Raw genomic sequence first — 288,358 nt, 5'->3', positions numbered from 1 at the left:
TGTGATTGTCCTTTCCCTGGATTCACCAGCACTCTGAGGATTTCACTGGTGGCTGAAGCAGCATTAGGTTATGGGCTTTGTTCAGGTTAATCGATGTCTGTAATATTTTTGTCAACCCAATCTTTTGTTCTGACTGAGAGCAGGCTGTTCCTTCCATATAGTCTACAGACCATGAACTAACTCAGGACACCTACATGAATTACCATTCATATCCTTTTTATATAGATAGATATCTAGAATGTGCATCTTTTCTTGTGGTTCTGCTCATCTCAGCTATTGATCCTTGTATATATGTCTGCAAAATACACACAAACTCAGCTTCTACTTTCACTTAAGGACACATTTTACCTTATTAATTAATCTAAAGGGTTTGAATGATCTAATTCAGATTTTGCCATGATTATTTTTTTTAAAATAGTAAATACAATAACACACATCTTAGTGTTTTTAAAGGCCCCCTCTCACATAAATATAATAAGGGTATAGAAAGAGCTTGCTGTATTATTTTACCCTTATTAATCAACTGAGAATCGTTACTGTGTAGTTATAGTCCATCGTGAAGCCAGCAGCTGAACCCAGATCTCCTGGGTCACAGTCTACAATGCCCTAAACACAAGTCCATCTCTCTGTCTGCCATCACCATTTTATGAAAATGAATGAAGCCTTGACACATTATATGTGAATACGAGTCTGTGTCTCTCTGTACATGCACACTTAATAAAGGTTGAATGAAAGTGAAATTAATATTAGAAATGTACTAAACTATAGGATAAATAAGACTAGTGAATGATAATTGTCTCTAAACAAAGGTGAACCTAGTTTTTCATTATCTCTGGACACATAGATCTGCATTCCCATAACTTTAAATGTTATTTCAGGAATAGAGCATCATTTTAGTGAACAATGAGCAGCAGTGGAGCAAAAAAAACTTTTGTTGTCTGTTTTTTTTACTGCTTCCACAATAAAATGACAATGTTTTTCAGAAGATTTACAGCATTTCTATCAGGACCTATAATCCAATGTAAGATTAATTTCCCTTTCTTGCTAAGGGAATGATCAACTCTGTTGGAGATCAAACAATAAAGTGCAGAATTCCATTGACTTAAGAACCATAGGTTGTCATGGGGATAGTCATGGCTACTCAAAAGTAGTTCATTTCACTCAGCAGCATTATTAAATTGCTGTGGGAATCTGGTTGTTTTCCACTGTTGTTATAATTCTTACTGATGAAGGTTTCTTATCAGCCAGCAGGGAAGATTGCATCAATATCACACTTTGCAAGGAACAAACTGTAGTAACTTCAGATCAGAAAACTTCAAAAACTTGCAAACCCAGCTTCCTATCACACATGCTGCAAGATAAAAAATAACTGACTGAACACACATCTATTACCAATAAAGGAGAACAAATACGTTTTAAAGTTCCTAAAGTGTTGATTCAGAAAAATAAAAACATTGTATTCCAGACGGTTAGCTGAGAGCAATTCCTTTCTACTAGAAAGATATCAACAAAGGTGTAAACTACAGTCAGCTTAAATTGCTTTGAGGTTCTGTGCACACACTAAACAATAAGGACTTTTTTCATGCAATGCAGGCTTTATTTTGGTGTTTGGCGTTATGTTCTACTCACAATGCAGTATCACGCAGAGTGACATCACATCAAAAAGCCCCAAAAGAGGGAATGTGAACTTTTTGCTCACTTTTTAGGCTAAAACACAAGCTCCTGTTGGGTGAGCTGAAACAAAAAAAACACAGTGGGGAAAAAAGGCTGCTTTGTTCACCTTTGCTTGTTCTAATTCCAAATGATTAAGGGCTTAGTTTTACAAGTTCAGCTTCCTATTTTGCTAACTCTCTGGAGTGTTGCTGTGCAATGCTTGAACACCGTATTGACATTGCTTGTGCTCTGTTTACACTGGTAGTACTGTATATTTATATTCTGCTGCCATCGTGCACACACTGACAAAGATTGTGAATAGTAATGAATATCATTATTTTGTGATGACTTTGATAATCAATGTCCCTATTGGAATGACCTGGAGTGAATAGATCTATCTACACCAATAATATTCACAGCATTCCCAACAGGGAGGTTCTGCCTGTTGGCCTTATTAATAAGAGAGAGAAGATGTTAGGTTTTTGATAGGTTGTTTGTTTATGGCACCATAATTTTCAGTTGGGAATAAAAAACACAGCAAAACAAGAGTTTTTATTTAGTATCTGATGGCCATTGGGAACTGTTTTGCAGAGCTCAAGAAGGAAAAATGGAACTGGGGTAATCCTTCAGGGCTGAGCAAGTTTGTTCTGTATCTGACAGCTGCAGAGAAACTTGTTTTCTTGCTTCATTTCTCTGAGTGCTGGTGCTTCGAAGCCAGTTCTATGTAATGGGGAACATAAGAAGAAAGAGTGGATTGGAAAAATCTTGTTAGTTATAAAGACTGCAGGATTTTAGCAATACTTTTTAAAGGTCTGGAGAGTAGATAAGAGAGGAAGAGGAATTTAAAGCAGATGAGATAAGGGACACACCAGAAGGCATGAGCACAAGAAACTGGGAAATATGTGATATACAACAAAGAAAGGTATGAAAATAGACATAGATGAGAATGAAATAGTAAAAGGTTATTAGAAGGGAATGGGAAACCAAAAAGGAAGGATAGAGGCAAGGGAGGGGGAAATAAGGAAGAAATAAGGGAGGGAACAGCCAGAGTAAAAGGGAAAAGTGAGGAGACACGAGCAAAGGTGAAGAGCTACTTGAACTAAAGGACAATGCTGGCACAAGAACAAATGTGTATAAACCAGCCATGAATAAATTTAGGCTGGAAATTAGAGGAAATTAGTTAGAAACTGTCAGATGAGGGAGGTTCCGCAACAACCTCCCTCTGGGAGTAGTGGGGGCAAGCAACCTAACTGGTTTTATGATGGAGGTTGATAAATTTATAAATGGGATTATAGGACGGGGTGCCTGTGATGGCAGTGGACTGGACTCAGTTACCTAAGAGGTCTTCTCCAGTCCTAGGTTCCTGCAAGGGATGTGAGTGGGCAAAAGAAAGAGAACAGAGAAAAGAGGTAAAGAGAGAAATCTATTGCATAGGACCAGAAGGCAGAAGATACTGAGATACAAAGCAGTATAAGTGCTTGGATAGACTATATAGTGAAATGATAACAACAAACAGAGTAAGGCAGGTTCAGGAGAAAGGGCTGAGAGATTGGAAAGGAAGGGAGAAGAAGGCAATGAAAAGAAGAAAAATTAGAATATGATGTGATGGCCGAAAGGAAGAGCAGCTAGACACAGGAAAAAGGACATGGAGATGATAAAAAAACCAGAGCCATTTGAACTGGAAGCCTATTACTAGTGGTCAATGATTTCCAACCACATTATTCCTATCTTATGGCTATTTTCCTGTTTATTTTGAGCGGTGTTGTGGTTTTATTTTTTATACTTTGCTGAAGAGTTATTTCATTGTTCTGTTATAAATGGAATCAGGTCACATTGTTTGTCTAGATCTGCTGCAGTAGGAGTGACATTCGCAAAAATAAAACAAATTCTACCAACCAGTGCTTCAGGAAAAATAATTGCATATGGATGCATGTCTGTAGATAATATAGTTGGGAACACGTTTATGAAATCCCATATTAAAACATATTCATAGATAGATAAATAGATATTCATAACTTGACACCAATTCTTGTAAAAAGCTGAATTAACTTGCTAGAAAATAACCTGAAATAAAATAAGCTCAGCCTATGAGACACACTTCAAATACCATAAAATATGGGCTGATCAGAGGTCTAAGATTAGGCTGGATATTTTACTACATAAACTACTTCCTTTACTCCTGGTGTCATTTCCCCCACCCCCACCATTTCTAGGATGACTGGTTCTAGAAAGCAGCACTTCCAGGAATGAAGTGCCAGCATCAGCAAAGCTAAATGACTGCGCACAAATTCCTAGATATGCTGTTTTCTACAGCTGGAGGATCAAACTCTCTACTAGTGGAGCTGCACCCCTTTACACCAGGAGAGAATTTGTCCCTGAACCTCTGGAAAGAAGATCAAAGCATTCTGTTGCATAGTATATTGATGAAAAGGAATTCTATGTGGGGACTATATAGTACAGATGGAGAGGGTACATAAAACATTATATATTATTTATTATAACAGTAGCACCTAGAGGACCTGATCTAGGCCCCATTGTGCTAAACACTGTAAAAACATAACAAAAAGATAGTCTGAGCTAAGGAATGGGTTGGACTGAAAATCACTGCACTTATGCTACTTACAAATACAGAATTAAAAAGTCTAAAAATTTCATTTCAAAAGCAATGTGTTAAACCAATGGTTAGGTCAATAATATTCATCTATACTCTACTACTGTATTGAAAAGAAAGAGAAGATTCACAAATGCTGGAAGAATTTAGAGGATGGGTGAGTTATGCCAAAGAAATACATTAAGTTTATTAGAATATGGAAAACCATATTATCCCTAAAGTTTCTCTCTCTTTCTCTGTTTCACTGTAGAGAGTCAGCCTAAAACCTTCCCCATTTGCCTTACTGCTTGTCTTTCGGCTTTACATTTAAAGAGTCAGTATGCATGTCCTCACCAGGTCAGCTTCCACTTATGGTATTTATGTGAAGTTTACCATAAGGAAAATCACATGGGAAATAGTTTCTTTGAAGATTGTATTCTCTGGAAATGGTGGTAGAAAACAAGACCTTTTCTGATAATATATGGATCATAGTGCAAACACAGTGGACTATTTTTGTCATTCACGGGAATGACATCACTGAGCAGCAGAATATGAGGAGTATTGCCACACACTGAAACTATGAGAATCTACTGACATGAAGAGCAAAAATTTCTTTTCTTAAATGTAAGCAGAGTTGAAAGATCATGAAAGGCAGTTATGATTTTTTGTCAATTGACTTCTGCCCATAAGCATAAAATGTCAGCTGTCAAAATGTCAAGCCATTTGACTTTGCTACAAATGAAAAGAAGGAGAATTCAATACAACAGCAAGAGAAAAGGAATACACCAAAAAGAAGACTTTGCTTTCCATTTGTTCTTTCTGTCCTTTAGTCAAGTGGAAGAAAATGTAAATGTTCTGCAGGCTCGATGTTGATGCTGGAACTATGTATTATATAAAATAAAAAGATAAGCAAATTTTGAATTAAAGCTTTACTTGTGCTGTTTATATCATCAACTAGAATCCCTCAATGGAAACATAGACCCATAATTCACTGTTACCTATTTCTTTATTCTCTACATTGTATCATAAATTCCTTACACTATGCTGGCTCCTGAGTGAATTGCTGCATGGGTTTCTTTGTGGTGTCCTTCATGTTTGAATTATGTAAATGTACCTCTCTATGTTTTGTAAATTGGATTCTGGAGGTTGAGTATAAATGTTTATAATTTGCTTTGTACAGGAAGGATATTGTGCTTTTACGACCTGATCTTTTAAATCTGTTGGATAAGTGAAAAGTGTCACCAGTACACTTTTTTGAAATTGTTCAGCTTCAATAAATTGGCTTATTTGGTAATGGGTACCTGATACCCTGTAATTACCTCACTGTGTCACAGGCCTTGTTAAAAACTTTCAACAAGTGAGGCTATGTCTACATTACGCCTCAGTCCAGACTACAGGGGTGTGAATAGCAGAGAGCACCAAAGTGTCAAGTGTTTGAAAGAGAACTATGTTAATGCAAACCAGGCACCTTTTAGTTCATGCTAGCAGCATCCATAGGGGGCAGTTAGAGTGCAACACTTTAATGAACTCTGAAATTTAAACCCCTGTAGTCTGCACTGCAGTATTATGCAGACAAATCCTGAGATTCTGGGGGGGAGGGAGAGGAAATAAAAAGCATGACACTGGCTGCTGTTTTTGTGATGAAGCTTGTAACAAGGCAACTGGCCCTTTAAATGAATTTTGGCCCAGCTCCCGTTCCAGTCCAGGTATGGTGTATCGAGGGAGGGCAGGGCTGCCACTGGGAGTTATAAATGAGAGCTCAGAGCCACAACCAGATTATCAGCCCAGGCAAGTGAGGCACATCCTAACCAAGAATTCCCAAGAGCTACTAAATACATTTGATTTAAATGTCACAACTCACTCTCTCCAGTAGCAAAATGAATGCTAGAAAGTTTGAGGAATGTAGTGCTGCGTGCGGCTCAAAACTTGATATAGCTAATCTATAGAATTGCTGCAGTTAAGCATGAACTGCAGAGAGTTTGCAGGGGGCAGGGATGTAGGCTGTGCTCTGCACCTCCCAGCTTCCTCCCCTATGGGGCAGGCCCGAGTCATGCATGCCAAAAGGAGCCACTGCCAGGCCCTGAGCCTGCTCCGTGCGCTGCCCCCCATGCTGGCCTGGGTAGCTGTGGCACCACAGTAGCAGCTCCAGCTCCACAACTGTATTAACTCATACATTGTTTGGGGAAGGAAATAACTATATTGTGGTTTGTGCCTCACCTGTTGAAAAAGTCATGAGCTGTGCTGCTCGGAACCCAGAGTCCAGAGAGGGAGAGAGTCTAGAATCCTGACAGCTGAGAGAGCTCAGAGGAAAAGCTGAACTGAGAGCTTTAGGGAGGGAATGCACCTGAAGGAGGGAGAAGTGAGAGCTCACTAGTGAGCAGTGGAGTCAGAACAGGCTGGTGAAAGCAGAAGGCAGGAAGGCAGGTGGGGACCTGCAAACTTCCGCAGGCCAGAGAGCCATGGCCAGAGAGTTCTGGAGAGGGCTGAAGGCTGAGAGCAGCAATGGAGATGCCTGCTGGCTCTCTGAGCTAGGGAGCTGAAGGGCCAGAGAGGGCTAAAGGCTGGGGGATTATGGGCAAGAGCTGGAACCCTACCTGGGAAGGAAGCAGGATGAAGAAGCACCTCACCAATGAGGCTGGGGTGAGGCGTGGTGAGAAATGCAGAGCCACAGCAGGGAGTTGGTGTGTAAGGAGACACACCAGAGCCATAATGGAGAGATAGGGCATGGGGGGAGATGTCAGAATCATAGTAGAAAACTGGGGCATGATGGGAGATGCCGGACCTGTACCAGAGAGCTGGGCCATGGGGAGAGATACTGGAGTTGTATGTGGTGGGTAGATTGGCTGTTGGGACTTTCATAGATTCCAAGGCCAGAAGGGACCATTGTGATAATCTAGTCCTTAAAACACAAGCTATAGCACTTCTCCAAAATAATTCCTAAAGCGTAACTTTCAGAAAAAAAATCCACTCTTGATTTAAAAATTGTGAGTGATGGAGAATCCACCACAAACTTTGTTAAATTGTTCCATTAGTTAATATTCTCACCATTAAATATTTATGCCTAATTTTTAGTGTGAATTTATCTAGTTTCAATTTCCAAGCATTGGATTATGTTGTACCTTTCTCAGATAGACTCATGAGCCCAATTGTCAAATGTTTGTTCCCCATGTATGTACTTATAGACTGTAATCAAGGCACTCATTAACCTTCTCTTTGTTAAACTAAACATTCAAGGAGCTCAATCACTATAATGTATGTTTTCTAAGCCTTTAATCATTCTCATGGCTCTTCTCTGAACCCGCTCCAATTTATCAACATCCTTCTTAAGAACATAAGAATGGCCATACTGGGTCAGACCAAAGGTCCATCTAGCCCAGTATCCTGTCTACCGGCAGTGGCCAATGCCAGGTGCCCCAGAGGGAGTGGACCTAACAGGCAATGATCAAGTGATCTCTCTCCTGCCATCCATCTCCATCCTCTGACAAACAGAGGCTGGGGACACCATTCCTTACCCATCCTGGCTAATGGCCATTAATGGACTTAACCACCATGAATCTATCCAGTTCTCTTTTAAATGCTGTTATAGTCCTAGCCTTCACAACCTCCTCAGGTAAGGAGTTCCATAAGTTGACTGTGTGCTGCATGAAGAAGAACTTCCTTGTATTTGTTTTAAACCTGCTGCCTATTAATTTCATTTGGTGGCCCCTAGTTCTTATATTATGGGAACAAGTAAATGACTTTTCCTATTTCACTTTTTCCACACCGCTCATGATTTTATATACCTCTATCATATTCCCTTCTTAGTCTCCTCTTTTCCAAGCCTCTTTAATCTCTCCTTATATGGAGCCCGTTCCAAACCCCTAATCATTTTAGTTGCCCTTCTCTGAACCTTTCCTAATGCCAGTATATCTTTTTTGTACAGATGAGGAGACTACATCTATACGCAGTATTCGAGATGTGGGCATACCATCGATTTATATAAGGACAATAATATATTCTCAGTCTTATTCTCTATCCCCTTTTTAATGATTCCTAACATCCTGTTTGCTTTTTTGACTGCCACTGCACACTGCATGTACATCTTCAGAGAACTATCCACGATGACTCCAAGATCTTTTTCCTGACTTGTTGTAGCTAAATTAGCCCCCATCATATTGTTTGTATAGTTGGGGTTATTTTTTCCAATGTGCATTACTTTACATTTATCCACATTAATTTTTATTTGCCATTTTGTTGCCCAATCACTTAGTTTTGTGAGATCTTTTTGAAGTTTGTTACAGTCTGCTTTGGTCTTAACTATCTTGAGCAGTTTAGTATCGTCTGCAAACTTTGCCACTTCACTGTTTACCCCTTTCTCCAGATCATTTATGAATAAGTTGAATAGGATCAGTCCGAGGACTGACCCTTGGGGAACACCACTAGTTACCCCTCTCCATTCTGCGAATTTACCATTAATTCCTACCCTTTGTTCCCTGTCTTTTAACCAGCTCTCAATCCATGAAAGGACCTTCCCTTTTATCTCATGACAGCTTAATTTACGTAAGAGCCTTTGGTGAGGGACCTTGTCAAAGGCTGGAATTGTGAGGACCAGAACTGGACACAATAGTCCACCAGCGGTCACAGCAATGCCAAATAGAGAGGTGAAATAACCACTCTATTACTACTTGAGATGCCCATGTTTATGCATGTAAGGATCATATCAGCCCATTTGGCCACAGAGTTAAAATGGGAGCTCTTCTTCAGCTGATTATCTTCCACAACCCCTAAATCTTTTTCACTGCTTCCCGGGAGAGAGTCCCCCATAGTGTAAGTACATTCTTTGTTTCTATATGTATACATATACATTTAGCCACATTAAAACCCATGTATTTGCTAGAGCCCAATTTACCAAGTGATCCACATTGCTCTATATCAGTGACCTGTTATTTTCATTATTTACCATGCACCTAATTTTTGTGTGATTTGCAAACTTTATCAGTGATGATTTTATGTTTTCTTCCATTAAAAAAAAAAGTTAAATAGCATCGGGCAAAGAACCAGTTCCTTAGGGACCCCATTAGAAACATACTTATTCAATAACAATTCCCTGTTTACAATTACATGCTGAGACCTATGAGTTTAATTCAGTTTTTAATTAATTTAATGTGTTCCATGTTAATTTTATGTTGTTCTCTTTTTCAGTCAAAATGTCGTGCAGTATCAAGTCAAATGACTTACAGAAGTCCAAGTATATTACATCAGCACTATTATCTTTATAAATCAAACTTGTAATCTCATCAAAAAACATATCAAGTTAGTTTGAAAGGATCTATTTTCCATAAATCCATGTTGATTATCATTCATTATATTTTCCTCCTTTAATAGAGTGCCGTATCAGCCCCTTCATTACCTTGCCTAGGGATCTATGTCACACTGACAGGCCTATAATTGCCCGGGTCATCCCATTTACCCTTTCTAAATACTAGCACAACATTAGCTTTCTTCCAATATTCTGAATGTATTTCTTGGACTGTCCTGAGGAACTCTGGATTATGGCTGTGGAACTTCTTTATGATTTTCATGAACAAGTCTTTTGTAATAAATTAACCCATGGAGGCTATTTATATTAGGAAAGCTTGTGAGGAGTTGCTGGGGACTCTGGAACAAAAGGGGAAACTGAGGCAAATGTACCTGGCTGCACTGTGGCTTGCTGCAGGAGGGTGTCCCAGCCAGGGGGCACGCCTTATCACATATGGTGGAGAATGCAGGCAGGCAATTAGCCCCTCGGAAGCAGGGACAGTGGAGGAGGAAAGTTGAGACAGGGATCGCTAACAGGGGCAGCTTGAGAACACAAGGGGTCCTGGGGAGGTGGACATTCTTTGACAAAGCTGTTGGAAAAAGCCACACACATCTATAATGAATATGGATGCTGAGGGTATAAGCATCATAACGGTAAGAATGAACAGCCAACTGCTTAGAGAAGCAGTAGTTAAAAGATGACACATCTACAAATAGTGACCATTATACAGACATAAGTGTGGGAAAGTATAATCCAGATGCAAGAGAAACAGTTGACAATAAGTGAAGGAGACATATGGACCAATGGAGGGGGGAAACTGCACTGGATTTAAGAAACAAGATCTTAGCACTCTACTATGAAAATTTGGCATCAGATTCCAACCTCATTTACATTGGTGAAAATGTTTAGTAACACCATTGAAGATTCCAGTATAGCTCAGATTAGAATCTAGCTCTTGGGAATCAGGATTAGGCATGAAAGTAGATGATTTGGTGAAAAACAAATTAGAACCTATTCTGCTCCAATAACCTTTGCCCATTTCTAGAACAGACCTCCTAATGAAACCACTATTTTTCTTCACACAAAGAAGATGAATGGGAAGTTCTCAGGAGGAATTACTGGGAGCCAGCAGAAATGTAACAAAGAAATAATAGAAACAATGTATTTGACCAGGAAAATACATGGAGCAATAAAGTGAAAAGTGTATGTAACATAAATCAGTAGCGTTACTGCTACAATGTAAGATATGTATCGACGTACAGCTTTTATAGTAAAAAAATGTAAAAAAAAAAAAAATCTAAAATCAAAAGACAAGTGATTCTGAACATACATGAGAAATAAAAAATAAGTGGATGAGAAAGACTGCAACACCCTTGAAGGACAGCAAAAAGAAATTTAAAGAAATAAATAGAGGGGATATTGCTAAGAAAATAACTGATGTCTTTGTCTCAGTATTCACCAGGTGTTCTGAGGGGGGAAACTACAGAAACTGATGAGTTTTCTAGAGAAGAAAATTGAAAAAATAATGTAACTAAGGGTGGTGCCAGAATACTGAGGGTAAATAAGCAATTAAATAATAAAAAGTGTACACATAGAGCAACCAAGAAGCTAGAATGGGGGGAGGGATAGCTCAGTGGTTTGAGCATTGGCCTGCTAAACCCAGGGTTGTGAGTTCAATCCTTAAGGGGGCCAGTTAGGGATCTGGGGTAAAATCAGTACTTGGTCCTGCTAGTGAAGGCAGGGGGCTGGACTTGATGACCTTTCAAGGTCCCTTCCAGTTCTAGGAGATAAGATATCTCCATTAATTTAATTTAGAATTAAATTGCTTGCTTCTCAACACTTTTTAAGCAAAGGTAGAAGGAAAAAAGATATGGCCTGGACTTGTGGCATGGAAAGAAACTCACATGTCACCCTTGTTGAACCAGAGATTAAAAGAAGACCTGAGTTGCCATACTCTGCAAGATAAACTAGAGATATTGATCACAAAATAATATGGCATTTAAGGGGAATGGGGATGTGATTGAATTGTGTACTATTGTGAGAGATGGAGAGAAGATGGACATCATAAATATAGTTCAAAGCCCCAATCTTGACTTCAGTGGGACTCGGTGTAGACAAAAGTGTTAGTATATAGGTCTGGGATAGAATTTTGGGTTTGATTTTTGATACTTTTATATTCTTACTAATATGTATGAACAAAGAAATTGAGTGTTATACCTGTTTTGTTTTGTTTTTTTTAACTACAAATACTTGACAGATTAATAGAATTAGATGGGCCAGAGATACTCCCTCCATCCTGAATGTTTGTATGTGAATATCTTTGAATTAGGTAAGGAGATAATCTAGTGACACAAGTAATTATTTAAAAGAAACATGCCACATCTGTGTCTTGCTATGTCTCCAGTGCTCACTAAAACTCACTAAATTGCTTTATGTAAAAGAGAGTGTGTGACAGAAAGGGAGATGGGAGTCCTTTTACATTTAAGTCAAGCCTGGCAAGTTAGTTTTGTAATTTGTATCCATATGTCTTCTTTAATATTATTAAAAAATTGTACTGTGTTTGGGGTTCAGTGATTTTCAGGGAACTGATCTTAATTCAAGTGGATGGCTTACACTTCGCTGTGCAAAAGGGTATGAAAAAATACACATCATTTGAATATATAAGTATTCCACGAAAGCTAACTAAGCCATACATACATACATACATACATACATATGTAAAGAATAACAAATAGGCCAATAATTAATGAAAATGTACAAGTCTATCAGGACATGAGGCGTTTAGAAAATAGATCTGGACAATTGTCTTAATGCTTACCATACATAGATAGCAATTCACTTTTATCAATTCTCTATAGAGCCTCTAGGACAGATTTTTGTTTTGTGCACCCAGCACAGTTCAGGAGAGGGCTTCAAAGGTGACTTTGGTGCCACCTTTACTTTCCCACAGCCCTGGGTATATGGGGTTGTTCGTTCCTTCAGTCACTGTTAATATACTAAGGGACCATTCTAGCAGCCAGGGATTGCTGAGGCAGGCTGTGTCAGGTGCTGAAGGAATCTGAAAGATTCCCCCGAAGCAGTGAAAGTTCCACTAGCCCTTTAAGGTAGATTAAAGAATGTTTTGCCCCACTAGAGTGAGGCAAGGATCTGGCCTTCCATGTCTGTGAATACAAAATTGTACATGTACCTATTTGTTTGCAGCTGTAAAGTACAGGCATACCCATACATCCATTGAAAAAATTCTAATTTATTCACACACACTGACAATTACAAGTAGGCAGATGTTAGCAGCCAAAGTGAAGGATCAGTATTAGACAGCTCAAGTTTGTACACACAAAGAGAGGGTGTCCTTTGAAAGTAGGACATAAGAGAAGGAGAATATGTGATGGGGTTAAATCAACACATTATTGCATAAATTAAAGATAATGACATCACCAAAGAGGCTGACTTTGCAAGCCTTAATTACCTTGTGTATATTTTACTCAGTAACCCCACGGAATTTACATGGAGTATTCACATAAGTAATTATTCTACGGGTTGCAGAACCAAGCTGTTTAAAAGGTAGAGTGAAGTGAGGTCTCAAGTCCTTCTACATAATCATCAATAACAAGTGCCAAGTTTATTGGTACTTCATTTTTTTAAAAGTTTTCTTCTTTTCCAATGAATTTAATCTTATGAAAAGAGGCAGACTGACAGCCCTGAAGATTGAAGTATTTGTTTAGAAAAAGAACCAATATAATAACAGCAGTCAGAACAGTGCTAACAGGGCCGGCTCCAGGCACCAACTTAACAAGCAGGTGCTTGGGACGGCCAAGGGAGAGGGGCGGCATGTGTGGCACTTCGGGGGCAGCAGGTCCCTCACTCCTCTAGGAGCGAAGGACCTGCCGCCGAACTGCTGCCGCCGATCGCGTTTTTTTTTTTTCCCCAATTGCTGCCGCCGGTCGCGATTGCGGCTTCTTTTTTGTTGTTGTTGTTGTTGTTGTTGCTTGGGGTGGCTGCCGGCCCTGAGTGCTAAGCATTCACACTAATTGGAAATAAACTCTGACTTAGTCTGGGTTTGGGTTTTTTTGCATTAGCAAAATTCATGCCATGGTCATGACAATCTAAGGCAAGGCTGGGGAGACCGTGAACCTGTGAGAGTAGACAACAGCTGTTGAGGAAAAGGCAGTTGTGAAAGGAGTGGGGAGGGACTCTAATTTCCATGAGCATATGCAAGGTTTGGTTTGCTGCCTTGTCCTAAAGGTCTCTGGGTGCCTTATAATGTTTAACAAAAGCATTGCTTACAAAGCAAGCAAAATAGCCTTTATTGGTGCTGCCTATTGGTCCAATGCTCTACTGCCCAAAATACATGTTTATGGAAATAGTTTCTGATTATTGTAATTCTGCAGAAGAAAAGGATGTCCAGGTAGTTCATTTCATCTGAATTGAATATAGTCAGTAAAATTCTCAGTTGTTGACAGGATGATTCTTCTGACTAGCTGTGTTGCCCTATTTTCTTGTTTTGATTTTTCTATTATGTCTAAGATTTTCTGCAGTTTGCATTTTAGTCAGTCTCTCAAATATTGATGTCCGTTTTCATTCTCTTTAAGAATAATGTCTCACCAGCTCAACTGACACATTACCGTGACACTTCTCAGACCAAAGAAAAGGCAACTTATAATCAAAAGGTAGCTGGAGAAAGATGATTTAATTAGTTCCTACTTGTTTATATATGTACAATTGATTTCAGTTGAGCAGATTCATGAGCCTCATGTTTCCTTTTCCTCAATCTTTAGCGCTGTTTTTTAAAGAATTATAAAAATACCTTTAGGTCAAGATTTTTAAACTCAGCCTCTGCCCTTGAAAACAATTGCAGACACAATTAATGTGGGTTAGTAATTTAACTATGTGATATGCCAGCCCAGTCAGGTACTTAGGTAACTAATTTGTATCAGTTTCACCCACACTTTTAGTGTGTCTACAAAATTAGAAGCACAGAAAAGATCAGTTCAAACTTGGGGCTTTCTTGTGTGTTAAATGTAGGATTATTCATACAAATCATATAGCTACACATCTTAGTACATTTTCCACTGCCTCCCTGCTAGCTAGCAAGTCTGCTTCTCTAAAAAATGATATTAACAAACTACAAATATCACTTTTCACAGAAACAGACTTACAGTACTAGCTAGCAAGTCTTAAAAAATAAGCAACAATGAAAAAGCAAAAGAAACAATAACAGAAAGACAAGAACATGCATAGCATATTATTTGTTTCTATTCTGTTTAGGTCCAGTAAAGAACAGAGAAAATTGTACATTATTTTTATTATTGAATCTGGAAAAAACCCTGCATAAATAAGTTACAATGATTTGGACATTTATATATGCATATTTATTTGTTTTTCCTAAAGTTAATTGGGTATTTTAGAAAAAATTGTCAGAGCACCCACCAGCAATAGTTGGCCACCCAAAAATTTGTTGTGAGAATGCTTGCTCTAGAACACTCCTGCACCAGCAACAACTTCTTGGGCATCATAATCAGCTTCAGCAATGGAACCCTACAGACAACTATATACAAGAAACCCACAGATTATGACACTTACCTTCACAGATCCAGTAACCACCACAAACACACCAAAAAAATCTGTTATCTACAGCCATGCACTCAGATACCTCAGAATATGCTCCAAAGAGAAAGTACAGGATACATACCTTAACACACTTAAAACCACTTCCACCAGAGAAGAAGATGGCATCATGGAATGGACCACTCCAATACCCTAAGAGAACCTGTTTCAATACAGAAAAAAAACCCAAACACTCTAGTTGTCAGGTACTACACTATGCTGGAACCCATACAGAGATGGATTAAGATTTATTGGGGCCCTGGGCACAAAGAACATTTGCCCCCCCCCCCATCCTGGGTGTCCAAGGGTACCAGAATAGTGGGTGTTGGGGGGGCATGCCTCCCCCCACTTTTAAACATGGGAAGGTCATGCCCGCTCACTTTTTAAATGGGCATAGTAGCCTTGGGCAGGCATGGAGTGGCATTGGCATGGGTGTCGTATGGAGGAGGTAGGGAGCCAATGCCAAACTCGGGTCCACAGCAACAGGAGGAGCCGTGCCACATGTGGTTGCTGCCTTGGTCACAAAGCCCAGGCGGCAGTGGGGCAGCCTGTCACCGGGAGCAGGAGGGACCCAGCAGAGGCAGCCTGGTAGCCGTGGGACCCGGTGGGGGCAACCTGGCAGTGGGAGCCAGGTGTAGGCACTAAGCGAGCCTGGGTGGAGTGCGATGGTCCCTGAGGCCAGGCCAGTAGCAGGAGGAGCTGCACCAGAGGAGCCCTCCCTACCCAGCTCCTCACTGTCTGTAACTATCCCAACCCCGCAGGCCCTGGGGAGGCCGTAGGAAGTCAGACTGGAGCTCCTGCCCCACGGTCCTATTGACAGTGACACATTCTGGGGAACAGGGACATGGATTGGGGGCTGCTACCTGGGCAGCTCTTATCACCTCCCTGCTCTGCCTTCTGGCCTAGCCAGGGTGCAGGGCCTCAGGAGAAAGAGGAGGAGGGGGAGGGGGCAGGGTCCCAGGGGGAAGAGGAGAAGGAGGATGCAGGGCCACAGTTCCAGCTACAGTGGCCCCCCACTTCTACCCAAGTTAAGGTGCTCCTGCAAGTGCCCCCAAATTGCCTGGGGCCCCTGAGCACAGGCCCTGTGGGTGGGCCCATGCATAAATCTGACAGTGAATCCATACATGGTATCATTAAACAACATATTCGATGAGGACTGCATCATGAACTAAATCTTTCCCCAAACCCCTCTTCTGGCCTTCAAACAGCACCCCAACTTCTCAAAGCTCATCAACACAAGCTAGCTCCTCACAGACCAGGACCCACCAACTCAAAGCAGCACTAGACTCTGTCATAACAATGGATACAAAACCTGCAGATATATCTCCATTGCTACAATAATTAACACCCCCCACAACACACCTTTCAAGATCCCTGGGTCCTATACATCCCTATCATAACACGTAGTGTACCTCATCCAGTTCACTAAATGCCCCAATAGCAATTATGTGGCTGAAACCAAACAATCATTATGCCCTCAAATAAACTCACATAGAAAAATGATAAAAGACAAAAACACCATATCACCACTGGGCAAACACTTTTCACAAAATTATCACTCCATATCTGACCTCATCCTCAAAGAAAACCTGGACTACACCTTCCATAGATAATCCTGGGAGTTTAAATTCATAAATCTGCTAGACAATTAAAATTATGGTCATTATAAAGACACAGGTTTCAGAGTGGTAGCCAGGTTAGTCTGTATCAGCAAAAACAACGAGGAATCCTTGTGGCACTTTAGAGACTAACAGATTTATCTGGGCATAAGCTTTCATGGGCTAAAACTCACTTCATCAGATGCATGGAGTGGAAAATACAGTAGGCAGATATAAATACACAGCACAAGGATGGGAGTTGCCTTACCGAGTGATTGCCTACCATGACTGAATTGGCCTCGTTAGCACTACTAAAAGTAATTTTCCCTCTGTTGATATTCACCCCTTCTTGTCAACTGTTGGGAATGGGCCACATCCACCCTAATTGAATTGGCTTCATTATCACTGACCCCCGACTTGGTAAGGCAAGTCCCATCTTTGTGCTGTGTATTTATACCTGATACTGTATTTTCCACTCCTTGCATCTGATGAAGTGGGTTCTAGCCCATGAAAGCTTATGCCCAAATAACTTTGTTAGTCTCTAAGGGCTTGGCTACACTTGTGAGTTACAGCGCAATAAAGGAGCCCCGTGCGCACTAGTTCACTACCCGTCCACATTGGAAAGGCATGTAGACCGCTCTGACTCCGCGGCTACAGTGCTGCTGGTACTCCACCTCAGCGAGTGGAATAATGTTTGCTGTGCCCCTGCTGGAGTGCTGTGGCACCAGTGTGGATGAGGTGTTGCATTACTGCGCTCTGATCAGCCTCCAGAAACGTCCCATAATCCCCTGAAGTCAAGTGGCCACTCTTCTCATTGTTTTGACCTCGCTGTAGGAATGCGGATATGCCATTTGAAAGCTCCGTTTCTGACAGCCGGCTGCTTATCTGCTCCGAGACAGATAAGTGTGCTCCGAGACAGATTAGAGTGGAATGCTGTGTGTGAGGGAGAGAGGTGGGGGGAGAGGGGATCTGCTTCTGTCTGAACTTACAAGACAGCATGTTGACATGCTCTCAGCCCCCCCAAAAAAACCCTCTTTCTCTCCCCTCACATACACACAACATACTCCCGGTCACACTCCATCCCACCCCCATTTGAAAAGCACGTTGCAGTCACTTGCATGCTGGGATAGCTGCCCATAATGCACCGCTCCCAATGCCGCTGCAAGTGCCGCAAATGTGGCCACGCCAGTGCGCAAGCAGCTGACAGTGTGGACAGACTGCAGTTTTTTTTTTTTTTTTTTTTTTTTTTTTTTTTTTTGTGCTTTCCCTACTGTGCTCTCTGAAGGCGGGTTTAACTCACAGCGCTCTACATCTGCAAGTGTAGCCATGCCCTAAGGTGCCACAAGGACTCCTCGTTGTTTTTATAAAGACATTGGATTTATGGCTTATTACATTGATTTGTAACACTCTAGCCTCCCTTTTTTTATTCTGTGACTGCAGGCGTTTTAACAAGCCACTCCTCCTTAAATAGACCCGCATCAGCGCATCAGCGTGTCTGGCTCCGACACGCTGCTCTGAGCAGCGTGTTAAGGGTGCCAGGCCGGGGCCGAGGGGTTGGATAAGGGGCAGAGGGTCTCGGAGGGTGGTCAGGGGATGGGGAACTGGGGCGTTGGATAGGGTGTGGGAGTCCTGGGGGTTATTAGGGATGGGGGTGTCTGGAGGGGGCAGTCAGAGGACAAGGAGCAGGGGGGCTTAGATAGGGGGTGGGGTCTTGGGAGGTGTGGTTAGGGGCAGGGGGGTCTCTGGAGGGGATAGTCAGGGGACAAGGAGCGGGGGGGGGGGTCCAGGGTTTTGAGGCGTCAGTTAGATGGTGGGAAGTAGGTGTGGGTCAGATAGGGGGTGTTAGTTCTAACAAAAATGATTTGCTGATTATTAATAACAGAAATGCTCGAGGCCAAAGCAAGTTCAATATAACACAGTTTCACCTATAATGCGGTAAGATTTTTTGGCTCCCGAGGACCGCGTTATATCAGGGTAGAGGTGTACTAAACAATCTGTTCCTTGCATTTAGCTAAGACACTCTGAGTACTTTTCCCAGACTTGAAGAAGAGCTCTCTGAAGCTCTAAAACTTGACTTTTTCATGAGCAGAAATTGGTCCCTTAAAGATATTACCTCACCCACCTTATCTCTATAATTAGAATGGACTGTTTTGAAAAATCTCCCATATAGATCTAAGTGAGTATTTATTATTTAAAAAATATTTTGTGTTGTGTTGCCTTACTGATTGTCAGACAGGTTTTCAGTACTTCACTTTACAGCAGACATTTGCATTCAGAATTCATTATGCACACATCACAAATGCTACACAATGGTTGAGTTTAAACAAGTCTGTTTCTGTATTTTTGGATTACATACAGCTGGCAGACTAAAGCAGAATGAAAGAGGAAAACATCAGTGGTATCTGAGGAGTGTATTCTGAAAGCTACAGACATTTCCAATTACAGAGCTTCCAGAAAGTGCTCTCACTTATATAGATGTTTTGGGGAGCCCAGAATTTTGTGTGCTCTAATGAACAGAGCTTTGCAAAAATGTCACTCAGAAAGTTTGCCTTTTCACCTGTTTGGTGACAACCCTGCACAAAAAAACCCACCCTAACCCTCCATACTTTTTGTCAAGAGTATTTCTCTATTTTGTCAACAGCCAAAAGCACTTTATGTCACTAAAAAAAAGAGAAAGAAAATGTAAAAATGATGAAAACACATTGGTCTAAATTTTCAAAAGTGATGAAAGAATTTGGCTGCCTCATTTATTGTGAGGGCAGCGTAAGATACTTTTAAAGGCGACTGATCTTCAAAAATGTTGATCATCTGTCCTTGGTTCGGGCCCCTTTCAGGTATTTAAAATTGAGCATCCAAAATCACTAGGCATTTTTATTAAAATGTAGTGTCCTGCTGTAGTGGATTATGCTATTCATCTTCTCTGCCTGCTTTGATGTTGTTGTTGTTGTTTTACATTGAGAAACTATAATATGAAAATTACTGTTGAATTGACCTTGAGGTCAGTACTTAAATTCACCTTGAATTAATTCATCTTGTTGTGTCAAATGATTTCATTTTCAGAATTCTCCTTCCTCCTGTCCTCATCATCATCATCAGTGTTCGAAGTCACAAATCATACTCATTAGAAAGTGCAGGGATGATAGAAATGGGCATCAAAGAACAATAAAACCAAAATTAAGTGAAGGAAAAATAATTATGATCACAAAAATAAGCCTAAACGGCGTCCATGTTTTTTAAAGTATTTTGCATCATAATATACTGCCCCCTGAAACAGCAGCTGAGGAAGCCTGTGCATTGCCAAAGGGAAAAAAACAACAATCATTTCTAGGGCTTTATGCCTAAATTAACAGATAATGGCTGAGAAGAGCTAGTCTTTGTTGGACTGGTCACTTTGACTTCAGTGGTTTTGAATCGGACCCCTGTTGATTTGGAGGAAATGTTGAAAGTATGGGGCTCTATTTTCTAAGAGGATTTCTGCATGGACAATTTTTGTTCTGTTTTGAAAATTTTACCCTGTAAGTCCTTTGTCTTGGACTCAGGGCCGGCTCCAGGCACCGGGCACCCAAGCACATGCTTGGGGCGGCACCTGGTAAGGGGCAGCGGGGGGAGCGCGGCATGGCATTCTGCGGGGGGGGGCACTCCGGCGGCACGGCACTCGGTGGGGGGGCAGTGCGGGCGTGGCGCTGGGGGGGGTTTCTGGCGGCGCTTGGGGGGGTCGGGGGCGGGCTCCGGCGGCGCGGCGCTTGGCGGGGGGCCGGTGCGGGGCTCGGGGCTCGGCACTCGGGGGGAGGTTCCGGCGGCGCTTAGCGGGGGGGCGGCGCGGGGCGCGGCGCTCGGCAGGGGGTGGTGCGGGGCTTGGGGCTCAGGGGGGCGGGCTCCGGTGGCGCTCGGCGGGGGGGGCAGGCTCCGGCGGCGCGGTGTTCGGTGGGGGGGCGGCGCAGGGCTCGGCGCTCGGGGGGGGGAGTTCCGTCGGCGCTCGGTGGGGGGGGCGGCGCTTTTTTTTGCTGCTTGGGGCAGCAAAAAAGTTAGAGCCGGCCCTGCTTGGACATTTGATTTCCATGTACAGTTTGTACTGGAGCTTGAACGCAGACATTGAACTGTGAAAGCCTCAATGGTTAAATGTCTAATCTTTCCCAAAAATGTATACAAAGAAGGATGACAAAGCTGATGAGTGGCTTTACCACACCAAGCAAGATGTTATGCCACCCCATCAAAATGTCACATACACGTGACTGTTAAAACAATATGTTAAAAAAAACAGCAACTGGAAACCGCCAAAGTGAAAATTTATTCAGCTCAGCATGTCTGAGAAAACCTTAGTCAGCACTTTGAAAATAATATAGTTCATCCATACTTGACAATAATCACACTGTTCTGATTCTTTTTTTTCTTTTTCTTTCTGGTTAGCAAAGTCTGCTTTTGAGAACTAGATCCTAACAGAGAAGCTTTTGTTCACCATGGTAGCAGACAACACAGATGTGAAGATTAGAAATGTTATTTTACGGTCAGTTTGCAGGCAAAGGGGAAAAATCCAGCAAGTAATCATCCCAGAGGACACTTGCTTTCCTGCTGTCACCAGAGAATCACATCTTAGCCAATTAAGCATGTCTACTACCGGTAGGAAATAGAGTACCTTCTTTTCTATGGAACTGAGTGCACTGAGAAGGTGGACAACAATAAGCAAGGATTCCAGTAGCTGTCCCTCTACATATATCTGTGTATGTCTTTCTCTCTTTTCCCTTCTGAGTACTAATATAGGAATAATAAATAAATAATAAATACAGCACAATGATAATGGAATGCTTTCAACATATTAAAAAAGAACATCAAGTATGAAACAATCACATTTTTAAAAAAAGTATGAAAAATATTTTAAAAATATTAAGTGAAAAGAAGTGAACGAATGTATTTCAGCCATTTCAATAGATACTTTTCTATTAAATTAGAACAAACATCATTCCTTGCTTCTTAAATTAGTGGAATTATATAACTTTCTTGTGCATGACAGTTAAATGGAAACATTTCTAGGGCTTCATGCCTAAATCACATATCCTTGCTTGTCTTGGTTTTGGCAACCATGATACAAATAATGCAAGTTTAGTATATTTGCACATTGGGTTGCTACAAAACTAGAGACTGCAAAAATCATAAACAAGCCAGGGGTGTGTGTGGCTTAAACCACATTTGTTAAGCATAATATGTTGTGTGTATAATTTTAATTGTTCTTTATGATAATTGACCTTCTAATTTTAGGAATAATCCTAGCATTTTTTTTAACTATAGCACTAGATTCATGTTTCAAAAAATTTATACAGATGCTATTTTTAAGGTTTATATAAAGTGGAGGCTGATTTTATTAACAGCTGGAAAACAGCCAGTTTACTCCAGTCATAGGCGCTGACTTTTGTTTTTGCCAGTAGATGCTTTTGAAGAGGTGTGTATGGGGTGGGGGGTTGGAGAGGGGACTCTGCCAGTTTTGGGGGGAGGCTATTTTCAGCTTATTTATACACTTCTTTCATATTCTAGTTATTGAATGTGTCTATCATTGGTATCTTTACTATTTTAATAAAGATTCAGTTGTTATGAACTACATAATTACATTATCATGAATTACAGTATATTAAAATCATTGCAATCACCTACAAGCGGTCTTCACTAACTTCCCAGTTTAAAGACAAGTATCAGAGGGATAGCTGTGTTAGTCTGTATCCAAAAACAATGGAGTCTGGTGGCACCATAAAGATTAACAGATTTATTTGGATATATGCTTTCATGGGTAAAAAAAACCCACTTCTTCAGATGCATGGAGTGAAAATTACAGATACAGTCATAACTATACTGACACATGAAGAGAAGGGAGTTACCTTACAAGTGGAGAACCACTGTTGATAAGGCCAATTCAATCAGGGTGGATGTGGTCCACTCCCAGTAATTGATGAGGAAGTGTCGATACCTAGCGAGGGAAAATTGCTTTTGTAGTGAGCCAGCCACTCCCAGTCCCCATTCAAGTCAAAATTAATGGTGTTAAATTTGTAAATGAATTGTAGCTCTGCAGTTCCTCTTTGAAGTCTGTTTTTGAATGGATTTTTTTGAAGGATGCTACTTTTAAATCCGTTATTGAATAATAATAATAATAAATAAAGATATCCCATCTCCTATAACTGGAAGGGACCTTGAAAGTTCATTGAGTCCACCCCCCTGCCTTTACTAGCAGGACCAAGTACTGATTTTGCCCTAGATCCCCAAGTGGCCCCCTCAAGGATTGAACTCACAATGGTAGGTTTAGCAGTGTAATGTTCAAACCACTGAGCTATCCCTCCCCCCTCCCCCCCATAGCCAGTGAGATTGAAGTGTTCTCCTACTGGCTTTTGTATGTTTAAAGACGTCTCACTGTAGCATTCTGGATGAAACTCTCAGCAATCATATTTATATCTAGTTCCCTGGTATTGTCTTGATGCAGGTTAAGGACAGCTATGTTATTTAGTTGCGTGTGTCCCATTGATGACTGGAGATAATTTTTAAGTCTTCTGAAGCTGGAGAATGAGTTGAGGATGATACAGGCACAGTGAGAAGGATTCTTACAAATTTGCATAGTGCTTTCAGAGTACCGCAAATGACTCCAAGTTCTCCTTCTTGATAGGTAACAGCTAATTTAGGCACCATCATTTTGTTTGTATAGTTGGGATTATATTTTGCCATGTGCATTACTTTGCATTTAATATTGAATTTCATCTGCCATTTTGTTGCCAAGTTACCCAGTTTTGTGAGACCGCTTTGTAACTCTTTGCAATCTGTTTTGGACTTCTCTATTTTGAGTAATTTTGTATAATCTGCAAACTTTTCCACGTCACTGTTTACACCTTTTTGCAGATAATTTATGATAATGTTGAACAGCACTGGTCCCAGGACAAGCCCCTGGGGGACACCACTATTTACTTCTCTCCATTCTGAAAATTGACCATTTATTCTTACCCTTTGTTTCCCATCTTTTAACTGGAGTGCCCAAGAATGCTTTCATCCATCATCTAAAGATCCTTAATTTAATTTAATGACAAGCCTTTTGTTATCTTAATCACCCTGCCTCTGTTTATAAACAAACTCCCTGACCTAAGGGCAGAAGCTGTTAGCAGCACAGAACTCATCACATTTCACATTCAAGCTCTGGCTCCTGGGTGCTGAGCACCCACTATTTTTTTTCAGTGGGTGATTGAGCACCCAAAGAGTCAGTGCCTATGATTCCAGTAATTTCTTCTGTAAAGCAGCAATGAGCATGGGAATTGGAAACATGTTCAAATTTCATTGTAAAACCTATACAGTGTCATTGTTTATTACTGTATTTATTTAAGTGCAGTTATAGGACACAAATCTATCTGTATGGCCCTTCATATGTGTATAAATATAAGATGTGCAAACTATTACTGAAGACTTTAGGCATTACTCAGCACTGTGGGAAAAGTGATAGTGAAGAATTAATTCTGTCACACAGTTTGTGTTCATCCCAAACTATTCTTGTATGGTACTACACATTACTATGTGGCAAAAGGTGTTATTGGAAGGACTTTTATCAGAGTTGTGTGGAGAAAGTAAAAAAGAGAAAGAAAGATTTGGAACACATCGTAAAGTGACAAGGAGTCCGGTGGCACCTTAAAGACTAATAGATTTATTTGGGCATAAGCTTTCGTGGGTAAAAAAACTCACTTTGTCAGATGCATGAAGTGAAAATTACAGATGCAGGCATTATATAATGATGTAAAGTGAATTACTCTTTATATCAAGGTTTCTCCAACCCACCTTTGAGACAGGTCTATTTTTTACCCTAGACTTTAGGGTAAAGTATTACATTTCGAATATACATTTATTACTCTATAGAGTAGAGTACTATATTTCCCACTGATGAACTACCATTAGCTATTGAGGAAGAAATATACTTCTGGAGTCCAATCAAAATATTAGTTGCATGTTCACAACTGCCTCTGCAACCATGGGAGTTATGTGCATGCATAGCCCAAGATGATTAGACCCTGCATTTTTGAAATTGTAGTCTGATATCAAGTACCTTTGATTGGAAAGTCAAACCATGGTTGACAAGAAAGTACAAGAGAAAGGTAAGTAGTAGTTAAATACCCTTTTTACAGATTGGAGATCTGAAAAAGAAAAGGGCATTATTCCCTACTGAATTGCTGGAGTTATGCTTTCCTAATGGGAGGAGCATAAACAATTTGGCTCACTCTCTTTGGTGATAGCTCCCTATCACACTGGGTATGAAAAGTGCTTTGATACAGACTATTCTGGAAGAAATTAAATAAAGCTATCAATAATAGCTGGGGCATGTTAATTGCTGGTGTAGCTCCACTGATTACAATGGAGTCACATCATCAGATAATTTGGCTTGTATCTATATGTAATGTTTATAGTGGACTCAATACTGGGCTTTACTGCAGCCCTTTGATCCTTATTTTAGAGATGCAAAGAGGTCATACAAAACTTTGTTTTGTTGGAAAATGCTAACTTGTCAAAACCAAAACTTTTTGCAGGAAAGAATCAATTTCGATACATTTCTCAACTCAATTTTTTTCAAACAGTGTTTTGAAATGATCTAAATGAAACATTTTGACATATTTTTCATTGAAAAATTCCTATTTTCCAGGTCAAAGTAACTTTCTTTCGATACTTAAACTAACTATAGTAAAAATAATTTGCAAAAAAATTGTCAACATCTAGACAAATTGTCAAAATCTAGACAAATCTAGACAGGACTGAGTGGCATAAAGTCCTGTGCTTCCCCACACCCTCCCATCTACCCATGTAGTAGGAGAGGGTTAGAGGAAAGGAGGAAGCTCATCAGAACAGACCTTATGTTAATTTCATTGAGAGACACAATTGAAACAGAATCATTCCAAAGCACATAAAGGTTTCCTTAATGTCAATATTGAGATTTGGTTAAGGCCCCAGGAAGCTCACGCTGCTGCCAGTCACCTGTTCTCATCAGCAGGAGGATGTGCCATTGTCCTTTGGAGAATTCCAAACCCCATTCACTCTCTTTTAAAATTGATCATCCATTTTTGTGGCCAGAGTGGGAGTCACCAGACACTACCAAACATCTTGAATCTCACAGGAAGGGTGTTCCTGATTTTCATATGCATGCTGTTATATTGCCCAATACTGAAATATAATTGTGGGTTTTTAGGGGTTGGGGCATTAGGAACATTAAGACAAGGTAGTGCATTTTGATATTGCACGTTGGCAATGGGAAATACAGAATCATATCACTGAATGACATTACCCTTGCTAACATTTCACTTGTTTGTTTTCACTATACTTTAGGTACGTGTTGTGTGATTCCCTTTCCCCTCCTCTTTTTGTTATGCTAGTCACCAAAAGGCAAAGTTCTCTGCTATGATGCAATTGCTGCCAAGCACAGAGACTGTTGCTTTGATAGTTGTTAGTTTTGGACCAGTGAGCGTCTGGCGCTTTCCCTATCCTTTTGCAGCCAAGCCATCTTGGCTTAATGGGTTCACAAAGCTCCCAGGCCAATTGGAAAGACTTGCTGAGCAGAAATCAGAATTTCTTAATGGATTAAAGTAACTGTCCTTTGTATTTTCCAGCTTCAGCATATTTCTCTCTCACACACACACAGTTACATCTCTAAAATCAGGACTAAACTCTGCTCTCAGTTATATGGTAGTCAATGAGCCAGCTTCTGCCACCCTTCTGTTGCAGCGCTGAGAGTCACAATGCCTAAATCCCATTGTTTTCAATGTAGGCATCCAAGTTCCTTTGTCAATCCTGTCCTAAGATCCTATTCAGTCTGGGTACGTGTGACAGGAATCTGGCCCATATAGCTTTACAATCTGTAAGATACAGACAATTTAATAGCCTATATCAGATTCTTGGGGATGTGATTCAAATCATAGGTCAGAAAGTAATCAAAGGTCAGAAATCTCCTCTTAGATCTGCCATGTAGATCTCAGCTCCAATATTTTGTTCTTCTTTTCCTTTATGAATGGAATTTCAGAAGCTTATGTATTTAGGAAGAGTAGAATATCGTGTTTAATCAAGAATAGCCATGCATCTCTGAGGGCAGAATTTGCATCCGAATAAGGGCAGATCTGAAATTGAATTGTGCATTATTATGACTGGAAATGTGTGCAAAATTGAGAGAGTAATTTATACTGTCAAGTTTAATACAGGACTAGACAAAGCACCAGTAAATATATTGTAGGGAACATCCTATTATGGCAGAGGAATGGACTAGATAACCTAATAGGTGTCCCTAATATCTGCTAGAGGCTAAACTGAACCTTTAGGTGCAGCTCTAAGCAAGGAATAATGCATAAGGTGAACCACCCCTGAAGCATATGCCTGATAGACACCCTTCTGAATCACAATTCCCTCCCTGCTTCCCCCTTGCTTAGGCGGGGACAGTAATAATTAATTTGCTGCTAGTCTATATCAGCAGCAAAATCTAATACCCTCCGTGCTGGCTCACCTGTACTGGCTGGAGGACAGGAAGAGTCAAGGATTGCTCACTCCCCACATCCCAGCTCCCTGTTCCTCCTCTGAACAAAAGTATAGTCCAAATCACATAACTATAAAGGTAGGGAATCTTGTATCTTATCAAGAAGGAAGGCCAGGTTGTATCTGGCCTTTCTGAGAATCCACAATGGGAAAGGATTAAAAAAAAATGCTGCACAAGAGGTGATGTTTAGTTGCACCATCCCAGGAACAGCCCAGCTCCCAAACTCATTTAGGGTGACCAGATGTCCCCATTTTATAGGGACAGTCCCGATTTTGGGGGCTTTTTCTTATATAGGCTCCTATTACCGCCCACTCCCTGTCCCGATTTTTCATACTTGCTGTCTGGTCACCCTATACTCATTCCTGCTGCTGGGGTAAAGGAATCTGCTACAGCCCTCTGGATGCAGATATCTTCTTAAGTACTCCTTCTCAGCTCCTGTAGACAGCACATTGCGAGTAATTGGGGTGGAATCAAGGATCCACTTACTCTCTGCCTTTTACCCTAACCCACCAAATACCGTCACTGTAGCAGCGGTATTTCTGAATAGCCTGGCTCTCTCCCTTTGCCTTGATGCAAAGTGCAGGGAGGCTGGGTAGGGGAGTGGGGTCAGAGGCTTACTTCCATTTTTGCTCCTTCATGGATACAGAGGACTAGTTAAAACCTAGCCCTAAATATAATACACAGTCCTGATGTTTAGATTATAAAGAGTCAATTGAGGAGATTCATAATAATCCTGTTGACATTGTCAGACAATCTGCTATTGAAAAAAAGGGTTGACTGCATTAAGATCTATGTCTCTACCAAGGTAAACAGGCAGTAGTCAGATAATAAGCAAACAATACACAAGGAGAAGAATTAAGTCTTGTTCCTCATCAAACTGAAGTATTTATATTCCTTGGCTCAAGATTCACTTGCATTCAGCCCAACAGGTAGTCCCATATCAAGAGACCATCTGCTGAGAAAAATGAAATGAATCTTTGGTTTCTAATGGTAACATAGGCTTCTTTCTTACCAGGAGCTCCGAACATAAACAAGGGAGACAAGCATCCCCTCTGCAGGGCTGTTAGGAGGAAGGAAGAATTATCTCTAAGATAATCATCTAAATGGAGAACTAAAGTAAGTGTGTGCATCTCCAGGGCCATTCAAAGGTGAAGCCTGAGGTTGCACTAGACAGAGTCAAGGGGTGGTACAGCCTCACTTTAGGTACTGTGGGTGTGTACAGAGAAAGGACATGCAGACCGTGAGGCTCTACTGCAGATGTTGGTTACATAAAGCTTTCATGGAAACTCATACCTGAGGATGACATAGAAAGTGACATCGAAAGGTAACAGATATCATAAAGGAAAAATATGCAAAGCAAACAGCTGTTCTCTCAGTGCTGCCTCTTTTGTCCTCTGCCAGTTATAAACATTTCTTCTTCCTTTTCCATTCCAGGAATGACTTCTTATGTTAACCACATTAAATTATTGTACAATAAGTAACCAAAAGACTAATATGAGTGTGACATTCTGTATCTTGGGGGAGCACCCTGTAACCCCCATATTCCTCATTTATATATGATTGTGATCTTGCATATAAAGCATGCCTTGTAAGGTATCCAAGGAAAGGTTATGATCTGCTGACATCCATTCATCTATCCATATATGTATATCATTAATGCATATGAAGTTATGAGAATTATGTTGTATGGTTGTCACTAAAACCTACTGTAAGTTGGGGATTCAGCCAGATATTAGCTCCCCAGAGGCAACAGGAAGAAAAGTAACCAACACCCGGGTGGGGTATCAATCAACCCATCAACAACCATTGTCCAGCAAGGGAGCTACGATGCAGTGACTCACCTGCATGAGCCCACAGCAAGGGAATTGCTCAACCTTGTCTGGAGACTCAGCAATGCAACTAGACATGCCTGGACTTGTGTTTTGTCAAGACTAATTCCCCACTCTGGCACTTTGAGTGCAGAAGGTGGGGGCCTGCAAGGATTCTAAAAATTAATACTGGCCACTCCAGGATTGTATTAAACTCCCAAGGTTACATCTTTTATCTGACCTTGGATTGGTAGATGCTGCCACCCCCCAAGTGCAGAACCCCTTTAAGAGCCCAGGAAGGTGCACTTGGGAATTCCTTCCTGTGGGGCACCCTCAAGCCCTTTTACCTCCGAATCCAGGGAAAAGCTGAGAAAGAAAGAAAAAAAAGGGAAATCAGCTGTTGCCACCAGCTAATTAAGCAATGTGTGCACAAACCTCTTAAGACACAAAAATCTAGTTTTGTTCTTTAAAAAGGTAAATTTTATTAATAAAAAAAAGAAAAAATACATCTGGGAACTCAGCCTATTGCTAGATTTTAAAAGAGCAACTATATGGATTAAGCACCAAGAATAGCTTTCTTGAGGTCTAGCTTAAAGGTTACAAGCAAAACAAAAGCACCTGGGGTTAGCACAGAGGAATCCGCAAGTTATAACAAAATGAAAGGGATAAACCTAATCGCGTCTTCCTAGACATTTCCTGATCTACTTACATATCTGGGGTTTTAAATGAGTAGATTCTAGGTATGATATTGATGATTTTTTCATACCTGGCCCAAGCTTCTTACAGCATAACGGCAGCTCTGTCTGCCTCTCCCCGGGAGAACAACAACAGACAGACAAAAGAGGAATATTTTTTCAATTTTAAAAAGTTCTAGCCTTCCCATTGGCTCTTTAGGCCAGGTGCCCACTCACATCCTTTTACCTATTCATAGCAATGAGAATTTTTAATGCCTTTACAGGTAGAACAATTAGAAAACGGCTACTAAGGGATTTTATAGCTGCTGGCTGGCTGGGTGTCCATAATAGGGAGCTACCCCCCATTCCCTTTATTTATCACACAAGCACATGGACTGAGGGTATAAAACAGATACAGTGGCCACATGCTTGGCCTTTGCCCTTCGCCCACTTACATTGCAAGCAACAAGGACACTCTGAAGACTCCAACTAAGGGGACTGGCCCAAATTTCAAGGGTGAAATCTGTGTACTATGAACTGCAATATCCAGTGAGAAAAACTGCTTAGTCTAGTTGTTGCCCAGTTTAATAGGGTTGAGAGTTTAGACTGCGTGCTTATATTTTTTTTATGTTGGTAACTAACTCTGACTTTTTGCCTATCACTTAATATCACTTATAATCTATCTTTTATAGTCAATAAATTTGTTTTACTGTTTATCTTTACCAGTGAGTTTGTATGAAATGTGTGGCAAATCTGCTCAGGTTTTGCAAAGGCTGGTGTATGTCCACTTTCCATTGATGAAGTGGTGACCCAATTAATACATTTGCACTGCTCATCTTGAGCATTGCAAGACAGTATATTCCTGAGGTACAGTGCTGGGAGCTGGGGGGGATTTGGCTCTGGTGCCTTTCTCTGTGTGATTCATGAGTGGCTCTGGGAGCATTCATGCAATCTAGCCAGCTGTGGTGTTCCACATGCAGTTGTGCTGAGTGATAACAGCACCTACAGGGGTTTGCTGCTGGTCACTAACAAAACATGGTGAGAGACAGCCCAGGCTGGAGAGTTAAGGGGGTACGGTGATCTCCACAGTCCCAGGCTGCACCCCGGGGGGGATCCCATCACAGTGAGGAAATAGATGAGTATTCATATGAGCTCAAGTTTCAGAGTAACAGCCGTGTTAGTCTGTATCCGCAAAAAGAAGAACAGGAGTACTTGTGGCACCTTAGATTTGTTAGTCTCTAAGGTGCCACAAGTACTCCTGTTCTTCTTCATATGAGCTCAGAATTCAACATAATCTCATCTTCTTTTCAGCCCTTCTTTTCACACTATGTTGCAAACCTTAGAAAAAAGTACACCTCAGGAGCATTACAGAGCTCTGATACCATTAACCTGGCCATTCAGCATTTCTCTGCATTTAATGATGGTCTTCGATTTGATGCTTTATTTTGTTGCTAGGAGAACAGATGTCTTCAAAGATAAGTAACAATGTGCTCTTAGAAACAGAAATTATTTGTAAGCCTTTGTATGTTTGTGTTTTAAGTTCCTTCCCACACTCAGTTTTCCTCTTGCGTTCTTTGTCCTAGAAGTAGAGAGAGACTTAGAAAAATTTACCTTCTCCCTGGTTTCTAATTAGGCATTAGTTTTTTGGGGTTTTTTTCAGAGTTGTGAACATGGCGTAATTCCTCCAGCTAAATACATGAGCACTCTGACCATTCACTCATGAGTTACATACAGGGCAACATCCACAAATTCTTAGTCACAGCCTTGTTCCCTCAGAAATGTGCATCTTTTACTGTCCAGAACACTACTGTACAATGCAAGCTCATAGAAAGTCCATCATTTCATCAAAGGAAAATGATATATGCACTAGCCTTGCTTATCCCAAATGGAGCCTCCCACATACTTTAATCCAAACACACTGGTTAAGATAAAACAAGAAGATACGTTTCTTTAGATTTTAAATGATTACAAGTACTGATGCATAAATGTCAGAATTGATTACAAAAGAAAATAAAAGCGTAATATGCAAGCTAATACCTAATTTAACAAACTAATTAGCCTTAAAAGCAAAAGTTTTGTCTCATCAGACGCTGCTGTAAATGTCACAGGCTGGGTCTCCTACTAGTCTGGGACCACTCCTCCCTTAGTTCAGTTCTTTGAGAGATGTTAATATGAGCAGAGAGACAGGAGGAGGAGAGATGAAATGGAGGCCACTGTCACTCTCTCTTATGCCACCCTCCCTTTCTTTGAGGATTAACCCCGGATGGGTAATAGGCAACAAATAATCGCTTGTGGACATGAGGGGTGATCGTCTCTGTGATTACATGTAAATTTCTTGTTTACACCTTCCCGTTACTGAAGAATGGCTGCTGAAGCCAGTGATAGCTCTTTAATACCTGGCTAGGGCCAGTCTGTCTGTGTCTCTGAGAAACTAATTTGTGAGTGTTACCCAGAATTACACATATTTCAGTAAAAATCATACAGTAGAATCTTTAACCTCACAAAAAGAACAGGAGTACTTGTGGCACCTTAGAGACTAACAAATTTATTATGCTCTAATAAATTTGTTAGTCTCTAAGGTGCCACAAGTACTCCTGTTCTTTTTGCGGATACAGACTAACACGGCTGCTACTCTTTAACCTCACATACAGTGTTGCTACACATATTTTAACAGGATAATAACATTCAGCATATTATGACTTTTCAAATGATACCGCACAAGACATATTTTGTACAAAATGTATCATAGTCTTGTAAAAGTGGTGACCATAATAGTGTAGACAGTCACAATGAATCAACTTGCACTGGGCCATGAAGCAGTTCTAATATGGAGAGGGTGAAGCATATTTCGCAATCTATGCCCAGTCAGCTTTACTGTCTGATGCAAAGTGTATAAACCAGAGGTCTCAACTTGTCTCTCCCTGTCCCAGCCAGCTAGATTCCCACAGGGGATTGTACTTTCTAGTACGATTCTGGCAGACCCTCTCCTTGCACCAACCCCCACACTTCCAACCACACACGTGTATTCATCCAGGGACTGACCACAATCTGGCCCTTAATTTGGAATCCCTAATTCTCCAAATTGTTCAGGAAATTCAAAGGGTGTGGGAGAAAGCTGAAAAGGAAAAACAAAGAAAGAAAGAAACAAAAAAACCCTCTGTCAACCTAAATGTACCAACTAAAAAATTCCAAGGCTCAAATTCTTCTCTGTAATACTAGTGTGACAGGGAGCAGAATTAACCCCAAATCTCCTCAGAAAGCTTTTAGGAAAAGATTACAGAAATTGAAGTCTGGAAGGATTTCTTTGTCATAAACACCACATTAAAATACTCATCTTCAAGCAGAATGAACAAGCAGGGCATAATAATTATGCTGCAGAAGATGAACAACAAATTTGACTGATTCCAGCAAAGTTTACAGATTAAATTTCGTTTGACAGTCTCTGGAGGATAAAATGTGGAGGTGAAAATTGGACTGGGCTGAGAAAGTAACGACATAGTCCCAGAAGACAGCAACACAGCAGAAACTTGGGAAAAAAAACTAAGGCACAAGGAAATTTCAAGTGTAGCAGTACTGAAAGAAAACAAACAATTGGACAATCAATTGGAGTTACAACAGAACCAAAGGTGACATAATAGCAGTAGTTGTAATCTTTGGCCTCCCAGGAGATGAGGAATAGTTTGGAACCTAATTCTGTAAAGTGAAGTCAGTGGAATTACAATGTAAGGGTAACTTTAATAATGGGAGTAGCACCATTTATATCAATGATCATAGAAGCAGCAAATTTTAAGTAAATATTGGAGAATATTCACAGAGAGTGAATTTTTAATTCATAAGTGAGCATTTCCACTGGGAACCTGATTCTAAGAATGATCACAAACATACCATCTGACCTATGTGTCTAATTAAAACTAAACAAAAAAAATTTCAAATTTTGTTTTCTGAATACTTCCCACATACTACTCTTGTACAATGAATGGACAAAGTTATTCGGTGAAGACATTCAGTTAATGAGTATATTCAAGAAAACTGCAAGCTGCTCTGGGGCAATTTGGGCACAATAAAAGAAGTGAAATTAACTGCATACATTATTTGTTATGAATTATTCATACACCTCTAATAAATATGCAATTCTGTCTAATTTGTAGCAAACACTATAGTATTTGGTTTTCAGAACGCATTAAGTAATCAGTCAATATAACAGTGGCTGTCATCTTTCAAATGAAGACCGTGTGGCAAATTCTGCTCACAGTTTCTCTGTTGTAAAACCACATTAACTCAACTGAAATCATTGGAATTGCTCTGGATTTTCACTGGTATAAATGGGATACAATCTCACCACTTTTCTAACCAGTTTAATTATTGTGGACTAAACAAATTGAGAATTGCTGGCTTCACTTTAAGCAGCCCCATAGTATGTGTGATTAACAAGCTTTTTTAAGGGTCTGAGGTTTTGGTTTTGGTTTTTTTTGTTTGTTTTAAAGACAGAATAGTTAATAAATAAGAATATTTCAGTAATATATCTAATAAAGCACTAAGTAAGCTCAGATTCTTGGCTGCATTGTAGCTGTTTTGGTAGATCCAGCATAAACCCTGTGGATTCAGTTAAGGGTGACATGATGTAAGAGGCATGACTGGGGAAAAAGCACCAATCCCCATCTGCCAAAAAGGTTAGTAAAGACCATTGGCAACTGGCAAAAAGTAATTAACCCCTGAGACTGCTCTATTTTATACCAGGGACTGTTTAAGTGACTTTCCTTAAAGACATCTTTGGCTACTTGCCCTCCTGAGCTATAGAAAGTGTAGTTTGGACTTAGCATTTGACCAGACCTATGTATCAGATTCTGAGAGACAGCTGATTAGCTCCTGAATATTTGTCATGTCAATTTCAGATTGTCACAGTTACAGGGCAAGCTATGCTCTAGATCCCTTTTAACTCCTCTGAAGTGCAACCCTTGGGGACAGGTTTCTCTACCTTCACTTCTTTCTGGATGGAGCTGCACAGTTCTACCATTCCGAGAATGGGCCTCTGAGCTGCAGTCTCCTTGTTTACCAGCTGTGTTAACCCAACAAACAAAATTGTGCTAGGTACCTGTAAGCTCTTTTTCTCTGGGACCAGTGACCAGTGGCTGATTAAATAGACTTATAACCATCTTGTTTGAAACAAGTATCATTTATTCACCCAAGGTACATAGCAATCAGAGACAGGGGTTAAAACAATAAAAGACTATATGCTTATTTCCTCTTATGTAAACCTTAATCTTTCCTTGCAAACTTTGGTAAGTTTCTCTCCGCCCAGTTACCTCCACCTCTGACTGGGGCAGACAGCCTGCTTTATGCAGTTTCACTCTCTCTCAGTACCTCACTGTCAGTGTCCGCCACCCGGGCTGCTACTGACAATCCATGCCTCGCTTTCTTGTTCCAAGGGGTCTTTTAAAATGGTTTATGGTCTTTTTCATCTCTAGGTTTTCAGCCTGGGCAGTCCAGCTGTATAACACAACCTGTCTCTTGGAAAATACAATCATCCAACTTAATAGAACGGACATTGTTATCTTAACTCCCTGGCAGTTTGTTTACCTCAGCTATCTTCTCTCTACCATTATTTTGTTTCATATTTGTTTCACCCTAACAGCCTCCTTTGCTTTAACTCCCATACAGGGAGGCAGGATAATATCAAACAGATAAACAGCATAGTCATAAAAAAATTAGATATCTCACTCATTCTCCACATAAGGGCTAGTACTTTCCTGCAACACTTGATGGATACTTCCACTCAGTTTGCCAGATTTACACTACAGACCTATATTGGTCCAAATACATCACTCAGGGGTGTGAAATTTCCATGCCCCTCACCGACCTATTTATACTGCCATAACCCCCCATGTAGACAGCACTATGCCAACAGGAGAGTTTCTCCTGTCGACATAGCTACTGCCTTTTCGGGAGGTGGATTGACTACGCCAACAGGAGAAACTCTACCATCAGCATAGGAATGTCTTCACTTGAGTGCTACAGTGGCAAAGCTGAATTGATGCAGCATTTTCTGTAAGGGGAGAGAGATGTGGAGAATAAGAATAATATTTCAAATGTCAGTAGACAAAACTAGCCTAATCCATATTAAAAAATGCGTATAGACGTTGAGCCCAATCTGACAAACATTCCATACACAAAACTCCCTTAAAGCCAATGAGACTTCCACACATGAGCCTCTGTGGCTATATCACACAACTTACCTGAATTGAAAAGAGAAACCTGCCACCACTTTGCTTTCCCTGTAGAATATAAAAATTACTTCTCTGAAATTTACAATGTGTGTTTTGTTAAATGGGAATGATTTCTGCATTTTTAAATAATGAAGTGTAAGTTGTTCATCTCTCATAGTTATATAAGCAATTAAGAGTTTTACGTCTTAACATGGGTCATGTCACTCCCATTCATTCCACAGAGAAAGGCTGGTGTGGTGTTAACCATAAAAATATGTCCTATCCATTAGTCTCCTCCTGAAAACAAGATTCTTATAGACCACTTGGTACCAATTGACTAATTAGCCTTGGCTACTAGGGAATACTTACTCCTGCTGTAGTAGTTATCAGCTAATTGCATGTTTCCTCTCTTCTGTGCCATTTCCAACCATGTTCAAGGTGGGAATTTGTATGGCTGTGCTGCATATTGCCAAAAGGCACAATGTGGACCATTTGGAAATGAAGACAGTGCTACTATTCAGATGACTAAATGCTACTCAATATGTGTCAGGGCTGCAGAAGTGGTCCATAGTGTTTGAAGTATGCTTGATTCTTTATACATGTAGGAAAACAAGTCATAGTCTTTACGAGTTTACAAACTGAATAGGGAATTAGAAGGAAAAAATAGGATGGGAGGCAGGCTATAGGACAGGACAATTTGTAAACTTCTTTTCCTTTCAGTTTTTATTTTGTGTTTAAGACTCATTATTATTTGGCTACTCACTCTTAGGCCTGGTCTACACTAACCCCCAATTTGAACTAAGGTACGCAACTTCAGCTATGTGAATAATGTAGCTGAAGTCGACGTACCTTAGTTCGAACTTACCGCGGTCCAGACGCGGCAGGCACGCTCCCCCGTCGACTCCGCGTACTCCTCGCGCCGAGCAGGATTACCAGAGTCGACGGGGAGCACTTCTGGGTTCGATTTATCACGTCCAGACAAGACGCGATAAATCGAACCCAGAAGTTCGATTGCCTGCCGCCGAACCAGCGCGTAAGTATAGACAAGCCCATAGAGTTAGGTCAATTTTTTTCAGCATATAAGTTTATTCACTGAAAAATGCAGTTTTCATCTGACTGAAACTACTTGTAAATTCTGATCTAAATTTGTTGAATAGTTTTGGACACACACAAAGGTGGGGGGAGGATTCAGAAAAAGTCTAAATGTTTAATTTTAACATTTTAAAATGAAATATTTTGACTTTTTGTTGAAAAACAATGCTTTATTTTGAAATTTGGCTAAATTTAAGGTTAAAACCACTTATGAAACATTTTGTTTTGGGTTCAACGAGATGTTTAGTTTGACCCAAAACAATTTTTTCACGGATTTTTCATTTTGGCCACTGAGCCAAAAAAATCAGATATGTGCCCTTCTCTACAAATGTGCCCCTCTTTTCCAACCTTTTAATGAAGCATACAATCTAAATATGAAATTTATACTACTTCTCCTGTAGTCTCTTCCTTTTCTTCTTCCTTTTAATTATTAACTCATTCCTCTCCTTCCCACCAGTCAAAGAAAAAGTTGGAAACTGTTTTTGATAATTTTGAGGGGGAAAAAAGTCGAGAATAAATTCTAAGTTTTTCACAAAGATACTTTTGGATCTTTTGACCAAAGTCTTGCAGTGATACATAAGTGTATTGATAATGATTATACCACTAAATATGGGGATGTCAATGAGTAATTTGGTAAATTTACAGCCTTTGACAAGCCAAAGCCAGGTCTACAGGGTAGCTAAGTAACTAAAGCTCCATTTTGTAAACATGTATATTTCTAGCCCATTATTGATATGATAGCTCATTATTATCCTTTTCGCCTTCCCTCCCCATCCAATTTTATCCTTTTTTAAAGTTTGATTAAACATCGCAATATCTGGCCAAACCACAGTCCTGAACCTTGTCTACACTAGAATTTACTTCGGTATAACTTACGTCGCTCAGGGGTGTGAATAATTCACATCCCTGAGTGATGTAAGTTATACCGATCTAAGTGCCAATGTAAGCAGTGCTATGTCTGCAGGAGAGCTTCTCCTGCCTCAGAACTACTGCCTGTCATGGAGGTGGAGTTACTATGCTGACGAGAGAACTCTCTTCACCACCGTAATGCTTCTAGTGTAGCCTAGCCCCTGGGCTGTGTTAAATTTCATCAACAAACAGTACAGTACACATGACCCATCTTCTTTAAGCTCGGATACATACTGCATTGTTTTTCCTCAGCATACAGCTTAATTTAGTTCATTTTGGGTGATAGGTAGAAAACATGAGAGGACCATTAATAAATTAGTTGAGGGGTGTACCCTGTCCATCTTTACTCTGTCTCATGGAAATCCTTGGGATGAGAGTACTAAGAACATAAGAACATAAGAATGGCCATATTGGGTCAGACCAAAGGTCCATCCAGCCCAGTATCCTGTCTACCAACAGTGGCCAATGCCAGGTGCCCCAGAGGGAGTGAACCTAACAGATAATCATCAAGTGATCTCTCTCCTGCCATCCAGCTCCATCCTCTGACAAACAGAGGCTAGGGACACCATTCCTTACCCATCCTGGCTAATAGCCATTAATGGATTCAGATAGAATATGACAGGGGTCGGCAACGTTCGGGACGCGGCTCGCCAGGGTAAGCACCCTGGCGGGCCGGGCAAGCACCCTGGCGGGCCAGGCCAGTTTTATTTACCTGCTGACGCAGCAGGTTTGGTCGATCACGGCCCCCACTGGCCGCAGTTCGCCATACCAGGCCAATGGGGGCGGCGAGAAGCCACGGCCAGCACATCGCTCGCCCGCGCCGCTTCTCGCCGCCCCCATTGGCCCGGGACGGCGAACCGTGGCCAGTGGGGGCTGCGATCGGCCGAACCTGCCACGTCAGCAGGGAAATAAAACTGGCCCGGCCTGCCAGGGTGCTTACCCTGGCGAGCCGCGTGCCGAACGTTGCTGACCCCTGGAATATGACATTGCTTCTGAAAGTTATGATAGCTTTTTTGACACTAGAAATGCTACAAAACTTGCATTTGTTGCTGTTGTCTTAACAAACATTTTCCATTCAAAACTCACTTTCAGAGGCAGTGCAGAGACACCACACTAAGTGCAGATGGCCCTGTACATCAGGAAGAGATCCATAGTTTCTGGGGCTTAAATCCTTGTTTATTCCATGAGGTTATGGGGAAGTATGAACCCTTCCTTCTAAAGAATCATTAAGGAAAACTTCAGTGAGACACTCCTTGTGGAGTTTTCTACTCCCCAGGCTCCATCAAGTTTGCATAGAGGGATGCTATGGGTCATTAATATTTATTAATTACTGTAGAAAACACATTGATTGCAATACTATAATTATTTATCACTACCATGGCCAGTTTAGAACTTCCAGTGCACGGAGTCCAGACCTTCCAGTCCAGACCCGGCATCTAAATTCAGATGTGATAGTATAAATCTATCATACAATCTCATTATTATCACTAACAAATTAATTTAATACAAATATATAAACTAAATATAGATTAAATCACCTTCCCATCACATCCCTTGTCCTCAAACCTAGAGATGATACACTGGACTATCAAATATGTCATCTGCATACTCATATAAAGCTCAAAAATTTTAAAAAGTGCAAGGAAACCACTCAAAGATAAGGTCATCATGGGAATTATCCAACGGAGAAATTTTCAGGAAGAAACTTTTCAAAGATCAGATATTTCAGAGAATCTGTTGAATCAAAATCAAGATCTAAAAAATGGATTTCTCCTTCACCATTATGAACATCTTCAAAGATACTAACTTCCAATAATGACTAATTAATTTTTAAACAAAAATATTAATGCTGTGAAGATTTTTTTTAAGAGGCCACATCTTAAGGAATGTTACTTTGTTTGAGGAAAGTATTGCCATAGCAATGGGACTATACAAGAAGTGATTCATGCTCAGATATAATCTGAAGGAATAATTTGAATACTTTTGTCAGTGCAGAGGACTGTGCCACATACTTAACCTTACTTGTTACAATATAATGTCTCCACTCACTTGTGATGGACTTCATCAGTGTTGTACTCCCTGCAGCACACTATGCAAGGACTCAGTGGGCCAAGACCTAAAAGGAAGCTGGACATATAGCTAAGACTCATTTCCCAAGATATGGAGAGTGATGATATTAACATCAAGGATGACAGTGACTTTCACATTTAGGTATATGTACAAAATTTAGTAAGATGATGGTGATGTACCAACTCAATGAGTGGAATCTTGTCATCATTTCCCATAAACCGTCAACCAATCTCTGAAATGCAAGGTAAAGTAGGTGACTTATTTTTTTCCCCTTAAATTCCTTTTTTTTTCTTAACTGAAGTCCAGAGGAACATTAGTTACTATGATCAGCCGCCACACAGTTCGTTCTTTGCCTGTAATTATGGGCTAAGCCTCCCCTAACCCAGGCTGTGGGCCTACCACGAGGCCCCACCCTCTCTCCCCCAAGGCTGGCAAGGGCTCTGCTTGAGCCAGCAGCTCAAGGGTCAGGGCAGCCCAGGCTGGTGTCCCAAGGCTCAGGGTGGCTGGGGCAGGTGGGCCAGTCCTTGGGTGGGCTGGCATAGCTAGGGCAGGCTCTCCGGCAGCCTGAAGTTTGGGGTGATTTGGCCAGGGCTCCTCCAGCCTCAGTGTGTGGGGGGGTTTAGGGCTGTGGTGGGTGAGGGGGGCAGAAGGGGCATGGCTGGGGGCTAGCCTCTCCAAAGGACCACCCATGCCTGTAATAGATTCATTTTCATTACCCTGAGTTATGTTCACTGAATTGGATCATTGGTATCATCCAGTTTTTCATACCTTATGACACAAAGGGATTTTTTTTAAAAAATAGAACCTTTCTTGGTTATTTTGTTCATAGAATGGTTTTTGCTGTAATTTGATTTTTGGATTTTCAGATGTCAATTGTGAAGGCAGAAGATAACTTGAGCCAATGTAACTCTGAGAAGATAAATTTAGAGCAGATCATAGCACAAAGAAAAAAACATTACAAAGAGGAAGGCACACAGTACAAAAAGACATTGATCACCTGCTTTGTCTCTTTCAATGAGTCAAGGAAGTTGCTGCTGCATATGTAAAATATGTCTAGCTCTATTGAAAGGGGTGAGTTCAAGAACACCCAAGAATCTTTTGTGTAAATAGAAATATAAACCCACATATACACTAGTGGAACTACTTTCTGAACAAGATATATTTAGTTTAACAAATAAACTTTTAGAATGAAATGAGTTGTATTAAGGGTTTATACCTGTAACTTAATATAAATATATTTCTGGCCAATATGCCCAAATCTGTGCTTGCCTGAATATTGACTAGCATAAAAACTGTTATAAGTCAAAGCCAAGATCTTATTTCAAGCCCCAGGGAAATTGCTTTTCTAACAGCATAGATCACAACCTTCAACTTCTAATATTATAGAAGGATGTTAAAGCTGACTGTGCATACAATTCAGAGAACCAGATTCTGCACTCAAGTGCAGCTCCTTCAGAGGAACATCAGAAATAGTGTATGGGCAGAATTGGGCCCAATATGTGTAAATTACATGCAGAAAGCATGCAATGTATAGTTGTTAGCACCGCATACAACTACTTTATTAGAATATATGATATTATAGCAGCAATTCTGCAATTAAGGCTATGTCTACACTGGTGTGCATACTTTGGTACATCCCCACGTTTATGCTCATGCATGTACCCCGTACCTGTACTGAGTATCCACATATGCTGTGCTGGACATGGGTACAAGCTGTATACATGTGTATACCCACTTTTTGGTTTGCACATTTGGCTTAAGCATTTCAGGGTGGTTTCTTATGTTTATGCATCACAGGAAGGAAACACTCCAGCAACCTCCTTGCAATGCATTGTTGGTACAGACCTCCTTGATGGCAGTTCCTGCTCAACCCTGGCTCCTGCCAAACATGAAAGACCTGGAGCAAATGACAGGCTGTGTTTCTGCTCCTGTTTCTTCTTTCAGGATAAAGGTGTTTGTGTTGGAGAACATGACTGGTATGAATTTAGGGGGAATGGACTTGGACCTTTCTCACAAGATGAAGATGGGTGACTGGGACGATGATTGATCCACTGTTGCCACATGACACAGAGATGCAGGAGACTGCCAGTGTTTTGACTGTATGTCAATGGGTGGACCACCACTTCTGGGCCAGAAGAACCAGTACAATGTGGTGGGATCACATCATCTTGAAAACTTGTGTTACCCCCCAAGGAGATCCCAAGCATATCCCACAAAAGACCAAAAAGCCAGTACAGTGGCCAAAATGTTATGGGACAAATTCTTTATACATTATGGTTTCCCTGCCCGAATCCATTCTGACCAGGGAAGAGATTTTGAAAGCAGACTAATTCACGAACTAACAAAAACCCTGGGAATAAGGAAGTCCAGAACCACTCCTTACCATTCTCAGGGAGAGCCAACTTATCTCCAGTACATTCAAAGTCTGAGACGTGACTTGTGGGAAGCTTACAAACTGGCCTCCCAAGCAGCCAGGAAGAGCAACCTTGCCAACAAGCAGAGATATGATAGTCAGGTCCATGAACAGGATCTGCAGGTAGGAGACAGAGTCTTAATCCGAAATCTAGGTCTAACTGGGAAGCACAAATTAGGTGACCGGTGGAATGCAGACTCCTACATAGTGGTTGATAAGCTACCAGACTTGCCTGTATACTGCCTTAGAATGGAATATCGAAAAAATGTTTGTAAAACTATTCACTGAAACCACCTCTTGCCAGTGGGGCAGTTAATAGGTGAAGAGAACAGTAGTGAATGTGGTTCCTCCCGGTGACCAATTACTCGTTCAAAACTAAGGAAGCAAGTTCTTGCAGAAAGAAGCCTTACTGCACAACTTGAATCTGCCAAGGAGGCAGACAGTGAGTCTTTAACCTCCCTTGGAGAAAATGATCCTAATTCAGAGTAGCAGTGAGGAGGAATTCTTCCCCTATTATCCAATGCCTCCTATGGTTCATGAGTTGTTACGTGAGGTAGAAACTGTTAAAGAGGGAGAATCTGGGCCTACTCTAGCTCAAATACTTAACCCTGAAGCTGCACCATTTGTCCCCCGTCAGTCAACAATACAACATGATAACCCCTGCCTGCTGGCACCACCTGAAGAGGCAAATGGTTTACCAGCTAGTACGGTTCCACCTCTAAAGGATGTGGGAGAAGCCATGCAACCTGCAGAGAGGGAAATCATTGATTGTCCTGCAGCCATTATTGCTGAGAGCCCTGAGAATGAAGAAGCTCCTGTACTTCGACATTCAGAATGAGAGCGAAAGCCTGTACAAAAACTCACTTACGATGTTCCAGGGACCTCCACCTCTGTCCCTTTGCATTTAGTAAATAGATGGGTGCAGTTGGCCTATTATTGTTTGTGTCTGACAGTTAACAATAGAGACTCCAAGGTTAAGTCATTTATTTCAATATAGTAAGAATGTTATTAATGTACATTGAATAACAATTTAATGTTATTTTAAATTAATAGTGTATGTGGACACGGCAATACCTTCTTGTTGGTAAATAACATTTATTGTCCACTAAGCAATTTCTATTATTACCTGATGAAGAGGACCTTGCATTCTGTGTTGTGGTTAAATGACCCTTGCCGAGGACTGCAAGGACTTTCGCCCAGGGAGAGTGTAACCCCCAAGGAGATTACCTAGATTCCTGGAGCTCTGTCTGCTGGCAGCTCAGGGAGGAGGAGCCAAGGCAAACTCAGAGTCTGCCCAGCAACCAATAGGGAGTGAGATGCCCCTCCCAGGGAGTTCAGGAAAGGGGAGAAGCCATTTTGTAGTCAGTCTGGAGCCAGCCAGGAAAAGGGCAGGATTGGCTGTGTGGGGAGCTGGTGAGTCCCAAGCCTGCATGCAGAGTTCCCCCTGAGAACAGACCTCTAGGGACCTGACAGCAAATCCCTCAGCTGGGTTTTTCCTTCCCCACGGATGATTCCCAATTTGTAGTGTTTGCTGGGAATTTCCCCAGCCAGGCTGGGTTCGCCCTCCAGCTCCCTAGGTGAGACCAGTCACCACATGGTCAGCTCTGCTCTGGCTGCTAGTCCAGGGAAGCTGCCTGCTGAGTGTGTGACTGGAGGCTGGGCTAGGAGGCTACAGTTTGGATGTTAGTGTAGTTGTATAACCTACACCTTGAGCCCTGCACCCCTTTGCGATGACGGGAAATCCTCAGCCTGATTCCTGCCTGAGGAGGATCCCTGCCAGCAGAGATCAGCCCCTCTGCAGTGACTGAGGAGTCCAGCATCATCTTCGAACATGAGGATTAGTCATGGAGTTTGTGAGTGCACCAACTTTTAGTTAGTCAGAGAATTTGTTTTGGGGACCCCCTACTCCCTGAACTGTGTCCTCAAGCCAGAGAGTGAGGGTTTGAGGATTTTATAACCTGCTGCATATTACACCTGTGGAAGGATTTACCACCTCCTCCCACTTGTGAGTCCTTTGGGCTGTACTGAACCCAGTCAGCCACACTGCCAAACCACTGCAGAGAAAATTTTATAGGTCATCAAGGGCCCCAGCAAAGTATGCGTACCAACAGGACACTAATTTTACATCTGTTACATCAAGTCATGGGTATTTTCAGTGTGGGCACCAGTGACCCTAAAAATAGTGTTTCACCCTGTTATGTTTTATTTGTCTCCTGTTTAATATAATTATTGTGTTGAATATGTTTTTATGTGTTTGTGTTATTTCTTGGAAGTCTCCAACTATCTGGCAAGTAAGTGGGGATTACTCTGTAGTTAGAATTTTCCGCCCAAGCTGCCCTGGTGACCTTGCCAGGAAGAAGCGAGGGGGATGAAGGAACTGCCAAATAATTTCATAGGGAAAAAAGATACACCCTGCTGAGTGGGTGGCGGGATCCAAAAGAACCCAGACCTGGCCATCAAAACCTGTAAGTAGATTGGCATTAAAGGAGGTAACCAGGTGGAGAGGGGCGCTACACTTGGGATGATGACCGGTAGCTGCAGATGTTCCTGGAGTTCTGTGAGAAGTGGGGACCTACTCTATAGTGGCAGAACACTTGGTTCTGTAGACCCATACTGATGCAGGAGGAGGTGGCTATTGCCCTTTGGAAGCTGGCAACCTGGACAAATACCAGTCAGTCACAAACCACATCACAGTGGGGAAGTCCATTGTTGAGCTTGTGGTGGTGCAGGTTTGTGAAGCTATCAACACTCATCTACCCATGGGTGGTCACCATCACCAAAGTTCCAGAAATTATAGCTATGTTCCAGAGAATGGGGTTTCCTAACTGTGCGAGGCCCATTGATGGCACCACTTCCCAATATTTTGCCCACCAGATGGAATGAGTGAGTACATCAGTCAAAAAGGTTACCATTCACTTCCTCTTCATGGCTTAGTGGATCACCAAGGCAGGTTCATGAACACTAACATCTGACACACTGCGAAAGTTTATGATGCTGAGGTCCTGCTGAGGAGACCAGGAATGCACTTAAAAGGAGAGGAAGGGACTTTATTCCCCAGAAACTATGTGGTTCTGTATAATGTCTCTGTGCCCATGCAACAGAGTCCTGTGACACCTTTAAGACTAACAGATGTATTGGAGTATAAGCTTTTGTGGGTGAATGTCTCGGCATTCACCCACGAAAGCTTATACTCCAATACATCTGTTAGTCTTAAAGGTGCCACAGGACTCTCTGTTGCTTTTTACAGATGCAGACTAACATGGCTACCCCTTTGATACTTGACTCTGTGCCCATGGTTATCCTGGGGGACCCCACATATCCATTTCTATCCTGACTAATAAAATCCTACACAACGTCAAGGGCACTGAAAAATGGGAATTCAATTTCAAACTAAGCTGCTGCAGGATGGTAATAGAGTGCGCCTTAGGACAGCTGAAAGTCTTTTGGTGTCACTCACGCACGCAGTTGGATGCCGATGTGGCCAATGCCATCCACATTATTGTGGTGTGCTGTGCGCTTCATAACATTTGTGAGACTACATGCGAGTACTTTAGGACGGAGTGGGCACAGGAGAGGACTGGCTTGCAAAGCCTTTCCAGACAGTCTGATCTAGTGAAAGTTCATAGTGGTGCTGGATCACAGCAAGCCAGGGAAATCCAAGATCCAATTTGTGCCTACGTCTTGGAACAGCAGACAGGCAGGGGATGATGTCAGCCTGGTCCCAAACAAAGCATTACATCCCATCCAGCTGCTGTAAAAACACAAAAGGGAACATTCCCACTAACTTGTGTTTCGAGGCACAGCTTAGTTCCCCTCCTGATGATGGTCATTAACTGGTCATTTAGGTAATGACTCATTTTGCATAATTAGGGCACCTCCACGGGTATGAGACCTTTTGGTTGTGATTGTTCTGTGCAGGGTATCTGCCCAATTAAACTGCACTTATTGCTCTTTTGGTTTGTTAATTTTCATCACTGCTAGCCATGCCACAGTTGGGGGTGAGAGGATTATTCAATACTTGAAGGTTGTTGAAAACAGTAGATGAAGGGGTTGGAGGAGGGACTTTTACAACTGGACTGACTCCTGCCTCTGAAAAAAAATGTTCCTCCTTCTCCACAACCTGTTTCTCCCCTTTTCTCAAAGTTAAATGACTCCTGGAGCTTTCTGTCAGTGTCAGTGATGAGGTCCTCAAGTATCCCCCTCCATCTGCCCCTACTGTCCCAGGGCTGCTGCTCCTGGCTTCTGGGCAGAAAGGGTTCATCCTCCACAGCAGAAGGGCCCAGGGCCAATGTGTGTGTGTGGGGAAAAGCCGGTACAAATTACCGGGGCCCAGTGGTCCGGAATGGGGCCCTGGGCCCGGCTTCCCCCCTCTCTTGTCACCTTACCGGGGCCCAGTAGTCCAGAAGGAGGCCCGGGGGCCGGCTTCCCCCACCCCGCCTCTCGTCAGCCCTGTTTAGCTGGTCCGCCCTTGCTGGGGGGCCCGAAAAAAAATTTTCATCAGGGCCCAAACCCAATCTTGGCGGCCCTGGAAGGGCCTAGCAAGTCAGTCCAAGAGCAGCATTATATATTTTTTTCTTTCTTTTCAAAGCGGATAAGAAAAAACCCCACAATATATAACATTGAGGTGGAAGGCCACAATATAGATACTTTTCAGCATTTCAGGACTGCAGTTGTTTAATTTTCCTTATTTCTCAGACAACTTTTGCAGTCCCCGCGAGAGGAGATCTGCTGAAAATGGAGGCAGCATGAAATAATAGATTTCACAAATGTAATGTCTTGAAGTGTGTGATTGGGCTGGGGGGGTGCATTTATTTCAGGGAAATGTTAATAGTTCCCAACATATCCTTTTAAGGTTAGTCATCAATTGGAGAACATAGCAATTTTGAAAGTATCACTGGCAAAGGGATGTGATTTTTCAGTCCTATATTAGGGATCCTGCAATTGATGCCAGAGAGATGTTTGTGCTTCTTCTCACCCCTCTACATAGTGCTGAATGGAGAGGTTTGGTGAGCTACACAGATGGATCAAGCATGTCTGTGCTGCTGTTGAACCTTAAGAACCAGATGGAGTTTCTGCCCAACCAGAAATTTGTGGACATATGCTTACAGGACTGTGTGGAAGCAGAGAAAGAACTGACAAGAAGGAACTGCAATGCATGACAGTTTGTTAGCAAGAGTCAGGCTAACTGTAACCCTAATAACGCAGGATTTGTAGGAGCGAGGATTGTTTGAGGCGAGTGGGAAAGAACTGTGTGAGAAGTTGTTGCGACCTTGTGTAGATAATGTATAGAAAAATATTGTATGTAGGCTAGAGTCAAAACAAGTGAGGAAAATAAGATATCAAGATGGCCTATGTATAAACAAAATGCAGCTGTTGCTTATTATTGTCTGTAATGAAAGATATAAAGGTTTGCTGTAATTGTTTACCTGTAGAGAGACCTGCTTAGCTCTCTCCCTCTGCGCAATTGTGAGAGAAAATAAAGTATCTGACTTGCTGTACCCAAACAAAAAGTGAGAACTCTGTTATTCTCTGACAACTGGGAGGCAATCCAAATCAAAATAGACTATATGCTAAGCTAGCAATTGGAGTCTGCATGGAGAAGGAGAAGCAAATGCCCACTCAAATGCCCACCTGTCCCCAAGCCAGTGCCTGTAGCATCAAGAAATGCGGCCCCTTCATCCAGCAAAGATCAGAGAAAGGAACAGGGAAAGAAAGTCACACCACAATTGTACTTTGTTCCATGAAATTTCCTATCCTGCAAGCCACTTGTCTTCCCCCTTGCAAAGGGACACCACACTGTGTTTGTGCAGCCACCAGAGTCAATTCTCCACCTGTTCCCCTTTCTTCTGTCTTGTGCAGCATGAACATGAGGGATTGGGAATGCTTGGGAACAATTGCACTGTGACAGAGGACTGCTGTTGCATTTCTTGGAGAATCAAAGGTTCTCCTTCTTCTTCCTGTATGTTACTGGCCCTGATAATAAACCCACCCTCTTCCGCAAGCCTCTTGTTTGTAAAAGGGGTGTGGGGGGGTTATTGTAGTGACAGTTTGTGAGGAGGGATAGCTCAGTGGTTTGAGCATTGACCTGCTAAACCCAGTGTTGTGAGTTCAATCCTTGAGGGGGCCATTTAGGGAACTGGGGTAAAAATCTGTCTGGGGATTAGTCCTCCTTTGAATAGGGGGTTAGACTACATGACTTCTGTAGGTCCCTAATATTCTATGATCTTTAAAGAAGCAGAAATCAGTTGTAACTTCATAGAACTATTAATCTTGTACAAATGTTCTGTCCCTCCACTGGACTTTTCCACTCTCTTCCTCACCATCAGCTGGTTGGCCAAAAAATTCACAAACCTGGGAACTGTGAGATATAGTTCCTGCCAAAAGCTTGATAGTGGTAATTCAATGAAATGTTGAATTTACAGTTGTAACTTGGTCAGGGACCACTTGCAGGGTGTGGCTGGGGGGACTTCCAGTCCTTCATGCAGTCCCGGAGAAAGAGGGAGGGGATGTTCGCATGGAGGGTGGGGTATAACTTACAAGCCCTGGTTCTGGTTCCTGCTGAATCTCAGATTCCTCATCTGACTTGTTAGGAGGGGTTTGCTGAGAAGAATCCTCAGGAGGGGCAAGATAACTTGCTCCTCTTCCTCTGGGTCTTCCGGGGCCTCCTCCTCTGCAGTTCCTGCTGCCTCGTCACCCTGGCCCTCATTGGCCACCTGTCACATGATGAGGCTGGCAGTGTTGAGGAGGGGGTTATGAGTCACCTCAGGCTCAGTACTGGAAGCCCTGGAGAGCACTCAATCCAGTTCCTTGAAGAAAGGGGCATGTAGCAGGAACCCTGCTACAGTCTTTTGCCTTTTGGTACCAGAGCCTGAGATACTTTATCCATTCCCAGTACTGGGACAGAGTCCAGTGAATGCCCTCCTGCATCAGCCTCTCTGAAACTCCCCAGTAAAAATGGATTTTCCTGATGTTGAGGACAAAGTCCTGGAGAACAGTGAACTCCCACCACATATTGATGAGCACCACAGTGTACTTGGCTCATATGGCAGCAGCTCTCAGAACAGGTTCCATATTCATGTGTCCTGGTGAAAAGACCACAGCACAAAGCATTTCTGAAGTGGTCAGAACAGTTCGCTACTACCAGTGAGAACGTGGGGACAAGGACCTTTATAGATTTGGGTAAGGTAAGGCAGGAAAAGGCAATGTATTGTGGGAATGGGGCTGGAGAACTACTGAACTCAGTACTCAGTACATATCTCTTAGTTCTGTCCACAATTCAAACTAGTGTAGATACACGGTTATGCCACAGGTTGAGGCGTGTTCATACCCATACCCCTCAGGCATGCCAGCATTCCTGCCCCATACATGCCTTGAAACTGTACTTCTGGGGGTTAGATGTAGACAGTGGTGGTGGGGTGGGGGTTCTGGCACAACTACATGCAGGGACCGATGTCCAGATGCCAGTGTAGATGTAGCTTTATACTAATAGTTCCATAGTCTATTGCAGCTGTTGTGGAATTCATTGATGCCACCAACTCTCCGTCCAATTTAGAGGACTCGATATCTGGATTTTTCTGTCTTTCTTTGGTTTTTGCCCTAAGCAATTCTCTTCTCTCTTGGTATTTCCAGTTCAGCTACTTTCCCACATGAAGTACAATAAACTTTTCCCAATAAGATGAATTCTCAGAAGTATTAATAAAAAAAACAGCCCCGGACAGAAAAAAGCAATATAAATTTCATACTTATCCCCAGTAAATGATGGTTCTTGACTGTTGCTCCCTGATGATGATAGGTTGGTTCTGAAGAATTACAGAACTGTAATTCACTGAGGAACCTAATACAATCTATCATACTTGCACGTCTCCACTCATGCTTGTATCTTTTTGTGTGTGTTTTTTTTAATCAAAATTTTACAAGATTTTTCACCCTGACACCTTAGTTTTTAAACTAAATCTTATTTACTGTATCCTTATGTTTCATTGCTAACCAACAACGTATCTTTATCTATCTATGGCTTGATCCTGTACAGTACAGCTATATGTTGTAGTTACAGGCATAGGGGAAGAAATGATGGGCTCAGGAAAACCTGATCCTGCATTAATGAACTGCTGTTGTATGGCCACCAAATTAACCTTGATTAGTACAAGGAGGGGTAAGGCCAGGGAAGGGATCGTGCAGCTAAATGAATCTTTTTAATATAGAAGATTGCTCTTAAGATTTTGTTTGTTCGGACATACTAAGTTTTGACCCATTTTCCACTTTTAAATGCCTGGTAGTTTTGAGGAAGGCAGCAGTCTTACATGACACATAGGCCTTTAGTCCAGGCAACACTGGTCAAAAGCTTCAATCTCACATGCCTAATGTTAAGGAATTATATTAATATTTAGGCACCCAAAGAAGTGACTGGATTTTCTTGAATGCAGCCCTGGTATCATTTTCGACTGCTTGGCCAAGCTGTTTCTGTTCACCATTTTTATCATCAAAAGTTATTGCTCACTTCCTAAAAATGGCGGCATTGCACAATGGCCTAAATGTGATTTTTGGCCTGAAATTTCAGAAGAAAGAAATCAGTTTTGAAATGAGACTTTTGTGAAGGAAGAACTAGGATTTTTTCATATTTCTACAGTTCATGTTCCTTCTGCTCGTATACTGTACAATACACATCTCTGAATACTGCTTGTTATAGTTAACTTTTTGTATTCAGATGGATATAAAATATTAATACAGTCCACCTGCAAAACAGTTGTTGAGTTTCAGAAACTATTATTTTTTGCTAGTAGTACATCAACAGAATTGCCAGTGGACCATATTCTTGCCCTTGAAATGACACCCGTTTGTACACGTATATACCCATCAGCCCTGCTTATAATCTTTTATAAAGCACTTGATTTCCATCTTACAAACTAGGCAACAAACATCCTTTAAGACAAACACATACACAAAAACTTCATGCAAAGCTGCTTGTCATTTCATACACATACATACCAATTATTTCTGCTAAGAGCACAGGGTAGAGGACTGTGAATTAATTGAGGCTATTGCTGGATCACAGTGCACACACACACACAAAATATGTGAAACGTTCTCTGACCTCTAAGCCACAATCCAGAGTACGCCTTATAATTCCTACTGCTCCCTGTCATAGAGGGCCTCTAGTGAAATATTTATGGCTGCATGGGACAGGAGAAGCCAAAAGGGAGACTGTTGGCTTCTGATCTGATCTCATGCTATTGATTTCAGTTTTTCTGGCAAGTGGCTGCATGCATTCCTCTAACCTTTTGGCCCTGTACGATTTACATTTTCTCTTAACTTTATTTTATTTCATTGATTTTTGCTTAAACGAGAAAAGATACAGGAAACTTCTCACAAAGGATTTAGCACTATGATATGTGCTGCAGGATCAAATGACACACCATTTTTGGCATGTCATTTGATCCTGCCCAATATTACATAATCTTTTACAGAACACAAATATGTATTTTGAGTAATATATTAGACGATATTAGCTTTCAGTCTAAATAAGAAAACATTTACATTCTGGTCAAAGAATGATTCTTTGAAAACATAAGATCTATGAATAAAAGATCACTATTGAAATAAAATTACTTTAATGCCATCTTTTCATCAAGAAAACTCTTTTACAACTAGCTCATGACATTCCATAACCAGTGTGTCAGAGGTGGATTTATTAACAAGATGAAAAGAAAGCCTCTTTTGAATGTGTGATCAGACTCCTGTCTTTCTTTTTCTTTTTCCTCTTTTCCAGAGTTTTTTCTATAGTAAAGAAATTAAATGTCAAACTTTTAGAGCCCTGCATCTAATTCTCCTCTCACATTTTTTTAAACCTGTGTAACCCTAGTGGTCCTGCAACTGGACTTCCCTGTTCCCACATAGGTTGAAACTGAATGTAAGCAAGATGGAGGTTATGCTGGTGGGCAGAGGAAAGAACTTTGTAGAGTTTGCATCTGCTGTGCAATCTCCTTTGGTTGAAAGCACATACTCACAATTGGTCAGTTCAGTCCATAGGTTAACAGTATTCTTGCATTCCTTGATTAAACTCTCATATAGCAGCATCCAGGAGTAATGTTTTCTAGGAAACCTTGTCCCATGTTGGTAGATGATGGCCTGACCTCAATTATACACAACTTTCTCAGCTCCCATCTGGACTGTAGCAATGTAACATACATGGGCATGAAGCTATCAGCTCTCAAGAAACTCCAGCTAGTATAGAAAGCTGAAACACATGTCCACAGCAACATGGGTTACCATGAGCATATCAAACCTGTCCTCTAGTCTTTACATTGGCTTCCTATAGAATATCCCATAGGAACAAAAGACCATTACCTTTGGCTCAACATGCAAAGCACACATCTTTGAATTTGCCTTTTCTAATATAAATATATAGCAACATGTACATAAAAATACTCATCAATAACAACAAATCAAAACACTACCCTGTCTTTTGTACTAGATTAAAGATTAAAAAATACCCCTGTAACCATAGCTCAACTGCATCACATTCAGCCATATTGCACATATATTAAGGCTTAAAAGTTAACAAAGTTTGAGTCTCCCTTGTATGACTTTGGGGAAATCACTTGAGCCCAGACCCTCAAATCTTTGTGACTCAGTTTCCTATCTATAAAATGGGGATAATAATACTTATAGTTATAATAATAATAATAATAGTTGCTGTCACTGATCGTCTATTTTGTCTGTTTAGATTATAAACAATGATATGCAGGGGCTATTCTTGACTAAGTGTTTTTGCAGACCCTAGGACAAAGGGGCCTAATCTTGGTTGGCGTCTTTAAGCACGACTGTGATACAAATGGTAAATAATATTACCAATGGGCTGCATCTATCCTTTTATTGAAAAGATAAATATGGCCATTAAAATGTCCAATGTGTGAACCTGGACTGCTATTCCATGTCATGAGCCATCATAATCCTTTTCCTTTTTTCATTAGTTAAACAATATTGTATCAAATGTTTGCAGAAGGCTTTCCTGTTGAGAGGGCCAAAAGATCCTTTTCCAGGAACTCTGGAATGAACAAAAGTGCAGGAAATGGCCAAAGCCAGAAGAGAAGAAACAGTCCTGGGAAATTAATGATTGATGGGTGTCATAAACAGACAGTTAAGGGTTAATTCCTCTTTTACCTGTAAAGGGTTAAGAATTTCACATAGCCTAGCTGACACCTGACCATAGGAACCAATGCGGGGACAGGATGTTTTCAAAGAGGGAGGAGGGAAATCACTGTTTGTCTGTTCTGTAAGTTTTGTGCCAGAGTGAAGGAGCCAGGAATCAGCCATCTAACATTTCTTAAAAGTAGTAAGTGTTTAGAGAAGGAATGTATTAGATTGTTTATTTTCTTTTGTGACTTTCTTTTGCACAGAGGGAGAATCAAATTGGGTTTCTTTTGTGTAACTTTAAGATTTTGCCCAGAGGGACACCCTCTGTGCTTTGAATCTGTTATCTGTGAGAGTAACTTGCATGCTAATCTCACAGAGGTATTCCTTTCACCCTTTTTATTTAATTAAAAGTCTTCTTTTTAAGAAGCTGATTGATTTTTCCTTGTTTTAAGATCCAAGTGTTTTTTGGATCTGGGCTCACCAGGAATTGGTGGGAGGTGAATCAGTCTCAATCCTGCCAGGAAGGGGGATAAAGATTGGGGAAATATTTGGGGGGAAGACAGAGTTTCCAAATGACTCTCCCATAAACATTTGTTTAAACTATTTGGTGGTGGCAGCTACTAGATCTAAGCTGGTAAATAAGCTTAGGGGTTATCTCATGCAGGTTCCCACATCTGTACCCTAAAGTTCAGAGTGGGGGTGACACCTTGACAATGGGAATAACCTAGGACATTATCCTGTTAAGGGCCTGGGTTCAGGAGCCCTGTAGTGTAGAGTGGGGCAGGGCTCCCCTCCAGTCAATCGGAAGGCGTTCTCTGAAGGAGAGCAGTATAGAACAGGAGAAGGAAGCTTGAGCTCCAGATAGAAAGGATAAGGATTGGAGGCTCTGTGAAGAACAGACTGGGACAGAAAAAAGGCTCTCTTGTCTGATAGAAGAGCCAGAGCTGAGTATGTATCTTTATGGACTTTATTTGTGGGACATTAAGAATTATTTTGAACTGTTTCAGCTATTCAACTGGCCTCAGGAAGAAGGTGGTGGAAACCACAAGAAATACTGTGGGGTGGGAGGTTGTAAAGGGTCCTGAAGAAGGGACTCTGTGGCACTGCTTCTGACTACAGAGAGGGGTTCAGGAGGTGTTTGCTCTGCTACAATGGCAGAATACTTTTCAGAATTCTGGGTTTAAAATTAATATTGCCGATGACATTGTTATGAAAATGGCAATGTCTACGTTTTTATTTCCAGCTTTGATGTTGGGGAATTGTTAGAATCCCCATGTGTTCCTTTTGTGGTGGAAGAACCTAAAACATTTTGCCCCTCTGATATCAATTTGACCCTAGTGCAGATGTTGTCATTGTTCCACCACACACACACAGTTCCCAAATTGATATTTTGTGTAACTACTTACAAGTACACACACACACTGCCTTCCCCTTCATAACAACTGTGCTGAAATGGACTCTAGCAATACTCCTGGCTATATTTTCTATTAATAATGACCTCATTTATATATACTGAATAAAACTTTGCCACCTAGTTCTCTGCCAGTAATGCTCTTTCTATAGACTACTTTTGTTCATTTTAAATAATTTACCATTTCAAGTAAATGAAATTGGAGCCCGATAACATGCTGTAGTCTGCCTTATGGAAAAAAAGTTATAAGTAGTGTTTGTAAAGTAATTTGAGAACTAGAGATGAAAAGCACTTTTATGAATGCAGCATTCATTCTTTCATCCTTTCATTCAAAATGTATTTCTCATTACGAATCCTCAATTTTTGAGTAAGTAAACGAAAATATCACATATATTATTGAATGAAGGAGAAACAGTACGCACTGTATATTGTACATTAATGTTATACACTATACAAAGCAATAAAAAATCCAGTAATGATAAGATAGTAGGGGAAAATATTGAAAATTCTCAAAGCTTTTACATATATCGCTTTATTGAGGCAGGCAAATAAAGAGAAGTCTGACAATTTATCCCTTCTGTGTTTCCATCAAGGATAACAAAACCCACAAAGGAATAAAACACTGAGCTTCTCTGCATTCATCAGCATCCATAGAGAGATAGATACTAGCATGATTGCAACTTTCAAGTCATTTGGCTCTCTCTAAGGCCACAAAACTCCATACAAATGTTTGGTGGCACTATTCGGCAGGGGAAATTGTGTTGTCCTTCCTGGCCTAAGTCAGTACTTAAGCCATATCTGTCTCCCCATAGATCAGAATTCACTCTTTCTGAGGCACTAATTATTGACAACACTGCACAACTGTATCCAAGACTCAGTCAGGTTCTCTTAGGTAAAAACAAATATGATTGGCAAATTACAGAAAGAGAAAGGAAAAAGCATAAAATAAAATGGAATGAAACAGACTAATGTGGTTAAAAAAACTTACTGGGCACTGAGATTAAATAATTGCATGATATTGTTCACGTAGCAGAACCTACCTATTGATTCATAGAATCATAGAATATCAGGGTTGGAAGGAAGGTCATCTACTCCAACCCCCTGCTCAAAGCAGGACCAATCCCCAGACAGATTTTTGCCCCAGATCCCTAAATGGCCCACTCAAGGATTGAACTCTAACCCTGGGTTTAGCAGGCCAATGTTCAAACCACTGAGCTAAAAAATACATTTTGGATTTTACAATTTTGATGGATATATTTGGACTTTAGCAGCTGTAAAATGTACGTGTTTCTATCTAATCTGAGCTAAAATTAGCTTTCCACTTTTTAAAAAATATGTATGTAGCAGTTGATGTACTAATTAAGCCATGCAGTTAGACAGCTGTTCCAGTCAAAAACAACACCGTAAAATATAAATGTACCTGGCATATTTTTTGAACAGGAAGGAATGAGCTTCTGCCTGCGTGGGTCCTGTTCTGACCTCATCTGCACACCATGTAAGCAGCCTTGATGAAATACCTCTACCTCGATATAACGCTGTCCTCAGGAGTCAAAAAATCTTACCACGTTACAGGTGAAACCCCATTATATCAAACTGGCTTTGATCCATCGGAGTGCGCTGCCCCTCCCCCCCGGAGCACTGCTTTACTACATTATATCTGAATTCTTGCTATATAGGGTTGCGTTATATTGGGGTAGAGGTGTATTTATGCATCACTCTCTGACCTCCCACATTTTTATTCAGGCAAACAGGCTGCCCTCCAGTAAGAGAATCACTATGAACAATATATTTATAGGTGGTGTAGGTTGCTTATGGGAAAAGGGGCATTGTTGTAAGACGTAGAGACATTGCATGAGAAACAAAATAGGGGTTTAAGAAGAATAAACTTTTTCCCCTATGGTGGAAATTTCAGTTTTCCCCTTACCCCTTTAAATCTTCAAATTATTGACCACCAAAATGGCCACTTTAACTGAAAAGAATGGCTGACTTTGATTTCATAATTAATTAAAAGATCAGTTTTAATTTTAATATACTGCTGGATGTTAAGTTGTCCTAGAATTTCATTCTTACCTTCTGATATACAGGGTTGTTGGTTTTTTTAAATGTCACTTAAAACTGACCAAGCAAGTTTACAGAATAGATAATGTGAAAACACTACATCATTCCTAACACAGAGCACAAGCAAACAGTTTTATTCCTGTTTGTGCAGCTTAACCTTCTGCAAAAGTAATTAGGTCTATAATTAAAAAGCTATTTGGAATGATTAAAACCCTGTTATCTGGTGGCATTTAAAGACAAATGCAAATGTCAGAAAGGATGAATTCATTAAAATTGCTATTGAAAAGAGAAGAAAATCAGTTTAGGGGCTAGAAGATGTTATTTACTGAAATGTTACAATTTGAGGTAAAGTTAGATGTGCAGAGGATACTGTGAAGGTTGAAGTAATTTCATTTGACATTTCATAAAGTGGTCAGCTACCATTCCAATATATATATATATATATAATTATGTATGGAGACAAATACATGCTTCTGATCCTTGGCCACAGTTAAGGAGCAAAAATGCTGCTGCGGAGGGAGTTTAGGTGTGTTTTTGATCCCCTGATTCTGAGTCCATTCTTGGCCGAACCAAACTCCAGGCACAATATAGAGATGGACTACAGCCCACTTCTTCGGATGCATATATATGCATATATGCATCCGAAGAAGTGGACTGTAGTCCACGAAAGCTTATGCTCTAATAAATTTGTTAGTCTCTAAGGTGCCACAAGTACTCCTGTTCTTCTTTTTGCGGATACAGACTAACACGGCTGCTACTCTGAAACCTGTCAATATAGAGATGCTGAATGCTGCTAGATTATGCCAACTAATAGCAGCCCCAAATGTCAGAGTGCAGGGATGTTATGATCACGCTCCCTTTCTCACAGCTATGTGCCCTATCCAGCCAGCCTATCCACCAAGGAGTGGTGTAGGAACAGCACTGCCACTCTATGCCACCAAAGACTCCTCTTTCATATAGGTGATTCTGCCAGCTATGCTGCAGGGTTGAAAGGCATAATCCACCAGCAGTGTGGAACAAAACAGTCACACTGCACCAGAAGCTATGTATCAACATGTCTTGATATAGGTTTCTTCGAAGTTTCAAGGCTAGGTTTGGGATCATCAAAATGTTTCCTGTGAATGGGTTATTCTGTTTACAGAACTACTATCCTGCTTCATTTGTATCTTGTCCAACTGGCAACTGTATGTGAGTATATCCACCAACTGGCTATGACACATTGCATTATGGATCCACATAAGACACAATAAGGGTAAGCCCCAAACATGAATGGTAATTAGTACTCAACAATTACATATTTCAAACTCTGAGGCTTGGTTTTATTGTTGTATGTTTGAAAAATGGCTCTAATAGGCTTTGGACTTAATATTGTCAGGGTCAAGTAATTAGATTACATGTTATGGTCTCACAGTAGCACAACTATAGTTAAGGTTTGTCAGATTAGATTGTGTTCTGTACCAAGTTTAACTAGCAATTTGCCCACTTGTTGTTTTCAAAGCAATGATGCTGATTGCTAGGGAAATATTCCTCCCACAGTAGTTAAGTAAATAATATTAATATTCCAGGGCCTGCAATGATTAATTTGTAGTGTGCATTCCCAAGTGTCATCACAGGAGGCACAAACCAAGGCTTGTTCTTTTCAAATTCATTACATGGAGTTCAAGAGATACTTGAACAGGAAAGGCTTCATGAGAGGGGAAAAAAAGACTGTGAAAAATGAATGACCAGTTAAAATACTTTCAGTTGTCTTCCAAGATCAGAATGTAGCAAAGAGTAAGACAAAACAACAACAACACAGAAATAAAAAATTATGAACAAAACTGGTGTAAACCCTAAATATTAAAAGGCCAGTTTGCTTTTGGATTGAAATTTAGATAGAATTTTCTGCTTCTTCCATAGGGGTAATGGGAGAAATCAGCTCTGGCCAGCCTCATTTACATGAAAAATAATGTTGTTTACCCATAGTTCCACATACCGTGATTTGCTGCTTTAGTTGGAATTTGACTATGTTCTGATTGCATACATAACAATAGATTGTTACTGTAGCTCTACGAATGATAGGGCATAGGAATTGTGGATTCCCCACCTAGACATTCTGAATCCTGTCCAGAGTGATTTTGTGGGAATGGACCACACTGAACATGCAGCACAGTGATTACTTCACAGTAAGGTCTAGCTGGACTTGAGGTGATTCTGGCACAACTGAAGTCACAGAGCTGGACCAGATGGCTCAGAATGAGGACCTATCTGGATTGGAGCTGACAGGAAGAAAAAAAAAAAACTCTAATCCACCTATAATTGAGTCTAATTGGACCTGTGAATGGGGTTTTCGGAGAGTGAGTTTGCTCTGTGACTAAGAGTTCTGGACCTCAGCACGCCAAACAGTGTTGTGGATGTACATGGAGTTCAAGAGATACTTGAAACTTGGCTGTTGGCCACACTCCTGATAATATACTTCCCTGCCTCACTTTCCCCTCTCACTCTGCCTTGTCTATTTAGATAGTAACCTCTTCAGGGCAGGGACTGTATCTTATAACGTGTTTGCACAGTGCCCAACACAACATAATTCTGATCTTGGATGGGGCATGTAGACATTATTGTACTAATAAAAGTACAGTCGATGAAGTAATTATAGCTTCATCACCAAGAAAGGGCATTCATAGGTTTTTTAAATGCAAATAATTGTTCAAAATGTTAAATACATGATGTCATATGTCTTTAAACCATTTTTCCTTCAAATCCTTGTACAGTACACAGCTGGGAGCAGAGTGCCATTGAATTCCAGCACCAGCATGACTGGCAGCTGCATATAAGCATAAGAAAGGCTAAGTACTAGGCATGATCCCCTGCCCTAAAGTCTTGATCCTGGAAGTCACGGCACAGTGTGTAATAAGTAGAAGAAGATTTTTGTGATCAGAGTTGGTTGCTGTAGGCTATCTATGGGTGCAGTAAGGTTAAGCACTAAGCAGCATAAATCCCAAGCCACTTGTGCTTCTGCTCCTTTAATCATGAAAAATCATGGTTAAAATGAATATAAGACATAAGAACGGTCATACTGGGTCAGACCAATGGTACATCTAGCCCAGTATCCTGTCTTCTGACAGTGATGAATACCACATACTTCAGAGGGCACTAGCAGAACAGGTCAATTATTGAGTGATCCATTTCCAGTGCAGGGTTGTGTCCCTGACCATCTTGGCTAATAACCTTTGATGGACCTATCCTCCATTAACCTATCTAATTCTTTTTTTAATCTAATTATACCTTTGGTCTTCACAACATCCCCAGGCAATGAGTTCCACAGGTTGACTGTGCCTTATGTAAAGAAGTGCTTCCTTTTGTATGTTTTAAACCTGCTGCCTATTAATTTTGTCTGGTGACCCCTGCTCTTGTGTTATGTGAAGGGGTAAATGACACTTCCTTATTCACTTTCTCCACACCATTCATGATTTTATAGCCCTCAATCATATTCCCCCCATTACTCGTCTCCTTTCCAAGCTGAATAATCTGCATTTTTTAATCTCTCCTCATATGGAAGCTTTTCCAAGCCCTTAATCATTTTTGTTGCCCTTCTCTGTACCTTATTCAATTTTAATATATCTTCTTTGAGATGGGGAGACCAGAAACTCTGCAATTGAGCTACAGACCTTTTTTGTGGGAAGGGGTGAGAGGATTTAAAAAGTCATTCCTCTGTTTTCCCTCTCATGAGGCAAATGAATGAATGAGATCAAGGGAGTCTTCCGTCTGTTAGAGTCTTGTATATGTTTTACTTTTCACCTGCAATAGTCAATGAGAAATCCTGTACTAAAGCTTCATATTTCGCTTCCTCCGTAGGGGCCTGATCCAAAGCTGACCCAGAATGGAGGTGGAAGTAAATTACACCAGCCCTTTTCCTGGTGCAGATTAGCTGGAGCAAGGGCAAACCTGGACCAAGTTTGACTCTTTGAACAGCTCCTGGAGCAGCATAGCTACCCCTTTCTTGGGCTACATTAGATGATGCCAGACCATCCCAAAGTGTGTAGCAGAGTCCACTTGCTCTCCCTGAACTCCCCTAACTCTCTGCAGGGCATAGTGACTTTCTCACACACAAAGCCTCTAGAATTCCTGCTGGAGCAGAGCATCTGCATACACATATATACCACAGGCAGTGGTTTATCTGACTTAATCCTACCCTACAGCTATCTACCATAATATACGTAACAAAAGCAGTGCTCTGTGAAGTACAGTGCATATGTTATTAGCCCTCTAGCTTCATGAACAATATAGTTACACAATATCAATTATAAATCCCATGGTTCTGTAACATTTTTAACATCACAGAAATAATATACTCTCCTATAGATGCTACTGCTTGGTCATTGATCTTGCTACTGTTTGATAAGCTCCCTCACCTCCCTCAGGACCCCGCTTACTGTGCGAGCAGTTATCTCATCATATTGACCTTTGTCTTGAGTGTTTGTTTGTTTTCACTTGATAGGTATCTACTCAGATGTGATAGGGTACTTAATTATTGCACTGAAAAACTGACAAACCTCTAAGTACTACATTTATTTTCAACTGCCATATTTGGGATTAACTATAAGGAAGACTATAATTCATGTTGACTTCAGGGACAAATAAGTTATTAAAGACTTTTTTGTGACAGAAAGAAAAACGATGTGTATTACTTTAGTATATATATTTTTATTTTTATTTGATGGTTTAACAGATTAGAAATCATTTGGCTGTCATTGTCCTGTTTACTACTTTTCAGGGCTGGAAATTTGTGAAATAAATTCCTTAGAGTTCAGTGAAATACTTTTTATTATAATTAACATTTCCAAGACTACTTTGAGCCAGATGGATCCTGAACCACTCCACAAATTACACTGGTCTACAATTTTTGAGAAGTCGTCTGCTTCAGAGATAAAATGTGCGATTTATTATGTATTTTGATGTGCTGAATTCAAATATGACAATTAAAACAACTGATTGGCTACTGTTTCGAAGATATTTAAGTTTTTACATTTTATGTCTATCTATATTGTGTAGATAGTAGAGTTTTAATCATAAATTGTAAACCTAGGCCTTTTCATGTGTTTATGGTTGCTTTACATGATAATATTTCACCTGTCCTGTTTATGTAACACTTTAAAAATCAGCAAAAGGGTTATATAAATAAAATTTATTATGAAACAAAAGGCAAAAAACTATTATGTACATAGTTTAGTCCTATTCAGTGTCTACTCAGCGCTTCTTGGCTTGTCTCTTGTATTCATTAAATGGAGCATCTCTTGTCACTGTCCAGCAACAGTCTGCAAACATCGATGGGCTCCATTTGCCCTGATAGCGTTTCTCCATTGTTGCAATGTCCTGGTGAAATGGCTTGCCGTGCTCATCGCTCACTGCTCCACAGTTCGGTGGAAAAAAATCTAGATGAGAGTGCAAAAAATGTATCTTTAGTGACATGTTGCAACCAAGGCTTTTGTATGCCTTGAGGAGGTTTTCCACCAACAACCTGTAGTTGTCTGCCTTGTTGTTTCCGAGAAAATTTATTGCCACTAACTGGAAGGCTTTCCATGCCATCTTTTCCTTGCCACGCTGTGCATGGTCAAATGCATCATCTCGAAGAAGTTCACGAATCTGAGGACCAACAAAGACACCTTCCTTTATCTTAGCTTCACTTAACCTTGGAAATTTCCCACGGAGGTACTTGAAAGCTGCTAGTGTTTTGTCAATGGCCTTGACAAAGTTCTTCATCAGACCCAGCTTGATGTGTAAGGGTGGTAACAAAATCTTCCTTGATTCAACAAGTGGTGGATGCTGAACACTTTTCCTCCCGGGCTCCAATGACTGTTGGAGTGGCCAGTCTTTCTTGATGTAGTGGGAATCTCTTGCACGACTATCCCATTCGCAGAGAAAACAGCAGTACTTTGTGTATCCAGTCTGCAGACCAAGCAAGAGAGCAACAACCTTCAAATCGCCACAAAGCTGCCACTGATGTTGGTCATAGTTTATGCACCTCAAAATTTGTTTCATGTTGTCATAGGTTTCCTTCATATGGACTGCATGACCAACTGGAATTGATGGCAAAACATTGCCATTATGCAGTAAAACAGCTTTAAGACTCGTCTTCGATGAATCAATGAACAGTCTCCACTCATCTGGATCGTGAACAATGTTGAGGGCTGCCATCACACCATCGATGTTGTTGCAGGCTACAAGATCACCTTCCATGAAGAAGAATGGGACAAGATCCTTTTGATGGTCACGGGACATGGAAACCCTAACATCACCTGCCAGGAGATTCCACTGCTGTAGTCTGGAGCCCAAAAGCTCTGGCTTACTCTTGGGTAGTTCTAAATCCCTGACAAGGTCATTCAGTTCACCTTGTGTTATGAGATGTGGTTTAGAGGAGGAGGATGGGAGAAAATGTGGGTCCTGTGACATTGATGGTTCAGGACCAGAAGTTTCATCCTCTGCCTCGTCTGACTCAAGTGAGAATGATTCTGGTGCATAAGGAACCAGCAGTCCTTCTCCGTGGGGTACTGGGTGTATAACTGATGGAATGTTTGGATAATGCACGGTCCACTTTTTCTTCTTTGACACACCTTTCCCAACTGGAGGCACCCTGCAGAAGTAACAATTGCTGGTATGATCTGTTGGCTCTCTTCAAATCATTGGCACTGCAAAAGGCATAGATTTCCTTTTCCTGTTCAACCACTGGTGAAGATTTGTTGCACAAGTGTTGCAGCATATGTGTGAGGCCCACCTCTTGTCCTGATCTCCAATTTTGCAGCCAAAATGAAGGTGATAGGCTTTCTTAACCATAGTGGTTATACTGCGCTTTTGTGATGCAAAAGTCACTTCACCACAAACATAGCAGAAGTTATCTTCACTGTTCACACAAGTACGAGGCATCTCTGCTCACTTTGGCTAAACAGAAATGTGTCCCTTTGCAAAATCTAATACTGACAAATAAGAGAGCACGACACTGTATGATTTCTAGAGCTGATATAGGGCAATTTGTTCAGCAGAGTGATGTAAGCTTCGTTATGATTGCATCATCCATGACTTCTAGGAATAACATGATGCAATTCATATCATGTATGATGCAATACCAGCTTCAGATTGCATCATTCATTGTTTTGCCTAAAAAGCAAGTACTGTCCAAACCCAGTCATAGATTTATTCATAGATCCAGTCAAAGATGTATTTTAGTCATTTCTGGTTTAAATTGAGATCCCTTCCCTTTATAACTCACTTATCCTCCTCCATTCCCAAGTCAAGGGTCGTATATACTGACCCAATAGCATATCTTGAAAACTAGAGCCAATCAACAATTTTAAGCATCATTTTTGTTCTCAGTGACCCAGAATTAGTAAAGTTTGACTACATTTATTTCAGAAGCATTTTGGCTGTAGAGCAGGGTTATGGGACAAATATACTCCCCACTGCCCATTTTGAATTTAGATAAGAAAGTTTAAAGACTAATTTGACCATGTATTAGATCTAAAACTCATTTCAGGGAATCTATATACCCAAAACCCAGTGTTTACGCTCTAGCTGATATTTGATGTCTTTCAGTATGATATCACAAAGAACACCATAATAATTGAATTGAGCAAGAACAACAGATGATACTTAAATCATCCATTTTTGCCAAATATCCAGATCAAGCCTGAAATCTAACTACAGTACAATTCCAATAACGGGAACTATGCAAAAATGAGGAGGTTAGTAAAACAGAAATTAAAAGGTACAGTGACTAAAGTGAAATCCCTGCAAGCTTCATGGACACTTTTCAAAGACACCATAATAGAGGCCCAACTTAAATGTATACCCCAAATTAAAAAACACAGTAAAAGAACTAAAAAAGAGCCACCCTTGCTTAACAACCATGTAAAAGAAGCAGTGAGAGATAAAAAGGCATCTTTTAAAAAGTGGAAGTCAAATCCTAGTGAGGTAAATAAAAAGGAGCATAAACACTGCCAAATCAAGTGTAAAAATGTAATAAGAAAAACCAAAAAGGAGTTTGAAGAACAGCTAGCCAAAAACTCAAAAGGTAGTAACAAAATGTTTTTTAAGTACATCAGAAGCAGGATGCCTGCTAAACAACCATTGGGGCCCCTGGACAATTGAGATACATAAGGAGCACTTAAAGACGATAAAATCATTGCGGAGAAACTAAATGAATTCTTTGCTTCAGTCTTCACGGCTGAGGATGTTAGGGAGAATCCCAAATCTGAGCCGTCCTTTGTAGGTGACAAATCTGACAAATTGTCACAGATTGAAGTATCACTAGAGGAGGTTTTGGAATTAATTGATAAACTTAACAGTAACAAGTCACCGGGACTAGATGGCATTCACCCACGAGTTCTGAAAGAACTGAAATGTGAAATTGCAGAACTATTAACTATGGTTTGTAACCTGTCCTTTAAATCAGCTTCTGTACCCAATGACTGGATGATAGCTAATGTAACGCCAATATTTAAAAAGATCTCTAGAGGTGGTCCCGGCAATTACAGACTAACGTCAGTACTGGGCAGATTAGTTGAAACAATAGTAAAGAATAAAATTGTCAGACACATAGAAGAACACAAATTGTTGGGCAAAAGTCAACATGGTTTCTGTAAAGGGAAATCATGTCTTAGTAATCTATTAGAGTTTTCTGAAGGGGTCAACAAACATGTGGACAAGGCGGATCCAGTGGACATAGTGTACTTAGATTTCCAGAAAGCCTTTGACACGGTCCCTCACCAAAGGCTTTTACGTAAATTAAGTTGTCACGGGATAAGAGGGAAGATCCTTTAATGGATTGAGAACTGGTTAAAAGACAGGGAACAAAAGGTAGAAATAAATGGTAAATTTTCAGAATGGAGAGGGGTAACTAGTTGTGTTCCCCAAGGGTCAGTCCTAGGACCAATCCTATTCAACTTATTCATAAATGATCTGGAGAAAGGGGTAAACAGTGAAGTGGCAAAGTTTGCAGATGATACTAAACTGCTCAAGATAGTGAAGACCAAAACAGACTGTGAAGAACTTCAAAAAGATCTCATAAAACTAAGTGATTGGGTGACAAAATGGCAAATGAAATGTAATGTGGATAAATGTAAAGTAATGCACATTGGAAAAAATAATCCCAACTAGACATACAATATGATGGGAGCTAGTTTAGCTATAACTAATCAGGAAAGAGATCTTGGAATCATTGTGGATAGTTCTCTGAAGATGTCCACCCAGTGTGCAGCAGCAGTCAAAAAAAGCAAACAGGATGTTAGGAATCTTTAAAAAAGGGATAGAGAATAAGGTGGAGAGTATCTTATTGCCCTTATATAAACCCATGGTATGCCCACACCTTGAATACTGCATACAGATGTGATCTCCTCATCTGTACAAAAAAGATATACTGGCATTAGGAAAGGTTCAGAGAAGGGCAACTAAAATGATTAGGGGTTTGGAACGGGTCCCATATAAGGAGAGATTAAAGAGGCTAGGACTTTTCAGCTTGGAAAAGAGGAGTCTAAGACGGGAATATGATAGAGGTATATAAAATCATGAGGGGTGTGGAAAAAGTGAATAAGGAAAAGTTATTTCTTGTTCCCATAATATAAGAACTAGGGGCCACCAAATGAAATTAATGGGCAGCAGGATTAAAACAAATAAAAGGAAGTTCTTCTTCACACCGCGCACAGTCAAGCTGTAGAGCTCCTTGCCTGAGGAGGTTGTGAAGGCTAGGACTATAAAAGGGTTTAAAAGAGAACTAAATAAATTCATGGAGGTTAAGTCCATTAGTGGCTATTAGCCAGAATGGGTAAGGAATGGTGCTCCTAGCCTCTGTTTGTCAGAGGGTGGAGCTGGATGGCAGGAGAGAGATCACTTGATCATTGCCTGTTAGGTTCACTCCCTCTGGGGCACTTGCGTTGGCCACTGTCGGCAGACAGGATGCTGGGCTGGATGGAACCTTGGTCTGACCCAATATGGCCATTCTTATATTCTTATTTTCTTATGGGGGCGAGCGAGGCTAGCTAACTCAAAGCACTGTTCCTTCTAATGATCTGTGCTACATTCCTAATTTTCACTCAGACTTAATCATAAAATATTCCCATTAACTACATGGCAGCATCCTGGAGTTAGCCATTGAGTGAATGACAAAAGTATAATTCTGAACAGAAATGTATGAATTAATTAATTCCTTATAGTTGCTTTGTATCGTATAAGGATCCCATTATATTTACTATGTCTGTGGGCAATCTGATTAGAAACACAATGTGAATCATTTTATTGTGTTGTCTTGTCTTGCAGATTTGGAATTCTCCACCTCTTCTCTATCATCATTTGTAATAGAAATTGAAGTGAGTTATAACTGAACAAGTGTCTTAATTCTAAGAACTGACAAATCCTTGTCAGGCAAAATCATGATGAATGGTCACTTAATGTGGAGCACTTTTGATGCTGTTAAAGCAAATTTAGGTAGTCTTCCAAATTACTGCTTCTTCCGGGTCTCTTGTTGGAAGGCATAGCTGATTAAATGAATTGAGGTTATTTACTACACTAAGGAAGGAGACCTTATATAATAAACACAATGTTTAACTAATGCGGAATAATCTTTCTAAAAGAAAATCATTGAGTTTTTCATACTCACCTGGTACTGTTATTCATTACAGACCAGGTATCTCTTCTAATATTAGACTAATTAGCCACCCTTGACACAGTAGAACACCACCTGCTGTTGACAGACACCAGCAAGGGCTGATGGTGCTGCTATCGAGTGCCTCTGTTGTCACTCATGACGATTCTAGAGTGTATTCTGGGGCAATTGCTCTCTCATGTTGACTTTCCTAGGGTTCCATCTAATCCTCACTCTTGTTCAATATGCACATGAGGCTTTTAAGAGGAGGAACTCTTGGTTTCAATGTCTTCAGTATGGTATGACACACACCGTTATTTTTCTATCTCATCTGACCCAGATAGTAAAGATGAGCACCTTTCCCACTGTCTGGAAGAGACTAAGGCTTGGCTGAGAATGAATTGGCTAAGTATACATCCAAATAAGCTGAAGGTGATATTGGTGTGATAGGGAAGTAGCCAAAATGTGTAGCAAAAATTATCTGTTCCACCAATTGAAGGTGTCTCCACTAATACTTGATTGTGTTTTCAGCCTGCAAGTGTGTCTAGATTCCAACTGATTACTGAATTACCAACATATTACTGAATGAGCATCTTTCAGCAGTAGCCAACACAACTCAGATAATTTATGTCTGAGTAGGTGGTTGAAATTGTGACCTTAAAACTAGGCTGCTGTAATGGGCTTTACTGGGGCCAAACCATAAATGTATTCAGAAGCTAAAGCTAGTGCATGTCACAAACTGGGATGTGAGTCCAGTGATCAGAGCAGAGGAATTCTGGCTTACTGGTTGGAGCTAGAGTCAGTGGCCAGGAACAGCACTGAAGGCCAGAGCTGGAGTCAAAGACGAGGAGTCAGAGCTGCACTCATGAACCAAGCAGGGCTGTAGAGACCTGGGTTGGGAAAAAAGGAGGATCAGGGCTGGAGTAAGACTAGGGGGCAGGGATAGGAGAGATTGCAGCTGCAAGAATGTGTATTAAGTAGCCAGAGACCAATTGTTGTTGTTAGGCTTAAGAGCATGTTTACTGACTTCCTCGGCAAATCAGGTGGCGCTGCCGTAGCTCAGAAGTGCTCAGAGGCTGCCTGGAGACTAAGCAGGTGCAGGTGTAAATCCTCATTTCTGACAGTGCAGAACATAGCATCCTGTTCTATCAGTAGAGTATCTTGCCATGATGTACAGTGGCTGCCTGTGCATTTCCAGGTAGCGTTTAAGGTGATGGTATCAACTTACAAAGCCTTACATTGCTTAGGACCTTTCTGCATGAGAGTCTGCCTCCCCCCACCCATGACTACCATAGCTGATGTCAATAAAGGCATTGAACTGGGGCCCCTTACTATAAAAAAGAAAGGGCTACTGTTGGAGTATTCTCTGTAAGTACCCCTTTCCTTTTCAATGCTATGGCCCCACCTTTGTCCAAAATAGTCAAATCTTTGATCTTCAGAGAATACTGCTAGGCTAAGTTTTTTAGGGACACTTCTGAAGAAGCAAACGTTATTGGGGGTGGCAAATAGTTGAAACAGTATGTTAGATTTATTTTGGGGCACTGCTGGGTTGTTTTAGTATATTTATCAGCGACACAAAGAGTTCAGATGCGTGCCTCTCATTGTGTTATATAGCTCAATAAATACAACTAAATGAATAAATAAATTATACTGGTGGCAGTTCTTTCAAGGGTTGGCTTGATTTCAATTTTAAGCACCCTCGGAATATAAATTGATTCATAGGTAAAATGAAGCAGGATTTATAGCAGACAAATACTTTGAAAGATCTTGTATTAAAGGCATAGCTACTGTTCCATATTTTAAATGGAGTTAAACTACCAAAAGTATATTCATAGAATATGGGCCAAATTAATTATATTGATTGTAATGGAGTTCCACCATGGATGAATATGGCCACTTAAGTTTTAATAAAATCAGAGAGGTTTTTGACTCTCGGCTGCCAGTATGAGTATATTTAGGAAAGCACTTCTCCAACCGGAGTAATTCATTGCATAAGGTGAAATGTCTATTATATTAGTTTACCGTGCCCTGGCTCTTAAACAAAATCCATTAAAAACGTTGTTATTTCACCATCCAAACTGTTTGGCTCCTAAAAATCAATTTTATAAGAGAGGAGAGCAGAGTTTATTGACAGAAATCTACACTTTCCCCCCAGTTAAACAGATGGAAAATCTAGACATATTCAGTAAGTGTTAGGAAATCAGATAAAAATTACCTCTTGTAAGTTTGGCGTATCACTCCACTTTTTTTGGCTGAATTACTAATTCTGTAATATAGTGCATAAAATGTATTTAAAAAACATAGCTGTCATGTATTTCTTGTACACGATAGGTTGCAGGACTGCAACGAGCAGGTCAGACTCTATACAAGATATGGACTGGCTACAGAGCTTCCTTGCCAGAGAGATATACCAGATGCTCACTAGAAGATCCTTTAATGAACTTCCAGGAATGGCTGATAGAGAGACAAGGTGTGCGAGGTAATATCTTTTCTTGGATCAACTTATCTTGATGAGAGAGACAAGCTTTTGAGCTTACACAGAGATCTTCTTCTGGAGCTGAAGAAGAGCTCTATGTAAGCTTGAAAGCTTGTCTCTCTCACCAGCAGAAATTGGTCCAAGAAAAAATATTACCCACCTTGTCGCTCTAATATTGTGTAACCCACAGGTCGACAACAATACTGCATGCAGGAATGACTGTTGTGAGTTCAGGTAAGGTAGGTTACATGAGCCACCCAGTGGCTGAACAGTGTATTACAGTTTAACATTCTGTTACATCTTCCCCTTTAAGTTTTGCATTTCTACCATTTCCAAAATTTACATTATCATGCTATCTTTAAAGTTCAGTACAAATCAGTTTAAATGTCTCTGAATCCTACTGGCTTTCTAATTACACAAGCCAAACACATAACAACTTGGTCATCTGACTGTCCATTCGTTGCAATGACTGTCTCTGGTTGATTTGTAATCTTTGAGTTGTCTGCTTATTCTGAATCTGCCACTTGTAGAGTTTGCCCTGATGATTGTTCTTTCTGAGGAACAAACTATAGCTGTTGATGGTTTCTGTTGAACTCTCCACTGTCGGTCTCAATCACATATAATCTGGGTGATGAATTATTTTTTCTTTATTACAACTGAAGTTTTCCATCCTTTTTCTCCATCTAGTTTGATACAAAAACAGTCACCAGTTCTAGATCCAGAAGTTCTCTGAGTGATGTCTATTGTAAAAGTGTTTTTGTCTTTTTTATATGATTTGGCTACTCTCTTCATGTCTGGCCACTTTGGAGATAGGTTCTTTTCCAAGGCCAGAACAGTAGTTCTGACTTGTCCCATCAGATGTTGTGCTAGACTATATCCAGTAGCTGGTGATGATCCGTAGTTCAGAAGAGCAAGGGATGGATCTTCCTGCTATAGGATCTTCTTGGCTGTCTGTATAGCTCTGTCAGCCTTTCCATATGTTTGTAGGTAATATGGGTATTTTATTTGGAATTATTTAAATTCGGCTGCAGTGAAATTATGTTATGTTGTCCATCGCTACTTGTCCTAGAATATCAAAATTAGCAAAATATAGAAATAATGTACTTGAAAGACATAATATGTCACAGTGTTATCGATAAACTGATAATACTTTTCATAGATTCATAGATTCTAGGACTGGAAGGGACCTCGAGAGGTTGTCGAGTCCAGTCTCCTGCCCGCATGGCAGGACCAAATACTGTCTAGACCATCCCTGATAGACATTTATCTAACCTACTCTTAAATATCTCCAGAGATGGAGACTCCCCAACCTCCCCAGGCAATCTATTCCAGTGTTCAACCACCCTGAAGTTCCTAACTGTCAGTTCTAGGTTGAAATCTTGGCCTATTAAAGTTAATATACCCCTCCTCTCTGTGGGCTGAAAACTACCAGGGATTTTTATGCATGACTCCTATCTGCTTCAGTGGGAGTCCCACCTATGTAACAACAGGGCAACATGCAGCTTTTTCACTTGAGAAAATGCAGTAAATGTGATACAACATTGTAGTGAGAAAAAGTACAAAAGGTGGTTTATAATATATTTTATTTCTAAAAATTGCAACTGCTGTGCCCTGAAATGCTTAAGTAAAGCTCCACTGGATTCTGCAATCTCCCCAGAGTTGCATATCTCTGATGTTTCTTATGTTTAAATGTCAGCAGAGGTGTGTTTTTTCCAAAGGCCCTTTACAAACAAACTTAGAGAGATACCTTCCAATTTAGATACTTAAATGTCTTAGCTAAGAGGAGCAAAGAGACAACTGATGATCACGTGTTGGAGATGTTTCCCTAGCCAAACTAATATAACCCAAACACACTAGGATTCCTTTTGGGATATTGATATTTTGCTAAATCATTTAGCTTCTGTTTACAACTCTTCCTGCAGCATCAGAGTTAGCTGCAGAACTGGCATGGCTCCTACCTAGCCTTATGTTTATTCTCCAAGGTAACAAAATTGGCTCGCAGAGGAACAGAGGAATCTGAATAAGATCTGGATCTGAACCTCTCTAAAGTTCAGGGAGGGATGTTTGGATTCCAGCTGCAGATTTTGCAATACATTCAGAGTTTGTTTTGAAATATGTATAAACACTGCAGATTTACTCATGGCTTGTCTTTACTACCTGCCCGGATCGGTGGGTAGAAATCGATCTCTCGGGGATCGATTTATCCCGTCTCATCAGGACGCGATAATCGATCCCCAAATCGATGCGCGTACTCCACCAGCCCAGGTAGGAGTAAGCGCCGTCGACGGGGGAGCCGTGGCGGTCGATTTGCCGCCGTCCTCACAGCGGGTGAAGTCGGATCAGATACGTCGAATTCAGCTATGCTATTCCCATAGCTGAATTTGCATATCTGAAATCGATCCTCACACCCCCCCCACGTAGTGTAGACGTAGCCTCAGAGGAGTAGCTGTATCTGCAGCAGTAAGGACATGGCACCTCTGCAGTATTATCTTCAGAATGTAGTTCTAGTGACAGGACACTCATAAAATATTACTAGACACCCTGAGACGTGAATAGATGCAACTTGGTAGCTATGAGTCCCAGGTTCAAGAACCTGTCTCAGGTTCTCATTATCACAGGCTCAAAAATAATGTAGCATTCTTGGGAATTTAAGGTCTTTGGATACTTCTCTTGAGCTAAGCAGTTGATTTCTCTGTGGACTTGTTCTGTTCAAACTTTATTAATGCATATTATATATGATTTTCAGATATGCTGGGAACCTCTCAAAACTGACCATCAGGTCCTTGAACTCTGATTCCCTAAATTAGGAGGAAACGTGTGTGTGTGTGTGTGTGTGTGTGTGTGTGTGTGTAAAGTGTTCCACACAATGTTTCCCAATAAAATACAGGGTTTTCATATAAATCAGTGTTTTTTGTCATTTGTAATTTTTGCCAACATTTTCTGATTATTTCCTTTAGAATTTTTCTAACAAATGTTTAATTACAAATCAACATTTTGTCATGTCAAAATGCTGAAAACATTTTCTTTTACACGTTTCCGAATTAATGTTTTTCTGAATTTTTGTCCCATTTTGGAATGAAATGCCAGAAGATTGGAATTTCCCATGGGATGGAATTTGCATTTCCAAACAGCTGTCACACAGATTCACCTTTTTGCTGTACCATAATGAAATAGTCTTCATATAATTGAAATAAAATATAACAGTTATAAGAGGGCCGTGATTACTTTCAGGTTGAAAAAATAATCTAATATTGCTCTCTCTCAGTCATCAGAACTATCTATTCTAAAGATCAAAGGTGATCGGTTTTTATTTCCTTTCCTACCAATACCAATTTCCTCTCAGTTATAGGTGGATGGAAAAATTCAAATGCCAGGTATATATTGCTGCATTATAAAATATAGGTATATTCCTCTAAAGGATTTCTGCATATGGTGAACTGAATTGCTTACACTAACAGCCATTTACAAGGAATATAAATCTAAATTTATAGTGCATGACACCTGAGTCTGTTTGAGGGGGTGAATTTATATATGCTTGTCATTTATTACCATAAATTCTCCTTAGAAAAGACTTCACCAAAGATACAGTCAGGTGTCTTTGCTTTCTCTAAGTAAATAAGTCACGTCTAACTCACAACTTCAGAGGTCTTAGCCATGACTACGGAAATTGCTATTCTAAGAACAACTGTTGGTTCATGCTAAATATCTGTGCTTCTTTAGGGCAGCACTTTTTTTTGCAATTAAGCAACACAATTTGACAGGATGTGTGTCATGTTGGAAATCATCCTGCCTGAAGTGATGTATTAGGCTTAAAGCTGAAGTCCAAGTGAAACAGCCACCTGTGAGCAGTATCTCAGCACTCTTTATGCATGATTCACATCCTGAAGTCTCTCATTTGAATCATTCTATGTTCCCGAATAAATATTTTAAAAATAAAGGGACGTGTTAAATATATTTACATTAATGTATTTTTGCAGGGGAAATCAGGTCTGATGTCCACACACAAAGATTAGCCTTCATCAAAAATTAATAGATGTTTAAGACCAGAAAGGATCATTAGATCCATTTGGATGGTCTTTATAATGCAGGTCATAGGGTTTCACCTAGTTACTCCTGCATTGGGCCCAGAAACTTATGAGTGTTCTTATGAATGTAGAGGTGCAATTGCACACAAATATTTTATCCACTGACATTTTGGGCCTTACACTAACTGCGGCCCTTTTCCACTTTACCTCCCAGATGGCACCCACCAGAACCACAACTAGCCTTTGCATGTATATTTTGCCTACGTGGCCTCTGGGTAATTGTGAAAAGATGCCCGTTCCCAACACCATATCCACAACTCAGTCCATTTGCATACCTCCATCCTTCAACACACAATGGCTCTGTTTGAGGCTCCTCACCCTATGAATGATTACATCCCAGAATATGTGCCTAACGGGTAAGATTCTGAAATCTTTCCCCTGATTGTTCAGATGTAGTTACAAAATTTTATCAGGTCTCGATTTCCTACCAACAGAAAATACATCCCCTTTAAGGAGATTCCAAACACATAACTGGTATCTTATGTTGTAGCAGGTACTTTTGACTTGATTTTGTTTTCAGAGACATAGGTGGCTGTGGTCTTCAGATTAACAGTATTTTAAGTGGAAACTGTAGAGATAGGTAGAAAAACTTCCCCCTATACATGATGCAATGTTGGTGTTTTAAAATGTGACAATTTTATAGTCGTGATTCTGCAAGTTTCAGTCTTCAGCATTGACACGTATAGCATTTAAACACAGACAATTCCGATAATTGAGTGGAGCTCATAATGCACTTACCTTGACACATTTCCAAATCTAGGCTTTTTTTCTTCTTCTTTCAGTGGAAGTAGCACTCACTCTAGGCATAATTTAATGACAAAATGTCATAACTGATGGCTAAAAAACTAGCCAAAGGGACTCTTTTTTCCCCTTGCAAAATGTCAGAAATGGAAGACTGTAGTGGCAAATCTGTATCATACTCACACCATCCATCTGTCTCCACTGACATGAAACTCCCTGACTACCAAAACACTGAAACTTGTTTCTATGGTTTGGGAACAGGACAGGGTAATAGAGATCACACGATCAACATTTTATTCAGGACACTCAGTAGTAGTTTCTGGAGGCCATGCTGTTTTGCTTGTTGGGAACAAGTTTGGTGAGGTGCAAGATAGCTTCTGTGAAATCTACTATATTTCCTTCCCAAGTTGAAGATCTCCCCAAACATCAAAGGTTTGTATTAAATAGAACAAATCTGAACCGCTGTGGTTTGTCACTGATTAGCACCGCTGACTGGTGCAAGTGACAGTCTCAAACAGTTTTCTTACATTGTTTGCATGATTGCGTACCTCAAAGAAGCAACTTGAGGAAGAACTAAAGGCTTGTTTTTTACAGAGATGCCCTAACAAAATTGCCCATAAAAGGAAACAATAAGACATAGCAAAGTCAAGAGCAACAAGTCGGAAGTGACTGTTGCTTGAACCGAGCACCTGATGTGCTCCTTTTAGCTGCATCTCTGACGTAAGCTGACAGGAACAGTTGCTCACCTTACAGATCACTGACAAAGCTCCAGTGAGACACATATTCCAGAAATGCTTCAGCAATAGCAGTTAAGCAATAATTAATGATGGAAGTAAATAAAAGGTTTAGTATAGAGCTGGGCAGGAAGCAGATTTCCTGTCCCGGAGAAAATATTATAGATTTCAATTTTTTTCTTTCTCTGCATTGGGATGAAACTAAGACTTTTTGAATTTTTTTTTCATGAAAAAACAGATTGAGAGAGAGATGTGCACCAGCAACAGAATTATAGAATTATAGAAGATTGGAAGAGACCTCAGGAGGTCCTCTAGTCCAACCCACTTCTCAAAGCAGGACCAACCCCAAATAAATCATCCCAGCCAGGGCATTGTCAAGCCAGGCTTAGGTAACCCATTCCAGTGCATCACCACCCTCCTAGTGAAATAATTTGTCCTAATATCCAACCTAGACCACCACCCCCCTGCAACTTGAGACCACTGCTCCTTGTTCTGTCATCTGTCACCATTGAGACCAGCCTAGCTCCATCCTCTTTGGAATCCCCTTCAGGTAGTTGAAGGCTGCTATCAATCCCACCTCACTTTTCTCTTCCGCAGATTAAATAAGCTCAGTTCCCTCAACCTCTCCTCATAAATCATGTGCCCCAGTCCCCTAATCATTTCCATTGCCCTCCACTGGACTCTCTCCAATTTGTCCACATCCTTTCTGTAATGGAGGCCCCAAAATTGGATGCAATACTCCAGATGTGGAAGAATAGGGGATAGCCTGGTGGTGAGGGCTCTCACCAGGTCTCCTCGTGTCTCCCACATCCATGGTAAGTTCCCTGATCACAAGACTATAGAGTCAGTGTCTCTCTCTGGACCAATGAATATTTTCCATACAAATTGAAACAATTCAACAGGAGGGAGTGACTCTTTAACTTGCTGGTTTGGGCACTCACCTTGGAAATGGGAGATACAGTTTCAAGTCCTTGCTCTGAATCAGGCAATTCAAGGATTGAATGAACCTGGATCTCCTACATAGCAGATGAGGGCACTATTCAATTGGCTGTTCTAAGATGAGTTACAGCCTCTCTCTGAGAAACCTTTCCTGATTAAAGTTTTGTCAAAAGTGAGATCTCCCATGAAGAGTTCCAGTTTCAATGAACTGACATTTTCTGATAAAACAGTTTTGTCAAAATATTACTACCTCTAGTTTAACATGCTTGGTGTTGTAGAGACTAATCTGAAGTCAAGGCACAGGCTTTGAGGAATCTAAAGCTGATGGGGAAAAGATGTCACTCCAGGCAAAGACTATATCCAATTTACAAGAAAGGTCTAAAAAAAATGAAATAAGTCCTGATATCATGGCAGGGTTTGAGGTCTGGACACACTGGGGGTGGGTTATATGCAATGGCCTTAATATAACATGCAGCCCAGTTCTACAATTGGCACATTTATAGCTCCAACAACAGTGTTAGTTTTGTGTAGTGAGGTGTGTTTCCTCTTCTACTTGTCCCTCTTCTTTTTCATGACATCTCTGAGGTATGCATGACAACTAATTGCCTCTTGTGTCTTCCTGCAATCTAACATGCTAAAAGAAATGGCAAAGATGGGGGAACACTCTACAGCATGCTATATGCTTCATGCTGAGGACAGCAGAGCACTTTGGGAGGTTCTCCTCTTTCAACCCTGTTAGATAAGCTGGCTTGAAACCCTCTCTTCCCAGAGCTTAACTTTGCCACATCATCTATAGCATAAACCCTTGCATCCAGGGCCGGCTTTAGGCCAATTCAACCAATTCCCCTGAATCAGGCCCCGCGCCTAAGAGGGCCCCGTGCTCAAGTCCCAGTATGGCGTACCGGCAAGAGTAGTGCGCCGTACCGGGATGGCCCAGCTTCCCCAGGGGGCAATTTAAAGAGCCCTGGCCCTTTAAATTGCCACCAGAGCCCCACTGCTGGAGCCCTGGAGGGCTGCAGGGCTCTGGGGGCTATTTAAAAAGTCTGGGGCTCCCGCTGCCTCTACTGCCCCGGCCCTTTAAATAGCTGCCGGAGCCCCGCCGCTTCCCCTGGGCTCCTGCGGCTATTTAAAGGGCTGGGGCGGTAGAAGCAGGGGAGCCCCGGGCCCTTTAAATAGCCCCCCAAAGCCCTGGGATAGCGGGGGGCTCGGGGGCAATTTAAAGGGCTGGGGCTCCAGCTGCCTCTGCTGCACCCCCTGCCCGCACCAGCCCCGCACCCCCTGCCCTGCTCACAGCCAGCCCCTGTCTCCAGCCAGCCCTGCACCCCCTACCCGCCTCCAGCCCCGCCCCCCCTGCCCGCACCAGCCCCGCCCTCCCTGCCCTGCCTGCATCCAGCCCTGCATCCCCTGCCCACAGCCAACCCCTGCTGCACCCTCTGCCCTGTCTCCAGACAACCCCTGCCGCACCCCCCTGCAGCCCTGCCCAAAGCCAGCCAGCCCCATACAACCCCTGCCCACACCAGCCCTGCACCCCCTTCCCTGCCTGCAGCCAGTCCTGCCGCACCCCCTGCCCTGTCTCCAGCGAACCACTGCCGCATCCCCCTGCCTGAAGCCAGCCCGCCCCACACACCCTGTCTCCAGCCAGCCCCCCACCCCTTGCCCTGCCTGCAGCCAGACCCTACCTCCAGTCAGCCCCTGCCCTGCCTCCAGCCAGCCCATGTCCAGTGGTGCCCTGCAGTTCCCAGGGCAGTAACCCTGCACGCCTGCTTCAATGAGGGGGGCAGGGAGCAGCTGGGACCCACACATGTGCACAATAGAGTGACCAGACAGCAAGTGTGAAAAATTGGGACGGGGGTGGGGGGTAATAGGATCCTATATAAGAAAAAGACCCAAAAATTGGGACTGTCCCTATAAAATCGGAACATCTGGTCACCCTAGCACACCCCTAGAGAGTGGCAGGGACCCACATGTGAAACGGAGCTCATTAATAACCGATCAACAGCATATATGACGCAATGTACATAATATATAATTTTATTATTTATATAGTTATGGAAAGTAAATAATACATGGAAGAAATGAAAGGGTTTTTTTTTTTTTTTTAGTCATCCCTGCCGGGGCCCCGCCGAAAATGTTCGAATTGGGCCCCGCCCTTCCTAAAGCCGGCCCTGCTTGCATCTACTCTTGTTGTTTGAGTTCTGAGCCTTTGTTATTTTATACACTGGCTAAAGAAATCACAAATATATGTGGAGCTGCTAGTACATTTGATCCCAGCTCCCATGCAATAGTGATACCATACATTGTTTGAAAAAAAGGCATAAATGCCACCTTTGTCTTCTCATAGAATCTCATGGTTGGAAGGGACCTCAGGAGGTTACCTAGTCCAGCCACCTACTCAAAGCAGGACCACTCCCCAGACAGATTTTTACCCCAGTTCCCTAAATGGCCCCCCCACAAGGATTGAACTCTCAAGCCTGGGTTTAGCAGGCCAATGCTCAAACCACTGAGCTATCCCTCCCCCGTTCCACTAGCTACTACTGTGACTGGAGCAATTGTTATAAATATCAGATTTTTTTAAAAGTACTATCAGATGTGCACTAGGAGCCAAAATCAACTGTTTACTCTAGTTGAACCATTCATGTGATATCACAGTTACACCCCAAATATCCTGACCCTCCGCAGTTAGGGCCTCATCTCTCTCTCTCACACACACACACACACAGAATTACAATCTTCCCTCTCCCTTTGCACTCTTCCTCCTGCCTTCTTTTTTCTCTTACTCGTTGATTTTAATAGAAATTCTGACTTAAAGGAAAGTCTATGGGAGTGAAAGTCAGCACAGAATCTGGACTAGTGTAATTTCAAGAACACTATAAACATCACCAGCTAGTTCATTTATTGTTAATTTGCCAAATCGGATTTCCTCTTTTCTTGGGTTATTTGTATTCTGATATGTTTTATAATTTGGCAAAATAATTTCCTAAGCAAAAATAGCAGCACTGGAAGACCAATTGCAAGCAACTTTGCAAATTTGCTTCTTGGAAGAGAGGAAGAATGGAAGCAGGTTCATGACCTACCTACTCAACTCACTTGATACCTGATCATTTCCTTCATTCTATGGACTGGTTGAAATGGTTTGTTTACAGACATGGAAATGGGAACACCCTACTCTGGCAGAATTCCTTGAAAGAAAATCTGATAATTACATGGAACCAATGGAATATCTTTCTTACAATGGCATGGTAAGAAATGACAAGTGATTAAACTGGTCCAATGAACAGAATGCAATGCACTCTTACAAGACATGATCTTTGCCACAATAACACCCACAAGGAAAGATTCTCCAAAAAATTGTTTATAGGCCACAAATAAATCTGCTATTTATAGTACTAGTATTAGAGCCTATTAGCCAAATTCTATTTTGAATTATACCTCTTGAAACTTCATTGAAGTCAAATCAGGACAGAATTTTGCCCTCAGTTTTAGTGGTCGTGAGGTTTCTTGATGGAGATAGTTTACATCTGTATGCTGCCTATGCCTGAGTTTCTATTCAGTATTCTGTTGCTTATAGTAGTCCCTGTGATGTTATTTTTGCTTTCAGAATTGATTAGAAATGGGAAACACTTTGGAAAATTGAACTTAGATTAACATTTTGGGCTTCAGGTAATCATTATTTCCTTACATTAAGGCAAGATGTAACAAAAGCCACCTTTCAACACTATCCTTTCCCCTTTATGGCAACTTTGTACCTTGATTTGTCTGGGCATTAAATTACAAAGTTTCTCCTGTTTCAGGTCTTAATTTTGGTGACAAAAGCAATATTATTTGTGTTTCTTGTTCTGCATCTGCTTTATGCTTCCTGTGTTACTTACATCTCAAGCAGTACAACTAAAAATGACATTTGGAAAAATTGAATCTGAGTCAGTCCAAGATACCAAAGCAAATTAAATGAAAATTGGAAGAGCTAGAATTTTTTTCACATGAATGAATAGTTTCTTACAGAATAAATAGAGGGCTGTTTGAGTGGAAAAAAACACTGATTGGCAAAAGACAGGAGAAAAGCTGTCCTGTTTTACATATAAATGAAATTGAGTAAATTAAAAAAAAATGTGTATTTAAGTCGCAGAAACATTTGAAGTCTGGGAAGAAAAAGCTCGAAAGCAACTTTTGATCTAATTAACCTGTGTCTTGCTCATTTTGTTATAGTGGAGGATTCTGTGGAAAGTCAATTCCCAATGGGTCTAATCCAAAGCCCATTGAAGTCAATGGAAAGCTCATCTCTATCACCAACAGAAGTTGGTCCAATAAAATATATTACCTCACCTACCTTGCCTCTCTAATATCCTGGGGTCAACATGGCTCCAACAACCCTGCATTGACTTTAGTCAGCTTTGGATCAGGCCCTGCATTCTGGCTGGAAAAATAAGAGAGCCTTTATCTAGGACCTGATCCAAAAGTCACTGAAGTCAATAAATGTCTTTCTGTTGACTTTAATGGGATTTTGATCAGGCATTATGTTTCATAAAATTGTAAACTAACTTAAAATACAAAATATTGTACCAACTGTAAATAAAAATAGTTTGTATAAAAGGAAAAACATTTTTGAAACCATTCATTTCCCCTGGAAGAGCAAACTCCAGTCAAGGATCCAAAGTGATCATCAAAACATTAGGCTAAAAATAAAAAAAGAATGTTAAAGTTTATAATGGAAGTGTGTTCTTTTGGTATGTATTATAGATGTCTTCTGGATGAAATATCTCCACTTCTGCAACAGTTTATCAACTTTTTCCATTGGTTGACATAACAGATCATATATTCTTTAATTCACTTTAGAAGCTTGTGTTTTGGAACCATCAGTTGTGATTTCCATATCTAAAAGCAATATATCTAGCTAGCCAGTGATCATGATGCCTTTATATATAGATACATAATACACACACTGTATATCTGAATGTACGATTATGATAGCATGTGCTATCATCTCATTGTGCCTAGTGCACTTACCTCAGAGTAATTGTGTTTACTTTTGACCCCTACTATAAGTTTAGAAATATGTAAGTATCTGACCATATTTGCACAAATGACCAGGCAGATGACAATGTTAAAGACGGCTATACAAGTATTATATGGAAGGGTCTCATTCACTCGCTTTTCTTGCTTATATTGATGATGCCCCATCGAGTTGATATGATCATTAGAGGGTCAGTGCACTATATCCCAGCTGATGCTCAAAAGATTCAACAATGGTTCTGCACATTAGAGATGCAATAAATGGCTTAGAAGGAAAAAAAGAGATGACCCTTCGTCCTCCGGGCACAGTGGATCTTCTGGTTCCTCTTTTTCAAATTTCCAGCATGTCACATCATTTTATGTCACATTTTGCTGGATTATGCTAACTCATATCAAGTCACATCACATAAAACGTAAGTTAACATGACAAGACATGGGGTAGGCTGAATGAAACCTGCCAGAGTAGAATTTTGCTGTTATTTTTTCCTTTGTAGCTGCTCTCCAAAAACAGTCTGACCAAGGAGGACATGTTCAAATCTGGATCCTGTGTAAATTTACACTAGAGTGCAGGGTTCATGGCATGGCAAACATTTGGGTTTGGATTAATCTATGTCAACCTCTCACAAAGTTGTGTTTATCAGATTTTCCCCAAAATTTAGGAAGGCTCTTGAGAAAAGCTCTTCTAAGATTTAGAAACATAGAATCATAGAAGGTTATGGTTGGAAGAGACCTCTGGAGGTCATCTAGTCCAACCCCCTGCTCAAAGCAGGACCAATCCCAAACCCTATGCAGGCCTGGTAACCAAACAGTTAATACAGGAACTGCCAGACAACACTGATTGGCAGCCTCACCATAGCTGGAAGAATAAAAGAGTGGAGAAACAAAGGGACTGCCACAGGAGGAAGCAGGTTAGAGAAAAAAGGTCCTGCCAGCAAGCAGGTGAAAAGCAGACCTAGAGTGATAGTGACCCAAAGATGGGATGAACAGAGCCACAGGCCACAGAAGCCTATAGAACCAAGGGAGATAGGAAGGACCTTGAAGTACAGCAGGGAAATTGTTAAGGACTGATTCTGACTGCATAGGTTAAAGGCCCTGAATTGGAACCCAGTGGAGTGGGTGGGCCTGAATTACCCTACTGACCCCTTAACAGGGACTTAAGAATGAAAGGGGGTTGTAGGCTTCTGAGGACAAGAACCAGATAACCTTGCAAAAACATAAAGGGAAGTGCATACACCCCAGTGGGACAGAAAATAACGTCCTTAGCCCTAGAATAGGATTATAGAGATTCAGACAAGGAGGACAGACTGATTGCCCTGCTGATCTGAGCAGACTCAGTGCAATGCCCTGTCTGACCAAAGGGGGTGGTGACTCATTGGATCCATACATTGTAACCTTAAAAATGTCTGCTATTTAATCTATTTATACTTGGCACAGAGGAAATATTTTCACAGAAAATATCTAGGGCCTGGTGTTCAGAGGGGCTGGGCACCCACAACTCCAGTTGAAGTCAATGGGACATGCAGGCACCCAACATCCCTGATGATATGGCCCTGTAAACCTTGTGCTGGGTGGGGCCTCTCGTGGCCCTTCTTGGCACAGTGCACCGAGGTGTGGGTCTCCCCATGTATGGCTCTGCTGCTCTAAGGTCCCTCCAGCCAAAGCACCCTTCAGTCCTGCCAATTTTAGGGTGATAAAGTTAAAAGGAAATCAGGAACAAAACAAACAGGGTTGTTTTTGCAGGCCTATCTAGCTGGAAAGCTAGCTCAGTCTTTGGGCTGCTACCACCGGCTTCTCTCCCATCAAGGGAAGCAAAGCTCTGTCCTTCTTTCTGGTCAGACCTGAACTGTGCTAGGCCTTCTCTTTTTGTCTCCCCTCTCCACAGCTACAGATGGAGTGGGGCAGGGTCAGTTGGGAACATTGGCTCACCTTAATCCTTTCATCAACAGTGTTGAACTGTCTATCTCACTAAATCCATCACAGCCAGTGTGAGACCTATTGCCTCTATCACAGGCCGGTAATATATTATATGGCCAATTTTCTAATAGATCTCTCCCCTTGCTTTGGAAATACTTTTATTGTTTTATCAGGTATCAAATTGAAAGGGATTTTGCTTCAACAAATTGATTGGGCTCCTGGCTTGGCACACAGAATTGTGCATTAAGAGACCTAGGACCTATGTAGCATGAACTGGGTGGGGGGAAGAAGGCCCAGGCCCCTTCCTCTGTGAGCATGGGGCAGGGCCTCTGCTACTGGTGTTTCAAGTGAGGGAGCACGGTCAGAGCACAGAGATGAAAACATTGCAGGACACATCATAATGCCCCTTGGCCCTGGATTGTCTGAATCCCAGCCTGTAAAGCATCTTTAAATCCAGCACAGCCAGACAGATAAGGAGGATTCATTACCGCTTTGTGTAGCTGTGGTGGCACAAAGCAGCCAAAGTGTGCCAATGAATTTAGCCCAATATTAATTATGGGACTTGTGATGATGGAAAACTAATTCTGAGAAAACTAGTACCAACCTGAACTTCTGATCACCTCTAAAACAAAAGCAAATCATACCAAAGACAAATCTTTTCTCAGGATCAGGCTAGTTCAGTGGTTCCCAAACTTTCACAGCCCGCGAACCCCTTTCACTAAATTGTGAAATCTCATGAACCCCCTCCTAAAAATGAATATTTTCAGGGATTTAAGTTTAAATTTCCTCAATGTGATGAATGCCTCAACTGCCCAGCCCCGCTCTTCCTGGGGCTCGGGCTGGGGTTTGGGCTGCCGGATCCCCCGCTGACAAGGGCAGGGCTCAGGCTGCCAGCCCCAACTGCCCCCCTGCTCTCCCTGGGGCTTGGGCTGCCAGCCCCTCATGGAGCACTAGGGTTCGGGCTGCCGGCTCCCCCGCTGACAGGGGCAGGGCTCGGGCTGCCAGCCCCAACTGCCCGGCCCCGCTCTCCCTGGGGCTCGGGCTCTCTGCCCTGCAACTGGGTCCCACCTGTTGTCTCCAACGTCCAGGGTTCTCTGGCAGCCATTAGTGAAATTTTTCTGGTGAACCCCCTGTAACATTCTGCAAACTCCCAGGGGTTTGTGAACCCCAGTTTGGGAACCACTGGGCTAGTTCAATCGAGATTCCTTCTCTCATTCCCAATCCATCACACACTAATAAAAAAACCACATGGATTATATATGCTTTTTCTCATTTATACATGGAAATACTACCAATGTCAAAATACTCTGCCAACAGAATCTTCTTTTGTCATATTAGAAAGCTAGCAGCTCCACTCCATGCAGATCATATCTCCTCACATAACTAAGTCTGAACGTTAGTGAATAACTGTGGCAGCAAAATCAATAGGCTCTGTTTACACAATCAGTCAGAATTCCAAATATCAACACACTGTCCGCCCAGATATGACTGGCTACATCTTTAACTTACTGGCCTCATATTGACAGATTTTTCAGTGAAACTGCTTTGGTGAATTCCATAATGCTAGTAAGACCAGGTTCAAAGGAAAAGACAGATTTTTCCATTCCACTGAGCTCTAGTCACATAATCTTCAAAGATTTTGCCTGTAATATCAATGTTGCTAATTTTCATTACTTTAAAGACAAAACAGTCTTCAATTTATTGGTTTTCAAATAGAGTAATTCCAGTAATCATCCAATCAAAGACCATCTTTAGTGAATGATAGAAAGAAAGGAGACATGGTGAAAGGATACGGATGGCAACTAAAGTTCAAAGGTTGAGCACTGGGTCCACAAAACTTGAAGAAATCCAACTTTTCAGTTCAGCTCTTCCCCATTGTTCAGCTGCCTCCATCCCCAACGATCTCCTTATGTCATACACCAGTGAAACCATGGTAAACTTAAATTTAAAAAATGCATGGTTAGAAAACAAAACAGAAGTGAAAGGCTTACAAAGGAGCTTAAGAAAAGCACATCTTCAAACACTGATCTTGGACTTTACCCCATGTTAAGACTGTAATCTGCAGTGAAGCACTCTGTGTTACTCTTTAAGCAGTGGGGCTATGCAAAATTATATTGAATTAGTGTGATGTATATTTATGTGAAATAAGCAAGTTTTCTTAAGTATAGCACTTGTAAATATATAAATGGCATTTTCAGTATTTGCTAAGTATAAATGCAGAAATGCAGAAAGAAAGAAAGAAAGAAAGAAAGAAAGAAAGAGATATCTTGCGAGGAATGTATGTCGGTCAACAGATGCCAAACACTTACAGTTAATTATCTCCTTTACCTGGCAAGACTGTTTTAATAGTTTTAATGAACTTTTCATCTTGCCTTCTGCAGACATTTTTGTGACTTTCAAGTTATCAAGAGTATGTGTTTGCTGGAGGTGAAGAATACAGAGGGGGAAAGTCAGAACTGTGGAATGTCAGACGTACCTGGAACATAGGATTCCTTATGACTGAAGTCTACCAAGCATATTTAATCCCTAATACCATTGCACACATGTGGATATATTCCAGGTAACAGATTGTTTTATAAGCTACTACCTAAGAACAGTTCTTAAAATATCATAGTGGCATAGGACTGATCATTCTCCAAGCCTCCACGGGAACCTTGCTATTGGTTTCAGTGGGAGCAAGATTCAGCCTTTGTGGCACATACTGACTATTATGAAACAACTCAATACCATACCATAAAAGGTAAGTAAGGGGAAAGGGAGAAAAAGACATGGAACAAGGAAAAGGCAACTAAGATGGGCCAGACTTTTTCCATTGGTGACACAGAAGTTACTCTCCTTGAAGTTAGTTGGAAAGGTAAATATACACCTGATGGCAGATGGCAGACTATTATGCATGAATTTGCTGAGAAAGGTACAGCTGTTTTACATCAATAAAAAATTAAATGCCTTATGCAAGAAAATTATTCCATAACAAATCCTACACTTATTTCTGAAACAGAGAAGAAACCTATATGATCTCCCAAATGCTAGACATGTACTGGGTAAACATAACATTGTATGTAACATAGACTCTAAAAATGATGGCTCCTTGCTTGAGAGTGAAAAAATAAAAATCAAGGTACTTATCATTGTGATCTTATTTACCAATGATTTAGTTGGTCTGGGTGGGGAATTTCAAATATGCAAAAGTGATTTAGGAGCACAGGTCTCAATCACTATTAATGGGATACATGTTCATAAATCACATAGATGCTTTTGAAAATCCCACCTTTTTTTTTAATACCACTTTTACAACCATATCAGTTAGTAGCAAATCATCACCGTTGCTTCTCCTTCTCACTGACCCTGGCTGCTGTCAGTGAACTCAAACAGGGACGGTGATGGTGCCGGATGTGATGCTGAAAGCTAGCCTTAACAAATGAGAAGGAAGTTAGTAGCTCTCTTTTTCTGTGAAGAATTTTTTTGTGTACAAGTTTAATGAGGAGTCTGCTTTGAAGTGGGATTTTCAAGGGATGTGCAAATGGCCTTGGAAGCCTTCATCTAAGTGCTATGATCCTCACTGGGCTTGTAGGTGACTTGCCCATTTTTTTTAAAGAGAAGGCAGGGGTAATTTAGCATAGAAAGCATTAAAAATATAAAAGCTTATCAGATGGGCTGGCTGAGCTGTTCCATTAGCACATCTGGTAGAGCTGCTACTTTGAGATGAGACATAGAGATGGATGAGCTCCAGATTAGCCATGCTTCCCACAGGCTGCAGGAGAGCCTGCCAAGCCCACCAGGCTCATTAAGCTCAACAGAACCCTGCAGGAAAAAAACAACAATTCTTTAAAATAGCTTTCAAAGGCTCCCTGGGTTTAAAAGCCTCTGTTCTCAACTCTCTTTCTGTTTGCGGTGGAATGAAAATCCTTGCTTATAAAACACAGTTTACATTCCCCGAATAAATACAGATAAAATACCTTTGGGGTCTGTTTGATGCACTTCTATTTGAAGTTGTTTATTAACTTAGTATTGGGGGATGGGGAAGACATTGGTACTTTAAGACAAGAATCTCCATTTCCTGTTTAATTCTAGTAGTGCTTGGAGTCCAATGCTCACATTTTTAAAGGTACTAAGGCATTGATTCACTCAGCTTGGAAAGACCTAAGTGACTTACAATGTCCATAGATGGGGTAGTGGCCCAGGGAATTGAAATATCACTGGAGGAAAAGCTGAGAGAGAGCAGGAGGCTGCTATCTACAGGGTCCCTGCTGAGACCTGGAGTAATGGGAGGGCCTGAGTCCCTGCCACTTGCCAATAGGGAAGTTGCTAGACTGTAGAACTGAGTAAACATGGACATTGACATGTCCGGAGGGTTGAGTCATGAAGAGGACGCTGCGAGTCCTGGACTGAAGCGAGTCTGCAAGCAGTGATTACAATGGACAAGGCACCACCAGGAAAGGGTGCATTGGCTGAGCGAGCTAATCCCTGAGACAACCAGCAGGAGGTGCTGGGCTGGTGAGTGAACCCCATGACAAGTGGTTAGAGCTATTGTTTTGTTTCAGTCCATCATATCACAGGACTAAGGACCAGTCATAAAAACTAGGTCCAGATTCCCCAAGTACAGCATACTGAGATATCATGTGGGTCCTTCTCTAGTGCCCTATCACATTATCAGGCATTTACTTACATACATTGCTGGTTATCTACTACTCCCCACCACCCCTTTTCCATTCCAGTAAAGTTGCTTTTTCATCATTGGCTAGGCAAAGAAGTGAGATTTTAATAGACAGCAAGTATCGGTCTGAATAAGATCTGGGTTTGTCAAGAATTATGCCAGGCTTACTTCAACTAAAAAAAAACCCTTCAGAGCAAAATGTTGTTCAACTACCATGTAAATTGGGGTATAATTTGTCCATCCCCTGCCTCTCCAGGAAAGCCTTGATTTGTAAATCCTTCTGGTGAATAAGCAGCACGCAGATCCACCGAGGTACCTTCGCCACTTTTGTTTGTCTCCTTCTTAAACTTCTGGTGCAATACAACCATATAGCAGCAGTTATGAGTCTCTTCCTGGTCCCTGGGTTAGCCTTTTACACTGCTTGTTTTCCTTCCTGGGTTCTCCAGCTGCTGAGCTAATTACTGTATTAACTCATCAAGGTACCAGTAATTGTAATTGCTCCCTTATATTTTACCCACACCCAGTGCCCTTTTGTTCTAAGTTGCAAGGGTGCTGCCTTCCATAGAATCCATTTTGAAGCTGCTAAAAGTCCCTTGTCAAACCTCTATACCTCAGTTCTCTGGGGTACCATGGCACATTTATGGGTATTCATGAACATCATCTAAATGTTGGTGGAGATTTTCGAGTGCACCTACATGATTTAGGAGCACAAGTCCCATTAGAGGTCAATTGTTGGGACTCCCTGGTTACCAGTTCACTCATGCACACTAATTTATAATTTTTACCTTGGAGGTTGCTATATATTAACTGGAATGTTCACAATTGCTACAAAGTCCTTTATTCCCCCAGACATGGATGATGACAGTACATCTGTCCACACATCTCCACATTACCTGCTCTGTATGTTTTAGATCTGTACCATTTCTGGTAGAGGGGTGGGAGAATTAGATATATCCTTTCATTGACCCTTGCTGAGACTGTCTGCCAGAGCCAACTGATGATGACACTTTGTGACCCTAAGAACCCTGCAGGCAAAGCATTCACTGTTCTCTCACAGTAACTCTTGACAGGCCTGACAAACTCACTACATTCAACACATTGCTTTCATAATATTTATTCAAAAGGGGCAAGTGAAATATCTAATAAAAGCTCATGTTATACTGATCCTCATAATCATTGCAAGATCATGGCTCCTTAAATATCAACATAGGATGACGTCCCAAGCTGAGTTGACAAACAGGCAAAAGGTTTTGCCAGATAAAGGAAGTTGATTCACCTGTCTCTCTGTCAGCTATGTAAATTAAGCATTGTAACTCAACACACTGGAAATCAAATCTGCATATGGAATAAACAGGGGGACAGGAGAATAAACCACAGGGAGTTGTCCTGTCTCAGGAGAAGGAAAGGGTGGGGGGTGGGGGAGAATGAACTTTGAAGAATTTATAAATAGAATGTAAGGAGACATTTTGTTATCCATTGACTGAGGAAACATCTTGAAGAGCTAGGTTTTGTATCCTGTCTAGACTGAAAACAAACTAGCTCTGCAAAAGACTGAATCCTTGGGGGGGGGGGGGGGAAGGTGGATCTACTTTATTAAATTGGAAAGGTAATGATAGATGTAATCCCAGGTTTGTATTTTATTTGTTTGTTTTTATATATAACCATTTCTGTTTTCCATTCTTATCTCTTTCTCAAATCTTAGCCTTTGATAATAAACTCATGGTTGTCCTCATTATAAAGGTATTTCAATTTTATGATGTTATATAGGAGTTGACTGGCAGTTGAACCAAACAAACTGGTGTGTGCACTATTCTGTAGAGATGCATAGCTCCCGAATCGCCAGTCCACAGGCGCGGCAAACTGCTCCCATGGCTACGAGGCAGGAGTGACCTTCAATCCAGCGTTTGTGTTTGGGAAACTTATTTGGCTGATTTGATTGTACCCTCGCAGCTGGTGTTCACGCGCTCAAGAGATGGGTTCGTTATCTTATGTGCATGTATACTGCCTGGCTCTTCTATGCGCAAGAATGTAACCACTAAGAAGAGTTGTAAACAAAGTAAGGAGAGAAATAAAAACCCCAGGAAAGTTTTCCTGGGAGGCTTTTTGCAAGAGGCTTGTAAAGCTCTCTAGCTACCACAGACCTGGCGTTCTGTTTCCTTTCCTGCGTCGTCACCACAGCTGGTGACCCCGACGTGATACCCCTCTACTCACCGGCTGGATACGCCGAGCGCGCCCGCGGCTGTTTGCTGCCCCTTATTCGTGAGTATGGGGGGGAAACTTTCCAGTGCCCAGAAGGAGCACGCAAGAGAGTTACAAGAGATTATACGACAGCGATCATGTGTCGCTGTCCCGGTCGCTCATATTGAGGACCTCCTAAGGGAAATAGATCGCCAGTGCCCCTGGTATCCAGACTGCGGGTCATTGCAGCTTTTTGATTGGATACAGATTGGGATCACCTTGTATAGTAAACCCCGTGCCCCAGTTCAGTGCCTGCTGCTCTGGCAGCGTTGTAAGGAGGCACTGGAGGGGATCGGCCCCAACAGCCCCAAGCCGGTCCCCCTTTTGCCCCCAGGTGATGGGCCACCCCCCTCCTGCCCACAGCTGACCCTCCCTGCGCCGCCGCCCGTGGCGGCGCCCCCCTGCCTACCGGTCGGGCAGGGGGGCGCTGTCGCCGCGGCGGTGCGGCAAGCGCGTGAGGCCGGTCTCTTGACCGATGAGGAATCCAAGTGTGGGTTCGAGGCGTTTCCCGTCTCTTGGCGGGATAATGGAAATGGGGGGCAGATAGTGGACTGGGAGGCTCTCCCCTACTCAGTTCTGCGCGAGCTCCGCAAGGCAGTTCGTGAGACCGGGGTGCGGTCCACTTTCACCCTGGGGATCTTGGAAGGTGTGTCAAACGGTTACTTCTTGCTCCCCCAAGATTGGAAAGACATGTGTCGCATGGTGCTGTCTCCCGCGCAATACGTTGTGTGGGATAGCGAGTACCAGCGAGAGGCGCTTGCAGCAGCAGCGCAAGGTGGGGGGGCTTATCTTGCTGAGCAGTTATATGGCACAGGGCAGTTTTCGAGCATCCCCGAGCAGGCGGCGGGCACGCCCCGGGTAGCTTTTCCCATCATTGGCCAGTGTGTCCGTCGCGCATTCCGCAGGGTCCCCGCTGCAGGCGAGTCCTCTAAGTCCTTTGCGGTTACTCGGCAGGGTGCCACCGAACCATTCCACCAGTTTATTGACCGCCTCCAAGAGGCAGTCCAGAGGCAGATTGATAACCCGCAAGCCCAGACTGAACTAATGATAAAATTGGCTTACGAAAATGCCAATGCAGACTGCCGCCGTGCCATGCAGGCAGTGGTCGGGCGCCCCGGGTATACCCTGGCAGAATTGCTGCAGGCGTGTGCTGACGTAGGCACTCAGACCCATCAGATGGCCCTGCTGGCAGCTGCCCTGCACAAGGGGCAGAAGCCTCAGGGGAACTGCTTTAACTGCCAGAAGCCCGGACATTTTTGGCGGGAGTGTCGGGCCCCTGCGGGGGGCATGTGTAAAAACAAACCCAAGCCCCGGACAGACCAGAGGCCCCGCACGCTGTGTCCGAAATGCAAAAAGGGCTACCATTGGGCTGCGCAGTGTCGCTTGGCCGGGGGTGACAGCCGGGTCTTGGCTGCTAACCGAGACAACCCCCCGGGAAACTAGTAGGCGGGCCTGCGACCAGCCCGAGACCCAAGGCCGCGCCCCTCTCCGTGCACGACGCCCCCGCCGCCACAAGGGGCAGTGCGGGGATTGACCTTGTTAATCAGGAAAATATGGATATCACTCTCCCCGGGGAGGTCCTCCTCATGCCGTCCCAGATTCAGGGCCCGCTGCCGGAGGGCATGGTGGGCCTTGTCCTACCCCGCTCGTCCGCCAGCAAGCAGGGCCTGTTTGTGGTGCCTGGGGTGGTGGATTCGGACTATGGTGGAATTATCCATGTTCAACTGTGGAGTCATCTCCCGAAACGGCTGTTTCAGGGAGATGCCTGGGCGCAACTCATACTTGTGCCCTACTCCCTTCCGGCAGGGGGAAGAAACGTTCCCCGAACCGGAGGCTTCAGGTCCACCGACCAGCGCACTATTCACCCACAAGTGGCAGCAGTTGTTAAAGACATTGGAGCACCCCAACCCAAACGCATTTACTGCCTCAACGATCAGCCGTTTGAGGGTGTTATCGACTCTGGGGCAGACATTACCGTCATTGCCGCTGCGCAGTGGCCCGCCCATTGGCCCACAGAGCAGGCTCCGGCAGTTTGGGGTGTGGGCGGGGCACAGGACTCACAACGAAGTGCCCGATGGTTGGAGGTTAGGGCGCCCCAAGGCATCCGCCGCGCCCGTATCCGGCCTATCATTCTCCCCGTCCACCTCAACCTGTGGGGCCGTGATTTATTGACACAGTTCACTGCCACCATCCATATCAATGATTAGGCATACGGCCCTCCCCCTCCGTTGGCTCACTGACGAACCCGTATGGGTTGCGCAGTGGCCGCTTCCTTTAGAAAAGCTGGAGGCCCTCCAGCACTTGGTTAATGACCAGCTGAAGGCAGGACGTTTGGAGGAGTCCACTAGCCCCTTTAATACCCCCGTGTTTGTGATTAAAAAGAAATCTGGCAAGTGGCGCCTCCTGCAGGACCTTCGCGCCATTAACAAAATTATACAGCCTATGGGTCCCCTGCAGTGTGGTACCCCTAATCCCAACCTTATTCCCTGTGATTACCGGTTATTTGTAATAGATTTAAAGGATTGTTTTTTTACCATCCCCTTGCACCCTGAGGACCGGGTGCACTTTGCCTTCACTGTTCCGGTTTTGAATCACTCCCAGCCCACTCCACGCTATCAGTGGAATGTGCTCCCTCAAGGCATGTTGAATAGCCCCACCTTGTGTCAGCATTTTGTTGCGCAGGCCCTACGGCCCTTCCGCGCAGCACACCCAGATGCCTTAATTTACCACTACATGGATGACATCCTGGTGGCTCACCCCGTCCTCCCTGATGACTGGCTGGACGAACTGCGCCACCAGCTTGCGGCGTGTGGCCTGGTTGTGGCACCGGACAAGATCCAGCGTCAGCCACCCTTTTTGTATCTTGGTCACCGCATGCTCCAGTCATATGCCCGTCCAGTTTGTCCCGAGTTGGTATTGCCCAACCCTCTTACGTTTGTACAGCTTCAACAGTTGTTGGGGTCCCTTAATTGGATTCGTCCTTTTTGCCCTCTGACTACCTCCATGCTGTCCCCTCTTTTTTCTGGCCTTCGGCAGGGCCGTCTCCCCGGAGATATCATTCCCGTTTCCCAGGAACAGCGCCAAGCGGTCACCCTCATTAACCAGACCCTGGCCCAGGTGTGGGTCGACCGCCGAGAAAGGGAACAGCCCCTTTTTGCCATTTTGCTTCCCACACTCTCACAACCGACAGCTGTCCTCGCCCAGGAGGGGGCGGCAGCGCGTCTTCGTTTAATTGAATGGATTTATTTGACCCACTCCCCTCCGCATACTATTCAGACACTCCCTCAACAGGCCGCAGAGCTGATTTTTAAAGTGCGAGAACGGTCCCGTACCCTCTTGGGTTGGGACCCCGTTGCCATTATTGTCCCCATCCCGGCTAAAGACTGGGAACGCACTGTCTCTTGCAGTGCCACCCTCCAATTGTCTCTTGCTGACTATGTTGGGGAAGTTAAATATCACATTCCCCCTGACCCCCGTCTTTCATTCCTACAACAACGTTGCCTTCACCTCCGGCCGTCCTTGTCAACCGTCCCCATTAAGGATGCACTTACCCTTTTTACGGACGGCGGCCCAACACGAGGTGCGGTCAGCTGGCAGGTGCAAGGCACTTGGCAAGTCCGCTTTACCCTGCCTCAGCGCTCCCCACAGCGCGCAGAGTTGGCTGTTGTCATCCTGGCCTGCCGATGCTTCCAGGATGACCCTTTTAATTTGATTACTGACAGTCTTTATGTTACTAATGTTCTTAAGTCTCTTCCAGGTTCCTATGTGTCGCCCTCCTGTGATGACAATTTGTTGGCCCTTTTTCTTACCCTGCAACAGCTCCTTTCCTCCCGCTCTAGCCCACTGTTTGTGGCACACATTCGCAGTCACACCACACTACCGGGCCTATTAACAGAAGGCAACACGGTGGCCGACCAGGCGGTCAAATCGGTGGCCTCAATTTTTTCCTCCCCAATCGAAAGCCACGCCTTTTTTCATCAATCCGCCAAGGCCCTTGCCAAGCAGTTCACTCTCCCATTGTATCAGGCGCAGGCCATTGTTCGCCAGTGTGACCTTTGCGCTTCTCTCTCCAATAGCCCGGAGGTAGGGGTTAACCCTCGTGGAACCTCGGCCAACCAGCTCTGGCAAATGGATGTTACACATTTCCCTCCCTTTGCCCCCTGGCAGTATCTTCACGTGTGTGTAGATACCTTTTCCCATTATGTGTGGGTCACCCCCCAGAAGGGTGAGGCCTCTCGTCATGTTATTAATCACATGATTCGCGCTATGGCAATCATGGGTCACCCATCCCATCTTAAGACCGACAACGGCCCCGCCTACTGTAGCTCGGCCTTTGCCTCCTTCTGTACCACGTGGGACATTGTCCACACGTTTGGTATCCCGTATAACCCCACAGGCCAGGCCATTGTGGAACGAGCCAATCGTGCGCTCAAACAAGCCCTGGTCCGCCAAAAACAGAAAGGGGGGATTCCCGTAGGCCTTCCTCCCCGCCAGGAATGGCTGGCTGCAGTGCTTTTTACCCTGAATCATTTGAATTTGACTGACAACTACTCTGCAGCAGAATGTCATTTTCGCAGCTACCAGGCCTTGCCCCGCCCCTTTGTTAAATATCGCAAGGCCCCAGACCCTCAGTGGCATGGCCCAGTGCCCCTTATAACGTTGGGACGAGGGCATGCTGCCGTTTCTCTTCCTACAGGTCCGTTGTGGGTCCCGGCGCGTAACGTCCGCCCGTGGCACGGCGATGGCCTGGCACCAGGGACTATCGAACCCCATTCCACAGTTCAACCTACATCTGCAGGATCCCGAGCGTCCTCGCCAGCGCCCCCGCAGCGCATAACCTGGGGACAGGTTAAAGCCCTTTCATTGCAGGCCGAGCAGCTGCGAGTGCAGCAGCAGCTAGAACCTACCGCAGAAAATTACCTTGTGACATTGTTAGCTTGCCTTAATGCTAATTCACTCCTTATTTTGTGTGTATTGGGGAGTTTCCTGTTGGCCCCTAGCTGCCAAGGCGAACCCCAGATGGAGCAGCGGCTGCAGTTTAACACCTGGGTCCACCTGGCAGAAGTATTAAATCAATCTGATTTCTGCCTGGCCGTTGCCCCGGAAATGCAAGGTCTGTTAAGTACCTGCCTTGTTCCTGTCTGTAAACCACCCAGCAACATCTGGGGTGTGAGACAGTGAAAGAAATGTGCTGTTTTAAGCTTGCTGATAATAGTTTTGTATGCAATAGCAAATTGATATGCTGAAATGCTATGCTTAAGTCATCCGCCAAGACGTTTTTCTTCCTTGGTAGGATTATATTTAGTTATAGCCACCCTTAGAGTGGATGAAGACCCTTTTATAGTATGGGGTCCTAGTTTTGATGTTTGACGTTTTACTTTGCTGCTTTGTTTAATGTATACCCAATCTAGTGGCATTGTGTATGCTACCCTGCGAGAGTGTTTTGTTTAAACACCGCATTTATAAAATAAAACAGGGGGAGATGTAGAGATGCATAGCTCCCGAATCGCCAGTCCACAGGCGCGGCAAACTGCTCCCATGGCTACGAGGCAGGAGTGACCTTCAATCCAGCGTTTGTGTTTGGGAAACTTATTTGGCTGATTTGATTGTACCCTCGCAGCTGGTGTTCACGCGCTCAAGAGATGGGTTCGTTATCTTATGTGCATGTATACTGCCTGGCTCTTCTATGCGCAAGAATGTAACCACTAAGAAGAGTTGTAAACAAAGTAAGGAGAGAAATAAAAACCCCAGGAAAGTTTTCCTGGGAGGCTTTTTGCAAGAGGCTTGTAAAGCTCTCTAGCTACCACAGACCTGGCGTTCTGTTTCCTTTCCTGCGTCGTCACCACACTATTCCTTTGGAGACAGCTCACCTGGTAATTTCTGAGAGTGTCCAATGACAGGAGCTGGATGTTATAGGGGAATACTTTCAGAGGGGCTTGAAGGCTGGAGTACACCAATTGTTAACCTGCAAGGCAACATAAGAGCTGGGGGAGCCCTGAGGAGCTTAAGTGAGTGTTAAGCACCAGCAAGTCTTCTGCTTGCTGGAGGCAGGGGTGTAACAAGGTGGCTCCCAGGCCTGGGCACCCTGAGAAAGTGTCATAGGGATTTTCAAAGGCACCTAGGGAGTTAGGCACCCAATTCTTATCACTTTCAATGGGAAGTAAGGCCCTTTCAAAATCCCATCCTATATCACCAGTTCTTTAAACATAGGTCAGCCATCCTCTGGTTACAGATAGAGTTGGGCAAATAGCAAGAAAGCTGCTTGTAAATGTTTTAGTGACTTCTAGACAGAATTTTGTGTTGACAAGAATTTCTTTCAACAACAGTCATGAGAGTGATGTTTTGTTTTTAAGAATTTCAATCTAAACTAACTAAATTACATCAACATGACAACAAAATTTATTTTGTGCAGAAGAGGGAGTTGTTTATATGGTTAGAACATCCAACCAGGGAACAAAAATATCTGATGTAGGAGACAATCACACAGCTCTTATATCAAATCACAAATATTGGATCCTTGAAGTGATTGGTGACTAGCCAGTGAGCAATGCACACAAAATTTGCCAACATAACATTTGTCTAACCTTTTCAAATATCAAACTAATTTACTGTGTTCTCAGACAATACACAACCTATGAAGAGAACTAAATTGGCCAAGTAAATTGTTGTCTCTGAATTACCAGTTGGTCACACACAGTACCAATGGGCTACATTACATCTCTGAAGCAGAGGTGGGACAATGCTGAACGTCACCACTAAAGGCAGTGCTTGGTGTGGGATTGCATCTCAGAAAGCTCAGTGAATGAAGAGAGGCTGTTGGGTAAGTGTACTTCACCTGACTGCTAACCGTTACTCTGAACTGGAAGCAATAGATCTAGAGTATAAAAAGTAATGCACTCTCTGTGCCCAGGCCTTTGCTGACTCTGCCAAGTGAAACTGAGCATTTTAGAAATGACATTCAAAGAAAGAAATGAAACCTCAGCATACTATGTTCAGGCAAGTAAAATCACATTAAAAATTAAATTAACAAGGAATACATGAGAGGATGAGAGAAAGAAAGAACCGTGGCAGATGTAACTCGCATTGCTCACTACATTACTGGCAGGCACTCCAATATAAGAACCCATAAAGAATAGAATAAATGTCTAAAGCAGTGTGTGGGAATCAATCAGGTGACTTCCACCTATGGGAATTTTACAGTGAAAACCCCACGCATTTTTGCAAGTGTACTTCTAAATGTTTAATATAACCCTTACAAGCAAAATTCAGCTCTGAGGCAGCTTATTTTCTCCATCTTCTCTATCTATAGAGTGCTTTATGCAAGTGGGAGATAAGGACCAGGTGTCAGCCAAGGCTTTTAAATCATTTTTCTCTGATTTGTCGGAACCTCAGTCTTACTTTAACATAGCATATTTGGATTGAGTGATAACACAAGTCCACATGATCAGAAATATGGCTTCACCATCAGGAATTCCTGCATGAGTTTGAAGGAAAACTTTGTTTCGGAATTATAAAAGAGTTGGCTTTGGGAATGAGACAGAGTTTGATGGCAATTATCAGGTCAGGCATATAGGATAGGAAGAGTTGGATAAAAGGAATTCTGCTCTTGCTTTTTCTGTCTGTGTATAGATAGATAGATAGGTAGGTAGGTTAAAAAAACAAAAATCAAAATAGTTCACTTTAACATTTTTGAAATGAAACATTTTTGATTTTTCAATTCAAAACACCTTTTTGTTTCAAAATTTCCTTCAATTTTATATTTAAAAATTATATTTAAAAGCATAAAATGTAATGTTTCGGGTCATACTAAACGTTTTGTTCCACTGAAAATAATTTTTATTTTTTGGGTAAAAAAATGTTAATTTTGAGTGAACCCACTGGCAAACTGACAAATCACTTATAAACACACACCTGTGCATAGAGCAGAACCAAAACTCCTGAAAGAATGAATTGTATTTATGTTCTATGAGCAAAGGTCCCTCTTCTTAACTCAGCAACACTCAAGAGTGAATGTCTTCCTCGCTAAGCTTTATAATCCTGCAAGCTTCTGCATGCAGGCTGATCCTTATGACTGAAGTCAATGGGGCTTCACAAAAGCACAGCGGTCTATTAGCACAGAGTAGCATGCAGTACTGGGGCTGCAATCTGTTAGCTATTCAGAGCAAGGATTGTGTTTTCTATATGTTTGGACAGTGCCTACTACATTATGGACACAACTGTCTTACTACACTACTCCACAGTTGTACATTGAGACATGTAGAATTAGCAACCTTCTAAAAGATAGAAGTGGAATGATGATTACCAGGTTATTTGTATGGGTGGGACTGTGCAAATGAAATCTTTCCTCATTACAGTCAATCAACATAAAAAAGTGAAATAAGCAGATATTGGGGTTATTGCCAACCCCAAGTATCCAAAAAACATGACTCAGGCTCCAAAATATCATGAGACTGGCTTAAACCTTGTTGGAATGGTGTAGCGAGGCAGTAGGACACCCCACAGCCCCGCTGAGGGCTGAACCTCCCCTAATCCCAACGTGGGCGGAGCCACCGGGTCAGGCGCCTGCCCCTCCGAGGTCACGGCCCCGACCCGGAAGTATAAAAGCTCGCCTGCAGAGCTCAGTGGAGCCCAGGCCAGCGAAGAGAGCAGACGTCCGTGGCCGAGCTCCCGCTTGGGAAACAGCCGCAGGCCGCGACCAGCCTGCTGAGTCACCGGGCCGGTCGAGCCTGCCCCGTGCCAGGTATCCCGAGGAGGACTGGCCAAGCCTGCCCCGTGCCAGCTACCCCGAGGAGGAGCCGAGCTTGCCCCGTGCCAGCTACCCAGAGGAGCCAATGCTGGTGGAGAGCACCAACGACAGCAAGACGGCCCAGGTACCATACGAGGGGAAGTGTGGAAGTAGCCTGGGGGCAGCCGACCCAAGTCTGGCTGCTGCACTGCCAGAGCCGATGTCAGTGTGTTGCAGCCAGGATCCCCACTGACAGCAGTGAGTTTCCGTTGCTGCTAGGGCCCCGGGCTGGGCCACAGTGGAGTGGGAGGACCTGTATATCCCCCCCTGCCACCCACTCCTTGGGTGGCAGACTCCCCCTGTTTCCCCTGGCCTAGAGAGGCTGGGTACCTGATGGTCTATTTGCTTGCTGCCCCGCCCTGACCTAGGGCCTGGGTGGCTACAAACTCTGACCCAGCCCCTGCTTAAGGGCCTGGGCCTTTGATTGACTATTTGATTACTGCCCCGCCCTCACTTAGGGCCCGGGCCGCTATAGACTTTGCCTTAGCCCGTGCTTAAGGGCCTGGGTTTCGGACCTCCGGACTCAGCCCCTGCTTATGGGCCTGAGCCCCTAACTGTGTACCCGTTGCCCCGGACTACCACCGGACCAGAGCGAGGTGCTGGGACACCCCACAGCCCCGCTGAGGGCTGAACCTCGGCCCAAACCTACTACAGATTGTGCTGAATTATTATAAATTACTGTGACTGATATGAATAAGTGTGGTCAGTAGGAGTTTGGTATGGCTTGGTACGTCTGAATTTGCTAGAGATTCTGGGGGTAGGATTCTCTTAGCATCAGACAGTTGGTGTGGAAATTTACTGAGTGCTAAAATTGTACTTGAATGGTAAATTAAGGCTCCATCTGTGCGTGTGTTTCAACATGACACTTTGAAACATGTCAGCCAATTACCAGCTCACAAAGTAAAAAAATGCAATAACCCACCATCAGTGGACTTGGTACAGGTTGACCCTGGTCAAAATAACCACTTTTGAAGGACACAGCATTAGAAGCTCAAGTGAATGATTGATGAGAGGGTAAACATTGATTGAACTTTGGTCTGGGCTTATTTTGCAGCCCCCTTCTAAAATATTAATTAGAGAAGATTAGTAATGAAATGCCAACAGGGCATATTTTTGGGATATATGACTCCTTTGAGAACAAAATATATAAATGCTAAACCGAGTACAGACGTTCCCTGAGTTACGTAAACCCGACGTACACAAATCCGAGTTTACGGAAAAAGTTCCGTAAACTAGAAATAGGAGGGGTTTTTTTTTGTTTTGTTTTTTTGTATAATGGTCGGAGATACATTTCCGACTTATGCAAAATTTGAGTTACTCAAGGTGTTCTGGAACAGAGCGCTTGCGTAAGTCGGGGAGCGTCTGTAAATTTGTTAGTGAGTTCCCCAATTAACATCTGAAGAGGTCTGTGATGCTGTAAGACAGAGGGTCAGGGTATCTGAAACCCTGCTATGAAGGACTTTTGTAGGACTTTTGAATCAGAAGGCCTTGGGGTAACCAAGACCCTGCTTCAGGGGACATTTGACAGACCAACTACCTGAGAGGGAAAAAGAAGAGAAGAAAAGTCTCCATTTAGGACTGGTAGTATACCCGCTTTGTTTGCCAATCAGAATACTGTGTAAGACTAACATAGTTACTGAGGGTTTATACTTGAGGAATTGAGGCTTGGTAGGGAGATGTGTATTATATAACCTTTATTGCTTGTGTGATTCTTTCTCAAATAAATTACTATGCATTAAGCATACTGTTTCTGAATTTTCACTGGTACCAGTAACAACCGGCCCAGCTGTGGGTCATTAAAGATCCATTTCAACAAAACTCATGTAATTAAACAAATACATTTTGGATCTATTTTATTTGCCTTCTGGTTTTTGAGCCTGTAGTGTTCATGGCTCATGATTTCAAGGTTTTCCCAGCAACCTCGAGGATTAGAAATTTACCTAACAGACTACATATTTTAATAGAATATCATAATAAAATCACAAGAGCTGGAAACATTGAATGTTTAGGCCTGGATTGTTGTTTGTTTATTGACATTTTTCAGCAGTGATGTAATGTTACTATGGGTGTGAATAACAGAGTGACCATGCTAACATCTGATAAGATGCTGAGAATATCTGTTTTAAAACCAGATATTGAGTGGACTCAGACCACTTCCCATCACTGTTTATTTAGATAATTGAAAGTGCTGTGCCCTTCCCTCCTGACAAATCTAATTGCTTTCCTAACACTATATGTTGTGAGAAGTTCTATCAAACCAAAGACAGAGCAATTACTTCATACAAGTTATTTTCTAGGACACCTTGCAAAGAAGTGTCATCCATTAAAGCAACAGTTGAATATTTTTCTCATCATGACAGGGTTGCAGAGAAAGCACCTAAAGTGCAGGCAATGATCTTTTTCCACATGTCAGGCCCAGCAGTATTTAATGCTTTCACAAAGAAGAAGATGAAGAGGATTTGGCACAGTTTGCCACTGTGTCTACAGTTGAGAGGTACTATAACTGGGAGACATGTTTATTCTTATGACGAAGCTGAGAGAAGTTTGTTCAGGTTAAAATAATCTAAGGTGATGTATCTAACTTAAACTGCAACATTAGGGTTTTTGTTTGTTTTTGGAGGAGGGGTGCACTTTAAGTCTGTAATATATAATCTGACAGTATTCTTGAAGCAATTTAATGAAATCACTAAAGAACTTCACAATCCATTAAAATTCTTTTCAAACTTGCACCCATATTTCAATTTGATGCTATTTTATCATATCAGACCTACAGAATTCAGAGTGCTCCCAAGATGCATTCATAGGACTCCTGTGAATGCACCCTAGTGGTGCAGCTACAGGGAGATCCCACAGTGATCATGGGATACATAGTTCACCTGAGGAATAGGGCCCATGTGGAAGAATGCAGGCAATACCCTATAATTATTCTGGAATATAATCCCTGCCAGAAATTTCCCTACATAGACAAGCCCTTGTATAATGGAAAAAAGGTATTGATGATTTTAAACCAAGCGTTACCTCTTGTCATTGGGTGTATTCTTTCCTTTTTGTGCACATATAACTTCAATTGATACTAATGTTTCAAAAGAAAGAACAGACACTAACTTTGATACTTTTGTAACAATTTCTCTGTGTTGCATCCATTCTACATTTCAATCTAAGTCAAAATTGCAAAATAAAAGATCAATTATGTGCACTTTATCTCTTTTTAAAAGGCAATTTCAGCACATTACATGGAGGAAATTCTTGCAGAGTTGTTGTTTTATTACAATGTGAACAGAACAAAATGTATTGAAAGGAAGTATGAATCATACCTCCCCGGTGATTGACATTCAAACAGGAGCACAATTTATGAAGTTATGACTATAGTTTCGATAATTTTCTGACCACATGAGCCTGGCCTTTGTCACTTTTATATCAGTGTGTATTATCTTTTAGCATAGGCATTTCACAGTGTGAAATTTTTAACTCAAACAAGTCCATCCTGATTTTCAAAGGAACTAGATTTTTCAAAGAACTGTTTGGTGGAAAATGTATCTTAAAAATATGAAATGAATGACCATAAATGCTCTTGCTGCTTTATACAAGGTTAAATGGAGGATTCTTACTGGGAAAATTCCATGAACTTTCCATATGGTATAGAAAAATCTCCCAGAGATGAGAAAATGTATTGCCTTCATATAAAAACGAAATAGAAGAAAGTGCTGGTTTTCCATGTAGCAGAGCCAAATTAAATTTAAAATGAAAATAAATGGAGAATGGTGGAGTCAGGATTTACCTTGTTCTTTTAGATTGGCTTATGGAATACATAATAATTGCTTTTGTAAATAAACACGGAAGAAATTAGCTAATGAGCCTGTAATAGGATACAGAACTTTTACCACTATTTCCAATAGGGTTTAGCGGGCCTGATTCCAGTCTCACTTTCACAGGTGTAAATCAGGTATAATTCCACTGAAGTCAATGGAGTTACTCTGATGTAAAACACATCTGAAATCAGAATCACCAAGCAGTTGAGTAGTGGCTGACAGCCATTACTCTCCTGAAAGATGTTTGGAGGTCTATATGAAATTATTTGATAGTTTCTGTCCCTTCCCCTGTGGTCATGTGTCCACATCATAAACATGCTTCTACAGATTGGGCACCCTGTTGGCAACCTCGGTGAACAGACCGAATATTGCATGGCTGTAAAGACTCCCTCCCAGGAATGGTCCCTTCAGAACCGACTCATGGCACATGCTGATAGTGCTGAGGTGTGAGGGAGTTCACAATAACCTCTGCCTGTCTCATAGCCATTCTGTAGATAAGAGAAATTATCAGTCCAACATCTTTCACTGGCAGTGAAAGCACCCAAAAGGTGATGGGGCACTTTTTCAAAGACAAAAAGGTCAGTTAGGTATCTAACTCCTACTAAAGGTCAATGGAATTTGGGCATCTAACTTACCTTTGTACCTTTGAAAATCTCACCCTGGAGTGTGCTGGAACAATCTTCTTTGTGTAAGGTGTGGTACATGTAACTCGGTTAATATCAGTGGAAATACAGTGGTATAAAAGGGGTATATCAGAAAAGAAAATCAGGCCCATGTGTTATAGCATGTGCAACAGCCTGTAATGATAATGAAAATATTTATTGTTTCAGCCAAGAACAATCAAATTTACTTGATTTCCTGGGGGTCGGAGGAGCTTTTTGTCATACTAAGTTCTTGAGAGTTTTTCTTAAGGTTATTTCCTCATTAAATCTGTAATTGACAAGGGACATGCTGTTCAACAAGTTCAATGTTTTATATATGCCACAGAAATCCCACAAAGTGTCTAAAAATTCAATTCATATTAATCACTGACATCCTAATCCTTCTGATACAAAATCTATATTCAGGGATATATTTTTTTGTCTAAAACACCACCATCTACTCTGAAAATGAGATTTGAGATTAGCTCGTTAGATAGTCTTCTCATTGACTCATCCATATGAAATCTGCTATGTGCTTTCACAGTATCTGTGGATAACGAGCTTCACACAGTACCTGCATTTGTCACACATGGTGTGACAGACCCAGACTAGTGGGGTACAGGAGTCTGGTAGAGGGCAAATATACTGGTCACTGGATGAGTAGTTTTCTGTTCCCTGAGTGACCAGAGCAGAGGCTGCACTAGAGTAATCAGGAACCTGCTAGAACCAGTTAAGGCATGCAGGCTAATTAGAACACCTGGAGCCAATTAAGAAGAAGCTGCTAGAATCAATTAAGGCAGGCTAATCAGGGCACCTGGGTTTTAAAAGGAGCTCACTTCAGTTTGTGGTGGGAGTGTGAGGAGCTGGGAGCAAGAGGCGCAAGGAGCTGAGAGGGTGTGCTGCTGCAGGACTGAGTAGCACAAGCGTTATCAGACACCAGGAAGAAGGTGCTGTGGTGAGAATAAGGAAGGTGTTTGGAGGAGGCCATAGGGAAGTAGCCCAGGGAGTTGTAGCTGTCATGCAGCTGTTACAGGAGGCACTATAGACAGCTGCAGTGCACAGGGCCCTGGGCTGGAACATGGAGTAGAGGGCGGGCCCGGGTTCCCCCCAAACCTCCCAATTGACCTGGACTGTGGGTTCTTCCAGAGGGGAAGGTCTCTGGGCTGTTCCCCAACCCACATGGTGAATCTCTGAGGCAAGAAAATCCGCCAATAAGCGCAGGACCCATAAAGATAGAGGAGGAACTTTGTCACACTGGTGTCAAAAGTGGGATCTTGGGGTGCACAGCGCGGCGGAAGAAGGAGGGTGATTTAAAAAACAACAACAACAAAACTAAAAAAAGGGAGAGGGTTTATTTTTTTTCACCACAATGGATGATACAAGCTACGGCGGCCCAGCAGGAGGCTACCCGTGTCCAGGCAGCCGCCCAACAGGAGGCAGTGTGGCTGCAGCAAGAGACTAATCGCCTGCTGATGGACCAGGCTGCTCAAGACCGAGCTACGTTGCGGGAACTGGTAAACCAGATAAAGTCCCTTACAGAGCTGAATCGCGGCCATGATGGGACGCGGCTCATACGGGCCATCCATTGGCTGCAGAAAATGACACAGAAGGATGATGTAGAGGCATACCTTCTGACCTTTGAGAGGACAGCCCTGCGGGAGGCCTGGCCTCGAGATCAGTGGTCTGGCATCCTTGCCCCATTCCTGTGTGGGGAGGCCCAGAAGGCCTACCAGGATCTGCCTGAAGAGGCTGCAGCAGACTACCCCCAGGTGAAAGCAGAGATCCTGGCCAGATCTGGGGTAACGACAGCAGTGCGGGCCCAGCAGTGTCATGGTTGGAGGTACCAAGAAGACAAAACCCCGTGGTCCCAATTGTATGACCTCATCCATCTCGCACAAAAGTGGTTGCAAACAGAGTCCCGGATTCCGGAAGAGATACTAGCGGTTCTGGTCATCAACCGATACATGAGGGGACTACCACCAGACCTTTGTGCCTGGGTAAGCCAGAACAAACCCTCCACCTATGACGAGGTTGTCGCCCTGGTAGAGAGGCGAAGGACAGCAAGGGAGATGACCCGACCAGTTAAGGAAGAGGCACCCTGGGTTAAACTAGCAACACCAAGCCCTAAAGTTCGGGTGACTGGGCCACCAGGAGGGCCCAGGTGGAAAAAGAGAGAGGCTGAAGGCCCATCAGAGGCCACAAAGAGTCGGAGCACTGAGGGAGAAGAGGATTGTGGTGCTAGACTGCCCAAACCAAGAGACCGGGGAACACCTGGAGCTCCATACAGATGTTATGCCTGCGGGGAGTGGGGACACATAGCTGCACAGTGTCCCAATGCTGAGGAGCCTATGCAGTGTAACCTGGGGAACTGGGCAGATCCATGCTCCCTAATCCACCTTGTGGGGGTCTCACTAACCCCACATATGTATACCAGACCAGTGAAACTAAATGGGGTAGGGACCACGGCACTGGTTGATTCGGGGAGTGCTATCACGCTTATCTCAGGGAAGCTTGTGAAGCGTAGTCAGCTGCTGCAGGCTAAACGTACGGGGGTAACATGTGTCCATGGGACAGTTAGTTACTATCCCACCATCCCAGTAAAAATCAAGATCCAAGGGAACACTACTGAGGTAGCAGCAGGTGTAGTCCCTAAACTACCATACCCGGTGCTCATAGGGAGGGACTTCCCAGGGTTTGGAAACTTAGTCCCAGTAGGGGGATTGGAGAAAGATGGGGACCCTAAAATTGGTGAGGCATCCACAGCAGACTGTCAACCCCCAATCTGCTCTGAAATATCCCCAGCTTTGTTGTCCACTCCCAGACAGGGTAGAAAGACAAAAGAAGGACAGCTAAGGCCTTGGGAACCCGAATACTGACCCAAAGCCAAAGGGTCGCTCTTGTAGGTAGGCGGACCCACGCAGCTGCAAAGGAGGCCACGCAGGAGGGAGAAGCACCTGAGTCTGACCCCCACCCTAATGCTTCTGAACCAGTAGAGGCAACAGAGACTGGGCCCCTAGATCTTGGGCAGATTAGCCCCAGGAGAGGAAATTTTGGACGGGACCAGGCAGAGGTCCACATATCTTGTCTACATTGTGGGAAAAGGTCTGGTAAAACCCCAAGTGAACAAGTTAGAGGCCATCCAAAATCGTCCATGACCAAGTCGCAAGAAACAAGTCCGGGCATTCCTAGGTGTGGTGGGGTATTACCGACGATTTATCCCCCACTTTGCCACAAGGGCAAGCCCCCGACAGACCTAGTGAAAGCCCGTGGACCTGATCTGGTGAGATGGTCTGACACAGCAGAGGAAGCATTCACAGACCTACGGACTGCCCTCTGCAGTAACCCCGTACTGATAGCCCATGATTTCACCAAGGAGTTTATCCTGCAGACGGATGCATCGGAAGTAGGGTTGGGAGCCGTTCTATCACAGATGGTCGGGGAAGAGGAAGACCCAATTCTATACCTCAGTTGGAAACTCCTTCCAAGGGAACAAAAATATGCAATGGTGGAGTGAGAATGCCTCGCTGTAAAATGGGCCATGGAAACATTGCACTACTACCTGCTCGGGAGCAGATTTGTCCTTGTGACCGACCATGCCCCTCTTCAATGGATGCAGCAGAACAAGGAGAAGAAAACAAGGGTGACCAGATGGTTCTTATCCCTCCAACCTTTCCAGTTCCATGTGCAACACAGAGCAGGGAGCTGTCATGGCAACGCCGATGGCTTGTCACGTGTGCACTGTCTGGTGTCCCAAGCTGCCCAACCCCTTGGCGTTGAGCAGGGGGGAGGGATATGTGACAGACCCAGACCAGTGAGGTACAGGAGTCTGGTAGAGGGCAAATATACTGGTCACTGGATGAGTAGTTTTCTGTTCCCTGCGTGACCAGAGCAGGGGCTGCACTAGAGTAATCAGAAACCTGCTAAAACCAGTTAAGGCGGGCAGGCTAATTAGAATACCTGGAGCCAATTAAGAAGAAGCTGCTAGAATCAATTAAGGCAGGCTAATCAGGGCACCTGGGTTTTAAAAGGAGCTCACTTCAGTTTGTGGTGGGAGTATGAGGAGCTGGGAGCAAGAGGCACAAGGAGCTGAGCATGAGAGGGTGTGCTGCTGGAGGACTGAGGAGCACAAGGATTATCAGACACCAGGAGGATGGTCCTGTGGTGAGAATAAGGAAGGTGTTTGGAGGAGGCCATGGGGAAGTAGCCCAGGGAGCTATAGCTGTCATGCAGCTGTTACAGGAGGCACTAGACAGCTGCAGTCCACAGGGCCCTGGGCTGGAACCCGGAGTAGAGGGCGGGCCCGGGTTCCCCCCAAACCTCCCAATTGATCTGGACTGTGGGTTCTTCCAGAGGAGAAGGTCTCTGGGCTGTTTCCCAACCCACATGGTGAATCTCTGAGGCAAGAAAATCCGCCAATAAGCGCAGGACCCACCAAGATAGAGGAGGAACTTTGTCACAATGGTTAGAAAGCTAAGGTACCATTTGTACACTTCACATTGTAGTTCTTTTTAAAACATCAATCACACTCTGACACTCTTCTCTGCAATGATTGGACAAGTCATTGTTCTGAATGCAGCATAAACCCCAAAGTAATTTTTCCTTAATTATTTTGGTATACTCTAGAAACTTCATAAAAAGTTCTATGGTAAAGGAGACTTGAGAGCATTTCCTATAAACAGTGAGGCTTATAGGAAAAATAAAACAACTTGCTATCTTTACTTCTCATCCTTATGACATCTTTACTCCTTGTTGTTTACTCTTTATTTTGTCACTTTTACTACATTTTTCAATAAGACAGACACTACATGATGATGAATCTGCATGAGATAAACTTGCACGCATGCAGGTTTGAATATAAGCAATAGAGGGAATGTAGTGAAACCTTCTCTTTTGTCCATCTTTCATGCTGAATTTTTATGCAGGATTTTTCATCTCATAGACAACAACAGTGCAAGTAACAAAAATTTGTGATATCTGAAATGATCTTTCACAAAGTAATCTGCAGGAAGCTGCAGTGATAGACAGCATTGCAAATATATGCACACATCAACCTACTATGCTTGGGAATTGTTACTTTTTCGAAAGAACAAATTGTGTCAACAAAAAGCTAATCTTTGAATGCATAGAACAGGGAGAAATGTAGTGGTCAGAATTTATAAAACCTTAACAATGTCAGGTCAAAATGAATAACATACAAGCCTTACAAAGGCATGATTTAATTCAACATCAAGTGCATTTTTTAAATTTTCATATTTCCATAGTTTTTACTTTTGCGCTCTTTGCAAATAGAGCAGAAATGTGAACGATATAATGCAAATGTAACTCTGAATTGTATTAGCACCTTTGGTATTGTATGTGTAAAATCTGTGTTGTATTAATCACTTTCTCGGCATGCCTGCAAAAAGCATAAAGCACCAGGCTTTCTGCAAATGTAAAAAATAATCGACTAGGAAAACAAACTGTGCAGTGTTTGGATCCAATCTCAGTCATATATTCAAGGCTCAACTTGAACAAATCTTGACTCATTCTTGGCAGGATTTAAAAGCCAACTTGCTCTCCCACAGTTATAGAAATTTGACAGCATGTTACTGTATAGATGTTCAAGATGAAGTGCCAGCAGCTGGAAATAAATCAATTATTTTCTTGGTTAGATATACTAGAATCTAAGGACAAGTATCACTACCTTGAATTCCTCCAGAGAAGGAAGAAAGGGATATGAAAATCATGGATAAGATAAAGTGGAGATTACAATACCTCATCACAGAACACAATTTACACTTTGAACTGTTTTGGTTTTAATATGGAATTATAATTTATTACTAAAAACATGTTTACTTATATACAACATACTATGGAACTAGCACCCCCCCCACACCCATTTCTTTGTATTGTGTTCCAAAAAACTCTAGGTCTATTTCAATTTTTGCCTCACAGTGAGGAATGAGATGCCATAGTCATTTGAATTTGTAATTGTGAAAGCCAAGATTCATACAGCTTAAATCAGGCGGTGGCCATCCCACTGATCTCCCATATGTTCTCCCATATGAATGGGAGGCTACTCAGGTTAATTAGTCCATTGTTCCTGGTCTAGGAGATATGACACCAGCCCTGGTAGCAAATCGCTGGCTTCATATCATTGAAGACTAGATGTATGCATAGAGCTCATAAATTCACATTGATATTATAAGTTGTACATGGACAGATTCCCCAAAGCACCACACCACATATCATGTTCTTTCTTCATTTGCTGTCAAAGGTGCTACCACTTTATAAATGTCGTGGTAATTTGAAATGCTTGAGAGAGATAACACAGAGGAAGGGGAGGGAATAATACTGAAGAGGTAATAATATGGAATAACTGACTTGAAACTATAAATATTATGATAGTATGCCTTGAGTGCAGGGGACTGGACTAGATGACCTCTTGAGGTCTCGTCCAGTCCTATCAGTCTATGATTAGGAAAACACATTTCTAAGACTGTTAATTTGAATCATTTGAGTATGCATTGAGATAATGGGTCAGTTAGGCCCTACAGATGATCTAGAGAGGCTATTTATTATTTTTATTATTATTTCTATTACAGTAGCACTTAGAGGACCCAAGTAAGATCATGGCCCGGCTATGCACTGGGGCACTGTACACATAGTAAGACAGTCCCTGCCCCAAAGAGCTTACAATCAAGATGAGAGAGAGAGAGAGAGAGAGAGTGAAAAAGGAAGTTTTTTCCTACATATAACAAATGGGGTCTGAGACACAGAATGATTAAGGGACAAATTATGGACTGGATAGAGTAGGAGAGCAGGGGCATTAGAGGCTACAAAATGTTGAATGTCCCCTGTGCCAGCTTCCTGGATCATGGGTAGCAGCATGGGAGTGGCTCCCCAGGGTCACGACTCCCTTCCCATGCAGGAGTGGGCAGAATGGGCTCCTCCTTTCCTAGTTAAAGCTCTTATATGGATAGAGCATAATAGATAGTAGATGAGAAAGAGAGCAGCAACCCAGAGTTCATTTCTTGCCATGTCACTCATGATTCTGATGCATGTGAACACACAGAATCACATTTCATATGTATTATGAAGTAGTGATGGATATTCTACTCCTGGGGGAATTCTGCGCACCTTCTGCAGATTTCTTGGCTCCCCCACAGAAAAATAAGGGGGCTGAGGGTGTATGCTTTCTCACTTTTTTTTCCTGTGCCAGATAGGCACAATGGGGTTAGATTACAGCTCAGGAACTATTTTACTTATCCACTTAAAAATGCAGAACAATGATTAGCAAAACTGTATGACTTTCATGTGTGAAAGTCTGAGCAATTTAAAGTGACATTCTACATTACAGAACATCAAACACCAAAATAAAAGTAATATAATTTAAATGAAAGTCCAGGATTATAACTGGAATGCAGGGTATTGGTTACCAAGCATTTGTAACTTAACTTTCATGTGCTGAACAGTTGGGGGGTGGCGGGGTGGAGAGAGGGTTGTATGGTAATTTAAATACATTACCAAAATAAATGAAACTGATTTGATTATATTGCATTATTTGACAAATAAAATATGTAGAATTTGACAGAATGTTGCAATCTTTTGCAGTCGTTTGCATTTTTTTGGCACAGGAGTAATGTTCAGAACAACTGATCAGCTGAACATTCCTCATTGTATAATACTAGATCAGACAGTACCCCATACAAAAGCTTTTTCATTTGCACATCGGAAGGCAGAGTGGAAGAAGGGCAAACAGGTAAAACTAGAGTTTAAACTTTTGTGTATTTTAACAACGCAATCATTTTAAAATTAAAATTGCTTTGCAACGTGATTAAAAGGTAGTGGGAGACATATTCACCTGAATGATAGGCAGAAAATTATTAACAATATATCTTGTTCATATTCTTACTACCATGAAAACTGTTTAGTTTTGTTTGTATAATCGCATATTATTATTCCTACTTGGCATTTTCAAAATGGGAGCTGGAAAACACATGGCACAAAAAGAAATGAATTTTAGATGTCTTGTATAGATTCAGAGGAGACTTATAAGGTCAAAAGTCTTATACTAGCAAGAAGTCACCTGTTGCACTAATGCTGACCCAATAAAAGCACAATCCAGCAACCCTAGCCTTGTCTCTGGATCACAGAAGCCCAGGGAAACAGGTAAATAACAGTGATTTTTTTTTTTTTGCCTTTCTGCATAAATATTTGACTGTATCCTGAGTTTCTTGGAACTTAATACTCAGAACATCTCTGTGTTTCTCCATTCTTTGCTCATCACGGATATTTAGCCATGCTATTGCAGAAGGGCACAGGGCATAATATCAGAGGAAGATAAGAATAGTAAAGAAGAGAGGAACTGAGTTAAAGAGAAGCACAGAGCATTATCTAGAGACTAGAAATCTATCTTGCTTCACAAAACACAGCTAGAGGTTGATACTTTTCTTTTGGAATGGCATGTGTATGTGTTTGAAATAATTCATTCAATGCTGGTTTCCCTGAAGTAGTCTCTCTTGGAAAGAGCATTCTTCATTTTCCCTCTGAACAAAACAAACAGAATGGCGGCTTCGTTCTGCCCCTCCTTTCCCTAGCTCTACTTCCTAAAAACATCACTATTCAGAAAAGCACATAAGCACAGGCTTAACTTTAAGTATGGGTTTAAGTCCCACTGGAGTTGACTGGAAAGCTTAAAGTAAAGCATTAAGAGCCAGTTTTTCAAAGGAGTCAATAGGAGTTATCTGGCTATATCATTTAGGCATATTTGAAAATCCCACTGTCTATCAGTTTCTTTACCTGCCTAAATATTTTTGAAAATCTGGCCCTAAGTGCTTTCCTAAATAGGGCTATTCTTAAGAACATGAAAGGCTGGTTCTTAAGTGCTTTCCTAAACTGAGGCCTGGGTGATGTGATCCCTGTATAATATATAAACATTCTGTTAAGCGTTAAGAGATCTTTGTAGAAAAGAAGATGTTATAGACATATAAAATACAGTGATCACCTTTTATCACATAAATACAGAGGACTAAGGCCTGAACTGGGGTAAATTGGCATAGCTCCATTGACTTCAATAAAAGAACAATGATTAATACCATCTGAGAACCAGTTTCAAATACTTAAAAGTTGTATTAATTATCTGTATATTTGCCTCCTGTGTGGATGTTACACAAACGACTATAGAACTGTTGATCTTTTAGCTTTTTGCCAGAGGTGTTGCTATTAAAAAATGTGTATGCATGGTAGACCTGCTTCCCTGCTGATTGGCAGAAGTAGCACATGTAAAATAACACATTCTGGGTGGGGGATGGGGAGGAATTAGCAAGTATAATTTCAGCAGAAAATGAAGCAACTGAATAAATAAAGCCTCATATCTAACATTTTAAGAATGCTATTATTTATGCAGAAAAAAATCTTCAAGCTAGTCCTTATGTTACTTACACAGTTTTTGCTTGATGGCTTTGCACAGATATGTTAATGTGGAAAGGTCCTCAGGCTCTTAGTCTGCATGGCTGAAGTTTATAGAAGTGACAGGTTTCAGAGTAACAGCCGTGTTAGTCTGTATCCGCAAAAAGAAGAATAGGAGTACTTCATATGCATCCGAAGAAGTGGGCTGTAGTCCACGAAAGCTTATGCTCTAATAAATTTGTTAGTCTCTAAGGTGCCACAAGTACTCCTATTCTTCTTTTTATAGAAGTGGTTGGTTTTCTTTGTTTGTAGGTTATCCCTTCCCTCCCCCGCTCCATGCACACACTCCTTGTAGGAAGAAAGAGAAGGGGGATTTGAGTTTCTATGGTGCTAACCACTGGGGGAAAGAATGAGGGAAGATTCACACTACATAAAAGGCTTGGGGTCAGCTCCTACAAGGAGCTGAGTACATGCAAGTGGAGTGGAGATGGTCCAGTACTTCCTGGAACTACTCAGCACCTTACAGGTTCAGACCCTCGGGTAGCACTCCGGTAGGAACAGGAGGGGAAAATGAGTAACTAAACAAATGTCACAGGAAATACATGGAGTATGTATCAGCTAGAGAAAACACATAGAGGCAGATCCCTAGTCCTGTCTAAGTGTCCATGTGTTGCTTGACTAATAAAAAAGGCACTTAAAACCAACTCCAGCAGCAGAGGGTTCCTCCAATGCAGTAGAATCCTTGGATAGCATAAAGGCATATACTACCTTTTCCCCGCTCCTCAATGTAGGGAGCATGTTGGGGTGGAGGGAGCATGTTGGGGTGGAAAGGGACACACCAGAAGTATTGGAGATGGGCCTGGAGTGCACAGTGCCAGCCAACTCATAGGTGACTGCACCAGCCAATCTAATTCAGAGCAGCCTTTACACTTTTGACCCCCAGTGGTCCCAGGCTTGTGAAATGAAAATATGGTTTAAAACCTCCATTCCCTTTCCCCTTATCAGCTGTACTAGCTTTGGCACAGCTGAGGATCTCAGTCCAGGGATATCTAATTTTCTTTTCTAGGAGGCATGTTAGAGAAAATTAAAATAAAATAATAAAGGGACAACTGTCTGACATAAAATATACATTAATGAAAATTACATGTTCTCAGGCCTTATAAAAGTTCAATAATGTAACAAAATAGGGTAGAGTAAAATCACTAGTGCCAAAACCTGATGAATTAGAGGCATTATCTGAACATGCAGAATTCCAACCAGTACTGATATCCCAAATGCACTGATAAAACAACCCGTAAACTACAATATTCTTCCAAGTTTTATCTTTGAGCAGAGGAGTCAAGTCCAGCAACTGTAGGGGGAGGGGTTTTATTGTCAGGCTTGTCCTTCTGAGGTGATAAATGAGCACATTAGACATGGCAGACAGAAGCAGTTTCATCAGTATGTCCAACTCCAAATTAGGTTGGGACATGACTGTTAGAAAGTGCAGAGGAATTTTTTATTTTCACATCTTTTTATGAGTTATTAGCTCTAACAGGTCTGCTTTCCTGGTGCAGCATGATTGCTGAGCAATGCACAACCAGAACGAATTGTCTCTAAACAGTTTTGCCAAGTTATACCATTTTATCATGAGTCTCACAATATTTAGTTTAGTTCTTAGGGCCCCAGCTCCCAGAGTCAAGTGATTACATTAGACTCTCAGCTATCGTTTAAAAAAAAGGTTTTAGACCTTTTGGTTGCTGAGAAAAGTTTGACCCAACTGCACCCTAAAGGTTCAAAAACCAAAAGGCAAATGCAAATAGCCCAAAATGTAGTACTCTTTTAAAATCTCATCATTTTTTGTGCAACCGGGGCCGCTAACAGGGAGTCTTGAGAGGGAGTTTGGAAGGGGAGTGGGAAGAGGGCGAGGTACACTTGCCATTCTTTAAAACCTAAAAAATAAACTACAATCAAAACTTCTGATTTAAACAAAAACCCTATCATTAACGTAGGTAACCATAGGAGAGAATGCAGGCAGAAGCCCAGCAGCAGAGTGGGGGCTATCCTGTTTATTGCGCTCAGTGCAGCATGTATGATTACCTGCCCTGTGGGCGGGTGGCGTATGTGAGCATTCGGTGCAAGGAGCTCCTGGCCCTCAGAGACCGCATATGGGCTTTGGAAGCCAGGATGGCGGAACTGAAAAAGCTAAGAGAGGCAGAGAGGTATGTTGATGAGGCTTTCTGGGACACTGTAGATTTGTCCCACCTCCAGTCAGACAGCACCTGCGCTGTTAAGGAGGACGAAAGGTTCAGGGAAGGAGAACAGTCAACAGGAGCTGACAGAAACCTTCCCAGAGTTGGGACCCTTCTTCCAGATGATGTTGGGGTATCCTCTCACACTCCAGGGGAGGGAACTCCAGTCATTAGGAAAAGGCAGGTGTTAGTATTGGGAGATTCGATCATTAGAAACATAGATAGCTGGGTTTGTGATGACCGGGAGAACCATATGGTGACTTGCCTGCCTGGTGCGAAGGTTACAGATCTTTCGAGGCATCTAGATAGCCTTATGTGCTGGGGAGGAGCCGGTAGTCGTGGTACATGTAGGTACCAATGACATAGGGAAGGGTAGGAGAGACGTTCTGGAGGCCAAATTTAGGCTGCTATGAAAGAGACTGAAATCCAGGACCTCTATGGCATGCTTCCAGTTCCACGCGCAGGGCCAGGTAGGCAGGCAGAGTTTCAGAGTCTCTATGCGTGGATGAGATGATGGTGTAGGGAGGAGGGGTTTAGATTTATTAGGAACTGGGGAAACTTTTGGGATAGGGGGAGCCTATACAGGAACGATGGGCTCCACCTAAAGCAAAGTGGATCCAGACTGCTGGCACTTAACATTAAAAAGGTTGCAGAGCAGAGGAGCATGTGGATCGGACAGAGACTTCTCTTAGAGGAGAGTCTATTGATAGAGATTCTCTAGGTTTTAGTCAGGAGGAGAGGATGGAAGAGGATAAAGTATGGGCCAGATCAGACGAGAAACATTCACATAAAAAAGAATCTGACACATCAGAAAAGGGCAGACAAATAAACAGTGACAAGTTTTTAAAGTGCTTGTACACAAATGCTAGAAGTCTAAATAATAAGATGGGTGACATAGAGTGCCTTTTGTTAAAGGAGGATATTGATATAATAGGCATCACAGAAACCTGGTGGAGTGAGGACAATCAATGGGACACAATCATTACGGGGTACAAAATATATCAGAAGGACAGAACAGGTAGGGCGGGGAAGAGGAGGGAGTGGGAGAGTGGCACAATATGTGAAAGAAATCAAATGAAGTAAAAATCTTAAATGAATCCACATGTTCCATAGAATCTCTAAGGATAGTAATTCCATGCTCTAATAAGAATATAACAGTAGGGATATATTATCGACCACCTGACCAGGACAGTGATAGTGACTATGAAATACTAAGGGAGATTAGAGAGGCTATCAAAATTAAGAACTCAATAATAGTGGGGGATTTCAATTATCCCCATATTGACTGGGTACATGTCACCTCAGGACAAAATGCAGAGACAAAATTTCTTGATACTTTAAATGACTGCTTCTTGGAGCAGCTGGTACAGGAACCTACAAGGGGAGAGGCAATTCTCGATCTAGTCCTGAGTGCAACACAGGATCTGGTCCAAGAGGTAACTATAACAGGACTGCTTGGAAATAGTGACCATAATATAATAACATTTAACATTCCTGTGGTGGGAAGAACACCTCAGCAGCCCAACACTGTGGCATTTAATTTCAGAAAGGGGAACTATGCAAAAATGAGGAGGTTAGTTAAACAGAAATTAAAAGGTACAGTGACTAGAGTGAAATCCCTGGAAGCTGCCTGGACACTTTTCAAAGACACCATAATAGAGGCCCAATTTAAATGTATACCCCAAATTAAAAAACACAGTAAAAGAACTAAAAAAGAGCCACCATGGCTTAACAACCAAGGAAAAGAAGCAGTGAGAGATAAAAAGGCATCTTTTAAAAAGTGGAAGTCAAATCTTAATGAGGTAAGTAGAAAGGAGCATAAACACTGCCAAATTAAGTGTAAAAATGTAATAAGAAAAACCAAAAAGGAGATTGAAGAACAGCTAGCCAAAAACTCAAAAGGTAATAACAAAATGTTTTTTTAAGTACATTTTTAAGCAGGAAGCCTGCTAAACAACCATTGAGGCCCCTGGACGATTGAGATACAAAAGGAGCACTTAAAGACGATAAAGTTACTGCGGAGAAACTAAATGAATTATTTGCTTCAGTCTTCATGGCTGAGGATGTTAGGGAGATTAACAAACCTGAGCCATCCTTTGTAGGTGACAAATCTGAGGAACTGTCACAGATTGAAGTATCACTAGAGGAGGTTTTGGAATTAATTGATAAACTTAACAGTAACAAGTCACCGGGACCAGATGGCATTCACCCAAGAGTTGTGAAAGAACTCAAATGTGAAATTGCGGAACTATTAACTATGGTTTGTAACCTGTCCTTTAAATCAGCTTCTGTACCTAATGACTGGAAGATATCTAATGTAACGCCTATATTTAAAAAGGGCTCTTGAGATGATCCTTGCAATTACAGACCGGTAAGTCTAACGTCAGTACCAAGCAAATTACTTGAAACAATAGTAAAGAATAAAATTGTCAGACACATAGAAGAACATAAATTGTTGGGCAAAAGTCAACATGGATTCTGTAAAGGGAAATCATGTCTTGCTCCAATACTTCTGTTAGTCTTAAAGGTGCCACAGGACCCTCTGTTGCTTAATTTATTAGAGTTCTCTGAAGGGGTCAACAAACATGTGGACAAGGGGGATCCAGTGGATATAGTGTACTTAGATTTCCAGAAAGCTTTTGACAAGGTCCCTCACCAAAGCCTCTTACATAAAGTAAGTTGTCATGGGATAAGAGGGAAAATCCTTTCATGGATTGAGAACTGACAGAGAACAAAAGGGTAGGAATAAATGGTAAATTTTCAGAATGGAGAGGGGTAACTAGTGGTGTTCCCCAAGTGTCAGTCCTAGGACCAATGCTATTCAACTTATTCATAAATGATCTGGAGAAAGGGGTAAACAGTGAGGTGCAAAGTTTGCAGACAATACTAAATTGCTCAAGATAGTTAAGACCAAAGCAGACTTTGAAGAACTTCAAAAAAATCTCACAAAACTAAGTGATTGGGCAACAAAATGGCAAATGAAATGTAATGTGGATAAATGTAAAGTAATGCACATTGGAAAAAATAACCCCAACTATACATACAATACGATGGGGGCCTAATTTAGCTGCAACTAATCAGGAAAAAGATCTTGGAGTCATCATGGATAGTTCTCTCAAGATGTCCACACAGTGTGCAGCAGCAGTCAAAAAAGCAAACAGGATGTTAGGAATCATTAAAAAAGGGATAGAGAATAAGATGGAGAGTATCTTATTGCCCTTATATAAATTCATGGTATGCCCACATCTTGAATACTGCGTACAGATGTGGTCTCCTCATCTGTATAAAAAAGATATACTGGCATTAGAAAAGGTTCAGAGAAGGGCAACTAAAATGATTAGGGGTTTGGAACGTGTCAAATATGAGGAGAGATTAAAGAGGCTAGGACTTTTCAGCTTGGAAAAGAGGAGACTAAGGGGGGATATGATAGAGGTATATAAAATCATGAGTGGTGTGGAGAAAGTGAATAAGGAAAAGTTATTTACTTGTTCCTATAATATAAGAACTAGGTGCCACCCGATAAATGAATGGTCAGCAGGTTTAAAACAAATAAAAGGACGTTCTTCTTCACACAGTGCACAGTCAACCTGTGGAACTCCTTGCCTGAGAAGGTTGTGGAAGGCTAGGACTATAACAGGGTTTAAAAGAGAACTAGATAAATTCATGGAGGTTAAGTCCATTAATGGCCATTAGCCAGGATGTATAAGGAATGGTGTCCCTAGCCTCTCTTTGTCAGAGGGTGGAGATGGATGGCAGGAGAGAGATCACTTGATCATTACCTGTTAGGTTCACTCCCTCTGTAACACCTGGCATTGGCCACTGTCGGTAGACAGGATACTGGGCTGGATGGACCTTTGGTCTGACCATTCTTATGTTCTTATGTAAAACCAGTTCTTGTGATTTATAAATCCCCCCCTTGGATTAGAAATACTGCTTAAAGTCAGAATAACCAGCCAAGGAGCATATTCTTGATATAAGTGGGATCCTCTGGTGTTGCAGAGCTGTTATGGAGGCTCTCACACAATTCCACGTCTCTGCTCTTGCTGTAGCAGGGATATGTGGGTGTGGCTAGAAGAAAAAAGGACATTGCCAGGAAATCCCAGTGCTGCACTGGTCCTTAGCTGCCTTTGCAACTCGGGTCCATTTACAGTCATCATAAACTACAACAGCCCTGGAGTAACCAGGAGGTTGTTTGAACCCAGTGCGGGGGATGGAGCCCTGATCACAGCTGCGGCAGGATGAGAGGAGTATAGCAGGGAGCTTTATGCCACCCTTGCATGCACTATGCTCTGTACAGTTCAGGCACACCTCAGGATCTGGGCCAGGCTCTTTAACCTGTCATTTTAAATCCAGAATTTTAAACACTAAGAATCACTGTGGGACTAGCCAAGAGAGTTGAGAAATAAGACAATCTTCTGGGGAGGATGAGGACATCTCACCTACCGCTCAATTTGCCTCAAGGTTGGGAAAGTCTTTTTTCCTCACTTATCTGCTCTTCTGAACTCCGGCAGGTCTTATTGAGCAACATGAAAAACTATTTTTAAAGAGCTTCCAGACTGCCCCTCAGGACCATCTGTCTGAATTACCCAGGTGTTTTTTTTTCTCCCTTTGTGTACAAAGGAAATTGTCATTTCAAGCACATTATAATTACAGTACATTAGCAAAAAGCAAGAAAACATGTTGCCCTGTTTCCTGGCTGGTCCACTGTTTTTGTTAGTAGATTATTGGAGGCCCAATGGGCTGGTGATGTACTTACCATATTTCATGTGGGTTTGGCTTCTCCCTGAGTTAAACAGAACACATACGAAGGCCTCTGCACAGCATTGCACTGTCCATAAGAAAAATACACATTCTGCATTTAATAAAACAGGCTCAGCACTATTTCTCATTTAATAAACTTTACCTTATGGTGGGATAAAAGTTAGGTCTATGCTATGTCCCCTAGTACCAAATGGGGTTAAAATTTCACATCAAAACAGATGATAAACTAAGCACACAATCTGGATTTTTGTCAAATTCGTAAGGCCCCCTTTCTCTCTCTTTCTCCTTTTAACAATGTTAAATAAACATGGGGCTAAATCCTAAAGCCATTAGTGAATTGTGACTCAGTCCTCATTCAGGCAAATTGTTCTCTGAAGCAATGGGAGTTTGGCTTGAATACTGGCTGCGTAAAAACTTAGGATTTAAATTATTGCACAAACACTTTCCTATAAATTCTTTTAAAATGTAATTTCCTCCTCTTAAGATGAAAGCCTAAGTGTGGTGACATATCACAAGATCTTCTGCACCATTTAAGCCCTTCATAGGGGCTGTCTTAGCAAGGAAATGTTGGTCCGCCAATCGGAAAGCCACAGGTAGGATATCCACCCAGCCTGAAATACATCAACACAGACCAGTTTGTCACAAATATCTATGAGAGTCTCTCTAAGTTTCATTTGTTTGTTTTTTGTAGAAAAAAATATCACCTCAGGGTCCCACTAACATCATAAATCATTTGAGCTTCATTCAGTTGTTTTTATGATGTTAAAAACATCTCAGTAGAATGACTTCATTGTATCACATGCTAACCCATCTTTATTCTCCATTTATTCTCAGTGACAGAGGAATTGTTAGCCTAACTTGGGTGAAACTGGCATGGCAGGTGAAGTTCTGTACCTATTGAAGTCAATGAGAATGTTGTCGCTGATTTCAATGGGGCCAGAATTTCAATGCTTTTGTTTCCAGGAAACTAAACTATCTACACATATATCCAGACCCTAATACTTAGCATATTTTGATTTGTTCTGAGCATTAATATCTTATTATTTCTCCTTGTATAGTTTTATTAGCTCATCACTTCCTTAACAAGACTTTTAGTCAACAGATAATAATGCAACGTCTAGATTCCAATTTCTGAATTGAGAATATGCCAGTTTTCTATTATAAATGGTTGCTTTTCCATTTTCACTTCTTCGGTGTGCAGTCATGTGTGTTTCATTCGCAAAGAGTGAAGCAGAATGCAGTTTAAGTAAAATAAGTGAAACATTATTAAACTGTGTGTACTGTTCTGTCCATGTGGTACTACCAGCCTAACTCCCTGCGTTCCCCATTCCACTAGTGTCCCATCAATAACAGTCCCTCCAGAGAAGATTGTCCCTCAGATTCAAGTTACACTGCTCATGATATATCTTCCCTATTGTCATTGTCTATGCAATTAAGTTCACCACTTTTACAAGACTATGATAAATTTTGTACAAAGTATGCCTTGTGAGGTATTATTTGAAAACTGCTGAACATTATTGTCCTGGTAAAATATGTGTATCAACACTGTATGTGAAGTTATAAGATTCTGCTGTACAGCATTGTTATAACATTCATCAAGGTTAAGAAAAGCAGGCCCAAACCAGTTTTTCAGAGACAAAGACACACTTACACCCCAGCAAGGTGTTAAAGAGCTATCACCAGCTTTAGTAGCCATTCTCCAGCAATAGGAAGGTGTGAATGACAAATTTAAATTTAATCATAAGGATGGTTCAACCCTCCCCTCCACAAAAGACTGCTTTTTGCCTGCACCACAACTTGGGGTAATCCTCAAAGAAGAGACAGTGGTATGAAAATGAGAGACAGTGGCCTCCAACTCACCTCTCTCCTCCGTCGTCTGTGCTCAGGATATCAATGACTCTCAAAGAACTGAACTAAGGGGGAGGTGTCCCAGACTGAAAGGAGACCCAGCCTGTGAAATTTACCGCATCATACGGTGCGACAAAACCTTTTGCTTTTAAGTTCACTTAGCTTGTTACGTTAGGTATTAGCTTGCATTTTACCCATTTATTTTCTTTTGTAACCAATCCTGACTTTTATGCATCACTATTAAACACTTCAAATGTATCTTTCTGTGGTTAATAAACTTATATTATTGTTTTATTTTAACCAGTGCGTTTGCATTAGAGTGTGTGGGAAACTCCATTTAGGATAACAAGATTGGGGTATTATCATTTGCCTTTGAAATGGTGGACTTTCTATTAGCTTGTATGGGTCAGAAGAGTACTGAGCAGTATAAGACATGCATTTCTGGGGGAATAAGGCTGGGACTAAGAATTTGTGAGTGTCCCCCGGTATGTAATTCATGAGTGACTGGTCAAAGTGCTCATGTATTTAGCTGGAGTGAATTTCCGTGCTGAAGGCAGTGTGAGAAGGCCAGGAGTGGCTGTTCTGACAGCAAAGGAGAGAAAAAAACACACCAAGGTAGAGAATTAAGGGGACACAGCTGTTCAATGGTCCCCTTTATACCCTGGGGAATGACACAGATCAACCATCATATCTATTCTACATAAATTTTAATATAAACATTAAAAACAAATAATTGATGCCCAGACTCCCACCTCAGCCAGAGGTTGTTAGCATATAGCTGAATTGGAGTCTCTCTTCTTTACCACAGACTCAGACAGTTACATAGTCTGTGAGATAGCTTGGGCTCCTCAACAGGTGATCACACTGGGAGTGACCTATTTCTGTCTCCCTGTCATCCATCTCCAAGTCTAGCAAACTATCTTTATGTGGAGGTTCCTCCCTCCCTATAGGGTTGGCATCCAGATGGCTCACTGTCTCTCCATTCTGTGATTATCTCAGTATCTCTGCAGGGTCTCTCTGGGTATTGTATCTGATGGCTCGTAAGTGCCTCCTGTTCCTTCAGATCACTTGTCCCTCTTTTGTAGTCAACTACTATGACCAAGAGGCCACTTCACTCCTCACTACTCCTTTAGTCCATTCCTTCTGGTCTCTCTCTAATGGCTGTTTTTTATAGGCGTGCCAGTCTCCAGGACTGGTAGTTGCTTAACTGACCTGTTGTACTCTAGTGCCTGCTTTCTCTGATTGTTTGCAATCTCCTCTCATCAGCAGTATCTCCATCCTCCTGGCTGCAAGAGGTCTGCCTTCCTTGGTAGCAGGGTTCCAGTCTTCCTCATTAGTACCTGTGCTGGCACCCCTATGATGGAGTACTCCTGTGTGCCAAATATGCTAACGAGGGGTCTGAACCAGAAGACACAGCCTTATGTAACAGACTTTTAGCTGTCTTCGCAACTGATTCCATCTTACCATTCATTACGCTGTGGGTATGCTGGAGAGGAGGTGTTGTGGTCAAACTCCCATTTGCATGCAAATGTCTTGAATTCTTCTGATGCAAATTGGGGTATATTGTCAGTGAATACAGTGTCTGGAATTCCATATCTCACAAAGCAGGCCTTCTGTTTGCCAATCACTGATTTGCTTCTTGTACAGGGAGGACGTCAACCTCTCAAAAATTTGAATTGTAGTTCACAGTAAGCAAGTACTGCTTTTCCTTGAAAGTAAATAAGGCCATTTCTATCTTCTCCTGTGGTTGGGAGAGGAGCTCATGTGGTAACAGAATCTTTTTCTGATGGTGGTTATCACATGACTGGCTGGTGTCACACTCTTCTATCAGTGAGTGGGGGTGTATTCTTTCTCAGCCAGTAAACACATTCTCAAATCTATCTCAGAAAACTGCTATTGCCCAGCTATTAGGCATTTATTTCTTTGCATAACATCCTTACATAATGAGGCAGGGACAACAACTCTCTGTCCTCAAACTATGATTCTATGTACTTAGCTCATCTTCATTTTGAAAATGTGGTTCTGCTTCTACTGGTACTTGGCTTTTGTCCTCTGGCCACTCTAGTCGCTCTCTCTCGTACTTGTAGTTGGATGTCCTTTTCCGTTGCCTCTTTGAGTTCCATCAATTTCGCTGTTGAAAGAGAAAGATAGTGCAGTATGCTAATGGAGTCAATGACCTGATCTTCTTTCCCCAGTTCACTGATGCTGGGTATCTATGCCCTGTTCAGGATGTCAGTGAATACCAGTAATCATCCTGGATAATATCTGATCTCTACCTGGCAGTGCTGGGGTTGCACGAAAAGGCACTGCAATCTCTTTGGAGCTCTAAGAAGAGGCTTTGCCAAGACTTTCTCTAGGGATTTGTGGGTCTGCTTGCACTATTACTATGGGTGGCCATAGGTGTACTGGTGGAATCACTCCACTCTAAAAGCTCTTTTTTTTTCTATTTGGAATAACCCTGTTCAGTCTCTGACAAGGCTTTGCTGGCATGAGTGACTGGCTGCTCCTGAAAAAGATCCTTTCTCCGATGCATCACACTGAAGTGTCAGTGGCTGTCCTGGCTGGTAGTACTCTAGGACAGGATCATTCATAATCATTTGTTTCAACATGTCCAATGTTTGGTGTTGGGCACCTCCCAGTCACACTCAACATCCTACTGTGTAAGCTGACATACATGTTCCACTACAGCAGCCAGATGTGGACAGAACTTGCACAGAAAATGTATCATGCTTATGAAGCAACCATACCCCTTTCACATCCACTGGAGCTGGCATGTCTGTCTGCCTTGCTGTTGTTGGGATCTGCTTTCAGTTTGTCCGCTGTGAGTAAATGTCCATCGTATGTCACTTCACACTGTTTGAGTCACATGTTTTTTCAGGGTTGAGTTTTATGTTCTTGTCCCTGGATCTCTGGAGACAAGTTTGTAGTTTTTGTTCATGTTTTCATTCAACTTTTGTATCAATGCTCCCTTGACTTACAATGAGGATTTCATCTGTCATTATTTTCATCATAGGCAATCCTTCCAGCTCTTGAGTGAATCTTCTCTGGAACACCTCTCAGCTGAGCTTATGTCTATCAGAATTCATAGCCATCTGTAGCAAACAAATGGTGTTGCAAAAGTTGTCAGCAGGCTGGACTCTTTATCCAGGCTTATGTTCCAAAACCTTTTCCTCACATCACAGTCTATAAAACTCTGCCTTTGGAAAGTTCTGGAAAGATGTGATCAATTGTGGGTAGTGGGTAGTACCCATTTTAGTGTCTTTGGGTCTATGCAGAGGTATAATTTGCCTGATAGTGTCTTTACCACCATTGTGCTGCTTACCCAGGCTGCAGTGGCCTCTAAAGGTGCTGTGATACCCCTGTACTGTGGACATTCAAGTTCCTTGCATACTGAATTACGTAGTGCCACTGGAATTCTCCTTTGTAGTAAGCACACAGGTTCCACTGTAGGGTCTACTTCCAGTCACAGCTTTCCTTTGGACACCCATCTCTTTTGAAAACACCCTATTGTGCTTTTAAAATTGTCTCTTTTGTCCATGGGATTCCCCCTTTTGCTTCTTGCACTGCAGCTATAAAATTCTGATACTGCGCCCTTCTATAGCTGTTTTCCCCAAAAGGAGCCTGTGATGCTTACCAGGCACCACCATAAACTTCACTTGATACTACCTGTCAATTTCTAGGATAGTTACTACGAGACCATATTTTCCAGTGGGCTACATTATGCTTTCATTATACTTTATTAGATTGCACCTGCTATCTGTAATGGGAGTGTTCAAGTCCAATTCACCCCAAGGAATCACATTGCAGGAATGCCCTCTATCCTATAAGTCTTGGAACACCAAGGACATACCAGAAGAGTGGAGGGAAGCTAATGTTGCATCAATATATAAAAAGGGTAAATGGGATGACCCAGATAATTATAGACCTGTCAGCCTGACATTGATCTCCAGGCAAAATAATAGAGTGCTCTTACGGGACTTGATTAATAAAGAATTAAAGAAGGGTAATATAATTAATGCCATTCAACATGGGTTTATGGAAAATAGATCCTGTCAAATGAACTTGATACATTTTTGATGGGATTACAAGTTTGGTTGATAAAGGTAATAGTGTTAATATAATATATTTAGACTTTGACTGAGTACTTCATGACATTTTGATTAAAAACTAGAAAGATAAAAAATTAACGTGGCATACATTAAAAGGATTAAAAGTTGCCTAAATGAAAGGTATCAACATCTAATTATAAATGGAGAATCATCGCTGAGCGGTTGTGTTCCTAGTGGGGTTCAACAGGGATCAGTTCTTTGTTCTACACTATTTAACATATTTATTAATGACCTGGAAGAAAAACTAAAATCATCACTGATAAATTTTGCAGATGACACAAAAATTGGTGGAGTGATAAATAATGAAGAGGTCAGGTCACTGATACAGAGTGTTCTGACCCAACAGCCTGGACCTGATATGCTCTCAGACTCAAGGAAAGAGTCAAGTTGTGATCATTGCTGTGTGGTGTGCCATCCGCCCTTGTACAAGCCTGACTGAAACTTTCTGGCACCTTCCTCTGCTCTTACACGCTGCTAAAATGTTTCAATTTGTAACCTTCCTTTCTATGCTGTCCTAGTGCAGGCACTTCTTCTTTACCATCTCATACTGCCTCCCACAGAAAATGCATCTCACTATGAGTATGGAACCTTGGTCACCTGCTCTCCTTCACTGTTGTCTCACTGCATGTACTTCTGGGGTTGTTGTGCTTCCCAGGACTTTCATCCTTTCTCTTGTGGCTTCTCCTATACGCCCCATGTCTAAGCATCTATTGATTGTGAGATCACTTCCCAGAGCAGTCACTCCCGCAGGTGGTGATCTCAAGTGCTGAAGACTATCCTGTTTCAAATCAGGGAGTCTGTCAAGTCCCCCAACTTACGTGTAGCAGCCAATGCATGTCAGGCAGTAACGTAGGGGTCTATCCCCTCCTAAGATTGGTCTCTAGTGAAAAACCTGTGTCATGTGGTATTTTGTTTTGCTTTGGGGAGGCATAGTTCCCCAGGATTCTCAGGACTGCTGTAAAGCTTGAGGCAGTGGTGGTGAGTGGTTCACAGTGCTGCAGACACGTGCTTTGTTCCCATTAAGGTAAAGTAACAGTTTTACTTTCTTGCTATTGTTGTCCTCCTGTATGGTGAGTTCTGGGTACAGCTCAAACTCCTCCTTCCACTGGGTCCATCGCTGGGTTAGGTTTGTGTCTGCAAAATGCAGAGCTCCAGTGGGCTTCAGACCCAGTTCCACGGCTCCTGCTGCCAGCTGCTGCACTTCAAAGAACTTACAGCTCAGCCACTGCCACCATGTTTCATTGACAAAATGTGAAGCTGAATGCAAGTTTAGTTGAACAAATCAAACTTTTTTAAATCCCATGGACTGCTCTGTGGCCGAGTTCTACCCCATGTGGCCGAGGTCTTTCCAGCCTAGCTCCCCATGATTCCTGTTCCACAGGTGGTCTGTCAGTAACAGAGACTTTTTGACTCCAGTTCCAGTGATCATGATACAATGTGTTTCTATATAGTTGCTGGTAAAGGTAGGCATTTTCTTGGATCACATAAGCCTCATCATTATTAGAATAATGGGGTTGACCCACTGATTTGGTATGAAAATGAGCTATGTTTCTTTTCTTAAAGCACACAGAAAGGGTACTAATAGCACCCTGAAGAAATATTTAATGTGTTTTTTATGAATCACACCTAGTAATTTATTGCAAGTTTGTGGCAAATGGATTTCTGATGAGGCTTCTGCTAAATCAGGAGCCTCTCTACTCTGAGATGATGTACAATTAGAGCCTGATGAAAAGTTCTGGGGACACTCAAGTGCCAACTACTTCATGTGATTACAATGTTTGGAATTCTTCAAGTACTTCAAGGAGAGCCAGCCAAAAAAGTTCTTTGCCAGGAGTAATGCCTTTAGAGCAAGTGATGCTCTACTTCTCTAAGAATCTAATGAATCTTTTTTGTTTTAGTGCTTCCTTGTGGGTTGCTGTGATAATCACTGGCAAATTCCTAACGAATTCCTATGGAGCCATGTGCACTTACACACAAGCACAAACTCTTCCCTTAAGGAGCTGTCTGTGGATGATTACAGATGTGGATATAAAAAAATATATTGTCTTGTTTATTCTAGGTAGGATTGATGCAGTATTACAAATAAATCCTCCTTTACCTGTTTGTTTTTTCATTTAGTGGAAAATTAAAGCGTTATAAAACAACAAGTGTCTCTGCAGCATTTAAAAATTACTGTGCATATACCACACTAGTCTTTTTGGAGTATATTTGTCATTTTGTGATTGTAGCAAAACTAACAGCTTTCTGGTTTTGTTGCCTCTCAGTACAACAAACTAGAGTGATTCTGTTTTGGTTTAATGCCTGGATAACATTCTTTTTTATTCTGAAATTTCAGATTCACCTTTATCCATCTGATATTTAAATAAATATCAATTTTTGGTATGCAGTTCATATACTTTTAATTAAGTTATTTGCTTTAAAACCAGAATTCTTCCCTTGTGTTTCCGCTCTGGACTATCTCAGATCAATGTGTAAGGATGACAAAGAACTCCAGTGCCAAAATTACCCAGGCTACAGGTGATATGCAGGGTATTAATAGTGTAGCTTTTGAAGTAATATTTTATTTTGAATAGCGTAATAAACAATAGCTGGCATCATCAAACCTGAGAGTTATTGTGAGCATGAAGTGAGTTTTGAAACCTCAAGATAGAGGGTAACCACAATTCCATTAAAGTAGAGAATTGAGTCAAAGATGTTCCCATTACTACTGCAGTGATACAACAAAATGAAATATGGGGCTATTTCCACATATCACTCCCATGATGAATGACAGTATAAACGTAGATGCACTTGGAAAAATACAACACATTTGAGTTTTGTGCCTGATAGAAGCTACAGGAAAACTCTGTGAGCCTTTTAGATCAGAAGTTAAAAAACAATATGAAACAGAAATTTAGCAAGATGTTCTTAACAGATTGCTGGAGATGTTAAATTAATTGAAATGGGAACTAGGGATGAAAAATACATTGTGTGACTGACATTTAAACTCTCACCTTTGAAAAGGAAGCAAGACCTGAGTCCAGAGTAAATGCTCATTATTCACTAACCTACGTTGTCACTTGGTGACAGTACCATATACTGCTCCCAAATTGACATTTTAGAAAATAAAATCATTTTTTCAATAGGATCAGTAAGAGTGTATTAAACCTTTGATAGAATGTTTATTCAAAGGAATGTTTAAGTGGTTCAATGTTTATTGGTATTAAGGCCAAGAAAGCTACCACCAACATTTGTGCTAATTCAATGTCAAGCTCGCAAAGTAAAGGCCTCAAAAGTAATGAAATTCTAAATAAGGTTTCTTCTGCAATATTAACTTGCCACATGGAAAATATTACCATATTTTAAGGTTGCATTTATGATACAAACACTATTAAAACACATTTTAAATTTAATTGGGAACAGAAAAGGAAATAATTTCATCACTGCTACATTAGGAAGCAAAAGTTGTGAAGCCAGGCTAACCAGTGACATCTACTTCCTGAGAAAACATCATCCCAAGAGGACTTACCCTCTAATGCTTAACTATCTGGTCCAATTTCCATTTAGTTCAAACCCTCTTATTTCTTTCCCCAGACCTGAAGAAGAACTCTGTGCAGTTTAAAAGCTTGTACCTTCCACAAACAGAAATTGGACCAGTAAAAGATATTACCTTATCTACCTTGTCTCCATCATATCCTGGGATCAACATGACTATAACACCACTGCAAACAGTTTATCTTTTAGACAGATATCTTGTCTTGATTTAAAGACTTCAAGTGATGGAGAATCTACCACATCAGTAATTACTCTGTTACGACTATTCTTATTCATTATTTATATTAGACTAGCACTCAGTCTGCCCAAAAGAGCTTACAGTGTAAATAGACAAGACAGACAAAAGAGAAATAGAGGCACAGACAGGTGAAGTCATTTGCCTGAGGTCACCCAGTATGTCAGGGTGGCAGAGCTGGAAATAGAAGCCTGATATTCTGAATTCCAGTGTGGTGCTGGGCCAAATAGTTGTAATGGAGTAATTAAAGATGTGGTAGATTCTCTATCACTTTGAAGTCTTTTGGCATAGTTAGCTCCTCAGAAACTCTGCTTTTGTTTCCTGATCTTTGAGTGTTTAATTTTATATCCTAAGCATGACATTAATGCTAGCTTTAAAAAAAAAAAAATCCTCCTCCCTCACCCTCCCCTTTTTTTATTTGCAAAGAAAACAAAACCCAAAAATCCACAGACTATGAGTTGCCTAAGTCATTTTGAAGGGGACTCCCTCATTATGGAGAAACGTTAAAATACTTTATAAACTAGCTGTCTAGGTTCTCCTACTATGCCCATCTGCAATAGGGTGTTAATCCCACAGAGAACTGGAAAGGGTTAAGATGGCCAGGCAGGCCAATTCACTCCACAGGCTGCACCTGGAGGAGGAGCCAGGGAGCAGGGAACTAATTAGAAGCAGGTTCTGCTTTTCAGGAACAGGCCGGGCCTGTATAAAGCCAGGTAGCTGGCAACAGATGGGGGCTGCTGGGAAAGGTTTCAGGAAGGCAGTCAGCAGAAATTTCCTGGGAAGAGGGAGGAGGGTTTTGGAGCTGGTACACCTAGATAGAGAAAGGGAACCAGGAGTCAAGGAAGCAGTGTAGGGAAGGAGCAGTCAGCAGTCAGTCTAGGGAAAGCCCAGAACTGCTAAGCTGAGGGTCCCTGAACTGGAACCCAGAGTAGAGGGCGGGCCTGGGTTCCCCTACCAACCACTGAGGGAATGGCACCATTGGACAGTGAGAGGGAAGACTGCCTAGGACTGCTAGGGAGAAGGGACTTTGCTACTCCGAAAGGAGGGAACACTGAGCGACCTGGCTAGAGGTCTGAGTCATGAAGAGAACGCTGCGGTTCCTGGAATGAGAGGGGGTCTGCAGACCAGAGGGAGAGACAGAGGAGAGCAATGGCATGTAAACCACAGAAGGGGGCGTTGACCTCGAGAGCTAATCTCCAGAGTGACCAGGAGGAGGTGCCAGACCAGCGGTGAGTAGAGCACCCTATCGCATCATCATTATGGCATGAGTGCCTATTTCGCATTGACATTTAAGTCTTGCCTATACTTTTTTTTTGTAATAGCTTTCATTCACATTGACCCAGCATGGCACCCTCTAATAGTCCTCACAATACAATATTCCTCATATTCATCCACATTTTATTACTTATAATCAAAAAACATTGTTACTAAATCTTTCCATATACTGCACAAAAGAAAAGGGAGAGTGAAATATCACATTTCTTTCAATTATTCATAGGTGTGAGGAAATGAAACGATTCGTTGTGCACTGCCATAACATAATAAAGCTGTCAATGCCTGACAAAAGGCAGCCAATACATGGCCATTGGGTTTCCAGTTAGAAGATGAACTTCAAACACCTTGTTGGACGTGGTTTAATTTTGGGCCAGCTCGATCTAAATTGTTCACCTGATGACATAAATTTAACAAGTTAAATACACTGTATCCATAGGACCAGATTATGCTCATTAGCCACTGCCAGCATGTGGGGCAATATGGAATTTCACAGCCCTGAGGGGTACTCCAGGCAATACTGTATACATACATCAGCATAGTGGGGTGCAGCGTACTCTACTCTGCACAGCCAGCTAGCTCTGCAGGCCAGTGTGGAGGATGGAGGATATAGCCTCATCTCACCCTTTTGATTCGTTGCAAACTGTGAGCAATAGAGAGAGCCCAGAATCTCCAGTTGTTCCTGTTCTCTGCATGATGGTTTGAATGGGAAGATCAGGAATAATCTGGTCCATAACAAACACAACCAAGGAAAGGCATTTCTTTCTTGTTTCATCAAGAAATTTACAACTCAGTTCTCAGTCCTATCAGACTGCTGGGTAAAAACCAGATGACCTGTTCATGTGAAATACTATTGCCAGATTTCATTTCAGCACTAAATACTAGTGCCAGTGCTACTTTCAGTGGAGGTGACTAGTTTACATGGGGAAAAAAAGAGAGACTAAAAAAATCTCAACAAAAGCATATTTAATGCAGATTTTAATGGTCAGCATGAGACTCTTAAAGACCTGAATTATTTGTTTAATAGACACCTAAATTAATCACCAGAAAAAGATTTTTAAATGAACGTTTGTATTCCAGGCTATTAGGGAAATATGTGGCCACTGTAAAGTACAACTAGACACTATATCACAAAGAATTATTTCTGCCATTATTATACACATAATGAAAAAGAAAAATGTGACATACATGTTATTATTACCTCAAGTCGATTCCGTGAATATTTGAGACCTATATGAAAGGGGGTGTGTGTGTGTGTGTGTGTGTGGGTGTGTGTGTAATATGAGTTTCAGAATATAAAGAATTCAAAGCAGATAGGGATGGGATCAGAATTAGACTGGTGAGGTTCGGAAATAACTGGGGACTTTATCATGGGTGCTTTAGAGACCAGTAAATATATATCTTGCATTTTACCTTCCATACTCCCATCTGTACCACAGATATTTAATTCTACGATATTCTGAGTTTTCTGAAGTACTCCTCCAGAAAGTGGTACTTCCCCCAAATGCATTGCAATGTGAAATATTTCTATACTTTCCTATTTAACAGTACCTGCTTTTCATTGCAAAGAAGAATGTTCAACTCTTGGGGTAAAATCTGGCCCTACTGATGTCAATGGGAGTTTTGCCATTGCATTCGATAGGCCCACAATTTCACCATCAATGTGCAAGCATATCTCTCATCAATATTAAATAACAGTTACCATGGGTGTAGGCAATGAGAAGAGATTCTACCTCAATGCACAATCTATTCAGGGTATCATATACACCCATTTTATAAAAAAATAGTGCATTAAAGCTTAATATCTTATCATTTTATGAAGTACTGCATGTATTAGAAGAGGAACTAACCAAATTTTCAGTAGTTCAGTACAAATATTAGCAGCTAGTTTTTGAAAATTTTCCATTACTTTCCATTGTAATCCAGTTAAACTCAGAGGAGATAACTGCACTGACCCCTATGGCAACAAGAGAGCCTCTGAGCAGAATAGTGCAATGGAGCAGCTAAGCAGGGGATTAAAACTCCCATCAGCCACATCTCTGTAGCACTTCCCTTTCCCCGTGTAAGATAAGGGGTAAGATTCTGAACCAGGGAGTGTCTGGGCTCTATTGGAAAGCAGTGGCCACATGCTGAGCCTGGAACTGAGGAGAAGCTGAATGTAGAGGGAACTGTATGCCGCATGTGGAACTTTCTGTGACTGCTGGACTTTACAGGTGGGTTCAGGCCTGTGTTGACATATGGGGGAGCAGCAGTGACTGGGCAGGGAGCCAGTGCTGAAGGGTCCCAGTGAGAGATACTAACTGAGCCTGGCTTGGAAACTCCTATTAACTTGAATAGAGACTGCACTGGAGAGGGCATCCCAGGTACTAGTCCTGAAGAGCCTTTACTTTTGATTGGACTACCCTGTGAGCCCAAACAAGAATTGCTGTTGTTTTCTTTGAACTCTTAGCTGATTATGCTTCTGTGCCTAGAATATTTGCAAACTTTCCTTTTTATGCCAGCCCTAGTAAAATACCTTTTCACTTACCTATTGTCTAGTGGGTCCCAATATCCACTCAGTACTAGCCCCTACAAGGCACATGTTGATAAATTGTAGTCAATTGCTTGACCACACTTTGGTTTGTGACAGGGTATACCAACCTTGCACTGGTGAAGCGAGGGATAACGAACTGCTCTGGGCCCAAGAGGCCATACCCACTTGCTCCCACTGGAGGGAGCATTCAAAAGAGAGCAGTTTAATTCAGTCTAGTCTGACTCAGGAGGAGAGCAGTTTGGTGCAACAGCTTCCTGCTGGGAAGCTGCCAGGACTCCAAGCCACCTGAGTCGAGCCTTCTGGCAGTGCCACAGGAAGCCAGTTGACCATTGGAACCAAAGGGGACAACTCACTGTTGCCTGTAGAGGAGCCTCTGGAGACGAATCAAATAAAACACAAGAGGGACCCTACCTTGAACCCCGAGACAATGCCGGAGGGACTGGAATGAGGCTAGGGAGTCACCCAGGGAAAACACTTGGGGTTATTGGGACCTGAACCCTGTGTCAGGGTGCACTGTTCAGAATCCAGTGTAGTAGGGTGGGCCCAGCTTCTCCTACCCTTCCCTCTCTCACCACTGGGCAATGCTACCCCTGAACTGTAGCTGATAGACGGAGTGGCCTTGGGATTCTCACCATGGGTCAACGCTATCCTGGGGTATTGCCACTTGGAAAAGTGACCTTTTGGACACTCTCCCTTAAGCGGTATATGCTGGAGCATCGCCATTAAGTGGCTCTGTCAGCCCAGATCACTCAACCAGCCCCCAACATGGTTCATTCTGAAATATATTCAAGAGACCAAAAAAATCAATATTAGTCAGGTTTATTGCTCTAGGCCAATAATAATCTAGTACAGGAAAAAGGTTCAAGATGATACCAGTCTCTGGAAAGCCATCTCATGTAGCACTGTTACATTCACATTACACAGAAGGTGTATACTCCAAGAATTACACCCCTAAAGCCATCTTCTTTATACCCTTATACCAGTTTACAAGTAAAAGGGATGGTATAGGTCGTCTGAAATTAGATATAACTAATCTGTTTTCTACCTTGTTTTTCTGGTACTATGATCTATCTTTATCTCTTTGTTCTGAACACATGTATTCTAGGTGCCAAGGGATTGAAGGCACTTCCTATGTTTGTTCCAGGATAAACATTTACATTTGTTATCCTTTTTCCTCTGGTACTTTCCATTATTAGCCCCTGAGAGTAACTCCCTATCTGCTGCTATGAAAAACACTCATATGGCCTGATCCTGACAGATTTCCTGTCTACTTGAGCCAGAGCTTACTTCAGCTAATGCAAGGTGTTATTGATTACTTGACATGGGTGGATAACTACATTTGGTTAACATAACTTCCCAACTCTTATATTACTGCTATGCATAACATATGTGTATTAGATAACACATAGTGGCTGAAGCACCTGCAGTGCTTACCTCCAGCTTGTAGAACACCTGTCACACTATTGGCTCCTTAGGGGTCTGGTATACACCAGCAATGAGCAATCCCAATAATTACAATATGTCCCTTAACTCTTTATAATATTAGCAAGATTCACTTTGATTTTCCTTCCAATGAAATGAGACAAACTTTAATTCTCTCTTCTTTTCTCTTCTCTTCTCTGATATAATGAACTAAGTGAAAACTGAATCAGTGTAGATTCTTGCTTTTCTCATCGCATATCATGAATACACATTGGTCAATAAAAGTAGCAGCAGTGAAAATGGACCAGATCCTTACCGGACGTAAATCAGTGTTGTTCCATTCAAGCCAATAGAGCAACACATACCCACAGTTGATGTTGTTGTTGGGTTTGTTTGTATGCCTATAAAGAACTCTGGGATGACTTGCTGGCAATGAATAACCAATCATTGCAATATGCTCTTCAAGATCTGATTCCAGATGAAATGTAACTGGATTGCAAAGAATTTCTTTGACAGTAAGGTGGTTGGGGATATATTATGTCCTCTCCCATCAGTGGATATGCAGAATAACTAACCAGGCTACAAGAAGAATTCTGGCTGGATTGATTCAAAAATATCTTCTCTTTGACAATTACTTAAAATTTATGCTATAGTCAAAGTCAAATTTGCAGGATTTTTAGAAGTTTTAGAATGTTTAAATACTCTCTGGAGTACAAAGTCAAATTTTTATATAAGGCAAAACAGAGAACAAAATTAAATAACACATTAAAAAGAGATGTTGTGGCAAAATAGCTCTAATCTGCATGGAGATTATGTTGTCACGTTCTCAGCTCATAAATATAAGATAAAACCATATTGCTTGTATGCCTTATATTGAAACTCTACCCCTAAAATGCTGATTTGTAATGCAGTACTAAAGTACCTCAACAAAAGTGAGGGCTTTTTTTTCCCTTTTCCCAGTTTTAGAATCTGAAGCCAGCAGGAAAAAAATAAATCAGAGTGTTAAGGGGAACCATATCTACTCTAATAACAGTTGTCTGTGTTCTGTATGTACTATGAATCAATAACACCCTTCATAATGGTGCATTTCGGACAAATTGATTATTATAAAAAAGATGAAAGCATATGTTATCATTAAGAAAGAGGGAATAAAATACAATACTAGTTAAGTCTAAAAAAAAAACCTACAAATTTTGCTCTGGTCAAATATATAAAGAATTGTCAAAATGTCAGCTTTCTTAGCTTGAGGCAAAACATGTAGCTTTCTCTGTTTTAATGGCAGTGGGATTCACTTGCCAGACAATCAATTATAATTGACATTTTGCTAGAACAGGAGCATTTGTGGAGTAAAGGACGAGCACTTTCACATTGTCTGTGCTAATCAATTCTTTCTGTAAATAAAACTTAGATAATGTATTTCTGTTTTTTAACTTTTAGATACAAACTGCTAAAAAAAACCACCCTAATTATTGTTTCCTCCGGCCATTGCTAATGTGCAGCTTCCTGCTGCAGTTGCTTAGCTTATCCATTTGCCATGAACTTCAATGGAAGTTCTGTACAGGAACTGGAATGGGAACAGGCCCCTACTGTCTACACAGCAATCTTTCAACATATGCACAAGTAACAACATATTGTATATGCCAAGATTTTTCAGTTATGCTTTTGTGTCACTTTGGACATGTCACTTGAGGCAAATAGTTCATGATTAAGTGCAGTAGTTAGGAACGCAAGCCCAATTCCCAGTATAGGTGCATACATAGTCACTTTGGTGACTACAGGCACCCATTTTGGAAAATGTTGTTTCTACCCTCTCTGTGTCTTAGTTCCATTAATTGTAAAATGGGGATAACCACATTTACGTACCTCATTTAGGGCCAACAGCCATAGTCCAATGAAGTAAATGGGAGCCTTTCCATTGATTTAATGGGGCTTGAGATTGGGCCTATATTTGTAGTCAGCATTTTGAGATGTATGGATGGAAGCTGTAATATTTTTTAAATGAAAATTATTAGCAGTAGTTATAGTTGTCATAATATTCATCCCCTTTAAACTCAAATGAACTGAAAAGAATTAAAAGGATTAAGGAAAAATAGGCCTCCCAGAAATTTAATATTACTTCCAGGGGCAGATTTTACAGATGCATGTATTTTAATGGTGCACCTCAGGAGCTCCCAATCCTCTTTGGTTACTTCATCACTTTCCAATACTCTAGGAAAAAGGAAAGCGTCAAATTTTATTTTAGATTTTAGAGTTTTCAATCACTGCCACCCAAATACTTCTGCAAGTGCTCTGCAGGTTCTTCCCACCCCTGGACACTGATAATTAGCTGATGAAAAGGCAGGTAAATTAATATAAATCTTGTGTCAACTGTGGGTCTGAGGTGCTGACAATGAATTAGAACAGCAATGCTGATTTGGCATTTATTTTTGGGAGCTCAAATATCATTTGCTAAATGCTTTTGTGAGTCCAGATAAACCCCTCCACACCAAACACCCCCCGGTGTCCTAGACATATATTTAAAAACACAATACCATGAAAATTAAGAAATGTATCTGATCCAAAGTAGTCAAATTGGTGAGAAAATGGAATCTCTGTCACCCAGGAAATATCAACATTTCAAATGTTGTCATTCTGAATTGGAATGAAAAGTCAAAATTTCTTGTGAACGAGAAATTCCAAAAAATGTAAATTTAGAAACATCCATGGGGTAAAAATGTTTTGTTTAGATCTCAAAATATAATAATCAGAGTATAATATAAAATATTAACTATAATATATATTACATATGCATCAAATATGATATTACAATTAATATTTTAAAGTAATATGAACGTGAAAACAAAACACATTGAATTGATAAAGTCTAAACAAAAGAATTTTACTTTATCAAAAGAAAGTGTTTGGGCATTACTGAAGCAAAATATTTTTGCTATTACACAAACAAAACCATTTGTTTAGACTTTCCCACTAAAATTTCCCAAAGTCCTATGAAATATTTCATTTCTGGCAAACCTGCACTTTCCCGTGGAACAAAGTTCTGGCAAAAACATTTGGACTAACATTACAGAATAGCAGCACTTCTCCTTCCCCCAAAACCTACCACACTCATCAAAGGTCTCATCCAGCTCCCACTGAAGTCTATGGGATATTTTCAATGACCAACTCCCTAATTGACACAATATGATTTAAAAACCCTACCTCTCACACTACAGTTTGCTATTAATCAGAATTTTTACCTTCAGGAGACAATACTCAAACAGATGCCTGCCTGGGAGTTCAATACAGTCAAGCTTTTTTCTAGAACAATCGAATGGAAAGAAGCCCCTTACAAATACTAGTTTACCAGGTGCCCGCACTTTTATAACAAGAGGGATCCAGCTTAAGAACCTCTGCTAATATCAACTGGGACAATATGGTTACAGCATAGGGTGAGAGGCAGTCTCTCAAGTAGGAAGCTCCCAGGACACTTATGGTATATATAATAAAAGCACTACCTTATACTCTACCCAAAAATGAATAGGCAGCCAGTGCAGATCCTGTAGCATGTCTAATGTGCTGATGGCAAACACTCCACATACCAAGCAATGTGAGATATTTTGCACTAGTGTCAACTTCTGAATGGATTGAAGATGTAGCTCCATGAACAGCAGATTGCAGTAGCCCAGTATAGAGGTGATAAATGCATGAATCTTAGTGGCAAAATCTTTATCCTAAAGGAAAGGCCATGACTTCCTTACCAGACATAGATGAAAGAAAGCCATCTAGGTTACTAACCCTGTTTGATCATCCAAATGCAGCAGGGAATCTAGCCTGACCTCAAAGTTGCAGACTTTGTTCACAAATGTTAGATGTGCATCTTCAAAAGGGCTGTTATAACTTTACCCAACCCACCACCATCACCTTAGAACAGACCTTCAGCCAGCTTGTTTTCATCCATCACCTAATCATGTATAGTCACTGGGAAATGCATTTGACTATAGTAGTATAAAACTGGATGTTATCAGCATACTGAAAATATATCCGCATACAATGACCTCCACTCTCCTAACAGCCTTATATGCTGACTGAATAAGAGGTCCTTATGGTGCTTCATATGAGAGCTCCCTTGGCAGCAGAAAAACAACTGTCCTGGTCTGTGAAAAAAGAAAGAGTCTGGTGTCAGGGCAAAAGCCATTCTCACACTGTGTAGGATGAGGGTGACTTGAGGTAGTAAGTAAAGGAGGTTCTTCGAGGAGTGTCCCTGTCTGTGTTCTGCTTTGGGTGGATCTGTGCCTCTGTGTTTGCAATCAGTGAATTTCAGTAGCAGTGTCTGTCTGGGTCACATATGCGCTGTTCCTGTCTTGTGCTGCCTCTGGTGGTTACATAGCGCTGTGTGACCAACCCCCCATCCTCACCCAGTTCCTTCTCTACTACTCTTGGCTAGAAACAGAGCAATCAGCAGCACCTCTGCGTTTTATATTTAGCTTAGTTTTAACTTTAGAGTACCGTATATACTCATTCATAAATCGAATATTTTTGGTAAAAAAGTGACGCATCAAAGAGCGGGGGTCGGCTTATAAATGGGTCAACGCCAACATTTGGTTATTTTAAACTCTATGGAATCATTGAATTGAATATCTAATACATTGTCGTTTTGTTTACCTGGAGCATCTGTAGGCATGGAGCCCCTCGGCTCCCTGTGTCCGCAGTTCGCTGTTCCCAGCCAATGGGAGTGCAGGAAGTGGTGCGCCATTGGCTGGGAACAGCAAACCATGGACACTGGGAGCTGAGGGGCTCCATGCCTGTGAACGCTCCAGGTAAACAAAATGTCCGCGAATGGCTTACCCTAATGGGCCAGGAGCCAAAGTTTGCCAACCCCTGAAATATAGAGTCGGCTTATGAAAGGGTCATACAGTTTTTGCTATTTTTACCTAACCATCTTGGGGGGGGTCAGCTTATAAATGAATGGGCTAATGAACGAATATATACAGTACTAGTTTTAGAGCCCAATTAGTAAGTTAGTTAATAGTTAACTACCCAACCTCTTCCCCATTTATTTTCTTAAAAAAAAAAAACCCAACAACAACTTTTTTTCTCCTTTTAGGAATTTAAGCTTCAGTTATTAGTATACCCCTTAGTGTAATATAGTTACCCTCTTTCATGGGAGAAACCCTATTCTAGGCAGCATGCCCAGCTCCTTGGGTTTTAAATGTTGCCTCACTTGCCGGTCATCAATCCCTGTTTCTGATGGACATTCGCAGTGTGTCTGCTGCCTTAGCAAAACACACATCCCACAAAAGTGCTCCCACTGCCATTATCTGAAAGTTTGCACCAGGAAAGTGAGGGATTTACAGCTAAAACATCTCATGATGGAGAAGTCTCTGTGCCAAGCATCCGATCTGGGATCACAGATGCCTCCTGAGCTCTGATCTCCAATGGCAGCATCTGACAGATGTTCCCTACCACCCTCTCAGAGGAAGGAGTACTCCTTCAAAAAGGCAACAAAAAAAAAACAGGCTCCAACCTCCCTTTCTCGGGAACTCACCAAAAAGAAGCATTCCCCGTCCTGTCAGACCCCTTTGGTACACCTCTACCCCGATATAACACTGTCCTCAGGAGCCAAAAAATCTTACTGTGTTATAGGTGAAACCGAATTATATCGAACTTGCTTTGATCCGCCAGAGTGCGCAGCCCCTCCTCCCCCCGGAGCACTGCTTTACCGCGTTATATCGGAATTCGTGTTATATCGGGTCGCATTATATTGGAGTAGAGGTGTACCAACTACACCCAGCACATCCACCTCTGAGGCAGTGGGACAATCCAGTTCTGTAGATATTGTAGGAGCCAAAGACCCTAAGCAGGCAGGCTCAGACTAAGGCACAGAGAACGACCCTTGGCACCAATAACTGCGGTAAAGGCATCAGTACCACTGACAACACCCTCCTCGGTACTGATGTTCTCTGTAACGCAGCAGTGTATCCAGCATAAAGACCTTTTAGTCTCATCAGCCTCAGAATCTCCACTCCTTGGTACCGACATTACTCCAGCATGCTCGGTGCCATGCCAATTTGCAACACCAATCAGATCAGCTCCTACTTTATCCAGAGATGATGATGTAGCAGGGAAAATCTACTCCTCCCATCACTCCTTGCGTATACAGACAGCCACAGACCGGGTCCACTAGAACAACATCAGTACCACCTCAGACGTGAAATTCAAAGATGGTACAGACACCCGTGGTTGCTGCCAACAAGCAATTCCTATCATAGCATATCACCAACACTACCCTAAGCCTCCCAGTCCACACAGGGAGAGGTCAAGGCACTCTCCCTCTGCACCCTCTGAATCCCCAGAAGAGGCAACTGAGGATCTGGAGGAGACTTTGGATGAGGAAGTCACCCCAGCTGCCAATTTTTCATCCTCCTCCCTGGATGAAGCTATCATGCCCGTATCACCCATGATGGGGGATGACTTTAAATAGTTCCAAGAACTGTTTAAATGATCACAGATTTGTTGGAGATACTGCTGGAAGAAATTGGAAAGTTCCAACATAAGTTGTTGGACATCCTCCAGACTTCATCCTCTTCCAAGATTGCCCTCCCAATAAATTAGGCTTTCATGGACCCAACCAAGACCATGTGGCAGACCCCAGCAACACTTCCACGCACTTGCAAAAGAGCGGATACCATCTGATCCCATTCCACCCAGTGTGGTGAAACATCACATCGGACATATAGGTATTAGAAATCATTGAGACTGGCTATTCCATCTAATTTACCTCCATCCCCCCTCCCCACACTCCTTCCTATTCTTCTTCAGGGCCCTTTCTCATGAACATGTATTGTGACAGAAGGCATCTCATATGCTGGGCGTAATAGAACCAGTACCAACACAACACAGAGAGAAGGGTTTCTACTCCCATTATTTTTAACCCAGGAAAAAAACAGAGAATGGAGCCCCATTCTTGACCAAAGAAGGCTCAACAAATTTGTGAAGACCCAATGATTCAGGATGGTCACGCTAGCAATGATAATTCCAGCACTAGAATGAGGGGAATGGTTCTCAGCCCTTGACCTCCAGGCTACATATTTCCATATAACGATTTATCCTTCACACAGGAGGTTTCTCAGATTTGTTCTGGGAACAGATCATTTCCAATACCAAGTACTCCCTTTTGGTTTGTCTGCGGCTCCCCGGGTATTCTTAAAATTCCCCGTGGTGGTAGCAGCTTACCTCTGCAGGCAAGGAGTCATAATATTCCCCTATCTGGACGACTGCTTACTTAAAGCCTTGACTCAAGAAGAGGCACTAGAAGCCTCCCAAAAGACAGTAGCTCTTTTCACATAGCTGGGTCTACAAATAGATGAACAAAAATCAATGTTCACACCTGTGCAGAGACTGGAGTTCATCGGCGCCTATCTAGACTCTCTGGAAGCTACAGCCTTTCTACTTTCTCACAGATACCACTCCAGTCAATCTAATTGCTATAATGCAAGCCAACTCACAGACATCGGCCAGGACCTGCCTCCAACTGTTAGGCCATATGTCAGCAATGACATTTTTTGTCAAGCATGCCAGACTACACATGAGATGTCTGCAAGGCTGGCTCAGGACAGTGTACATACCACACAGAAATGGTATAAGCAAGTGCCTTATGATGCCAAGCAAAGGAAAAAATTCTCTATACTGGTGGACTCAGACACACAACATTTGCGCAGGAGTTCCCTTTTCACAGACCTCTCCATTGATGATACTCACAGTGGATGCTTCTCTGCTAGGCTGGGGAGGGGTGCATCTGCAAGGCTGCTGGAATCAACATTACACATAAACCTACTGGAGCTATGAGCATGCTCACACTTCCTATCCATGATCAGGAACAAGACCATAAAGGTGCTGATGGACAATGTGGCTTGTATGTTTTATATAAATTGTCAAGGAGGGGCATGGTCACACTCCTTATGTATTGAAGCGGTGCAGTTATGGAATTAGTGCATCTGCCACAGCATCGACAACTCAGCCTCTTACCTACCAAGATTGCAAAACACCACTGCAGATGCACTGAACATACATTTTTTCCAGAACCGCAAGTGGGAAATGAACACCAGGGTACCTAAAGTAGTTTCCTCATTCAGCCCATCCATCTCCCATCATTCTTCCCCAAACCCCATGAAAATAAACCAGAAAAAATGCTTCACACCCTGGATGTCCGAAGGGCACTAGCATTTTACATTGAGAAGACAAAGTCCCAATGTTATTTCTTTCCATCATAAAATCATCTAAGGGGGATGTCATATCCAAACAAAGGCTGTCCAAATGGATCTCCAGCTGCGTTGACCTATTATATCGCCATCAACAGCTACAACCTCCACCAGGGACTTGCACAAACTCCACAAGAGCACTCTGCCTCGATAGCCTTCCTCAGCAACGTGCCCATGATGTACATCTGCAAAGCAGCCACTTGAGCATCCACCACAACTGCAACTCTGAAGCCCCTCCCTTCCACTGAGGGGCACTGCTGTACATTCACCTAAAGTGGAGCGCCACAGGGACAACTCAAAGAAGAAGAAAAGGTTACTCACCCTATGCAGTAACTGGGGTGCTTCAAGATGATTGTCTCTCTGGGTGCTCCACTAACCTCTACCCAGATTTTTCACACCAGACACTCTGTGGTAGAGAGGGAACTGAGGCGGGAGGGCGGGGGAGGGTGGGGGGAGTTTGGTCACACAGCGCTATGTAACTGCCAGAGGTGGCATGAGACAGGGACAGAGAATTTGTGACCCAACCAGGCACTGCAACTGAAATTCTCCGATTACAATCACAGGGGCACAGATTCACCTGAAGCGGAACACCCGCAGGGACAACCATCTCAAAGAACCTCAATTACTACAAGGGTGAGTAAGCTTCTCTTCGTGCATAATTATTTTGCAGTGCAATATGCGGTGATGTGTAGGTTTGTTATTAAGCATATGCACTAAAGACCAAATCTAATGCCCAGCTCACTGCTTGAGTAGGGCTGGAAGCAGGTCATTTTCAATTATGAGTCCTTGACTATGGGGACTATGCCCTAATTTGTGGACCTTCAGATCAAAGCTGTATAACCTATTTGTTCTTCCAGGCCTTTTCTGAGGATGGGTAAATAAATATATAGACTGGTGAAAGAAATTTAGCTGAAGAAAAACAGCATGTGTGAAGCATTGTCAGAAGAGACTCTGGGAAGCTTTTAATTTTGGACATATGGTCTAATTAGCATTTGCAATTACAAAGTTTTTGTGTGCATTCAGAGTACTGCTGGGTGCATTTAATCAAGCAAAATAAGTAAGGACCACACTGAAACCCTGACTCCACTGACTTCACCCCAGGATTTCTCCCCAGATTATTCTCCCTTTACATTGAGTAGTCCTTTACTCCATAAGTAGGCCCATACTGTTATCAGTGAGTAAGAGTGGCAGAATTGGGAAGTAAATACATATAGGTGACTCATCTTGTTTAAATATATGTCACATTAGTTTTCTGCAGTTTCTGTAGCCATGTTGGTCCCAGGATATCAGAGAGACAAAGTGCGTGAGTCAGGGCCACCCAGAGGATTCAGGGAGCCTGGGGCAAAGCAATTTTGGAGGCCCCTTCCATAAAAAAAAGTTGCAATACTATAGAATACTATATTCTCGTGGGGGCCCCTGCGGGGCCCAGGGCCTGGGCCAAATTGCCCCACTTGCCCCTCCCTCTGGGCAGCCCTGGCATGAGGTAATGTCTTTCATTGGACCAACTTGCATTGTTACAAAGAGCTCAAGGGCAGGCTTGTGTGTACTTGTATTTTTATGTAACTGATCATGTTCACTATACAAATTATGATACTTGAAGGGAGTGGACTCCATATAATTTCACAAGTGTGATGTATGTTTTTGAGCTAATCAGAAATCAATTTAGGATAAATCCAAAACATAAGGAGAACATCTCTAATATGTATTCTGTATCGCTGAGAATTTGCTAACTGTGTTAGTAGACTGCCAGCTTTTGGAGTACAAGTAATGGGTCACATATGTCCTGTCAAATAAGTTATAGTAAATTTGCTATAGCTAACAATAACATCCCTAGCAATCTTGGTGAATGAAATCAACACTGGTCACTATAAGGGTCTCATTCAAGCTCACGTAAAGGCAGTGGAAGGATTCCCATTGACTTGAACAGCCTTTGAATTTTGGCCCAACTTGTAGTGAACCCTTACCCTCCCCAGAGACATTCTACCATCACAACACTTGCAGTCTCTAAAGAATAAGAGGTGCATGCAGTTAAAGAGGATGTCCTGATATCCTCTTGAGAGATTTGAAAAAGACTATTCCGAGATCTAACTTAATAGATGGATTCTCCTTTTTTGTACATACTATAGGAAAGAGACTATTCGATGCTCATACTAAAAAATGCTGGGCAAAAAGCGGCAAGCACTGTTTTATCTCAGAGCAGTAGATGTGTGTACACAAACACAAAATGTAAATAACAGATTATTTTATGAAATATGCTGCACGGCTTGACAAATATGTAAACCCTTATTATGAATGCTCTGCCCAATGCAAATATTTTGCATTAACAGCATAATGATTTTCCATCCCAACAAACTTGGTTTAATAAACTGCACAGCTCCCACCTCATTTACTCATCCACTCAACTGAAGTGAAGAAGAAAAATAATTGAAAGGCCAGTAGACTTTGAAAACACGCTTTATTGAATTTATTACGATTTTAAATAGAATGAAATTAAAGGAGTGCTATGTGCCTTGGTTTGTTTTTTGTTCACAACTGTATCACATATATTCTCTTATGAAGATAACTCATAAATAAGCGTACATTAGTTTTCCATTGTTTTCTTTTCCTGTCACAACTGTTGTCCTTAGAAGACAACAAGGTTGTCTCTTTTTCCCTGCCTCATGACAATCTGTCTCCAGAATCAGGTATCAAGACTTAAATACTCCATGTGTCCTGAAAAGAATATGTAGCAAATTCTATTGCTGTGACCTTTTCAGTATTTGGTGTTTTGACTGACTGTCCATTCCAGTCACAGGTTGCTGAGGTTGTAAACAGGAGAGGATAGGAATGGCAAGCGAATCAAATTACAGAATGCTAAAAAGGTCAGAGTAGTACCATTTATATTACCTTTCACAGAACAGATGAAGCAGAAAAAGTTATACCTCAGTCTCATGACAAAAATTGTAATGAATGCAGTAAACAGCACCAATTACAAATTCACTTTTTGTCAAATAGTTGTGCTAAGAAGAGGTACCTGTCCATATCTAATGTCTAATATCTAATGTCTACATCTCAGGCTGTAGGCATATGGGTCTTCCAAAATGATGACTTTTGAAACCTGTTATTTTATCTGAATACCATTTAATTCAGAAATATATTTTAGTGAATTCTTTCAAAAAGTATTCACAAACATTTGTTCAAATAAAAACAATGAATTGGCATATCATTCCTCGCAACCATTTTTATTTGTTTTCTATGAACATTCACATTAATGGTTTTTTTTTTTTGGTTTTTTTTTTTGCAATTCTTAGTCAGCTGGCATAAATTATTGAAGCCCCAAGACTGCTCTAATTTATGCTGGAACAGGCATACATGAACCCACATGACTGGGGTTTTGTAACCAGCTTATGGTCCCCTATCATACCTACGCTCTTCTACATTGAGTGGATTTTGATGCAGAAGAGAATCTGCCTCCAACATATTTATATTAGCACATATTATATTGATCTTCTTAATATACATCTCTACCCCGATATAACGTGACCCTATGTCAAGGCTGTATCCCCACTTTGAACTTTAGGGTACAAATGTGGGGGCCTGCACGAAGACTTCTAAGCTTAACTACCAGCTTAGTTCTGGTCCGCTGCCACCATTCTCAAAAACTAATTCCCTTCCCTGGGTAGCCTTGAGAAACCTTTCACTGATTCCCTGGTGAATACAGATCCAAACCCCTTGGATCTTAAAACAAGGAGAAATTAACCATTCCCCTCCTTCCTCCCACCAACTCCTGGTGAATACAGATCCAACCCCCTTGGATCTAAAAACAAGGAAAAATCAATCAGGTTCTTAAAAAGAAGGCTTTTAATTAAAGAAAAAGGTAAAAATCATCTCTGTAAAATCAGTATGGAAATTAACCTTACAGGGTAATCAAACTTAAAGAGCTCAGAGGACTCCCCTCTAGTCTTAGGTTCAAAGTACAGCAAACAAAGATAAACACTCTAGTGAAAGGTACATTTACAAGTTGAGAAAACAAAGTAAAACTAAGACGCCTTGCCTGGCTATTTACTTACAAGTTTGAAATAGGAGAGACTTGTTTAGAAAGATGTGGAGAACCTGGATTGATGTCTGGTCCCTCTCAGTCCCAAGAGTGAATGAACTCCCAAACAAAGAGCACAAACAAAAGCCTCCCCCCCCCCCCGCCCGCCCAGATTTGAAAGTATCTTGTCCCCTTATTGGTCCTTTGGGTCAGATGCCAGCCAGGTTACCTGAGCTTCTTAACCCTTTACAGGGAAAAGGATTTTGGAGTCTCTGGCCAGGAGGGATTTTATAGTACTGTACACAGGACAGCTGTTACCCTTCCCTTTATAGTTATGACACCCTATATAACACGGATTCGGATATAACATGGTAAAGCAGTGCTCCAGGGGGGCGGGACTGTGCACTCCAGCGGATCAAAGCAAGTTCAATATAACACGATTTCACCTATAACACGGTAAGATTTTTTGGCTCCCGAGGACAGCGTAATATCAGGGTAGAGGTGTATATAAAACTGTCTGCAGATCTGCCCATGTGTAATGGGTTCTGTGCTTGCTACATAACATACTCACCCATCAACCACTGCCTACAGTTGTGAAATATATAGGATCACAGGAGTGAAACCTAATTCCCAAATCTTCTTTTTGACTTTAGCAAAGCTCTTTCTCGTGGTTAAAAGGGCACATGTATAATCTGGTATAGCACATACCAGTTTTAAATCTTTTGTATCCAGCACCAAAGCTGACCAGACAGCATTAAAACTCTATGAACAAGCAGCAACTCAGCTCTCAGAAACACAGTTCCAGCAGTCATGTCTGCAACAGATTTTTCACTGGTACTATACGGATGACTGTGATACAGGACAACCATTTAGTACCTGGCACCCTTACTTCCTCAGGTATATGAAAAAGAACCACTGGGTCACCTGATTCCATTCCCTTTAGGAAAACAGCCAGATGCAGATTTGTGATCTCTTAGCTTATTTTTCAAGGCCAAAGTGTTTGCTGGGGTTCAACTGAATTTGGAGAAAAGATTTCTAACAGGAAGGGAAGGATTTTATTTTATCCAAATCAGTTCTCTTCTCTTCCCTGTTTAGTCTATCTCCTATTTGTCATCCGTTCTCTCAGAAGTTACTTTTAAGATATGCATGAAAAAAAACCCACATGCATTTACTATGGCATATTTAATTTGATTTGCAATGATCTAAACTAAGAATACTATGCCCTGGCAATCTTATATCATTGCTCTTCTGGCAAGAGTTGTGATAAGCACCGTAATGGTGATTTTGAATGAGAAAAGCACATTTTAACATTTTTAAGAATATACATATTTATTTGGATTGCATCAGTACCATTCTGCATATATCAAAACAATCAGTGAGGTTAAGTGAAAAAAGATTTTTCTTTATTAAACAGTGCATTGCTTGAAACATTAAAAATACACAGGTCAACAGAAAAGATACCCTTATTATTATTATTTATTTAACATTTATGCTACAGCAATGTTTTCAACTGGTGGGTCATGGCCCCTGGGGTTGTGTGCTGACAAAAGAATCAGGGAGGTCATGAGGAATTGACAATTTTATTACAACCAAAGCAAAGAAAATCTCCCTCCTACATGCCCTGCACATCTTTACCCTTTAAGGTCAAATAGTCTCTTGAAACATACTCACAAATAAATTATATAGGTTTAGCATTGTTATCAATGATCCATGTTTTACTCTTGCATTTCTAGTATAGGTAAAAGGGTCATGAACATTATTTACTTTGAATAAGGAGTCACCAATCTGCAAAGGCTGAGAAATGCTGTAATACAGTATCACCCAGAAGCGCTGAGATTAAACAAAGGATGAGGCCGTCTCTTCCTCAAAGAGTTTACAATGATGAAAGCACATTCATTCTGAACCTATTGCCCTCTCTTTCTGTCAGCCACATGGGCCCATGTTTTCTACTGGCTTAGCTAGATCAACAGTGTTTCTATTTTTCCTTTTCCCACTGTCCATGGTCCTCCCATGGTATCTTCTGGTCTCTTCAAACCTCAATAATGGCATAATAACAAAGAAAAAAATACATTGCCCAAGTGGGATAACACATGCCCTGCCTCCCCCAGCAATCATGGCCACAAGTATTTCAAGTGTAATTCATAGCTGTAGGGTTTTTTTAATCATTTTTTTTCTTTCTTCAGGGAAAAATGATAATAAAACCTTCCTTTTTCTCATTCTTTGCTTCATAGCATTTTTAATAAATAAAATACAGTAATATGTCATACAACCTTGCTAGGTTTTCTCATCTTTTTCCGTTCACAAAGAGAAAAACATGGACATTTCAGTGTAGATTACTTTTTATTTTAGATTAAAGAATACAAACAAACATAAAATCTCCAACCCTAACCCTAAGTAGCTTACTCTGTAAGATCTTCAATTTTGGATTGTCTGGCACGCAGACAGGCACGCAGATAGTCCTTTAGCAGATGGGTGGGCAGATTTATTACAGCAAAATGAATCATAGCTACATGCACCAAATTTTCTATGACACTTGGTCCATATTTTCAAAGCGAACATATGCAATTGTGTACATTCATTATAATCTCCTAAACTATGCATGCAAATACCAAATGTGCCTAACTGGCTACTTGTATGTGCTGATAACTGATTTACAGGTGGAGACTGGGTATTAGCTTTCTTAAATTAGGTAAGTGCAAGTTGATTTGCATGTGCCTAATTTTGGAAATCTGCCCACATAGTTATACAATTGACATACGAATGTGCTTTTTGCTTTAGTTGATGGTAGTGGCAAATTTGCTCCCCTGTTCATACTTTGGTGCCTGGCTTAAAGGGGATCAGCAAAATGATTGTTTACAAAAGAAATAAAAGTACTTCAGGTAATCTTAACACAGGGTAAAATTCTCTGTCTATGCAGTACCGTGAAATACCTTGCCCTGAAGATTAACCTATGGGGTGTCATCCCACTATTTTAGTGCATAGTGGGGTGTTACACCACTGGGAATATGTGATCACCCATACTTCTGAAGTTCAGAAGCTTGTGAAATGGGAGCCAGATATAAATTACACAGGTGTTGAAAAGTCCCCATTTCACTTGGGGCCTTCATCACCTATTACTAAAGTGTTTTTCATACATACTTTGTTTTTCACTTTGAACCCTGAAGTTGTTTCTACTCTATGTGGCTAGTCTGATCAGTTGTTAATTTTTCAGCATGCACATGGGTCATAGCTATAACTAGAGTTGGCAATATGTAAACATTTCTTCTCACTTTGGAAAGTGTAAGGGCCTGATGCTGCTGCTATCGATGATTTCCAGAGTTCTCAGGTTTTCTGAATGAAGATTTATTATATTAGCAAGTCTTAAAATCTTACAGTAGCACTAACTCTTACAGTATTGCAAAGATGCCAGTGAGAACTTGTACAGCATGGGTCTGTAGTATGCACTATGATTGAAATTCACTTCTGTGCAGAGGGGTCCAACAAGAACTATATACAATTTAATCCCAGAATATCTACACAGCTGTTTTTAGCTACCTGTTGACTCAAGCTCTGGGATTCATTGCTACACAATATGTAGACCAGTGGTTCTCAAACTTTTGTATCGGTGAACCCTTTCACACAGCAAATCTATGAGTGCCTCCTCCTTATAAATTAAAAACACATTTTTAAAAATATTTAACACAATTATAAATGCTGGAGGCAAAGCAGGGCTTGGGGTGGAGGCTCGAGACCCTCCATGTAATAACCTCACAACCCCCGGAGGGGATACAACCCCCAGTTTGAGAACCTGGGGTGTAGACACATCCTCAGAGACTGATACACCCTCCAGTGACTTTTGCAAATCATTTTTTTTTTTCAGTTTACAAAGGGCACACAAAGAAAGAGAATTCAAAATATTCTAAGTTAAAAAGCCAAGTTAAAAAAAGGACTCTAAGTATGCAAAGCATAGAGCCTTTTCCTTTATACAACATTTACGTACGTAAACTCAGCTCTGCCACATTGCATACAGAAAACTGCCATCTCATAACAGCAAGACAGGTCATAGGAAGGAAATACCTGCATGGTCACATCAGCAGAGAGAGACATGATAAGAATGTGATTCTAAAACAAGCAAGTGCCAATCAGAGCTCATGGAAGAACTAAAGACCTGATTCTACATTCCAATTCAATGGAAATTTTGGGGTGATAGAAGCACCTAGTTTACTAATCTGTTCCCAAATTCCAACCCATGTGCTTTGATATGGAGAATCCCACATACCTCTTGCTAGGATCCAACCTTTTAGTTTCCTTCCACAAGCTTTGAGGAAGCAGGAATTTACCACAAATAAATGCCACTCTCAGATATATGCCAATGACTTAATCTGGGGAGGCACAAAACCACAATTCTTAAAAGAGACTCTTAAGGAGCCCTGCCTTCCATGCCTACTGAGTGTGATTTTCTGTCCCCCTCTAATGGTGGCTGGGCCGTGTATACTGTTCGATAAATCTGCTACAGCCTTTGCTCACAGAACTCAGGCAATAGGGCTATATGCTTTAAGATTCCAACACAGGTTCAATCCCTCATGCTAACAGTGAAGTCACACACAGCTACAATAAGACTAAAAGTCCTCAATGTTCAGAAAAATAATAATCCTATATTAACTGACAAATAGTACAAATGGCAGTCCAGCCTCAGTCCCAAATAGGATACCTCCTTCCCCTTGGGGTGATGGCTGATGCGTGTGTACAGTGTGAGATTGGCATGGTAATTCCTGTTCCGAAAGGCAAATCCAAAAGATACTAATTATTCAGATGGCTGCAAAGCAATTTATAATATATAACTGAAGGATTAAATTAAGGGTACTTCTTTAAAACCAATGTACACTGGGGAGGTGAAGGGGATCAAGATAGTTTGACAGCTATGCCAGGCTTGGGTGATCTGTGTGTGTTTAAATGACTCTTGTTAAGATCTGCTAAAGTTAGAAATGAGAGAAATGAGAGAAAATGGCAACATACTACTTTGCTGATTTCAGAGGCTGTTTGAAGTTTTGCTGTTCAGTTTATATATATAAACCTCACAGGCAAACTCTTTAAAAAAAAATAAAAAATGCAATAAATGGGGGGTGGGGGAAGACAATGTAATTTTTCAAGGCTGTCAGTTCAGCACCTACGAGGAGCATAAATTCACATAAATTTATCTCTTTAAAAGGAAAACATAACAAGTTGTTTTCCCATCTGAGGTTTCTGCATTTTCAATTTCAGTTGCATGTCTGTAAATAAGGATTAGAGTTTCTGATTTTTTTTCTTGCTATTTTCATTGCACTTTTTTATATTCTGTATTTAATTCATTTTCCCATTTTCTATTCTTTATTTGTTTCAGTAAGGCTAGATTGTGGAGTTATCGCTAGCACTGAGTAAAGGGCAGTGCATGGTCATGCTGCTCCAGGAGCAGACCGGGGACTCTAAATCCCACTTCAGCCCCTGCTTCCTCACTTACTTTCCCCTTTACCTGCCACAGATTACTTTCCCCTCCACCCTGGCTCAGCCATGTTTATGAGCTCGAGAGGTGCTGGGTTTGGGGGGGGCGGGGATTAAAGCTCCCTGCATACCCGCTCCCTGCCACTTGCACAGAACTCTCCCTTCTATGCCATAAACTGCAATGCAGGTAGCCCACACAGGGAGTAAGAAAGCATGTAGGAAGGTCTTGCCCATTGCTATTACTTTCAATTATTTTTTTCTGTTTCTGTCTTTGCTTTTCTTTGTCCCGTTCTTGTCATTGTTTTTTCTTTTTCTCCCCTTCTTTTCTTCTTTGTGCGTTCTCATTTCCTCTTTTATTTTTTCTCTCATTTTCTTCCCTTACTCTCTCTTCATGTTTTAACTCTTCTTTGCCGATTTCTTTCTAGTGCCTTTTCCCACTTCTTTTGTTCTCTTTAGCACTCCAGCCCCTCTCACTGTTTTTTTTACCCACGCCCTTTTATTTCATCCTTCCTTTCTCTCTCAGCTTGTTTGTAACTACATGTTTTCCTCCCTGTTGGGTGGCTTTTTTGCACAGCATCACAATAAGAAGCTGTTTTCAAAGTATTAAATGATCCTGTGAAAAGGCATTGTAGAGTTCATGTTTATTGTAAAAAGAACAGGAGTACTTGTGGCACCTTAGAGACTAACAAATTTATTAGAGCATAAGCTTTTGTGGACTACAGCCCACTTCTTCGGATTATGTTTATTGTCTCTCTTTTATTCCATTTTGTATGTGCTCATCTTACAGCTGGAAAGATATATTTTTTTCTGACTACCAGCCCTGCAAATTCAGATCGGAAACTCAAACTGGGTTCTAACCTGCTCCCATTTAAACAGCTAAAAGAGTGTCTAGATTTTCAAAACTTTTTCAGCACCTATTATACTATTATATTCAATAAGAGTGGTTGGGTGCTGAGCATATTTGAAAGTCCGACTTCTTCATTGAGGTAACTAAATGGAAGCTGAGCTCCTTTGAAAATCTGGCTTCTCATGTTCAACTCCTAGGTCATAGTCCCTTGCTTATGATGGGCCACATGATTGTATAAAGTGACCTTCTGCATGCAATGCTTTATAGGTGCTTTATAGGTGTAGTGCATTCTTTAAGATATTACCTCAAAGTATCCTCTTAAAATTTGTATTCCAAACTGCTTTGGAAGACAGTTCAGATCCATGGGAAATTCATAACTAGACCACTATTATTTTTCATCCCGTTTCCATGTACTATAGATAGTTTTTACAAAGTAAACCATCACACACACAAAGGGAGATAGGGCTGCAGTAATGATTTAAAAAATTACTAGAGCATGGCTGGCGTGGAAACTTTCCATCCTTCTTGAATATCAACGGTGTGCTGAAGTCATGTTCTGAGCCTCAATATTTTAGTAATTTACAAAATTTATTACCTTTACCAAAAAATGTAAAATGTCATAGTGCATGAGAGATCAGAAAAAGACGCAGGCTGTCTATATACAGGCAGAGGTGGTTGTGGAGAGAAGTTTGGGCAGATTTGTAAGTAGTAGCTAAAGGGAAAATTATAAAAATCCAGTTCCTCTCCTGGGCTTGTGTGGGAGAGAGAGAGGAAAAATACTTCTAGAAAAGCCAGTTTCTATACAGGTAAACTCTGATTTTATGAATGTCAATTTCATAAAATTCTCTATAATACAAAATGCCTTTGTCTTCTCCATGATGACAGGAGGCTATCGTGCTGTATGTCCTCCCTATTATATGTAAACTTCCCTGTAATCTTCCTGCACAAAATCCATTTTACACAGAGGATGTGGAGCCAAATATGAGTCTTGGTTACACCCATACAATGCCAATCAGTGCAACAGGCAAAATCTGCTCCCTAAATTCTGAGGCCCTCAGCCTGTGTAGTGCTAACTACCCCTATCTCTCACTGAAATCAGTGGTGGGTGTTCAACACCTCTTAGGATTAAGCTGCGTTTAAGTAAATGTATGTGCCACAGGACACATGGTGCCTATAAGTGTCTGATGGTAAAAGCTTAGGCATGAGGGCCAATTAGACCTAGTGTAACTCCAGTCACTACAGTCGTCTTGCACAAAGGCTGAATTTGGCCCCTAATATTAATAGGAACTACTATCAAAGGGAGCCCCCCACCCCTTAAGTATGCTGCTGAGGAGGACTGTGTTCAACTATAATGGCATTATAAAGCTAAGCAATAAAAGCAGTTGCCCTACTGACTAACATGAAATATTAGGTTGGTGGAATAAATTACATCTTATGCTCAATTCACTGGTAAATTGCATTAAAGGTATACAGTGTGGGGGGCAGAGAATGCATACTGAGTAAAAAGCCATGTTGTATCATTTAATTTCCTGGAATACTGAAAACACTTCTTTGAATGTTGCTGGTGTGTGAAATCCTCATACCTACATAACACTTTGGCTTGTTTCAAAAAGAATGCCTCATTATCATATCACAAAGTATCCTCGAGCATAACAAAACAGTCACCCTCTTGTCTCTCACACAGCCTCTCATTTGTTTAGACAGATTTAATACCAATAGTTCTGAGTCAATGTCTGGAAATGTTTCTAAATGAATGACCACCAATTTTGCACGAAGAGTTCTGTGGGGGCAGGCAGAGTGGGAAAAAGTAAAGTGTTCTGAGCAGTGTTCAGAGATCTATCAAACCTACATACTCAGTTCAGCCAAGGTCAGTTTGTTCTGTCTTACTTTTTTCTCCTTGTTCTCTTTTATCGTCTCTCACTGATAAGGCCTATCAGGCAAGGGTTCAGAAACCAAAAGTGAGGGCCCCACCATGTCTGTTGTTGTTGGAATGAAATAGGCATCTATTCCAGGTCTTAAATGGCTTTCAATTCCACTGATGCTGAAAGTGCCTGTTATCTATAACTTTGTCATTTAATGGGTCTTTTATCTAGACTTGTTCTAAGAATAGCAAACAAGTGAATCATGTCCAGGGCATAACGGGTCCTCAAACGTAAATTATAAACCCCAGAGCTTAAAAATGTAAGTAAGCAGACAAGAGAGATAACTTTTTTACTCTGAAGATCACCAGAATGCACATCAAAAAGTGAATAGTGCCATTTAAATAGATATCCAGGGCCCCATTTGGCTGAAATGCCCTTTGTCTCTTATTTTTATTTTCTTTCTTTGCTGTTCTGTTGCCCAAATGCTTTGTTTCACTGTTTGCTGTAGTAAATACACAGAGCAGAATCAACAGCAATTTGATGCTTTAACTTCTGCTCTGTAAATTTCATGCTCTCTACAGGACAATGACTAAAGTTGACAAATATTTTCTAAGTTGTCACATACAATCACACAGCTTCTTATGCTGATTTTATTTTTGTCCAAGGACTGTGGCAACAGATGTTAACGAGGTATAAATGAACACATCAATTTTCTCGCACCTGTGCTGACAAGTGTTAGAGAAGTTTGCTTGAGTTCGACATGCTATCTGACCTCTACCTGTCTCTCTCCGTTACATCAAGTTACTGTATCTCCCTATCAAGGTTTCTGTATCCTATTCTGCTGTAAAATATGGTCTGTTTCTTAGAGATGAAAAATCTTTTATGCTTGGCTCACTAGTGAAACAACGGCCCAAGTTTTGTACCTCTGAGGATTAGCAAACAAACACACCCATTCCTTCTTTCCAAGGGCAAAAAAGAGACCATGGACATCCATTAAAGGTGTGGAAGTTCTTGTCTCTTTTGATTTGTCACAAGGGATTCTTTTTTCTTTTCTTTCTTTTTTTGCTATAACAGTTACCTTAATTATTACTTACATGGAAGCTATCTTTAAGCAAAGGCCCAGTTAATGCTGTTGAAGCATCAGGTTCACAATCAGTATGCTAACTAAACCACCAGACAAAGTTTAAAATTATGTTTGCAGATTTTGTCTGGTGTATGAGCACTGTTGAATATGGCTAGCAAGAAAACAAGAATTCCATTTTGCCAAATATGTTGAGGTTTTGACATTTGTTTTTATTCCACATAGGAATACAAATGAGATCTTGGAAAACTTTTAGTGAAAAACAAAAATACACATACTGGATATGAAAATGCAAGACATGCTCTCTCCACCCCAGAATAATCTGTTAGGGGGCTCACCTGGGACATGGGAGACCTAGGTTCAAATCTCTGTTCTGACTCAGTCCAGATGAGTTGCCCTATCCACAGGACTTTTGGCTACTCTGGGGAAGATCTCTCTTACTATTCCATTGGGGCCTAACAAAGCTTCCTCATGAAAATTTAATCAAAACTGTTGTTTCCACAAAAGGTTTTGAGGAATTTGCTTTTTTCTGGCCCCAAATCATCAATATTTTGTTGAAAAATTCCCAGCCAGCTCTACTCCTGAATACACCATGACACTTTCAGCATAATGAACTTGTTTTGAAAAAATCCTAGTTTTGTGCAAAGTCATAATAACTTAAATCCCACTAGCTGAACAGTGAAGTAGAGAAAACAACAGATTTCATTGTCTTTTCCCCCAGTCTGAAGCCAAACATTTTCTTTGTTTCAATGTGCAATTGTAATTCTCTTAAACACAGGAAACAGAAATTGCTTATGATATCAGCATGGGAATCAAATGGATTCTCAGACCCTGCAGAAGTGTGGGGAAGTACACATACCACTCTCACTGACTTTAATAGCAGATCCAACTTCAGTTTGGGACTCACTTCATTCAGCCTGTTCTGTGCTTACCATGTCCCAAACCAATTGCTGTGTTCCTTGAAACCCCAGCTCCAGAAATCAGTGCTTTTTGGGAACTATGCCACAGACTTTACAGTAGAACTCATCAGACCATTTTCTTTGAAATTTTAAATGGTACAAAAACTCAGTAAGCTGATTGAAAAACAAACAAAAATAATATTGTGAATTATTTTAAAAAAGCAAAAAAGTTTGTAGAAATTTTGAAAATTTTAAAATGGTCATTTAGCTTTATTTATTAGACGATCATTGAAACTGTAATCTCACTTCCATAGTTAGTGTTTTGAAAGACATCACAAATATGCATTACTCACAGCAGGTTAGCATTAGCAGTAGCACTAACAATGGGATATTCATCTGTTCCCTAGGCTTATTAACAGGGTGTTTAGCAGTACAGGATTTTTTTCCTCATGCTGTTTGGCAAATCTATATTTTTAGCAATAAGAAAATAAAAATTGTAAATAAATTCTGTATATATTGTATTCCTAAGAATAGACCATCATTTATTTGAGTTAGCACTGACATTTTAGGAAGATTCAAGAGGCAGTTACAATAACAAAGAAAGCAACAGAAACATGGTATGTGCTGAGTTACATGTACAACAGTAATACAATGTAATCTGTGAGCGGTACTGGTATGGCCCCTGTGATAGAGGGCTAGGCAACAGAAGCTGAACTAGCCCTCTGGTCACTCCAACTCCAGTTAGTGATGGATGAGATCATCATCAGGCTGGAGAGAGCTAGAAAGCTAATTAACCCATTAGCCCAGAAAGTAGAAAAGGCCCAGGAAGGAAGTGCCAGGGGAAGAAAGGGTGGGAGACCTGGGACCCCATAGTTAGTTCCAAGATAGATCACCTACCTTTCCTATCCTTGACTTAGGGGTCTGAGGTGGTTGTAAATATGGTGCTGGATAATGCTGCAAAGGTCGGGGGAGGGATGCTGTAACACATGGTGTTTATAAGCTGAGTCTCCTAGTGGTCTGTGTGTGCAGAAGAATACAGGAGTGTGCCCTGTTACAGCCCCAATTACCATAATATCTGAGAACCTCACAATCTTCAATGTATTTATTCTCACAGCACCCCTGAGATAGAAAAATATTATTTCCATAGGGGACTGGGGCACAGAAAGACTTAGTCATACAAGAAAGAGCAAGGAATTGAACTTTTGTCTTTTAAGTGCTAGGTTTGTACCCAAGCTACTGGAACGTCCTTCCTCCCCAGTATTTAAGGCTAAAGGGAGCAATAGTTTTAAGGATCTTTTGCAGTCTAGTATATGCATAGTTTTTGATGCTTTGACTGTCCCCCTTAGGTAGGGAGAATCTATTTCTACTCACCCTCTAGGGTCTTATTCTCCATTATTGTTGGTTTATTCTCCCAGGGGGAGGGATAGCTCAGTGGTCTGAGCATTGGCCTACTAAACCCACGGTTGTGAGTTCAATCCTTGAGGGGGGACCATTTAGGGAACCGGGGTAAAAATCTGTCTGGGGATTGGTCTTGCTTTGAGCAGGGGGTTGGATTAGATGACCTCCTGAGGTCCCTTTTAACCCTAATATTCTATGATTGCCCTACACATTCAATAGTCATTTATACCAGTGCAAAATGCATGGAAAATAGATCTAAATTGCTACCATTCTGCCTTGGCAATGTTTTGCATTAATTTTTCACTAACTTTGCACTGATGTAAATGATTACACAACAAGCCATTTAATGAAGAATCAGGCCCTGCATTTAAGATATTTACATGTCTGTGCAATTAGCATACATACAGCAGCTACTTTCTTTCATCACTGAAGTGCTACACTTAGGAGGCTGTATGTATCTGCTGAGTCAATAAGCTTATTCTAGGATGTCCTTTATATTAGAGGTCTGAACTGTCAGAGATTCTTAACACTACACATTGTTAAAGTAACTGGGGCATTGCCTATTATACTGGGGAAACAAGCACTTAGAGCGTAAGAATGGCTAATATAATGACCCTGAGAAAATGCTCCCACTGAAGTCAGTGGGAGGAGGGATTTTGCCAGTGGCTTCACTTATAGCTGAATAGGAACCCAAATAAGTAATTGAACTCAATGAGATCAGAACTGCAAAAGTTTTCTCTTACAGTGCATAAGGCTTTCAATTATAATTGGAAAAATGTAAAGGTAATATATTTTACCATCCTTTGTGCTGACGTAGCTCTCAGCTCAGATGCCTGCAGTGACTTTGTTTGCCTTTGGAAAGCTATGACTTCTAAATATTGTGACATTAGCTAGTTCTATTATTTTTAGAGTGGGCCAAAACAATGGAAATGCCCACCAAAAAATCATGGAGTTTTGTTTCCTTTTTATGTCAAAGCACATTGGCGAAGTCAATGGGGTTTCACCAGTGTATCCAAGAGAAGAAATTGGCCCAATCTCTATATTTTTTCCCAAGGGAGACATAGGCAGTTAGACAGATGGAAATGTGAGCTGTATTAGCCAGAAATATACTGTTATGCACAGTCCTGTAGGTAGGATGAAGACCAAATATGAATGAATGCTGAGAAAATTTATTAATTTTACGTGATAAGAAAAAACTCTTTTACTTTCTAGGCCAAATCGTCACCTAACATTAATCAGTGTAGCTTCATTGATTTCAGTGAAGTCAATGGAGCTATGCCAATTTATACCATTGGAAGGTCTTGTCCGTATTGTTCCTATTCACAAAACATTAATTTGTATGATATTCCTTTTCCACATGGTCACAGACGCGGTTTATGTGATTAAAAGTTTATATAGATGTAATCAATAGTAACAATAGCCTCTTAACCTATACAAAGGTGAAAAACATCAGACCTAGTTCATTCATGCATACAAGAAATAAAAAAAATGTTTCCGCATGTACCTCTTTTAAAAAGTTTCCATATATGTATTGCCTTTGCATAATTGGTGCATTTCAGATTTATTCACTGAATAGGCTAATTCAACAGACAAGTTGTCATTAAATTTCACTAGGTGGAGGTATGCTGGATTTGTATGCTTTTAATGGGTGCAATTCTTCATCATCCTTCATTGTAAAGGATTTCACAGCACATACCAATGCAAGAAATATAGATCAACAAATGGACTGCCTACTCTACACTACATAAGCCCACATTTGATCTGAGTGATGGGAATGGTCCCTGACTATGATATTAAAACATAGAACCCAGATTTTTAATTTAGAAAAGTTTCAGTGTGTCTGTAGTACAAATTGTATTGCTCCCCATACTGGTCTCACTCACGCAAATGTAAATCAGGTGTAATTCCGCTGAAATGTGTACATTTACATTGTTGTAGAAACAGTGTAAGAACAGAATCAGACCCATTGCCTTTAGTGTATTAATCTTTCCTTAGGAAGTACTATATAAAAAGGGCCACATTCATATCTGCCAGGATTGGGTGCAATTCTACTAAAACCAAAAGTGGTAGGGTCACCTGATGAAAAAAACTGCTTGTGTCAAAATCATGCTTTTCCTGAATTGAGATTTTTCCTGTATTGTGAAGTGGAGAAAATTGCTTGTTAACCAGACACTCCATCATATTTCATCTAATTTCATTTTGTTCAAAGACTCAATAGTTCATTCACCACGTTGGTTCAGAGCCCACTGAGGAATTATACATGCATTCTCTGCCACCGTGCTGCTGGTCTAGTATAAGGGGAAAACCCGGCACCATTGAGAAATTCAAATGGCAGCTGGACACGATGCATAACTTAAAAAAAATAAATATAAGTTTTATGGTTGAGCTCAACATGCAGCTTGTGTGATTTCATTTTGCATGGTCTTTCGGGATCAGATTCAAAAGCTGAGGAGAGATTCATCTATATTCACCTCAGCTTGCAAAGGGGGATATTGCTTGCTTTGCCATTCATGCCTTCCTTTCATGGTTTCCATGAACATACCTTTGCTTATGACTGAAGAAAGGTGAGAGTGTGCATGCAAGATGTGTTTAAAAATGATTATGAAACATTATTTGTTCCCATGGAGGCAAATAGGTATCCATATACTGCACATTACACCCTTTATGTTGGAGCTTACCCATTTCAATAGACACAGATGGCTGTTCACATCCCTCTTCATCTCTCAAAACCTATTCTTAAGTGACTCAACACTCAAAAATTGGGGTGGGCATTCTACTTTGACACTGACTTTGTGGCAAAGTCTGGAGGAATTCTAAACACCGAGAGAAATCAATTTTAAGATCTCAACTTCTTTTCAATAAGAGTTACCAGAACTAGGTCCTCAGTTTTACTCATGCTGACCATTCAGTCCCTTTGCCTACGAGACTGTATATGCTACCCTCCGTGTTCTGATGGTCTTGCTCAGTTAGGTGTAGAAATTTTCTGTTCGCTTACACACACCATTTGTGTGTAAGCGAACGGAGCTGGCAAGCTGTATCATTTTAGCCTAATGATTGCATGATTCGGTGGTTATAAAGCTTCACGTATTTAAGAATAAATTTCAGCCAGCTCCTCGGTGATCTTCCTAGGAAACATCCTGATCTTGTTCAGTTATTCTTCATCAATCTTACACAAATGAGCAGACCTGTCATGCTATGAACCTCTTGTGAAAGTGCCTTCCCTTTGCCTGGTATGAGAGCCAACTGGAGTAGGGCTGTTACCACCCTCCACTGACTCTCCCATAGATTTATAAGAATGTACCAGGAGTGAACTTGCAGAGAAGATTGCCCAGTTGCTTGAGGCATTATCCATGTGTTTCTATACAGAGTTTATATGCCATGGAGTGCATCTAAATCCCAGTGGCTGGATATACATCATCCAACTGGATCTCCATTTTGAACAATGCTCTTTCAAGGTCCTATGGAGGACCTAGCTGTAATCTGATTGGTCACTGAAATATGCTTCCTCCTACTATAAGGATATTCCCTGATTTCCTCAAGCACCATGGACAAATCCACTTGAGCAAAGGCATGATCTTGAACTGAATCCTCACACTCATCCTGCTTTTTGGCCAATATGGATCTATTGACACTATAGGAGAGACACAAATTTGAGACCTTTACAGAAATATAGTGAAAGGACAGGACAATGCTAATTCAGTAAATGTAGTTATAATCTCATACATTTTGTGGCTTTAGTGGCCAAGGTTTTGGTAGCAGGGTAAATATATTAGTGTACATCTGACACACTCTACATCAACAAATCATTTAAAATAAAATGTCAGGGGTCAGACTGTGCCTATCCCAACAGTGCAAAGGAGGGAGAGCTCACAAGGAGACTCTGTGCATTGTGCTCGACAAGGATGACCTCCTGTAAATTCCTTTGAGGGAAGTGCATCTCCTCGCTGTCTCTAATGCAAACTAGCTAAGTGCCACAGTGACACCTCAGATGTTTATCACTTGTTTTCCAGTGTTCTTCTGACTAGTTTAAAATTGTGATGTTCTGTTGGATAAAACTTCAAAGTCTGTTCTGTTCAGGTTCTTATACGGTGCCTATCATAGGGTTACCATATTCAAACATTTAAAAAAGAGGACACTCCAGGGGGCCCCGGTCCCGCCCCAACTCCGCCCCTTCCCCACCCCCGGCCCCGCTCCAACCCCACCCCTTCTCCGCCCCCATTCCAACCCTTTCCCCAAAGTCCCTGCCCCAACTCTGCCCCCTCCTCTGAGCACCCCGCATTCCCCCTCCTCCCTCCTGCTCTGATCTTGGTTGGGGGTTGCTAAGTGCTTCCCTGCTCCCCACTTGCCCTGCAGCCTCTATGCCCTTGCCTGCCCTGCTCCTCCTCACCCTGCAGCCTCTGCACCCCCCCCGCCCCCGCAGTCTCTGTGCCCCCTGCTCCCCACTCGCCCTGCAGCCTCTGCACCCCCCCTACAGCCTCTGTGCCTCCTGCTCCCCACTCGCCCTGCAGCCTCTGCACCCCCCCTGCAGCCTCTGTGCCTCCTGCTCCCCACTCGCCCTGCAGCCTCTGTGCCCCCTGCTCCCCACTCGCCCTGCAGCCTCTGCACCCCCCTGCCCCTGCAGCCTCTGTGCCTCCTGCTCCCCACTCGCCCTGCAGCCTCTGCACCCCCCCTGCAGCCTCTGTGCCCCCTGCTCCCCACTCGCCCTGCAGCCTCTGCACCCCCCTGCCCCTGCAGCCTCTGTGCCCCCTGCTCCCCACTCGCCCTGCAGCCTCTGCACACCCCCCCTGCAGCCTGTACACACACACACACCCTCTTCCCCCTCACCTGGCAGAGGGAGAGCTGCAGGCTCCACGTGGACTCAAACACTTCCTCGCTGCTTTGTGGGGGAGGAGGGAGCGGGGGAGGGACTCTGGCTGCTAGAGGCCCTAGTGGCTGCGAGCGGCTTTCAATCAGGCCAGGCGTCCAATCAGCCACGCCGCACTCCGCAGGAGGGGAAATCCCGGACATTTCTACTTCATTAGAAATCCCCCCCGGACGGCCATTTAAGGCTGAAAAAGCCGGACATGTCCGGGGAAACCCAGACGGATGGTAACCCTAGCCTATCATTATGTTATCTGAGTATTAGAAGTTCATTCAGTGTTGAAACTGGCATGCTTACCCATTGCCTCTTCAGTGAGTTTTTGCTACATGTTAGGCAGGTACTTTCCTTTTCCTCTCTTGGGGTTGCTCTTTGTGGCTGGTCTCATCTGTCTTCTGCCTGGACTCTTCTGCCTTCTGCTTAGCTTGGTCTCTTAAGTTTCACTTCCAATTTATTTCTGTGTCGCTCTAACTCCCCAGTGCTGCCTGAGAACATGAAACGGTGATACGGTACCATTAGTGCATTTACATACAATAATACTGAGCCTATAGTATCAAAGTAATCCTCATGGATTGATTGAAGTCTTTGAAGTTAGGAGGCAGGGAATAGCAGGATAAAGCAGTACAGCGCTCCTCCAGCAAGAAGCAGAGTAGGCCCCTTTACCACCCACACAGGAACTAGCTCAACTGCTGCACTTCCTAGGTCTGGGATCTTTGAGGTTCTGACACAGACAGCTCCTCACTGTCTCTTCCTATCCATCTCAGTAGGAAGCAGAGTGGGGGCCTCTCATCAACTGCCAAGTACCAGCACAAGCTCAGGCCACAGATGAAATCTCCAAACACAGCAATGTGTGTGCCTAATTTTCTTTTTTAAATACCTCTTACTTGTACTCCCTCTCTCGACTGCTTTCCCAGGCTTTCCCATTCTCTTAGAACAGTGCTCAGAGCTGTCAAGACACATGCAATATCTTAAGCATTTGGTGCATCCCTATATCACCAACAACCCCAATGCTTCTCCTTCCTGATTCAGATCTCATCTGGAAGAAACACTCACAGGAAATGCAATAGTCACTTCACAAAACTTATCGCAAAAGAAGCCGAACATCAGGATCTTAGTCTCCGGTTGAGCAATGGAGGATCTGTGATCTTTATGATCACAAAAGAAACCTTGAACCAGCCCTGTATAAGGGAAACCTAGCTGGATAATACTGCAGGCCTAGTGAGAGCTTATCCAATCCCACTTGGTTACTCAAAACATCAGACCTAATCCCATTCAAGACAAGGATGTAAAAGAACAGCTACTGTATTCCTGTCACCCTCAGATGTAAGAGAGGCCACTTCAAAATAAAGTTACTTGAAATCATATAATTACGGTGTGAATCTAAAGACAAGCCCAATATGTGCATCTTACTAACCTATACACTGCCATCACCCATGCTGAGAAGACTTCTGATTCAATGATCCAAAACCTCACAGGTAACCTCTGGGCCTACCGTTAACAGGGTCCACCCTAGGACTGATTTTCAGCTTGGACATTGATATAGGGAATAATTAAAAAAATGACTACCATCTCCTCCAGACAAGAGATAGCAGCCAAGAGCTCCCTAACCCAGTCAAATTCCAAAATATACCTTAGGTAATTCCACCTCACCAAAAGCCACATAATAGGACACTTAATGATTCACTGACAGCTCACTAACACTAGCCATTAATATTTTTAATTGAAGTATCCATAACTTTCTGATTGCTCCATGAATCTCCATGGCTCTTTGATGATGTGACAGAAGTAGCAGAAAGGAACAAAAATCAAGTGTTACTGGTAGCAGAAAGCATGGGCAAATTCAAGACATAAGGAATCCTTGAAAGCCTACACCCAGGCTGTTGAAGAAACCAAGAAATTCTCTTGCCCCCACTGTAGCAGCTGCTAGATTATGCCCCAGCTGAACTGTTCACCACCATGAATTGTGTTGACAATCCAGTATGACTCCTTTCAACTTCAAAGACCAGAACTATTACCCTACTTCTTAGAGAATATCACTTACATTGGAGATGACTTCTCAGGTCATTGGGATCAGCCAATGAACACAGACATGACTATATTATTTCTATCTAGTGATATATCTACTTATCTTGGTATTTATATGGTTTTCATCAAGATAGCATGCTGCATATCACTGACTAAGGCTTTTTCAAGTCAGGAGAGAGGTAGTAGCACAAATTAGCCAGAAGAAATTACAGAAATGATATCATCTTCCTTGATTTGAAGAAAAGCATCAGCCATTTCTGACTCAGACTTACATTTTGGGATTTGTATTATATGCCTGGCTAATGCTCGAAGCACAGGTGGATGCCATTGGCAAGCTTGCTGTTGTCCATAGGTATCTTTCAGATGTACATCTCACTATAGGGCACGTGTTGTACAAAATTCCCTTAATTCCTCATAACACAGAAAACTATGTTTTCTGATCAGGACATGGATAAGTTGATAAATATTTTGTGGGGTTTGCATGTATAATTTGTCAGGTTCATATGAGGATCCCTCATACCCACTAAAACAATAAACATCATGGCTATCCATTCCAGCAGTCCTAATGCAGATAATCCTCGCACTGCTGCCAGTGGAAATTTTGACTTCATAAGGAGAACCCCTGGGATAACAAACAGGGGTTGTCAGAATTAAACTTAGATAACGTGAATCAAGCTCCAGAATGAGGAGTGATAGTAAGAGACACGAATTTATAGCCCAAGATTGCAGATAAGATGGTGTTGCATGGCATGTGATGCAATGAAGCATTCGAAGCCATTAGGCAGTGAATTTCAGCAAAAACACATATTATGTGTATGCTACTTCATAACAATGAACTTTAGAGGAAAACATTCAGACATTCATTTCCATTTGTACTGTCTCATTGTTTTCTTGTACTCTCCCATTTGGCTGCATCCAACTGTTGTCTTTTTGGGGCATGGACCATCTTTTTCTTTGTACAGCACCTAGCACAATGAAAACCTGGGGCTCCTAGGCACTACAAATTATAATAATAACATTGAGCCAAGTACACGACACAACATCCAGTGAGTGGATCAATAGTTTTTTATGGAATCTTCCCTGCACTATAATAACATTTGATGTCCATAGAGATTATACCAAAACCGACATGTCATTTTATACGGGCATGCAAACATTACAGCATGCAGAATTGGAAATGTTAGTTCTACCTCAGGCCAATCATAGACTGGCATGACCCCACTGTAGCACAAACAAGTAATATACATCTCTGGAATTGGTTTATGAGAGTTCATTTCAGAACTGTATACGAGAGCTAAAGTGAATTTGGCTGAAATTGTCCAAGCAAAAAATAGGTTACAGATATTGCAACAAGTCTATACTCTTCCTTTTTTTTTAAAAAAAAAAGGAAAAACTATTAAGTTTTTTCCCAGTATGTACTATTTTTAGCATTTACACAAATCCTAATAAAAGCTCTATTTTCCTATATGCGGATGACTTTACAGATGATCATTAGTGCTTAATGACAATTTACGGGATGGGACGTGTCAATCCAATCAGTGAGTGACTTTTTTTGTGTTGTCCATGAAGTGCTGCCCGTGTCACTGGATTTAAAAAGCAGAACAGCTTCAGGAGTTTTTATCTCTGCATGACTGCTGGCTAGGGATTTGAACAGAAAAGAAAACTACAAGAGGAAATTGGTTTGGACAAGAAGAGCTTCTGTACATAATTCTTATTAATTTGAAGATGAAATGCAGTCTCTTAGAAACAAAAAGATAGTGTGTGATGGCTTATTCAATATGGTTATTGCTATAGGATTCAGCCCCATTTCTTGAGGATTAGAACTGACTGGCCTGCATTGCCTATTTATTGGCAATGGGATTACTAGAATTTAGTCATGCCACTACCTCTCTTTTCTTGGAAATGAAGTGAGTAAAGGAAATAGAGGAAATCAATGATAGAAGTTTCTGTGCAAGTCTATCTGGTTTCCAGTCTACAAATCAGCTATAAGACAACCATTGGGGAAAACCGATTTATGCTTACTAAATCCTTACTTTGCTTTTGAACAGTCTTGCAATGAAGAAAACTTAATCTGATGCTAGAGGAAGCACTTGTCACAGAGGTTGATATTTGCATTTAGACTGGGAGGTCTGTTCCAAAATTTGGACAGGAACTTGAGTACATGCTAAATCAGCCAAGGTAGAAATTTGAGCAATGAGTTCATGAAGGGATTTCTTCTCTATCCCTTCTCAGCTAAGTATTCTCTCAGTGTGGATTTTACTCCATATACTGGTGAAGGCAGGTTTAAGAATCCATGCAGGAAGAGGGGATAAAGACTCATGACAAAGTTTTAAGGCAGAGGAGAGCAGTATATTAACATGTCATAGGGTTGTCTTTGCCCTACATGCTGGCTCTCAATTTTATTGGCTCAGCTACTCAATATCTCCTTCAGTCACCAGTGTGTCGAGCTTTATAAAAACCTTGTCATAACACTGGTTCTTAAAATCAATAAGACCAATACTATTTAGAAAACATCCTGAAAGGAGGGACATTCCTGGTGTTCAAGGGGACATGGTTACTCAAGTGAAGAACTCCTTTCTCCCCACACTGTACATTATTTTGAGTGCCCAAGGCATAGAATACTTTCAACATGTCATCATTTTGGCTGAGCAGATATTGTTTAAGGAACAAAAAATTGTCTTCCTATTTGGTATTCAGTTCATATTGTTACAGCTATGAAGATATTCCAAAATGCATTTCCACAACCAGTCCTGAAAAACTCAGATTCATGCTGGCTATTCATATCTGGATTCAAAAGTGAAGCACAACCTTAATGGCTTATCCTCTATGAACTGTACTTAGTCACATGATTCACTGTTAGCTGACTCTGAGTGCAAGTAATTACACACCAAATGCAAAGAAGATCACAGCAGTGAAAATCATAGCATAGCAGTGAGAACCAATGCATCATAGCATTGAGAACTCTCCTATTCAATCTGGCAAACATCTGGCTTTAAATGTGAATGCTCAACTTAGACTTGTAATACGGAAAGCAACACAGTCTAATCCAGAGTAGTACATCGATTTATTATTATAATCCTTTTTTTACAAAGTGTATAACAAAATGCCTTCAGAGTAATAATAGAGATATAAAGTTAACATTTAAAAAATGAAAGCAGGAGAAAGAAATAAGAGTAATAAAAGATCTGTTTTGAGATTACATGTAATAAGACACAGAGGAGCAGGGAGGCAGAGAGATTCAGGAAGGCTACATCAGGTGGCTGAAGATGCAGAGAAGGGGACTGTGCTTTTGTGTGTTTTTGGCTTCATTGGCTTGTGAGTAGCTTGTTGGTTAGTTTTTGGCTGGTATCTTGTTGCCCTATTCTGTACATTTCCCCTGAAGCTCTGGTACTGGCCACCATGGGAGACAGGATACTGAACGAGATGGGCCATTGGTTTGACCCAGTATGGCAGCTTCTGTGGTTTATTATGAGGATTTGGGATTGGCCCAACTGAAGTTATATGGACTGTTATGCATTAACATCACTAACCTTGTAGAGAGTAGTGGTGCCACAAACTGTAATCAAAAGGGATTACAAAGAAAAACCTTGCCAGACAAAATTGATTGTTTTATTTGATAGATGACCAAAATTAATAGATGAGAGAGGTAAAGCTGGGGGAGGGAGAGGGACATGTCTGATGGACTATATACTTGATTGAAAATAACACGAGTTTGGAATATTTTTTCATTCTGAAATGAAAACAAAAATTTCAACATTTCCCATGAAACAAAATTCTGGTAAAAAGATTGGGGTTGGTTGAATGGTTTCATTTTGATGAAATCAAAGTGTTTCATTCAATTTTTGAGATTCTTAATTTTTTTTAAATAATATAAGTTAAAAGAAATTTCAAAATGAAGTCATCATGAAATGAAAAATAAAAATGCCTCATTGTGAAAATGGTGAGTAGAAACACTTCAACATTATTGAAATGCTTCCTGTCAAGGTGTGGGAGGGTGTTTCAAAAATAATTTTTGTCAAAATTTATACTTTTTGGCAAAATGATTTGCTTTTGACTAACTAGCCTTTTCTGACAGAAAAAACATTCAATTGAAAGCCTTCCAAAAAGCTCTACAGAGAAACACAGTAAATGTAATATATCAGATAAGGTATTTGAGACTGCCACAAAAACCTTACTTTAAACATTAATTCAAGTCAATTTGAAAATAAACACTTGGATTGAAAACTGGCTGAAGGACTATAAACAAAGGGCAAAGTATTGAATTGTACTACAGCAATCAAGTCTTATTTGTCATTAATTATCTAGAAAAAACAGTAAACATCAAATAAATTACATTTGTGGATGATACTAAGGCAGTGATTGTGTGAGCTTTATGTCTGTTTTGTACTGTTCTCCCTGGAGATATTTATCACTGATATCTCACAACCTAGTTTCTCTTTATCTCATACTGTGAAAGAACACTGTGGCTAAAATGCCTCTGACTATCTGTGAATTTTCACCATATTGACCTCATTTGACTTATAGCATCAATAATTTTCTCTTTAGAATTCTGTACCTTCTATTATTTGGTTTATCTCACAACTGATATGATTCATGACACAAAAACTGTATACACTGTAATATGAGACCCTAGTTACCAGTTACTCCTTAAATTTACACTGAGACTTGATAATATGCTACATAACTATAAGATTTATTAATACTACCTGCAACTGAAAGTTGGGAGGAAAGTTGGGAATCAGGATGGGGGAATGTGAGAGGGTCTGGATTGTGGAGGTCAAGGGAGGAAAGAGAATTTGAGGTTTTTAACTTAAACAAAATGATACAAACAGGTAACTAATAAAATATAATCTTTTCATTACCCTTATCACTTTACTTCTGTGATATAGATCTTTCCCTCACCCCATTATTTATGTATGTTAGGTACTTATACGGACCTATTTAGCATGGTACCTGAGCACCTCACAATCTCTAATATATTTATACTAACAACACTCTTGTGAAGTAGGGAATATCTTTGTCTTTTTTATTGTTTACTTGACTTTGGTTGACTTAGCACCTCACCACATTTTGATTAAAAACCTAGAATGAGAGCTATAACATGGCACACATTAAATGAATTAAAAGCTAGCTAGCTGATAGGTCTCAAAATTTAATTTTAAAAAGGAAATCTGCATTGAGCAGTTCTATTTCTATTGGGGGAGTGATAAATAATAAAGAGGACAAGTCACTGATACAAAGCAATCTGGATTGCTTACTAAACCGAGCGCAAGCAAACAATATATATATTAATGCAGCTAAATGTAAATGTATACATTTAGGAATAAAGACTGTATGCCATACTTACCGGATGGGTGACTATATCCTGGAAAGCAGTGACTATGAAAAATATTTGGGGATCATGGTGAATAGCCAGCTGAACGTGAGCTCCCAATGTAACACTGAGGCCAAAAGGGCTAATGCAATCCTTGGATGCATAAACATGGCAATCTCAAGTAGGAGAAGAAAAATTATTTTATCTCTGCATTTGGCAACTGCTGATGGAATACTGTGTCCAGTTTTGGTGTTCACAGTTTAAGAAGGATGTTGGAAAAATTGGAGAGGGTTCAGAGAAGAGCCACAAGAATGATTAAAGGATTGGAAAACATGCCTTTATAATGATAGAATCAAGGAGCTTCATCTTTTTTATCTTAACCAAAACAAGGTGATGGTGGATTCTCCATCACTGACAACTTTTAAAACAAATGTGGATAGTTTTCTAAAAGATCTGTTTGAGGAATTATTTTGAGGAAGTTCTATGGCCTGTGTTATACAGGAGGTCAGATTAGATGATCACAATGGCCCCTTCTCACTTTATAATCTTGGAATCTATGTTAATAGGAGGGAAATTGTGATTATTTCCTGTATATGAAAAGGGCCTAGCATATTTTGTACACTACCATATTGTAAAGTAATAATAATTAATAATAAAGCTACAGTGGTCTACAGTTATAGAAGACACCAGATACCTTTGAAATTGTTAGAATTGCATCTTTTTAACTATTAGTCTTTCTAATGTTGCCAGATGTAAAAGTCCAGTTTCCTAGAAGAAAATATGTAGTATAAACAAAGATTTTCAAACTTGAAGTATTTGTGTCCTAGTAACCACAGATCTTTAAGGATTTATTTTTGGGTAGCCATTAAGATGTGATTCATGAGTTAATGTTTCCAGTGTGAAAACATGATATGCAGTCACCCTGGGTTTAGTTTTGGCATACTGCCCCTGATTTCTTCAGGACATGGGCTCCATGGGCTTTCTTTTTAGAAGTTACGGCAGTCTACATAACAGGAGCATGGAGGAAAGGGAGCTCATGATGGTTCTGGTCCCACCCTATGAAAAATAGATTTGCATCTCCCTCTTTCCTCCACACACACTTTCTGTCCCAGCAACACCAGGCCTGGGAAAGAGGAGAAGGGGGTGAAGAATTCCTGGAGATGCCCATCCCAGGCCTGGGAAGGGAGAAGAGGATACTACTGTAGCTGCACTCCCTCAGGCCTGGGAGAGGGGGCTGAAAAAGGTTGTATTAAAAAGGATTTGTGTCAGGCCCAACAACATATCAATGCTAATAAAACCATTGTTGACTGTTACAACACTGAATGGTTAAGCTTGAAGTTGGATTTCATGTCAAGTTACACTGGCTTACTCCCACTGTCACAACCACAATTAAAAATGTTTTATTAAAAATACAAAAACAAAACAAAAATAGCTCGAGCATTTGAAATGGAAAATATTAAGAAAAGTGTTTCTTTTAACAAAAAGAACAGGAGTACTTGTGGCACCTTAGGGCTGATCTACATTGGGGGGGGATCGATCCAAGATACGCAACTTCAGCTATGCAAATAGCATAGCTGAAGTCAAAGTATCTTGGATCGAATTACCTGGGGTCCACACGGCGCGGGATCAACGGCTGCGGCTCCCCCGTCAATTGCGCTACCGCCGCTCGCTCTGGTGGAGTTCTGGAGTTGATGGTGAGCGTGTTCGGGGAACGATATATCGCATCTTAACGAGACGCGATATATCGATCCCGGATAAATCAATTGCTACCTGCCGATACGGCGGGTAGTGAAGACGTACCCTTAGAGACTAACAAATTTATTTGAGCATAAGCTTTTGTGAGCTAATTTGTTAGTCTCTAAGGGGCCACAAGTACTCCTGTTCTTTTTGCAGATACAGACTAACACGTCTGCTACTCTGAAACCTTTCTTTTAACAATATCCCTTATTTTCTCTTTTTAGCTGTAGAAAGCTTTTATAGGGAAAGGTGAAGTGATATAGATCAGAATAAGTAAAGAACATATAAGAGTTCTTTTGATGAACTTGAATGAATTCAAGTCAGCAGGGTCTGATGCTATTCACCCCTGGGTGAAGAAGGAATTAGATGAAGAAATCTTTGTGAATATTATTGCCAATGTCGCCAACTCATGGATGATGATGGAGAGATCATGGAATACTGGAGAAGGGTTAACATAGTGCCCATCTTTAAAAAGGGGGGAAAGGAACAGCCAGGGAACTACAGGCCAGTCAGCCTGACCTCAATATCTGCAAAGCTATTAGAGCAATGTATAAAACATTCAGGTGGCAAATACCTGGAGGATGAAGGGGTCATCACTAGCAGCCAGCATGGATTTGCTAAGAACAAATAATACCAAACCAGCTTGATTTCCTTCTTTGATAAGGTAACTGGTTCGGTGGATACGGGGAACATGGTGGACATAATATACCTGGACTCAAAGCTTTTGACACAGTCCCACATGACATTCTCATAAGTAAGCTGGAGAAATATGGGCTTGGTGGAAATACCATTAAGTGGATACATAATTGATTAAACAACTGCAAACAAAGAGTAACTATTAATGGAATGATGTCAGATTGGAAGATGGTCTCAAGTGGGGGTCCACTGGGATCTGTTCTGGGTCTGCTTTTATTTAACATCTTTATTAATTACCTTGATGTAGGAATAGAGAGCATACTGATCAAATTTGCAGATGACACAAAGCTAGGGAGGGTTGCAAACACTTTGGAGGACAGAGCTAAACTTCAACAGGACCTTGATAAATTGGAGAACTGGACTATAGACAAAACAATGAAATTCAACAAAGACAAACATAAGGTACTACGCTTAGGCAAGAGAAAACAAATGCATAGGGTTACCATACGTCCGGATTTTCCCGGACATGTCCGGCTTTTGGGTGCTCAAATCCCCGTCCGGGGGGAAATCCCCAAAAGCCGGGCATGTCCGGGAAAATCGGGAGGGCTGGGTGGTGCTCGGCCGGGGCCGGCGGTGCGGGGCCGGGGGCATGGTGCCGAGCCGGGAACCAGGGGCGCAGTGCAGGGCCGGGCGCGGGGCCGGACGGGGAGCCGGGGGCGCGGTGCCGGGCCGGGGGCCGGGCTGGGAGCCGGGTCGGCCGGGCCCGCGGGGAGCCGGGTTGGCCGGGCCCGCGGGGAGCCGGGTCGGCCGGGCCGGCGGGGAGCCAGGCCGGCCGGGCCCGCGGGGAGCCGGGCCCGCGGGGAGCCGGGCCGCCGGGGAGCCGGGGAGCCGGGCCGGGGGTGCGCCGGGCCGCCGGGGGCCGGCAGTGCTGGGCGGGCCGGGGGTGGTGGGCCGGGGCCGGCACCCCAGGGCCCGAGCCGACCCAGGCTGGAGCCGCCGGGGGGGCTAGCCTGGGCTGCGCCTCCTCCCCCCCACACCCCCCTTACCTGCTTCAGGCTTCCCGCGAATCAAATGTTCGCAGGAAGCAGGGGAGGGGGCGGAGACTTTGGGGAGGGGGCGGGGTTGGGGAGGGGGTATGGGCGGGGCTGGGGGCGGGGCCGGAGGCCGTGGAGTGTCCTCCATTTGGAGGTACAGAATATGGTAACCCTACAAATGCACAAATATGGAATCGGGGATAACTGGCTTGGCAGTAGCATTGCTGAGAAGGATTTGAGAGATGTGGTGGATTACAACCTCAACATGAGTCAGCAATGTGATTCTGTTGCAGAAAAAGCAAATGCAATTTTAGGTTGCATTAACAGAGGCACAGCATGTAAGTCATGGGAGGTGATAGTACCACTCTACTCAGTGCTGGTTAGGCCTCAGTTGGAGTACTGTGCCTGATTTTGTTCACCAATGTATAGAAAGGATGTAGAGAAACTGGAAAGGATCCAGAGGTGAGGGACAACATGATAACAGGGATAGAATGCCTTCAGCAAATGCTGAAGGAACTGTGTATGTTTAGTTTGGAAAAGAGTTGATTGGGAGGGAGGCATGACAGTCCTCTTCACATACTCGAAAAGCCGTCATAAAAAAGTTGGAGAAAAGTTGTTCTCTCTTGCCACAGAGGGCAGGACAAGAGGCAGTGGGTTCAAACTACAGCATAGAAGATTTAGATTCAATTTCAGGAAAAACTTCCTAACTGTGAGAACAGTAAGACAATGGAACAGACTGCCTAGGGAAGTGGTGGAGCCTTGGGGTGGCTCTGGGGGATCAGGCTGTCACTTTGGTGGAGGTGCATGAAAACTCCACGGGCATGGGGGAGGCAGTTACACCTTGTGTAGAATTAATATGGCTAATATCATGTTATGGAGGTTAAACTAGTTCCCAGGATGTGTGCAGTGTATATTGGAAAAGGGATAAAAGAAATGCAAACAAAACATGGTACTTAATTAAAATCCTATTAGTGCTCCAAAAGGAGCCACAATAGGTTGTGCTTTCTTTTTCAGATCTGTGTGTGTTTTGGAGCAGGAAATGAAAGTGAAAAGTAAGCAGAACTCTGGTGGAAGTGGAATGTGTCCCTTTTAAGACAGTCTCTGAGCTGCTGATAGCTTTGGATCCAAAAGCAAGCCAAGAAAGCCTCTGTGTAGATGCAAATTACCTAGCTCAGGGGTTGGCAACCTTTCAGAAGTGGTGTGCCGAGTCTTCATTTATTCACTCTAATTTAAGGTTTTGCATGCCAGTAATACATTTTAATTCTCTTTCTATAAGTCCATACTATATAACTAAACTATTGTTGTATGTAAAGTAAATAAGGTTTTTAAAATGTTTAAGAAGCTTCATTTAAAATTAAATTAAAATGCAGAGCCCCCCTGTACCGTTGGCCAGGACCCAGGCAGTGTGAGTGCCAATGAAAATCAGCTCGCGTGCCGCCTTTGGCATGCGTGCCATAGGTTGCCTACCCCTGACCTAGCTGATGGGGGAAGGAGGAAGCTGCCCATAAGTAGCAGCACAAAGAACCTGCAAATAATGAATACATCTGGTCAGCAACCAAGCTACTAGAAGACTCAGATTATGGCCCTCCAGAAAAGGGAGGTGAATCAACAAGTCAAGCCTGAAAATAAGGGGGACACGTTAACCCTAAGGGGGTGTGTGTGTGTGTGTGTACAGAGCAGAAATCTGAACCTGTCTCTCAGCTATTACCTGAGAATAAACGTAAAGCTTGGTACAGCAGAGAAACTATTGCAAACCTGGTCTGTTGTACAAGAGGGGAAACTGAGGTACACCACCTTATGAATTTCATAAATGACCAGTGAGTGGGGGTAATTCGCTAGCCGGACTATAGAACAAAATAAGGACAGCCTGGAGGTAATTCTTCTGTTTTTCCTGCAATTAGCAAGGAAATTTGTAAAAGGAATTGGTATTATTATTAAGCAGTAATCTGTCCTCACCAGGGGGGTGGAAATTGTTTCTTTTGTTTTTCAGACACTCTACAAGCATGCTGGTGCCAGCAGAACAATAATCCAGAATACAATGGATCTATGTTTTGTGTTGTTTGTCTGTGGTGTTTGTCTTGTTGCTAGCATTGTTGTGTTTCAGTGAACAAAAAACCTCATGATGTGGGTGGGGATGGCTTCAAAAGGCTAACCTGGGGTTGGAGGGGGCAGGGGGAGATGTGTATGGGAATGCAAAATGCTCAACCAGGAGGCCAGCACCTGTGTAATAGCTACCATGGTGCCTGGAATAGAACGGCTACTAAGGTGGGCCCCACAAGCCCTATGGAAATAATGGGAAGGGGAGGAGCTCACTGGGAATCAATGGAGAGGTGTGTAAAATGGTGTAAATCCAGAGAAGACGTTTGGATGTGTCCCTCTCCTATGACTATGGAGGAGCAGGATCAAGGGCCTATGGCAAGAGGTGGACAATTGGGTGTACTATGTATGAGGTGTTTTGCTGGAAATGTACATATTACTAGGGGGCACAATTACCCCAACCCCTAACCAAACTACACACATCTAGATGCTGCTATCTGGACTTTGGTGCACAAATGGATCTGTAAATCTTATTGCTGTGAATAATCAAACCGGGGCATACGGCCTGATTCCATACCAAGTGGTTAAGTTGGTTTGGACAATAACCCATTTCTCTGTCGACAGTCAGTGGATTTATAATCTGGACAAAAGCATGCAAAACCTGCAGCGGCAGCTTGTTGCAACTGCCAGCAACTGGACACATTAAGATCTTGACCCTGTCGAGGGAGGAGAGGCAGTGTTTTGGTGGTGGCTCGGATGTTGGACCATACTGCAGTGGTCAGGACTCTGTGTTGCTGTGGATTGTCATAGCAGCTGGTGTTTTATTAACTGTATTTGTGTTACGCTGCATATGGAAACGATCAAGGGGGGGGCACAACCTCCTAGAAAGCAGCCACTAATTATAACCTATAAGTAATGTAGTAAGCCCTCCCCCCCACCGCACTGTACTAGACAACCCGGACCCAACCTTCTTGGGCCCACTATAATGGGAAGTTTGGAACACTAATTGGAATAGGTGTAGTATGCCCGTACGAGAGAAGGTGCAGAGTACTATACTACACAAGGGGCAGTGGGACAAATGGAACATTGACACCTTCCACCTTGATGCATGGCCCTATTAGGAAAGGTGTTGCCATATGTCCTATGCTTTTCCAGGGATACCTGGGCAGGAGGATCCCAAAAGAAAAAGAAAAAAAAGGGGTGGAGTGTTAGGATATAGATATTCAGGCCTGTCTGCAAAGGCCTATACTTTAAGAATTTAGGTGTATTCTTATCACTTAGCTAGTTATAGAGGTATAAAAGAAAGAATCAAAATCACTGTCTGTCTGTGTAAGGGCCTTCTCGTACTGTGACAGTCTGAGGCCCTGTTCTTAGGCTAAGGCCTTCGGCTAAGTAGCAGAGGCAGCCATAAGCTGGGAAGTGTATGGTCACAGCCTCACATTCCAAACCCGTCACATTGAAATAAGGTGCTATGGGGCTGTTAGGAATACAATCCTGTCCTGATATTCCTATCACCTCCAGAGAACGGGAAGAGCCTAGAAGATGTAAAAGGAAACTTAGTTTGATAGCACCCTGTCTGGCAAGAACTCACTTATCAATAACTGGGATGTGAAATCCTCATTTCTGAATTGTTCTATCACTGTAGTCTCCACTTCCCTATTGTTTGTCTGTATAATCTCTGTCTAGTTCTGTGATTGTTTCTGTCTGCTGTATAATTAATTTTGTTGGGTGTAAACCAATTAAGGTGGTGGGATATAGTTGGTTAAATAATCATGTTACAATATGTTAGGATTGGTTAGTTAAATTTCAGTAAAATGATTGGTTAAGGTATAGCTAAGCAGAACTCAAGTTTTACTATATAGTCTGCAGTCAATCAGGAAGTAAGGGGGGAATAGGAACGGGGGAATTGGAATCATAATCATGTTTTGCTAAGAGGGAGGAAATGGGAACAGGGACACAGGCAAGGCTCTGTGGTGTCAGAGCTGGGAAGGAGGGCACTGAGGAAGGAAACTGGAATCATGCTTGCTGGAAGTTCACCCCAATAAACATCAAATTGTTTGCACCTTCGGACTCCGGGTATTGTTGTTCTCTGTTCATGCGAGAAGGACTAAGGAAGTGAGCGGGTGAAGGAATAAGCCCCTAACAGCTGGATCGCCATCTGTCTTGGATGGTTTAGACTCAACAAATCCTGCATCTTGGCGGGGGTTAGACTAGATGACCCTTGCAGCCCCTTCTAATCTTATGGTTCTATGAACCCCCTGTTTGTCAGTCTAGTAGGTGATATTAAAGATGGTAATAAATGTCCTTTTGGGGGGAAACAGAAGTTAGTTGACATGGTCTGGAGCTTTTGTTCTTGAAGTCCAATTCTGTTTCTGAAGACAAAACAGGACAAACACACACAAAAGGGGAGAGAAAAGAATTGCAAAGACAGAAAATGCAGCTTGTGTCTCTGGTGCTGACTCTGAGTTGCAGCTTTGCTGCTGGAGAAACATAGGTACAACACACAGTTCGGTGATGCAGTACTGTAACTTTTAGGTGCCTTGCCACCCAGTGGAATCCACAGCTCAGATTTAGGCACCTAGGGTCCCTCTACAATGCATGGGAAGTGATAGTCACCTAAGAATGGCATCCACAAAAGCCAGGATTTGCAGTGGAGAGCTGCTTGAACTAGCCACTAGGAAATGCTGAAGAAGGACCTAAGCCCCAACCCTCTCAAGAACTTATGTCTGCTTGGGATCCACAGCTGTAAACTCTTTCCTGGTGTCAGACACCTAAGCCATTTTTTACCAGAAACATTGTGGAAGAGGACTGTCTTACAGGCTTTTGCCCAGTGGTTAGAACATTCACCTGAGATGTAATAGACTGAGATTCTCTCCCCTTCCTCTTGATGTGCACTTGGGTTTTTCACTGGGTAGGTGAGTGATGTAGCCACAGGACTATAGAGTGATTCTCACAGTCTCCCTCTAGCCCAAAGTATATTTAATTACTTACACAAAATGGAACAGCTTCAATAGGAGAGACTGAGAGAGGGTTATACTACCCTAGCCCAAAGCCGAGTGAAAGGGCACATAGTTGTGAAGTGAAAGATCCAGTTCATAACCCTTCTCCACATCAAGCAGAGGGGTAACTAAATCTGGGTTACCTATCTCTCTGGTGAGTGCCCCAACCACTAGACAAAAGGTTATAAGAGAGTCCTCTTCCATTTTGTGTGGGTTCTGCAGACAAAAATAGATAGGAAACCAACTAGCTTGATGATCCTGCTGGGACTTAGGCATGAGCTAGGCACCTAGACTGAAGCAGCTGGGCACATGCTCACTGGCAGAAATTTAGGTGCTGTGGGATATTAGATAGTAGCTGAGCAGAGTTTTGGGGGATTTCAATGATGCATTTGTCTCCAGCTTTTGCTGATTTTTATAAACAATGTCATGTAACAGGCTCATTTGGATTTTTGTAAACTTGGGCAACTTAAAGTGCAGGGCTTCATACCACAGAACCTCCACCTGGAGCTGTAGAGGTGAAGAATTGATGTGGGGGCTGAAGGTGAATAATTAACTAATAGGCTGGGGGATGGGCAGGTGAGGGACTGGAGCAGAATTAATGGATGGATTAAGGGACAGACAGACAGATATGTAGCTAGGGTTATAGAGTTGACCAGGGAGATGTGGGGATTGAGGAGTGCATAATTAATTGATGGGCTAAGGAACAGGCAGCTGTGGGAAGAACACAGATATAATTAAATAGAATTTGGGGCTGGGAGAGAAGCTGGAAACTCTTCACCCTCAGGTAGCTGTGAGGGCACCAGCAGCTGGGAGCAGACTCACCTGTCTGTATACATTTGGGAGAGCTAGCAAAACTAATTATCAAGCACACCCTGGATGGGCAGGAGGAGTCCAAAAATTAAGACTCATATCAGAAAAACCAAACTATAATTATTTTTTAAAAGCATAATTTTGGGGCCAATCATGTTTTGTTGTGGTCTGAATCATGATTTTTGAGGTTGAGGACACAGCAAGAGCTGGAAGTCTAAACATTGTCATTGTCACCTTCTAACAGGGTGCGCACTTGCCTTTTAAGGAAGACTAGAAGTCAAGTATGGCCAACCTAAATTTAATCTCTAAATAAAGATAATACATCTACAGGGCCTAATGGGAGTGTGCCTCTCATGTAACAGCAGGATTACAAAAGAGCTGCCTGAACCTCAGAAAGGTTAGAGACCAGAAAACAGTTAAGGTTCTCTACAAGAGAAATGGGGAAACAACCTCAAAAAGGTTGTCACTAATGGCTTCTGAAGAAGCCTAGATATAGAAAAGGGGGGGAAGAACTTAAGAAAAAAGGCTTGGAGCAATTAAAGTAATGCTGTGGGCTTTAGGCCTAATAGTTTCACCTGTCCTTAATTAAGGGCCTAAATCCAGTGTTTCCAGAGAGGGAGCCAGAAAAGCTTCTTTTGCTCTCCAGCATCAAGAATTAAAAAGGTTTAACTATGGGAAGGCTATATAATATTGAACTGTTCACTAAAAGAGCTGTTTAGGTAAGCTAAATGACTATTGAAGTCTTTCATCAATGAGGTTCAAGATTGTAAGCCTGGAGTAGGTGAAGAAATGGTTTAGGCTGTGGATGGTAAGTGAGTGCCCCAACCCTGTGGCCTAGGGAGAGTCAAGGAAGCAATTGTTTAGCCTTGGGAGGGTAAATCAAGATTACTGTTGAAGGACTATTGAGCCTGAGGAGATCTAAAGGATTACTTTGTAGTTTGGATTTTTTTATTTTCCCTATAGAGGGGAGAATTTATGCTTTGGCTGGATGACCTAACCATATTGTACAAAAAGAGAAACTGAGGCAAACTGCAACAAGGAAACTGCCTTGAGTTAAAAAACAAAGGAAGAACTTGTGGGAAACTAAAGAGTAATGCTAGAAAGGTAAGACACTTCTTTACACCCCTGGTATAATTGTGGCACAATTATTTGTACTCCCAAAACAGACCCTACAAAATTGGAGGCTTTCTTTGATAATCTGGCCCATTACATCTTTGTTTAAAGGCTCAAGGATGCCTACAGAAAAAACATTGCTGAGTAAGTTACCAAGTAGTTATGCTTCCAGTTGTTAGGTCCTAGAGTTGCTTTCAAATTTGTAATAAAGTACTGCTATGCCATGGTTTTTAGATTTTCTCAATCTCATGCAACAATAGAGTAACCTAGACTAGATGTGAAGGAAACCTGCATTATGTTCTTCAAAGGTAATCAGAAGAAATAGAAATGAGAAGTTAAATACAGGTGTGCTGGAAAATAGTGGTGTAATTAATATTTGTGTCCAAAGCATGGACTCTATAAAATGTTGCTATCATTCATTCTTAAATTATTGCCAGTGCAACTGATGTAATTACAGACACAAACTTTCTGGGAAATTCCTAAGCTTTAAAAACATTATTTTTGTTGTTTTTGTTTCTCTCTGAGGGGAGAGGTCATCCATTTAATGTGGAAAAAATGTGCTAAATTTTCAATGGAAAAAATACTGTTTATCCATCAGCCTGTTATTTACCAAGGAAATATTTGCCATTATAGAAGATCACAGGGCAGAACTGTACAGATACTGTTGCTTTCACTATCCTTGAAAGATCAAAGTATTGTATGTGGGGTTTTTTTTTTTAATTTATTTCTCAGTTTGGACTGACACCATTGTGATATAGTATTGGAAAAATATTTCTCTTGTTTTCTATAACACACAATCTGACTAGACCTCTCCTTGTATCATTTGGTGAACCACCTTTTATTCAATATTTTCTTGTAGTTCCTTGGTTTCCTTGGTCCAATTTTTCCACTAGGATTGAGAAGTGTGACATGTGCACTGTACAATCGTCCAGTATCTGATTTGTGCTAAAGTAACACTGGCATTAGATTCTGTTTAGGGGTTGAATTTAGTTTCTTTTTAGGTAAGCTTATTTTGAAGCACATTCAATATAACTTGGATATATAATAGCCTCTGAAAATGCAAATAAATCGGAAGCATCAGTGTTCTAATCCTCTTGCTCCTAGAATCAGGCGGTGAGGTTGTGCTGTTTATACAAATAGCAGGAGTACTCCATGTGCTATCATTAATTACCTGTATGTTGATAGTGGAACTACAATTTATTGTTACCAAAAAGTGCTGTAAGGGACTTTGTTATGCTTGCTGTGCTACTCATTGGGAAGTGGGGGTTGCTGGGAGTATTAAAGGTGGGGTGGAAATTAGCTGTATGTTTTTGAAACTTGAAGGTTAGGTTTGTCTCAGAGTCTAAGCTTATTTAAAAGGCCTATTGACAGGGAAGAAATTGTAGCTCCCATGTTTTCATTTAGAGACTGAAAACAGCCCTTTGTTGCCATCACTAAAATATAAAAAGATGTGTTCCAAGGTACTGAAACGGTTATCCCTCGCTGCTAGGGCATTGTAGTGCATAGCTCAAGCATTACTAGCATATGCATTTATTTTTCCTAGAAACTATTGCTATCCTTGATAACAATGGCTTATCTTTCCAAATCGAAGACAGTGGGTTATATTTAAAAACCTAGACCCTTATGAAAGATAGCTGGCACCACCTAGCTGCAATGCTCTTAAGATAAAAGTATTCTGATCTCATAGCCCAAAGTGTATTCTGGGACACAGTACAGGAACACAGTTTAAATATAACAACGTTGGCACATGAGCAGTACTCTGAAATTACCAGTGGGCTATATTGCATTAATTTCAGTTCTGTGTTGGTGTCTTTTTAAATTTGTTAGACTTAAGATAGAAACATGGAAAAACTACCAGCTGGATGTTTTGCCTCAAGACAAAGCAATAACTCATTTCAGTATAAATATCCTTTCCTTCATAAGCCATTGTTCATGCCTGCATGCCACAAATACTCCATAATCCCAATTTTTCCTGATTACATTCATGGTTCCTGCTTATACCAGTGTATTTTGAGGGAAATCTCCTAAATCTTCTGAAAAGCTGGGGTAGCATAGTGTTCTTGAATTTCTGATAAATATTTAGACAGATGCTTTACAGTTTTGTATCTAAATATGACTCTGAAATGTAGACTTCATAGTAACGCTTTTGAACAGCTTAATCACTTGCCATTGATTTGTGTTGCAAGAAATTTTAAATATTTTGTTTGAATAATCAATATTAATATACCAATGTATTACTTGTAAAAACCTTTCCCCATCATACCTACGAGATGGGGTACAATAAAAGCTTTTATCTGATTACTTTGACTATTAAATACAGACTGTTGTGGGTTTTTTTGGTCAAATAAATTGAATCATGTTCCTAGTTCCTTTCTGACTCCAAACACAAGATAGGCATGCACTAGTGATAACTGCATTAGTGAAAGAATGCAAGGCTATAATGCTTGTTTTATTGGATGGATAATGTGTATTAGGGTGAATAGAAGGTCAGGAGCAGAAACCTTGCAAGATCACATGAGTAAAAATGAATCAGCGCAGCTTGGCCAAAACCTTACACATTCTCTGGGGCTTCTGTGGAGTCAGAAACTTAATGATAGCTTTGTGAAATTAATAAGTATACTTCCATTTCTACTTCTTTTAATGTTTGGTACATGTGAATATGCCTTCGAGAGCACCTAACCCATACACACAAATAGCCAATGGGCATATACAAATAGTTGATTTAGTCGGGCCCAAACTTTGAAAGTTAGGGCACACATTAACTTTAAGTACCAGGGGGCCTGATATTTAAATTGCCAACACCTCTCACTGAAAATCAAGGGACGAAGTTGAGGGTGTGGATGGGGCAGGGAGAAGCATACATAGAGATCAAAATCCTCAATATTTTTACAGCAGGTGAAATTGATATCCGGCTGGATGGTCTATTATGTGACTGCACCCTTTGTTCTGTGTTCTTCTGGAATGATAGACAAAGGGGACCATATTTTCAGCTGGTGTAAATCCGTGTAGCACCACTGAAGTCAGTGTAGCTAAATCAGATAAACAGTTTTCAGTGGAAAACTCACATGCTGCTTCCTCAATCTTGCTCAGCTTAAACAGATTTCCATTTTGCCTTGCCTGGTCTTTGCTTTTTCTTTCTTTATTGTCCTGACCTGAATGTCTTACAAGAAAGTGTATCCTCGGTCCTTCAATAATCTGTCTTTTGCATGGTTGACTTCATGTGTGCTTGGCTCAGATTTGTTTGTACTTCCTCTTTCTGACAACTTTAGGTCCTTCCTATCTCTTCTTGTAAATCAAGTCATGCTGTTTTTCAGCTGAACTAATACTGCACCAAGGTTTGCCATTGATATGAGTGTACAGCTCCTATTGTGTTTAAGGGCAAATGCTGTAATGCTTTTGAGGGCATAATGTGCTATTCAAGGATGCTCTCTTTTCCTGCCTTGGCTTCTGGCTCACATGACTTTCTTACTCAGTTTAGACTTAGCATACTCTTGTGTTGGGTCCTCTTTTATGGCAGACCTCCAAGAAATATGCTTTGAAGGATATTTTCCTTGTCTTGTCTTTTGGCCTTTGCTCTATATGATATGCATATTTCTACAGTCATATTATAGACATCTTTTTCTTCTGCATTGTCCCTCAGAAGTCAATTATAGCCATCCTCTTTAATTGGCTTAACTTGCTCTGAATTATAACATTGTTTGTTTATAACCAATACCCATTGCATAGGTTCTATAGATAATCATCATTTGCAGTTAGTTCATTTGTCACAAAGCTAGCCTCCCTTCCTCCTCCCCAGTCATAGTTGAAAACTTGATTGTTATCTCACAGATCATCACTTTGCATTTTATATATCATTAATGGAAAAGCTCCTATTAACTTCTATATACAGATGGATAAATACTGAGAGAGAATTTTGAATTTCAAACACTCACAATTGGCAGCTCATAAATGAGCTACAGACCAAGAATATCATTCTGGAAAAAAATTCAGTAATGAATACATCTGAGGTAGGTTCCCCCCCCTCCAGAAAAATGGCTAACATGAAGAAGCAAATTTTACTGAATTGTCCAAGCTTATTTACATGAGCAGGAGTAGGCTCCTATCTAGAAATACCATGAAAAAAGAAAATTATATTAGTATTTCTAGACCTTCCTGGTGTAAGTGAGATCTACAATAGTTTAATTTACTGATTCTAAAATCATTGCTACTGATATTTTGGTATTTACACTTCTGGTCAAAACCACAGATAAAGAAAAGATCACTTTTTAAAGTTTACGGCACTCTCCCCAACCTTAGAAAAGATTTGATTTGTGTGTTTCAGATTCATATTGGTTCCATTCTAGTTGGAAAACTTCACCTGTCATTGGAGTCTAATTACAAAGGCCTTTATGGAACAAAAATAAATATAGGCTGAAAATAGAAATTTTCAACAGCAATTTTTCATTCGAAAGGGCTTTCATTAACACAGTTGGAGCTTATATGAGAAATAATCCTCAGAACTGGGAAATGTAGGATAAATTGTATTATATTTATAAACTTCAAACTACACATTTAAGCAATAATTACCAGCAGCTAACAATTGGTTGGCTCCTTAATGACCCAAAGAAAATAACTGATTTTCTTTTTCTTGTGTTGATAAATCTGTCATTTACTAGTGGTTAGCAACTAATTTTCAGACATTCCGAATGCAGGACATATTCCATTAAGTTTATAAATTCATTAAGGTTCCTGTGCACCAGATGGCATAGTACAGGAATGTTTGAAGCACTCAGTAATTAAAGCTGTTAAACAAGTAATAGCCTAGCTGTACATTTGACAGTTTGTATATACATTAAAGCTTAGAGTGCTGCAAAATGCTGGTAAAATTTCTGAACATCTTGGATTTAGAGACATTCAAATAGATTTGATCATGACCGTGACAAACCTATATACTGCATGAATGCAATGGGTCGTCCCCGCCCCTGCCTTATTTTGAAGGGCAGAGGCCGTAACTCCATTTCCAATAACTATTAAAGCACCAGCAGGAAGATTTATTAAGTACATTAGAATTGATATTTTGTACTCAGTTGGTAACATCACAGAAATGTTCCTTTATAGGCAAAGTATCGAAAACTTGCTCTTGTTTCCTTCTGAAGTTCAGTCTCTGGTAGAATTAGAGGTGCAAATACTTTCAGCTTCACAGCAGTAAGAAGCCACAAACCATCATCCCCAGGACTTGAGAGTATCATCAAAAGGAGAACATCTACTAGGCTAAGGGAGCAGTTGTGCAGTTAGAGCCTAAACTTGCACCAAAAGGAAATACTGTCATTGACTTCAGCGTGTTAGATTGGGCCTTTAGGTCACAATTCTGTTACTATGGATATGAACGGAAACGATGTTGTTCGAATCAGTGGAAGCAGTCCTCAGTAGGAACTATGGCTGGAATTGTACAGATACATCTTTCCTCAAAGTCTCTGGAGAGTACAGCACTCCCTTCGAAGCCATGCCAGCTCAGTTGGATAGTACAGGTGGATCAGAAGCAATTGTGGCCATAGTCCCATCCCCTCCCCACCTTTCTTTGCTGTTTTTCAGTTAGCCATCAGGGGAAGCAGTGTTAGCCCATGAGTAAAAGGATGATTGTGTCTAGCCTCTTCTAGTTGTGATGGAGAGGAGGAAAGGAGCTTCCTCATATTCTCTCACTAAGCCTTATAGCTGGCCCATTAGCTGACTTTTTATTTTATTTTTTTTCTTAACACTTGCTAATGTGAAACCCTTCAGTACGTTATCCCTGCTTTTAGCAGCTCATTTAAACATGTTTCTGTTTTGCTTTATGGAGAAGGACACTTGCTGAATTAAGGCCATGCTTACTGCAAAGTAATCTTAAATCCCTAGTACCAAAGCCAGGTTGACTTTGACATAATAAGGTACAGAACTGACTTTGATTAGTAAAGGGAAGCTTTTAGTTCTTGATTTCTCTCCCACACACAAACACAATGAACTGCAAGATTAGTATTTTTATTCTAATAGTGTTCAAAATGAGCTACGTGCTACACAAATAGGATAATACAGTATATATCCCAGAGATCTTGTTCTCTAAAAATGGAGTGCACCCATTTACATCAAGCTTGAGTTTTGTCCTTTTAGCTTTGTTTTTTGTCTCTGGAAGTTTTCTTGAACAGTCCCTCACACCTAATGACTGGAGACCATAACCAAATTCACAAAACCACCTCCCTCACCTCAATAACTTTTTTTTTTTTTTTATGTTTGAATTTAGTATTCAATTCCAACTTTAGATTCTCTAACTGCTTACTGTGTGAAAATGACAAAGACCTGGACTTACTATGCCAATCATAAATAACATCAGCAATATTAGCCCTTTAGACTACGGTTTGGCAAGTCAGTCAATTGACTGCCAATTGTTTGTCCATGGTTAAATATTTTCTAATATTCCAGCACAAATATTCTGATGTAGCCAGCAGCCTATATATATTTTTTTTGACTGCATCATGGTGCCATTCCCTCATTTTTTAGAACTTTATTTCATTGTCACATTTTTCTGAGTTAAAATAACTCAGTTAATTGGTGTAGTTTTTGTTTTGTAATTTGACATAGTATCTAAGGCTAAGCCTATTGGAGACAGTCTTTTTTTTTTTTTTTTTTGTTGGTTACTGTTACTATTCTATTAAATTAGTGCTTCAAAATATTTGGTCACTTTTGACCAATATAAGTGGTCAGGAGCGCATTTGACTGATCCAAAAATCATTGGTCAAACCTACCTTAGACCTCTTGTCCTGACAGATGTGGGCTCAAGAAATTGAGTCACTTCATTTTCCCAGATCACTGGGGGATTTTTAATCATTGAAATTAATTTAAGCTAAGGAAAACTGATCTGTCTAAACCTGAAGCATAAAACTCACATGTATTAAATATCCATTTGTATGACTGAGGTTCTTAGCCATAGTAAAAATAAAAAGGCATAATACAGGAAACTGATATGTAATGAGAAGTGTTGGGTTCAGTGGCTTAGTTTAGCATTTGGACAGCAGCCAGAACATTTAATATTGGAACAAAGTTCAGATAAAATTCCTTTTGGATAACTGCATTCAGGGAATGGGGAAGGGGAATCCCCACACCTTAAGTTTTGTCTCTTCATTTTTCATTTAAAATGTATTTCAATGGAAACTTTCCACCAAACTCTACTTCTGAATAATATTTTGTATTGACAATGGATAATAAACTGTTCAAAATGTATTTTACTATAATACACAATTTAAATTTGTTTTTTTTAATTAATGCCTTACTGTTTGTGTGAATTTAGTCATTCCAAATGCATGCAGAACTCTTGGGGTTATGTTCTGAAAACACATGTAACATATTTCTAATAATATTTACACTAAAAGTTACTGTTTGCTCTCTTCTATTTTAATCTAGAGTTAATATGGAAATCATACTCTTCTTTTAAACTGTGTTCAGGTGTGTGGTTTTTATATGTATTTTCCTTTTATGAACGACAGTAACTCCAAGGAGATGCAGCAAACAAAAAATAGGAAATGATAGTTATCAGAAGGTATTCTGATACTATTCACAGTGGTATTTCTGCTATCCTGTGGCAGATTACATACTTTCATTTCTGTGTGTTGGGACTAGGAAACAGGAAATTATCTCCCAACTTTAGATCTCCTGAACTGACAGGATCCTCTGCAGTCCACACATGGAACAGAGGCTGAGTCACATTTGTTACATCACCTCCCACCATCTAACCTTGGACTACTGTAGATCCTGGGATATATACCAGGCTTGGTGACAGGTCTTTTCACAGTGGAGGGGGAACAGTCAACACAGATGATAGGCCAACAGACAAGGTTCAGAGGCTCCATATGGATAGGCTTAAAGTTCAGATTTGCTTTATGTATGAAACAATCCCATGCTTGCTATTTTCCATTCTCTTCTACTCTTTATGTTAAGTCCTTCCTCTTCTCAGCCTAACCAGATCCTTCTCCCTGCACACACAATTCTCGTCATCCTCTGGACACCACCACTTTCTTTCTGATGTTCAAGAGAGGCTTGGGTTCTGTCCCATCTTTTTCATCAATCCTAAACAGGTTCAATTTTCTATTTCCCCACATAAGTCCTTTTTTTAGGATATTCATCAGGGAATCACGTGGCGCTATCTTTGCTGTACTTTGATTCTCCACTGTCTTCAATTCTTGTGTGTTCTAGAGCTACCTAGGATAACAATTATTACACCCCAAAATGTGCTAAGCACCTGTAATGGGGCTTAACTAGTTAGGCTAGTGAACCCACTAGTCATGCTTTGAACTTGGAAAGGTGAATAGCTAATTAGGTCCTGGCAAGAGGGCATGGAGCTAAACCATGATAAGTAGACTGAAGGAGCTCATTTGAGACTGTGGAAGAGACAGGTCTCTCTGGCTGGGAGATGCCCAGGGTTATGGTACACAGACACAGATCTTGGGAGACAGTCCTAGTTTATGGACAGCCCCCCAACCTGAAGCAAATACTCACCAGCAACCACACACCACAGAACAAAAACACTAACCCAGGAACCTATCCTTGCAACAAAGCCCGATGCCAATTTGGTCCACATATCTATTCAAGTGACATCACCATAGGACCTAATCACATCAGCCATACCATCAGGGGCTTGTTCACCTGCACATCTACCAATGTAATATATGCCATCATGTGCCAGCAATGCCCCTCTGCCATGTACATTGGCCAAACCGGACAGTCTCTACGCAAAAGAATAAATGGACACACATCTGACATCAGGAACCCTAACATTCAAAACCAGTAGCAGAACACTTCAACCTCTCTGGTCACTTAGTAACAGGCTTAAAGGTGGCAATTTTGCAGCAGAAAAGCTTCAAAAACAGACTCCAACGAGAAACTGTTGAACTTGAATTGATATGCAAACTAGATACCATCAATTTGAGTTTAAATAGAGACTGGGAATGGCTGAGCTATTACACACATTGAATCTATTTCCCCATGTTAAGTACCCTCACACCTTCTTGTCAAGCTGTCTGTAATGGGCTATCTTGATTATCACTACAAAAGTTTTTTCTCTTAATTAATTAGCCTCTTAGAGTTGGTAGGCCAACTCCTACCTTTTCATGTTCTCTGTATGTGTGTGTGTATATATGTCTCCTTGTTATATGTTCCATTCTATGCATCCGATGAAGTGGGCTGTAGCCCACAAAAGCTTATGCTCAAATAAATGTTAGTCTCTAAGGCCTGGTCTACACTAACCCCCCAATTTGAACTAAGGTACGCAACTTCAGCTATGTGAATAACGTAGCTGAAGTCGACGTACCTTAGTTCGAACTTACCGCGGTCCAGATGCGGCAGGCAGGCTCCCCCGTCGACTCCGGTAATCCTGCTCGGGGCGAGGAGTACGCGGAGTCGACGGGGAGCACTTCTGGCTTCGATTTATCGCGTCCAGAAGTTCGATTGCCTGCCGCCGAACCAGCGCGTAAGTATAGACAAGCCCTGAGGTGCCACAAGTACTCCTGTTCGTTTCTACAGATAATGGAGGCAGTGCACCATCAGGCAGCATAGATTCATTCAGGGGAAGCCCTGAGATAGGATTTGTAAGTAGAGAAGACTTTGGTATTCCAGGAGGGCAGAAGAAACGTTGTTTCATTTGAATTTCTTTCAGACCCTGGTAAGGGGTCTGAATTTACGTGACTTGGCCAGAGAGCTGAGCTATAGAAGACCTGGAGCCAGAGGCAGGTGGCCTGCAGAGGGTGTTGGAGCCAAAGATACTAGCAACATCCCACATTGATGCCAGGGGGTGCCCCGAGGGTGAGTGAACCCTGCCATAACACTTTAGGGAAAGGATTGTGCTTTTACCTGTCTGAACAATAGCCTAAATTCAACACGATAACATGATACGAATAGGTAGAAGTATGTGATGTATTGATTTACACTAACTTTTTGTATATGAGCATCTAAATGGCAGAAGTGAATGTTTAGGGGGGTTGCACTTAATCATTAAAATATAACTCTGTTTCTGAAAAGGAAAATCACGTCTCAATAATCTACTAGAATTCTTTGAATGTGTCAGCAAAGTAGTAGATTAAAAAAAACTCCAAAAGGCCTTTCCCAGCCCTGAAGCTATTATAGAAACTAGATAGTGATAGGCAAAGTGTTGGCATGGATCAAAAGCTGGTTAAGAGACTGAAAAGCAAAGACCAGGAATAAAAGGTCAACTTTTTTATTGTAGCAGCTGATTAATGGTAAGGTGCCTCCAGGGTCCATATTAAGTCCAGTGTTTAATATTCTTAAAATGAGAGATTGTGGAAAATATTGGGATTGTTTTAAGTTTACCTCTGAAAAGAAAAACAAAAGGGGTCTATATAAAACAATGAATGTTCTAAGGTAAGGAGAGTGGAAGCTTCTGTTCTCTTTCTTGTTACACAAGAACAAAGGGACACTCAATGAAATTGAAAGATGTCAGATTCAAAACTGGCAGCAGGAAATACTTTCTCACTCAACATGAATTAGACAGCATAATTCACTGTCACAGGATGTTAAAACCAAGAATTTAATAAGATTACAAAATTTGGAACTGAATATGGATAAGAGGAATATCCACACTTTGAATAGTTAATACTAAGAAGTCTAGAAGCAATATAAAATCTCATTCTTCATGGTTTAAAACAATCTCTACAAGGGATTAGGATGAAAACTTCCGGGGGGGGCAGATGATCCCACATCTGTCCTGTAAGGTTTCTTACACCATCTTCTTATCAATAAGACTTGTAAACAATGGTCAGTTTGGCATGGATTACAATATTTACTAAGACCATATAAATGGTTCTTATAGGAGGCCAGTTGGGTTTTAAAGTGATGGAGGTGGTTATACTTCTGTGAATCAATCCAAGCTTTAAAAAGAGAGAGGTTTGAGACTTGAATTCTGTATTTGTTTTTTTTGTTTTGTTTAGTCCAATCTTCATACACAAAGGTACATTTATGTTCAGTTCTATAAGTCATAAAGTTCACCTGCAAGTCGCTAGTTTGACTGAACTCCCGTAACACACTTGGTAACTTAATGACTACAACTCTCAGGCTATCATTAAGAGCAGAAGGGCATGAAGCATAATCAACAGAGGAGCACATCAAACAAGAATCTTGTACTGTCAGAAAGAGGACGGTGAAACCTAGAGAATTTTCATGGTACAAAAAGTGTGTGTGTGTGACATTGAGCCAGAAAAGGTTTAGCAACTAGCAGGCTAAATTAAACTGAACGTTTTAAAGACATATTTTAAAAGTATTGTGACAAAGTTCCTACTCTAAACTTGTATTGTTAGAGAATTAGAAGATAGTGGTTGTATTTGTCTGAGTTTTGTTAACATCTAACATGATATAGGTAATGTAACCAGATTAGCTTGTAGATGCTAAACTTCGGTTCCTGTCTGTTACTATATTCTATTGATTCAGAGATCAAAAGGGAATATTAGCAATTAGATGGAAACATATGGTGTAATGAAAACAAGGAGGACTTGTGGCACCTTAGAGAATAACAAATTTATTTGTGCATAAGCTTTCATGGACTAAAACCTACTTCATCGGATGCACGCAGTGGAAAATACAATTGGGTGGACCAGAATAAAATAGTCTTACAGTAGGTCAGTGGTCTCCAAACTTTTTTGATCACACACCCACTCAGTAAAAAATGTTTTAGCAATCACCCCGTGTCGCACTGGCTGTACTATTTTTGGTAAAGGTCGCTCAGACGAAGGAAAATAAAACAAAATGCTCCTCCTGCTGAGCACCCCAAGGATCCTCTTGCGCACCCCACTTGGGAGACCACTGCAGTAGGTGACAGACTCAGAATGTTAACCCTAGTCCTTAAATTCAAAAGGTCACTTTTCTCCTCTTTGCCCTCGCAAACTGAAGCACAGCATCCGAGAGATCTAAAGACTGGCTAATGGCATTTTCAAGTGATAAAATAGCAAGCGATGTCCGTCTCTCATTGTCCATTATTGATCAAAGATATGTTTTAATGAGCCTGAGCTTCCAAAAGCTGCACTCATCACTCGTGACTATGACCAGCAGCGTGAGCAGAATCCTCAAAGCTATCCACACATTAAGAACGTGTCATTCAGCGATCCTTCATAAATGAAGGGGAGAACTTTGAGTGGACAGAGCTTCCCATGTTTCAAAATGTGAAGGATGTTATCTAATTTGACAGATCTTTATCATTGACATCCAAATAATCCTCATTTATCAGAATCTGGTGAAGGTCCATACAACTATTTGAGAGTGTTTTCCTGTCTGTTGGCAGCTTACTAAGGTCGTAGTAAGCACCAGGCCTTTTCATGGTGCTTCATTTGTCCAAACCTTTCTTCGATGGACACTCAAGCAACGTCAACGAGCGAGCAAAAAAATTCCCTCTTGAATTTTTCTTTTGCACTTTCCATCACCTTATTTCTGCCTGGATAACCAAACTGTTTCTTCTTCCGATGAGAGGAGTTGAGTTTGTCTTCAAGGAAATTCATAAAGTGATGGTATCTTCAAATCCGTTGTCTTTGTAGGCCACAATGAAATCAAGGCAGCTTCTCATCAAAGTAGTAGTGTGCAATGTCCATTGACTGAGTTTGTAATGCCTTGCTTACAACATTTACTTGGAACAGGATACCATGCCAAACCACAGCTGAGACCAGAAATATGGAGTCAGTGATCTGGTTTTCCAGACTTTGCACCTCATGTCAGACTCCGGCCCCTGCTTTACTCGACTGCATCAGTTCCATCATGGTGTCGTAAATCTCAATCACTTGGTACCTCACTAGTTTTATGCTGTAAATGCAGCTGTCCCAGTGAGTATTGCTTAGCAGCTTCACAGTCAGATTTGTAACATTTTGTGTGAGGATCTTCCACCTGATGATTCTGAAAGGAGGACATATATCCTTTGCAGTACTCCGAGGAGATATACTGAAACTAAAGAAGATGCTGCTGCATTTGACACAACCAGGCAGAGGGAATGGCAGTGACAAAGCATGAAAAAAGATCTTAAATTCATTGCAAGGTTCCTTGCCTGGACTCCACTATTTCTTCCCTTCCTGTTAGCGCTGTTGTCATAGCCTTGGCCACAGCAATCTCAAAGTGTGTGTTATTCTCATTCAAAACTTTCATAAACAGTCAGGTTAGGCATTTTCTAGTAGAGTCATCCACAGACCAGCAATGAAGTGTTCCTTTACTTGGACACAGTCATCCTCATCAACAAAACTTATTGTAAATGACGACATCTTTTCACTGTGACTAATGTTGGGAGAGAAGGCCATTATTACGGGCTAGTACTTTGCTGAGTCATATCAAAATTGTTAAGCACCTCCCTTGTCATTAGGTCAACCAATTCATTTTGAATTGTTTTGCTGAAGTAATGGTCCATAGCTTCTTTTGAACTACTTGACATAGGTGCTCACACATGACACAGTAATATTTTCCAAGGAACTCTAGCAAACCGAGAAATTACTATTCTGTTCAGTGAACAACTTATCTGACGATCCCCAGAAAGCCAAATTATTCTTTGCAAGGAAGAGAGTGATTTGAGATCAGAAGCTCAAGCACGTTCCTCCAGTGCTGGGTTTCTACAATAAGTATGTGCTGATTTACTGCATCTACGCGTTTATTCAGCTTGAGCCTGGACTCGACCTCTGTCCATCTGGAGTAGGCTGTACAATGGTCAGCTGACTTTTCATGTGGCTTCAGAGCATCAGCTAAGTTATGCCAGTAACTGTACCCAGAAAGTGCAAGCAACGATTTGGCATTCTTGTCCAATATTTTGCAACACGTTGTCAGTTGATTTCAAGTAAATTAGCCAACGTCCATTCAGTTTCTCACCATTCTTGAGCACTCTTTGCAGTGTGACTTTTTGAGATGTCACTTCTGTTTGTTTCCTGGAAACATCATATCCTCGATTTTTGCTCAGCCCGTTCAAAATTATACAATCAATATTGGCAGAGTTTAGGATTGCCAACTGTAAAACAGGATCTGATGTATCGATTTGTAGTGTGCAGTTTTTCTCACTGATGTTTCTGTCATCATGCAAAGCTGATTTTTCTTTATCATTTCTTTCAATTTCCTGTAAACCAGATTTTTTTCCCCGTTATTTTCCTTTTCACATGAGCCACGTTCTTCATTATCATCACTCTCCCTTATGCTGCCAAGAAAACTGGATGATTCTCCATCACTTTCCTCACATTTCTATTCCTTATCTTCCAGTAAACTTGTTAATTCCTTAATAGGACTTCTATCATTTATGCTTCACTCCTCAATTTCTTCTGCACTGGGATGATCACTACTGCCTAAAGCCCCTTGCAGCAAACTAGATTGCAATTGACCTTTTTGCTGCCTATACTGATCTCCTGAAGGCTTCTTTGATGGCATCTTTTATTTTTTACAGGGGTGGTAGTGGCGGAAACAGACAGTATCAGCAAGATCAAAAGTCTATATTCCACAGTCTTAGAAAGGTATCCAACATTACGTGCTAAACATGGCAAAAGAAGTAACTATTGCTTTTATATTGTATAGCTAGGGGTTCAATAGCTACCTCTGACATCTCATTAAATATGTCCTTTTATTAGTCACTACTTACACTCTTCAAGTCTTAAAACACAAGTACACTTTCACAATTGCACAATAATACAAGATGCATAATATCACAGCTGGGATCTCACTTCACTTTGTTCTTATGACTGACTGACATCCTGCCCCTTATATACCCGCACAGGCATGGTTGACAACATTCTAGGAGTTCAAGGAAAATGTAATTCTCCAAGTCTGGAAAGTTCTGTGAGTTTCTACAAAGGTCCAGAACATCAAGTTAGGGGAAAATGAATCCACGTACGGAATACAGGAAGCATTTTACGTCAAACATTCTATTTTCCCTTTTGTCACTAACAACAAAAACGGCATCCCAAGCCCGGCATCCCGGGTAGTCATTTGCCCCTAAATCCAGTCCTTAGGACAGTGGTGGGTAACCTGCAGGTTGCAGGTGGCCCATCAGGGTAATCTGATTGCAGGCAGCGCAACATTTTGCTTATGTTGACCATCTGCAGGCATGGCCCCCCTCAGCTCCCAGTGGCCAGGGTTCACCATTCCCAGCCAATGGGAGCTGGGGGAGGCAGCAGCCAGAACATCCCTGCATCCTGCCACTTCCTGCAGCTCCCATTGGCTGGGAATGTCAAGCTGCAGCCACTGGGAGCTGTGGGGGGGGCCATGTTTGAAGATGGTCAACGTAAGCAAAATGTCTCGTGGCCCGCAATCAGATTAACCTGATGGGCTGCATGTTGCCACCATTGCCTTAGGATGTCAGAACCATCCTGCCCTTTCCATTTTGCTAAAATAGAAGAGGGTCCCACTTGGATCCCATCAGGATGAGATGGGAGATTTTGGGGGGAGAGGGATGCCCATGTTGACTGAAACAGGAGCTAAAATTAGCAATGGCCGGGAGTCTTGGTCTCAGGTTAATAAAACAAGGTAGGCTGCATCAATAGGGATCTATAGATGAGTATTAAAATGACAATGACCCTACCATCTCTGGCAGCTTGATTTGATGGTGTCTTCTCTTCAGGATGGATGCAGCACGACAGGATGGCTGGATTCCTCAGATGGAGACAGGACCTCCAGGCAGAACCAGATGAATGTCTTCTCAGGTAAGATGGAAGTATTCAGGTAATTAAATCCCTCCCTCTCCCTTTACCTGCATCGTCGTGAGTGGAGCAAGTGATCACTATAGGAGACGGATCAGGTGCGTGTAGGTAAGTATATTCCCTGTTTAAGATGACCCTTGTGGGGTGAATGGCCTACCCTATTAACCCTCAGCCACTTGATCTGTCTCAAACAGACAGCAACAAGACTGCCACTCAGGCGGGCAGTTCTGATCTAATCTGAGCACCACCTTATATAGACATAGGGTTGCTAGGCAAATTAGCTGATAGTTATTGTCAATCTTTTCCTGCCTAAAAAGGAAAAGGCACCAAACTCAGAGTGAGGCTGGGACAAGAAAGGCTTACAAAAATGGATGCCTAGTTGTCCTTTAGAGGATTCAAGATGGCCTCAAGATTTTTACCTCTATGCCCAGTACAAAAAAGATTTGAAAACCACAGACCTAGAAGATATTACTTTAGCACTAAAACTAGAAGAAAAAATATAGTGTCTGTTCCAATGTGTTGTGTTGTGTGTCTTGCAGCTGAATATGGTCACCCTTGAATTGTACATTGGTAGGAAGGTGGGGAAATTGCAAACATATGCATAGGTATATCTGACTGCTTAGTTGGACATACAGATTGTCACTTACAGTACATATACTATGCAATAAAAGACCTGTACATGGCAGTGGTTGGCCCAGGTCAGCTGACTTGGGTTCACAGGGCTTGGGCTGGAGCCCAGGCTCTGGCACCTTTCCCTCTAATGTGGTCCCAGAGCTTGGGCTCCAGCCTGGTTTCCAACATCTACATACATTTTACAGCCCTGCATCTTGATCTCAGTGCACCTGTGTTAGCTGATCTGGGCCAGATGCAGCCATGTCACAGGTCTTTTATTGCAGTGTAGACATACCATTGAATACATGTGTGCTAAAAGTGGTAGTGTTGCTGTGTTTGGTCCCGGAATATTAGAGACAAGGTGGGTGAGGTAATCTCTTTTATTGGCGCACCTTCTGTTTGGTGAAAGAGACAAGCTCAGAAGATGGTCCTATAAAAGGTATTACCTCACCACTTTGTTTTTAAGTTTATTTAAGCCTTTGTCACACAAGCATAACTTTTTTTTTTCCAGTATTAACAAAAAGTGAAATCCTTAAGAAGGATAGGGAGTTCTCCTAGTAAGACTCACATTTTAAAGAAAGCACAAATAAAAATGTAGGCTAATGGATTTCTATCAACAAATTTTAATAGTAAGGGATGGATGTGTGACAACCACCAGTAAAAAAGTAGCTATGCTAAGACTGGTTAAAAAAATCCAGATTTGAGAGAGGTTTTTGAGGGTTTTTTTCTATCTAATCTAAGGATTCATAGATTCTAGGACTGGAAGGGACCTCGAGAGGTCATCGAGTCCAGTCCCCTGCCTGCATGGCAGGACCAAATACTGTCTAGACCATCCCTGATAGATATTTATCTAACCTACTCTTAAATATCTCCAGAGATGGAGATTCCACAACCTCCCTAGACAATTTATTCCAGTGTTTAATCACCCTGACAGTTAGGAACTTTTTCCTAATGTCCAACCTAGGCCTCCCTTGCTGCAGTTTAAGCCCATTGCTTCTTGTTCTATCCTTAGAGGCTAAGGTGAACAAGTTTTCTCCCTCCTCCTTATGACACCCTTTTAGATACCTGAAAACTGCTATCATGTCCCCTCTCAGTCTTCTCTTTTCCAAACTAAACAAACCCAATTCTTTCAACCTTCCTTCATAGGTCATGTTCTCGAGACCTTTAATCATTCTTGTTGCTCTTCTCTGGACCCTCTCCAATTTCTCCACATCTTTCTTGAAATGCGGTGCCCAGAACTGGACACAATACTCCAGCTGAGGCCTAACCAGAGCAGAGTAGAGTGGAAGAATGACTTCTCATGTCTTGCTCACAACACACCTGTTAATACATCCCAGAATCATGTTTGCTTTTTTTGCAACAGCATCACAAAAAGAATGAGAGCTTTCGAATTCTAACAGTGATAGCTATGGTTGCCTACTGGCCCAAGTTAACAATCGTGTTTCCCTATCATCTGATAATTCATTAAACTGGGTTGAGAAAATGACTTGTCTGGTGCTAGACTTTCCCTTTTCCTGTTCCACGTGCATAAAGATGAGCCTAATTCTGACCTAAGTTACACTAGTGTAAAGCCAGAATGACTCCATTCTATTTGAGAACATGCTCTGATCTAACTGATTTTATTTTTGTCCTGCGAGGCTATTATATGTTCTATTTAAAAAAAAATGTTGTAGTGCGCTCAAATATTTGAATTATTTTATACAGAGATCTTTCATGGTCCATTCCTGTGTTTTCAACTTATCCTACGGAAGACAATTTTAATATCACATGTGTAAACATTGTGTAAAATTAAGTATCTTCTTTAAAATACAATGTTACGAATCAATCCCCTCTTTCTTAGATTGAAATAAGCCAGCCCGTCATGCAAAAATATGGCAACTTCCCCCCTAACTACTGGGCAATAGTTACCAGTCTGAGATTGTGGCGGTTACTGTGGAGAATAAGTAGCTGAAGATAACATTGAATGCACCAGAACTTGTCACTTCTGCAGGAATGGAGACCCCTGACCATAGCGGCCATACTGTAGTCCAATGGGATTCTGTTACAGGGGTAGTCTTTGCAAAAAAAAAAAGGGGGGGTGGGGGGGTCCTGCATCCCCTGTGCACCAGTGACCGCAACTGGGAGCTTCCTGTTCCTGAGAGCAAGAGTTTGTCTGCGGGAGATGAAACAATGGAGGGGCAAGTCAGTGGTTCCATTTAACTTATTGTGGGGAGTTCTGAATAAATATCAAAGCCATTGTTAACAAAGGATGTGTCTATGGAGAAAAAAAGAATCCATAGGATATTATATTAAACATGAATATCCCTTTAAACTGGATTGCAGGCTTTAAAGCCCAACCCTGCATACAGGACAATGCAAAGCTGCACCATCCCTGAGTTAAACCAGAAATTATACCTTGTGTGTAATCTCATCAGGTGCTGCCTCTTGCATATGTATGGAGCAGATTCTTCCCTGCAGTGTGCTGGCCCTGTTGTGAAAACTAGTGGGAAAAGGGATGCATAGCCTTGGTTCCTCAGCAGAGAATAACATGGGATCCAAACATGCTCAAAACAAATCCATTTGGAATTGAAATGGCTGTTGTGATTGCCATTTCCTGTTCTAGAGTCTAGACCCCAGAACCTCTTCTACAGCTGGAGAGCACAAAGTGAAGCTAAAAATGGGGTGAATGCAGTCCTCTATTGTGGGGTGGCTGTGTGCTAGTTCTGACATACATTAGAGCAACTTGAAGGCTGCTGTAAATTACACTATTATATAGTACTAGTTTTTAGCAGCCTAACGGGACAAATGATAGAGAGGGATGAACATAGGACCTCTGAGGGGATGTAGCTGGAACAGTCAGAAGCAAAGAGAAAGGAAAACTAATTAGGACTTCTGCCACTGGAGGCACAATCCTCTGGTGTCTGGCTATGATGGTTTTACAACTACTCTGTGCCACTTCCTTACCTTTTGAATTGATTGTTTTTTCAGGCTTGTACACAGCTCAAACAGAATAATTTTTTCTTGCCAAACAGATTCTCACTAAAGAGACTAATCCCATTAGGTTAAATGACGACCAACCTGAAATGTTGTTGTTTGGAATTGTTGTGGTTCTCTCTTTCCTCCCTGACTTATCATAGCCTAAGTTTTCATTTCTTTTGTATTCTTCTTTTCATCACTGATGATCTTCAGAACAAAGTCAGGTTTGTGATGTGCCTCGTTATTTGTGTTACCATGGTGCTATTATTTTTGTCTATTCCAGTGACCTCACTCTTTCCAGTTTGGTCTTGAATGGGAGAGGCTTTGGAAGTGCTGCAGTGTGATGACTAATGACTATTTAAATAGCTCAGCCTTAATTTTGTCTGACAATATTTCCAACGGAGACTACATGAAGAATAACAGTGACTTTTTTTTTAAGCTTTTTCTTCTCCTCCCTTCATGGTACCAGAGGAATTTAAATAAAGCCTCTCTAGCTTTTTCCTATGTAACCAGAATCAGGATGAGCTCTATCCTGACATCTGGTGATGAATTGTGGCTAGTGTGGAAAAGAACTTCAGGGGCTGATCTTGTTTGCATAGGCACACCCACCCCACCTAGCATGAGCTCAGGGCAGCCCAAAATGGTCACTTTGGCTGTTGTGGGATCCCCGGTTTCTCTGTTATTGGGGCAGGAGGAATAAAGTGGTGTTACCCTGATTATGTGAGTCAAGGACAATGAAAAGTATCAGGGGGTAGCCGTGTTAGTCTGTATCTACAAAAATAACAAGGAGTCTGGTGGCACCTTAAAGACTAACAGATGCATCCGAAGAAGTGAGGTTTTAACTCACGAAAGCTTATGCCCAAATAAATCTGTTAGTCTTTAAGGACAATGAAACTGTTCTCTGACAGAGGGTCTCACCATCAGCTAAGTAGCACTCGCTAGACAAGGGACATGGGTTCCAAAACCCAGTGAATTGAGAGAGGTTGGGGGCAGGTATATGTAACCTGATGGTATGGGCCCCTTTTGAGGGCCTGGAACACCAATTTCACCGCCTCCTCTCTCCACTGTTGAATAGCAGAGCTAATTTTGATTCCATTAAGATTCTAGCTAGAGACTGCTGAGCTGAATTCACTTTGGGCCAATGGTGCACCAGCACTGGGGCTCCCCTACTACAAGTTGAAATCACTAAGAGCTAAAACTACTGAGCTGAGATCACTGAGTGCTATGTTAACTAGTGGGGGAGCCTGAAGATATATTGCTAAGTGGTTGGCAGAGGGGAGCACTTTGCGGGATGGTTGGAGTGGAATGCGGAGTTGAGCAGTTTGATGGGACAGCTAGAGCGGTTCATGGGACAGCTGGTGGAGTGGAGCGGCTGGCAGTACAGAGCAGTTTGTGGGATGGTTGGAATGGCCCATGGAACAGCGAGTGGAGCGGAGCAGTTTGCGGGGATGGCTGGAGCGGCTCACGGGACGGCTGCAGGAGCGGCTGGTGGAGCGGAGCCATTCGTGGCGAAGGCTGCAGCAGGACTCCACGGAGAGGCGGGGCAGTTGGCCCCGGACCACATAAGGTGCCCCTTAACACCCCATGTGCCCCCCCCCCATTTCCACCCATTTACCCCGCGGGGGGGGGTAAAACTTTGCAGATAAACTTTTGAACTCTGGAGCGGCATTGACCAGGGACAGAGACTTTTGGGTTGTTGAACTTTGGGGTGATTGGACTTAAGACCCTGAGGGGAAAAGGACACTGCCAAACTTACTTAGAGGTGGGTCTTATGCTCATGGTTTGTGTTATGAATCCTGTTTGTGGTGTTTCCCCAACATAATGCCGCATTATTTCCCTCCTTTATTAAGACTTTTTGCTACATTCGGACTCCATGCTTGTGAGAGGGGAAGTATTGCCTCCTAGAGGCGCGCGGGGGTGGCATGTAATTGTCCCAGGTCACTGGGTGGGGGCTCGAGCCAATGTTGCATTACGTTGTTGAAACAGAACCCCTAGATACTGAACCCAGCCCTTGTTGCTGCCAACTCAGAGGAGCGAAGGGTTACACCTATATGAGCCATAGTGGAGATCAAAGTTGAGCAGACTTTTTTACAGCTGCAAACAGTTTCCTAGAAGCTTGCTAAGCTTGTAGTCTGTTATCTGCAAAATCCCACAGCTCTCCTGTTTGTTTGTTTTTTACCTTTTATTATTTTTGGTAAATTTAATAACTACAGAGAAAATCAAATTAATTGGAATTATTTCCCACAAAATTAGCTAAGCTTACAGAATGCAATTAAGTATAATATACACATCAGCCCTTCTACTGCTGTTAAATGCTAATTTTAGGTAGAAGTATTGCCGTTACTAATTATGTGAACATAAACTGTTAGAAATTACAAATAAAAATAAAATGCATAAACAAAGTTATATTAAAAAATGCAATTGATGCCACAAAACAGAGTTAATTAGCGCTAGAAAAAATTGTTTAAACTTTAAAGCAGTTACAGTGGAATCTTGCCACAAGCTGGTTTGAGTTTGATGCAAAAATGATTTTACTAATCAGAAATCCTAGCTTATTACAGTTCTCATTTTCTGCAGGACATGTAGTGAATTGCAGGAACCGGACGCTTGAAAGATTCACCCTGCAGAGTAAGTGGAATTTTAAGACTCCGGTAATAAGATTATGTACCTTTAAAATATCGTTAGTTTGTCACATTTTCCCCCGCCTCCCCCCAAACAGCAGGGCATTGGATTGGGAGCCAGGAAACCTTGGTTCTATTCCCTGCTCTGCCACTCACCTGCTGTGACACCTTGAACTAGTCACGTTGCCTCTCTTTAGAGCTGGTTGGTAAAATTACAAGAAAACAGGGCTCAGAGGGGTAGCCGTGTTAGTCTGAATTTGTAAAAGAGGTTTACTTTTAATCAAAATCTAATCATTTTATGGAGACATTTCAACTTCAACAAAGTTCCAGAGGAAACCAGGCAGGGTTCCAATGCCTACCAGGCAAATTTCAAAACCGGCTGGTTACCTGTTAGCTCATTGGTTCGGATCCGCACCAGGCAGACTGCACCACAGTTGGAAATTTTAGGGTCCTACCTAGAGTGAAACCAAGATTAAGATATTTCTAAGTCCTCTGAAATGTAATTGACTTTCTCTGCATAGCTCTACCTCTGTATCTTCCACTCTGTTTTGTCTAGTTAGCTTGTGACTCCTTTAGCATAAGGACTCTACTACCATGGGGCTCCAATATCTGCATGGGGCTACCATAGTATTACTTATTCTTCTTATTAATTATTACTATTAGCATCTTATGGTCAAATCCTGCAAGCCTTTACTTATTCAAGCTGTTAATCATGCAAGTAGTCATGTTGAAGTCAATGCAACTACTGCACTGTAACAAGTAGGGGTTTTCAGAATCGGGTCATATTTTGTCAAGCTTTCTAGGTGCAAATCTATAAAATCAAACTCCTCTTTTTTTGTCCAAAAGCTCAAGTCTCTTGATTTAGACAGTGTCTGAACAATGTGCAATGTCAAATCTAAGAGTGACTCTGTACTGACAAGGGTTTTAATGAAAAACATACTAATGCCCCCTACAATCCTACTCTTTTGAGCTTCTGCTTACTGCAGACTTTCTACTGTGTGATAAATATTTGAGATGTGTTTATACTTAGTTTGATTTCAAGACCTTGAACAGCTTATTAATGAATGGTGGCAGGGCCGGCTCCAGGCACCAGCCCAGCAAGCAGGTGCTTGGGGTGGACAAAGGACAGGGGCAGCACGTCGGGCTCTTTGGCAGCAATTCCATGGCAGGTCCCTCACTCTCTCTCGGAGTGAAGGACCAGCGGCTGAATTGCCACCAAAGACTGAAGCGGGGGCGGTAGAGCTGATCGCGATCGCAGCTTTTTCTTTTTTTCTTTTTTTTTTTTTTTTCCTGCTTCTGCTTGGGGCAGCAAAAACCCTGGAGCCAGCCCTGAATGGTGGGACTGTGATCCCAGAGGTGACTGGAACCGGAAGGAACACACTTGACTTTAGCTTATATGCATGGTAGGCAGAGATGCCAGCTCTGCCTTGTAGTTTAATGTTGTTTAACACTTATTATTTTAAAACCCTCTTTTCTGTTACTTACAACTTTGCCAAACTCTGACTGTTCAATCTGAAATTTTCCATCTTGGGCATCTGCTTCATGTTGAATTATTTTGGAAAGGCTCTGTAAAAAATAGTTCCACCATTTCTGCAAAGGGTGTGAGGTAAAAACTTTGAACATTTAAAAAATATTATCGCCATTAAGAGCTGCATGTATGGAGCTATTCAAAAATTTTGCACTGCGGATGGCTTCAAGCTTTATGGGTTGTAAAAATTCCACAAACCGTGTTCTATATTCTTGAGTGCCATTTACTGGCACTTTATTTACATATACACAAGACTTCCAAACTAATCTGTAAGGCTTCCATATTTTGAAGCAAGGACTTGAAATTTGGCCAGGCAGAGAGAAGGATGAGTCCCCGTGGGAATTAGAGAGAAGCCTTTTGCTGTCCCCATATAATTCTGCCAAATATGGGTGAATTTTTAAGCCTCTGCACATTGCTATGTGCATATGCTTACTAGAGGTTTGTTAGTATGACAGCAAAACTCTGAAGATTCCATCAGCATTAGCCATACTCCAAACCAGGGCTGCAGGGGCCAAGCAGAACTTTCCTGCAACCATTCCACCTGGCTTCTAGAGGCTGTAGTGGTGCCAGAGCTGAGAGCAGAAAGACTGTCCTGTGCTCTCAACGCTGATGCTCAGAGGGCTGAAGGAGCTGGGAGGGTGGGGGGCAGAGATGGAGGAAGCTAGGAATGATAGGAGCAGATGGAGAACAAGTACAAGAGCGGGGGGAGAGGTGTGAAGGGACAGGGCAGAAGAATGTAGAACACACTTCGCTCCAGAACCTGAAACTGAGCCCACAATTCTTGAGCAAATGCCTATGGAACTCAGTGGCAAAGGGTGTCTCCTCCTCCACACAAACAACCTTCTACTATCACGAGTTACTCTGTGAGCTCAAAAGTGCTTTGGATCAGAAGGTTCTATTCCTGCGGGGGATGAGGGGGTGGTGGAAATCAATCCCACAAAACGGAATTTCTATTTTTTAGTTTTTTGTATAATTTCCTATTTTGGTTTTCTTTTTAAATAAGATTTCAAAGTCAAGCACTCAAAAGTTAGGAAGTGCCAGAATTAAGACTGCCTGTTCAACCTTAATTTGGTCCCTTAGTTATATGCATTATGATGGTCTTTAATTACATGATCATATGCTTCGCCCACTACCCTCTTTGGGATCTCTGTCTTAATCAGTGCAGAGAATGGATAGCATTCAGGGAAGGAAGCAGAACTACGTAGTAAATAAGGCTGTTGTCTTATGATCCTGTTTGATTTATTGCAAAACTTGGAAGGTAAGTAGTGAATGAGGCAGGGAATTTTAGGAAGAGAAAAGATGATCTCGTGTTTAAGGAAGTTGAATGCCACCAGGGAACCATGTTCTATCCCTTTCTCTCCCGCAGAGTTCCTGTGTGATTCTAGGCAAGTCATGGAAACCAAACTTTTCACAGGTGACCATTAACTTTTACTCATTTTTTTTTAATTACCCAATTTAAGACATCTGGGGATTGATTTGCAAAAGTGCTATGTGTTCACAACTGCAACTGAAATTATTTGAACTTGTGCTTTGAACATCTGGAATGCTTTTACTTAAAAGTAACACTCTGAAATTAGACCCTAAGTCACATGGTAAGCACCCAAACGTAATGGATACTTGTTTGACTATTTTGGCTTTAATCTCTCTGCCTCTGTCCACATCTGTACAATGGGATAATACTGCCTCACCTCACTGAGGTGTTGTGAAGATAAATTCATTAATGTTTGTAAAGAACTTAAACATTCTAATGATAAGCACCATAGAAAATCCTAGGGGGGGAAAAAATTCTGTATTCAGAGCAAGGTTTCAATAATGTACAGGAAATAAGGCCTGGGGCCACACACTGAATGAGGATAAAAAGAAATATTGAACTGCTACACATTCAGTGTGCTCTGTACGTCCTGTTCACTAAATGAGCCCGGAGTACTGTGGGAAAACAGTATATGATTGTGTAGCTATGGTATATCAAAGTAGGGATCCAAGAAATTCATTGCAATGGGAAAAATGAAATTTTTGCATTTTTACAGAGAATCTTTAGTTTTTACAGATTGTGAAAAAATAAAAACCTATATATAACTAATTTTTACTGAAAGTACTAGTGTTGCTTATTTAAAGCATGCACCTACCCCTCTATTAAAAAAAAAGTGCTTTAAATGTACATAGCTAAACATACTCCAATAAACAGCTTCTAGCATATAGAGGTTTGTATTTTAATGCATCTCAAATTTCACTTCAGCCTCCAAATGTGAGTAATTTAGTTATGAAAAGACTGCGAAAATGTTAAAAATCACCCCTAAAACTGTGTCATTGAGTTTGGCAAGGACAAATTTCACGTTGATTGTAATGTGCTCTTCTGTACTGTATTAGAGCAAGGCTGTAGATTATGTTCAAAGGCAGACAATTGTAGAACACCTAAAAGGTGCTGAACATAAACTGAATGAAAAGAAATGAAAACGAGGCTGAAACAGCAGGGCCATCAACAACAGTAAAGAAACAATGCACTGTGACTGGATCATTCTATTCACTTTATTTTACTATAATGATTGATAGCACTGGTAGGCTTTATACTTAATTTTTTTAAATATATCAATAAAACATTGTGTTCAACTGATATATTGTAGCTAGGGAAACTATAAAGTTCCACATTTAATTTTAATTGTGGAAAAACAGATTTTTATAGTTTATCAGTTTTTTTATCACAGAAAACAAGGGGACTGAATTAAAGTTTAATAAGGGATCTTAATCTTGGCATTTTGTAACTTTGAGTGTTTGATTTTGTGGGAAGTTACAATTCTAATTCATACAAAAATGTTATTGGGAAAACCATGTTAATTTAGGATGGTTCATGGTTCACTATTGTACTATAGGCCATCTGTGATATTATGATTTAGCGTATAGGCAATTCAAGAATTTCTTCTCTTTGTTTTCTCTTGTTGTTAACAGCTTGACTATTGTGCTAAATTCTCGTATATTTCCTCTCTTTAATCTCACCTCTTGCTATTAGTTTAACTTCCTCCTGAATACTCTAGCCAACCTGTCACCAACAAAATTGGACCCCTTTCTACTGCAGTGGAGGCGAGCCAAACTATGCAGCTCCCTCTGGCCTCTCATTACAGAAGGTGAATCAATGTTCCGCAAAAAACCTCCACCCTACACCACTTACCTACCCAGTGATTCATTTCCAGGATCTTCTGCCTTCCATCTTCCTTTGCTCATGGAACAGGAAGGATCTTGGAGAAGATTGCTTGGATCTTATTTTTTCAGCATGCTTCCGCATTACCTTAAGTAATCTATCATCTGTGAGATATCTTGTGATACAGTGTTAGTGCTGATATGAATCGGCAACAATACATCCTTACCAGTAGACTTTAGAAGCCTATTCAGTCTTAGCCTATCCTATCTACTGCCCTAGAAATGTTCTCCCCTAACCCATATGCGAAAGTCTGGTTCTTGGAGTCCCAATGAATGTTGTATCTCCCTCCTCCTACATTTAAACAGGGCTGTCTGGAGGGATTATGTGTACATAAGTAACTAAGAGCAGACATTATCACTCTGAGTCACTAGAGGGAATTATAGCAGGGGGTACTATAAGTCACCTTTTGAAAATGCAGCCCTCCAGTTGCATTCTGGTGTATTGGTGGGACGGGCTATGGCCTGGTGAAGAGTTTAAGGAAATCTCACTGAAAACTATCTTTACCAGTAACAGGCAGGTTGCAGTGCCTATGGATTCTTACAGCCCAAGACTTCCATGCTAGGAGACTCAGTTAATCATCTTCAGGAAAATTAACAACCTGAGTAATTTTGAATAAGGGATTAAAGTATGAAGTGGACTCCATTAAGATTGCTGCTTAGTCTAGAAATGAAGTATTAGAAACTCATATTAATTTAAAGTTATTTGGGACAAGGAAACTTTATGATTATTTACATTACTGTAGTGTGCCCTGGTGGATTCAACCAAGACTTGGGTATGACTAGGGTCCCAGGGGGGCCACACTGGGCAAACTGCAAATAACGGGGAGACAATCCCCCAAACTGGTGGTTATTCTAATACTTAGATTCACCAAGCCAGCAACAAAACAGCTTCTACAATACCTTACTGCTTACCCAGAAGCTAAAAACACAGTTCCCTTAAAGCTATCCAGTCCTGGGCTCCCACCCAGACAGCCAAGTCCAATATGATGAGGATTACTGAAAATCTTGTTGTTCATATAAAAAGTTCCACCAGTCCTAAAGGATTGGATACATTATCCACCAGTGATTGCTTTATTAGTACCAACTGCAAAGAATTATCTGCCCCATTCTTTGCAGTTGGCCCTAATTGAGCAATCTCCGCGTGGCCCACATAGGGTACGTCTACACTGGAATTGGAGATGTAATTTCCAAGTCATACATATACTCCCTCTAGCTCTGATCCACTTAGCTTGCTAAAAAATAGCAGCGTAGCCCTGAGTACAATCCCATCTGAAAATCTTGATAGGTACTTGGGGCAGCCAGCCTGTCACAGCCACCTCACTGTGCCATGGCCACACTGCTGCTTTTAGCCCACTAGCTCAATCAGAGATAGCACAGGTCTGTCTACCTGGGCTGGAAATCATACCTCCAGCTCTAGTGTATGGATATACTATAGTATGAGACTGTCTCTGACCCAGAGAGCTCACAGTCCAAATGGACAAGATACACACGAAGGAAAAAGAGAAATATTCTCATTTCCCAAATGGGGACCCGGGATAAAGGAAGAGTGTGACTTGTCTAAGATCTGAGTCAGAAACTGAGCCCACATTTGCTGGATCTCAGCCCAGTTCCTTAACCACAAAACCATCTTTCCTCTTTAAACTTGGGTGCCATGTTAATGATAGAAGTTGTGGGGTACTTGAATTTTCCTATTTTGTAATACATGTTCACTTTTGTTAATTCTTACCTTGTTTGAATGACCATCTCAAAAATGAATTTACATTCAGCTTGGGATTGATTGTGAAAAGAGTTAGCAAAGAGAGAGACAGTAAAACAGTCCAGTTAGTTGTGGAAGTCCAGAGTTTGGGTGAGTGTTCTGTTGTCCCTAATACAGAGCATAGACTTCCCTTTAGTAAGACAAACATTTTTAAAAATGGAATCACTTCTGAGATTTTTATATTGCATGAAAAAATATACTGTAAACTCTGGGCTTGCTGTAACTCCCCCACTGGATGGTGGTAACAAACTAAAAGGTTGAGTTAATTTAGTCCTGTTCAAACAGGACTATGCAATAGGTTTTACCTGCATAACAGTTAAGTAAAATTGCCTTTAACTTCAGTGGATTGACAGAATAAGAACTGCAAGTTTTAGCCTCAGATGTTACTGACTGAATATGTAATTGCACACCATATTAAGTGTTTATTATGCAACTGCATAATTCGTGAGCATATCCAGTGCAGCGTTTGTGAAATCGATTATATTCATATTATATTTGTAATATTGAAGGAATTTATTAACTTGTTGAGTAGATTTATTTTTTTCTTTTCCACCCTTTGGGCCAGATTCTACTTTGCTATACCTATGTATATCTACAGTAATTCTGTTGATGCCAACAGATTCACTCCAGATTTGTGCTGTTGTAAATGAAATTAGAATCTCTCTTAATTTTTCAGATTGTGATATAACTGTCAACAAAAGTTTACTGCTGAATAACTTACCTTTTTTATTTATTTTTTTTTTTTTAAACCAAGCATTTCTGGCATAATGCAGTATTTTTATTTTCCACTACTTTAAAAAAATTATTCATGGGTAACCGCACCAATGAAAGGCTTCTGTATACACGTGGTAATAACCTATTCTCACCACAGATCTTCTTAATTGCTTTTGCATTTATAAGAGACACAACAGATGATTAATGCCTGGTGTGCTGAGAAACAATCTTTGGGAATTACTTAAATAACTTTTGGATAATACCTTGGGCCATAATTACTAAAGGTTTATGTAACTTGCAAATGATGCATATCATGTTTTCTGCAAATATTTAAAAGAATAGCAGCTGCACAAACTATGCTTCAGAAGAGCAGTTTATAGTTCATGTATTTGGGACAGTCCATAACTGAAGCTAATTATGATTGTTAGCTGCAGATAAACACATTACTAAAATACCCTTTAGCCTTCAAAAAAAGAAGAGAGAAATAGGGAAGTTTCACAGTTATTAAATTGCTGATGAAAAAGGTGTGGGAGGGGTTGGGGGGGAGGGAGAGAATAGTCTTCAAAGACTTGAAACAGGAGAGATGCCCAAAGCACCTTCAAAATGTCTGTTTAAAAGTGTCAACTGTTCGTTCATAGCCAAAGAAGTGACCCTGTAACTGTATCTCTAGGAATCTACATTGGCACCTTGTGGTGTGACTGGTTAGGTCAAATGCAATGAACAAGTTTCCTTACCAATTTACCTTGGGATGTATTAGTCTCACTAGCTACATCTCCTGATTAATCATTGCCCAATGGTTAGTGACTAGAACTCCTGAATAAATGCTGTATTTTTATATTGTATCTAGAAATCCCAACTTGTGACTGTCACAGAGCTAATGGTGACAGTCAAAAGAACAACGCATGTAGGTTTATACCTATTAAGTGTCAAGGAAAGTTGTCATATTTTTTTTTTTAAAAATCCCTTTTTGAAATTTACTTCCTTTTTACCAAAAGGAAATAAAATATGAAATCTTACTCTAAACATTGTAACTCTTTAGCTTTCATGTGTCACTGTAATAGCTTTTTTTTCAAAGAGACCAATTAACTTATCACCTATTTTACATTGACTTCAATGGAATTGCTCTGCCATGCACCAGTATAGGAGTGAAGAATTAGGTCCCATATGTTAGGCGCTCGCACGCTGGACCTAATTGTTCTCTCACTAACATCCGTGGTTCTTCAAGTGATTGTCCACATCTGTTCCATTCTGGTGCACCCTGAACATGTGAGACTGGATTATTTATGTCCAGCAGTGTCCACTGGAACTGTCCTTGTACCGTAGAGGCCCTCATGACTCCTTCCTACCACCTGAAGCCACACAAGGTAAAGTGGGTCCAACTACCCTTCAGTACTTTCTTACTGCCTGGAGCAGTAAGATGAACCCCTTCTGTGTCCACTTCTTTATTAATTTGTGTGTGTGTGTATAATGTCAGTGATATTAGTATAGCGTGTGTTTTCTTTTTTATGCCAATTGCCTAGATGTAAAAAAATTAAGTTTAGGTTCTGCGATAATGGCTAAATCCTTATAAGAGGGACTAATAAAACTAAGTCCCTAGAGCTCAAAACTTGTACCTCCGCTGATGTATTCCACTTAGTGATGGTATTTGAGGTGCTCCTCCCCCCCCCTTTTTTTTTTAACCCCTCAGAGGGGAATATTCCTGATAAATACTCAGTAAATTGCTCTTTAGTAAAGAGGACAAAGAAGGTGAGAGAGATCCATCTTAAACTCTTTCTCCTGAACAGGAGCTTTCTCAGAAGTGGAGAGAAAAAGACCTGGTAGGTCTAGAAAGGCTTCCTCAGCCAGTGCCCCTGTAAGCTACAGCTCAACTCTGAGCTCCTGGGCTCACTTCTCGAGGACCCATCAGAGCAGCTAAGTCCTCCTCCACCCAATCATCTGAAAGAAATGGGAAATCATTCCCACAGAGAGAACACACCTCTGTCACCCTCTCTGGAACCTAGTAAAGGATTCCTAGAGCTCCTCAAACTACTCAGCAAAGGGTAGTTCATGGCCTAAATTGGGTCCTTCTGACACCTCAGTATGACCCAATCACTGAACACAAAGGACCATTTCAGGCAGCAGTCTGCACTTTGCCCAGCAGCCAAGCTCTCAGTACTGACCCTGTTGCCACCCTTGCAGTGCAGCTACTCCTGGCACGGACTTGCTTGGCACTGAAGTGATTTTTAAAACTGAGTAACCTTGCAGTGACTCCTCCACCAATCATGCCTTGTACCTTGGTACTAATAACTAGTACAGTCATGGTACCAGTCACCTTCCCAGCAGTGGGAAGGGAGACTCAAGCTCACTGTAGGACTCTTAAGTGTAACACCACTATTAATGGAGGAGTACTCATTTTCTGCCTCTCCTTCAGAGCTGTTTATATTGGGGGGCAGGGGCAGGTAGGTATTACCTGACCCACTCTCCTTGTAATCATTTATATGACTACTTTCTGGTCTGAGGGAGAATCTAGGATCCATAGTCATCAAACTAGACTATGGGATCTTGGTGAGTATTCATCTTAGTATCTACCCCCAGCAGCGAGCTCCTCTTTCTCATCAGATGAGGTAGTAATACCCCTTGCTTCCCCTCAACCTGAAGATTTCAAAACCTTTCAGGAATTTCTGCATTGCCCATAGCAACTTGCTTCCTATACCATCTCTCTAGGAAAATGGTCTTCTTAGTAACACTCATGTTAAAGAGCTGAGGAGACTTGGTTCTTCATTGCTGATCCACCTTATGTGGTGTTCCAAGAAAAAAAGGTGACTCTTACCAAGGATTGTTTCTAATTTTCATTTAAATAAGAGAATCCACCTGCCAGGTTTCTTTCCTAAATTCCCTTCCCACTGGAGGAAGCCAAACTACACACCCTTGATGTGATTTAGGGCGCTTTAATGTTAACATTGGCCAAACAAGCTGACCAAAGACTGTCTAAAGGGGTACTTAATTTGTACTTAATCATGCTTTGAAGTATTAGATTAGATCAGTGATTCCCAAACTGGGGTTCGTGAACCCCTGGGGGTTCACAAAATGTTACAGGGGGTTCTCGAGAAAGAAATCCCTAATGGCGGACAGAGCTGTCCCTAAAAATCCTGGGCAGCACCGGGCCAGCAGCCCAGAGCCCCTGGATTTCCAAGAGCTAAGCAGATCAAAGCAAGCCTATCTATCACACTGAGGAGATTTAAACTTCAAGACTCCTTATAAGAAATGGAAAGGGAGGTGGATATTTTTTGCTGTTTTTAAAATGAAATAGGCAGCTAGAGTTGTTTTTAAAATTATTATGAAGAACAAATTTAAGCTTTGTTGTAACTGCGTTGTTTGCCTGGACTGCTCAAGACCTGAAGGTTTGTGTAGGAGGAACTGTTTGAGTTGACTTCTTAAATATTTTCCTGCTGTTTCACATCTGATACTCCTTGATGAAACATAGGAACCTTGTCTTATAACAGGCTTATTCAAAGTGATACAAGCTATGAAAGTGAGATCTTGGAAGAGTGTTGCCGTTTTCATAATGCAATAAAAATACTGTAATGATAAATAATAATAGTGTGTAATAATCATGTCATAAAAACAAATTGTGTATTTCCAAGATCACTGCTTTTATAATTTATACTCAGGTAAAGGAAAAAATCCCTGGAAATATTCATTTTTAGGAGGGGGTTCACGAGACTTGACATTTTCGTGGAAGAGGTTCACAGGTTGTTAAAGTTTGGGAACCACTGGATTAGATGTACCCATGGAGGTTAGAGACCACTCCACTAAGGCTCAGGCAGCCTCTGAGAAGCATACCGATTTCAGAAATTTGAAGGTCAGCTACCTGGACAAAAGTGATTGCTCCACAACACTATTCCTTAGTTGAGGTTGATGCCAAATTTGGTAAATCACTATTTACAATCGCTATTTAAACAGGACTCCTAGCACACACTTCCTAGCCTGCGAGTCACCAGAATTGGAAACCGTGTGGACAATCATATCACAAAGAAAGAATGGTAACTGCAGCTCTTTGAGATGTGATGTTCTTTGTCTTCCATGACCCACTTGTCTTCCCCACAGCTGTGGAGTCTTGAATCATCTGGATTCTGGATTGGTGAAACTGAACTGGTTGGGCCTGTTACGGCCTTGGGTTGGGGAGGTAGGACATGAAGATATCCAGGCTGCAGGCACAGCCCCCATGGACACTGCTGGATAAAAATAATTGTATCTCATGCACTTGTGGTACACGTGATCCAGAGTGAAGTCAATGTTGACAATACATCTGGAATAACTAGTTACCAGAGGGTAGTAACTCTTCTTTTTATATCAAAATACATTTATTTACTTTCTAAATAATAGTTTCTCAGTTTCAACCAAAATATGGTGGGCTAATATATAATCTCCCACATCAATATGTATTACTGATACCCCCATTAAGTACACAATATCAATATAGCATATTGTGCAGTTATTTTTTCAAACATTCACCTGGCCTAAATTGGCTTATGTCTTTTTATAATCCTGTTCACTTGTGCTAAATATCCCATAACACTTTGCAAAGCTAAAGTCAGCTTTGGCATTAGAAAAGAAGAAACTTGTCAAAGGCAAAATACATTAATGTTCTGCCCCATGACAAGCTGCAGAGGTACCTTCATGGACCAATATCTGGAATACTACTGTCCAAAACAAAGATTATGAAAGGTACACAGCAAGTTAAGGAACTGGAAAAAAACAGATGAGTTGGCTTTTAGTGATGTGTACACAATTTTTAACTTGTAAAATCATCCTATAAATACTTTTGGATGAAATGTGCAACTTGGAGTACACATGAATTAAGATGAAATTAACAATGTTGCATGAAACAGCTTCCTGGAACCTGGTATCAAACTGAACCTTTCTTCCTGTACTATACCATCATTAACTTTTAGCAATAAGCCTAGCTGATATTGGTTATTTGGTCCCTTTTAATATATTTCATAATGAACCTAAGTGTGGTCAAGCAATTGACTCTACAATATTACCAACATTGAGGGAACCAGATCTATTGTGTCTGTTTATATTTACACTCTATGGAATAGATACTCTGTATACAATATAATAAAAAATACTGAGTTACTGGTACAGTATTAAATTGTAGTATCACTGTATAAGCAATAAAAAAACCTCTGAAGTTAGCAGTATGGCCTTCAGCCATATATCGGCGCAAACATTAAAATCAATTTTTATATGGTAAAGCTGGTGTCATTCTCTGTTAGTGCACTTCAGCAAATTAAATATACTTTATAAAGGCTCTGCCAGATATCAAGTGCAAAGGACAATGCTCACAATACATTCTTTAACAATACAAGAATCAGGTTTGCATGTTATGAAATCACAACTTTGCTATAATACAGGTTCACTGTTCATGTGGCAACTGACCAGAGACTGCTTACAAAATCAATGCACTCATTGTCTATAAATTGCCTGCAAAGATATGAATTATAACTTCAAAATTCTTTTTGAATTCCTGCGAGTGCATGGAGGACTAAGAACAAGTGAGTTTTCCTAAGAATGTTGTCATCCCAGAGATTACCATCTAAAGCAAGAAGAGAAAGCATTCGGAGAGACAATCTGAAGAAGTGTCTGCAAATGAGGGAAGAAAAAGAGCTGAATGTAACAGTCATTCTATTCCTTTTCTGCTTTAAAGACCTTGGAAGGTCCTGGAAGAATGTTCAGAGGAACTGTTATGACTTGCAGCTGTGCCAAATGGCAGTTGAGGGAGTCTGTGCACAGACTGAAGCGTCAGGTCGTGTGCTTAAGATCTCCATTGGGAATAGCATGAAGGAAACCTCCACTCCAGGGCACAAAGTTCCAGTACACTACATAATGGCAACAATTATAAGGATTTCAACAGTCAGCACTGCTGATAAATTCTAACCATATGAAATGAATGGTTAGCGGACCAGCATGGTAGCTGATACATTGGCTCTGCCATTACTCCAATAGTCCACCTCAAGCACAAACCTCTAGAAAACCTTGTATCCCCCTAAATCTTGCCACCAGTTCTACAAATGAATGGAACCACTTTGGCTAGGTCAGAGCCTTATGTGGCTCTCACATCTTGGGGTTCAACACAGACCACTAAGAGGTTATGTCCTGTAACTGAGGGTTCCTCTCAGTTGTGCAGCTTTGGTTGAAAACCCTGACACTCACAGCATACCCAAGTTGTCCCCAAAAATCTTACACTGTAGGGCTCGGCCCCTCTTACCTTAGTGCCCACAAAATGTTATCAAGTTCACTGCTACTTATAAAGCAGTTTATTAACTTAATTGGGGTTGACAAACCCTCCACTTCAGTCAAAGCACTGACTTGGCTAATGGTAAAAGTCAAAAGCTTATTAACAAAAAGGACAGGTTTGAGTGTCACCAAGTGTAAGGAATAAGGATAGAAATGGTTTCAAACAAAAGATAAGTATGCTTCTAAGACTAAAACTCAGCTTAACAAACTAGAGTCTTTTTTGTTCAAAATTTCCCCTCACAGTCATTCTTCTGCCGCTGCCACTTTCTTTAGCCAGGACCCAACGCATGGAGCTCAAAGTATTTGGTTTCTTTAACTCCTCAAGTGAAGGGTGACAAAATAGCTCTTTCTCTCTCCTTATCTCCTCAAAAGTCAGAAAGCCCTCCTGGGGGGTCAGCTCACTGGATCCACCAGCGAGCTGATGCTATGTTAATTTTTTGCAGTCTCCTCCCCCATTCAAGATCGCCTCAATCATGTCCCTGATTAGTTTGATGGCTTTGTTTACCTTTTTGTGTAAATATACTTGCATTGACACTCCTTGCTCAATTTACATGGGAGACACACTGAAGCAGGCAGGACCAAGTTCCTTTGTCTAGGGCAGGGAGACTTCAACTTATTTGCCAGACACCTTTTAAATGGAATCCATATTTCCAGCAGGTTTATAATTTTTCACATATCACCCATATACCACACACATTAATGACCAGAATGCTACTGGTTTGCATATGATACCTTACATGGCACCTTTTATATACATATTCTAACAACAGTGAGTTGGGGTACACACAGCTGGTCACAGCAGCCGAGACTCATTGCTAGATACTAGGGTCCCCTTGCCCTCTGGCCTTGGTATTCTGTTAGGGTCACAAAGGCCATATGGTAGGGGCAAGTTTTGTCCATTGAAAATAATACAACACTGTGACGTTGCACTCTATATAGTTTATGAAAATATCCTTGGAATGTGAATATAATGTAACTGGAATATGCTTTATGCAAAAGGTCTCTTGTAAGGTATCATTACAAAGCTTATAAACTACTGAGTGTGTTCATCCTATTTGTTTGTATGTATGTATGATCCTTGTATCTAAAACCAGAAATATGAAATTAATTCTGAGGTCCTATAGTAATTATGCAAAGTGTGGGCCATTAATGGTGGTTTAGAATCTTGATGCCTCCCATTGACTAAGACAATTGGCTGTAAATGGCTCTGTTTACCTGCAAACCTTCCTATGCACGTGACGTGGGTAATGAAGAATGAGGTCTCACAGGACATGTGACCAGGTCACATGATACTGGAATCCATCTTAAACCTGGTGCTTTTCCATTTAGAAGGAGGGGTGGGGACTCAGAGAGACAAAAGATTCCCGCCTTGTGCCAAAGCTATAAAAGGGAGTGGAACAGAACAAAGTGGGCAGCCAGTCATGAGAAATCCCTGAGTTACCACCTGAGCTGGAACTAACAAGAACTGTACCGGGGAAAGGATTGGGCCCAGACTAAGAAGGAGTCTAGTTTGTGAAAGAAGCTTTGATCATGTCCATCCTTTTTTTGAATCGCTGTACTAGCTTCCCTTCTCTATGCATCAAATATCTAAATTGCTTGTCTCCACCTTCAAGGCCCTTTACAGCCTATCCTCATTCCACCTATAATCTCATTCAGTATCAAAATGTGAACTCCTGCCTCTGCTAGGCCAATAATGCCAATCTCCATCACCCACTTCATTAACTCTCCTTTGGCAAGATGCCTCGAAAAATACCTGAAAATGGTTAGGCCACCGGTGTGCTGATACCCCTGCCTATCATGCTGACTGTTTGAAAATATTGCCTCATTATTTCCTTGTACTTTCCCATTGGTCTCTCTGCAGATGTGTATTGTTTCTTGCCTTATGCTTACATTGTAAGCTCTTTGGGGCAGGAGACACTTCTTTGTTTTGTGTTTGTACAGTGCCTAGCACAATAGGGTTCTAGTCCCTGACTGGGTCTTCTAGGAGGCATGGTAATGATATTATTAATAAAAGTACATTTTACTTTGTCTACAATAAGTGAGCACAGTAGGGTGGCCTAAGAATAAAGCTATCCCAGATTTCCAGCCTCAATCCTGAATTTCATTGCTTTTATGGCTTGCCCTTGATTTTAAAGTTATATGTTTGGGGCTAGGAGAGTATTTGATTATACAAGAGGAACATGAGGACTGTTCTGTTCAGTGTTCAGTTTATTCTAATTTCTTCAATGCCTCTCCACTGTGGTGTCAAGAAATCACTTGGACTGATATTGTCATGCATACAGATTAAAAACAACCTAAACTTAAAGGCTATAATATACCAAAACCTTAATTTCATTCTTCTAAACATATCTAGAAAAAAATGGGGAGGAGGAGAAGTGAAATTTCATACATTCTAGTTTATGCAAATCCTTTGTTAGGACCAGCACTCACAACTGCAAACGTCTTACACGTGCAGTATAATTCAATATGCACGAATGTAGGTTTACTAAAGTATTTAACCAAATTCTCATATCTTTGCACACTACCTGGTACAGTGGATTTTGTGTAGACTGAATTTCACACACAAAAAATTGAAAAGACATTTTTCTTTTAAAAAATGTCATTCAGCCAAGATATACAAATGTACAAGACATCAATTATTCTTGCATGGAATAGATATACTTCTAGGTTTCAATAAGGTACCTGTCATTAATCAAACTGACGTTTGTCTACATCAATAGTATAAGCAAAGTAGCAGAGAGCCTTTTAAACTAGTTTTCCATCCTTTTTCCTGCAATAGTAGAACCTGCTCCTGCAAGGGGATGAGCTCTTCCATATCCATAGCTTCAATGGGGTTTGACGTCACTTAGCACCTCCTAGCAATTTTCAAGGAACAGATCCATGGAAATTCAGAGATGGAAAAGAGGTACATGATGATGTATTCCGTGCTCCTATTGGCAAAGGATATTTCCCTGGAGCATATTTTCCTGTACTTTCCCCAATCCATTTTAAATTACTTAAGCAATTGATCATCTACTATTTCCCTTTGGAGACCACTCCCCAATCTAATAGACCTCATTGTTATGAAATATTTCCTGCAATTCAGTCTAAATCTATCTTTGTTAAATTTTCATCCCATTACTCCTAATTATATCCACCTATACTACCTGGAGCAATTAAGGTCCTTCCTAAGTGTTTATGCTCTTAAAATACTTTCAGGACTTGCTATACCAATTGGCTACTTCCAAATCCATGTGAAAGGAGAGTGGAAAATTGTTTGTATGCCTTTTCTGACATCGGAGAGCTACACTGCACTCATTTGTGTGTGAAGTTCCCATGAACTTCTTCATTGGATGTCATGTATATGTACCGGAGGTCAGAATTTGACCCTACATCTTCAAAATGTTGATGTCATAATTTGTCTCTTCTCCCCCTCCCCGCCCCCCCCCAAAAAAAGCCAGCAGTCTATCTTTCACCCATATACAAGCTTAACAAGGTAGTACAAACACTTGAATGGTAAAACTTAATTTTGACTGAATTTCACAGTAAGTCTGGTTCATTGCTGCATTAGATGGAAGCATGTGGAATGGTGGCCAAAGCATACAAATGTTTAGCATATTTGGCACATAAATACCTTGCAATGCCGGCTACAACAGTGCTATGAGAACACCTGTTCTCATTCAGGTGACATTGTTGAGATGTTCACTTCTGATGTTATCTGGACCAGTGATCTACTAGGCCTCTCCAATCCTTGATTCTGGGAGACAGCCTTACCCTGCTCTGCTGTGAGAACCCCACTCCTGGGCTGTTCACGCACAGCCTCTGGCATGTAAGCTGCTCCCAGCTACTTGCAAGCAAATGACACTAGCCAATATTTGCGGTACCAGATGCAACCCTAGGAACCTCCGTCTTGCAATGTCCAGTTATGCCTGCTGGACACTGCAAGCTTATATAAGTTCGTCAATTTAACAAAGAAATTGATATGTACCAGGCTTGTTATCCCAAAGGGAGTCTCTGACACACTTCAAACCAAATGCACTGCTTCAGGTAGAATAAACAGATTTATTAACTATAAAGATAGATTTTAAGTGATTATAAGTCAAAGCATAAAAAGTCATATTTGGTCAAATGAAATAAAGGCAAAAAGCATTCTAAGCTGATCTTAACACTTTCAATGTCCTTAAAAACTTAGATGCTTCTCACCACAGGCTGACTGGTTACTTTTCAGTCAGGCTCTCCCTTTTGATCAGCGTTTCATTCGCTCGGTGGTGGTGGTGTCTGTAGATATAGGTGGAAGAGAAAGAGCAAGGCTAAATGTCTCTCCCTTTTCTCATGTCCTTTCTTTCCTCCTGGCTTTGCCCCCACCCCTTTCAAAGTCAAGTCAGCATTACCTCATCACAGTCCCAAACTGCCCAAAGGAAGGGGATGACTCCCTCGAGGGTCTAACAGATTCTTTTGTTGCTACCTAAATCAGTGTCCATTGTTCCTGTGAGGCTGGGCTGTGTTTGTCCCATCTATGCCCTGATGAGGTGTGAACCTCATGTTCACTGTTCTCTGTTCTTGGAGAGTTTTTGCCTGGGCTTGCTTTAAGCCATGAGGACACATTTTCAGCTTCATAACTATATACATGAAATTATAACCTATAACCTTACTATAACATCATCACTATAATGACCATGCTCAGTGCATTATGAGCCTTCTGAAGACACCCAACATGACAAACTTTGCATTGGATACCACACAATCATTTTATAAAGATTAACAGGGAGTGTAGGGTGTTCCCCCGAGATATAGAGTGTCAAATTTGTAAATAAGAAGTGGGCAGCATTATCTCCCATAATGTAAACAAACTTGTTTTTCTTAGTGATTGGTTGAACAAGAAGTAGGACTGAGAGGACTTGTAGGCATTAAAATTTTACAATGTTTTGTTTTTGAGTGCAGTTATGTAACAAAAAAAATCTACATTTGTAAATTGCACTTTCACTAAAGAGATTGCATTACAGTACTTGTATGAGGTTAATTGAAAATACTATTTATCTTTTTTTACAGTGCAAATATTTGTACTAAAAAATAACAATCTAAAGTAAGCACTGCACACTTTGTATTCTGTGTTGTAATTTAAATCAATATATTTGAAAATGTAGAAAAACATCCAAAAATATTTATAATAAATTTCAAATGGTTATTCTACTATTGTTTAATAGTGCAATTAAAATGGCAATTAATCAAGATTATTTTTTTAATTGCGTTAATTTGTTTTGAGTTAATCACTTGAGTCAATTGCAATTAATTGACAGCCCTAATAAATAATTTAAGATGTAGAATCTAGCATATTTAAGTATTGTTTAGCACTTAGGGGCCTGCTCTAAAGTCTATTGAAATCAATGGGAGTCCTTTCATTGAATAAACTCCATTTGTATATGGCTCTACAAAAGATAACTTTTTGTCTGACATATATTACAGTCATTGTCTGCAGTATTATGATCAGAAATCCAATTCTTTATCCATTTCTCTATTTTTTCCAATATGTAAATTCTGTACTGCAAGGACTAGATATCATACTGTATGATTATTTGTGTGTGTGTATATAATGTGTGCATGTTTTTATACCCGCACGTGCACACACACAGTATGTTATATATAAAGATAAATCAGGAAATCAAAGAACTGCCTGGAAGCTAGAAAACACAGTCTGGTAAACTTATACATCCTACTGGGTGATTTTTATTAGTAGATTTTTAATCTATTGTCAAATATAAAATATGCAAATATACATGGAAACTTTGCTAATTAAAAAGACAACAAAAGGAAAAGTAGATCTTTTCATGAGCTCAGTCATATCACGTGACATAAGGCTGTATTTTGATCTCAGTTACAGCAGTGTAATTCTGGAATAGCTCCAAATATATCAATGTACAAATGAAATCATAATCTAGCCCTTAGTCTTAGCCAACAAAGAAGTTTTGAGAAAGTGAGGAAGGTATTTATGGTTCTGTATTACTATTCATTATTTTATGTCCTTCTTCTTGACTGTAACTCTGTAGTATGGGAAGAATTAGGGCCTGATCTTGCTGCTATTGCAGTTAATAGCATAACTCCCATTGGTTTCAATCTATGCATAGAGCCAGATCCTTGGTTGGTGGTGTAAACCAGCATATCTCCATTGAAACCAATGGTGCTATACCAGTTTAAACTAGCTAAGGTTCTGGCGCACATTGCTTTGAGATTGGAGAGACTGTAGAAAAATATACATTATAGTGGTCCGATCCTGCTCCCATTGAAATCACCAACAGCAATGGGAGAAATTTACATCAGTAAAAGCAGGGTTTTTTAAAATGTGAAATGTTATCAAATCTAATTTTTTTAACGTAACTTTAAAAAAAAAAAAAAGAAGAAGAAAGAAAAGAAACCCTATACTTCATACCAGGCAGCTTGTTGCAGTCAGTCTGGTTCTATGAGTTGCTTCACACAGCTAATGCAAAGCAGATTACTTTCAGTAGAAGAGACATAAATGAACTATTTCCACAATTTCATATGTCATCATAGGTGCAAAATATTCCACAAAGTAAATTATCAGTGACTTGCTGAGCGGAAACATAGAGTTGCATTTCCTATGAACTGCCTTTATCTTTAAGTCTTTGTATAAGAATGGGCACATTTGCATAAAAATCTAAACTGTGAATCTAAACATTAACTGCTAGTTGAATACTCATGATTAAAATTTTAATCCTTGAAAGCAATTACTCTTTCTTCTGAAACATTTTTTGATTGATTCCTGCAGCAGAGATGCTGAGAACGCTTTGGAAATCATTTTATTGCTGGCTAACTGTTGCATCTACTTGCCTGAACATATTCCCTGTGGGAATGGCTAATTAGGTGCGTGATCTGCAGTTAGGACTTCGGACTGTCTGTACATTCAAGTGAACCTATTTCTTCCCACCAAAGAGAGTGCAGCAGGCAACTTAATGAATGGGCTGATGCTGGTGGAGGAAATGTGGGAACTCAGGGAGAAAAATAAAATTAATTTTAAAAAGTAATTTTTACTTTCTCAGCAAGGATTTTCCCCACTTTTTAACATAAAGGAATGGATACAATAGTTACTAATTCTATTTGTATGGATCCTAGTAATGTTTGGAGATAAAGCTGAGCAAATTTTTGTCTAGTGAAAGAAACTATAATCTGTATAAAAAGTAGTTTTAAATAAGATAACAGGAGACTATTGAATGCTACTGATTTTGGTGGTTTCCTAACTGGTGCTTAATGTCTGATCCCCACCTTATTCTAACCTGAGTATTGATCAGCTAACCAGGTGAATGTCACCCAGCTGATGGAGGGGTTCTTCAGTTCTTCTCAGGGGTCTAGTTGTCTCTTGTGCCTGGATGCCACTGTGATGCAGCAGTGATTGGGGCAATGTGAGAAAACTGGAAATCAGATCTCCTGCCTCTATGCAAGTGAGACACAGGGCTTGTCTAACCTTACTGGGGGATCGACACGCGGTGATCGATGCCTCAGCAGTCAATTTAGCGAGTCTAGTGAAGACCTACTAAATTGACCACAGATCATTCTCCCATTGACTCCTGTATGCCACTGGATTGAGAAGAGTAAGGGGAGTTGACTGGAAAGCGTCTCCCGTCGACATTGCATAGTGTGAACCCAGTGGTAAGTAAATCTAAGTTGACCTGAGTTACGCTATTCACTTAACTCAAATTGTATAGCTTAGATCGACTTTTCCCTGTAGTGTAGACAAGGCAAGTGGTGATTTAATTCTCCTCAATATCACAAGGAACCATATAGCTCAGCTCTTGAAGATCGTGTCTCACTCTGTTGTTTCTTTCCACAAATTGCTTTGATTGGTTTGTTACCTTTTGATATTGATAAGCCTAGATTCACTCTGAGCTGGTTTCTCTTTGCTGTTTGACTGCAAGCTCTGTGAGACTGACCCAATATTTTTACTGCAATAACAAACTGATGTATGTTCCTGGGATATGAGGTTTCCGTTGCAGGCCAAGGGGGAACATTGTATTGGTGTCCTCTTTAAAATATTGGCATCTCATCACTTCACACACTTCTCCACAGCCTCGAATTCTGATTTAAAGAGATATCTGGATGACTTTGCCATTAAAGGTACCTTGGCTGTGCTCCCAGGAAATCAAATATCTTGCTAAGGATGAGCAAGTCATAGTTATGATGAGGAACCTCTGTTTTCCTTCCTGCACCCACTAATTGACTGTAATCTGAAGAACATCAAAGTAAATAAGTCTTTCCATTGACTTCAATGGTCTTAGGTTCAGGCCCATTAAAAAGATTTGTTTGAAGGCAGCAATTCAGGTTAAGAATGTTAATGTCCCTCTTAGCCTCCCATGTTGCATAGAAACTGAATGCTGAGTGCCTTCTGAAAGTTTCTTTGGTTGCTCAATTTATTCATGTTCTGTCATATTTATCCTATGAAGACCTCAAAAAGTTTGACCTAGAAAAGTGGTTTATTTTGGACACTTCCTTAATTCATAACAATGACATTTTTAAGCAGTTGGGATTCAAAGTTTTTGAAAGCTCTTATCTTGAAAATTTTTCTCATTTGCACAGGAGGAGTAAGGTGATTGTTTGTTTATTATTTTGGTTTTTTGGAATGTTTTGCTTATGTTTCATTACCTAAACAGAGACCAATGAATGTAAGCATCACTATGGGTTAGATCATACCTGTTAGGCACAGGGTAGAGTAAGTGACTCTGTGGAGCTGCTGAGGGAGCACTAGGAAGCATTGAGTGTAAAACAAGCTCTGGTCTTCTAATACCCAAGTTTCCAACATTACAGTCCTAGGGGCACATTATCCAGGCAACTCAGAACGTCTCATTCAAAGAGGGTAGGGCTTAGTGGCTTCAATTAAGAGCACTGTGTTTCTGTTTGCCTGTGGGCTTCAATTAGCCTCATTTAAATAGATAGCATCCTGGAAGCATTGAACCTCATAGAAATTACAAGCTCTACTGTCCAATCTTACTCGCTCCTTTTAAAAAAAAAGAACATTTCATTCAAAAGATCTGGCAGTGCAGTAATTGAGTAACAACTTCCGAGTTCTTGATTTCTCATCTTCAGTTACTACCTACTGTGTTTTACGTTGGTTATTATGAAAAATACTATAATGTTCTTCACTAAGGGTCCAGCACTACTTGTAACACTACTATCAACAGTAGTGTTTCAGAACTTTCATTGTAGGATAACGCTATTCTCTTTATAAAAGAGGATGCATTAAAACTTAGGTGGCATTTGAGTGTAATTCCCCTGTAGCTTGTAATTCTAAACATTCATGACAATGGTTTGGCTGATAAAGAGGGCCAAAAATGAAATGGTTAATGTTTGGCTTCTAAATGAAGATTCCCAGGATATACATCTATAAGCATCCGAAGAAGTGGGCTGTAGTCCACGAAAGCTTATGCTCTAATAAATTTGTTAGTCTCTAAGGTGCCACAAGTACTCCTGTTCTTCTTTTTGCGGATACAGACTAACACGGCTGCTACTCTGAAACCAGGATATACAATATCTCTTATTATTCTATTTCTGCAAGTAAATGTGTATGTTAGATTTTTAAATTCCAGTAGTGTAATTTTAAATGTCCAGTCATTGTTAGTTAATGTATAACAGAGAAACAGCAGCTCCCCTTAATAAATTCATCTAGGAATAATATAATGTTAAGTATGCTGTTGGCATAGAAATTCTGAAGATCTTTAATAATTGATGCATTGTTAAAAAGAACAGTATTTAATATATGTATTATCTCTTTCAGTTAGATTTTCCAGGTTCTGTTAGACATATCTCAGGCTAAGGGCTAGTCGACATGGTGCCACAGTGTGAATAAGAGTTGTGTGAGTTGTAGAGTGCTCTAACGTGTTGCGCTATAACTACTCCATGTAGACTCTGCTGGCATAAACTAAAAGCTACCCAGTGCACACTAGCATAGTTCTGTTTGAAACAATGGTATGAAAACAGGGTAGTTATTTTCCCATTAGAAAAGTATCATAATGATGATAACTTGAGTTTTAGCCGAGTGGAGGGATAGGAAACACTGTATCTTAGAGATACCGTGCAGAAAGAATCTGCAAAGTTTAGACAGCCTGGTTGTGAGGACCTAGACAGAATGTCTGGCCCCATCCTTTTCCTCCAGCTCATTTTAAAGGGCCTTGGGAAGGAGAAGAATGAAAAAGTACCCAGTAATGAGCAATCAAGGGTATTACAGCATTACTAAACTGGTTTAGTAGGAAATTCATATTCAAGAACACATGAACTTCAAGACAGTGTCTGGCAACTATGAATCAGTTCACTGTGCATTGTGGTATTGCTAATTCTAGTGAACTACTGTAATTGGTATTTTAGAAGCTCTCATGAGATCTTGGAAGTTCTATTATAACTGACCTCCACTTAAACTTCCTTAGATGATTCTTTTCTGGCATGTCTGACACCTATTGAAGTTCCTTGTGCTACATATATTCAGTGACAAAGATAGGAAACAAGAGGAGGTCATCAAATTGTTGCTTATAGTATCAGATGCTCTATTCACTAATGATTTACAACCTGCCTGAAGCTGATCTCCGTGTAATTTACATGAAAAATCTATGTACTGCACTTCTAGCTGCTAAACTCCTGTGCATTGCTTGCCACACAATGAAAGAACTGCAAGTACAAAAAGGTTCAGTGAAAGGCAAGGTAGCACAAATGATCAAACACTGTTTTTTAACTATAAAATTCAGAAGAGAAAACATTTTGGAGTTGATTTATCTCCCCTCTCTCCTTCCATCACTGTCTCCAGAGTAGATAAGTGCTAGCTCATAGCCTAATACCGTAGAAGCTTTTTATTATTTTTCTGACCTTCAGAAAAGATAAATTGGCACTCATGAAAATGAATCCCTAAATCATAGTTTCTCAACTTTTTTTAATACCATGACCCTCTGTTTTCTTTAAAGGAAGCACCACAGTAATTGGCACAATGGCTCTTGGGGTGCTTTTTGCCTTAGAGGACTGGTTACAAGTGTCAAATAAATCTACTTAAGCAGAAAGTTGGAGGCAGGGAAAGGGAGCAGGTTCGTGACCCACAGATAACTGCTTAAACACCTTAAGTGTCACAACTGACAGGCTGTGAACTGCTGCTGTAAATGAATATGAAATGTTGGACATATGAAGATTAAAACAATGTCTGAGTCCCAACCTTTTGCAGATCTCTGATGTTTGGGTCAGTGTCACATTTTTAATTATGTGGGATTATCCTTTTAGTAATAAATACACCAAAGATACTGTCATTTAGGGAGCATATAGAGTAGGGTTTCCTCTGACTGAGTTGTGCAGGGTTATGTCAGTTTCAGCACAGTGACTGCCATTTCTGTGTAGTGCAAGCAAGATCACCTGAAGTGTCTTGAAGTCTTTTGGGATGGGTCAACATCATTGTGTAGCAAAACAGTGTCATGAAAATGTGGCATTGACCTGCAACATGACAAGGTTTCTATGGAACATTATCACATTGCATCATGACATGCAATATTGTGATGCAGCACCTTGATGTACATATAATAGGATAATGAGACAAGTTTGCATTGCAGAACAATGCTAAAAGTTCAAGCTTGCTCCTAAGGCTGAGGTGTTATCTGCTCTCATTACTAGAGAAATACTTCTCACAAATTCCGGCCAAACATAAAATAGGAAAGACTGCAATAAGCAATATTGCCATCTACTGGTTAAACTAGTCTAACCTAACCACTGTTTGATACCTAATGCAGTCTAAACACCAGCTAAACATTTAAATACACTATAGCTAAACTAGAGGTTAAAGTTAGAAGGGCGTATGTGGTTCTTTGGTCTGTGCTCCTCAAACTCCAGTTTATATTCAATGGCATTAGTATACACCATGCATAAAAAAAATGGACCAGATTCTCATTTGGTGTAAATGGACTATTGATTTCAATGAAGCCATACTGAGTTTACACCAGCTGACCTTATGTTCTTATTCTTTCTTCACAAAGGGAAAATATTAATCTACCAACAGAATTCCATGTAGTTATAGGTCAGGGAAGAAAGTTTTGATTTCAGTTAAAGAAATCTGCTCTATTTGAATTTGGTTAAACAAAACAAAGTTTACACAAGAAAATATTAATAATGTAAAATAGACGATTGCATACCACTTCACCAGGAAAAAATGAATTATGATTACTATATTTTGATTACAGATTTTCCCTTTCTCATCTGGTTTGGAACAGTATGTTATAATCTTTTCAGAGACTCCATGGCGAGATTGCAAATAAGATCAATAAACATACATTGCTGTAGAGATGCATCCTAGAGCTCAGTGATTTGAATAGCTAAAATAGACATGGCTAATCTAACTTCAATACTAGAAAGATATTCATATTGTGGTAGCTAGTCATGGCTGCTGGCGCACAGAGAGAATGTATTGTTCAGTGGTGTTCCCACTTCAGTAAACTGTTGCTATTCTGCTCTCCCCTTGGTAGAATTGATTAAATGCAATAAATTGTGCAGATGCATCTTCCAATGACAGAAGCAAAATTGGAGACTTCCACTTTGATTTAATATGTGTGTACCGAACCTTAGAGTAGCTCATGTCATTTGCTGTCAGAAACTTAGTCCAGATATATTCAAGTATAATTCTAAAAATACTGCATTGATGATGGGAATTATAAATGCAGAGTTGATTTGACACTAGTCAGAAATAGTGTACAATATCCATCTTCAGTCTGTGCGATGGCTGAATGGCCTTAAAAAGTGTCCGATCTACCTGACACTTGGATTTACTTGTATCTCCCAGGACCCGACACATGGGCAAAAGTTCATTACAGTCACATATGGGGAGACAGACTGTATCATGTCAATACTTCTGGAGTCCTGACCACTCTAGAGGGGAAAATACTCTTCATAAAACTTATTAAAGAGTAGTTTCAGATTCACTCCTCATTTATGTCTCTTCTTTTGCCTTCTGCTTTATATGCTGAATCTAATTGGTATTTTAATGTTACATGAATACAAGGTACTTGGTTTATTAAGATAGGGTTTGTTTAAATAATTATTTGCTGTGTGCAGAGAATTGAAAGGAACAGAAAAGTAATTAAGTATTAAGAAAGCTTTGTGAGGCTGGTAAAACACAAACCTGAAACTTTTTTGCTTGTACTATACTGAGAATCTCATTTGGTCCGTAAATTAGAATGTCAATCCTAGGGTTTGCAAATAGTACAGAAGGAATAATAAAAACAAAGTTCAAGAGCATCTGAGCCTGCAGTGTGTGTGGAGGAGGAGGGGCAGAGGGGAAAGCAGCATCTGGTTGCCTGTTCAATGAGAAGGTAAAGGGGTTAGCATTGAGGTGTACATCCACTTTTCTCAAGGAAATAAGCACTCCTTTCTTTTTCAGCTTGTGAAAATATTGTCTGAACACAGAGATCTGCAATTTGAAACTACCCTGGAGGAACAGGAGATCTGCAAAGTTTCTCAGTTTGGATTCTTTGCAAAGCTGAGAGCTATAATGATCAGAAATAGTAACCACTTCACGAACTGCTCATCCAAAACCCACTCTGCTTGGAAACCTCTTTATTTTTTCAGTATACTTGGTAAGAGAGGATGAGTTGTCAGACCGCAATGTTCATTTCTGTGGCTTGAAAGAGAGCCCTGAATGATAAAGAGCTTTAAGAAAGACCTGTTTTTAAGAAGGGATATGCCACTGTTTTATTAAGATTAAAAAAATATATTATCCCAAAGTTTGGCAAACAGATTCTCACACACATGGCATCTATCTAAAAATAGTGTATTCTAACCCAATTCCCCTTCCCCTCATAAGCACACATCCTGGGAAGATCCACTTCTGACCAGAAAGGATCAAATTCTGTTCCTGTATTTTCAGTCCATTTCCCTAAATCAGAGCCGATCGTGGGTGAGAACAGAATCTGGGCCATAATCTTGATAAGAGCTTTACTCTGCAACAAAGGGTGACAGCTCCCTTCCTTTCCCAGATCTCAAGGGTCCTCTGCAAGTAAGAGATTGAAAAGGACCAGGACTTGATTGGCTTGGGGGATAGTAGGCCAGGGTAATATCTTTCTGCTGAGACAAAGTTAAGGATCTGTCAAACCTATGTACTACCTATATTGCTATATGAGTTAGAAGCCTGGACCCCCTTATATGCAGACTTGGAATGGCTATAGGCATACCATATGTCCTGTCAGCATCAAATCCTGAGCATAAAGTGATTTGACTTTGTGCCAAATGTCTCAGTCTCACAAAAATCTGTCCATCCTTCCTTCAATCACTCATTATATTCACAAGCAAGGTTGCATGCTCTTCAGTCATGTCGACAGGATGGACAAAAACACCCCAGCACACCATTCCCTCAAACTCTCCATTGATGCGCAGAGTGCACATCCTGATCTTCCCTGATGTCACCCATGGGGCCACCCCACCAATTCATGGATTCGCAGGATTGAGCCAGATCCAGGAATTTCATTATATGATTCTTAGTGTGACGCCATCAACTGTGGTCACTGGCTGATGCAACAATTCCCAGGAGACGATGCATGTTTGATGTAGGGGGGCAGGGATGGTGCACATTGTCCTCCGCACTGCAATCAATGGAGTGTACCAAGAAAATATAACCCCAGGAAGCCAGGGTTTATGTGAAAGATGAGGGATTATATTTATCAACTTTATTCTAACTAGTGTAACTGCAGGGAACTCTACAGGTTAACTATACATGGTTCTATACATGGTAAAAATTGTATTTCCTTTTTTAATTTTAAAATTTGTTGTCTTTCAATTTGTATGCCCCTTGTTCTTGAATTGGGGGAGAGCATAAAAAGGAGTAACCTGATGTAGAGAAAGTAAACCAGTCATTTTCTATGCCTTTACTACTTATCTATCTTTCTTTCTAAACTACATAGTCCTAGGACTTTTTCTAAACTACATAGTCCCTGTATGGAAGCTTTTGCATACATCCATTCATTCATGTTTTTAAACACAAGATGGCAGAGAGGGTATGGATGCCAAAGTGAAATGTTTGGCACTCGCCAGTGCAGGAATAATATGCAACTGCATTAGCTGTGCAAGAGACCAGGCTGGCCCCAGAGTAGTGATCAAAATTCTGACAGGACCTTTCCAACTGCATTGTCTGCTCAAGAGTAGTGCTGGCTGGAAAGCAGCAATTATGTTTTATGACCAATTTTTAGGTTTCAAAATTTGTTTGTATTCTTCATTGCAACAAATATGAGCCCTTTAAAAAAAATCATGAACAAATGAGACTCACCCCAGAAGAGCTGCCCAGTAGCCCTGTGGTTAAGGCACTCACCTGGGTTCCAGTTCCTGGAATGCCCTGAGCTGCTGAGTATAAGAGTAGTACCACCTCCTACTTCTGATGGGTTTTTTTGCCTACATTCTCTAACCCCTAAAATCAATGCCGAAATGTCTCACTACAACTCTTCTGTCTGTTTGGGGTTTTTTTCATTTTGAACCCAAAATTTGTAACTAGTTTCTATCTATCTGGTGAATATTTTCGATCAACCCGAAACTGCATTTTTCAGCAAATAAACTATGTGTCCGAAAAACTTCTCCCAGCTCTAGTTGTAACATTAACCATAAGTGAGTATTTAAAACACTTAGTTTTAGATCAATTTTGTTGCCTGCAGGATATGCCAAGATTTTGAATACCAAATTGAATCAACCCTTTTCTGTAAAGAATAGGATCTGCTTATTTACTTTAAGGGTCTCTGTTACTAGGCTCTTCCCAGGTCCTACAGAATCTTTGTATGGCCTTTGGCTTTTAGAAGAGACTTGATTTCTTTTTTCCCCCTCTTCTCATCCAGTTTATTTCTCCCCCTGGAGATTTTTATCTCTTGTAGTTTATTTCTTAACTGTGCAAGAGCTGAGCTGACCGAGTTTTTTTTTTTTTGTCATGTAACAGATCTTTAACATTTCCAGTGAAACCAGGGAGGAGATCTAGCTAAAGAAGCTGTGTTTTTGTTCATTATGCTTTTTAGAAAATATCTTGTCTGACTTTGAAGCTCCACTTTCCCCTAGGGCTTTTTAAGCCATTTATTTTTAAACAAGTCAACACCAAAGAAAGAGCTCAGTTGTGGGTTGTTTTGTTTTTTCCCCCTTCAGTCTTTGTGCCTCCTCCACTCAGTTGTGCCTTTAAGGCACTGGCCTATGCTGGGGGTGGTGTGGAGCTTCACTTCTGAAGTATCAGAGGGGTAGACGTGTTAGTCTGAATCTGTAAAAAGCAACAGAGGGTCCTATGGCACCTTTAAGACTAACAGAAGTATTGGGAGCATAAGCTTTTGTGGGTAAGAACCTCACTTCTTCAGATGCAAGTCTGAAGAAGTGAGGTTCTTACCCGCGAAAGCCTATGCTCCCAATACTTCTGTTAGTCTTAAAGGTGCCACAGGACCCTCTGTTGCTTTTTACTTCTGAAGTAGGAGCTCTGGGAGGCAGGGTGCCTCAGGTAAGCAGTAACACCATTCAGACCTGCCTAGTGCATAGTGAGAGCACTGCCTGCTGTTATGCTCCTTTAAGTGCTGCAATGTGTGCTCACTTCTACAGCTAGCCAACTCTGATGTTTAGTGTGTTGAGAGAAAGGGACCATGATCCCACCTCTCCCTGCCCCTTTTATGGTGGCTAGTATTCTCAGTGGCACCAAAAATAAGCTTTTATTTCATGTTTTTTATTTTCTATATTGTATGCATGTTAGTGATGTACAACACTCTGCTTCACTAAAAGCTAATTCCTGAGAGCTCAGTTGATACCCTGGGGCAAATATACGGTATAATAATACTGAAGCTAAAAAATTGATAATTCGTGCCTACAAAACAGATGCGGAAAAGAACCAACATTAAAAATAGCTGGGGCTCATTTTTGGACAGATATCAAGGTAAATCATTTTAAGCTTTCCAAATCCTGCTGATGTAATGTTCCTGTTGATGTTGCTAAAAATATGGATGATTTATTTTTATTTTTTATAATAATAAAAAAGAGCCACCTATCCAAATGTCCTAGGCACCCTGAACACCAGTTAGAATAACCAAAATAAAATTCAAACTATCCAGAAGCTTGTCCCCTGACAGCCCAAAAGATTAAGCCTTCTACTAAATATAAAACACAAAATAGGGAAATAACCTCCATCAAACTCAGTCCTCTGTAGTAAAAAGAGGAAATTTATAATCAATAAAACTTTGATTTTTGGGGTGTTCATTTAGGAAAAAAACTATTAAAAACCCAGTACTTCCATTTACTTTCTCAGGGCTTGATCTTTATTCATTTTGTTTCTTCTATATGATTAGATCATTCCTTATCCTGTGTGGATGAACTAATGAGGAAGGGATCAAGCCGCAAGGGATCTTGCCAGAGGCCTGGCACACAAGGACATAATGCTCTAGCACAAATTAGCAATGCTAGATACCCAGAGTGTACCAGGAAAAGCTGTTTGAAACCCCCTAATGTTTCCTGTACTGGGAGGGAGGAGGAAAAACACCCAGTTCAAAAAATTTCAGTTGAAAAATCTTGGTTTTGCACAGAAAACTTTTGGAACACGTCAAAAAAAATTAAGTTTAGAATTTTCCTGTTAGAAAATTGAAAAATGTTGAAATCACTTTCACACAGAATTTTAATCTTAATCAATCTTTTTCTGATAGGAAAATTTACTAGTTCTAGTAGAGTGAGAGAACAGTCGTGGCCTGAGCCCTTCAACCACCTGGCTCAGCGGGTGGGAGACAGCACGTGTTGTAAGCTTAAAAGGAGTTACTTTGTGCTACCTTTATGGGGAGTTGCTGCCAGCATTCAGTTTAGTGCCATTTCACACATTCCATCCCAAATGCAGGCAGTGGCTATGGGTATGTCTATACTCTAATTAAAAACCTGCAGCTGGTCCTTGCCAGCTGACTCTGACTCCCAGGGGTTGGGCTATGGGGCTGTTTGATTGCAGAGTAGATGTCTGGGTTTAGGCTGGAGCCCAGGCTCTAGGACCCTGTGAGGTTGGAGGGTCCCAGAGCTGAGGCTGCAGTCCAAGCTGGGACATCTACACTACAATTAAACAGCTCCGCGAGCTTGAGGTAGCTGGCACGGACCAGCCATGGGCATCTAATTACAGTGTAGACATACCCTTTGTGCATTTACAAGGAATTCGTGAAAGCAATTGGTCTGTGAGTTATTAAGACACTGGGTGAGAGATGCCCTTGTTCACTTTTAGAATGGAAACTATTTTCTGTCTTTTCTGAGCTAGTAAGTGGCTAGAAACTGACTTTGAAAGGATGTGTTTGCTTATATGGGAATGATATTCTCAAAGGAGTTGTTCTCTTTCAGTGTAAAATATTGTTTTAATACTAGGTATAAATTCTGTTCGGTAATATATTTTAGGAGAAGCACAACTAGTATTTTTAAAGTCACAAACACGTATACTTTGAGCCCCAGATATTTAATATGTTGTATCTATTTGTCTGACAAAATGTATCCTAATAGAGTTCAGATCTTTATTGTAAGATGATTTGTAAGTAGAGTTTGGCCAGTTTTCAACAAAAAATTTTCATTGACTAATTTACTCAACTATTTTTTTAATGCTCAATAAACTCTGTAACTGACTGAATACTATTGAGTGAATGAATTATTCAGGGATAATAGTAATGTTTGTTGAATAAGCTTATTGGACAAATATGCTTTTCTGATATGTGACTAGGTCTGTTAAGGCTTCAATAATCTAATAAAATTATTTATTGTACCACAAGTAAGAAAAAAATGGTGTTCATGCTTGTCCTACAGTCCCTTTTGTGCCAACTATACTGTAGGCTAGGTGTCAAACTCTCCCCCAGAATAGAAATTCCCTGTATTGAGCAAGAGCCTTATCTTTCAGCTCCCTGCCTGACTCCTGCCCTCAGGGTGCTCTAACATAGGGGGCATTTTCAGGCAGGAAGCGGAAGTGTTGTTTTGGGGCAGTGACCGGCCATTGGTGTTCTTACTCCCCAGTGATTCTGCACTCCTGCAGTGGTCCTGGAGTCACTACAGCAATGGTGCAGGCCCCAGAGTCCCGATCAGCTGCAGAATAGAATAGGCCCAAGGTTCCTCTTCCCAGTGCTTTTACTGGTTCTAGCACTGGTGCAGGTTGTGTTCTGTCCATGGTGCCTACCATGAGAATTGTACCTTATGAGGACCCCTTAATGCTGACGCATTTGCATCGCAAAGGATCATTTAAGATGTAAGTGTCTGACTTATTGGATCCCATTAAGGATTGGCAACTAAATTAGAGAAGTTTAAGTTCATTGCCCGTGTAGCTCCACTAACTTTAACGTGGTTACATGATGGATGAATTTGGCTCATTATGTCAAACATCATGGAATATGCTGGAGGAAGGAAAGGAGGGGATGAAAAACCAGGAAAAAAGGAAAATTGTGGAAAAGCAATACATAAAGTCTCACTTCCAAAGTGCTGAGCACCCACATCTCCAACTGAAGTCTGGGTGGGCTGTGTGTGTGCGTCTGTGTTCAGTACCTCATCAGAGATTCTTTGATTGTAGCATTTAGCCTCAGCCCATATGAACAATACTATAATAGTTGTCTAGTTTGGGCACACAAAAAATGTGAGGCAGAGAATTCATTTCCCCTTAAAAATAAAAAAGGAGGATGTGATGTGGGCAGTGCTGATGATGTCGTAATGTTGTAAAGTGTAACTTGCAGGTGAGCATGACTTATATAGAAACCCCAACATTACTAGGAGAATTCTAAGAGGCAGAAGCAAACTGTTGGAAATGACCAATAATGAAAGATTGGATTTGTAACTCTCTCATCTTCATTGACTTCGCCTCAAGACAATGTATTGGATTGGAAAACTATATCCAATTGGAAGCAATTGTATTTCCATGAGGATATGTGCCAAATAAAGCCTTCTGGAATGCTCTGTATCAAATATAGATAGCCTGGACCTCTGATAGCTTTTGGTAGTAAGGGAAAGAGTGCTGCTTTAAGTGTTTGTTTTTTGGTATTGATGGGGAGGCGGTAGTTTCAAGTGCTCAGAGTGAGACTATGTTATACAACGAGTGGGTGTAGTATAAGTTAACACATGAAATGGAGTGAATTTTTTTTTTAAATGTCATTAACATAGTTGGGATTTCAGAGATGTCAACCGAAGACTGTACATGCTTTTGCTTGGGCTCATTTGCAGAGATGTATCTACACGAGTGACATATGTAAGAAGCCTAGTGGCTCAGTTTCTGCCTTTGTGTGGCTAACAATGCACTGCTAGCAGGAAGCAGTGAGGGATTAGAAGTGAGGAGCGATGTTTGGTAGGAAACAAAAGGTTCCGTAATGTACTTGCACCTGTAATATGAGTGTCCCATCTAACTCTATACCTTCATGCAATTATTTATTTCAAATATCCTTAAGGACAGCACACACTTTCATCTGTGTGAATCATAACACTTTTTGGTTGAACCAAATGCGAACACATTCAGTACAGTTAGCTATGGGTAGCTGCTGGTGCTCTTATGTACTGCTTGTGCTGTTCTGTTATTAAAGGTTTTAGACTTAAGACAACAGTTCATACATACTGCCATTGTTTAGGTTTGTTTTTATATATGCAAACTAATAGGTGAGTGTGTCTATAAATGAAACTGAGGGGAATGATGGGATGAGATACTTAGTCACGTAGCATGAGTAAGTGGATTTCAGTGAGACTCAATGGGAGTGTAGCAATATTGTGCTGTAGGTCTCTAACCTGAGTTACTCTGTGGATTGTGACTGTAGAAGGACATGATTACAGTACATATAATACAAATACGTGTGTGTGGCTAATAGAAGATGTAAAGTGGTACGACTAATGTGTCACAAATGAGAAATCCAGAGTAGAAAGCTTATGATACTGTATCTCAGGTTCAAAGCAAGAATAGGCACAAAGAAATGAGAGGCCCTCAAGTGCATATTGCATTATCCAGTTTTAGAATTTCACAATTCTAATGCACTGCATCTTTTCAATTGCTGTAACCATGGCAGTATCTTTGGGGAAAACTGACTGAAACAAGGGATATTGATGTTTTCCTTGCAAGGAAAAACTGTATCAAAGCTGGGTTATCTTCCCTCTGTCCTCTATTACTGTGTCTTAGAATTAAACAGCAGACACAAGGAACCAAATGGTGTAAACCCTTTATAATCATTCAAAGGAGTTCCATACACCCTGGCAGATCCTCAGGACTGCCATGCTTGCATGGTAGAAGGTGTCACACTGGTTCTCCACATCTACATCATCAGGGCCAGCTCCAGGCACCAGCCTAACAAGCAGGTGCTTGGGGTGGCCAAGGGAGAGGGGTGGCACCTGCGGCAATTCAGGGGCGGAAGGTCCCTCACTCCCTCTAGGAGCAAAGGACCTGCCGCTGAACTGCCGCTGCCGATCGCGGCTTTTTTTTTTTTCCAATTGCCGCCGCCGATCTTTTTTTTTTTTTTGCTTGGGGCGGCAGAAATGCTAGAGCCGGCCCTGCACATCATGATCCTGACTCATGGACTCTTATAAAATGACAATGAGTTCATGTGCAGCCTCCACTGATCCTGGCTCCATTCTGGCTTGCACCAGGAAATTGAAAAGCCTCTCCCTGTATAATGGAGGGGAAAAAGACATTGAATTGAATTGATTTCAATCACACCCCCACTCATAACAATTTTCCTGAGTTGGTTTTCAAACCTATGCCAATGAGTCAGATCAAAGCCTCTCAAACACCACATCTCCATTTGCATTTTCTAATAAACTTGGGGACAATTAGTCAAAATAGTTTTGCCAATTCACTATTTCGTTGCCAGTCTCATGGTGGTTGGTATCTTCGTTAAAGACCCAGCTGCTTGAATCCAGAGATTGCCTGAAAACATTTAATTGAAACAAGTCGTTTGGTTGATGAGAAAAGCTTACCAACACAGTGAGAGCACCCAAAAGGCTCAAAAAGCAGAAGGCATTTAAACAAAGAAACACTTTAAACAACCTCATGATTTAAGCCAAACTTTTTGGGGCCCAATTAATGACTTTTGAACACTTGTGGTTGGCCTATTGAAGAGGTCTAGAATTTTAAGTCTTTGCCTCAGAGATGCTACATTGACAATTGGGTTGGAATTCTTTTATGTCACACATCTTACCCATAGCTGGCTGTTCTGCAAATACAAGAAAAGGCTTTAGGCAGATCCTTAGCTAGAATAAATGTACAGTTAAATAATGGTGCTACAATCAGTGTTTTCCATTATCATTAATTGAGCTACACTCTTACTCCACATGAGGATCTGGGCCCCAAACATGTTAAAAAATAAATCTTGCAGAGTGGCTGACTTGGTGACCTAGTAGCAGTCAGGGGAAGTAAAATTTTATTTAAAGCTCAGACATCACTTCTGTATTTGGGTGTGCAGTAGAACCAGTATTTTGAGTCCCTAAGGAGTGACTTCTAGGCTGTTATGACAGTATTTTGTGTTGTAGAGTGCCTCACAATAAAGAAGTGAGAAGGCTCAGTTAGAGTGAATATAAAGATGATTCTTTAAGTCAACTGACACAAACAAGACCCCATAGTTTTTTCTGGTGCTGCAGCTCACAGATTAAATAAATGGAAACCGTGGTGCCAAATATCACCACTAGGGTGTCTTCAAATCCAGCAGTGGATTTAGCATCCTGGGAGGACTGATGACTGTCTAATAAGAAAGATGTGGACAAGCCTCTGAGGAGGGAGGAGTGTGGTCACCACTATAATGTTTTGGCAACATGTAATATTTTGGTTGTTTTATGTGGGTATTACCAATAGAGAGTAGCTCTGCACTTAAGAAAATGATTGTCATAGATTCAGCCATCAAAGATCGTAGAGTGTCTCACCAGTAAATCTAAAAAGTGCATCACCACCGACAAAATATTTTCCCATGAGCTACTTCCTTATCCATTGAGTAAGCCAGGTTACTGCAATAGTGCCATCTGGTGCCTCTCAACAGTGTTACAACAACAAAGCAGAGTCTCAAGGGTAGTATTAGAAAATAAAGAGGAGAAAATGGGGCAATTCTGCAACACAAAGCTCTGATGTACAATAATGAGCTTATGTCTGACTTATTGTGCTATTCTTGGTATAAAAAACCCAAACCTCCACATTCTGGAATAAAGGACACTGTTCTATTGTAACAAGCATCATTTTGCAGTATTCATTGTTGTTCACCATAATTAATTCCTGTTATGGCCAAGTGCATGACAGCAGTCTAATTAAATCCATACCTGTCAAATCTTCACTGTATTGATTTTTTGTTAGCAAACCTAAAACTGCAACAGATGTTACTTTTATAACAAAGCTAGTTATATGGAACAGTTTCATATTCTTCTAGGACTTTCTATTAGAGGACTGTCTAGTTAGAAAACAGATATGCAAATATATTCAATGCCCAATTCTGAATAGTTAATATAGACAAAATTAAAAGGTCAAAATCATGCTTGGTGTAATACCATTACATTCAATGCAGGTATACCAGAAATGAATGTTACCAAATGTTTTTGCTATAGTTTACAGTAAAATTTTATTTAAAGATTCAGCTTATGCACATACATTACATCTTTTCCATTGTCAACAGAGATGGTGTTATAAGGTTCTAGCAATCCTTGGTACAGAAGTCAAGAATCAGTCTCTGGATGCTGCCTGATCTTAAATAGTATACTCTAGGTAGAATTCCCATCTGCTATAAAAATAGCAGAAGGCTTGTACTGTGCAGAAAATTGATACAGTTCATTCTGATTTATAATCCATCCACCTAACTTTTGTCCAGTTTATCCAGTAACCATTATAACCAGAGTAAGTGAATGACATACATAATAGGAGGACACGTGGGTGGAAGCAGAGATTCAGAATGAGTGACAAATACTATAACTGTAAGTATGTGTTTAAATTCCTGTTTATCAAAAACTTGTTCTGTTTATTTAGCACTCAATGCACTTTGTGTGTGTGTGTGTGTGTGTGTGTGTGTGCTGGTATCTGATGGTTTCCAAAGTAAACACATAGGAAACTGTTTCTTTAGGTGAAAGATGTGAGCAAACACACATGTAGAATGTCTATGAATAGGAACTGTCTTAGGCACACTTTTGTTGCTTTGTACCTTTCAGTGGTGCAAAGCAGCTAGAAAGCCATCTTATCCAGCTGTCTGAAGACCACATTTGGGTAAAAGGAGGAATCCATAGCTGCATAGACTTAGCAAAGTAGTTCTACTTCAGACCACTTCACTGTGGGCACCAGGCCAAGCAGGAGAGTTCCCAGGAGATGGGGCATGGTTGGAGAATTCCAGCAGCTGTTAGAACATCCCCCTAGTTGCCATGGGTATCTGGGCATACTATACACAGCCCTGAGGCTGCCCCAGTTTACACTGGATACTGGAATAGCCCCCCAGACAATCCCAGGATCTAGAGAACATAAATGTAGCCTTGTAGCAGGGTCCTCTCTGTTCCTCCCTTTTTCACACCTCAGAAACCAGCTTAGGCTCTACTGGCTTTGTATTCTTTGTGCCATTTATTTGAGTTTCCTCCACTGACACATTCACGGTCCCATGCTTTCAGCCCTCTCCTCAGGACCTGCGAGGAGAAGAGGCTGCCGTGAGACTGGGTCCCTCTCACACTATTACCTGCTCCCTCTGCAGTTCTTTCCTGTGCCTCTTATCCGTCTGGAGCTGATGGGCTAATTGGCTCATTCACTCACCCTGCCCTCCAGCCTGAGTGTGGAAATTAAAGGTAATTAGCTAATCAGCTTACCCTGGGGGAACTAATGGGTGTCAGAGGGATCAGAGTAAAGGCTCACCTGCTAACTCCCTTCACTCTGTCACAGGCCTAGAGACAGCTTCATCTACCATCCTACCTTCCTGCAGAACAGATCATATTTTGGCCAGAGCTGAGGCTTAAACTAAGCATTATTAATGCTCAAATGTTGACCCAACTGTTTTATTCTCGTACTAGTTTGCAAGGTTAATGTAATTCTCAACAAAGGATGGCGTTTGAGGCACCCTGCTGGTGGCAGGAGGTGCAGGCTGCATTTGCCTGAGCCAGCAGGAGTCGCTGTGCCGCAGAAGGATCCACCCTAGAAGGGGACACCTCATGTTTCCCTTGGAGTTCCACCAGGAGAGGACAGTTTCAAATTGTGATTGAAGCTGCTTAGAAGCTAATGGAGGCTGCCAACTTGCCATGTGTTCTCTCTGGTCAGAGCTGTCTACTTGGCTAATTGGGTTCTCCTTAGCTGGACTCTTATAGCAACATTGTGGGAGAGCTACAGTTAATTTCATGTGGCTTTTCTATATGTGTAGGGAGAAAGATTTAATGCAGAATCTTTCCTATTTAATGACCATTTTAAAAGATGCGGACCAGCAGACATGACTCATCAGCAAACTTAGAATAGCAATACCAAAAGCACGCACGCACATATGTGTGTGTGTGAGTGTGAGAGAGAGAGACAGGTAGAAAAGGAAGATACAGGAATAAGTCATTTGAGCGTCCAGGTTTAACCAGACTGTTAAGGTATGTCTACACTTATGGTGGCATGCAGAGTAAGGCACTGCTCACCCAGCTAGCAATGGTATAAATAGTGGTGTAGAGGGTGAGGCACTGCTTAGATGAGAAGAGTACAGACACACAGAACCCTGGTATATACTCTACACAGCTCTCTACATGCCCAAGTGGTGCCTCCCACATCTTCACTGCTATGTTTAGTAGTGTAGTGTCCCACTGCCTTCCTGCTGCTGGAGCCTTTCCCCACCGCAGTGAAAGACTCCAGCAGCAGGGAAAGGCTCTGACTTGGCGGGGAAGGGAGGGCGACAACCGAGAGAGACTGCAGTAGCTTCCTGCTGCTGGAGCCTTTCCCTTCTGACTCCCCCATGCTAGAACCTTTCATTGCTGGGTGTAGCTACTGCAATGTGGACACAGACTGCTTTTGAGTGAGACGTGTAGCTACACATCCCTACACACCACTACAAGTAATAACTGAGAGGAAACTTAATTTTAAAATGATGAAAATGCCCTACCTTGACCATGTCCATTAACTATGGGAAGTTTACACAGCTTGCAGAAAAGTTTTCTGTAGGAAATTAAATCTCTCAGGCTCCTCCAGTCTACTAGATGATCCAGCAGTCTGTCACTTGAGTCTCCCTACACCAAAATTATTATTCTTAGCTATTTCCTATGAGCCCAATGTCAAATAGCCATCAAAGAATTGAAATACTGTCTGCCTGTGCTCCAGATTTACTAATGTACTAGCAGCAGGGACGCTTCTTCTTGGTCCTGATTCCGAACAGCAGGAACAAGCAACCCAAGTAGTATTTCTAAAGCCAGAAACCAAATTCTGTTCTTAGTTACATAGTGTAAATCCTACATAACTCTATTGGACTAAATTGTGGACTGTAAACTATAATGGACATTAGTTGGTATGCATTAGCAGAAATTTTCAAAGACATTATTTTCTTGTTTATTCAGCTCCAATTCCTCTGGGGGCACACACCAATATGGTGCTTTAATACGGTGTAGGGTGCACCTCTACCCAACTTCATCTTAGCTCTCCTGCCCTTGGAGATTCTACCACTATCACCAACACTCAGGGAATGCAAAGATCGGGATTGTAGCTAGTCTCTATGCAGGATAACAAGTCGTGGTGAGCTGACAAAGTTTCCAAAGATTCAATGTTTCATATCCACTAAGTTCAAAACAAACCATCCAACCTCCCTAAAATCGCTAAAAGGCACAACTTTTCACAGTGGACAGCTGAATAAATAACATTTGGAGTTTCCTGAGCAGGTTGTTTGATGATCATGTTCCAAAAATTAAAATTAATGAAGTAAAAAGTAAACAAGACTTTCTGAAAAGGGAATATCTTTACAGTATTTTGTTTCTTTTATCCCTTTTTAAAAAAAAAAAAACTCCAAACTATTTTATCATCTTAATCTCAAACTTTGAAAGAAAATTCTCCTGTCTACAAAACCCATGTAGCCCTTAAAACGGGGGTCAGTGGTCACTCTGTCTAGGGGTCCTTTTCTAGAATTCCTATAACTGTGGCTCATGCCCCTACCACAGCCATTTTCCTACTTTGGCTCTAAGAAATTAAAATCGGATCTCCCTTGTACCTTTGCAGGTGGTTCTCCCCCACTCACAAGCACTCCGGGGTCCTTGGACAAGTGGAAACACTGCAAATACCTTTTCGTTTGGGAAAGGGAAAAAAACAAAGAAAAGAAACACAATAACCCTATATTATTTACATGCATTGATTGGGTTTGGCTCATTTTATTGTAGCAGTAGTGGGGCCAACAGCACAGTTCAAAAGTATTAACTCTCTGGTTTGTGAAATCCAGAATGCGGTTACAAAACAATCCCCACTCTTCTAAAACCACATTCATGGTTGCTCTCCCCCACCAGTCCTGTGCTACCTACTCCCATGTCAATGTACAGTGGCCTGGTCCAGATCTGTGACAAGCTCTGTGTCACTGTCCAGACAGGCTGGCCAGAGCTGGCTTTTCTCTTAGATGGAACAGCGAGTTCCATCCCTCTAAGCCGTCTAGCTCTGGGGCTCACGCTTGCATGAAAAATTTCAGCTGGCAATAGGACATATTGAAATTGGGATCATAATGGGGAGCTAGTAGAAACCTTAACTACAGAGTCATTGCCATAGCTATCTGTTGGATATTATTCTAGTGGCATTGGACATAGCAACAATTGTAGCAACTGTAGCACATATATGCTAGCAAAATAATGCCCTTCAAACTCCTCTCATTTGACAGAGCACATTGGAGTGAAGCTCACAATAGCAGGCCCATTCATTAACATTCTGTTTTATGGTTTCATCTTTTTCATTATGTTTGGGAGTTTTGTTTTTGGCTAGTAAATGCTGCTGGGCTGAGAAGATGAGGTGTAACAAATTGCAGTGATAAGGTTACGCTAGTAGCTTGTGATATAGGAAAAAGTCAGGCACACGGTAATAGGAACTCTTGGTTGAACACCCAAAGGACTGTCATAATAACAGTCCTCCACATGCCTTTTCTGAAGTCAAGACAACAACTTAATGTAGCATTATGCCTTCACAGTGCTAATCCACTGTGGCTGCTCAGCATGATGCTAAGAAAGACATGGACCATGAACAATGTATAAAGCAAATCTTTTTATCCTCATCAATCTCCACGTTTACTGGAACACTCAGAATTAACCTGCCATAATTCCCATATACAACTCTTCTCCCTGTTAACTCTTTCAAATATATAAAAATGAGCATAAACGGAAGCAGAGCACCTAAATATCTCTATGTATATTTGTTGCCTGATCTATTGATTGTTTAATAATTCCCCATTAACACTTTGAGGTTTGGTAGGTTCTTGTCCCAAGGTCAGGCCCAGTATTATTAAAATTAAAGTTTAGTTGGGAACCCCGATGTGCACGGTTGCAACACTCTCACTTAGAAAAAACCTTTTGAATTTGCATTTTTTTTTAAGTGAAATATGAAGGTGGAGGGCACATTTTGTTAGGTTTCTCGTAACCATCAAAATACGCAATCATGAATTACATTATGAAAAGGCAGACAAGTATGTTTTGATTCAGGACTCATTATGACATGACACGATCTTTGCCTCTACTGTCTTGTGCCCCAAGTGTAGCTCATCAGCAATGGAGGATCTGGGTCTAGGGTCTTTTGCTTTCCAGTGAATTATGAGAGAGCCATCATTGTAACGCTTGCCATTTCCTACTCTTGTATGATGACATATTCCCCAATTTTTTACATTCCCTGGTTTCCATGGGCTGGAATATGCTCTGACACTAAACACCAGAAAACCTGAAGTGTTTCAAAACATCTCTGTGGTTGGCCTCATGTCACTTATCATGTCTTGCCTGGGAGCTGCAGTTTCATGACGTTCCTTGTGGGATGATAGCTATCTGTGAGAGAGTCTATATCTTCCAGGCAGCTATTAGATCTGATTATTATCAAATGACTTCTATTTAATTATTATGTTTTTGTCTTATAAAATGTGCTAATGTGAATCCTCTGAGCAGATGTTTAAAAGATGTTTTAAGAAAATCGCCGAACAACTCATAAATAGTATCAAATGAAATGGTAAACTTTGTTGTGATAATTGGACCTACACATTTACCCTGATTGTGAGTTCAACTGTCATAAGTGAGCACAAGTTTAGAAGATGTCACAACAACAAATGTTGATGGGAAAAGTCATAAAAGGGAGACAGAAAAACTAAAGTAAGTCCAAACAAGAGGCCTACAGATATCATTCCAGGACTGTATTCAGATTATGCTTGGTGAACAACAAAAGTATAGAACCAGAAATCAGTGAAACAACATTGGTGTCTCAGAAACTAGGCCTAATTGATGGACAAAATAATGAGGGGGTGGGCTGTTCCACCCACCCTCCTCTTTGTGGGTCCTTAAAGAAAGATTTTCAGAGAAAAAAATGGCTACTAGAATGAGCTTCACCATCATGGCTGCCATCCCTATGGTCTTCTGAGACATAAGTTCCTCTAAGGTGCGCACCTGCGCAGACGCATAGGAGGCCACCAAGGGCCATGCACTTAACTCCCCCTGCCCCAGGGCTGTGGCACGGCAAAGAGACATGCCTCTCCCTCCCTAAACCCCTCATCCCCGGCCCCACCCAAGAGCCTGCACCCCCAGCCCTGAGCCCCCTCCCACACCCTGAACTTCTCATCCCTGGTCCCACCCCAGAACCCACCCCCCCCAGACGAAGCCCTCACCTCCCCACACACCCCAACCCTCTGCCCCAGCCCTGATCCCCTTCCCACACTCCCAACTCCTCCACCCCATCCCTGCCACACATCACCTCCATACTGGTGCACACAGCAAAATTCATTCCACACATGGATGGGAAAATTAAAGGGAACATTGTCTGAGATCCTGGGCTTTTGTCATCCTGATCCTGAGAGAGGTCCTGACTAGACTGGGCCAGAGAATGGGAGCCAGATGACATCACCACTTCTACCGGCTCTAGCTGAATTCCTAATACCACACTGGATGAAATGGGAACAGATTTTAACAACAACAATTCCAGCTCTTCTTAACTAACTTTTTCTCTTTTCCCCAAAAGGACAGTTATCATCTTTGATGCCATCTAAGATACTGTCAAGCAAGAGTTTTTCCTTCTAAAAACTCCCTCCAGCTGAAGGAAAAGCGAACAAGAGATTCTGTTAAAATGAAAGCCTGATTTACATTTCAAATGTTGTAACTGTTTTTCCTTCTTTGCTTTATTTTTAATAAAAGTTTAAAAGCAGGCTAAGATCTCTGTATACCAAACCCCGAACCTTGTTTATCACTGCTTCATGTTGGATAGTGAATGGGTTATGTTAACATCTTTGGTCCAATTATTCCATATAAATTAATACAAAAACTGCCTCGCCAAAATAACTCTATCCTTTCTAAAATCATTTTCTGCCCTCACCTTCATATCCACCCCCTTCAGACAAACATCAAGAATAAAGGACATATTACCAGCAATAACTGGTCCATCAGAGAGAATGCTGAGGTTCAGGGGATTGGTTTCTGAAAGCTGCAAATTGAGCATCTGTATTAATAATTCATTGTGAGTCAGGTGAAGGGGATTGATTGGCCAGAACATATTAGGGGTTGAGTTAAGGAACAGGAAAGTATGCTCCATCCATGAGTTCACTTCAGGAATTTAGCCTAGCCAGACACCCGCTCTGATCCTCAATAGATTTATTTAGTGTGGAATTTGCTTGAGTTCAAGGAGTTTATTCTGGGTGGTTGGGAGACAATAGTAAGGGTTGCAGTTGTTTTTCTATCCTTCATGGAAGAATGTATAAAGAGATACTTTCTGTGACACTGTTTGAGTTTTTGAGTGGTTTGAATTATCTTTCCTCCCACAGGATCTTACATGATTTTAATTATTTTTCTATATTTTAATGTTTTATCTACTCTTTCCCTGTATTGTATTGACTAGTGACTCACTCATTCTGACTACGGTGTGACACATGGTGGCTTACATCAACCTTTGAGATTGAACAAACTTAGGCTGTGATGAACCAGTGGGGGAGACAGTTTCCAGGAATGAGAGCCCATCTAGAATATCATGATACAAGTCTCCATTTAAATCTGGGTCTTTGTAGCGGGGTGGTCACCCGCTCCTGCCTGGGAAGGGTTAAAGCCAGCCTTGCAGAGGGCTGGAGCTGTGGAAGGAAAGACCTGGGCTGATTGGGGGAAGCAGCTGCAGCTGGGCCATGCCCAAATCAGAGCCCAGCTGGCCCTATAAAGGCTTGAGCCAGGAGAAGAGAGAGAGAAAATATCTCTCTCTCTGAATGCAGAGAGAGAAGGGCCTGGTTGCAGGGAGCTTGAGACAGGGTACCAGAGTGGAGCAGGGCTGAGGAGCTCCAGCCTGCAAAGCCCCAGGCTGTGGCCTAGCATTGGGCCAACAGGTACTGGGGGTTGCAGAGGGCAGCCCAGGGGTAGGCAAAGGCAGCAGGTCCAAACCCAACCTTGCCAGTGATGAGTAGGCTGATACTGCAGTCTGCCCCAGGGAGTGGGGCTAGATGGTGACTGGCAGTAGCCTTACACTGAGGCGAGGTGGGGTTAGTGGGTGGGGGTTCACCTGGGAGGGGAGACCCAGAGTGTGTGGGTACTGCCAGGGGGCAGCACCCAGAGAAAGGGGCACCGGGGTCCTGGGAGGGACACGGGGCCAGTGGCAAGGCAGATCACAGGCCTGCAGAGGGTGCTCCTGGGTCAAAGAGGTAATTCCCAGAAGAGACCAGCAGGAGGCGCTGCAGGGGTGAGTCTGACCCCTTACAGTCTTGTTGACAGTATAATTTTAAGGCTCACAGTGCAGTTTAAAGGTTTTATTCTGTTAAGCCATTCCAGTCAAGTGGCAGCTCCATCTAAACATTCTGATAAGGTAGGAATAATGGTGACTCTCAGCTGATGTGAAAAGATAGCTGCTTTATTTAAATAAAAGCATCCCATGCATAATTCCCCTACTACAGTGGGGATGAGCATCCCTATCTTAATCACATCTCCAACTGGTCTGAGTATCTCATATCACTAGAAATACTGAGGCCACAGGCACACTGTTCTCTGGATAAGAAGCTCAAGAGAAATTAAATGGTTTTCATGATGCTATAGATATGGTATGGAGGAAAAGTGGTCTCTGAAGCATGGCGAGGTTTTCATTATTTGGGGTATAATTCATTCATGCTTAATTCTCTTTGTTTTGTGGATCCCTATTGCCTGGTGGCATTAGCAGCAGTAAAAGACAGGTTCAATGCTATCTATGGGTCTCTTTATAAATGCTTGACTCAGGGAGCTTATAAAACTTCATCCACTCCCAGGTTTTAGCCCCTTCGGTCAACTGTACAGGCGTTTCTTCCTCAATCACAAGCACCCAGGACTCCTTAGCAATACAAAATCACCAATATCTTTTATTTGGGAAAAACATAACCATATAAAGAAGTGAAACCACCAAAACCTAAGCAGCATTGGAGGGTCCCAGTGAATAATTGTCTAGCTTGTTGAAGACGAGGACTCCAATTCACAAATAATCCCCATCCACCTCCAATCTCACTCTCAAATCCATTTAGACTCAATGATGGTCACATGGTCATCAGGAGGCAGCTCTCTTATCCTGTCTGCTCCAATCCACCAAATAGCATACCACCAGGTCCCTCTCCAATCTGCACCTTTCCAGTCCAACCCCATAGTGGGTTCCACAAAGTCATCTCCACCAGATTGAGCAGCTGCTTGGTCCAGTTTCGCAAAGTGAGCTGTGTACATGGTTCAGAAGCTCTGTGAAAGAAACCTAATACAAAACAAGACATCTGAAGAGAGCCTGTCCTTTCCCTTTGTTGAGTTTGAACTCTCTACCCAACCTGAGTCCATTACCTATCAGCACTCTCTCTCCCCCATAATAACTTGTCAGTTTCTCCTCCCATTTCTTAAATAATTTACATGCATCATATAGTATCCTTTCCAAATCCAGAGCACAGACTCCAAACAATACAACATAAAACACTTTACAAAGTGGAGTAGAATTATAGCTGATGTTAATTAAGATGGCAGATCTAGCTCTTGTGGTGTTTTGTTTTTCCTAGAGGGGAAGAAGAGGGCTGTTTTTATTCCCCCTATAAGCCATTTAGCTTTGGGGCTTCCATTGGATTTAGTCAATAAGACCATCCACCTTTCTAATGGCCAGCAGAGCTGGGGCAGATGGTATCTTGATCTGTGGGTAACCATTTACATTGTTGTTAGCTATTGTTCTTTACTGATCATTTTTATTTTGGCCCTAGAGTCCTGATTCTCCTCTCATTTACACCAGTCTAAATCTACTGATGTCAGTGTAGTTACTCCTGTTTTATGCCAGTGAGGGAGGAGAATCAGGACCTATATTTCTCTTCTCTATATTTTTATTAGTTTCAGGAATCATTGTTTGTCTTCTCCCTCCTCACGAAAAACTGCTACTGCAATATTTTACGTTTGACAGTCTAATTGCTTGGCGAACACGCAGAGGCAAACCAAATCATGCAGCACGAGTTCAGCCTAACGTTCAAGCTGAGAACAACATATGGAGCAACAGAGAGTTAGGAAACTTTCATTATTTCCCCTTATCTGTCAGGTTTCACGTTATAGAAGCAGCGTATATTTAAATCCTGCTTTGGGGGCCTTTTTTATTTTTTATTTGTGGGATTAAATTACTGTTGTAACTCCCATTTTTGTAACCACTTTGCAGCAATGTTTATGTGCAGAACCCTTTGTGGACTCGTCCTAGTTTGACTAGATTGCTCTTGGAAGCTCTGAAAGAGCCATAAAATCCCCAGCGTTGGGCTTACCTTTCCTGTGGGCATCGACCAACATGACAGTTACTTCAGCTTCACAGTCACAGCTGCAGCTTTTTCTCTTCAGCTTCCCAAGCCACTCAGCTGTAGGAATTGCAAAGCCTATCTGTTCTGACCTGTAAATCCTTTCTAATTTCTTGCTGTCTTTGTGCTCAGGAGAGGATGTAACACTGGTACATCCTGCGATTAGATGCAGGGTCCCTAGAGATTGGCTGACTCCAGAGCAGAAATGCCAAAGCCAAGAAAACATTGATTTCTAGCACATAGATCCTGAGTATAATCAAATTACAGTAATATCAGCTCGTGACCTTTTCTCTTATTAGTGAATTTATGCACAGCTTAATCCACAGTTCCTTTATCACTGTATGTGGGTGCTGCCTTCAGCATAATTATTAGTGAATTTTGAGCGTTAATTGAGTATGATTGAATTTTCATCTGAATCAGGTTTATCGTATATGAGAAGAATGTATGTTTGTATTAAAAACAAATACAAATATTAAGTAAGCAGGTAAGCTTTTTTGGCTGGACATAGAATTCTGTTCCCCCACCCTCCACGACCTGCTTGCAGTTGTACAGCTCTATGGACAGCCATCTGGTAATATAATAGCAGGATGTGATACAGTACATGTTTCACTTAAAATCCATAAAATGTATTATAGCAAAGCTCTTTACACTACTAGAGTGAAGGCTCTGATAATGCTACCAGTTTTAAACCCCTATTTTCAGGTGTTTAACTTGGCCATAAAATTTTACTCTGGGCAGGAACTCCGCTAACAATGTCAGGACAAGAGTTGATCAAATTGTTCCTAACCAAGACATTTTTATTACATTTAATCTTTTTTTTTCTTTGCAAATTCACAACAAAGAGGTAATGATTTTTATTAATTTGTTGATTATTTGCAACTTTTGGATGAACACTTTCTTCAAACAAATTCAACCTATAGTGTGTTTGTGAAGTGGTTAGTTTGAGTATTTGATATACATTTTTTTTTCATTTGCACAGTTCCTGCTTCTGTCTGGATTCCCTAAGCTTTATAAAGGAGAATCCATTGTGTGAATAATACAATAAGCTTTTCAAAATTGTCTTCAAAGCATTAACAGTGCCCCTATTCTTCTGGGTAGCCATCACAATGCTTTTCTGGAATAACTCCTCTGTGTGGACACTCTATTCCCGAATAAATTGTTCTATACCATAATAATTAGTCCACTTCCAAAGCAGAGTAATTTATTCCAGAATAAAATCCATTTTGAAATAAAAGTGTGTGTCCACACGGGGAGTTATTCCAGAATAGCTGTAGTGGAATATTATTCCAGTTATTCTGGAATAGGCAATCAATTTCTCCTTGTAGACAAGCTTAGGCCTGGTCCACAGTATGAGTTTAGGTCGAATTTAGCTGTGTTAAATCGAATTAACCCTGCACCCGTCCACATAACAAATCCATTTACTTCGACATAAAGGGCTCTTAAAATGGATTTCTGTACTCCTCTCTGACGAGGGGAGTAGCACTGAAATCGACATTGCTGGTTTGAATTAGGGTTAGTGTGGATGAAATTCGACGGTATTGGCCTCCGGGAGCTATCCCACAGTGCACCATTGTGACTGCTCTGGACAGCAATCTGAACTCGGATGCACTGGCCAGGTACACAGGAAAAGCCCCGCGAACTTTTGAATTTCATTTCCTGTTTGCGCAGCATGGAGAGCACAGGTGACCACTCAAAACTCATCAGTACAGGTAACTATGCAGTCCAAGAATCGAAAAAGAGCACCAGCATGGACCGTACGGGAGGTACTGGATCTGATCGCTATATGGGGAGAGGATTCTGTGCTAGCAGAACTACATTCCAAAAGACGAAATGCCAAAACATTTGAAAAAATCTCCCAGGGCATGATGGAGAGAGGCCACAATAGGGACCCAGATCAGTGCCGCGTGAAAGTTAAGGAGCTCAGACAAGCCTACCAGAAAACCAAAGAAACAAATGGAAGAGCCGCAGACATGCCGTTTCTACGCTGAGCTGCATGCAATTCTAGGGGGGGATGCCACCACTACCCCACCTTTGACCATGGATTCCGAGGAGGGGATAATCTCAGCCATGCCTGAGGATTCTGTGGACGGGGAAGATGAGAAGGAGGAGGAGGATGAGCTTGCGGAGAGCACACAGCACTCCGTTCTCCCCAACAGCCAGGATCTTTTTCTCAGCCTGACTGAAGTACCCTCCCAACCCTCCCAAGGCGGTATCCAGACCATGAAGCCATGGAAGGGAACTCTGGTGAGTGTACCTTTGTAAATATAAAACTTGTTTTAAAAGCAAGCATTTTTTAATGATTAATTTGCCCTGAAGACTTGGGATGCATTCGCGGCCAGTACAGCTACTGGAAAAGTCTATTAACGTGTCTGGGGATGGAGCGGAAATCCTCCAGGGACATCTCCATGAAGCTCTCCTAGAGGTATTCCAAAAGCCTTTGCAGAAGGTTTCTGGGCAGTGCAGCCTTATTCCGTCCTCCATGGTAGGACACTTGACCACGCCATGCTAGTAGCAAGTAATCTGGTATCATTGCATGACAAAGCCTGGCAGCGTATGGTCCCAGTGTTTGCTGGCATTCAAGCAACATCCGTTCTTTATCTCACTGTATTATCCTCAGGAGAGTGATTTCGTTCATGGTAACCTGGTTGAAATACGGGTATTTAATTAAGGGGACAGAGGTGGCCGTTCCCTGGGCTGTTTGCCTGTGGCTGAAAATAAATCCTTCCCTGCAGCTAGCCAAGCGGTGTGGGAGGGGGGCATTGGCGCTGAGCTTTTCGCTTTTGGCTAGTAGGGATCTTCCCTGATGCCAGCCACACAGTGGGGGGAGGGGTAAAGTGATCATCCCACAGAACTGGATGGGTGGTGGTGGGGTTTAGTTTGGTTTCTGCTGCTGTACGTTAACAGGAAAACCGCAGCACTCAACGGGCTTTGCTTGGTATGGGAAAGGACGGCGCTGCTTTTATGAAGGTTGCAGAAGCCGAAAGACAATGGCTTACCATGGCTGCATGCAAGGTGAATTCTGTTGCCCAGACCTGCATCTGTGATCTCTAACACCAAAGCCGCAGGCACTCAATATAAGATGCAAAATGCGACCTTGTACCGAAATCACATGTACTATGTAATGTGAATAGTGTTGTTCACCGTGAAAGAGTATAAGCATTGTTCTGTAAAATGTATCTTTTAAAATACTTCTCTCCCTTTTTTCCCTCCCGCAGCGGCAAATTTTTCAAGCTTCCCTCCTCCATCCCGAAGGCTATCTTAGATAAGGCGGCAAAAAAAACGCACGTGAGATGAAATGTTCTTGGAAATCATGCAATCGACCCGCGATGAAAGAGCTCATCTGAATGAGTGGAAGGATACAGTATCACAGTACAGGAAAGATGCCAGTGAACGTGAGGCTAGGAGGGATGAACGTGAGGCCAGGAGGGATGAATGTGAGGAGAGAAGGGACGCTCAAGATGAGAGGTGGCGGGATGCAACGCTGGGGCTGCTGCGTGAGCAAACGGATATGCTCCGGCATCTGGTGGAGCTTCAGGAACGGCAGCAGGATCACATACTGCCGCTGCAGCCCCTGTATAACCACCTTCCCCCCTCACCATGTTCCATAGCCTCCTCACCCAGACGTGTAAGAACGCGGGGGGGTGGAAAGGGAGAGGCTCCGTGCACCCTCCCACTCCACCCCAGTGGACAGCCCAAGCAAAAGGCTGTCATTATTTTGAACTTTTGAAGTGGCCTTTTCCTTCCTTCATATCCTCCTCCCAAACCCCACCCTGGCTACCTTGTCAGTTCTCTCCCTATGTTTATAATCAATTAATAAAGAATACATGATTTTTAGATGATAGTGACTTTATTTCCTTTGAAAGCAATCTGTGATTGAAGGGGGGAGGGTGGGTTGCTTACAGCGAATGTGTCAATCAAGGGGGTGGGTTTTCACCAAGGAGAAACAAACAGAACTTTCACATCGTAGCCTGGCCAGTCATGAAACTGGTTTTCAAAGCTTCTCTGATGCGCAGCGCTTCCTGGTGTGCTCTTCTAATCGCCTTGGTGTCTGGCTGCGCGTAATCAGTGTCCAGGTGATTTGCCTCAACCTCCCACCCCCGCATAAACGTCTCCCCCTATTCTCACAGAGATTGTGGAGCACACAGCAAGCAGCAATAACAATGGGAATATTGGTTTGGCTGAGGTCTGAGCGAGTCAGTAAAGTGCGCCAGTGACCCTTTCAACGTCCAAAGGCACATTCTACCACCATTCTACACTTGCTCTGCCTGTAGTTGAACAGCTCCTGACTACTGTCCAGGCTGCCTGTGTATGGCTTCATGAGCCATGGCATTAAGGGGTAGACTGGGTCCCCAAGGATAACTATAGGCATCTCAACATCTCCAACGGTTATTTTCTGGTCCGGGATGTAAGTCCCTTGCTGCAGTCGTTTAAACAGATTAGTATTCCTGAAGATGTGAGTGTCATGAACCCTTCCTGGCCATCCCACGTTGATGTTGGTGAAACATCCCTTGTGATCCACCAGTGCTTGCAGCACCATTGAAAAGTACCCCTTGGGGTTTATGTACTGGCTGCCTTGGTGCTCCAGTGCCAAGATAGGGATATGGGTTCCATCTCTCGCCCCACCAGAGTTAGGGAATCCCATTGCAGCAAAGTCATCTACTATGATCTGCACATTTCCCAGAGTCACTAGCGATTGCTTTGGCTACTTGCATGACAGCAGCCCCCACAGTAGATTTGCCCATTCCAAATTGATTACCGACTGACCGGTAGCTGTCTGGCAGTGCAAGCTTCCACAGGGCTATCGCCACTCACTTCTCAACTGTGAGGGCTGCTCTCATCTTGGTATTCTGGCGCTTGAGGGCAGGGGAAAGCAAGTCACAAAGTTCCATGAAAGTGTCCTTATGCATGCGAAAGTTTTGCAGCCACTGGGAATCATACCACACCTGCAACACTATTCGGTCCCACTAGTCTGTGCTTTTTTCCCGGGCCCAGAATCATCGCTCCACAGCTAGAACCTGCGCCATTAACAATGTGATCTCCAAAGCGCTGGGGCCTGCGGTTTGAGAGAATTCTGTGTCCATGCTCTCATCACTCTCGTCACTGTGCTGCAGTCGCCGCCTCTTCCTCGCCTGGTTTTGCAGGTTCTGGTTCAGCATAAACTGCACGATAGTGAGCAAGGTGTTTACAATGTTCATGACTGCTGTCTTGAGCTGAGCGGGCTCCATGCTTGCCGTGGTATGGTGTCTGCACAGTTCACCCAGGAAAAAAGGCATGAAACGGTTGTCTGCCGTTGCTTTCCCGGAGGGAGGGGGAGGATGTACCTAGAACCACCAGTATTTTTGGCCCCATCAGGCATTGGGATCTCAACCCAGAATTCCAATGGGCGGGGGAGACTGCGTGAACTATGGGATAGCTACCCACAGTGCAACGCTCCGGAAGTCAACGCTAGCCTCGGTACATGGCCGCACACTGACGAATTAATGGCCTTAGTGTGGCCGCATGCACTCGACTTTATACAATCGGTTGCCAAAAATCGAATTCTGTAAATTCGGAGTAATCCCGTAGTGTAGACATACCCTTAGTCTAGATCTAAGGCCAACCCTGCAATCACTTATCTGTATGTAGTTACATTTAAATCAGTGGCACTAAATTGGATAAGTGTTTACAAAATCAGCCCTGTAGATAGGAATTAGTTTTGTTAGCAATATCCTTACCCATTTTAAGATGTATAAAACATGGAGTTCACTAGTTTTGCTTTTGAACTCTTAATCTGAAAGTGCTAGCAATGAAAAAAAATGTAGAAATGATTTTTCCGTAATATTTTTCACTAATCACTTTTAGTACTTGAAAAATAAAATCATTTGAAGTTGAGTAGCTTAAAACTTCTCAGTGGTGTGCTCTGTAAGTTTATTCTCTGAGTTTTCATGAGAATTTTTTTGACAGATAGTACACCTCTTCAGCTAATAATTACAGTGGAGTTCATAAACATTACTGGAACAGTGTCCCAAAACACCAGCTGCAAAACATAATTTCTAAAGAACTGCTTAAATACATGGGCATTTAAAAAAAAATCCAGGAGTATAAAATATTATTTTTTTAAAGTTGTCTAAAATAGATTATTTAAGAGAGTGAAACAGGCTGTGGATGGTTACACCCCGCCCCCCCCCCCCCCACCTCCTCCCCAAGAAAAGATCAAAACTGGTCATAAAAGGCTACAAGATTTAGGTTACAAGGAAGGATATGATCTCAACAAGTAAAAGATCAGAAATATCCCCCCCCATATACAAAGTATCTTTCCCTCTTCTTTTATTCTTCAATAACTATAAAAATGGCATTAAGTAGAAGCAGTGGTAAATTTTTTGTAGTGGCTTCCAGATCAAAATTTCTCGTTTGGAAGTACATTAAGAAAAAGAAAAGAAGAAAAAGTGTTTTGTAAGTGCCATCTATGCAAACCCAGCCTGAGATCTGAGAATCAAGCTCAGCTCTTTCAGACTTACATACTCACCAATGATAGACTCTGTCACTGGAATACAGAGAACGTAACAATTATTTTGGGAGTACGTGACCCAGAAGACATGGATGACACTAAGCTGGGGGGAGAGGTAGATATGCTGGAGGGTAGGGATAGGGTCCAGAGTGACCTGGACCTAGACCTGTGACCAAGACAAATTGGAAGATTGGGCCAAAAGAAATCTGATGAGGTTCAAAAAGGTTGGAAGAATCCCATCCACTGCTACAGGCTGGGGAACCGATTGGCTAAGCAGCAGTTCTGCAGAAAAGGACCTAGGGATTACAGTGGACGAGAAGCTAGATATGAGTCAACAGTGTGCCCTTGTTGCCAAGAAGGCTAATGGTATATTGGGCTGCAGTAGTAGGAGCATTGCCAGCAGATCGAGGGAAATGATTATCCCCTCTATTCAGCACTGGTGAGGCCACATCTGGAGAGAGTCCAGTGAAGGGCAACAAAAATGATTAGGGGGTGGGGCACATGACTTACGAGGAGAGGCTGAGAGAACTGTGCTTATTTAGTCTACAGAAGAGAAGTGTAAGGGGGGATTTGATCGCAGCCTTCAACTACCCAAAAGAGGATGGAGCTAGGCTGTTCTCAGTGGAGACAGATGACAGAACAAGAAGCAATGGTCTCGAGTTGCAGTGGGGGAGGTTTAGGTTGGATATTAGTAAACACTATTTCACTAGGAGTGTGGTGAAGCACTGCAATGGGTTACCTAGGAAGGTAGTGGAATCTCCATCCTTAGAGGTTTTTAAGGCCCGGCTTGACAAAGCCCTGGCCGGCGTGATTTAGTTGGGGTTGGTCCTGCTTTGAGCAGGGGGTTAGACTAGATGACCTCTTTAGGTCTCTTCCAACCTTAATCTTCTATGCTTCTATTAATAGAATTCAGCTTGCTCTCTGGTAGATGTGTCTGTTCAGCACTGCCAACATAACAGTCTTTGGTTGCACATCTGTATGTGGAGGGGTCCCAAATAAAGCCGTTTTGCCATAGGAGGAGCACATGAGGAGAGAGATGCATAGCATTATGTTGCAGAAAAATATTATGGGTATCGGGCTATATAGATGAAACTGATTAGGAGAATGGGGTAAGGAGATTTTTTTTAAAAGGCCATTGTTGTTTTAAACCTGCTACCTAAGTTGCTAACCTATCCATCAGGCGTAAATAACTGAAAGTTTATAATGCTTTCAATATATGTCTTAAAAATTGTATTTTTTTTTAAATCTTACTGTGCACTATACAATCTTCTCCACCCCCAAATTATATAATTCATCCACCTACAGACCAGCTGCAGAGATGACAAGAAACTCACTAATTTTAGAGGAATTTAAAAACACGTCTTACTCTTCACACAAGTATTTCACTCGTGTAGTGAGGGGTTTTGCAGATTATTTTAATGAGACGTTTAAATTCTCACTTCAAAAATAAATCTCACTACTTGATATTGTCATGAGATGAGAGACCTACAATTATATTCTGTAGTTAGGGTACAAGTGTGTAGTCTTGAGATTTTACAATCAGTCACAAACTCTAATACTACAGTATCTCAATGAAGACAATGATGCCCAGTCTTGCACTCAAACATTTAGCTCTCCATCCTATACTGAGCTGTGTCCTTTGACTTCAAAGGGACTCTGTGTAGGTGCAGGGGTTTACCCGCAAGAAGTTCTTAAAATCTCTCTTTCCTGACAACAAAAGACACGGCCTTTATACCACACAGGCTCCCCAGCCCACTAACCACTGTATACAGTGCTCTGAGGATAGATAGCCCGTGGGTTTCAGTTTCTGTCTTTTTCTTCCAATATTTGTAGTAGCAACTGCATGTGCCATTTTCTGATTCTTGGCTAGGTCTATTCTTCCTGTCTTGAATCTGTCCCCTTCTACCACAGTGTGTCTTCTGCAATGAGGTATCTTGACCCCTGACTTGGAACATTAGAAGTGGTACCCTCCTGCCTTTGTTATTGCAGCTGCTCAGCTAGACGTTTAACTTTGGGTCAGGTACACATTAGAGAAGGGTATTGGCTCTTAGGAAATCCTCATTTTCATGTCAGAGAAAGAGAATTTCCTCTGGCCCCAAAGCACGCTGGGCACCTCAGACCCAGAGACAAATTATAAGTTGAGCAGCAGAAACAGGTGGAACATGAATCATTCCATGTACATTGCTGGAGGATGGCAGGATAGACTGGCTTCTTGTCCTCAAAGGGACTTAGTGAGAAGCAAGTCTGTCTTGCAAACTCCTTGATCAGAATAGGGAGAACAGGTCTGCCAGCCACTCGCTGAAGAGTCTCTGAAGAGGAAATGGGTTTAACCAGCTGCTGTCAGACACTCTGTGTATACTGGAATCCCCTACCACCACCACCCCTAATTATGTCACCATTTGAAGAACAGAAAATATAGAGCCACTGAACATGTTAGGATTCTGTGGAGAAAAGAAACGGAGACATTCCCACAATGTGACTTATGAAGTAAAATTGTCTCTTGATGGCATTTTTATTTAGGTGTTTGAATAGTTCCAGAATAGCAGGATCACTAATATAAACAACACTGAACTCTAATAATAGATTGAATATAATTAGAATTTATACACATTTTTCCTGTGCTGTGCTTTATGGATTTGCATGATTTTGCAATATTGTAATAAAGCAATCTTGCCCTAAATCCTCCTTTCTGTATATTTTGGATGAATGTGTTTGTTTGAAAAAGCAAACAGAAAAAGGAGAAGGTGTTTCAGTGGTTAAATGCAATTCAATTTCATGACAGTTATTAGCTCAACAGCAGCTTGATGGATGGTGGGATGGAAACACAAGAAGTAACTCAGAAATGATCATACCAATAACTTTAGGTCCTTTGGGCTGTACTCTGATATCCTTTTAGTTAAAAGTTATTGTGTAGTTTCTTTATGCTTTAAAAAAATCGTATTTCACTAACTATTAACTCATACATTTTTTTAAAGAAAAGAAAAGCAAAACAAATCCAGGATACTAGAGAATGATATGAATCCACAAAATAATAATTATTCATGGAGAAGTGTAAGGTTTTTTCTAAAGGAACAGTTAAGATGACAAATCAGTTATATATTTAAAACGTTTCTGGTTCTTGTTTCTAGAGGCAGAAAGAAATGTGTCTATATATATATATGCAATAAACTTCAAGCCTAAAATTAGGCTCCTTAAATTATATTTAGGCACTTAAAAAAATTAAGGCACCAAAATATCCATATTTTGGTACCCAAATTTGAAAATTTTGGCCATGTGCTACATTTGTTGATCAGGTGCCTTCCAGAGCTTTTGTGAAATAGAATAGAGTGTAAATAGAGCTGGTTGTAAATTTTCTGACCAAATAATTTTTTCTGTCAGAAAATGCTGATCTATCAAAAGTGAAACATTTCACTGAAATGTATAGCCTCTGATAAAAATTATTTTCAAAAGAAAAATTGAAAAAAACATTCTGATGAGGTAAAAACATCCATTTTGACTGTTTCAGAATTGGACACTGATTTTCCATTTCAATTGTATTTTGTTATAAAATACATATAACATGACAATCCAAACTTTAACAATTTTAATTTTTGTCAAAACTAAACATTTCAACAGACCTGAAATGCAATTTGTTCAGAATTTTGGTTCATGGAAAATGTCTTTTTGTTGTTGTTTTCATTTAATTCCAAAACAGAAGAAATTTCAAAATATTGAAACCCTCACCAAAATGAAAAGTTCCCCCACAGCTCTACTAATAAACCTGCTCTGGAATGTACTCCAATATTCCAAATCTCTAAGCAGCGTCAAATAGCAGCTGTTTTCTTTTAAGTCAGTGGTTTTCAAACTGGGATATGTGTACGCCTAGGGGTACACGAGTTCTCGTCAGGCGATATGCAAGAAAAATCCTGCAATGGCAGACAATGCATTACAGGGCTTATAGGGCTACTTTTTGTTTCCATATGTATAGTATGACCCTATCTCAGATAGGGGTATGCAGTAGACTACATTATTTGGAAAGGAATACACAGCCTAAAAAGTTGAAAACCACTGTTCTAAGTCAACCTGTCACCAAAATTTCCATCTTGCTTCTCCAATTCACTTCTTCTGTCCCACCCACTCACTCCATTGCTATATGAAGGCCTAGGCTATGCAATATTCAGATGTAGATCAGGGGCAGCAGTATTTGACCCAGCAAGGCTAGACACAGACGCTTCATATCACTGGGAAGCGGAGCTTTCCTTTGCAGTGGACCACCCTGCACTTGCTGTAAGATCCTAAGATACTGGAACTGAAAATTGTGACATTATGTATAGACAAGTTATTTTAAGTCATTTTTGGAGGTCTTTTATGGTTCCTTCTGAGAGACTTATGGTAACTAACACATCACTTTATGGGTTCCACTGGTACGTTTTGTGTAATAAAATGGAGTGGCAGAAGGTTTACATTGGCACTTGCTGTTGTGCTGACAAAAACTTTATACTCTTTCATTCCATATTATACACACACATGCATATGTATAGATATAGGGAAGAGGGAGATTTGAGTATTACAAACTGCAATGTTTTACTCGCGAATGAAATGCCATACGAAATGTCCCTGCTGAAAAATATAAGAAATCACATCCAAACCACTTCATTTTTCAAAAGAATTTCAGTTACTCTAGAATACTTTGATGTCATAATATCTGTGACAGGCTCACTGTGCTTCCCCAGCAGAAGGAGCAGAAGGTCTGAAGCAGCAAGTCTCTCTTTCTTTTTGATTATTCCAAGTGTTATATTGAAATAACTTCTATGCAAAGTGAACACTGAAAAGCTGTCATCCAAGCTCAGTTTTCTGGAGAATTCATAAAAACTTCAAATGTCACCATTGTGGTTTTATTGCTGTGACCAGAGACCGTTATTAATAAATTAACAACCTTCTTATAACAAGTTAAATCTGTTTGGTTCCTAAAAACGTTTCCCCTCCCACCAGATATTCATTAATACCCCAAAAAGCAATCTCCTATTTTCCCTTTCCCATACCCCAGCAAAATCATTATTTTAAGCTGTATTTTTCCCCTCCAGTTGTTAGATTTCTCTAAGATTTGAGATGAGGTGAAGGACTTTTCTCATGCTGGGTGAAAGGGAAAAGACAGATGACTCACCTGTTTTAGGCCCTCCCCAGTTGACACAGTAGATTATATATGGCATTTGTTGCTGTACAGTGAGCCACAGACCTGACAATAATTTATTAGCAGATTTGGGTGTTGTCTGGAGAGGTTGCAATATTTTGTCTCTCTTGTCTGAGTTGGAATTAAAATTTCTTCTGACGGCAATGTCCCTTTAGTGTATGTTCTTTTATGTCAGTGAGCCTTAAATCATGAACCATGAGATCAAATATCTTTTTTGCCTGACCTCATTTTCTCCTTTCACGGATGTGTTTTTCTTTGAGTATAAACCTCCTCAGGGCACTTTACAGCTTTTCTTTGCTTAACCTCAAGTGTCTTAGCCTTATATGTGAGATTGTCTCTCCCCCCCAACACAACCCCCCTTTCTCCCTGTGTTATGGAATTGTACTGTTTCTTTTAATACCCTCCATGGTAAAATGTTCTATTTCCGCATTTTCTGGATTCAGAAGTCATCAAAGTTACACTTTATTTGTAGTTTAGTTCCTTACTTAAAAGCATGTCCTCAGAATTACAAAAGGTATTGCTGGATAGCAAACTCTGACTCAGCATTCCAATTTCCTGATTTTTTTTTCCTTAAAAGATTCAGGAGAAACCCTCTCTTGTTTGCTTTGTTTGGAAAGTCAAAGTTTGTTCATTTCCCTGTCTCAAGGACACACCATCTATCACTTGATCCAAGTCCATATCAGATGATGTGTTTGAAAATACTAGAACATTTTTTTTCCGTTTTTCTCCTTCTTCCCTGTCCCTTCTCTCAAGGGAATCCTGCTTTCCAAGGGTAACACAAGCATATACAGCCTGTTCCTTTCAGTGGCTCTTTCAGCAGGCTACTAAACTGTCTGCAAAGGGATTTCTGGAAATCACAGCTGCTCAGAAGGAGCAAGAGAGATTCAAAATTTGAGTTTTCAAAGTGGACACTGAACTGTTCATCTAAAACATGTGCAGTCACACATGTACACTCTATTATTTGCATGCCCAGATCAAATGTGCACATTCTAAATGATTTTATGTCCACATACTCAGTTCCTTTAGAAACTCACAGCTTTAGAAAACCAGGGGGAAAATGTCAGCTGTTCTGTTATTTGTGTTCCATCTCTGATGTCTCTTTTGACTCTAATATTCCTTGGTGGGGAAAAAGGGAATACTTTTAGCCTTATGCCACAATGATGCAATCAGCTAGTTGAATAATTGTTCTTTGATTTAGGCATGATAACTTTCACTACTACGTAAAGGCCAGTGACAATAAGAGACACATGAAATCTGGAAAAGGGCAATATAAAATTTTTGGAAATGGGCCAAACTAAACTGCTTCACACCATCAACCTCTTCACATTTGAATCCAAATTAAAATCAAATTTAGAAAGAGCCTAAATTAAAAAAGCTCACTTAATTCCTTCAATTTGCAAAACTATTCCATTCCATTAGGCAACTAATTTCTACCTGTCAGATAGAGAATGAAAGTGGTCCCTCTCAGGAGGAAACTTTTACTTGTAGTAATTAGGTATGGGGAACCTGGGAAGATGCCTATGCTTTAATAGTTGCCTGTGCTTAATTCTCAGAGCTCATCAACTCATGAGTAGATGCAATTGAAGTGTCAGCTTCAATGGTTTCATGCTACTGAAAGATAAAATGAGGTTACATATTTCATAATTAAATAACAAATTTACTTTAATTTTTATTAGTGAATCATGAAAGGTTACCATTGTGAAAGCCAATTGTATAAATCCCTTTTGTTGATCTATCATTTTAAAAAGCTTTTAGAAACAATATAAAGAGGTCTTGATATCAATTAGAAGATAAGAGCCAGGAAAGTGCAAGTAATGAACAACATCAAGACAATAATAAACAACACAGAGCTAAAAGAACCATACAGACAAAATAAAATTGCTTCTCTTGCAATTCCCCTTGGATTGCACCTCCATTTATCTGTTTACTTCTTCCCTAAAAGCCTGTACTGTACTAGATGAGGAAAAAAACAAATGTACAATTTGCCACAGAAAATGAAACACTGCACTTGTCACTTAAAACCACTTTTCACTTTGCTTCCTAAAACTCTGTGCAATTTTTAAAAAATGAATCCTGAAAGAGGAAAAACATGCTCATCAGTACTCATGTCTTCATTTTTAGAGTTTTTTTTTTTTCTTTTTTTTAAACATACGGACAATCCATTGCTGAAGCAGTTAGAAGGGGTTGAAATTATCTTTTGATGTTCAGCTGACTGTCTTTTTCTTTTACACTCAGATATATATTATTCCATTGGGGGTAGAGGGTCGAAAGGAGTGAGCTATGTTTCTGAATTACACTGTTTCATTGACTTTCAATATATTATATCACATTTATTGGAAACTGGTTTTGTTTAAAAATGCTGTGTGGTCTTTTTTTATGAAGAATAATTCCATGTCATTGGATTCCCAGGTAGGAATTATGTGCATTATGGGAAGGATTGGCTTTATTTGGTGCCTTGCATCAATAATATTTCCATTTACCAAAAAAGTAGCTGTTAAAATGGCTATGAATCCCTCTCGATGTGAACATGAACCTTTCAAAGGTTTAAGTATAAAAGGCTCTGAAAATCTAAGTTGTTTAAGCAAACAAAAGCCACTTCTAACTGTTTCCATACAAGAAGAAGAACAGCAATTCTTCGTATTCCTGCAGAGTTTATTAAATTGCATAATTATCTTGGAAATAAGTTGATATGAGAAGAATACACACACTGAGAATTCCACAGCTTGGTTTCAAGAGGAGCATATTTGGAAAACAACAACCTTTTATTTTACATTTTCTATAATGCTCAGAGGATATTTTGTTAACATTTTGAAATTTGTTGCATCGGTAGGGGGTTATGATCCCAAAGCATTACATTAGCATAGCTAACACTGTGACATGCAGCCAGGGAAGTAATGGGCTTGCTTTGAATTTGTCAGTAAGAAATAATTGAAATAAGTGTTTTTATTAGAGGGAGCAAATCTCAAAAGGTTCTGTTCAGATTTGCAACACTAGAGTGGATGTTTATCTAAAGATTATCTGAACTCTTGAGCCTCACATATTGGTGGAGATGGGTTCAAGAGGCCGTTCTGACTACATCTCAATGGTACAAGGACACAACCCAGCAGTCAGGGTTTTGCTTTTTGTTTTAGATTTCCATGGTCTAGGAATATAGATTGTTATACTTGTGCAAGTTGCCCTTGCATGTTTGTGGAATTATGCTGTTATAACAATAATAATTAATAATCTTCCTCACCCTTAAATTATTTCCCTGCTTGTAAAATAAAATGAAAAATAAAACTGAAAAACAAGCAAACCACAGGATCAACATTGCTCCATTACCCAACAGGGCATTCACATTCCCACCTTTCAACAGTGTCCAAATTTGCATAGGAGCACAGAGGAAACCTTCTTGATTTCATGTTGTTTTGGGTATGGATTGCAAATCTGCTCCCCATTATGTCTTCTGGAATATCTTGTCCCCCAAACAACCTTCTCCCACTTGGGAACCCTGTGGGATCTCTCTTATCACTTCCTTCCCCATTTCTCTCCCCACTAGCACTAGAGCTCTTTGAGGTACTGTAGCAAGGTGGTAACCCCACTCCGCTCCAGAGGGGGCTGTGGCTGGAGAAAGCAGCTTTTAGGCTGAGCTGATTGGGGGAAGTGGCTGCAGCTGGGGCCACGCCCCAAACAGACTCAGCTGGCCCTATAAAGGCCAGGGCAGCTAGATGCTCAGGAGTCTCTCACTGTCCTTAGAGAGAGAAGGGCCTGGCTGCAGCAAGCTAGAGATAGTGTACCTGAGTGGAGCAGAGCTGGGGATAGGCTGGGGAGCTCCAGCCTGGATAGCCCCAGGCTGCGGCCTAGTGGAAGGCCAAGGGGTACTGGGGGTTGCAGAGGGCAGCCGAGGGCTAGACCAAGGCAGCAGGTCCAAACCCCCCTTGCCAGGGAAGAGTGGCCTATACTGCAGTCTGCCCCAGGGAGCAGGAGCTAGTTGGTGAGTGGCAGTGGCCTAGAGCTGAGGCAAGGTGGGGATAGTGGGTGGGGGTTCCCTTGGGAGGGGAGACCTAGCGTGTGGGTACTGCCAGGGGGCAGCACCCAGAGCAAGGGGCACTGCGGTCCTGAGAGGGACATGGGAGCCGAGAAGGACAGGACAGGTGGATCACCGGCCTGCAGAGGGCGCTCCAGAGGCTGGAGAGCTAATTCCCTGAACGACCAGCAGGAGGTACTGCAGGGGTGAGTCTGCTCCTCTACAGGTACTAAGGGTTGTCCTGGGCTTGGAGTCTGATATCCCAGGAGGAAAAAAATAAAACACAAATTGCTCCATGCCCCTGGCTGAAAGATGGAAAATAAGTCACCTGAGGCAGCACATTCATTTTTCAGAAGTTGGTGTGATAGAAGAGGAATGCCTCTAGAGCTGGTTGAAAAAACATCTCTTATATACAATATCTATTACGTTTTTACCTTATAGAAACCAAACATTTTGATGATTCAAAATCAAAGCTTTTCTGAACTGGTACATAGACAATTGTAAAATTGTGACTTTGTTCTGATTTGGAATAAAAGCAAATTTTAAAATGTTGGAATTTTCTGCAGAATAGAAAGTCTGTTTTCTGATCAGCTCTAGAACTCTCCATCCAAAGATCCTTGCTCAGGGGCCTATGTAACTCAGGGATGGGGCAAGTGCCTGGAAAGGGATAAAGAGAACTCCCTATATCCATCTGACCAAGGACATCTTATCTCAGTACCTAATCTTCCTTGTTGTCACCTATTGTGGGCCAATTGGACTACCCCCCCAACCAGTCAGTGGGCTACAATAGGAGAATCCCCACTCCAACAGGGATTTTCAGGGAGGAAAGGAGAAGGGATTCTGTCCCTTCTACTATACAGAGAGTTCCAAATCAGAACAATGTCACAATTTTGAAATTGTCCATGTAACCGAGTCAGATGTCCCTTCCTTTGTAGGTTTGAGAGTTGTAGGCAGGTCTTTCTCACCTTTGAAATTTGTCTTCCTCACTTGGTCAGACAGACTCAAATGTGCTATCCTGGAAGATATGTTGCACAGTTGATCTGCATGTGCAGACTGTTCCTGAGGAGGTGGTGTGGATAATGTGAAATATGGAGGGTGAGAGGGAGGATGATATAGGTGTAGTGCATGTGTAAATAGTCACACATAGTCAGAACTGAGGATTATATATATTACACAAGTGGGCCCAAGATTTTATTTTAGGAATGTTCCTTGGTCATGTAGATGCCGCCCTCACTTCTGCGATGCCACTGCAGCTCTGTAATGAGCACCTTTGTACTCAAGGTTGTAATTAACTTTTTCTAATAGACCTCTGATAGATCTAGCTAACTGGATAAAAATATATTTCTGGCTAATATTTCTCATGTGTGATGCTTTGCTTTTTAAAGTTAATTGGCCATGGATTTGGGGAGATATAAAAGTTTGACAAATGTACTTGCTGACATTTGGAAAATGTCCTAACTACTCTCATATTTCCAAAGTTTCTTGGACCGCTAGCTACATTATGTAACAACATCCCACCTCTGTGAGATCTAGTATTTCTCCATATTTTGGGGGGATGATTTTACAGAATATTTAGTTATTTGTTTATACAAAGTGGAATATCTTCAACAGGGGAGATTGTGTGTCTTGCCCTATGATCGCCTCTATAACCTAATGGTTCAGGCACTCATCTGCGAGTGGGTAGCCACAAGTTCAAATCCCTTTGCCAATTAACATTCTACAAAAAGTAGAACAGCTTCAACAGGAGAGATGGCGAGCTCTTCCCTAGAATACTCACTATCCCAGTGGTTAGGGCAGTTTGCTGAGAGCAGGGGAAAGCTTAGTTCATATTTCTTATCCACATCAAGCAGTGGGGAGAATTGAACCAGTCTCACCCATATCCTGGGTTAGTGCCTCAACCAGAGGTACACATACCCGTAGGGATACACAGAGGTCTTCCAGGGGGTACATCAACTCATCTAGATATTTGCCTGGTTTTAGAACAGGCCACATAAAAAGCACTAGCAAAGTCAGTACAAACTAAAATTTCACACAGACAATGACTTGTTTATACTGCTCTCTATATTATACACTGAACTGTAAGTACAATATTTATATCCCAACAGTTTGGGAAGGGACAAATGAGGAAAGGGAGTTTGCAGCTGGTAAGAGTTTAAAAAAAACCAAGTTATGATCCAGAATAAGCATGGCCTAAGTCAGACAAGGTGACTCAGATTTCTGTTGAGAACCAAGAGTGATGAAGGAGAAGACACAGCCCATGTGGTGGATGTACTTTAGCTTCATTCAGAAGCTGCTTTGTTTGAGTCCTTCAATGTGCATAAGCTTCCAGAATTTAAACTCAAAAGTCTCTCATTTGGTATACTCCTAGTTTTGTTTTCTTTGGGTGGGAGGAAGGAGGCGTTTGGTTGGATGGTATGAGGTAATGCAGAGTACATATACCCTATGGTATTATAAGTACACCCCAGATGATAAAATGGAAAGGTGATCCTTTTACCCTTGTTTAATACATAACTACATTTTAATTAAATCTGAAGAGAGAGGGTAAATGTACCTGAAAACTGATAGTTTGCTCCCCATCCAGTTCACATATTATATCCTGATACTGAACTGCAATATGTCAAAATGTCCTGATCATATAAAAGAATCCCTCACAGTAGAAAGTTATGCAACTATCAGTCATCAAATATTTCTAACTGGTAAAAACAATAAGGAGTGCGGTGGCACCTTAAAGACTAACAGATTTATTTGGGCATAAGCTTTTGTGGGTAAAAAATACCCACTTCTTCAAATGCATGGAGTGAAAATTACAAATGCAGGCATTATTATACTGACACACGAAGAGAAGGGAGTTACCTCACAAGTGGAGAAGCAGTGTTGACAGGGCCAATTCAATCAGGGTTGATGTGGTCCACTCGCAATAATTGATGAGGAGGTGTCAATTCTAGGAGAGGAAAAGTTGCTTTTGTCATGAGCCAGCCACTCCCAGTCCTTATTCAAGCACTAACCCAGGAACCAATCCCTGTAACAAATCTTGTTGCCTCTCTGTCCCCATATCTACTCTAGGACACCATCAGAGGACCCAACCACATCAGCCACACCATCAGGGACTCATTCACCTGCACATCTACTAATGTGATATGTGCCAGCAATGCTCCTCTGCCATGTACATTGCCCAAACCAGACAGTCTCTATGTAAAAAGAATAAATGGACACAAATCAGACATCAGGAATGGTAACATACAAAAGCCAGTAGGAGACTATTTCAATCTTCCTGGACATTCTATAACAGATTTAAAAGTAGACATACTTGAACAAAAAACTTCAGAAACAGACTTCAAAGAGAAACTGCAGAACTAAAATTTATTTGCAAATTTAACACCATTAATTTCAGCTTGAATAGGGACTGGGAGTGGCTGGCTCACTACAAAAGCAACTGTCCCTCTCCTGGAATTGACACCTCCTCATCAATTATTGGAATGAACTACATCCACCCTGATTGAATTGGACCTGTCAACACTGGTTCTCCACTTGTGAGGTAACTCTTCTCTTCATGTGCCAGTATAATAATGCCTGCATTTGTAATCTTCACTCTATGCATCTGAAGAAGTGGGTTTTTTACCCACGAAAGCTTATGCCCAAATAAATCTTAGTCTTTGAGGTGCCACTGCACTCCTTGTTGTTTTTGTGGATACAGACTAACACAGCTATCCCCAATACCTAACTGGTAAAATACATATTAATATTATGGTTTATTTTGGTTGCCTTGGCCTAGCTTTGTGGATATGTTTGTGTCAGGAGACATATTTTGTTTTTCTCCTTTCTGCTTTTATTCCCCTCTTTCCATCCCATCTCTCTGTTATCTCTGAAACCTTTTTGGCACTCTTGCAATACATGTCATCTCTAAATATATCAGATCCAATTTTTTAAAAAAATATTCCTGATGTCTTTGTTTGTTTTTTCAGGCGATACCTCATATTCCCTAGGGTGTTCTTTTTCTCATATTCATGAATGCTTGATAGTTTCCTTTGCTACAGTCTTCCCTCCTCTCATTTTAGTTGCTTCATGGTTAGCACATTGAGCTATTTGTTTTTAAACAGCATACACAGAATTGTACAAGCTACATCCATGTGGATTTCATAATTAGTATGTTCTAGCATGATATCTAGGACTATAATTGTCGAGTGGTGTCATATTCTTATTCTGTGTCATGTATGAATGTGATCATCCCCTCACCATTTTGCCCAATCTTTTTAAATAGAAATTCTAATATCAAATTGTTTACAGATTTTGGAGATTCAAGGTATAAAATATCTTTTATATTCCCTCACCCATCTTGTCTCTAATATCCTGGGACTGACACAAATACAACTACACTGCTTATAAACATTGGACATTCATAATAGCCACTACCACATTGTCTAGGTTATTTTATGCACAAACTGAGTCACTTTACCTCTCACTAGGGATTCCTAAGCCAGCTAATCCTTTCCCATCACCTGACTCTCATTCCTGAGTTCCAAAACCACTTCCTTTTGCTGTGGCTTACGCCTAGTGCTTCATTCCCCAGCACCATCCCTCCTGCTGCCTGGCAATCACCTTCCAACTTCTTCCCAGTGCTCTAGTCCCTTCTTCGCTTCCACTGCTTGGTTCCTTCCCACCTCTTTAACCTTGGTCCGAAGCTCCTTGTTGGTCCCTCTTACTGCAGAGCCAAGTCCTCTACCAATGTCCTGGCACCATTTCCTCCATGCAATGCTCAGTCACCCTCCATAAAAACTATAAGGGTCCAAATTTATATCACTATCAAAAAGTGATTGTGTACAACTTCTTCTTTAAAAAAGAAGAATCAACCACATTTCTCATGCCATGACTAAAGCTAACTGGATGAAATTTCTGATGAAAAATCGAAATGAAATTTCACAACAGGTTTTTTTTTTTTTGTGATATGAGTCCATCCCCATTTGGTATTCCATTTCATGCCCTATTGTGGTATGATTACTCCACAGTGTGAAGTGATGGATTGCAGGATGAGTTCAGACAATGTCTAACCTGCAGCTTCTGGAGGCCCGTGGGTCATGGGGACTGTAGTGAGTCGGTGTGGCTCCCCACCGCCCTGGAAGGGGAAGAGCCCATCCGAAGGCCGGAGTGGGCGGAGCTAGGGAGTTCTGAGCCCGCCCCTCAGAGGGTCAGGTGGCAACCCGGAAGTATAAAACCGGGTCTTCAGAACTCAGTCTGGCCTCAGCAGCAGGAGAGAACAGACGTCTCCAGCCTAGCTTGGGGCTGGGAAACCTCCGCGGCCCAGAGTGACCGCCAGGAGGCGCTGGGCCTGCCCTGGGCCCGCTATCTGGAGGAGCCGCCGGGCCTGCCCAGCGGAGGAGGAGGAACTCCCGGACTTGCCAAATCATCCCTGGCCGGACGAACCCCCCCTCGACCTGGACTGGTCACCCCCAGCCAAGTGGCATGAGAATTCCCCGGAGTCCCTCTAGGAGTCCGACAGGAGCCCCCTCCCGTGGAGGTCGTTCTGACCTCGGGCCCTGCTTCCGTTGTGGGAAATCGGGTGACTTGCAATGGGACTGCACCAACATGGACTGTAGCTTCGGTCAGGTTTGTGCAGGGGACACCAGAGCCCAACTACCACAGGCTCCCAAGATAACGATCCCGGTCGTTGTCGGTGACTACTCCACCCAGGCCCTGATCGACTCAGGCTGCGGCCAGACACTGGTTTGCCAGGCATTGGGACCCCAGGCGGACCCCCCCCCTCACTTGGGGACAATCCACCTGCAGTGTATCCATGGGGACGTCTGGCTGTATCCTAGTGCCTGGGTCAGGTTAACCGTGGCTGGCGTCACCCGCCAAATAGTTGTTGGATTAGTCCCTCGACTGGCGTACCCGGTGATCCTGGGGCGGGATTGGCCTGCCTTTGAGGAAATCCTCCGATCAACCCCGGCCTTGAAGGGAGAGTCCCAAGGGGCCCTACTCGGGGAGGAGCCTGGGACCCCCGAACCCGAATCAGGAGCCGAAGAAGCCGACAACTCCTGGTCTGAGCCTGAGGTGGAGCCCCGCCTCCAGACCAATTTCTGTCATGACCAGAGAGTGGACCCAACCCTTAGCGAGGCCTATGAACAACTGGCAGCAGTCGATGGGACCATCATTGACCCCCCTAATGGGTGACCCAGTGGCCCCACTTTGAACTATGCTGGGACCATCTTTATCGGGTGGACCGTGACCCCCACACGAAGGAGCCCCAAATGCAGCTGCTGGTACCGCGGTGTCACCGGCGCACCGTGATGAAGCTGGCACATGACATCCTGGCTGCTGGACATCTGGGCCAGGAGAAGACCCTTGCCAGGATTCTAACGGGGTTCTTCTGGCCCGGTGTTCACCAGGAGGTGAGGAACTATTGTAGCTCCTGTCCGGAGTGCCAGGTAGCGGCTCCGCAACAGGTACTCAGGGCACCCCCGGTCCCCATGCCTGTAATGGAAACCCCCTTTGAACGGGTGGCCATGGACCTGGTGGACCCCCTCCCAAGAAGTGCATCGAGGTTCCAATATGTCCTGGTCATTGTGGACTACACCACCTGTTTCCCCGAGGCCATTCCGTTACGGAGCACCACGGCCCGGACCATCGCCAGAGAATTGGTGAAGGTCTTCGCTCGGGTGGGTTTGCCCTGTGAAATCCTCATGGATCAAGGAACGAATTTCATCTCCCACTTGTTGCAGCAGGTCTGCAAGCTCCTGGGGGGTCAAACAATTATGGCCCTCCGTCTACCACCCGCAGACAGACGGGCTGGTAGAACTATTTAACCTGACCCTCAAATAAATGTTGCGGAAGCTTCCCCGGGAGGAACTGCACCGGTGGGACCAGTTGCTCCCTCCCCTGCTATTAGCCATCCGCGAGGTACCCCAGTCTTCCACCAAGTTCTCCCCGTTTGGACTGCTGTATGGGCGCCATCCACGAGGCCTGTTGGACTTAATGTGAGAAACCTGGGAGCAGTCCCCATCTCTAAGCCAGGGCCTCCTGCAATATGTCCTGCAGCTGCAGGAGCACTTTGCTCAGGCTGGGGCCCTGGCCCGTGAAAACCTAAAGGCCGCCCAGGCCAGGCAGGAATGGACTTATAACCAGGAGGCGCAGGTACGTGACTTTGAACCCGGTGATCGGGTCCTGCTCCTCCTGCCCTCAAGCAAGTCCAGGCTACTGGCCCGTTGGCAGGGGCCCTACGAGGTAGCTCAGAAGGTTGGGCCCATCACCTACGAGATCCGCCAGCCCAACCGGCGCAAGCAGACGCAGCGCTACCATGTAAACTTGTTAAAGCCATGGCGGGAGCAGGAGGGCCTGCTGATCAATCCTTACCCGCCGGAGCTCGGCCCCCACACATGCCAGACTGATGAACCCGCTGCTCCCCTGCTCGGCGACACTCTTACAGAGGAGCAGCGTAAGCAGGCCAAGTGTCTCCTACAGGTGTTCCCCGGAACCTTCACGGCCCTACCCGAATACACGACCCTGGTCTATCACTCGGTCCAGACTGAACCAGGGAAGGTAATCCAAGAAAGGACCAGACCACTGCCGTATCAGATGCGCCAGGAAGTGGAGGAAGAAATGCTGGCCTTGAGGGTCATCGAGCCATCTCCAAGTGAGTGGCGTAGCCTGGTGGTCCTGGTACCCAAGCCTGATGGCACTCGACCACTTTTGTATAGACTTCTGATGGGTGAATGCCATCTCACGCTTCGATGCCTATCCAATGCCCCAGGTGGACAAGTTGCTGTGCCGGCTAGGCGAGGCCCAGTTCATCACCACCCTTGACATCAGTAAGGGGTATTGGCAGATCCCACTCAACGACCCATCTAAGGAAAAAAACGCGTTCGCTACACCTACCGGACTGTACCAGTTCACCCAGATGCCCTTTGGACTCCATGGGGCCCCAGCAACATTCCAGCGGCTAATGGACCGCCTCCTCCGGCCCCACCAAGACTATGCAGCAGCCTACCTGGATGATGTCGTGATCTATAGCCAGCATTGGGAAGACCACCTGGAATGGGTGGCGGTGGTCCTGAGAACCCTGCGACAGGCGGGGCTGACAGCCAACCCAAAGAAGTGTCGGATCGGATGGCAGGAGACCACATACTTGGGTACACTATAGGGGGAGGATGAGTGAAGCCCCTTGTCGGGAAAGTACAAGTCCTGGCCACTTGCCTGACTCCCACCATGAAACGCCAAGTCTGACAGTTCCTGGGACTCGTCGGATACTATCGACGATTCATCCCCCAGTTTGCATCCATAGCAGCTCCCTTAACCAGGCTGTTGACAAAGAACAGCCCCTGGCAGGTGCAGTGATCCCCAGATTGTGAAAACGCCTTCCGGACACTTCAAACATGTCTTTGCCAGGAGCCGGTCCTATACAGCCCAGACTTCCACCGAGGGTTCATCCTGCAGACAGATGGCTCAGAGGTAGGGCTGGGGGCTGTCCTATCCCAAGAGATTGATGGAGCAGATCACCCGGTTCTATACCTGAGCCGAAAATTGTTCCCCAATGAAAGGAACTTCGGCATGGTCGAGAAAGAGGCACTCACCATCAAATGGGCCTGTGACGCCCTACAATATTACTTCCTGGGCGCACCATTCACGCTAGTCATGGACCATGCTCCCCTCCGATGGCGGCTGAGGATGAAGAACAATAACGGATTGTTGCAGTGGTATCTGGCCTTACAACCCTACGCTTTTGCCATCCAGCATAGGGCCAGTAAGGAACATGCCAATACAGACTTCCTGTCCCGCCTAGGGGGGACGGATGGGTCTGGCCCCGAAGACCGGGAGCCAGACTTGAGGGGGTGTGTGTGTGTGTGTGTGTGTGTGTGTGTAGTGAGTCGGGGTGGCTCCCCACCACCCCGAAAGGGGAAGAGCCCATCCGGAGGCCGGAGTGGGCGGAGTTAGGGAGTTCTGAGCCCGCCCCTCAGAGGGTCAGGTAGTGACCTGGAAGTATAAAACCGGGCCCTCAGAACTCAGTCTGGCCCCAGCAGCTGGAGAGAACAGATGTTTCCAGCCTAGCTCGGGGCTGGGAAACCTCCGCGGCCCGGAGTGACCGCCAAGAGGCGCCAGGCCTGCCCTGTGCCTGCTACCCCAAGGAGCTCCCGGACTTGCCAAACCATCCCTGGCTGGTCGAACCCATGGTCCAGGATCCCCCCGAGGCCGACGCCAGCAACCAGGTAGACCCAGAGGGGGAGTCTGGAAGTAGCCCGGGGGCAGCCGACCCCGGTCTGGCTGCAGCACTGCCAGAGCTGATGTCAGTGTGTTGCGGCAAGGATCCCCACTGATGAAGCAGCGGGTCTTCTGCTGCTGCTGCTAGGGCCCCAGGCTGGGATGCAGTGGAGTGGGAAGGCCTGCATCCCCCCTGCCACCCAACCTGTGGGTGGCAGTCTCCCCCTCTCCCAGGCCTGTTGAGGCTCAGGCCTATTACTGTGGCTCAGCCCTGCCTGAGGGCCTGAGCCCTGACCTAACGCTGGTGCCCGCCCTGAGCCAGGGTCGGGCTTCCTGTATCTTTCAGGACAGCAAGGGCTGCTGGGCCAGACCCTGCAGCCAGACAAAGCACTCAAGCCCCAGCAGGTAGTGAGTCGGTGTGGCTCCCCGCCGCCCCGGAGCAGGTTGAGCCCCGGCCAACTCCTGTACAGGGACCATGTCACCAAGGAGCGGTTGCAGTCTAGGTGTGATATGTACTGCTCATATTCCAGTGCTACATCATATGGAGAATAAGCAGAGTTGTGTTAGTTGAGAGCTCTGTGGTAACAGAAGCTTGAGCTCCCTGAGGAATCTGTACATTTCTTCTTTAACTGCTGACTTTAGTGGGACACTTAACAGTTTCCTCACACCTGTGGTCTAGGAAAACTCCATCTGCTTTTCCTCTCTCTTCACAAGCACACATCTATCTGTTGGACATATTAGCCATCCTGCCCATTTTCCCAGAGGCCTGAAACCTCAAACTGACCTCATATGCAGACAGCTGCAGGAGCACAGGAGCCAGCAAACAAAGCTGTAAACAGGGGAGTTTGAGTGGGAGTTTGCAAGGGAAGACTAAGAGGCAGGCAAAGGAACAGACAGGCTAGTGAAGGGAGTGTGTGGTGTTCTAGCAGTGTTTTAATGCTCGTTAGGGGTTTGTTTTGCTGTGGGTGGTGGTGTTGTAATTTGGTTTGTGTTTCCCGGATTTACAGGATTTAGGTGGGAAGCCTATGACAGATACAGAGGCAGCAATGGTAGTGACCCAACCAGTGGAAGACACAATGAAGATGATTGGATGTGGAACCTGCAACATGTACATGATCCTATAGGGGGTACCTGAAAAGAATTTCATCTGCATGAAGTGCCGCCTGATAGAGCTGATAGAAAAGATCTGAGAATTGGAGATGCAGGTGGAAACTCTGGTTGAATTTAGAAGTTTGGGTTGGGTTTGGGTTTGAGCGGATGATGGAGCAAAGACATGAGGAGTCAGAAGGGAAAAGCTCAGACTTGCAGATGGAAGCAGGACCAAAGAACTCTGAGCGGGAGACTGCTGGGTGAGGAAAGTGGACAGTGGAAGCATGTGACTAAGAACCAAGCAGAGGAAAAGACGATCTAGTGAAGGAGAAATAGAGCTCAGGAACAGGTTTGCAGAGTTGGAAAATGAAGAAGGGGCACGGCAGGTGGTCGTTGAAGGTAAGAGGGCAAAGAAGAGAAGAGCAGCTAGTCCTATAGGAAGAGGGGAAGAATCAATGGAGATGACAACACCAAATATGAGTCCCAGGAGGATACGAGATGGGTTGTGGAGGTTTGCAAGGGAGAATAGGAATCAAGAAGACTTGCAGCCAGAGGGAACAGGGGATAGAATGGAGAATCACACCGTCGCCAGGAAAAGGCAGATCTACGTGATTGGGGACTCCTTACTGAGAAGAATAGACAGGTCTGTAACCAGAGCTGATCCAGAGAACAGAAGGGTGTGCTGTCTGCCGGGTGATAAGATACGGGATGTGGACCTGAGGCTGAAGAGGATCCTAATGGGAGTGGGAAAGAATCCACTGATTGTCCTTCATGTGGGAACAAATGATACGGCTAGATTCTGGCTGGAATGTATCAAGGGAGACTATGCCAGGCTAGGGAAGATGCTTAAGGAAATTGAGGCTCAGGTGATCTTCAGTGGGATTCTGCCTGTTCCTAGAGAAGGGCAACAAAGGTGTGACAAGATTGACGATCAATAGATGGCTCAGGCAGTGGTGCTCTAAGGAGGGCTTTGGGATGTATGGCCACTGGGAGACATTCATGGACAGAGGACTGTTCTCTCGGGATGGCCTTCACCTGACTAGGGAGGGAAATAGACTTCTAGGATGGAGGCTGGCACAACTGATTAAGAGAGCTTTAAACTAGGAATTGGGGGGAGATTTTTGGGAGAAGTCCAGGTAATCTCCATCCCGGCTTTTAATATTGAGAGGGAAGGAAATGAAGTAAGAAAGGTGAGGGTAGGAGAATGGACAGAAGGAGGAAGGGTAGTGTGGATACCAGTCTAATAGGTGATACTGGCAGTAGAATGTCTGGGCCTAATTGGGCAAAGAATGTGAGCAAAGCCAAACAGCAAAAATTAAGATGTTTATACACCAGTGTGAGGAGCCTAAGTAACAATGGTGGAACTAGAGTTACTGGTGCAGGAAGTGAAACCAGATATTATAGGGATAACAGAAACATGGTGGAATAGTAGTCATGACTGGAGTACAGGTATCAAAGGGTATGTGCTGCTTAGGAAAATAAAGAAAGGCAAAGGTGGTGGAGTAGCATTGTATATCAATGATGAGGTAGACTGTAAAGAAATAAGAAGGGATGAAATGGATAAGACAGTCTGTCTGGGCAAAAATCACATTGGAGAAGAAAGCTACTAAAGTCTTCCTGGGATAGTGCTTGGGGTGTGCTATAGACCACCAGGATCTGATTTGGTTATGGATAGAGACCTCTTTAATGTTTTTAATGAAGTAAATACTAATGGGAGTTGTGTGATCATGGGAGACTTTAACTTCCCAGATATAGACTGGAGGACAAGTGCAGTAATAATAATAGGGCTCAGATTTTCCTGGATGCGATAGCTGATGGGTTCCTTCACCAAGTAGTTGCTGAACCAACAAATGGGGATGCCATTTTAGATTTGGTTTTGGCGAGTAGTGAGGACCTCATAGAAGAAATGGTTGTAAGGGACAACCTTGGTTCGAGTGATCATGAGCTAATTCAGTTTAAACTAAATGGAAGGATAAACAAAAATAGATCTGTATCAAAGGGGTATTTAGTCTGGATTTGTAAAAGCAGCAAAGAGTCCTGTGGTATCTTATAGACTGGCAGACTTATTGGAGCATGAGCTTTCACCCACGAAAGTTCATGCTCCAATATGTCTGTTAGTCTGTAAAGTGCCACAGGACTCTTTGCTGCAAAAATAGATCTGTGACTAAACCCTTTTGAAATCAAAAACCCAACTTTAAAAAAATTAAGGAAATCACTTAGGGAAGTGGATTGGACTGAAGAACTTGTGGATCTAAAGGCGGAGGAGGCCTGGAATTACTTCAAGTCAAAGTTGCAGAAACTATCAGAAGCTTGCATTCCAAGAAAGGGAAAAAAATTCATAGGCAGGAATTGTAGACTAAGCTGGATGAGCAAGCATCTCAGAGGTGATTAAGAAAAAGCAGAAGGGAGTGATCAGCAAGGAAAGCTACTTTATTGAGGTCAGAACATGTAGGGATATAGTGAGACAGGCCAAAAGCCATGTAAAGTTGGACCTTGCAAAGGGAATTAAAACCAATAGTAAAAGAATCTACTAAGAATCCCCTATATAAATAAGAAGAAAACAAAGAAAGAAGTGGGACCACTAAACACTGAGGATGGAATGGAGGTTAAGGATAATCTAGGCATGGCCCAATATCTAAACAAATATTTTGCCTCAGTCTTTAATGAGGAACTTAGGGATACTGGGAGGATAACAAATGGCAATAAGGATATGGAGGTAGATATTACCACATCTGAGGTAGAAGCCAAACTTGAACAGCTTAATGGGACTAAATCGGGGGGGCCAGATAATCTTCATCCAAGATTATTAAAGGAACTGGCATATGAAATTGCAAGCCCATTAGCAAGAATTTGTAATGAATCTGTACACTCAGGGGTTGTACCATATGACTAGAAGATTGCTAACATACTTCCTATTTTTAAGAAAGGGGAAAAAAGTGATCTCGATAACTACAGGCCTGTCAGTTTGACATCTGTAGTATGCAAGGTCTTGGAAAAAATTTGAAGGAGAAAGTAGTTAAGGACATTGAGGTCAATGGTAATTGGGACAAAATACAACATGGCTTTACAAAAGGTAGATCATGCCAAACCAACCTGATCTCCTTCTTTGAGAAGGTAACAGATTTTTTTAAACAAAGGAAATGCAGTGGATCTAATCTACCTCAATTTCAGTAAGGCATTTGATACGGTTCCACATGGGGAATTATTAGCTAAATTGGAAAAGATGGGGATCAATATGAAAATTGAAAGGTAGATAACGAACTGGTTAAAGGGGAGACTACAACGGGTCATACTGAAAGGTGAACTGTCAGGCTGGAGGGAGGTTACTAGTGGAGTCCCTCAGAGATCAGTTTTGGGACCAATCTTAGTTAATCTTTTTATTACTGACCTTGGCACAAAAAGTGGGAATGTGCTAATAAAGTTTGCGGATGACACAAAGCTGGGAGGTATTGCCAATACCAAGAAGGACCGGGATATCATACAGGAAGATCTGGATGACCTTGTAAACTGGAGTAATAGTAATAGGATGAAATTTAATAGTGAAAAGTGCAAGGTCATACATTTAGGGATTAATAACAAGATTTTTTGTTATAAGCTGGGGATGCATGAGTTGGAAGTAATAGAGGAGGAGAAGGACCTTGGAGTATTGGTTGATCACAGAATGACTATGAACTGCCAATGTGATATGGCCGTGAATAAAGCTAATGCGGTCTTGGGATGCATCAGGCGAGGTATTTCCAGTATAGATGATGAGGTGTTAGTACCGTTATACAAGGCACTGCTGAGACCTCATCTGGCATACTGTGTGCAGTTCTGGTCTCCCATATTTAAGAAGGATGAATTCTAACTGGAACAGGTACAGAGAAGGGCTACTAGGATGATCTGAGGAATGGAAAACCTGTTTTATGAAAGGAGACTCAAAGAGCTTGGCTTGTTTAGCCTAACCAAAAGAAGGCTGAGGGGAGATATGATTGTTCTCTATAAATATATCAGAGGAATAAATACCAGGGAGGAAGAGGAATTATTTAAGCTCAGTACCAATGTGGACACAAGAACAAATGGATATAAACTGGCCATCAGGAAGTTTAGAATTGAAATTAGATGAAGGCTTCTAACCATCAGAGGAGTGAAGTTCCAGAACAGCTTTCCAAGGGGAGCAGAGGGGGCAAAAGACATATCTGGCTTCAAGACTAAGCTTGATACATTTATGGAGGGGCTGGTATGATGGGATAGCCTAATTTTGGCAATTAATTGGTCTTTGACTATTAGTGGTAAATATGCCCAATGGCCTGTGATGGGATGTTGGATGGGGTGAGATCTGAGTTACTGCAGAGAATTCTTTCCTGGGTGTCTGGCTGATGAGTCTTGCCCACATGCTCAGGGTTTAGCTGATTGGCATATTTGGAAGGAATTTTCCTCTAGGGCAGATTGGCAGAGGCCCTGTGAGGTTTTTGCCTTCCTCTGCAGTGTGGGGCATGGGTCACTTGCTGGAAGATTCTCTGCACCTTAAAGTCTTTAAACCATGATTTGAGGACTTCAAAGGCTCGGACATAGGTTTGATACAGGAGTGGGTGGGTGAGATTCTGTGGCTTGCATTGTGCAGGAGTAGGGTTACCATACGTCCAGATTTTCCCGGACATGTCTGGCTTTTTGTAATCAAACCGCCGTCCGGGGGGAATTGCCAAAAAGCTGAACATGTCCGGGAAAATGCCGGCATTACTGAAGTGGCTGGGGAGGGGAGTGTTTGTTCCTTCATTCCCCAGGGGACATGTTTGTGTGTCTGCATTTTCAGAGGAGTTGCGGGGAGGATCGGAACTTTCAACAGGACGCAGGTCTGGGGAGGTGGCATATGATCATGGGAAAGCCAGGCGTGGGCAAAGGCAGAGATCGTGTATGCTCTGCTCGCCAGGACCTGGCTTGTCCAATTCCTCTGCACCTTTGGCACCAGCGGAGCCAAGATAACGTGCCGCACCTGCCTGGCCCTGGGGAAGCTGCCTCAGCCGCAGTGGGGATTATTATGTCGGGTGGCCGGGCCGCGGGGGAAGAGGCGAGGTGGTTCCTGGTGGGGAAGTTCTCTCCCCGGCTGCTCCCAGCCAGGAGAAACCGACCAGCCAGCCTGACCCCAGCGCATCCCCAGCATGCTCTGCTGGCCCCGGCCTGCCCCGAGCTCCCCCCCCTGCGGGACTGCGCCCGTCCTGCCGGGCCGGCGAGGCGAAGAGCGGACTCCGGCAGGGTGTGCGCCCCGTGACAGCCGGCTGAGACGGAGTCAGGCGGAGCGGAGGAGAGCCAGGGGTGTCCCAGCGGAGCGGGACCAGCAGGGCAGGGAGGCGGCAGCAGCATCCCCCGAGCAGCCGCAGGGCAAAGCCACCCGCTTCAGGCTGGAGGAGCTGAAGCTGATCAGCAGCACCTTCGCGCTGACCGGGGACTCGGCGCACAACCAAGCCATGGTGCACTGGTCGGGCCACAACAGCAGCGTGAGTAGACCCAGCGCCGCGGCAGGGGGCAGGCCGGGGGGGGTGCTGCAGCGCCAGGTCTTGGGCAACGTGCAGAAAGCGGGGCTGGGCTGGTGGATCGGGCTGGTCTCTGGCCCTTCGCATCGGGTGTCACTCGGCAGCTTGCAGCCAGGCAAAAGTGCTCCCAATGCCTTTCTGCTGCAGCAAAAGTTTTCTTCCCCCAGCCCCAACAGCACTCTGGTTGCTCTTAACTGGGTGAGGCCACCGGGAGGTTTGGAGAGAGGGCAGGGGTGTGACTGGAGAGGAGAGAGCAGTATCCTCCGGGCTCCGGCTGCGCTGGGGAAGCGCCCGGCTGGGGGCGCAGGGTCTGGAGGTCTGGGGGCTGCCCGGTCAACCATGAAGCCGGTAGCGCTCAGGCAGCTGTTTTGCATGGCCGGGAGGGAGGAGGAATGCGGGATGCTCAGAGGAGGGGGTGGAGTTGGGACGGGGCGGAGCCGGGGCAGGGGAAGGGGCAGAGCCAGGACCCGTGGAGTATCTTTTTTTTTTTTTTTTTTTTTTTTTAAATGCTTAAATATGGTAACCCTATGCAGGAGGTCAGACTAGACTATCATAATGGGCCCTTCTGACCTTAAAGTCTATGATTCTATGATTAGGAGTTTGGGGTACACTGCTTGCCAAGGTTACAGATGGAGTATTGTGCCTTAAAGCCTGTGGGTCCTATCGAATGGCTTTATAAAGAGCCCCAGATTTATTTTAAATCAACTCTGATGGACTACAAAAATGCACAAAACAAATTAGATCAGAAATTCCGGATAAAAGTGTAAATTAAAAACACTGAAGGTAATGAAGCTAATTTAGAACACTAGATAACTGAGTATCCATCACTCATTAGTATATACATATACTATAATATTTTATTTCCATGTTGAGCTTCATATGCTCAAATGCTTTCTTGCTCTTGTCTGGAGCTTAGCCCTAAAGTATTCTGATTCCCAAGTGACATCATTGTTCCCATATTGATAGCTGGGGGATAAACTATATCTAATTTTCTTTTGTAGTCTTGGCCTAGATTTAGACAAACTTTTATTATTAGCAATGCCAGTTATGGAACAATCTTATTATAATGCAGCATAGAATACAACAAGTTACACTGTATGATCCTTGTGATTCATGTGTTTTCCAAATCAAATAAATGGAAAAGCCATGGACTACTGCAATTCAAACAAGAGGTTTGCCAGGCTGTTTCATGGAGGATACTGTAGGTCAGTAGTACATTGATTCAGAGGACAGTCATTTATTATCCATCATTTCTGCCACTATCTAACCACATGTCTCAAATGTATAATAAATACAGCCTCTGGCTGGACTTAATCACTATATTTTAAAGGCTATAAGTACTTGATTTTAGCTTTGGTCTAAATCATGAGCAATAAGCTAGAAGTAGTATGTGAGACAAGGGAAATATATGGCAAGAATTTGAACTTAACCTAAATGAGTTATTTGAAGCATGAACATTTTCATTTATTAATAACATTTATATTTGATTAGTGGTGAATGCTATTGAACTCTGAACAAATTGAAAGTGACCTGTAGATATTTTTCACACTGCATGTGCTTATGCCTATTAAAAAGCAGAGCTCTGCTTGAGAAATTGCGTTGTTATAATCAGATCTGCATGTTGTCTATATTTTAAGTCGAGTGAGACTCCTGTATTGTTAATGAATTAATGCTCTTACAAATCTGGTTTGTGCTTTTAAGCCATTGCTTAAACAGAGAAAGAATGTGGGATTCTATTGTTTTGTTTTAACATAGTGTTTTGCCTGTCATAGTAAGTAAATTTAATCTGCATTATTAGTAACTGTCAACAGCATACTTTGAGCAGAAGGCAAATACAGCAGGTGGTAAAAAAGAGGAGATGGCTGAAAGCAGAGAAGCAAAACAAATGATTGCCAGGAAGTGCTAATCTAGTTATGCATAAATTTAAGATAAATTAAAATGCATGCAAAGCTTCTGCTGAAGGTGAATGCTTGACAGAAAAGGAGATAAATTGACCAATTGTTATAAGACCATTTGTCAGAGAGCTAAAGTGCTAAAACCCTTTATAATCCTCTAATTGCTTTGATGCAACTTTTATAAACTTGACCCACCAGACATTTTGAACCTCAGCAGTGACTGACGCTGAGGCAATGAACTTGTGGTATACAAGACCACTGCTTTGTTTACTAACACTTCATATAGGTGACCCTTTTGACTTACTGTTTCTAAATTTGGCCCCATTGGGTGATCACCACTAAACTCTTTATAATTGCCTTTCCAAGTAACTATCATTTACCAAAGTATCCCTTATACTCAATATAGAGAATATTGAAAACACCACAGTAAAGCTCTGAATATACACCGGCAAAATTGTAAAAGTGTCCATTGAATATTTTAAAGTACCCAACATAACAATTATTTTGGAGACTTCATAGAGAAGGGGTGAGGTCTGGGGGAAATATAGTACCTATCTTTAAAAAGGGGAACAAAGAGGACCTGGGGAATTATAGAAAAGTCAGCCTAACTTCAGTACTTGGAAAGATACTGGAACTAATTATGAAACAGTCAGTTTGTAAACATCAGGAGGATAACAGAGTGATAAGTAACCACTAACATGGATTTGTCATGAACAAATCAAGCCAGACCAACCTAATTTCCTTCTTTGACAGGGTTACTGGGTTAGTGGGTGGGGGGAAAAGTATAGATGATATATCTTGATTTTAATAAGACTTTTGATAGCATCCCACATAACATTCTCAGAAGCAAACTTGGAAAATATGGTCTAGATGAAATTCATATAAGGTGGGTGCCCAATTGGTTGAAAAACTATACTCAAAAGAGGACTTACCAATGGTATCAAAGTAGGAGAATATATCTAGTGGGGTCTTGCACAGTCTATCCTAGGTTCAGTACCTTTCAAAATTTTTATTCATGTCTTGTATAATGGGGTGGAGATTATGCTTATCAAATTTGCAGATAACACCAAACTGGGAGGGGTTGCAAGCACTTTGGAGGAGAGAATTAGAATTCAAAATGACTTTGAAAAATTGGAGTAGTGATCTGAAATCAAAAAGATGAAACATAATGGAGACAAATGCAAAGTATTTCATTTAGGAAGGAAAAATCAAATGTACAAATACAAAATGGGGAATAAATGGTTAGGCAGCATTACTGCTGAAGAAAATCTGGGAGTTATAGTGGGTCATAAAATGAATATGAACTAACAATGTGATGCAGTTGTGGAAAAAATGTAATGTCATTTGGGGGCTATATTAATAAGAGTGTCATATTTAAAACATGGGAGGTAATTGTCCTGGTTTACTCAGCACTGGTGAGTTCTGATCTGAGCATTGTGTCCAGTTTTGGGTGTCTCACTTTAAACTTTTGTTACCGTCCTCTAGACTCTTTCCAATTTTCCACATCTTTCTTAAAGATCTGGGTATGTTTAGTATTGAGAAAAGAAGTCTGAAGGGGGTCTTGATAAGTTTTCAAATATGTTAAGGGCTGTTATAAAGATGATGGTGATCAATTGTTCTCAGTGTCCACTGAAGGTAGGAGTAGTAGTAATGGGGGCTAATCTGCAGCAAGGGAGATTTGGGTTATAAATTAGGAAAAACTTTCCAACTATAAGGATAGTTAAGTTCTGGAATAAGTTAACCAGGAATATTGTGGAATCCCCATTGTTGAAGGATTTTAAGAACAGATTGTAAAAACACTTGTCAGGGATGGTTTAGGTATAATTCTGCCTCAGCAATGGGAGTTGGACTACATGACCTCTTGAGATTCCTTCTAGTCCTACATTTCTATAATAACTTGCTTCTCAGTGTGGAATATGGAAAAGAAAACATTACAAGTAGGGCTGTGCAAGGAAAAGGGAAGGAGAGATGGATTTTTCTTTTTTACTTTCTGTGTTTGATATGTACGTGTTTGGAGAGGTGGGTCACCCTAGGCATCTGTCTCCCCATTAGACCATAGGAATAGGAATTATTCCAAGGCTGCCCATATATTCCTAGATAAACTGATTTAAGGTGGAAGACCTGAAGGATTTCACTCATCTCTCTCTGCTGTCACCTATCCCTAACACTGTATTTTAATCTTTCAGCAGCCAGCAAGGAGGAGCAGGTGCCTTTGAAATATTTGGGCTAGCTATATAACCACTAATGATGGTGAATTGGGGAGGGCAGATTGATAGATTTCTATCTGGGAGGATAGAAAGCTGCTACCTAGATATCTTCTCTAGTCACAATAAAGGTGATATCTTCTTGTTTTGTAAAACTTTCCGGAAATGGTTTGGTCCAATTATTTTAATACCCAAACAAATGCCTTCTGATATAGATTTCAGACTTAACATTATGCGAATGGAAGCTTAAGAGCTGAGAATTTCTTCATTCCTAAAAGGATATGTTTCCTTGGAATTGCACCCTACCATCTGCCAGCCAAGAAGAGAGCATCTTCAAGGCTCAGCTGGACCTGGATCTTCTGAAAGATACCTGGATGTAATAGCTACAAACCACCTAGGTGTCCTGGCCACGCATTAGATATCATATACCATTTGGTCAATAGTGAACTGTTAAACTTTTTTTTTAAAAAACTGATGTACAAAAGCAATAGCACAGGGAGTTTGAATAACTGGGAATGTAAGCCCCGGAGAACTCATAATGTTCCACGGGGCTTTAGCTAAGTTCTTCTCTAAAGTTTCATACCTTCAAAACTTAGAATCTTAGTTTCTGCCCTGCAATACTTAGGAACTTTACAAGTTTCAGACCAACTTAACTCTCTCCAGCACAGGGCAGATGTAAAGGAGGGTGCAGAACAGCCCTAAGTAGTAAGGAGATGCAAGACTTAGGGCTGTTCTGCACCCTACTGCTCAGACACCCTACTGCAAATATTTCTGGCCAGCAAACCCAGTTGCTCTAGCTGCCAGTGGGAGCTGCTGGTTCTATTAGCAGCATAGCTGAGGTGAAGCAGCTTCTGAGGAATTTAGCCAAACTTCTAAGAAAAGGAGTTACAGAGAAACTCCACAGGAGCTCTGCAACATGCAGGGAAGCTTGTGTTGAAATACCGTAGCGTAATTAAGTCAACTGGGGCATAATGCTTCAGTTTGTTAGAACAAAGTCCTATATGAAGTCAATCTTCTATTATGCTGTTTAGTTGTTTTCCTCTTTAGAGAATTCAACAGAACTGATGGCCACAGAGCCATGTCAGCACCATAATTGTCTTTTTCTCCCTATGATGTCGGCATTAGTTACATTTTTGAATTTCCAATATAAGCATTTCATAATAATGTCTTAGTAAGCTGAATAGCATTATTTGAGGACTGAAAAAGAAACGCTTTGATCCTATTGGGCTTCTCATATCAACTTAACAAAGCTTACCCTCAAGAGTTTTAATTATGAAGAGACTTCATGCTATTTGAACATAAACTTTGCAATAGCTCTGGTTAAACAAAAATCTTTGCTTTCTACTTTCCTTCTGATGTAAACTATTCACGAATGCCTCTAGTAATGTAGTGTACATGTAGTTGATAGTTGCATAGTGAGAGCTGTGCATACGTTTTCTGATTTCACTCTGATTCAACAGCAAGAAGTAAAATTCTGCTCTTGTGAGTGATTCCCTTCACATTTTAATGTTTAGATATTTTGGATCTATTCCTATGTTCAAAAATGTAGATACAATATTAGGGATTTAAAACTCCACACATCCTGCCAAGGATATTTGACCTTGCAGAGTGGGTTTTATTAGAACACACTGAGTTCTTGTAATTTAAAAAATACTTAACCACTCTTTGCAATTTATTGCTAATGGGCTGGAAATGAATACACAGAGAAATAAGCTACCATTGTTTTTGATTATTTTCATCTGTTGAAAAGCATTGCTTTTTGCTGACCTGATTTTGTATATATTTCCTTATGCAGCCTGTTGTCAGACTGTAGGATTCACTGCCATAGGAGGTGGTGGAAACAAAAATGTGGATGGATTAAGAAAAAAAAATCTGAATAGCTTTATGACCTTGAACAATATTTATGGATAAGCAAAGGAAGCTGATAAAAAATAATTTTTTTTTCTCACATTTCAGAGAGTAAGATCTACCTGTAGGTGTTGAGAAAGAAATAATGGTTATACATAAATGATGTAAAACTTTGCAGAAGAATGCATTAAGTGCTATGCAGGGTGAGGATTCACCTTCCTTTAGAGGGAGGAGTCAAGACTGGATGATTAAACATGGTATGGCAACTACAGTTGTGTGTTCCCATGTGAGCATGGAAACCTCATGCACAAGTCTTAACATCAGGAAAGTCTTAAGTGACTGGGGGGAAGTGAATAATAAGATATCTGAAGAAAAGGATGAAAATTAGATCTGGACACAAAATAGAAAACAAATATCATTAATATTTGGTAAGATTTTTGTTTTACACTGAAATTTTCTTTTTGTTGACTTTTTTTCTGTCAGCTCT

This window comes from Malaclemys terrapin, chromosome 2 (assembly GCF_027887155.1).
Source record: "Malaclemys terrapin pileata isolate rMalTer1 chromosome 2, rMalTer1.hap1, whole genome shotgun sequence".
In the NCBI taxonomy this organism is placed as follows: Eukaryota; Metazoa; Chordata; order Testudines; family Emydidae; genus Malaclemys; species Malaclemys terrapin.
This window is presented reverse-complemented; position numbering follows the sequence as displayed.